Raw genomic sequence first — 284,811 nt, 5'->3', positions numbered from 1 at the left:
AGTTCAGAAGTGGCTTGACCATGGGAATACGGCTATTGTAGCCCATTTCCCGGACACGTCTGTGAACTGTGGCTTTTGATACCTGGACTCCAGCTTCAGCCCACTGTCTTTGAAGCTCCCCCAAATTCTGGAAGCGGCTCTTCTTCACAATTTTGTTAAGGCTGCGGTCATCTCTCTTGGTTGTGCAGCGTTTCCGGCCACATTTTTCCCTTCCAACAGACTTTTTGTGGATATGCTTTGAAACTGCACTCTGTGAACAGCCTGCTCTTTGAGAAATTTCTTTTTGTGTCTTACCCTCCTGATGGAGGGTATCAATGATGGTCCTCTGGACAGCAGTCAGATCAGCAGTCTTCCCCATACTTGTGATTTAGTTTACTGAACCAAGCTGAGTGTTTTTAAGGCTCAGGAAACCCTCGCAGGTGTTTCGAGTTAATTAGATGATTCAGGTGATTAGTTGAATAGCCTACTTGTATACTTTTTCATGATATTCTAATATTTTGAGATAGGATTTTTGAGTTTTCTTAAGCTGTAAGCCAAATTCAGCAATATTCAAATAATAAAAGGCTTGAAATAGTTCAGTTGATGTGTAATGAATCCAGAATGTATGACATTTTTGTTTTTTTAATTGCATTACAGAAAGTAAAGAACTTTATCACAATATTCTAATTTTCTGAGACAGTCCTGTATATATATATATATATATATATATATATATATATATATATATATATATATATATATATATATATATATATATAGTGTATTATACAACTGTCTTCACAGGCTAGCAGTACTCCTCATGAGGAGGAAACTCCATCAATGGTTCACGTATGTCTCATCTTACCTCTGCTGTTTACTGAGGAGGAGGTGCCAGGTTTGTCACTGGAGGATGTCCCAGCATCCTCGGTGGATGAAGAGGAGCCCCTGATGGTAATAACGTGGTCCTCAGAGGGACCCTGGCTCTTCCTGCTCCTCTTCCTCGGCCCCTCATTGCTCTCTGCAGAGGTCGACTTCCTCTTGCTGCTGGTCTTTGTCTCCCCGGTAACCAATAGTGGTCCACGGGAGAGGCTCGGGGTTTCTCCTGATCAATCAATGAAAACACAAGAAGCCTGTTAGCCTTCACTTGTATCTGGATTGAGAGCTGAGCCTTTAATAGCAGACTGCTCACACTGTTGAGTTGAGAACACAAATACAATTCTCATACAACTATCTCATCTCACCTGAGCTGTCAGACGAGCCGGTGTATGATGAGGCAGAACTGCCACTGGAACTGCCACTTGAAATGCCACTAGAACTGCCACTGGAACTGCCACTGGATGAAGTCCCACTGAAGGTGAGGCTGCAGTCCTCGGAGGGACGTGGACTTGTCGCTCTCCTCTTGCTGGCCCTTTCCAGACTCTCCTCAGATTTTCTCTTGGAGGTCATCGGTCTCCCATCTGATCTGCAGTCTCTATCTGTATTGGTGATCGGCACAGTGTGGCGTCCTGCAACAACAAACACATGGCTTAATTTGCTATCTACTATCTACTATATGATGGCCTGTGTGAGAGATTAACAGAAGAACCAGTGTCAGTTAGTCTACATGCTGCAAGTGAAGACCAACCATGATGCAAAATGACACATTAAAAGCCTTAAAATGTGTTTTCATGAGTGGCCTTAAAATGTCCAACTATTTGTGTGCCTTCCCGTGAGATCAGGTTGAGATTTTCAAGTAAGAGACTGCAGTTTTCCCAGGACTTTGTCCTCACCCAGTTGTCTCCTGGAGGACGGACACTGAACAGTGCTGGTTGTCTTCCACAATGTAGAAGTCATGACTCTCGAACAGTAATGGTTGAACGTAGAAATAGTAGATATGTGATGTGTCCAGGTATCTGATCTGTGTTCAGGTATCTGATCTGTGTTCAGGTATCTGATCTGTGTCCAAGTGTCTGCTTTAATCTCTTCTCAAGATGTGGAACTCTGAGTGTTGTGACCTCACAAAGTGACTGCTGCCAGTCAAGTTGTACTCATTTGAATTCGGAATGTCAAGTTCAAACCAAAACATTTGAAAAAAAAACATATTTTTAATTTGATTTGAAACAAAATGTATTTCACAGTATACAAAAGTCTTTCAATGTCCTTACATAAAACTCTTTCCCAGTTTTTTCTATGCATGAAAAGTCCCTTTTGTTTGTTTGTCCTGCAGAGTTGAAAACTTTGTAGTGCACTTTTGTGTGTAAATGACGGTTGTAATGTGTTCACATCAAATGCAAAGCAAATATTTCACTCTGTGTGATTGCATACAAAGTCAAAATGTACAGCTTGCTGCTGCTGCAAACGACCATTTCATATACAATGATGTCGTCTAACAATATCAACACCTACAAGTTAATATATGAACATTTGAAATGATCAAAGATAAAGTTAGAGACCACAGAAGTTTGTCTTTTATGAAAAAAGCCCTTTAACTGCTAAATTGCGCCCCCTTTGTGATAAATGCTTGATTTTTATTAATTGAATGAAAAGTACACTACAAAGAAAATCGATTATTATTATTGTTACTTAAAATGTCCAACTATTTGTGTGCCTTCCCATGAGATCAGGTTGAGATTTTCAAGTAAGAGACTACAGTTTTCCCAGGACTTTGTCCTCACTACTCACTCAGTTGTCTCCTGGTGGACGGACACTGAACAGCGCTGGTTGTCTTCCACAATGTAGTCATTCTCAAACAGTGATGGTTGAAGGTAGAAAAAGCAAATATTTAATATATCCAGGTAGTTTATCTGTGTACAACTGTCTCCTTTACTCTCTTCTCAAGCTGTGGAACTGTTGTGACCTCACAAAGTGACTGCTGCCAGTCAAGTTGTACTCATTGGAATTCGGAATGTCAAGTTCAAACCAAAACATTTGAACAAAAATAAAAACAAATTGTATTTCACAGTATACAAAGTCTTTCAGCATCCTTACATAAAACGCTTTCCCAGTTTTTTCTATGCATGAAAAGTTCCTTTGCTGCCGGCCATGTTTGTCCTGCAGAGTTGAAAACTTTGTAGTGCACTTTTGTCTGTAAATGACAGAAAGGATGACTTTACCCTCTTATTATGGGTCAACCTTGTAAAGTACGTTTGATTTTTACACTTTCCACAATTCAACTTGACAGAGCCTTTCATTAGACCCTTTGTGAATGATTAAAAACCCACCTATTTCCCCTCATTTTATAATACAGGCTTAAAAGTGTAGAATCCAGGCCCAACCTGAAGTCACCAGAGAGGGGAAAGCTCCTTCATTGTCACAAAAAATAATATACAAACTGTTTTCATGGGCTTTGTGTTTGAGGAAGGCCCTTTACTGTTTCAACTCAACACTGCTACCTTTGTGTGTGTGTGTGTGTGTGTGTGTGTGTGTGTGCGCGTGTGTGTGTCTCCGTGGTCCTGTGAGGATCCAGAGGTCTTCAAAGCAGATCTGGTTGCGGCGGTTTGTGTGTGTGAGTGTGTGTGTGTGTGTGTGTGTGTGTGTGTGTGTGTTTGTGTGTGTGTGTGTGTGTGTGTGTGTGTGTGTGTTTGTGTGTCTGGTGGTTTTGAGCCGGTCCACGGCAGGGTGGTGTTGTCCGCAGACGTCATGCTCCGGTCACCAGTGTCGGATGCCCTCAGTTGGGCGACAAGCTTTGCCTGGGTCGTAGCGACGGTGGAGAGATCCAGGAGGATTTTGTCCCTCTCCTTGATGTCGGCCTTCAGGCCAGAGACGCTCTCCCTCAGTTTTGAGAGGGTGGGGAGACAGCCAGGACTCGCACACCGCCATCATACCTGCAGCCGTCACCCCGAAACACAGTACCACCACCACAGCATATACATTTCAAAGATGAACAAAGGTTTTACTCCACAGTCCAAATATGGTCACTTCCTTCACTGGTTGCAAAAAAAACAAAACAAGAGGGCAACAGGTCAAAATGCCAACTCGAAGCTTCAAATCTGTCGTCCCAGACCATGGGAATGAACCAATCATATAACTTAAATTACACCAATGTTTATATTTTTCAGGTTTGTGAGTTGACCCAAGAGGCTTTTAAAATGGTTTCAATCTGGAGATAGTTGGTTTTACCTGTTACTGAAGCTGTCACATAAATGTAGCAGCAAAAAGTAAAACATTTACCTCCGAGGTGTATTGGAGTAGAAACATAGAGTGGCATTACATTGAAATACCCAAGTGAAGTACAGGTAGTTACACCCCAGCACAGCACCACAATGTTGTTTTCCTTATAGGCCTACACCATATATCTTAAACGTGGTCCTGTTGGGTGTCATGGGGGTTAAATGGGGGATAAATGAAGCTCCCTCTCCTCTCTTTGCCCCCGACAGTGGGGGGGAGGGGGGCGCAGTGCCAGGCCGGGCAGCAGCAGTCGACGCATCATCGCACGTATGACGCACAGTGGATGAACGGAGGCAGAGGAGGATGTTTACACCGGCTCAGAAGGGCTTTCTCTCTATATATGAACAAGCCTATTGATTCGTGAGTTGGTAAGTGGGAGCCCTACCTTAATAACAGGAATAGACGCGCAACAAAACCCAACGGCTCACTTCTTGACTGCTCACTGCAGTTAAAGGAAGTGCCATTACGGCTTGGAAGGCAGACGAGTGGAGTTACGGAGTAAATAGGCGATAGCTAGCTGGACAGTGCATCAATAGTGTTAACAGCCGGTTAAAAACCAAAGCTGCTGGTTTTAGACGAGGAAGAAACCGGAATCGACAGAAACCATGTTTGAAAACTTCAGAGAAAGACTTCACATGGTCCAGCAGGATTTCACAACGGGGTTGGTCTTTCTGACATCTGCTTTAGCTAGCTGGGACAACCTTCCACTTTGGGATATCATGAGCGTTAGCCTACGTGACAAGCCTATATGAGTGTGGTAGACCTTGTCATAGAGCACAACGTATAACGGTTCACGTCACGATGAAACACTCGTAGAGACGATTGATTAGCAGCTATGGTGGCTAATGCCGTGACGTTCGCCAACGTTGCAGCCCCGTTCTGCTTGTGTACCGTCTTCGTGAAAACAACTATAACATTATTTCATGGCGCACACCTCACGTTACCCTCCCTGAATTTAAACGGTATGCTAGTTAGCTACGTTTACTGACAGTGTAACGTAGTAGGCGTTAACCGTGTTGTGTTTGATTTGGTAATCGTGCTAACTAGCTAGCTGGATGCTGCTTTCAGCTGACGGTCATGTGATTTATTTTATGTTTTCCACTCCAAGAGGACAGTGAATACACGAACTACAACGACAATGAAGGCACCAATGATGACAAATGACTAAAAAAACAATTGAGACACACACACACACACACACACACACACACACACACACACACACACACATATATAGGCTATATATATCTCGTATGTATGTATGTTCTATACATGTACTGAAGTGGAACTCACACAAAGTGCCCTTTTTAGGCTGCTCTGCATCGTTGATGTATTTAGTGTTAATCCTGAGAAATCTGTGTTGGGATTCCAGCAGATAAACATATCGCTGCTTATTTTATCTTCATCCCCCTCTCCCTTCCCTCCATCTAGTTTCAAGACCCTTGGAGACAAATCAAGAGACACCAAAGTCAGGAGGAGACCCAGGTGTGGTCTTATTTCATTTTTATTTCATTGTTGACTAAAAAGGAGGTTAATTACAAAAATATGTCTTATCTCTGACACCTTCTTACCAAAATGTGAAGTGGTTCCAGTATGTTTAAGTGCCATAGAGTTTTAAGCACACACATTTGGATGATTATGGGGATCCACGCATTGCCAGTGCCCCAAAAAATAGCTGCTTTTCATTTCCTCTGACCTGCAAAATATATTTCCTGGGGAAATCCTGACTGTGTGATGTGCCTGTCTGTTGTTCAGGTTTGAAGAAAGCCATCCTCATTTCAGTGCTGGACTGGACATCCTCAGCAGGTCTCTGCACATACATGTATTTCTGTGTGTATGTATTTGTGCCCCCCACCCTGTGACAAGATGTCAATTCATGCATGATTTTACTGAAGGTTGTCGGAAGTGTTTTTTACATACACGTCTTCACTTTCCAAAAATGTCCTCACTCCTGTTGGTTTCAGTCCTCACTTTCTAGCAAGTACATGGACACACACACAGTCAATTTCCAAAAGCTTCGATGTATGCAGAGGTTGTGTTTATCCAATGTGTTTCTTTAGGTATGAGGAGAGTTGGTTTCTGCTTCATAAAAGAACCAAAGACTGTGCTCAGACTGCGGAGGTACGTTCAGCACACCGTTCACTTCATTAGACACCTTTCCTGATTCACAATATGTAATGTTAATAGCTGAACAAATGGACTCTCTGTAAGCTGTTTTATATACAACAGAAACTTCATGATAGAGGGGCCAGTCCTTAGATATTTGCCAAATCATGTGCAGACCTACATCTAATCAGCAGACTGCGGCTGCTTTTACATTCCAACCCTGATTACTGGAAAATGTTGTTAGCTGACTTTGACACGCAGAGGAGTTAACAGTTGCTAGCGGAACTTTGGCATCTTTCAACCTGGACCATATTTTCCCATGTTTTCATGTGGAAGTGATTGACGGGGACAACATTTTTTGAGATTGGTTCAGTATTAAGTGACTGCAGGAGCAGTTGTGCTATAAGTGCTTGTTTTTGCCACTGTCAGGTTCAGATTGTTCTTAGTGTCTGAGAGCATTATGGAAAAGGCTATTAGTGAATGTAACGTGTTGCCCCTGCAGTCCATACGTGGCTGCCGTCTACAGCGTTCTCCATCAATACTGGACCAGTAAAAAAAAAGATATTGTGGCAATTAGTCTCAAAACCATGGGGAAAGAGGCTCTGGTTGAAAAATACCAAATGAAAAATTGTGCTGTTACACGTACAGCAGCTTCCTCTCTGCTCCCTCTTACTGTGTGTGTGTGTGTGTGTTTAGTCAGTAGATGGGGACATAGTGATGCTCTCAGCAAACTGGGAGAGAAGAAGAGCAGGTCTGTCACAACTGCATGAACAGCTGCAAAGCTTGCCGACCTTCATCAGTGAGCTAGATGCTATCACTGCTAACATAGGTATGTATTTATTTATTACCTGTTAAGTCAGTCAACACCACCCACCACAACTGATGGTCATCTGGGTGTAATTAAATATATTTCTACGCATAATTACAACTATGTTTAGGGTGATTGTGTAAAACTTAATATGAATATAGAAGATGGAAAGCATGACTTTGCTGTGCTTAATACGATTGTGTGTGTGCAGCCCATCTGGAAGGTGACTTTGAGGAGATGGAGAGCAGACTGGTCTACCTGGAGACTCTCTGTTGTCAGTGTGAACAACAGTCATTCAAACAACATCATATGAACCAACTTGAAGTATATAAGAAGAAAAAGAGGTGTGAGATGCACTTATTCAACACACATATTTAAATGTATGATAGATGCTCGAGAGGATCTTGTTATTGACTCAACACTTTCTGAGTACAAATTAAATTGTGTCTTTATACCAGTGTACTTAAAGTTGGCTTGATTGTTGATTTTTGTTTATTACTTTACTACACAGATGTCTTTACTCAAGGCATATTTAAGTTTTTATATTCTACGCAAAAATATTGTCCAGCAGATTTCATTTTTACCTATTTTATTTGAATAGAAAATGCTCGAATAGTTTTTGAAACAAATAAGATCCGAACCTCAGTTTGTGTGTTGGTACTGATCTTGAAAAGACAAAAAATCCAGCCCTGTGCTGATACATGCTTGTTTCATTTACAGCTTGAATTCTCTCTATAGATCAAAATATCAAGTGACTTTTAACACTATGGTTTACCTCTTTTTTTGCTGTTGTAATAAATTTTAAGGTTCAGTGTGTAGGAGAAAAGGAGTAAGATATTATGTTTTCATTAGTGTATACTCACCTGAATGCTTCGAATGTGCATATCATAACACTGAAACCCAGTGTTTCTTCGGAATAACAATAATAAATCGTGACATTTGTCTTATCACAGGAAGGAGGTGGAGGCGCTGAAAGGTAAGCTGCACTTTCATCCGGCATAACTACTGTCTATATGACTAAATTACTAACTTGTTAAAATGCTGGGACGTATTTATCCCTTTTGTATTTTCTCAATTATCACAGTGGTAATATATATGTATGACTAATCTTAGACATTCTGAGTTTTTTTTCTCTGAATATTACCCCTTTCCCCTGGCTTCAGAACATTTCTTTGGCCTTGACATGCCAATAGAAGATATTCTTCTGTTTGCAGTGGAACTGAATTCTGAGCATGCTCAGAAGGTGGCAGAGCAGGAGCAGGCCATGCATCAGAAACTGAGAGAACGACAGAAAGTCTATGAAGAAGCGTTTAACCAAGACGTGCAGCAATACCTGTCCACTGGATGCCTACAGCACAGAGGTAAGGCATTGACTTGCAATAATTGTTGGCCAATACAAATCATCAGTGGAAATTAATTAAATTTCTAAGCCAAGTTAAAGTTACAGGGATCTGCTAACCATTTTCACACATTTTTGTTTATAAAATTCAAAATGCATTCATTCAGACTAAGGTGCTAAAGAGGCTCTGAATGAAGTGTGAAAGCCACTCCTCTAAGTAAAAACATATTTTCTTGTTGTTCCCTGCATTATATTTTGATTTGGCAAATAAATCCGCTTAAAGGGGAATACACCACCTAATTGAAAGTCCAATCAGTATTTTTGTGAACATGAGCTGCTCTCTCTAAAACCCAGAAATCAGAGAAGAAGTTTATACTTGTGATGTCATCAAGTTTCTCGAGCTGCTGCGTCGACAATGAATGGGAGACTGGTTTTGTGGAACCAATGGATGTTAAAATAATAAATAAATAAATGTAGGGTGATGAATGCATTCAAATGTAACATGTCTCTAGCAATCTACTCGAGTAAGAGTAAAATGTATGCTGCATTAAAACCAACGGGTAGAATTGACTCAGTTACTTAAGTACTTGAAACTTAGTTAAATGTAGCTTGATACTACTGGGCTGCAGTGTTAATGCACTTTCATGTACAAATGTGTGTCCATTGTGACAGGAAGCAGCCAAATCTGCTTGGTAAAGCTTATAAGTATGTGAAGAAACCTTGACATGACTATTAATGACCTGAAGAAAAGTTAAATTGTATGTTAAGCTTGAGTGTGTTTGTGTTTGTGTTTGCAGAGCCAACAGCAGCCGATGTGCACATTCTGGATCAGATGACGGTCACCAACATATCAGATCAGGAGGCTTTGGATGACTTCCTCAACTCCACTGGTGATGATGACATCAGTACAGGATCATCACTGACCTCAGGTAAAGCCGACTCAGTTACTGGTCCCCACATGTTCACAATAACAGAACGATAAATTGTCATGCGTGTGTCATAGACATGGACAAACATCAGCCTGCCTCTGACTTTATTTTGGTCATTATTTTCAGCTACTAGGTGCTTGGCAGTGCACATCAGCCACTCAGTAACTTTGTCAATTAAAAATGCATTCATCTAGCTGGATAGAACATGAATTTTGGGAGAATCAATGAAAACAGTAGGTTCTGTGTGCCTCAGGCCTGGCGGGAAAATCAATAACCATCCAAATATGATATTAAAGTAACCGCAGCTTCACTGGAGAAATGAGCTATGAATGCAGCAACAACTTGGACTGAACTTGAATGAATGATATAAGTGATACTCATACACTAAGAGTGAACATCAATCATCTTTTGCAACAGGTCCAGATCCCGAGTCCTGCTCTTCGGAATCTCTGAGAAGCCAAATAACCCAAGCCCCTCCCACGACCAACCAAGCATCCAACCAGGACTCAGTATGGGAGCAGGTAGAGGACACGGCCAGTGAGGAGAGTGATGAGCCTCTGGTGCAGTCAGACGAAGAGGACGTTCAACTGGACATGACGTTGGTTGGCCTACAGGATGTTGGCTCAATGAGAGGCTCTGATGAGAGTGACCCTGCAGGGGACCCGCCCTCTGTGTAACCTAGCAACCAGGCCCTTGAATGCTGGGTAAAAACTAAATACTGTTACGATGACAATGATACAGCTACCATCTCCAGCCAACCTGAGCAGCACTTCACCGCTTCTTTCCTCTGAGGTTTGATAACATGTCCTCTAATACAAATGCTGAGTAATGCTAACTAGCTGAGAAATTGTTGATTCACTGAAACTGCTGAAAACCTTGGTGTTCCAATTTTTTCTGTCCCGAGACCAATTTCAACCTGATAACAGTGATATCAGATGGATGCATTGACTCGCATATTCCACCCGATCCAACATTCTAGACTGCATCGGAGGCATTTCTCACTTTGGGATCGGTACTGGAACAACTTCAAATCAAAGCAGATTAGAGTAAGTGCTTAACTTATATCCTTTGGTATAAAGCATTAGTCTAGCTGGGGATAAAACAGTTGACACAATGTCAAGAAGTTGTTTGAGTTGCCTAAATCTGGCTGCATTCACAAGTGAGAGTAACCTCTAAACTTTTCAAGTTTGGGCTAATATATCTAAAATAATCTGTTTAAAGGAAGTTACATTATTTAACAGTTAAAGTCCTTAAAACATAGATGTATTGTACTTTGTATTTCCCTTCATGCTCACTAATATGCAAAAGGCAGCAAGTAGAGCTGCCATACTGTAGATGGAGCAACTGCTGCCATTGTCCGTCATTTGCAGTAGGGCACTCTTGATGTATGCCTTTCTTCTTGTGGCCTTGACCTTAATAAACATTGGTCTCGCAATAAAGTTGTTCTGTAAACAAGTGTTGCTGGAGTTTTGACCCCTTCAGACTTTGCCCTTCACTGTACATTTTGGAATTTGGATAAAGTTGTGCCGAAACAAGGAACGATGAAATGATCCGACTGAGAAGCGTGGTCTGTGCAAGAGGTGTCTTTGTTTTCAGGGTTACTGAGTGGATAAAATACAAAAACATTAGTTTGCGTTATAGTCTGAAGGTTTTCTGCACATCTGTTATAATATGAGACAGGGCTTTGCAATTATTGAAAGTCATCATGGCAGTAGTTATTTTATCACCCACAGGCAAGTCAGAAAATGACTCTCAGTCATCTGTTTATCTTATATCTATGTCTCGTTCTGCTTGCAAACAGTGATATTTGAGACAGTTGCAGAAGTTGGCTCCTTCCTGTTTTAATATAACGATGCCCTTGAGATTGAAAGCAGAAGTGGAAGCTGTCATAGCAGCACATTCAGGGGCGGTCCTAGACCATTTGGTGGCCTAGGCGAGCTTGACTGATAGCGCACCATCCCCACGAAAAAAGACCTCATGTTCAAAGGATTGCACATTTATTTAAACAATGATTATCCAAACAATATAACAATATGTGCAAATGAATAAAACTGTTCAATAATAAATACACAAAAAATAAACTTTTAAACATATTTTATAACAAGGAAAAATGAAATCAGGTGGTACGTGATACGGCCCTCCCCGAACCAACTCTGGTCTCATTACGTCTGTTACTGGAAGAGGCCAGTCAGCAGGATCAGCTGGAGGGGAATTGCCAGTGTTTGTCGCATCTAGAGGGCACATGAAGCACACTTTCTCAACTTGTATTCAAGATAACTTACCACACACACACAAGATATAGAATAGATATAATGTCAATGTAATGCTATTGTGTGACTGCAGCATAAAGCATAACCTGATTTTTTTTTAAAAAGAGAACATCCTTGAGCCAACTTAGATGATAAAACTGGTCAGTTAAGTTATTGCTAAAATTCCTGAGTGTGGAATCAGTGATGCAATCAAGATGAGCAGCTTGCACTCACCTGAACATCCAGGCTCAGTGGTTAGAGGCAGGGTGAGGCTGGCAGGAGGAGCAGCATGCCTCTGGTGGCTCTAGGTCCATGAACATAGAGAGAACACACAAGAGCAAATACATTGACTGGATGAGACATCAGACATGGCACAACATATTGTCATTTTCACATAAGTCAATACATTTTTATCATCACAAACATTCACTGACACATTAAACTCATCTGAGGAAACCGGAGCAGCTGAGGTGGATGGTTGTTCCTGGTCTGATGGTTCAGCTGCTGGTGGTCCTTGATATTTTAATAGTGAATCTAAAATTATATAAAAATAAATAAACAAGTGTATTATCAACATGGAGTAAATCATTTCCATTTTTCAAGTGATATTATTATTTGACATTAATTTTATATAAATTCATTTAGTCCTATATGCTCACAGCTCTATGTGCATACCTCTCTGTATAAACATAATTCTACCTGCATATATAATTTATTATGCTCAACTTTTTGATACAAAATTCCATCAGTATACTTATCTCCGTTATATAGGAGCAGTCAGCAGTCTGAACCAGTCTTATGACAGTCTTATTATGACAACTGTAGCAAACCCATTTTGTTTTAGTGCTTGCCGGTTCTTATTTTGTGCTTGCTGTTTCTCGTTTTGTACACCAGAGGGCAGCTTGCATTGTTTGCAAGTCAATCTTAAAAAAGGGCAATTTAAATGTGTTTTTCTCATGCGTTTCATGTTTTAGGGTGTTTTTTAGGAGAATATAATTTCATCTGTTTATATATACATATATACAGTGTCCTCCCTTTTTCATTAATGTGAAGTAGAATTTGAAAGATAACCACCAATGCTAAACTAAATGCACACAGCAAAAAAAGTAACTTTCCAGATATTTTATTAACTAAGGATAGGCTAAATCCAAAAATGAAGTGAAAAAACTTGCAATATATTGCTCCCTGACGAGTCTGCCATTAATGTTGTCTGGGAAGATGGGAGCATTTTCCCAGTCAACATCAACAGCCACCCGGGGGGGCCTCTCGGGGGGGCCTGCCTGCCTGCCTGCCCAACCAGCACCTCACAACTTCCAATAAAACTTCGAATCTTGGTTCCTAGCAAAGTCGTGAAACTCTCTCCCTGTTTCCACACTGTCTGTATAAAATAATAAAAGGCTTGAACGGAGCTCTAGCCGGAAAAAATAATCTTAAAAAAAGCCTCTTAGACCCACCGCCTAAAGTCAACATGAAGTGGGCAAAAAAATGTTTTTAACCACCTGAGTATCAGCTCTGTGACTGTGAATAGAGGGGGAGGTGAAGGACTTGGCTCCAGACGGGGGCCCCGGGCTTCCTCCTGGCGGGGTCACTCCTTTTCTTCCTAGATATTTCATGGGGTCTTTTGAACCATTCTTAGTCTGGCCCCTCACCTGAGACCAATTTGCCATGGGAAACCGTACCAAGAGCACAAAGCTCAACACAGGCAACACAGCCCTCAGGGTCATAAGGACACACAAACCTCTCCTCCACGGTAAGGTGATGCCCCTTCTGCCCCTGTGCTCGTCCAGCCTGACCGGGAGAGGCAGTTTATAGTGGAAGTGGATGCTTCAGACATTGGAGTGGGGGCAGTCCTCTCTCAGCGCTCCGTCAAGGATGGTAAGCTTCACCCCTGTGCCTATTTGTCTCACCGTTTGTCTCCTTCAGAGAGAAACTATGATGTGGGCAACCGTGAGCTATTGGCAGTGAAGCTGGCTCTTGAGGAATGGCGGCACTGGCTGGAGGGATCTCAGCAGCCTTTCGTGGTATGGACAGACCACAAGAACCTGGCCTACATCCAGTCTGCTAAGCGGCTCAACGCTCGTCAAGCCAGGTGGGCTCTCTTTTTTGGTCGCTTTAATTTCATTCTGACCTACAGGCCCGGTTGTAAGAACACCAAACCTGACGCTCTGTCCCGTATGTATGGGAGGGAAGATGGCACCACCACGTCCCTGGAACCCATCGTCCCAGAGTCCTGTATTATTGCGGCAGTTTCCCTCAGGATTGAAGAGGAAGTAAGAGGAGCCCAACAGACGCAACCGGACCCAGGTAATGGCCCTCCGGGTCGCCTGTATGTTCCAGACGCTGTTAAATCCTCAGTACTGCAATGGGCCCATTCATCTAAACTAACCTGCCACCCAGGATTAAATCGAACACTTGCCTTCCTTAGACGACGTTTTTGGTGGCCATCTATGGATGTCGATGTAAAGTCTTTTGTGTCTGCTTGCCCTAGTTGTGCTCAAAACAAGTCTTCGAATCAGTCCAGTGCTGGATTGTTGCGCCCCCTGCTGGTGCCCCGTCGCCCCTGGTCACATCTTGCCCTGGATTTTGTGACTGGTCTGCCCGCTTCAGCTGGAAACACGGTAATTCTCACTGTTGTTGACCGCTTCAGTAAATTTGCATGCTTTTTGCCCCTGCCCAAACTGCCCTCAGCCAGGGAGACAGCTGATCTGTTGGTCAGAGAGGTGTTCTGTGCGTATGGTCTCACTTCTGATATTGTTTCAGATCGTGGGCCTCAATTCACCTCTGCTGTCTGGAAGGCCTTCTGTTCCTCAGTTGGAGCCACTCTCAGTCTGAGTTCAGGATACCATCCCCAGTCGAATGGTCAAGCTGAAAGGGCAAACCAGGATCTGGAGACCTCTCTCCGCTGCATGGTGTCCTCCAACCCATCCACCTGGTCCACCCTTACGCCCTGGGTGGAGTATGCCCATAACACTCTACCTTCGTCTGCCACAGCGATGTCACCATTTCAATGTGTTTTTGGGTATCAGCCTCCACTATTCCCCTCACAGGAAAAGGAGCTTTCAGTGCCCTCAGTCCAGGCCCATGTCCGCCGGTGCCACAAGACCTGGCACCGTGCACGCTCAGCCTTACTCTGTGCCTCGGGCCGATACAAGCATCAGGCCAACCGTCATCGGACTCCTGCACCTCAATATGCACCTGGAGACAAGGTATGGCTTTCTACCAAGGATCTCCCTTTAAAGACGGACTCTAAAGGCCCCTACACACCGCCCAGACGTCCAACTGCCTTATCCGACCACTCTCCGCCCACTCTGTTGCCTCTCGTCTGACCCGTTCGGCAGAAAAGTTGCGTTGTACACACCGCTTCGACGTGCTTCCGACAGCACAGCAGCGTGTACGTTCTGCGCTTGCGCGAGATGCAATAAGCCTCCTTAAACAGCGGGTGACGCTAGTCTCGTGCCAGTACTCCAAAACAGGAAAACAGGAAATGACGGAACGGAGTGCAGATAAAAACAATGCACACACAGTCTTGGTTCAGTATTCGTTCGACTCGAGAAGACCTTTGTGGACTAAATACTTGGCATTTCTGGCTAGGGTGACACTCGCGTTGTGTGCTCTCGGGCTCATTATTTTACGAAGACGTCGTCTCAATAGGGAACGAGTAATACGGAGTTTACCATCGTCACTTCCGCCCCGCCCACACACCGCCATTGGATACTCTGATTCGCTAGCACACCGCCAATCAGAGTATCCAATGGCTCAGACGTCCAACAGCCCACCTCCTCAGACTTCGCATGCTCAGTCTGATCAGACAACGTCCGCGCGGCTCCGAAAGCTTCCGACGCAGCTGTACACACCAAACATATGTGTTCCCGACCTCGTCCGAGCCTCTCCAAACGCTTCAGACGTCCAACGGTTGGGCCGGTGTGTTCCTGCCTTAAGAAGCTGTCCCCGAGATTTATTGGCCCTTTTGTGATTCAAAAGATTATTAACCCCAATGCTGTACGCCTGAAATTGCCTCGGACCCTCAAGGTCCACCCAGTTTTCAATGTATCTGCTGTGAAGCCTGTGGTCTCCAGTCCATTGGCCCCCCCTCCTCCCCCCAGAATCATCGACAACCACCCCGCCTTCACTGTCCGTCGTCTCCTCGACAGTCGCCGTCGTGGCCGTGGCATCCAATACCTGGTCGACTGGGAGGGCTATGGGCCTGAAGAGCGGTGCTGGGTGTCCCGCCGCCTCGTCCTGGACCATACTCTTGTTCGGGACTTCCACCGGGCTCATCCGGGGAAGCCCAGGCCTGGTGGGCCACCTGGGGGTGTCCGTCGGGGGGGGGGGGGGGGGTACTGTCACAAGGCCAGCGCCATGACAGTTTGTGTTGCATGTTTGTCTGTTTTGTTTTGTCACTCTACCTGTTTGTATGTCTGTCTCCTTCCCCCTCCCCCTTGCACTCTGTCATCTCTCCTGGGCCTGCCTGCCTCCCACTCCACACCTGCCCTGCTGCTGCAATCAGGCCACCTGGTTCCCATCAGGTCGTCACCCAGTCTGCACTTCAGTCCTGCTCAACCGTCAGTCTCTGCCGGATCGTCACTCTGTCCACACGGTTTGTCGTGGTCACGTTCTAGCAAAGCCAAGCCTCAGAATTTCTACTAGAAAGTTTTTGCGCTTTTTCTAACTGCTGCCTTTTCCTGCCGCAGTTCTTGCCCTGCCTGCCTGCCTGCCTGCCAGCCTGCCAGCCTGCCTGCCTGCCTGCCTGCCCAACCAGCACCTCACAACTTCCAATGAAACTTCTTAATTCTGCCAGTTGGTGTCCGAATCTTGGTTCCTAGCAAAGTCGTGACACTCTCTCCCTGTTTCCACACTGTCTGTATAAAATAATAAAAGGCTTGAACGGAGCTCTAGCCGGAAAAAATAATCTTAAAAAAAGCCTCTTAGACCCACCGCCTGAAGTCAACATGAAGTGGGCAAAAAAATGTTTTTAACCACCTGAGTATCAGCTCTGTGACTGTGAATAGAGGGGGAGGTGAAGGACTTGGCTCCAGACGGGGGCCCCGGGCTTCCTCCTGGCGGGGTCACTCCTTTTCTTCCTAGATATTTCATGGGGTCTTTTGAACCATTCTTAGTCTGGCCCCTCACCTGAGACCAATTTGCCATGGGAAACCGTACCAAGAGCACAAAGCTCAACACAGGCAGCACAGCCCTCAGGGTCATAAGGACACACAAACCACTCCACCACGGTAAGGTGATGGTTCCCGGAGAGGAAAAATTTGTTAATTATTATAGTCGTGTGGCTGCCCCTCTAACGGCACTCACCTCCACCATTAAGCCTTTCCAGTGGACATCCACCGCTGAAGGTGCGTTCATCAAGCTCAAGGGGTATTTTTCTTCTGCCCCTGTGCTCGTCCAGCCTGACCGGGAGAGGCAGTTTATAGTGGAAGTGGATGCTTCAGACATTGGAGTGGGGGCAGTCCTCTCTCAGCGCTCCGTCAAGGATGGTAAGCTTCACCCCTGTGCCTATTTGTCTCACCGTTTGTCTCCTTCAGAGAGAAACTATGATGTGGGCAACCGTGAGCTATTGGCAGTGAAGCTGGCTCTTGAGGAATGGCGGCACTGGCTGGAGGGATCTCAGCAGCCTTTCGTGGTATGGACAGACCACAAGAACCTGGCCTACATCCAGTCTGCTAAGCGGCTCAACGCTCGTCAAGCCAGGTGGGCTCTCTTTTTTGGTCGCTTTAATTTCACTCTGACCTACAGGCCCGGTTGTAAGAACACCAAACCTGACGCTCTGTCCCGTATGTATGGGAGGGAAGATGGCACCACCACGTCCCTGGAACCCATCGTCCCAGAGTCCTGTATTATTGCGGCAGTTTCCCTCAGGATTGAAGAGGAAGTAAGAGGAGCCCAACAGACGCAACCGGACCCAGGTAATGGCCCTCCGGGTCGCCTGTATGTTCCAGACGCTGTTAAATCCTCAGTACTGCAATGGGCCCATTCATCTAAACTAACCTGCCACCCAGGATTAAATCGAACACTTGCCTTCCTTAGACGACGTTTTTGGTGGCCATCTATGGATGTCGATGTAAAGTCTTTTGTGTCTGCTTGCCCTAGTTGTGCTCAAAACAAGTCTTCGAATCAGTCCAGTGCTGGATTGTTGCGCCCCCTGCTGGTGCCCCGTCGCCCCTGGTCACATCTTGCCCTGGATTTTGTGACTGGTCTGCCCGCTTCAGCTGGAAACACGGTAATTCTCACTGTTGTTGACCGCTTCAGTAAATTTGCATGCTTTTTGCCCCTGCCCAAACTGCCCTCAGCCAGGGAGACAGCTGATCTGTTGGTCAGAGAGGTGTTCTGTGCGTATGGTCTCACTTCTGATATTGTTTCAGATCGTGGGCCTCAATTCACCTCTGCTGTCTGAAAGGCCTTCTGTTCCTCAGTTGGAGCCACTGTCAGTCTGAGTTCAGGATACCATCCCCAGTCGAATGGTCAAGCTGAAAGGGCAAACCAGGATCTGGAGACCTCTCTCCGCTGCATGGTGTCCTCCAACCCATCCACCTGGTCCACCCTTACGCCCTGGGTGGAGTAGGCCTATGCCCATAATACTCTACCTTCGTCTGCCACAGCGATGTCACCATTTCAATGTGTTTTTGGGTATCAGCCTCCACTATTCCCCTCACAGGAAAAGGAGCTTTCAGTGCCCTCAGTCCAGGCCCATGTCCGCCGGTGCCACAAGACCTGGCACCGTGCACGCTCAGCCTTACTCGCAGGGGCGCGCTTGGTGGGCTGCCACTAGAGGATGATTGACAGGCGCTCTCCTTTAAACAACTAATTTTTGCGAGCGTTCCCGAGCGTTCCCGAGGCGGCGAGTCGAGCCCGGCGCCTCTGATTAGCATAAAGTAGATTCGACTTCAACTTTAGGCAAATGAGGAGCGGCCAACTCGCGCGCCGTCTCTTGACATTCGCCGCGACGCTACCAGAATGCATTGCACAGCTTTTCACATAGACAATGAATGGGACGCGGGAAAACACCGCTGCCTGTGGACACGCACCTTGAGAGTTTAGTGGAGAAATGTCTCGCTGCTTGCTGGCCCCGCCCCCTCCCTTCATCATCACGCCGCTCATACTTGAGGACTGTGCTCATTTGTTTCATAAAACCAATCCTTGCTGCTCGGGGCGTTCACACCGAACGCGATAGATGCGAATTGAGCGGCGACTCTACATTGAAAATCAATGTAAATGGCGCGATGACACGCGATTCAGGCGGAGGCGGCGCAGCGGTTCTAGCTCCCGTTTAATGGAAATTAATTACTTATCAAAATATAAAGCATGATTATTATTACAGTTAATTAAATATTTCTAAATATTTTTTAAGTCAAATTACAACTGTCAAAAGTTTTCTACAGTTTATTATATGCGCGCTCCCACGCTTTCCCTCTTTCTTCCTCTTACCTGAGTAGCTGCTTTCACTCGCCATCGATCGCGACTATTAAGCAGCTTTTATCGATCATTAATCGTTCATAGATCGTATTATACCTCTGACCACGGAACACCAGCACCGTCACCGCGGAGACGACGCAGGCAATCTTCCCGTCGGAGGAGCTACATTATTCACATGCACATGGAATTTGGATTTCCCTCTGAAGTAAGTAATATGACTTATCTGGTTTAAATACGCTCCTTTATTATTTGATTATCAATAGATGTGCATATGCATGCATAATCAAATGTAGGCTACATGTAGGCTAATATAAGTGGTTTTAATAATATCATGTATGAGTTTGGTGTGATAAAAATAAACACGTACAAGCAAGTGGGATATTAGTGAATAATTTATTTATCAAATAATCCATGTTATATACAGGTTGCAATACGTGTATGATAAGAAGAAATAAGTAGTTTATCAACAAATGAATAGGAAAACATTCAGAATAAATGTAATATCTGATGTTTTCTGTTACAGGTTGGTGCAGACGGCCGTACTGCAGGTCAATCCTCATGTTCCCCCGATGGGCCTCTACTTCGGGTAAGGGGATTTAAGGAAGGCAGTGTTTCCCCTAGAATTTTTTTCAGGCCCGGTGGTACCCACCGAAAAAACCCTAAACAGACGAGCCGCGTGGGATGGTGTATTGGTCTTACAGGAAGCAGTACGCCGTCTTCACAACTCGGAGACGAATTGTAGGCGCTACGAACCGGAGCAAGGGTAAGATTTAGAATATGCTTTCATTCTGCTGTATAAGGAAATAGATGCGTTAACAGTAGATACCGATCTTAACTGTTCATTTTGTTTTCACAGACGAACCTCGCCTCATAACGAAGCTGTGACCTCTTACTTGCTCGGAGCTTTGTCCGCAAGTCCGGATTTCTATGACGTTGATAGTGACGCCATTGTGTGTAAGTAACTTTTACTGTTTTCTTCTTCCTTGTTTTAATTTTACTGTGACTTAAGTTTTCTTATTCATACCACTCATTTAATTGTTTTCCAGCTGCCTGTAAGACATACTATGAAACGGTACGCAGGAGCTTCAGACACACACAGCCTGATCTCGCATCGCAGGCAGAAGCTGTGAAGAGGTCAGCTCGGAGTCGTTCCAGGAGAAAGAGGGTAAGACTTATTAGATTTATTAGATCCGTTTTTGGTCAATGTGACCAAACCTACCTAAACCTATTTTTCAGGTGCATTAATAGATGTGTTGTGTCCATGCGCAGTGCATCGCGCAGTACTGATTGTCTTTATTGATTGTTTTACAGCTGCTGGAAGCGAGACGGAGTGTGCTTGCTGGCGATGAGGTGGACCGTTGGAAGTGCGCCACCACAGACATGATGTCTGATGAGGAGGACGGCGTCGTTGGCGGGGTGTCTGGATGGATTGTGCGACCTCCATCCTCTCGTAGCCAGGAGCTCACTGAGCTCTGTGCGACTCTACAGTCGCGATTAGAGAAGACTCCCAAGTACAGGGCCACGCACCGCAGGCGGCTGTAAAATTGACCAAATTCGGACAGAATGTCGCCAGTTCATTTGTTTGTTGTGTGGGCAAATTTGTACAGTTGTGTGTTGTGTTGTCAATAAAGCTCTTTCTTTGAATACTTCCTCCTGGCAATTTTTCCTTTCCTCAATAAATTCATTCATATTTATATTTATAAATATATAAATAAATAAAAATAAATGTGTGTGTATATATATGTATAAATATACATATATAAACATATATGTATATATATACCAATCACTAGTGATTATTCTTGTTTAAAAGACCCAGTGTGACCAATAGTAACACATCTGCCAACGGGGGTGGGGTTTACATTTATAATGACTCATCAGGTTGACCAATAGTGACAGATCTGCCAACGTGGGTTGGCTTTACATTTATAATGACCAGATCTGCCAACCAATCACGAGCGATTATACTTGTTTAAAACTAGTGATTTCATCCAATCCTGAGTGAGGATATTCAAGCCATCTCTGGCCAGGCGCGGTTTCGCTGCTATTCATATGCTAATTAGAGCATTCGCTGTGGTTCGTTTTCGACAATTTTCGGCACAGACAAACGCGGCGTTCGCAGCCTGTAAATTGTCGTTAACTCCCGAAAATTAGGGAGATTTCCGGGCGTTTACAGGGACGAAAATCCGACTTTTCATGCAGTGTTACGTTAGGGGCTGGGGGCGGGGTTAACGCTCGAGGCAACGGGGGAAAATACGCCGCTGCGGAGTTTTACTAACGTTACTGTTCCCGGTAAGTTTCATTTTTAAATTGTTTCACCTCGTTGCAAACCAACGACACATTTCTGTTTAGTTTACCAAGCTAGTGATTACATGTGTAACAGCAGCAACTAGTGGCTATGCTTCCTTGGGTAATGTAAGCTGACCGTCTCGCTAAACAGCTAGCGTGATATTGCTAACAACAACGTTAGCATGCCACTTTCTGACTGCCTTGGCTCACTAAACGTTACCAACTACCAACGTACGGTGGCCCAGAGGTGTCAGGCCAAATACAAAAGCTACAACACAAATACAAAAGCCACAACACAAATACAAAAGCCACAACACAAATACAAAAGCTACAACACAAATACAAAAGCCGCAACACAAATACAAAAGCCGCAACACAAATACAAAAGCCGCAACACAAATACAAAAGCCACAACACAAATACAAAAGCTACAGCACAAATACAAAAGCCACAACACAAATACAAAAGCCACAACACAAATACAAAAGCCGCAACACAAATACAAAAGCCACAACACAAATACAAAAGCTACAGCACAAATACAAAAGCCGCAACACAAATAAAAAAGCCGCAACACAAATACAAAAGCCACAACACAAATACAAAAGCCGCAACACAAATACAAAAGCCACAGCACAAATAGGCTACAAAAGCCGCAACACAAATACAAAAGCCACAACACAAATACAAAAGCCGCAACACAAATACAAAAGCCGCAGCACAAATACAAAAGCCGCAACACAAATACAAAAGCCGCAACACAAATACAAAAGCTACAGCACAAATACAAAAGCACAAATACAAAAGCCAAAACGGAAGTGACCTAAAACACGGATAAACTCAACTTCCCAAAATGCATTGCGGCTCGTCTGACTTCTGAAAAGTTCTGGATAATGGCGGACGACTGCGGTGATTCTGGCGACAGTCAGCAACAAACCGCGTACACATGTAAGTATACTGTAACATGATTTTATGTTTCCAGCTGACTTTTAAATCGTATTGATAATGAACGTTACTTTATTGTTGTTGGAATTGTACGTTAACGAATCGAAGGTCCTGCTAGCCGGCTAGCCCACTGACGCTAATTTACCATAGAGGTTAGTGAGCTTAAGCGAAGCAGCAAATGTGCCGTTTTTACCGACGTTAACTAAAAAGATAGTGCTTATGTTAAAACGTGGTGATATATTAACTAACGGTGGTAATTAACACGGCGCATCGTTATTCGTTAAAGGGAGGGATGCACACACCGAGCGCCTCATCCGGTGGAGGGAACGATAAGGAGAAGTTCACCGGCAGGCGGAATGCTGCTCTGAGAGGCTTCATTTAAGAAAATGTGGTATTAAATGTTATAATTCTCATATGCAGGGCTTACTACTACTGTTGCATATTTAGCTACTCAATGATATAAGGTTGAACACCAGCGTATATAGATGGGAGATGTGCTGCTCTCCTGAGATGTCTACATGAAACGTTCTGTTGAACAGCAAGAAATCATCAATGAACTGTAACACTTTTCTATGTACTGTTCTTCATATAGGATGTTTATTGGAGAACATTAGATGGAGGGAAGGTGGAGCCGGATGAGCTAAGAAGAAGTGGGAGACCCTCAAGCAGAAATACAAGGTGAGTTGGAATCAGTTTAAAGTATTGAACTCTACATGCTTGATGTGAAGCATAAAAGAAACCAGATGAAGTTGTCTTTCTTATAAATAACCAGGCAAAGTCAGTGCTGGGTAATATCTACAATGTGTTCAAACATCAGAGTCCATTAAGTTGGTCCCATGTGGAACAGTATTACAGTACATATTACAATATATGACTAGTGGTGAATAGCTGAATCATGATTATGAGAAGTGTTTGTATGTATGTATATGTTGTTTATAGGAACTGAAGATGTCAGCACTGAGGGAGGAGAGGTCACTGCTGCACACTGGAAGTGTTTGTTGTCATGGATGAGGTGATGGAGCAAAGACCTGCTATTACCCCACTACACCCCATCTCCTCAGCCATGATGTCAACCACTGCAGCAGGGTCTCTCCTCCAGAGCAGGAGGGAAATAGACCTGCAGGCCTAAAACATGAGTCAACAATCATATATATATTCAGATATTTATTATTTAGATTTGTACAGATCATCAGATATATCCCTAAAACATTTAACAGGAAACATTTGTCTGTAAGAACTTCTACCGTGTGGTATTACTTATAAACTGCACTACTGATAAACAAAAATAAAACCCCAACAATAATCATGTTCCTGCAACACAGGGATCTGGACATTTGGAGCAGACACTGCAGCTGCGAGCCTCTGAGGATGTCCCAGGACTGCTGGAGACTCTGAGGATGTCCCAGGACTGCTGGAGAATCTGAGGATGTCCCAGGACTGCTGGAGAATCTGAGGATGTCCAAGGACTGCTGGAGAATCTGAGGATGTCCCAGGACTGCTGGAGACTCTGAGGATGTACCAGGACTGCTGAAGTGGCTTGTTGGCTTTGTTGCAGTCACCCCCATCAAATATCGACATGCACCCATCTGTTTTTTTTTTTCTTCAAGTTTTATTGATCACATGTTTTGTAAAAAAATGCATTCTTTACATACAGTGAAATTAAAAGGGGTAAAGCAATCTGTCTGTCACTGCAAAAAAAAAAAAAAACTAAGACTTTTATAAATAGTAATGTATTTAAAAAAAAAAACAGGCATCCACCTAAGGTGATGCTAGAGAAATAGTTGATAAAAAAAAGTATAGTATAAAAAATGACTTAAAAGTGCAGGTGTTTTTTTTTTGTGTGTGTGTTTTTTTTTAAGTGCATAAAGTTGCAATTAAAGTCCATCATGGTTGAGAAGTCTGATGCCTGCAGGAAAAAGCTCTTCCTCAGTGTCTGTCCTGGCCTTTATGCAGCGTTGGCGTCTGCCCGACTGCAGCAGGGTAAAGAGGCCAGCATTTGGGTGAGAGGCATCAGGCCCGATTTTCCTGGCTCTCAGCCTCACCCTCTTGCTGTACATTTCCTCCAGCGTGGTGAGGGATGCCTTGATACCCTCTGCAATGCAGCTCGGTCCCGTGCAGTGCAGCTTCCATAGCAGGCTGAGGTACAACCTGTGAGGATGCTCTCAATGGCTGCGGAGTAGAAGGTCCTCAGGATGGAGGGGGAGACCTTAAACTTCCTCAGCCACCGGAGAAAGAATGTAAACTATATATAAGGTATGTTCTGTTAGTAAGCAGTAGACGAGGTTCTCTTTGGATCGCCTTGAAAGACGGAGGTCCTTCCTTAAATCCCCTCCCCCAGCGGTGGAACATGAGTATTGACCTGCAGTCCGGCCCTCTGGCACCAACCTGTAACAGAAAACACAAGATATTACATTTATTCTGAATGTTTTCCTGTTAATTTGTTGATGAACAGTACTTATTTCTTATCATACACATATTGCAACCCGTATATATAACATGGATTATTTGTCTAATAAATTGTTCACTAATAGTGAATATTATAATAATATATCGGGTGGAAGAAAGCGAAAGCGTGAGAGCGCGCATAAAAACGGTAGAAAACATTTGACAATAATACAAAAATATTTTGAAATATTGAATTAAGTGTAATACTAATTATGCTTTATATTTTGATACGTAATGTCCATTAAACGGGAGCTAGAACTGAAATCGATTCAGTTATGTGAGAGAAGATGAGGACGAGATGTCAATAAAGTCAAAAAAAAAAAATGTAGTATGAGATGTGTTTGAGGTCACTTCCATTGTGGCTTTTGTATTTGTGTTGCGACTTTTGTATTTGTGTTGTGGCTTTTGTATTTGTGTTGCGACTTTTGTATTTGTGTTGTGGCTTTTGTATTTGTGTTGTAGCTTTTGTATTTGTGTTGTAGCTTTTGTATTTGTGTTGTAGCTTTTGTATTTGTGTTGTAGCTTTTGTATTTGTGTTGCGGCTTTTGTATTTGTGTTGCGGCTTTTGTATTTGTGTTGCGACTTTTGTATTTGTGTTGTAGCTTTTGTATTTGTGTTGTAGCTTTTGTATTTGTGTTGCGGCTTTTGTATTTGTGTTGCGGCTTTTGTATTTGTGTTGCGGCTTTTTAGTATTTGTGTTGCGGCTTTTGTATTTGTGTTGCGGGTTTTGTATTTGTGTTGCGGCTTTTGTATTTGTGTTGCGGCTTTTGTATTTGTGTTGCGGCTTTTGTATTTCGCCTGACACCTCTGGGCCACCGTACCAACGTGACTTAACATCTGTCTTCACAGCGTCGTGGACACGATTAAACGATTAAACAAACAGCTGTACCGCGGTTTGTGTTTGTAGAGCTGTCGGACATCGGCCATCTGCAGGTAGGCAAAATACTTTGATTTTAGTATTTTGTGTATTTTATTGTTATTGTATTATGTGCCAAAATAAACACTTTTTCTGAAGAGACATGTCTGCTATGCTTGAAATTAGCGCTGCGGGGAAACCTCAGACGTATACAGTGACGTAATGACGTGGCTCTCCGGGCTCTCTAGCCGGTGGAAACGCAAACACAGCCGACTGACCGATCAGTGGCTCCATCAGCGCTCACTGATGCGCACACTGTGTGCGCGCTAACATGGTGTGACCGTGACTTATTATTTCTTATGTCAAAGTATTGATGTAGATAGAGGGATGGCAAAACCGTTAAAAAATAAATATATTTATAAGATATATATATATATATATATATATATATATATATATATATATATATATATATTTTTTTTTTTTTTCTCGCCGCATTTTTGGCGCCCCTCACTAGATGGCGCCCTAGGCAACCGCCTATGTCGCCTGTAGGAAGGACCGCCACTGAGCACATTAATGCCCATGGTGTCACAATCGCATGTTAAATATCGCATACAGATGTGGTGATGACCGTGTGGTGTAAGCAGGGCCGGACTGGGAGACTTTTTCAGGCCAGGAGTCAGTCATGTAACCAGGCCACCCTGGCCTTGCCCACACGCGCACGTTCACGCCCACACCTACATGCATTGGCACGCATGTACACGCACATGCACGCACGCACGAACACACACACACACACACACACACACACACACACACACACACACACACACACACACACTGCATTCCAAATAGAAGTTCAAATATGGGACCTATGTACAAACTAAGTTAGGAATATACAGTAACTTTTGTGTTTGGGGCTGGGCTGGTAAAATACAGTGACACAACAATCCTCAGCAAAATCCACTAACACACTTACTAGAAGAGAATAAAGGTTTAACGCAGTGCCAAGGTTACTTAAACATCATATCATGTGGAATGTCAACTGCCTCTTTGGCATAATTTTTATGTGTAGCCTACAATATAACCTAATAAACAAAGACAACAAAGTCCAAATCAAACAATTATTCAGCTATGAGGGGACAGCCTTTGAATACATGTTCACAGAACATGCACACACTGATAGACGCAATGTATAATACAGTCCGAGAGTATAGTTCCTAATAAGCAATCACATAATATTGACTCATATTCTAATATAGGGCTGGGATACATAACAGCAAGTCAGCAACAGACAGCAAAATTCAACACCACTAGTGCTTAATAGAATGGCAGCTATTACCGTATTACAAATGAGAGCCATTTATGTCAAATGGCAGTGCCAGTTGGTGTTATGTCTGCAACTTGCATGTTGTTGCTCTATGATTCTGTACCTTCTGCCAACTGCTCTGCACTGGCTTCTCCTGAAGTACCAGCAGGACTTGTGTCATCACCATCACCACCTTTGAATAGCAAACATATGCTTACAGTGTTTTTCCATACACTATAGTTCATACAGTAAGATAGTGTAGCCTATGTCTCACTTAATGTGCCCTTGTATTCATATACATAATAATGGAATGATAACAGTAAATAAAAAAGTGGCTTGTTTAATTTCATGGCCAGGACCTATAGCCTACTGTGTAAAAGTGTACAGCCTCAAGGACCCAGGTCCCTGGACCTCAAGAACCAGTGTTTTTTTGTTGTTGTTGTTGTTTTTTACATAACTTACTTGCAGAGGTATCTTGGCTGGGGGGAGGCGGGGGCCTGAATAAATTTGTCAGTTTACGGCATTTGGCCGCATCCTCCTCCAGCGCCTTTCTTTTTTTCTCTCTCTCCCTCTCGGCACCGCCTTTTCTTTTTTTTTTTACCCGGGGGGTTGGGGTCCATGGTTTACAGTACTAGTCGAAGCCTCGACTCTCCCTCTCTGCTCGGCGCTCGCTACACACACACCGCGACTGCAGCATCAGTGTCACACACACCCCTTCCTCCGCACGCTGTCTGTGTGGTTGATACGGACTGTTGGGGCGGGTGTTAATCAAAACAAACCAATCGCCTTGTCCTCCTCACATGCTACTGGCCTGAGTGGCCTCTGATTGGCCAGGCCTGCATCTCTGACTTAGAAAAAAAAAAGTCAGATAGCCGCGGCGCCAGCTGACCGGCAGACTTAAAAAAAAAAAAAAAAAAAAAAAAAGAGAGAGAGAGACGCAGGCCAGCAGGCCAATCATAGGCCGGCGCTTCGGGAAACCTCCCGGTTCTCCCGATGGCCAGTCCGGGCCTGGGTGTAAGTGTGATTATTCGGCTAGTTTTTGTAGATTGGGTGAATTCACCTGTTAAGGGCACATATTATGCTCATTTCCAGGTTCATAATTGCGTTCCAAATTTCTACTTGAACATGTTAACATGTTTTAATGTTCAAATAAGAGATCAAGACGTTTTTCTTATACGACCTGTCTGAATATACCTGTATTCGACCTCTGTCTGAAATGCTGCGTCTTAGCGCCTGTACAGTTTACCTTTTGCAAAAGTAGTCTCAAGTTGTGGGTGGTTTGTTCCAATGAGCTTGCATGTGCCGTAGGAAGGGAGGCTAAATCTGATTGGCTTCTTCAATTCCACGTTTTCTGATTTATGCAGCCAAAAATATGTGGGTTGTCTTGTTTTACCGTTTGTGGGTTTGAATACCCAACATTTTATACACAAGCACTGCAGTCCAGCACTGCAGGTGTTTCAGTAACTCAGTGTAGCTTTTTTTTTTTAAATAAGTAGAAAACACAGACAGGTGGTTAAGTTGCTGAAATACTTTTATTGATCATTAGAAATGCTTGATTGGTAAAGAATGATATGTGCTGTATATGTGGGATGAATAGACTAAAGGAAGTAGATTATTTGAACCATTGGAAACAGTCATCCTCCACAGTTACAACGGAGTAGTGGAAGTCTAAATTTGTTTTACAATCATCAGCTAAAACAATCACTGTTGCATACTGTACAAAACAAAAATCCTCCTCCATGAAGTTGCAGTTATTGTCAAAAACGTCGTCAAGATTTCTGATATAATACAATTTGACTGCAGCCTCCAAAATGACCGTAAAGTCAAATCTCGCATCTCTCAAACAGTTTAGACATAAAGGCAGTATGTAAAAACAAAGTGCTTTTAGTTGTAACAGTAGTAACAGTAATTGCAAGGATAGCTTACAGTATAAACACCACAATACTGGATATATTCTCCCTAAGAGATAGAGTTAATCAAAAGAAGAAGAAGTTATGCATTTGTTCCCGCTCTATTACATTTTGTGGTAATGTCCCTGGCTGCCGAAGCAACCCCTCACTCCCTTGCGTACTCCGCAGGTTTGATGGCCTCCGCAGGATTTGCTCTTGCAGGTCACCATCCCTCCGTGGCACACACACGTGCGCTGGCAGTCGTCGTCGGCATAGAACCTCTTGCCAGCAGGGATGTACTGACCGTTGAAGGTGCAGCCGCACTCAGCCAGTGGCACGCAGTGATCCTGGAAGGTCAAAGATCAGTCAGTGCAACGTCACAGTTACATGGGCCTTCTGAATGTAATAATTGTGAATGATAGTAGACACAAGTATTTGCATGTGCACTGATTAACGTTCTGTTTTTTTAAGTTTTTGCCAGAAGGGTGCCTCAGGCATGTCGTTGAGGAAATGTGGGGGGATTACCTCGCTCAGCAGGAAACCAGGGTTACACACACAGCCCTCACTGGGTAAGATTTTACACTCGCCGGATGGAGGTGGAGCGTTGCAGCTCAATGGACAGCCAGGAGTTGCGATATTGTATGTGCTGTTGGCTGCACACTCCATCCCTGACACACACACACACACAGATTAGTACTCAGATTACAAACAAAACGTGACCACATCACTGCAGTAGTGAGCACATAGCAAACTGTAATCTTTATCAGCAGGTGTTGGTACGATCCAGGAGCAAACGTGTCATCAGCGACAGAAGGCGAGGAAAGGCTGCCAGACGCAAACATTAGAGTAGCCTACTTACAACAGAGGTGCCTCGTCCTCCATGGCTTCACGCAGCCGTTCTTTCTCTGACATTCTTCCACATAGTCGCTGAGGATGTCACAGGCCGCTTGCTGCCTGCCCTCGTTGAGCACAATGTCGTAGACGCAGTCTTTGAAGTACTGCTTGGAATCTACTCGGTCGATGCAGTCAGACAGGGGTCCGTCTCTCGCTGTGATGATATTGCAGACCGATGTGTAGCTGGGTGGTTGGAAGTTGTCGGGGAGTGGCTGAGCACAGTTGCTACCTGGAAGCACAAAGGCATCACACACACATTATAGACGCAGTTCCTTTACATGTACGGCTGCATGTCAGTCACACATCAGCTGCTTACAGTCACGGCTGCAGCCTTCAGAGTCCGCCACCCACTGGCTCGATCCAAACTCGTTGCAGTCGGAAGTCAACTTCCCATCGGGCAACGTCAGGTCATCTGCGGGGTTATTATTGAAGTTTCCACAAAGACCGCAGGTGGCGCTTTGATAGCTAGTGGCCAGATCCACCCTCACTGCACTCGCAAAGTCAAAGGAGACCTTTAACAATGTGAATATAAAGCAGAAGTAATGTCAAAGTTCAAGCAGAGACATATTGGTAGTAGCATTAAAGTTATCACCACACATCACTGAAACAGATACCTATTAAACACTGCAAAGAGTGTATTACTGCATATAGGCTACCATATAAATGACTGAACATGTATTTGTACCTTCAGGAAGTTTGTCTCAAGAACAGCCATTCTGTGTCTGCGATAAACTCGGACATCTGATAGACTGGATGAATTGCAGAATGGCAGGTATCTTTCAAGCCCGTTCACCTGTAGACAATGAACACACACACACACACTTTTATTAATTACCTTTGCATATAAAAGTTTCGGTATGAAAATCTGACAGCTATGTTTGATTCCCACTGCACACTCAGAGTGTGTGTGTGTGTGTGCGTGTGTGTGTTTCTCACCAATACTTTGCCTGGATAGTCGACTGAAAGTGTGTATACGTTGCCATGGACTTTGACAGTGACCACTTTAGAATATGACACTTTTTTGCTGCCACGGTTGTTATTTTCCAGGTTGACCTGCAAAGGAGGAGTAGAGAGGACAAGAGGAGAGCAGAGGTCAGCAGAGGGAAAGATAAACAACTCAAAGTGATAATTGTGATAAAAGACAGGACTCTTTTTTTCCTTCCAGTTGGGGGTCACTGAATGACTCGGGAATGTGAATACGAATGTGAAAATCCTCCGTCAGGTCAAGTCCTATGTTTAATGTTATACTTAAAAGTATTGATAACAGAGCTTCAGTTGGGTTTTGGGAAAGAGCAAACATGCAAAGGAGTATTCTGCTTGGTCTTGTGTTGATTTCAATGGACAGTGCATGCACAGTTTATTGTGTAAATCTGAAGTGAACTTGCCCTCGGCTCACCTCAAAGGGTGTCAGATCTGTAGGATTTCCACACAAGCTGGCCATCTTGTAGACACAGTTGCCCTGGAAGTCAAACTTTTTCCCGTCAAAGGTGGTGAAATGTGGGTCTCCATATGCAGAGCAAGTCTTGAAGGTGGTTGGATAGCAGTCTTGGATTCCGTCCACCACGCCGCAACTCTCGCCAGTTCTACAGCTGTGGGGCTTGCATGTCACCTTTTGTGCATCGCAGGTACACTTCTCCTTACACTGAGAGTCGGTCCAGAACACCGTGCCGGGCAGGTAGTACCGGCCGTTATGGTTGCAGCCGCAGCCCCTCTCCTTGATAACACACCTGGCAAAGACAAAGTAAGCAGAATAACAAGTCATTCATGCAACTCCTTCAGAACTGATGCTATATGGAGGCATGTGACACAGAGAGATACTGCCTTTCAGGGCCGAATATAACATCTACCATGACAATAGAAGAAGAGAAGAGTCATGGAAACATTTCTTTATGAGGCGGGAAAAAAACAATGTGATGTCAGGAGTTCTGTTACGAATGTATGAAAATGTACTAACTCTTGTCCACTGAGCACATATCCGGGGTCACAGAAGCAGCCTTCCACACAGTTCTTAGTGCACACCTCTGGCTGACCACCACATGTGGCGGGACATGCTGAGCCGCACGTTTTGTATTGACTGTGGGCTGGACATTCAACAGCTGGAGGCAAACGGAGAGAATTAGAGATGTTATGTTGATGCTCACAGTCTGGGCCATCGCCACACAGTGGCCAACTCTATCCAGTCTCGGACATTTAGTTTGTAGATCTAAATTTTATGTCATGCATTAATCCAGAATTGTATGAAATTCTTAACAAATGCATCAATAAAACCTGGACCAGATTTGCTGGTCCATCCTTGGGTATGAAATATATTGACACAGACCAGAGATCTGCATCAATGTAATGTTTATATTACTAGACTCATTAAACATTCAATATTAAATTTAACTTATGACTTTCAACAGGGGTGTCCTGCTTCTCCCTGTGCTGCGTCTCTCTAAGACGCAGGGAAGATGAGTGAAGAAATCCAGCTGCACCGTTGCTCTCGGATGTATATTGATGGGTGAGTCATTTTACAATACATATATTTATACATACATATATTTTACAAATATATAGAGATATTAAAAATGTACTGTATGTAACTCACGGCAGCCGATCATTTGTCTCCATTGCAACACAGACACTCCAGCTTCCTGGCACTCGACCATGTAGTTGCTCAGGGCCTCGCACAGCACTTCTTTGCGTCCGTTATTGATGCAGACATCATACAAACAGTCTGACACAACCTCATCTACAGGCACGCGACTATGACAGCTGCTGAAAGGTCCCGCCTTATTGCTCAGGAGCCCACAGTACTGTGGACCAGTGTACCTGTAGAGGAGCAGATGGGTTTACTGTCAGTTTATTCATATGAAAATATGCAGGACAATAAGCAGAGGTGGAATGTCTCTAGTACGTCTACTCAAGTACTGTACTGGCATCCAATTTTGAGATACTTGTTTTTTACTTGAGAATTTCATGGAAATCTCACTTTCTGCAATATGTGAAGTTTAAGTTACTATAAAACTCAGTATGACAAAACATTACTTTGTGCGATCTGCCTGAGAGCACTGAGGACACACGCCATCACAGAAGTGGTAGCAGAAGGGGTCGTTGTCCTCGACGACCCATGACTCCGCCCACTTTGTCACATTAACAGCCATGCTGCCGCTGGGGGATGACAGCTCGTCCTCCTTTTTGCCGTTGTAGTTTCCACAGAGCCCAGCGACATTACCATAGTAACTGCTGCTGAGAGACACCATGACAAGTGTTGACCAATCAAAAGTGACCTCAAGGCCGATATCACTGTGGAGTATGCCTCTCAATCCAGCCTGTGTTATGCAGATGTTGCCTCCTTCAAGGAAGACGGGAAGCATTGCCTTAATGCCGTCCACCTAGAGAGGGAGAGAGACAGTGGCGCTGAATTTAAACGTTTATTACACGATGATGATTTTACATCGCTGACGAAGATGAAAGTATTTAATTAATTAAATGATCATCAACAGGAAATTTGGAATTGGTTGTGAAAGAACTAAAGGGAAAGGCAAAAAGTAAAAAAATGTTTGAAAATATATTCAGACTAGGTAAAAACCAACAAACATTTAATCAGATTTTTCCTGTGATCAGATTGCCAGTGTAGCTTAGAGCCTGAAAGGTTGGCAGTGTGAAGTCAGACCCACCAGTACAACGCCTCTCTCGCCTCTTGGGATGGTGATTTTGTGGCCCGAGATCTCCACAGTGGTTGAACGCACAAAGGAGCCTTCAGAGTTCCCACGGAGCTCGTTCTTGGTGGTCACGACTACCGCGGGCAGAGTGGGGTCAGCACCTTAAGGGGAGTCCGGATGATTCATGTTAATGCAAGCAAGACAACCGAGTGTCAACTTTTTAACAACTGCATGTGTGTGACGCAGATCTACAGCCTTTCATCTCCTTTAAATCAATAAGTTGTAATTGTACATAATGTGTATACTAAGTAAACAACAACAAACACCCACATTGCAAGATGCTCAACTTGCACTGCATTATTATGGAGATAGTGATGTATTTTATTGCTACTAGACTGTAAAATTGGTCGATTAGTGGATACATTTTTTTATTTTTTACAATTGATTCATCGTTAAAGTAATGTTTCATGCAGAAATTCCTGTCTTGGGGAGGTACCTGTGGTGTTGACGAGGACGTAGGAGCAGGTTCCCTGGAATGAGTAGCTCCAGCCATCAAACGTGTTAAAGTGTGGGTCGCCGAAAGACCAGCACAAAGCCTTGGAATCAGCAACACAAACTGCCTGGCCTTCTGACACCTCGCAGTGCTCCTTTGCCCGGCACCTAACCGCAGCACAAGGGTCTGGACGAAGCACACACATACAGACACACATCCACTATCAGTATTCCAATGAAAATAGTGAACAGCAGTAAATCTTCCATGAAAAGACACCCTGTATCTTCAGACTTCCCTCCAGGGCCACTAAATGATCATTATGAAGTTAAACAATGAACATAGCAATTAGTTCTCACAGTTACAGACCTGCAACAGCCCAGATACCAGACAACCCCCACCCCCTTCCTTTTTGTCAGTGCATGTCATGAAATGATTGCTGTCACGTGACGTAAAGAGAATTTCTACAAATATAACAAAACTGAATATTTCCCAACCCGAGCTTCAAAAGATCAGTCAGTCAGTAAGTATTTCACCTGTGGAGTAGCAGCCGATTGTTCCATCCTTGTTGTCGCACTCTGTTTTCGCGGGGCAGTTTGCAGATTTGCAGCTGAATTGTCCACACGAGCAGACACAGCTCTCTGAGCAGTCCTCCAGAAACACTGTTACGTCCGACTGAAAAGAGCGCATTAGACGGAATCAAGGGCCATTGATGTGTCTGTCCATGGCTATTCTTGTGCACACACCATATATCATACTCGACAAGGATTACTACCTTATAATACTGTCCATCCACCACGCAGCCACACTTCTCAAATGGAACACAACGGTCGCCGTCAGACACCAGGCCTTCGTCACACTGGCAGCCCTCCTGGCACACTGGGCAGGGCTCAGACTTCTCCAGAGAGTAGCAGGTGGAGGAGCAGCTAGAGGAGCACAGCTCGTAGTGACTTCCTGATGGACACTTCAAAGCTGGAAGAAAGAAATGAGGCTCAGTGTGGATGAGATTTGACAGATTTTGTAGCAGCGTTTGTTTGGTCTGGTTTTATAATTTGGCACATTTAATGTGGCGTTGTATCAGAAGATTTGATGAGTATTAGATAAGCTAAGTAGATGTAAGGAATGACAGGCTGCACCAACTATGTGGATAATCTTTTAGCACCAGCGAGCAACAGCCAATCAGATCACACTTACGACAGAAGCTGTCGCTCCTCCATTTGTTTATCTTGGCGCCGGCTATTTGGCAGGAGGCAACATAATTCTGGATGTTACGACACAGGATGTCCTGGTCCAGTTTGCCTCTGGCCATCTCCCTGTAAACAAACTTTCATTTAGTAACAGGAAACACCAAAAACTGGCCGTTCACAGAAGCTCATGTTTTTGGTGAAGATAATTCTGGTTTCGTCTCAAACTTCTATCATAGTAATAAACCAAACCGATGGCTAAATTAATGGCTGAGACCTGAGAACATGGAGACAATGCTCCAACGCTCAGACGGGTGAAGAAACAAAAGCAGGTAAAAGTGAAAGTGAGTGCACCTGAAATGTTAATAACTCCTCAGGAGTATATATTTTAAAAAATATATATAAAGATGTGTGAATTAATAGCATGAAGAAAAACAACTTGGTAAAGGCCTTTAAAGTATATAATGCAACACTTATATTATTTCCTTACCTGACACAAGCATCGTAGCTGAGAGTTGGGGGAACTGTTGAGTGGCAACCTGCAAATGGGCCATCTTGGTTTTTGATGATGCTACAGGCCTTTTCAGCTTCTGGGACCTTCTGTCCATCTTCTGTATCGCTAATCTTCGTGTCACATGTGGCGTTGTGCTGGTTCACGACCCACGCTGCTGCTATGTCTGCTGGCGTCTTGCCTCCCAGGTCATCCGAGGGTTCGCCGTTGTAGTTACCACAGAGACCTCGTGTTGCGCTGCGATAGGTGGATGGGAGTTGTAGGAACACGCCCGCCACAGTGTCAAAGGACATCTTCACATCAAAGTCGGTCTCGATGACGATGTGGAGGCCATTTTGATGTACTCGCACTTTTCCTTCATCCAGTGACAGAGGAAGGGAGACTCTGATGTCATCAACCTGCGACATAGAGGGGAACAAAGCATTTCATTACATGAGCTGGTGTCTAGTATTAAGGCTGTTGTTATCTATATTAACAGATCAACACATTAAAGCTTCTATGAGGAACTTTCTTTTTGCGTCGATGTTTACATTAAATAGGATGGTTCTGGCAGACAAAAGTGTGAATAGTGTTTCCAAGCAACGAAATGTCAGTCATACCTTGACTTCCCAAACATCCCCGCTCTCCAACTCGATTTCGAAGTTGCAAACTTTGAACTCTACATTGCGAGTGACGGTGCCATCCTGATTGGTTTGCTGACGCACATACACAGAGAAGCCTTCCATCCCTCCTTGCTTCTCCTCCACTTCTGCCAATTTGAAATAACAGTTTCCATAGAGAGGATATGCCTAGAGGATGAAACATAGAACAGTTAGTATCTATCTTGTCTCTCTGCTGAAAACATCTGCCCGCTGCGGCTGACCACGATGCTGTGAGAGGCAACCTAAACAGTAAATGTGCATGTCAGGCAGCTAAACAATCATGGTTTGTTTGTTGGTGCTATAGATTCAAACACACTTTATAACTGTAAATGTAATTTACCTTTCCATCGAAGGTGGTGACTTCCCTGACTCCACTCAGAGAACAGGAACCGACAGTTTTGGGGCAACAGGAGGGTGAACCATCTTTCACGGCACACTGCTCATTGGCTGAACAGCTGAACTTATCATCGCACTCTACTTGTCCACCTTCTGTACATACGCAACGGACGTTACATGACCCTTCTGGATAGAACACCTGAGACGAGAGCAGAGCGTAGTCATCGTGGTGGCACAAGAGGTAGAAACATTACTTACAGAGTTGACATTATATATTACTATTACCTGTGTGTGTTTGTAGTACTCTCCTTTGTACTGACAGCCGCACTCTGCTAGAGGTACACACTTGTCATCACTCAGCATGAATCCATCGTCACACACGCAGCCCTCTGTGCACTCCTCCTGTGCGTTACAGCCCTCGGGGGGAGTCAGACCGCTGCAGGTCAGCTGGCAGGGGGGGGCACGGATGTCATAGTGACTGTTCGCACTACAGGATGGAGCTGGCAGAGAGACACACACAGAGTCAATCAAGAAATATTCAATAGAAACAATAGAGGGAGAACCTCTCACTGGCCAAGAATATTTAAAGTACATTTAGGGCACTTTAGGTATCTTACGACAGAAATTTGGTGATCTCCAACTTTCCACTTTAGCTCCTGCCTCTTGACAAGCGGTACTGTAAGTTGTTAGGCTGTTGCAGAGGGCGGAGGCATGGCCTTGGTAAAGGCACAAATCGAAGACGCAGTCATTGAGGAAGGGGGTGTGGTCCAGTTTGCTGTGACACTGTCTGTATGGGCAGAGTTGCAGAAGAACACAGTCTGTAGACACCATTTAACAAGCAAAAAAGTATACTAATGCATTAATCATATTTGAGATGGTCTGTGGCGACAGAGCCAGCAGCATGCACAAAAGCATCATTAGTTTAATTGTCTCTGCGCTTTTCCTCCTGTGGATGTGAGCTCTGTGATAAATCCCCATCTTTCTGTGTCACTCTGGCTGCAGAAGTACTTACCTAAATGGTCCATTCTTGTCAGCGATGATGCCACAGTAGCGGCGCTCTTGGAAACGTGTGACCAGTGCAGGCTCACACTCTGGGCATTTACCACCGGGACAGTCACTTGTGCAGCCAGGGTCTCCTCCTGCCTGTGTTCAATGACGTTCATATGCGAAAGAGTTATTCAGCTTGAAGACATAAATAAAATAATAATAATATGAAGACATTATTTGATATGGTGAGTTTAAAGCACTAGCTCCTATTTTGAATGACACATGTGGCATGATGTGTTTTTGTTACATCAGTAATTACTAAGGAGACTAACAACAAGAACAAGCCCAAATCTTTCCCAATGTAAGAGTGTTGGAGTTAGGGAGTGACTTTATTCTTCTTCCCACTTGTCCATCAGGCATATGTAGACACTATTCTGTCTGCCATGTTGGGCTGAAGAAGGAACACAGCTGTTCCTGGGCCTTTTATTTCTACAGTATATGACTTAATGGGGTTTTTCACCTCATGAAAAAAAATGACATCCACTGAAACCCTCAGTCTCACCTTCCAGCTGTGTCCAAAGGCATGGATGTCTCCAGCCTGGAGGCCATCAGGTTTCGCCAAGTCATCACCAGGATTTCCATTGTAATTTCCACACAAACCTGAGAAAGAGAAACGAGCAACAACCACAGCATCCACACATCAGATAAACACTATATAATTGTGGACGGAAGATCAGTTTATGATGATTTGAAACTTAACATAAGCCAATGATAAAAGTTTAACATATTTGGGAAATACCATCATGTGCTTTCTTTCATGAGGTCAGAATAGTGCTAGTTGTACATCACTGGTGACCATGGTGATCTAAAACCTTGCTTTTTGTGATACAAGCCCCAGTATTTAAACCCTATGACGAAAGAACCCCCTGTGAGGCCCAACCAACTTACCGCCTGTAGAAGAAGAGTATGAACTGGGCAGAGTCAGGCTGATGTGGCTGTTCCAGTTGAATTTGAGCGTCAAACCGAAACATGTAGTCACAAAGCCAAAGTAGCCACGGCGGAACAAGGAGAGCTTGCCATCATCCATGCAATAAGGCAGGTTCACTGGCCGATGGTTCAACTGAGGGGTTAGGACACATGGACACATTACCAAAAAGTGCATTTGTGACTTGCTTCAGCTAATATGACTAGTTTTTGATGAAGAGCCTGAAAAATGACATGCGCTGCATCCGAAATCCCATAGTAACACTAATGTCAGATACTGTCTGAAAAACCTAAGCAATCGTTTGGTCATATGGGGTTGACATGGGTGACCCCTGGTTAATTCCACAGTAGACGGTATAATCTTACCAGCATTATCCCAGGAGTGGCACGACTCATGCTGACGGTGATGTTACCGAACACAATAAGAGAGACGGACTTGGTGTAGGACACGGTCTTGCATTGGCCTCTGTTCTCATTTTTGACCAGCACTTTGAATGGTTCCAGGGATGAGTCTCCTCCCTTGTTGAGTTGAGACAGGACGTAGGTACATGTGCCCTGGAAATCAAACCGCTGCTTGTCAAAGCCCAAGTAGTGGGGGTCTCCGGAGCCAATGCATGTTGAATAGGACACTGGGTAGCAGTCCCTGACACCGTCTTTCACGCCACACTGCTCATTCTTCTTACAGGTCACGGCTTTGCACTTCACCAGACGGGGGGAACAGAACAGAAGATCAGTTCACAGTGAAGGAATCGGAGTGAAGATAAGAACAGCACACAGTTAAATGTTGCAGACACACGCACACACACACACACACACCAACCTTGGCTTCCCCTCCACTGCACTGACACTTGCTTGTGCAGGTGTTATCCCCCCAGAAAGTGACGGTTGATGGGTAATATTTGCCTTGATGCTGACATCCACAGCTTGACTTAGGAACGTACCTGAAACACACACACAATTATTATATACAATACATCATACATATGAAGCAGTCGGCCACGCCTGTGTTTTTTTTCTTTTATTATTCATTGCTGATATTTAGCACATTGAGGTATAGGTATATTTTGACAGTGATTTATAAAATTTATTTCAGGCAGGTTGGTGAGCAGATTGACAAGCTCTATTTCATTTACTTGTCTCCGCTAAGCACCATTCCTTCATCACACTGGCAGCCCTCCACACAGGCGGTTGGACATGGAATTTGAGTGTCAGGGGACGTGCAGGTGGCAGGGCAGGCGGAACCACAAGCCTCATAATGGCTTCCTGCTGGACAAGGAAGGGCTGGGGAGGGGAGAAAGGAGATCATCTTTGATTATCACATTTTAAAATCTTTGTTCCTGTCTGGGAGAACCAATCTGACAATGCCACAGAATCATTAAAACATATTTCAAGTGGAGCATTGTACATTTATGTCCCCATCCTGTACTTTGTATTTCCATATGGGGTTTTTCACTTGTTCATGTTCAATGAAAGAAAAAAAATAGATCCACAGAAACGGAACTTTGCCTCTACTGAATGGGGAAGTCATTTGTTTGAAATAATTTTTGGTCAATGTTTGTCATTGCTGCACATAGGACACGATGCAGAAAGCTGCATTTCTTGCAGTATCTCACGTCCTCATTAAAGTCCATAAAGAGTGGTGGCCCCGCCTCCTCCGGTGGAATACCATGGCCTTATTTTTGAAGAACACGTAAAACGAGTAAGGCTCCATCGGATGTGGGTGGGGGGATTTATTTTGAAAAATCAAATGAATCAATCTACCCCAAATATCTGGCTTTGAAACTTCCAATGACACTTGCAGTCCTGACACTGTTTACAGGAACAATATTTTGCTCAGTGACTTACCGCATTTGGTGATCATTCTCCATTGAGGGTCGACTTTCACTCCTTCTGACAGACAGGCATCGGCATAATTCTTCAGGTTGGCACAGAGATCCTGTCGTGCACCTGGACAAACGGACACAACATTCCTCACAGGAACTCATGGCAGTGTAGATACAGGGAGGCTGAGATTTCTTCAGTTTTTTAATGCATTGTTTCTGTTGATATGTGACATGTGAACATCTTCAGACAGCGGCTTACCTTTATTTAAACAGACATCGTAGACACAGTTGTCCATGTACATAGAGGGATCAACCTGTTTGTGGCAGGCTGCAAATGGTCCATCTGGCTTTACCATGATCCCGCAGAGTGCGGGACGGCGGTAGTGACTCTGCAACTCGATTGAACACTGGGGGCACTTTCCAGCACAGTTATCAGAACAGAACAGATCGGACGACTTCAGCTTCCACTTCTGGATCATGTTCAGCACTGCAGAGAGGCTGGAGCCTGCAAGGGACAGAGAGCAAACTTCTGTTTGACTTGAAAGCACTTAAATGATTCAAATCACAAAATTTGGACATCTGGGTGAACAAGAAATTTAAAAAGCTCAAGAACTAAATGATTGTATCAAAATATTTCACGGTGTTCTTTACGAAATCCAGAGCATTAATATAGCTGCGGACTGTGTAAGGATATAGTGGAGTAATGAAGAGCTCCTTTGTGTCCTCACCTTGTTGTTCAGGCAGATCGTCGCTCCTGTCTCCATTGTAGTTACCACAGAGGCCTCCGAGTTGTTGATAGTAGGACGAAGGCACTGTTATGTACAGCATTGTGTTCCAGTCATATTTTACATTCATGCCAAAGTCAGTGCTGAAGAGCGCAAAGGCTCCACTCTGCCTTATACAGATCTTACCGCCCAACAAACTAACGGGCAAGTACTGAAGTTCTCCGTTCACCTGAAGGGAATAACAGAGAATTATATATTATATTCAGTGGTGAATATACAGTGGTGAAATATATATATATATATATTTGAACATTGATTATTGCATTCATCGCTTGTTACAGTAGATGGCAGCAGATCTGTTACCTGAACTTTTCCTTTGTGGCTGCCGATGGTTATTGTCTGCTTGTAAACACTGATAGTTACAGTCCTCACATAGGAAACATAACGGCTACCACGGTTGTTATTCTGGGTTGTCACAGTGAAAGGCTCAAGGCCAGGCGTCCCCTTTGTAACTGTTGACATGATGTAATTGCAGGAACCCTGAAAGAAAAGATGATTGTTATTGGCCAACTAAAGCAAAGAACAAACTTTATGTTTGCACAGATTTCGTGCGGTATTACGGCCGGTTGGTTGGTTTGTAGGTGTGGTGTGTGCTTGTAACAGCACTCCCATTGTGATAATCTCTACCAACTAATACATATTAAGCTGTCAGTTCATATCATTGTCTTCTAAATTTGCCATTTCGCAGCTCTGATAGCGATGGCAGCAGGTTTTATGAGGATATACCTTGTAGAAGCACAGCTCATGACAGTTGGTCCCTGAGAGAGATAAGAGAGATCTACTCCCCATCCTACCTGGAAGTCATAGCATCGGCCATCAAAGGTCCTGTAATGGGGGTCGCCGAGCACCTGACATGTTGCCACAGAAACAGGGACGCATTCTCCTTTCACGCAACGCTCCTTTACTCGGCATTTCATGCTATCACAGGGATCCGCAGGTGGTGGAGGAGGAGGAGGGGCAGCTACAGGAAACACAAACACATCATACTCTCATAATCCTTTTCAGCCAGAAACAAACTGTACGGAAGAGGATTAGTGCCACATGTAAACAATTGTGTGTGTGTGCGCGTTTGTGTACCTTGACAATAAACTCCAGCAGTACCATATCCATGGCGGTTTGATCCACCGTAGGCATAGATTGTCATACGGGCATCACCTTCAACTGTCACATGACCCTGCTGTGTCCCCACGGCTACATTGGCCCACACAAAGCGCCTATCTGACACGATGTGATGCCACTTAGGTGTCCTGCAATTTCCTTTGTTCAGACATACCTTCACACTGCCTGCCCCCTCTCTCTCTGACAGAATAGCAACAGTGTTTTCAAGTCCGCCCACTGTTTCCACAGACCAGTCAGTGTGAAGCTTGCAGTTAGGAGTCACCGTTAAAAGGAATGGGTCATGTGGTTTATTGCTGCTCAGGAGCATCACCATTACTTTCTTGTTGCTCTTGATAACCATTGGATGTTTTGACGACAGTTTCTTGAAGGTGACGGTTCCAGCTTTCCGAAGTATCCTGTTGGTGTGCGACATGATGTATTATATTTTTGTTTTCGTTTTCTGGATTGAATTAACTAATTGATGATCTAATGATTCATAGACCAAACAGACAAAACACCAGCAGAAATAACGTTTTGAGGGAAAGGTATTTTCTACTGGAAACCCTTCGGGTTTAACATACGTGTTTCCAATCATAGTCATCCTAAATCTACACAAGAAAGGGGTTAGGGCTGGTCAACACGGGACATTCACCCAGGAGGCTGCTGTTTGTGTCCCGTGTGAAGCCCTAATTTGTCTTGTTTTACCCCAAGAATATCATTACTTATTTTAAGCCATACCATGATGTTTAACTACACCTAACTATGTTGTTTTGTTGCCTAAACATAACCAAGTTGTTTCTTGGCATTTTGTATAGATTTACAACTTTAACTGAGTGTTACATTTTAAATTGTGACGTAATCTGACAGAAAATACTTTTCCCTTGAAATGTTATTGAGAATGCAGTTTAGTTATATGGGAACATTATTTTGTAGGAGATGGGAATGGATGGATGTGTAGACAGACAGAAAGACAGACCATGATAGCCTTGACTGTTACAGTATATTGTAAGTAATAATATGAACTCAACTGTTTCCTTGCGCGTACGGCCGCGTGCACTTCCAACATAGTGTTGTCCTCAACAGCTACGATCACTGCCAAGTTCTTGGACTTACATTCGGTGGTCCGGGGTACCATGTATTCTTTACCCAGGTTCGCCACAGCGGGGAGCTGCTCATACACATGTTCACACCTACCACCCAAAGACAGACACTGGTGGCCTGCTAAGACTGCAACAGGCTGCTGAGACCGAATCCGCATGCCTGTCAAGGATCTGCTTGATCGTAGAAGGTAGGATGCATAGGGTGCCAAGGTAATCGTCACTGCCTTCCCACGCCTCATCCGAGTATTACCTTTCAGCATCACATTGCTACAAGTCACGATTGTGATCCGGTTCTGGCTTTTGCCATTAACGATAGCCGCGATCTTGTCCATGCGGCGGCTGCCTTTTGGAGGTGTGAACACAAAGTAGTCAGTACCCAGCTGCTCTATTGGGGAAACCACAGCACCATCTCCTGTGGCGTCACGTTGGTTGAACGAGACCACAGAGATTGCAGCACTAGATGAGATCCGAACCGCTGAGTTTTCATTTACAAATGGCTTCTGCAGCTCGGCTCCACATGGCAGAGAAACCCAACGGCTTTCACCGGCAGAGAGTTTCAGCTGTTCCGAGTAACCCACCGAAGATACCTACAGATATAAAAGATATAATATGCTTGAGTAATGAAAAGTAAAGTTTTGCTAAATGTATATTATTATAGAGTATGAATGTTGCTAATTAAATACATGACATTTGGTAACATTTGTCAAAACATAAGATTGCAACACATATTTTTGTATTTGTCAACTTGTCATTACAACTTTTTTGGACTGACTCAAAAACATGATTCTCACCTGTATGTGAACATTGGCTTCACAGTCCTGAGCAGTCAAAACCACATGGAGTGTGTGATCTCTTTTAGCAGTAGGTTGGAAATTGGGAAGGAATGATGTGATGAACTCCTTTCCCGTAGAATAGCCATGACATACTGGAGGGAAGAGAATACGAGATGAGATTTTGCAACATCAAATAAATCATCACCAAGAATTGAACCTTAATATTGCTGCTACAGTTTTACCTGCAAAGAGTGCAGCACACACAGCCAGACACACCGTGAGAGGCCTTAAATCCATGGCTGATAGAGAAAAATAGAGACACAAATATTTTTTTAAACCAATATACATAATATTACATCATGAAAATTGGCATGCAACCAACATATTTGTCCTTAAATTTAGCATCTGACATTAACTTGGGCCAACTCCTCCTGATGTAGCTTTATGTTAGCTAGGTAGTAAGGTCGCGTTTCGCTAAGCTATGTGACTTACATGGTAACGTTATCTTTGAACAGGCATCGCATGGCCTATGAATGGGGAAGTTAACCGAGGTTCTGTAAGGTTCTGAGCTCAACTATCACTGGAGCAGTTGGCCCTTCACAAAGGCGCTAGCAAAGCTAACCTCCAACTGCTACTCTGTCAAGCTGTCCGAGCTACCATGGAGCCCACACTGTCACTATCTCACTGAATGAATCACCACATTTGGAAAAACAAAAAAGAGATTTCAGATGTCAAATGCATCTGAATAATAATAATAATATAATAATAATAATAGTCATAATATTGAGTCATAATAATAGAGAAATAAGAATCAACACAACAACTGAAAAGGTCTATGCTTTCTAGCTTTCAGGATAAAGTTTTCGACAACAACCAATCCTTAACATTCTTATTAAATGTAGCCAAGATCCAATGTCTTAATGTGATCTCTTGCTTTAGTTCCCCAGCCACCAGTTATCACCAAAGGCATCCATACTTTACCTGTAGCAGACCACGGTCAGTTTTCAGAATGAGGCACAATGGAGGGATATTTATACCGGTGAGATTGTGGGGCAGAGACAGAGGCGTTTACAGAGAAACACTCACACACTGGTCTTCCATTCTGTTTGATTGAAAAGCATATTGAATTTTGGTGTGTTTTTGTTTGTCATGTGGTTATTGCAATAACAGTTAGTATGTGAAAGGTGGAGACTCAATGTGATTTGTTTGACATTATCACTCAGACATGGAAACAATACATGAACGTCATCTCTTCCATGTAGTCCTCTTCTGTCCTTTCTCGTCTAAGTCGTGTAATTCTGCTGAGATGTTGTTTTTTTTCATGACTTGCACATTTTGTTTTACAATATACGCACTGGTCATGCAACGATGACAAACAATATGATACATTCTATCTAAACCCCAACACAGAAAGAAGATGGGTCATGCATGTGGAGTGGCTTGGGTATAAAGCTATTTCCTAGAAGACAATAACGTTGTGAAAAAATAAATGATAAATTGCATTTTTGAGAAAAATAAATAGGTAAAATGAAATAAAATAATACGATTAACAGACAATCTTGTCTCTCCCATAATCAAAAACTGTGTGCTTCCACCTTCCACCTTTTATACCAACATTCCTATAGAAGAAATGTAAATGCCCCAATTGAGGAGATATTTGTTTCTTTCCTGTCCTTTATGACATTATTTCATTTGCAGCTACTTTTCCTAATTCACACTGAAACAATTCACAAAGAAAAAGTTGGCATCATACGTTTCTTTAAACTACCGGTATGCGAGTTAAATGTCGATATTTGAGTTCATTTAACACATTGAACCAGATACATTACCTTGCTTGACAAACAGTTGCAGTTCATCTTATCTTAAGGACACAAAGGTTGAGATGATCACTTCTAAATTAGTCTGATAGCTTATATGATGATGAGATGCTTTTGTGCAAAGTGAGTGTACTTGACCACTAACACAGGAATTGACCGTGTTGTATTTCTTATTTTTGTTATTGCACTTTAGACTTCGGCCTTCTGCCTGCCTTTTCACCAGGCCTTTACTCCGCTGAAGGGAATGTGTTGTCACATATTGTAGACACCTCACCTTAATTGAGCTTACTTCCCTATCAATCACATATCTAATTTTTTAAGATTAACTTCCAACAACAACAACAAGAGACGTGTATTTTCTTATATGTCCCTTTGTAAATCTCTCATGCCTTTAAACCAGGGGCACTGCCATCGCTTTCATCGTCTGTATGTCTGTCGGTCCCATTGCTTGTTGTTCTTTTTGCTCCTTACCAGACGACATGACATTAATTGACTGCCTATAAAAATAACATGTACTCAGGGTGTAGATGGGTAAGCCCACTGCTTAGGTACACAAGTTCACACACTGAGCCACATGACATATTATATATAACCAACACAGTCTTAAAATATCATTTTAATGTAGATACACTTTTTTAAAAATAAGACGTGGTAGCAATTGGTTTCTGCCCCACGAAAATGTATGTTTCCAGCGCAGGCAAAACGCTGGATGGCTAACCCCTTTTCGTCAAAATACGAACATGAGGGATTTGCATTCAAATCTATCCGATGACCCTTTATGGTGCCAAGCGACGAAGAGGGGGCCCCCTCAACGTCGGCTTAGGACGTCAGGGCTAAATGACCAAACGGCAGTATGTGACAGCAAGGGGTGAGACCGTGTTGATATAACAGTATAGGCTGGCTGTAGTGTCTGTATCGCGTGAATGAAAAGATAATTGCCCAGTCGTTAAAACTGCACAAAAGGAGGCGCTGTCACGGTGTCATGGTGTGACAGTGGCTCTTTAGCCCATGGCAAATATGGCACACCATATCAATGGGTTAATGACCAAAGTCATTTATTGAACAAAAGAAAATGAATGAAACGGTTTAACTGAACAGTGATAAGGCGTGGAGTGTGAGTGTATAATTGGCATCCAGTTCAAGTCGTTACTCTGACACACAAATTTTGGCGTGCCTTTAAGCAAATAAATGTCAGGGGTGTAAATACTGTCGAGTAGTTCTTACGAAACGCACGTTAGCAAGCTAGCACCCTCCTAAAAAACAGGTCAACTCTTTCTTTGTAGTGGGCACTTGCATTTATCTGTAGCAAGTCAGGTTTAACTGACAGGACTCGGTAGTCCAAGTAGCAACACAATGTTAGTAATATGGAATGTGTTATCATCAATAAAGTTGTCTGGCTCATTGTTATGCTATTAAATATGGTTTACTTGAAAAATGATATATATGTTGTACTGGAATTGAACATTTATTTTCACGTTACTTTATTACTATAATGGACATGGGGGGTAGGCTGTGTTTTCATTTAATTTAGCGCTTTATGAATAAAATGTCATTGCATTTTTATTGTATATTTGATATCTTTCTAGCCAAAGTATATACTGTAAGTTAGAGGAAACAGAGAGAGAGAGAGCGAGAGAGAGAGAGAGAGAGAGAGAGAGAGAACCGAAGATGTCCTTTTCATTGGTCACTGCCATATAGCTGGAGTTTAAAAGCAGATTTGACATCAGCCATATCCCTAATGTTTCAGAGAAACTGCTGCAAAACGGAGGCTCAATGGCCTACAGTTTACTCGTCAACAATGTGTAAAGTCTGGTAATTTTTGTTCTGAATTCCTGCCTGTAACCAAAGGTGTGCCACAAGGCTCTGTCCTGGGTCCTGTCCTTTTTACCATTTATATCAATGATATTTTCTCTTCGCTGAATGACTGTCATGCCCATTTGTATGCAGATGACACAATTCTATATTGCATTGCTGACTCTGTACAGTTAGCCACTGAGAAATTGCAGCTCTCATTTAAATTTCTGCAGGAGGCTCTTATTAATTTGAAATTGGTCTTAAATGCAAAAAAGACCAAGTTTATGCTTTTCACTCGTTCCCGAAACCTGGATTCCAATACACTTTTATTAACCATAGATGGCTCATCCATAGAACGAGTCACTGAATATAAATACCTTGGTTTCTGGCTTGATGAAAAGCTAACTTTTAAATTGTATATTAATGTCCTTGCCTCCACTCTGCGACAGAAGGTTGGCTTTCTGTACCGAAACAGAGCTTATTTCCCATTACTCAGCAGGAAAAGAATTGTAGAATCAGTCTTTTTTATGAGTTTTGGACTACGGTGATATCATTTAGACATGCAGCAGCTACAACCCTCAAACCTCTGGATTCCATTTATCACTCTGCTCTCAGATTTATAACCGGGGCTAGATATGACACTCATCATTGCTTACTCTATGAAAAAGTTGGTTGGTCCTCCCTTTCTGACAGACACATGAAGCACTGGTATACGTTTATCTTTAAGGCCCTTACTGGTAAACAGCCCCCATACATCTCATCTTTATTAGAATGGCGCTCTGGATCTTATTCTACTCGCTCTAGTGGTTTATTATTTTGTATTATTAGTTTGGTAAATCTGCCTTTTCCTTTGATGCTCCCAACTCATGGATTATTCTCCAACATACTTTGGGGCTGGAGATTATTCCTACTCTTGCTGATTTTAAACATATGGTGTCTGACCTTTGTAAATCATCCTGCAACTGTTATTAAATGTAATTGTTATGTTCTGCTGCTGCTTGTAAACTCGTCGTCCCTGTAAATGAGGGAAACCTCAGTGCCCAACGAGTTAAAATAAAGGTTTAATAATAACTCCAACTCCAGTCTACTCATACACTAAGAGTTAACATCAGTCATCTTTTCCAACAGGTCCAGATCCCGAGTCCTGCTCTTCCGAATCTCTGAGAAGCCAAATAACACAAGCCCCTCCCACGACCAACCAAGCATCCAACCAGGACTCTGTATGGGAGCAGGTAGAGGACACGGCCAGTGAGGAGAGTGATGAGCCTGTGGTGCAGTCAGACGAAGAGGACGTTCAACTGGACATGACGTTGGTTGGCCTACAGGATGTTGGCTCAATGAGAGGCTCTGATGAGAGTGACCCTGTAGAGTGACCGCCCTCTGTGTAACCTAGCAACCAGGCCCTTGAATGCTGGGTAAAAACTAAATACTGTAACAATGACAATGATACAGCTACCATCTCCAGCCAACATGAGCAGCACTTCACCGCTTCTTTCCTCTGAGGTTTGATAACATGTCCTCTAACACAAATGCTGAGTAATGCGAATGTGGCGAGGTGAATGTGTGGCTGGAGGCCACCAGAACCTGACCCAAACAACGCCACCTGGGGAGTTTCACCCCAGGAAATATCCTATGAAATTCTGAATAAGACCTCAATACTTTCACAGACAACACAAGTTCGTATACTAAGACAAGACAGAGACGTGGTTTCCAAATGAAGCCAAATTTATTTGTTTCAATTGAATTAATTAATAACTGGAGATATCTGTAAAAAAAGGGGATTAGTGGCACAAAAAAGGATGAATCAAATTAAGAAAGTATAACAAATTTTATTAACAGGGGATTCTTTTATAAAAACACTAAAATTACTTTTTTGGTGACACTTATTCTGAAATTAACAAAAAGGAGTGGACAGAAGCCAACTACAGGGAGGCAGCCTACCTAAGGATGTGTTCCAGAGGTGCAACAACTTACCCACCACGCGTGCTCACGGCAAATCACTGCAAATGGTGCACACTGCAACTGTGTCCCGGTGCGCTTTAACACTACAAACGGTGAAGGGAACCACTCTATCGTGACTAGCCTCGGTTATAAGCCGACTAATGCCACTAAAAGAAATAAAGCAAAACAAACATTAACACAAGCAACAAAAACACCAGTTGGTCCAGACTAACAATAATCAACAATAAAGGCAACACTAAAAGCAAGGCAAAACAGCAGCTGACAATGACCTATAAATTCAAGAAAGGTCAGTTAATTATAATCAAACCAAACATGCATTTCAATTCAATTTGTCTGCTTACAGGTCAAAATCACAAAGCCTACCTTAATAAAAAGGTGCACCGGCTAACCCAGGTACCAGCTAATGAGTACCCACATTGGAGAACTCCATTCATTCATTAGTAGATGCAGACACCAGTAAGACCGGGGGAGAGAGGGAGAGGAGAGCTGTGGCAAACAATTGCAACCTGGTCACTACATATAATTGATTTAAAGTAACATTTAAACTAGTGGCTCTATTTCCTACCTCAGAGTCAGAGGAAGCCCACACAGCAGCCAGAGAGAGACAAAGACAGCCAAGAGGTCACAGGTGATTTAAATGCCCTCAGTCTAATCAGGAGGCAGTAGAAAGGGGTTGGCCTGAACACAAGGGTGTGTTCAAGAACCAACAACTGCAACTCTGGTTTCCCCGTCACACTAACAAGCTGAGAAATTGTTGATTCACTGATACCTAAATGAAACTGCTGAAAACCTTGGTGTTCCAATTTTTTCTGTCCCGAGACCAATTTCAACCTGAACTTGCGTGTCAGCCGATGCAGGGTACTGATCCGATGTGTGTTAAAAACCAATGAAATGTAACCGGTTGTAACTTCCTCTCTAATAACTATATCTAATGTCTTTACATTGCTTTGAACACATCTACAAACAACTGTATTTAGTGCAGTAAACTCAATTTAAAAATAATACATTTGGAGTCCTCATGATAATACTATAATTTAAATATACTGATTTTTAACTGAATAGAGCTTAAACTGTAACTCAATGCACATTAGCTGCTTGCTTCGTTATTTAGCCAAGCCGACTGTGCTGCCCACTGGTTGCTAACAGCTACGGTTAGCTAGCACTCCTCTGCCGATTTCAACACATATTTGTGTTTCCCACTGTAATTGCCTGGGAGTGTTATATTTTTACAATTGTGAGTGACACTCTGTTGTTGTTCCTTTTGTAACATAAATGAGCTGATAAATGACATTCTAGACTGCATCGGAGGCATTTCTCACTTTGGGATCGGTACTGGAACAAATTTGCCTTCTCCGTGTACATAGACAAATCAAAGCAGATTAGAGTAAGTGCTTAACTTATATCCTTTGGTATAAAGCATCTCAGTCTAGCTGGGGATAAAACAGTTGACACAATGTCAAGAAGTTGTTTGAGTTGCCTCCATTCACATTCACAAGTCGTCTGTTTATCTTATATCTATGACTCGTTCTGCTTGCAAACAGTGATATTTGAGACAGTAGCAGAAGTTGGCTCCTTCCTGTTTAAATATAACGATGCCCTTGAGATTGAAAGCAGAAGTGGAAGCTGTCATAGCAGCACATTAATGCCCGTTGTGTCACAATCGCATGTTAAATATCACATACAGATGTGATGATGACCGTGTGGTGTAAGTGTGATTATTCGGCTAGTTTTTGTAGATTGGGTGAATTCACCTGTTAAGGGCACATATTATGCTCATTTCCACGTTCATAATTGCGTTCTAAATTTCTACTTGAACATGTTAACATGTTTTAATGTTCAAATAAGAGATCAAGACGTTTTTCTTATACTACCTGTCTGAATATACCTGTATTCGACCTGTCTGAAATGCTGCGTCTTAGCGCCTGGACATTTTACCTTTTGCAAAAGTAGTTCTCAAGTTGTGGGTGGTATGTTCCAATGAGCTTGCATGTGCCGTAGGAAGGGAGGCTAAATCTGATTGGCTTCTTCAATTCCATGTTTTCTGATTTATGCAGCCAAAAATATGTGGGTTGTGTTGTAGCGAAAAACCTTCAACTATATAATTTCTAGGTCCATTTCAGCTAAACTAACTATCTAACAGATAGTCTCCCAATTGTATGTCCCAGATGAAAAGAAGTCCAGCCAGTCTTTAATCCAAAGAAAAAAGAGATGTTTATTAGCCAATACAGGATCCAAACATCACAGGTTACCCCGGGGTAAGCGCCCGAGAGCCCCGTGTCCTCGGTTTATATGCTGTTGAACCCAGGATTCCACGCCCATGTCAGGTTGCCACCCTCACCTTTTCTACAAATCAGGATCTTATTTTTCTAAAAAACAATGACTGTCATAATTTCCCCACCCATCATTTGGCACTCTCCCAGTTGTCACAATTTGGCAGGGTTTTTCCCCATTAGCTTCCTAAAGCGTTCCTAAAACACCTCTCCTCACTGCAGCAGGCCTCAAGGCCATTCTGACACAATGGTGTACACAGTTTGTGTGGACTCATGAACCCAGATGCAGGGCCTTTAAATCACAGCCTGACATGGTAACTAAGATATCCTTAGGCTGCAGAAATAATTAACCCCTTAGCCACTACAATCCCCCCTTTGGTCCTGACAAGGACCAATACATCAAACAACCAATAAACAAATCTTTGTTAATACACACCACTACATATTTGCCTAAAACACAAAATACAGATTAGTAACACTTTGTTAGTTACACCCCAACTTGGTCCCTCAGTAAGGATCCCCGCACCATCCCATTGGGTCAAACACCCAACAGGTGGATCAGAGATCATCACTGATGAGTCCTTAAACTTCCCTGGCAACCTGGCAGGGGAAACATCCTCTCCAGAAGCACTCGAGAGGTAAAGGCCCCCACCATGTGGCCTGTTTCTTGATGCTGACCTTTCCTGCGGGTGTAACAATGATTAAACATATTGTGAAACATTGTTTGTGAGCATATATAATGTGAAGCAAACCATAGTGAGTAACTACATCTAACACAACATCTCCTTGTGACTTCATAAACATTAATATGTGCACTTGTGAACACTCCGGTGATTGTTAGTACAAACACAACATGATATAATATTGCTTAGATAAACATTTGATCACATGACTATGATTTATTCATGACTATGACTATATTGATTAACATCCACACATGATTTTTGGACCATTATGTCCAGGACTATGACTATTCATGACTTATGATTATATTGATAAACACTCATATGATTCTTGGATTATTATATCCAGGCAACTTTGGAGGTTATCCACCTTACGTTTTTGTTTCTGTTACTTTCTTGTGTTGTGTTCGCCAGTGATGCCCTTTCAGGCGAACATTCCATCGTATCCCCTATCGGGCTTACTGATTTCCTGCATATCACTGTATAAACTAGATCATTTTATAATAATCTTCTTCAGAGTGCAGTTTCACCTGCACTCTCCCTCCTATCTATCACTACTATTGTGGCGCTGTTACTAACCACCTCCCACTTTTACCCTCAACCCTATTTTTATAGCAAGAGAGACCCCCAGATCAGTGGTTGACTCATGGCAGTTTCAACAGTTCAGTTTATTGGCCATGGCTTTGACCGTCTGGGTAATGACCGCCTCCCATTGTAGTCATCCCCATTCTGAGTAGCTCCAGTACATTTGACTGATGTACCAGTTTATCATTGCAGAACCTCAACAGTCCAGCATTCTGATGTTGTAGCTGGGCCAGTCTGCACTGTATGACGTTGGCAGTCTGCCGCAGGTTTTCGTTATCCACCTGCAGTTCTGTATTCTCTTTTCTCAGCTGGGCTGTCTCATCCATCAGCAGTCTCCTAGATGTTTTTAATTCTTGGATCTTAACCCTTCGTCTGCGTTCGTGTGATCTCCTCTGGCTTCTGGCCATTGCAACTTGCGCTTGGGTCGTCAGGCGTTTCTTTGTGTTGATGTAGTTGTCTTTAGACAAGTTGCCTATTGTGTTTTCTACCAACTGCTCTGGTTGTTGAATACCGGGTCTCTTTTCTGCATTCCACCAGTCCCGCCACGTCCGTCATGATCGGGGTGTCTGTTTTGGTCAGGTTCTCCAACTCTTCCCCTCGTGCTACACAAAAAGGGAAAAATCAAATCATTTGGTTTGCGTACAACAGGTGATAATGCTGTTATTACTTCATTGTTATTCTGTTTTTAAGTCTATATGGACATATTCTTGAGTTTTCACTCCATCCATTTAAGTGTCCTGCCATGATCATTGCATTTCCTTAGTAGCAGATTTGTGGTCAGCTTTAGTTGTGGGGCATGCTTCAACCCATCTACTAAACCTACAGATGACCACAAACATATATTTTTTGTTTTGAACTCTGTCTAGCATGTCTACATCATCCATCATTAGATGTTTGAATGGACCTTCTGGCACTGGGATGTGTGCCAAGGGATGAGTAAACATTTTTCACACGTTATATTTTGGACAGTGTAGGCATGTGGCCAATTGCCTATCTACCATAGCAGTCATGTATGGTGTCCACCATGTTTCTCGTAGTTTCTGAAGAACTTGACTTTGTGAACAATGATCAGGTTCATGCATCTTTTTGATTGCTATCTGTAACAGTGATAGCGGGAGGACAAAGTGTCCATGGCAGCTTCTCCACAACCCTGCATGGGGGGTTGTTGTTCTGATAGCTCCTCTCTGTATCCAAAGTCGTTTTTCAGCCTCTGGGACCTGATTTTGGGCTTCTATCAATGAGCTCAAAGTGGTTATAGGCGCACAGTCTTGCTCGACCAAGATTGGGGCTTGTGTATCTGTTACCTCTTTAGCTGCCTCATCAGCTAAGTTTCCCTTAGCTACCAGAGAGTCATTAGGCTGATGTGCTGAACACTTTACTATAGCTAACTCTGTGGGAAGCTGCATTGCTTGGATCAATTCTACTGCCTGACCATGTACTACTGGTGTACCATCTGCTCGAATGAAACCTCGTTTCCAGATGCTGGCGTTAATGTGACATACGCCATAGCCATTATCTGTGTAAATAGTTGCCCTTCTTCCGGCAGCTAGTTTGCAAGCTGTAGTTAATGCTTTTACTTGCCAATTGAGCTGAACATGGTTGGTTTATTCGCGCTGATATGAGTTTAGTGAACGTATTATCGGGGTTCAGCTGTACCACTCCATATCCTGCAAGATTGCCTGTATCGCCACGTACACAGGATCCATCTACAAATAGAGTCAATTCTGATGGAATTGGTTGATTATTTGAGTTTTCCCAGAGAAACCGACGGTTCGAATTTTTGATGATGATAGGGGAAGTCCAGCTCCTTCTTTTCCAATGCAGGAGTATGTTGCTCCTGTATCCACCATGAACTGATGCTGATGTTCCTGTATTGTAACTTCTATGGTGGGTTCAGTGCGTGGCTGCTTGGTTATGACAGGTGTTATTACTTCCCCTTCAGATTTCTCTAGGCATCCCTATTGCCATTGTGCTGCTGGTCCCATCCATGGACCAGCGTTTTGGCCTGCTGCCCATGGATTAGTTGGGCAGCTTCTTTGCATGTGTCCTGGCTGTCCACATCCCCAGCAGCGATTCTCTCGTTGCTGTGCGTTTTGTTGCATTGGTGGGCCATACGGAGATGGCTGACGTTGATATGGCATTTGTTTCCATCTTCCTCTTTGAAATGGTCCTCCATTTTGATTAATTCTTCCTCTTCCTTGTGGTGGGTAGCCATTATTTCCTCCTTGGCCTAGGTACACATGTATTGGTGGGCCTTGTTGCATCGGTGTTGGGGCTGGTGCATATCCATGTTGCTGGATAGCTTGTGGCTGTTGAGGGGCCTGTGGTGTAGCCGTTGTTGTAAACACTGGTGCTTGTGTTATTGTTGGTCCGATGTGTGCCTCAGGTGTAGGCTCCCGCTTATTCTCTGGAGCTGTAGTCACCACTGAAGCCTGGTGCTTGGCCTTTTCTTTATCTTTCTTCATGTTTTTAGTCAGCTCTCCAATCTGAAGCTGTGTTAGTTTTCCTGCCAGCATTTTGCATTGTTCCTCTTGGGTTGATTTCTCAGATCTGTAGGCATCCACATAATGTATGATAAGTTCTCAGAATACTGGCCAGTCCATTTTCATCAAACCAACCACATTGTTTAGTTTATCTCGTACTTCTTCAAGTGTTTCTCTTTCCAGTCTGGATGGGTCAATTTTAGATGGATATTTGGCCCATAGTGCATCCCACACCTTCGTACGATAAGGCCCAAATGCAGTGGTGTCATATTGATGATTGTTCTTTACTGCTTTCACGCCTCCTTCTTTGAGGATTTCAGCTGTTATATACTGGCCAACTACCTTCATTAGTACGGCCTTGATGTCTCCCATAGCAAGCTTTATTCCTCCTGTATTGTCTTCAAAGTCTCTGATCCATTTATCTGCCCCTTCTGTCAGTGCAGGCAGGCGGTTTATTAACCCTGTCATGTCCATAAAGGCAGGAACACACCGGCCCAACCGTTGGATGTCTGAAGCATTTGGAGAGGCTCGGACGAGGTCGGGAACACATATGTTTGGTGTGTACAGCTGCGTCGGAAGCTTTCGGAGCCGCGCGGACGTTGTCTGATCAGACTGAGCATGCGAAGTCTGAGGAGGTGGGCTGTTGGACGTCTGAGCCATTGGATACTCTGATTGGCGGTGTGCTAGCGAATCAGAGTATCCAATGGCGGTGTGTGGGCGGGGCGGAAGTGACGATGGTAAACTCCGTATTACTCGTTCCATACTAAGACGACGTCTTCGTAAAATAACGAAGAACGAATACTGAACCAAGACTGTGTGTGCATTGTTTTTATCTGCACTCCGTTCCGTCATTTCCTGTTTTCCTGTTTTGGAGTACTGGCACGAGACTAGCGCCACCCGCTGTTAAGGAGGCTTATTGCATCTCGCGCAAGCGCAGAACGTACACGCTGCTGTGGGGTCGGAAGCACGTCGAAGCGGTGTGTACAACGCAACTTTTCTGCCGAACAGGTCAGACGAGAGGCAACAGAGTGGGCGGAGAATGGTCGGATAAGGCAGTTGGACGTCTGGGCGGTGTGTAGGGGCCTTAAAACTCCAAGGCACATATCTCTCTGCCTGATTCGGCCCTTTGGCCAGCAGGGGTCCCATCATTCCTCCTTCCTCTTCACTCTCCTCTTTCGCCTCATCACATGATATTCTGTAGTCCTGTGTGTTCCTACTGGGCATTCTGCCAGTACTGTGGTATTTCGGGGGGTCCTCCCCCGCAGTTGCAAGTCCTCCTCCCCTTGCTCTTATTTGCCAGTCGTTATCTTGGGAGGAGTAGCTTTGCCCCTCCTTTCTTGCTCTCACTTCTTCATGTGAGGGTGTGTGTGTGTGTGTGCTCAGCTGCTGTCTCCCTTTCAGGTCTACCGTCACTGTCCTTCTTTTTCTCCCGTTCACTTCTGCCCCTCGCTGCATTTGTGGAAATTGTCCAGCTCCCTCCACAGGCACACACGGCAGTGGTGTCTGCGTTTCTGGACCTGGAGCAGCCGGCTTTATGCCATTTCGCACCATTTTTTGTTGCATTGCCATGTGTTTATGTGTACCTTCTATTTTAAAATATTGCAGCACATCTCTCTGCTCCGCATAACTTATTCTCTTTCGCTGGTGTCGTTTATCATTCTTTTTATCTTTATCTCGTAACTCCGATTCCACCCGGTCACAGTAATCTAGATCAAAGGTTCCCGTCACTGGCCATCTTGTGCCTCCTGATGTTATTCTATGCCACTTTGTCATGCATTTTTTAATTTGTCTTTTTTGTCTTGGGTGTTTCAACATTACCAATTCATCTGCTGTCAGTCCTTCCGACTGTGTACTGTAATTTGAACCCATTTTTTCTTTTACACACTGGCTGGGTGCAGCGGCCCGACGGCGCTGTAGCCTACTATCTTGCTCCGGTGTTATTATTTTAACGCTGGCCTTCTCCTAATCTGGCCCTCCGCTTGTTGATTTATTCTTTAATTTAATGTCTTACTTTTCTTATTTTCTCTGCTTTTTCCTTTAATCATTACTGCTAGAATGGTCTCCGGCTCCCCCGCGACCAAGCGTACAGGATACGCGGGAGCCGACAAACGGCCCTTTAAATAACTCCTTTGTTTCCTCCTTTAAATAACTAGCTGGGATCGGCTTCAGCTCCCCCGCGACCCTGCGTACAGGACAAAGCGGTAGCCGTTAGACGGACTTTTAAATATTTTTCTTTTAATTCTTTCTCATTTTATTTCTCTAATTATGCCCTTTCCACCTTTAACTAATTTTCTCTTAATTCTTACTTATTTGATTTCTCTACTTTTATTATTATTATTTACTACTTTTACTTTTACTCTATCACCTTTACTCCCTTTTTTATTTACACTGCACTCCTGCTCTCCTCTATTTCCCGACAGCATATCACATATTTTGTCACTTTGCGCACTTTTATGTACATATATTTACAAGGCCTTATGCTTTTTTATTTTACAGCTGTTTTCCCTACCTATTTTATGTAGCTACTCTTACAGGCAACAGCCCTCTTGTAGGCGCTATTCCTATATCTGATCAGTCTCCAGCCCTCTTATTGGCGCTGTATCTTATCTTATCAGGCTATAATTCAACTCACGAATTATCCCTGGTGCCTAAAGGCGACAACCTACCCTTTTGAAGCTGCCCCTCAACACTAAATCCTCTATTTTCACACAGAACTCGTAAGTCTAGATCTCCCTAAAAAAGGTTCTAGCAATCTTCCAATTCAGACTTTTTCAGTTCTTTTACAACATACATATATAGACATTAACATACATCTATCCTCAGCTGAGTATTTATTTTAATAATTTTCCTAGGTTCTAGGTTCTTTCGGAAAGGTTTTTAGACAATACCTGAGACTTGTGGGCTGGGAGGAGTGGACAGCGCCACTCGTAAAAAAAATCAATCTTTTTTCTGACCTTAGCGGTAGATGTGGGCCCCCGAGTACCGCCGTCCCGTCCTCCCAGTCCCCCGCCGCAGGCTGTGTGCCGGACCAGTCCTCCTGGCTGGGCTCGCCAATTGTTGTAGCGAAAAACCTTCAACTACATAATTTCTAGGTCCATTTCAGCTAAACTAACTATCTAACAGATAGTCTCCCAATTGTAAGTCCCAGATGAAAAGAAGTCCAGCCAGTCTTTAATCCAAAGAAAAAAGAGATGTTTATTAGCCAATACAGGATCCAAACATCACGGGTTACCCCAGGGTAAGCGCCCGAGAGCCCCGTGTCCTCGGTTTATATGCTGTTGAACCCAGGATTCCACGCCCATGTCAGGTTGCCACCCTCACCTTTTCTACAAATCAGGATCTTATTTTTCTAAAAAACAATGACTGTCATAATTTCCCCACCCATCATTTGGCACTCTCCCAGTTGTCACAATTTGGCAGGGTTTTTCCCCATTAGCTTCCTAAAGCGTTCCTAAAACACCTCTCCTCACTGCAGCAGGCCTCAAGGCCATTCTGACACAATGATGTACACAGTTTGTGTGGACTCATGAACCCAGATGCAGGGCCTTTAAATCACAGCCTGACATGGTAACTTAGATATCCTTAGGCTGCAGAAATAATTAACCCCTTAGCCACTACAGTTGTCTTGTTTTACCGTTTGTGGGTTTGAATACCCAACATTTTATACACAAGCACTGCAGTCCAGCACTGCAGGTGTTTCAGTAACTCAGTGTAGTAGTTTTTTTTTAAATAAGTAGAAAACACAGACAGGTGGTGAAGTTGCTGAAATACTTTTATTGATCATTAGAAATGCTTGATTGGTAAAGAATGATATGTGCTGTATATGTGGGATGAATAGACTAAAGGAAGTAGATTATTTGAATCATTGGAAACAGTCATCCTCCACAGTTACAACGGAGTAGTAGAAGTCTAAATTTGTTTTACAATCATCAGCTAAAACAATCACTGTTGCATACTGTACAAAACAAAAATCCTCCTTCATGAAGGTGCAGTTATTGTCAAAAACATCGTCAAGATTTCTGATGTAATACAATTTGACTGCAGCCTCCAAAATGACCGTAAAGTCAAATCTCACATCTCCTAAACAGTTTAGACATAAAGGCAGTATGTAAAAACAAAGTGCTTTTAGTTGTAACAGTAGTAACAGTAATTGCAAGGATAGCTTACAGTATAAACACCACAATACTGGATATATTCTCCCTAAGAGATAGAGTTAATCAAAAGAAGAAGAAGTTATGCATTTGTTCCCGCTCTATTACATTTTGTGGTAATGTCCCTGGCTGCCGAAGCAGCCCCTCACTCCCTTGCGTACTCCGCAGCTTTGATGGCCTCCGCAGGATTTGCTCTTGCAGGTCACCATCCCTCCGTGGCACACACACGTGCGCTGGCAGTCGTCGTCGGCGTAGAACCTCTTGCCAGCCGGGATGTACTGACCGTTGAAGGTGCAGCCGCACTCAGCCAGTGGCACGCAGTGATCCTGGAAGGTCAAAGATCAGTCAGTGCAACGTCACAGTTACATGGGCCTTCTGAATGTAATTATTGTGAATGAATGAAGTATTTGCATGGGCACTGATTAACGTTATGGTTTTTTAAGTTTTTGCCAGAACTCAGGCATGTAGTTGAGGAAATGTGGGGGGATTACCTCGCTCAGCAGGAAACCAGGGTTACACACACAGCCCTCACTGGGTAAGATTTTACACTCGCCGGATGGAGGTGGAGCGTTGCAGCTCAATGGACAGCCAGGAGTTGCGATATTGTATGTGCTGTTGGCTGCACACTCCATCCCTGACACACACACACACACACAGATTAGTACTCAGATTACACACAAAACGTGATCACATCACTGCAGTAGTGAGCACATAGCAAACTGTAATCTTTATCAGCAGGTGTTGGTACGATCCAGGAGCAAACGTGTCATCAGTGACAGAAGGCGAGGAAAGGCTGCCAGACGCAAACATTAGAGTAGCCTACTTACAACAGAGGTGCCTTGTCCTCCATGGCTTCACGCAGCCGTTCTTTCTCTGACATTCTTCCACATAGTCGCTGAGGATGTCACAGGCCGCTTGCTGCCTGCCCTCGTTGAGCACAATGTCGTAGACGCAGTCTTTGAAGTACTGCTTGGAATCTACTCGGTCGATGCAGTCGGACAGGGGTCCGTCTCTCGCTGTGATGATATTACAGACCGATGTGTAGCTGGGTGGTTGGAAGTTGTCTGGGAGTGGCTGAGCACAGTTGCTACCTGGAAGCACAAAGGCATCACACACACATTATAGACGCAGTTCCTTGACATGAACGGCTGCATGTCAGTCACACATCAGCTGCTTACAGTCACGGCTGCAGCCTTCCGAGTCCGCCACCCACTGGCTCGATCCAAACTTGTTGCAGTCGGAAGTCAACTTCCCATCGGGCAACGTCAGGTCATCAGCGGGGTTATTATTGAAGTTTCCACAAAGACCGCAGGTGGCGCTTTGATAGCTAGTGGCCAGATCCACCCTCACTGCACTCGCAAAGTCAAAGGAGACCTTTAACAATGTGAATATAAAGCAGAAGTAATGTCAAAGTTCAAGCAGAGACATATTGGTAGTAGCATTAAAGTTATCACCACACATCACTGAAACAGATACCTATTAAACACTGCAAAAAGTGTATTACTGCATATAGGCTACCATATAAATGACTGAACATGTATTTGTACCTTCAGGAAGTTTGTCTCAAGAACAGCCATTCTGTGTCTGCGATAAACTCGGACATCTGATAGACTGGATGAATTGCAGAATGGCAGGTATCTTTCAAGCCCGTTCACCTGTAGACAATGAACACACACACACACACACACACACACACACTTTCATTAATAACCTTTGCATATAAAAGTTTCGGTATGAAAATCTGACAGCTATGTTTGATTCCCACTGCACACTCAGAGTGTGTGTGCGTGTGTGTGTTTCTCACCAATACTTTGCCTGGATAGTCGACTGAAAGTGTGTATACGTTGCCATGGACTTTGACAGTGACCACTTTAGAATATGACACTTTTTTGCTGCCACGGTTGTTATTTTCCAGGTTGACCTGCAAAGGAGGAGTAGAGAGGACAAGAGGAGAGCAGAGGTCAGCAGAGGGAAAGATAAACAACTCAAAGTGATAATTGTGATAAAAGACAGGACTCTTTTTTTCCTTCCAGTTGGGGGTCACTGAATGACTCGGGAATGTGAATACGAATGTGAAAATCCTCCGTCAGGTCAAGTCCTATGTTTAATGTTATACTTAAAAGTATTGATAACAGAGCTTCAGTTGGGTTTTCGGAAAGAGCAAACATGCAAAGGAGTATTCTACTTGGTCTTGTGTTGATTTCAATGGACAGTGCATGCACAGTTTATTGTGTAAATCTGAAGTGAACTTCCCCTCGGCTCACCTCAAAGGGTGTCAGATCTGTAGGATTTCCACACAAGCTGGCCATCTTGTAGACACAGTTGCCCTGGAAGTCAAACCTTTTCCCGTCAAAGGTGGTGAAATGTGGGTCTCCATATGCAGAGCAAGTCTTGAAGGTGGTTGGATAGCAGTCTTGGATTCCGTCCACCACGCCGCAACTCTCGCCAGTTCTACAGCTGTGGGGCTTGCATGTCACCTTTTGTGCATCGCAGGTACACTTCTCCTTACACTGAGAGTCGGTCCAGAACACCGTGCCGGGCAGGTAGTACCGGCCGTTATGGTTGCAGCCGCAGCCCCTCTCCTTGATAACACACCTGGCAAAGACAAAGTAAGCAGAATAACAAGTCATTCATGCAACTCCTTCAGAACCGATGCTGTATGGAGGCATGTGACACAGAGAGATACTGCCTTTCAGGGCCGAATATAACATCTACCATGACAATAGAAACGGTTATCCCTTCAATTACCAGAGAAGAGTCATGGAAACATTTCTTTATGAGGCGGGAAAAAAACAATGTGATGTCAGGAGTTCTGTTACGAATGTATGAAAATGTACTAACTCTTGTCCACTGAGCACATATCCGGGGTCACAGAAGCAGCCTTCCACACAGTTCTTAGTGCACACCTCTGGCTGACCACCACATGTGGCGGGACATGCTGAGCCGCACGTTTTGTATTGACTGTGGGCTGGACATTCAACAGCTGGAGGCAAACGGAGAGAATTAGAGATGTTATGTTGATGCTCACAGTCTAAGCTATCCCCACACAGTGGCCAACTCTATCCAGTCTCGGACATTTAGTTTGTAGATTTAAATTTTATGTCATGCATTAATCCAGAATCCAGAAATCCAGCTGCACCATTGCTCTCGGATGTATATTGATGGGTGAGTCATTTTACAATACATATATTTATACATACATATATTTTACACATATATAGAGATATTAAAAATGTACTGTATGTAACTCACGGCAGCCGATCATTTGTCTCCATTGCAACACAGACACTCCAGCTTCCTGGCACTCGACCATGTAGTTGCTCAGGGCCTCGCACAGCACTTCTTTGCGTCCGTTATTGATGCAGACATCATACAAACAGTCTGACACAACCTCATCTACAGGCACGCGACTATGGCAGCTGCTGAAAGGTCCCGCCTTATTGCTCAGGAGCCCACAGTACTGTGGACCAGTGTACCTGTAGAGGAGCAGATGGGTTCACTGTCAGCTTAAAATACGCAGGACAATAAGCACGTGGAATGCAGCTAGTACATCTACTCAAGTACTGTACTGACATCCAATTTTGAGATACTTGTTTTTTACTTTCCATTATATGTTGTTTTATACTTTTACCACCACAATTTCACATATAGGCCTATCTTTGATGTGGACCACTGTCAGGATATAGTGACATTCTGTTATTTTTTTACTTAAGTTATCGTCTTTAGTTGATTTTTATTAAGTCAAATATTTGGGTGCAGATTGGGCCGTGAAATATCTCAACAACTGTTGGATGCATCCAATACACATCCAATACACATTGAGTTTAGCAGCACTTTGCTCTGAATATGGGATGTATGCATTACTCTGTGGATTGAGGGTTTTGATACTGTCACAGAATGGAATTACACCTAGACCCACTTTATAATAAACATTGTTTAAAAAGATACATGGAAATCTCACTTTCTGCAATATGGGAAGTTTAAGTTACTATAAAACTCAGTATGACAAAACATTACTTTGTGCGATCCGCCTGAGAGCACTGAGGACACACGCCATCACAGAAGTGGTAGCAGAAGGGGTCGTTGTCCTCGACGACCCATGACTCCGCCCACTTTGTCACATTAACAGCCATGCTGCCGCTGGGGGATGACAGCTCGTCCTCCTTTTTGCCGTTGTAGTTTCCACAGAGCCCAGCGACATTACCATAGTAACTGCTGCTGAGAGACACCATGACAAGTGTTGACCAATCAAAAGTGACCTCAAGGCCGATATCACTGTGGAGTATGCCTCTCAATCCAGCCTGTGTTATGCAGATGTTGCCTCCTTCAAGGAAGACGGGAAGCATTGCCTTAATGCCGTCCACCTAGAGAGGGAGAGAGACAGTGGCGCTGAATTCAAACGTTTATTACACGATGATGATTTAACACCAACAACAGGACTTTGGGTAGGTTTGAACATTTCTGGGGCCTTAAAAAAATGTCAATAAAGCTTTTAATTAATTCAATTATCATCAACAGGAAATTTGGAATTGGTTGTGAAAGAACTAAAAGGAAAGGCAAAAAGTAAAAAAATGTCTGAAAATATATTCAGACTAGGTAAAAACCAACAAACATTTAATCTGATTTTTCCTGTGATCAGATTGCCAGTGTAGCTTAGAGCCTGAAAGGTTGGCAGTGTGAAGTCAGACCCACCAGTACAACGCCTCTCTCGCCTCTTGGGATGGTGATTTTGTGGCCCGAGATCTCCACAGTGGTTGAACGCACAAAGGAGCCTTCAGAGTTCCCACGGAGCTCGTTCTTGGTGGTCACGACTACCGCAGGCAGAGTGGGGTCAGCACCTTAAGGGGAGTCCGGATGATTCATGTTAATGCAAGCAAGACAACCGAGTGTCAACTTTTTAACAACTGCATGTGTGTGACGCAGATCTACAGCCTTTCATCTCCTTTAAATCAATAAGTTGTAATTGTACATAATGTGTATACTGAGTAAACAACAACAAACATTGCCACATTGCAAGATGCCCAACTTGCACTGCATTATTATGGAGATAGTTTATTGCTACTAGACCTGTAAAATTAGTCGATAAGTGGATCAAATTTATTTTTATATAATTGATTCATCGTTAAAGTAATGTTTCATGCAGAAATGCCTGTCTTGGGGAGGTACCTGTGGTGTTGACGAGGACGTAGGAGCAGGTTCCCTGGAATGAGTAGCTCCAGCCATCAAACGTGTTGAAGTGTGGGTCGCCGAAAGACCAGCACAAAGCCTTGGAATCAGCAACACAAACTGCCTGGCCTTCTGACACCTCGCAGTGCTCCTTTGCCCGGCACCTAACCGCAGCACAAGGGTCTGGACGAAGCACACACATACAGACACACACATCCACTATCAGTATTCCAATGAAAATAGTGAACAGCAGTAAATCTTCCATGAAAAGACACCCTGTATCTTCAGACTTCCCTCCAGGGCCACTAAATGATCATTATGAAGTTAAACAATGAACATAGCAATTAGTTCTCACAGTCACAGACCTGCAACAGCCCAGATACCAGACAACCCCCACCCCCTTCCTTTTTGTCAGTGCATGTCATGAATTGATTGCTGTCACGTGGCGTAAAGAGAATTTCTACAAATATAACAAAACAGAATATTTCCCAACCCGAGCTTCATAAGATCAGTCACTCAGTAAGTATTTCACCTGTGGAGTAGCAGCCGATTGTTCCATCCTTGTTGTCGCACTCTGTTTTCGCGGGGCAGTTTGCAGATTTGCAGCTGAATTGTCCACACGAGCAGACACAGCGCTCTGAGCAGTCCTCCAGAAACACTGTTACGTCCGACTGAAAAGAGCGCATTAGATGGAATCAAGGGCCACTGATGTGTCTGTCCATGGCTATTCTTGTGCACACACCATATATCATACTCGACAAGGCTTATTACCTTATAATACTGTCCATCCACCACGCAGCCACACTTCTCAAATGGAACACAACGGTCGCCGTCAGACACCAGGCCTTCGTCACACTGGCAGCCCTCCTGGCACACTGGGCAGGGCTCAGACTTCTCCAGAGAGTAGCAGGTGGAGGAGCAGCTAGAGGAGCACAGCTCGTAGTGACTTCCTGATGGACACTTCAAAGCTGGAAGAAAGAAATGAGGCTCAGTGTGGATGAGATTTGACAGATTTTGTAGCAGCGTTTGTTTGGTCTGGTTTTATAATTTGGCACATTTAATGTGGCGTTGTATCAGAAGATTTGATGAGTATTAGATAAGCTAAGTAGATGTAAGGAATGACAGGCTGCACCAACTATGTGGATAATCTTTTAGCATCAGCGAGCATCAGCCAATCAGATCGCACTTACGACAGAAGCTGTCGCTCCTCCATTTGTTTATCTTGGCGCCGGATATTTGGCAGGAGGCAACATAATTCTGGATGTTACGACAGAGGATGTCCTGGTCCAAGTTGCCTCTGGTCATCTCACTGTAAACAAACTTTCATTTAGTAACAGGAAACACCAAAATATGGCCGTTCACAGAAGCTCATGTTTTTGGTGAAGATAATTCTGGTTTCGTCTCAAACTTCTATCATAGTAATAAACCAAACCGATGGCTAAATTAATGGCTGAGACCTGAGAACATTGAGACAATGCTCCAACACTCGGACGGGTCAAGAAACAAAAGCAGGTAAAAGTGAAAGTGAGTGCACCTGAAATGTTAATGACTCCTCAGGAGTAAAAAATATATATAAAGATGTGTGAATTAATTGCATGAAGAAAAACAACTTTGTAAAGGCCTTTAATGTATATAATGCAACACTTATATTATGTCCTTACCTGACACAAGCATCGTAGCTGAGAGTTGGGGGAACTGTTGAGTGGCAACCTGCAAATGGGCCATCTTGGTTTTTGATGATGCTACAGGCCTTTTCAGCTTCTGGGACCTTTTGTCTATCTTCTGTATCGTAAATCTTCGTGTCACATGTGGCGTTGTGCTGGTTCACGACCCACGCTGCTGCTATGTCTGCTGGCGTCTTGCCTCCCAGGTCATCCGAGGGTTCGCCGTTGTAGTTACCACAGAGACCTCGTGTTGCGCTGCGATAGGTGGATGGGATTTGTAGGAACACGCCCGCCACAGTGTCAAAGGACATCTTCACATCAAAGTCGGTCTCGATGACAATGTGGAGGCCATTTTGATGTACTCGTACTTTTCCTTCATCCAGTGACAGAGGAAGGGAGACTCTGATGTCATCAACCTGCGACATAGAGGGGAACAAAGCATTTGATTACATGAGCTGGTGTCTAGTATTAAGGCTGTTGTTATCTATATTAACAGATCAACACATTAAAGCTTCTATGAGGAACTTTCTTTTTGCGTCGATGTTTACATTAAATAGGATGGTTCTGGCAGACAAAAGTGTGAATAGTGTTTCCAAGCAACGAAATGTCAGTCATACCTTGACTTCCCAAACATCCCCGCTCTCCAACTCGATTTCGAAGTTGCAAACTTTGAACTCTACATTGCGAGTGACGGTGCCATCCTGATTGGTTTGCTGACGCACATACACAGAGAAGCCTTCCATCCCTCCTTGCTTCTCCTCCACTTCTGCCAATTTGAAATAACAGTTTCCATAGAGAGGATATGCCTAGAGGATGAAACATAGAACAGTTAGTATCTATCTTGTCTCTCTGCTGAAAACATCTGCCCGCTGCGGCTGACCACGATGCTGTGAGAGGCAACCTAAACAATAAATGTGCATGTCAGGCAGCTAAACAATCATGGTTTGTTTGTTGGTGCTATAGATTCAAACACACTTTATAACTGTAAATGTAATTTACCTTTCCATCGAAGGTGGTGACTTCCCTGACTCCGCTCAGAGAACAGGAACCGACAGTTTTGGGGCAACAGGAGGGTGAACCATCTTTCACGGCACACTGCTCATTGGCTGAACAGCTGAACTTATTATCGCACTCTACTTGTCCACCTTCTGTACATACGCAACGGACGTTACATGACCCTTCTGGATAGAACACCTGAGACGAGAGCAGAGCGTAGTCATCGTGGTGGCACAAGAGGTAGAAACATTACTTACAGAGTTGGCATTATATATTACTATTACCTGTGTGTGTTTGTAGTACTCTCCTTTGTACTGACAGCCGCACTCTGCTAGAGGTACACACTTGTCATCACTCAGCATGAATCCATCGTCACACACGCAGCCCTCTGTGCACTCCTCCTGTGCGTTACAGCCCTCGGGGGGAGTCAGACCGCTGCAGGTCAGCTGGCAGGGGGGGGCACGGATGTCATAGTGACTGTTCGCACTACAGGATGGAGCTGGCAGAGAGACACACACGGAGTCAATCAAGAAATATTCAATAGAAACAATAGAGGGAGAACCTCTCACTAGCCAAGAATATTTAAAGGACATTTAGGGCACAGGTATCTTACGACAGAAATTTGGTGTTCTCCAACTTTCCACTCTAGCTCCTGCCTCTTGACAAGCGGTACTGTAAGTTGTTAGGCTGTTGCAGAGGGCGGAGGCATGGCCTTGGTAAAGGCACAAATCGAAGACGCAGTCATTGAGGAAGGGGGTGTGGTCCAGTTTGCTGTGACACTGTCTGTATGGGCAGAGTTGCAGAAGAACACAGTCTGTAGACACCATTTAACAAGCAAAAAAGTATACTAATGCATTAATCATATTTGAGACGGTCTATGGCGACAGAGCCAGCAGCATGCACAAAAGCATCATTAGTTTAATTGTCTCTGCGCTTTTCCTCCTGTGGATGTGAGCTCTGTGATAAATCCCCATCTTTCTGTGTCACTCTGGCTGCAGAAGTACTTACCTAAATGGTCCATTCTTGTCAGCGATGATGCCACAGTAGCGGCGCTCTTGGAAACGTGTGACCAGTGCAGGCTCACACTCTGGGCATTTACCACCGGGACAGTCACTTGTGCAGCCAGGGTCTCCTCCTGCCTGTGTTCAATGACGTTCATATGCGAAAGAGTTATTCAGCTTAAAGACATAAATAAAATAATAATAATATGAAGACATTATTTGATATGGTGAGTTTAAAGCACTAGCTCCTATTTTGAATGACACATGTGGCATGATGTGTTTTTGTTACATCAGTAATTACTAAGGAGACTAACAACAAGAACAAGCCCAAATCTTTCCCAATGTAAGAGTGTTGGAGTTAGGGAGTGACTTTATTCTTCTTCCAACTTGTCCATCAGGCATATGCAGACACTATTCTGTCTGCCATGTTGGGCTGAAGAAGGAACACAGCTGTTCCTGGGCCTTTTATTTCTACAGTATATGACTTAATGGGATTTTTCACTTCCTCAAGTCTCTGGATGTTGTGGGGCTGTCGTGGCTGACACGTCTCTGCAAAATCGCGTGGCAGTCGGGGACAGTGCCTCTGGACTGGCAGACCGGGGTGGTGGTCCCTCTATTCAAAAAGGGGGACCGGAGGGTGTGTTCCAACTATCGGGGGATCACACTTCTCAGCCTCCCCGGGAAAGTCTATTCCAGGGTACTGGAGAGGAGAATTCGGCCGATAGTCGAACCTCGGATTCAGGAGGAACAATGCGGTTTTCGTCCTGGCCGTGGAACACTGGACCAGCTCTATACCCTCTGCAGGGTGCTCGAGGGTTCATGGGAGTTTGCCCAACCAGTCCACATGTGTTTTGTGGACTTGGAGAAGGCATTCGACCGTGTCCCTCGTGGCATTCTGTGGGAGGTACTTCGGGAGTACGGGGTCGGGGGCCCTCTGCTAAGGGCTGTTCGGTCCCTGTATGACCGGAGCAGGAGCTTGGTTCGCATTGCCGGCAGTAAGTCAGACCTGTTCCAGGTGCATGTTGGACTCCGGCAGGGCTGCCCTTTGTCACCGGTTCTGTTCATTATTTTTATGGACAGGATTTCTAGGCGCAGCCGTGGGCCGGAGGGGATCTGGTTCGGGAGCCACTGGATTTCATCCCTGCTTTTTGCGGACGATGTGGTCTTGTTGGCTCCTTCGAGGCAGGACCTCCAGCATGCCCTGGGGCGGTTTGCAGCCGAGTGTGAAGCAGCCGGAATGAGGATTAGCACCTCCAAATCTGAGGCCATGGTTCTCGACCGGAAAAAGGTGGCTTGCTCCCTCCAGGTTGGGGGGGAGTTCCTGCCTCAAGTGGAGGAGTTTATGTATCTTGGGGTCTTGTTCACGAGTGAGGGAAGGATGGAACGTGAGATTGACAGGCGGATCTGTGCAGCGGCTGCAGTAATGCGGTCGTTGTATTGGTCCGTCGTGGCGAAGAGAGAGCTGAGCCGAAAGGCGAAGCTCTCAATTTACCGGTCAATCTACGTTCCTACCCTCACCTATGGTCATGAACTTTGGGTCATGACCGAAAGAATAAGATCCCGGATACAAGCGGCCGAAATGAGCTTCCTCCGCAGGGTGGCGGGGCGCTCCCTTAGAGATAGGGTGAGGAGCTCCGTCACACGGGAGGAGCTCGGAGTAGAGGCGCTGCTCCTCCACATCGAGAGGAGCCAGTTGAGGTGGCTCGTGCATCTGTATCGGATGCCCCCTGGACGCCTCCCTCGGGAGGTGTTCCAGGCATGCCCCACCGGGAGGAGACCCCGAGGAAGACCCAGGACACGCTGGAGTGACTATGTCACCCGGCTGGCCTGGGAATGCCTTGGGGTCCTCCCGGAGGAGCTGGGGGAAGTGTCCGGGGAGAGGGAAGTCTGGGCGTCCCTGCTCAGGCAGCTGCCCCCACGACCTGGTCCCGGATAAGCGGAAGAAAATGGGTGGATGGATGGATGGATGAAAAAAATGACATCCACTGAAACTCCCAGTCTCACCTTCCAGCTGTGTCCAAAGGCATGAATGTCTTTAGCCTGGAGGCCATCAGGTTTCGCCAAGTCATCACCAGGATTTCCATTGTAATTTCCACACAAACCTGAGAAAGAAAAACGAGCAACATCCACAGCAGTCACACATCAGATAATTACTGTAGTTGCATCCCTACTAATTTTTTCGGAAGAATGAAAATAATTTGAATTGTGGACGGTAGATGAGTTTATGATGATCTGAATCTTAACATAAGCCAATGATAAAAGTTTAACATTGTTGGGAAATAGCTGTACATCACTGGTGACCATGGTGATCTAAAATCTTGCTTTTTGTGATACAAGCCCCAGTATTTAAACCCTATGACGAAAGAACCCCCAGTGAGGCCCAACCAACTTACCGCCTGTAGAAGAAGAGTATGAACTGGGCAGAGTCAAGCTGATGTGGCTGTTCCAGTTGAATTTGAGGGTCAAACCGAAACATGTAGTCACAAAGCCAAAGTAGCCACGGCGGAACAAGGAGAGCTTGCCATCATCCATGCAATAAGGCAGGTTCACTGGCCGATGGTTCAACTGAGGGGTTAGGACAGATGGACACATTACCAAAAAGTGCATTTGTGACTTGCTTCAGCTAATATAATAACGAGTTTTTGATGAAGAGCCTGAAGAATGACATGCGCTGCGTCTGAAATCCCATAGTAACACTAATGTCAGATACTGTCTGAAAAACCTAAGCAATCGTTTGGTCATATGGGGTTGACATGGGTGACCCCTGGTTAATTCCGCAGTAGACGGTATAATCTTACCAGCATTATCCCAGGAGTGGCACGACTCATGCTGACGGTGATGTTACCGAACACAATAAGAGAGACGGACTTGGTGTAGGACACGGTCTTGCACTGGCCTCTGTTCTCGTTTTTGACCAGCACTTTGAATGGTTCCAGGGATGAGTCTCCTCCCTTGTTGAGTTGAGACAGGACATAGGTACATGTGCCCTGGAAATCAAAGCGCTGCTTGTCAAAGCCCAAGTAGTGGGGGTCTCCGGAGCCAATGCATGTTGAATAGGACACTGGGTAGCAGTCCCTGACACCGTCTTTCACGCCACACTGCTCATTCTTCTTACAGGTCACGGCTTTGCACTTCACCAGACGGGGGGAACAGAACAGAAGATCAGTTCACAGTGAAGGAATAGGAGTGAAGATAAGAACAGCACACAGTTAAATGTTGCAGACACACGCACACACACACACACACACACACACACACCAACCTTGGCTTCCCCTCCACTGCACTGACACTTGCTTGTGCAGGTGTTATCCCCCCAGAAAGTGACGGTTGATGGGTAATATTTGCCTTGATGCTGACATCCACAGCTTGACTTAGGAACGTACCTAAAACACACACACAATTATTATATACAATACATCATACATATGAAGCAGTCGGCCACGCCTGTGTTCTTTTTTCTTTTATTATTCATTGCTGATATTTAGCACATTGAGTTATAGGTATATTTTGACAGTGATTTATAAAATTGATTTCAGGCAGGTTGGTGAGCAGATTGACAAGCTCTATTTCATTTACTTGTCCCCGCTAAGCACCATTCCTTCATCACACTGGCAGCCCTCCACACAGGCGGTTGGACATGGAATTTGAGTGTCAGGGGACGTGCAGGTGGCAGGGCAGGCGGAACCACAAGCCTCATAATGGCTTCCTGCTGGACAAGGAAGGGCTGGGGAGGGGAGAAAGGAGATCATCGTTGATTATCACATTTTAAAATCTTTGTTCCTGTCTGGGAGAACCAATCTGACAATGCCACAGAATCATTAAAAAATATTTCAAGTGGAGCATTGTACATTTATGTCCCCATCCTGTACTTTGTATTTCCATATGGGGTTTTTCACTTGTTCATGTTCAATAGAAGAAAAAAAATAGATCCACAGAAACGGAACTTTGCCTCTACTGAATGTGGAAGTCATTTGTTTGAAATAATTTTTGGTCAATGTTTGTCATTGCTGCACACAAGGACACGATGCAGAAAATATCTCACGTCCTCATTAAAGTCCATAAAGAGTGGTGGCCCTGCCTCCTCCGGTGGAATACCATGGCCTTATTTTTGAAGGACACGTAAAACGAGTAAGGCTCCATCGGATGTGGGTGGGGGAATTTATTTTGAAAAATCAAATGAATCAATCTACCCCAAATATCTGGCTTTGAAACTTCCAATGGCACTTGCAGTCCTGACACTGTTTACAGGAATAATATTTTGCTCAGTGACTTACCGCATTTGGTGATCATTCTCCATTGAGGGTCGACTTTCACTCCTTCTGCCAGACAGGCATCGGCATAATTCTTCAGGTTGGCACAGAGATCCTGTCGTGCACCTGGACAAACGGACACAACATTCCTCACAGGAACTCATGGCAGTGTAGAAACAGGGAGGCTGAGATTTCTCAGTTTTTTTATGCATTGTTTCTGTTGATATGTGACATGTGAACATCTTCAGACAGCGGCTTACCTTTATTTAAACAGACATCGTAGACACAGTTGTCCATGTACATAGATGGGTCAACCTGTTTGTGGCAGGCTGCAAATGGTCCATCTGGCTTTACCATGATCCCGCAGAGTGCGGGACGGCGGTAGTGACTCTGCAGCTCGATTGAACACTGGGGGCACTTTCCAGCACAGTTATCAGAACAGAACAGATCGGACGACTTCAGCTTCCACTTCTGGATCATGTTCAGCACTGCAGAGAGGCTGGAGCCTGCAAGGGACAGAGAGCAAACTTCTGTTTGACTTGAAAGCACTTAAATGATTCAAATCACAAAATTTGGACATCTGGGTGAACAAGAAATTTAAAAAGCTCAAGAACTAAATGATTTTATCAAAATATTTCATGGTGTTCTTTACGAAATCCAGAGCATTAATATAGCTGCGGACTGTGTAAGGATATAGTGGAGTAATGAAGAGCTCCTTTGTGTCCTCACCTTGTTGTTCAGGCAGATCGTCGCTCCTGTCTCCATTGTAGTTACCACAGAGGCCTCCGAGTTGTTCATAGTAGGACGAAGGCACTGTTATGTACAGCATTGTGTTCCAGTCATATTTTACATTCATGCCAAAGTCAGTGCTGAAGAGCGCAAAGGCTCCACTCTGCCTTATACAGATCTTACCGCCCAACAAACTAACGGGCAAGTACTGAAGTTCTCCGTTCACCTGAAGGGAATAACAGAGAATTATATATAATTATATATTATATTCAGTGGTGAATATACAGTGGTGAAATATATATATATATATATTTGAATTGTATATATTGATTATTGCATTCATCGCTTGTTACAGTAGATGACAGCAGATCTGTTACCTGAACTTTTCCTTTGTGGCTGCCGATGGTTATTGTCTGCTTGTAAACACTGATAGTTACAGTCCTCACATAGGAAACATAACGGCTACCACGGTTGTTATTCTGGGTTGTCACAGTGAAAGGCTCAAGGCCAGGCGTCCCCTTTGTAACTGTTGACATGATGTAATTGCAGGAACCCTGAAAGAAAAGATGATTGTTATTGGCCAACTAAAGCAAAGAACAAACTTATGTTTGCACAGATTTCGTGCGGTATTACGATTGGTTGGTTTGTAGGTGTGGTGTGTGCTTGTAACAGCACTCCCATTGTGATAATCTCTACCAACTAATACATCTTAAGCTGTCAGTTCATATCATTGTCTTCTAAATTTGCCATTTCGCAGCTCTGATAGCGATGGCAGCAGGTTTTATGAGGATATACCTTGTAGAAGCACAGTTCATGACAGTTGGTCCCTGAGAGAGATAAGAGAGATCTACTCCCAATCCTACCTGGAAGTCATAGCATCGGCCATCAAAGGTCCTGTAATGGGGGTCGCCGAGCACCTGACATGTTGCCATAGAAACAGGGACGCATTCTCCTTTCACGCAACGCTCCTTTACTCGGCATTTCATGCTATCACAGGGATCCGCAGGTGGTGGAGGAGGAGGAGGGGCAGCTACAGGAAACACAAACACATCATACTCTCATAATCCTTTTCAGCCAGAAACAAACTGTACGGAAGAGGATTAGTGCCACATGTAAAAAATTGTGTGTGTGTGCGTTTGTGTACCTTGACAATAAACTCCAGCAGTACCATATCCATGGCGGTTTGATCCACCGTAGGCATAGATTGTCATACGGGCATCACCTTCCACTGTCACATGACCCTGCTGTGTCCCCACGGCTACATTGGCCCACACAAAGCGCCTATCTGACACGATGTGATGCCACTTAGGTGTCCTGCAATTTCCTTTGTTCAGACATACCTTCACACTGCCTGCCCCCTCTCTCTCTGACAGAATAGCAACGGTGTTTTCAAGTCCGCCCACTGTTTCCACAGACCAGTCAGTGTGAAGCTTGCAGTTAGGAGTCACCGTTAAAAGGAATGGGTCATGTGGCTTATTGCTGCTCAGGAGCATCACCATTACTTTCTTGTTGCTCTTGATAACCATTGGATGTTTTGACGACAGTTTCTTGAAGGTGACTGTTCCAGCTTTCCGAAGTATCCTGTTGGTGTGCGACATGATGTATTATATTTTTGTTTTTGTTTTCTGGATTGAATTAACTAATTGATGATCTAATGATTCATAGACCAAACAGACAAATGTTATACGGGAACATTATTTTGTAGGAGATGGGAATGGATGGATGTGTAGACAGACAGAAAGACAGACCATGATAGCCTTGACTGTTACAGTATATTGTAAGTAATAATATGAACTCAACTGTTTCCTTGCGCGTACGGCCGCGTGCACTTCCAACATAGTGTTGTCCTCAACAGCTACGATCACTGCCAAGTTCTTGGACTTACATTCGGTGGTCCGGGGTACCATGTATTCTTTACCCAGGTTCGCCACAGCGGGGAGCTGCTCATACACATGTTCACACCTACCACCCAAAGACAGACACTGGTGGCCTGCTAAGACTGCAACAGGCTGCTGAGACCGAATCTGCATGCCTGTCAAGGATCTGCTTGATCGTAGAAGGTAGGATGCATAGGGTGCCAAGGTAATCGTCACTGCCTTCCCACGCCTCATCCGAGTATTACCTTTCAGCATCACATTGCTACAAGTCACGATTGTGATCCGGTTCTGGCTTTTGCCATTAACGATAGCCGCGATCTTGTCCATGCGGCGGCTGCCTTTTGGAGGTGTGAACACAAAGTAGTCAGTACCCAGCTGCTCTATTGGGGAAACCACAGCACCATCTCCTGTGGCGTCACGTTGGTTGAACGAGACCACAGAGATTGCAGCACTAGATGAGATCCGAACCGCTGAGTTTTCATTCACAAATGGCTTCTGCAGCTCGGCTCCACATGGCAGAGAAACCCAACGGCTTTCACCGGCAGAGAGTTTCAGCTGTTCCGAGTAACCCACCGAAGACACCTACAGATATAATAGATATAATATGCTTGAGTAAAAAAAATAAAGTTTTTGCTAAATGTATATTATTATAGTATGAATGTTGCTAATTAAATACATGACATTTGGTAACATTTGTCAAAACATAAGATTGCAACACATATTTTTGTATTTGTCAAGTTGTCATTACAACTTTTTTGGACTGACTCAAAAACATGATTCTCACCTGTATGTGAACATTGGCTTCACAGTCCTGAGCAGTCAAAACCACATGGAGTGTGTGATTTCTTTTAGCAGTAGGTTGGAAATTGGGAAGGAATGATGTGATGAACTCCTTTCCCGTAGAATAGCCATGACATACTGGAGGGAAGAGAATAAGAGATGAGATTTTGCAACATCAAATAAATCATCACCAAGAATTGAACCTTAATATTGCTGATATAGTTTTACCTGCAAAGAGTGCAGCACACACAGCCAGACACACCGTGAGAGGCCTTAAATCCATGGCTGATAGAGAAATATAGAGACACAAATATTTTTTTAAACCAATATACATAATATTACTATTAAATTTAGCATCTGACATTAACTTGGGCCAACTCCTACTGATGTAGCTTTATGTTAGCTAGATAGTAAGGTCGCGTTTCGCTAAGCTATGTGACTTACATGGTAACGTTATCTTTGAACAGGCATTGCATGGCCTATGAATGGGGAAGTTAACCGAGGTTCTGTAAGGTTCTGAGCTCAACTATCACTGGAGCAGTTGGCCCTTCACAAAGGCGCTAGCAAAGCTAACCTCCAACTGCTACTCTGTCAAGCTGTCCGAGCTACCATGGAGCCCACACTGTCACTATCTCACTGAATGAATCACCACATTTGGAAAAACAAAAAAGAGATTTCAGATGTCAAATGCACAGTCATAATAATAGAGAAATAAGAATCAACACAACAACTCAAAAGGTCTATGCTTTCTAGCTTTCAGGATAAAGTTTTCGACAACAACCAATCCTTAACATTCTTATTAAATGTAGCCAAGATCCAATGTCTTAATGTGATCTCCTGCTTTAGTTCCCCAGCCACCAGTTATCACCAAAGGCATCCATACTTTACCTGTAGCAGACCACGGTCAGTTTTCAGAATGAGGCACAATGGAGGGATATTTATACCGGTGAGATTGTGGGGCAGAGACAGAGGCGTTTACAGAGAAACACTCACACACTGGTCTTCCATTCTGTTTGATTGAAAAGCATATTGAATTTTGGTGTGTTTTTGTTTGTCATGTGGTTATTGCAATAACAGTGAGCATGTGAAAGGTGGAGACTCAATGTGATTTGTTTGACATTATCACTCAGACATGGAAACAATACACGAACGTCATCTCTTCCATGTAGTCCTCTTCTGTCCTTTCTCGTCTAAGTCGTGTAATTCTGCTGAGATGTTGTTTTTTTCCATGACTTGCACATTTTGTTTTACAATATACGCACTGGTCATGCAACGATGACAAACAATATGATACATTCTATCTAAACCCCAACACAGAAAGAAGATGGGTCATGCATGTGGAGTGGCTTGGGTATAAAGCTATTTCCAAGAAGACAATAACGTTGTGAAAAAATAAATGATAAATTGCATTTTTGAGAAAAATAAATACGGTAGGTAAAATGAAATAAAATAATACGATTAACAGACAATCTTGTCTCTCCCATAATCAAAAACTGTGTGCTTCCACCTTCCACCTTTTACACCAACATTCCTATAGAAGAAATGTAAATGCCCCAATTGAGGAGATATTTGTTTCTTTCCTGTCCTTTATGACATTATTTCATTTGCAGCTACTTTTCCTAATTCACACTGAAACAATTCAAAAAGAAAAAGTTGGCATCATACGTTTCTTTAAACTACCGGTATGCGAGTTAAATGTCGATATTTGAGTTCATTTAACACATTGAACCAGATACATTACCTTGCTTGACAAACAGTTGCAGTTCATCTTATCTTAAGGACACAAAGGTTGAGATGATCACTTCTAAATTAGTCTGATAGCTTATATGATGATGAGATGCTTTTGTGCAAAGTGAGTGTACTTGACCACTAACACAGGAATTGACCGTGTTGTATTTCTTATTTTTGTTATTGCACTTTAGACTTCGGCCTTCTGCCTGCCTTTTCACCAGGCCTTTACTCCGCTTAAGGGAATGTGTTGTCACATATTGTAGACACCTCACCTTAATTGAGCTTACTTCCCTATCAATCACATATCTCATTTTTTAAATTAACTTCCAACAACAACAAGAGACGTGTATTTTCTTATGTCTCTTTGTAAATCTCTCATGCCTTTAAACCAGGGGCACTGCCATCGCTTTCATCGTCTGTATGTCTGTCAGTCCCATTGCTTGTTCTTCTTTTTGCTCCTTACCAGACGACATGACATTAATTGACTGCCTATAAAAATAACATGTACTCAGGGTGTAGATGGGTAAGCCCACTGCTTAGGTACACAAGTTCACACACTGAGCCACATGACATAGTATATATAACAGTATAGGCTGGCTGTAGTGTCTGTATCACGTGAATGAAAAGATAATTGCCCTGTCGTTAAAACTGCACAAAGGGAGGCGCTGTCACGGTGTCATGGTGTGACGGTGGCTCTTTAGCCCATGGCAAATATGACACACCATATCAATGGGTTAATGACCAAAGTCATTTATTGAACAAAAGAAAATGACTTAAACGGTTTAACTGAACAGTGATAAGGTGTGGAGTGTGAGTGTATAATTGGCATCCAGTTCAAGTCGTTACTCTGACACACAAATTTTGGCGTGCCTTTAAGCAAATAAATGTCAGGGGTGTAAATACTGTCGAGTAGTTCTTACGAAACGCACGTTAGCAAGCTAGCACCCTCCTAAAAAACAGGTCAACTCTTTCTTTGTAGTGGGCACTTGCATTTATCTGTAGCAAGTCAGGTTTAACTGACAGGACTCGGTAGTCCAAGCAACAACACAATGTTAGTAATATGGAATGTGTTATCATCAATAAAGTTGTCTGACTCAGTGTTATGCTATTAAATATGGTTTACTTGAAAAATTATATATATGTTATACTGGAATTGAAAATTAATTTTCACATTACTTTATTTCTATAATGGACATGGCGGGTAGGCGGTTGCATTTGTGGTTTGTTTTCATTTAATTTAGCGCTATATGAATAAAATGTCATTGCATTTTTATTGTATATTTGATATCTTTCTAGCCAAAGTATATACTGTAAGTAAGAGCAAACACACACACACACACACACAGAGAGAGAGAACCGAAGATGTCCTTTTCATTGGTCACTGCCATATAGCTGGAGTTTAAAAGCAGATTTGACATCAGCCATATCCCTAATGTTTCAGAGAAACTGCTGCTCAATGGCCTACAGTTCACTCGACTCTTCAACTCCAACTCCAGTCTCGCATCTCAAGTTTGTAACTTGTAGACTGTGAACAATGAGCAGTGCACAGAAAAGGCCCAGAAATCTGCTGGCTACACTGGAAGCCCAGAAATGTCGCCCCTTGCCTCCAGAGGCTTCTCAGTTGTCCGATCACGGCTGGGTTCCAAGATATACTGTTAGCTAACTTGAAGCTCCAGACTAAGACATTCTTAAGGAGGTGAAGCCCTGATCATGATATGAAGATATGACCCCACACTTGCACTTGTTCATTAAAAAAAGTCTTACTGTTCAAGGAACTGACTTTAATGGAAGCACTACAGATTGCCATGTCTTTGTCTTTTGTGTCTCCTTGCGTGCCAATGGATGTTTTCAAGCTTTTTTACAGTAGAAGTGAGACTCCACTATGTCTGAGTTGTTTCGAAAAGACAAACATTTTAGTTTGAGTAACACCCCTTTGCCAAACACAGCATTGATGAGCTTTTTAAATCATTAAGTTGTGTTCTTGTTAAATTATGACTGCACCAACACTGTCCTCACTACTGTACCATAACATATCCTCATACTATTTCATACTAATTATTAATTGATCATGATCTAACATTTAACCAATAAACATTTAAAAAAAAATATTAAAATACAAACTAGCATTCAAGGCAGAAGTCAGAAACCTTCTGTGTGTTTCTGCCATAACCTCACTCACCTACATAGTCTCATGACCCTGCCCTTGTCCACAGAAACAGCATCTCAAGAGTATCTACGTTAAAGTATTCAAGCTGGAGTCTTCTTTTTGATTCCTGAAATAGTGATATGCATTCTGCATAACAGTCTGCTAATAATGAATATCTTTTCAAAATGTATTTTCATTCAGTATACTTTGTGAATCTGTTCTATACACAAAGCAAACAGGGCGGCAAAGATATTTAAACCGTTGTATTCTAGCATCCACACACTTGGGGGCGCATTACTCTGCAGAGCTGCATTGTGCGCGCTCTCGTGAAGCACGCGCACGTTTCAGAAGGCAGGCAGTGCGCGCCCGGCTCTGACGCAGCAACGCAACTTTTTCAATATATAAATATACATTCGATTAATTTATTTTATAAACAACAAACTGCATTGACTGTAATATGGGGGCTCTATAATTTAGTGATTAGTTCATGATTTAGAAAAAAGTATTTTTTTTTTTTTTTTTTTTTTTTTTTTACGCGGGAGGTCAAAGGTTACTAACAAAATGGCCGCACGCAGTGGAGCCGCCAACACAATGCTGAGAGCAGCCGGAAAACAAGATGATAGCTGAATATTTTGATCCACGGCGACCGCAGCAATCATTACACGGATCTAATATGTTGTATGCAACAGCATCTGCCAGCCTTGGCTGATTTATCATTATGGATACGGCAACTTTGGTCGCGTTAAAAACAGTGTAACGTACAGCGAACTCCGCCGCAGAGTGTAATGTTTATATAGTTACAGTGCTGGTTGATGCGCTGGACCCCGACCCTCGTTATACCGCTAACGTTACATATAGCTAACGTTTTTGTTCGTGTCGCTGTGACTGTTTTTCTTTCGCTTTTTGCACTTTTGAGCTAGCTTAATCTTGTAAAGTAACGTTCGAGAAGGAAGCAGCGCGGAGCAGCGTTACTTTGGCATGTTGAAACTTCAGTGAAGACACGGAAACAAGAAACCAGGATGAACAGGAAGAAGGATAAAGGATTTGAGAGCCCTCGCCCCTTTAAATTATAAGTATTTTAATCGTCTAATATCTTTTGTTGGCGTGAGTGTTTCCAGTCGTGCTAGAGTAACACAACGCTAGTTTAGCATTACACAGCGAGAAGCAGTACTCAAAGTACAAAAAAACTCTCTGCTTATTGTAGCATCTAATTAAGTTCACATCACATGTTGACATTGTTTTCCTGTCGTTGCTTTTACGACCCACCAGGTGGTGTGCATCAACAACATCAACTTCCAGAGGAAGTCTGTCATTGTGAGTACAGAAGTGACACAAAAAACCAACATAATATCCAGTCATCTGCCGTAGTTCACGTCACTGCACCCCTTGTAATATTATAGCTGACTGTAGGAGATAAATATGCTCGACAGTTTAGTGTTCCCTCCTTTTGTCCACCTGATGTTACACCTATTTACACATTACACTCATTCAATCCGGATGAATTATGAACAATGAGAATCATGCAATTAAAAAATTACTAAATCTATTAAAATGCATTGGACTTGAGAACTTGGGTTAATTTATCAATAATTATCCTCATGATTCAATAATTTGTATTTGCCAGATATTATGTAGGTGCCTATTACTATGTTACAACCCTCCCAGAGTTATGGGAAAGTCACAACACATGGGGAAAGAGTCACAGATACTGGTGTTTGGAACATTTCTGAGTCAAAAATCCCTTTTAATACAAATCATCTTGGGCGTTATAATCTGGACAGCGAAAATCACTTCAGCTAACAGATGAAGATTGCAGTTAATTTTCAATAACGTCTTCCTCTCTTTTGCATTCCTTAGGGCTTTGTTGAGCTGACCATTTTCCCCACAGTGGTCAACCTGAACAGGATCAAGCTTAACAGTAAACAGTGCCGCATCTACAGAGTCCGAGTCAACGAACTCGAAGCCCCGTTTATTTACAATGACCCCACGCTGGAGGTGTGCCACCATGAGTCCAAGCAGTGAGTATGGCTGCACATTTCAGTGTAATACAATTCCAAAATCATAGCTTGTAATTTGTGCAACGGGCTTCTATTCCCACTCTCATCCTGGTTGTCAGTTGACCAGTTTTGCAGTCATTGAAAAGGGATAGAAAATGAGAGAAAAAGTCCTGGAAAATGATTTCAACATTCTCCTGTTTTCCTCCAGCTAAGAATGAACTACTAGTCTATCTATAAGATCTCCCCAAAACGGATAACCATCTGAAATGGCTAAGTTGTGTTCGGGATCATATTAACGTTCAAATGTTAGATTATGAATGAGATTATTTTGAATGCTCTCGGTTATGTCATGGAAACGCTGTGAACACACTCCCAAGTCACGTTGCGTGGTAGCACATGCAGGTTTGATGACTTAACATGCTTCCCAACTTGTTTTAAAGGGTTAAATAACGATACATTGGTTGCTATGTTTGCTTCAGCTCATTAACATGCTTGGGAGCTTGTTTTGCCTTCAAAAGTTTAAGGTTTGCCAATCAACTCTGGCAAAGATCAATGGTTTGAATGTCTGGAATGTGTGTTGGGCATTTTTTGGAAGAGTTGATAATTAATTGGAAGATGGCATCAAAAGAATGAATGGAAACCCAAAACACCCGCTTAATACTGGCTGATGGTACATTAAAAGAAAAAAAAAACTACAGTAATCTGGTTATTTATTTTAAAAAATCCAGAAAACGTACCAACCCACAGTTGTATCAAAAGATCTATTTGATGACTTGTTGGATTTGATATCATTGTCTGTCAAACTGTATGATGGCAATATGATCACTTAGTGTAAATGTTGTTGTGTCTTCGCAGGAGGAACCTCAACTATTTCTCCAGTGCCTACACTGCAGCAGTGAGTGCTGTGGACCCTGATGCTGGACATGGGGAGCTGGTCATCAAAGTTCCCTCTGAACTCTGGAAACAAGGGGATGGTAAGATGGCGGCGTAAAGGCAGCTGAAATGCAAACTTGTTTTGGATCATTTGCAAAACAATTTGCTGTGTAAAATGCACAGGATTCACAAGAGTCTTTTCCTAACAGAGACTAAAATATTGTACTGTCCTTTTAAAAGTCCATCATCTTCAATAGATTGTAATAAACTTTGTTGCCTGATAGCTTAAATGTGCTAAATTCTAAATCTATTGCCTCAGTATGGTGCCAGCTAGCAACAACAGTGCTAACAGAGCTAACAGTCTATACCTTGGGGGTAACCGGAGGGTGGACACTGTTTCTATGATGGCACAGTACTAAAAGGCATGTACTAAAAGGCATGTACTAAAAGGCATGTACGGCCAGCCCGACTATGTAAACAAAACAATGAGAAACTCCGATAACAACACACACAGAGGGAGTGTCATTCTCTGCTCAGGTAACCGTTTCTCCATTATATCTTCACGTAGCAAATAGTTGTTTGCTGATATATTATTGCTCTGAATATCGTATATAGAACCTTTAAATTGCCGTGGTCACATTACGTGGATTACCAAATCTTCCTGGAAAAAGTGAAATGTTTTCCGCTTTTAGATCATTGACAGAAATGGAACTGCAAGATTATGACCAAAACCCCCTATGTCTCTGTTTTTGTCTCCAGATTTGAAAGTGTTAAAGGTGTACATAGAATTTTCCCTGGACCAGCCAAAAGGAGGTCTCCACTTCGTCGTTCCTGATGTGGAGGGCAGCATGGCGGAGAGAGGAGCTCATGTGTTCTCCTTTGGATACCAGAACTCCACCAGGTCTAGAAACAGTGACTAACTGTGACTTGCATTCATTGAGTTAAATAATCTCAACTCCACAATCCAGTTAGAAAACATAAAACTGGAGATTAAACCATGTTTTTTATTGCCATTTCTTGACATACTATTGAAGCTACACGCAAGGTTTGTCTTGTGGCATTATACATATTAGCTGTCCCTAATTCCCAATTGCACCCTCAAAGCTTGTGTACCCACACTTAATAGCTGACTATCACAGTGTACCATTGAAGCCCATGATAGCAGTGGTCAGTGCATGTCCTCACCATATTGTCTACCCCCCCAGATTCTGGTTCCCCTGTGTGGACTCTTACTCAGAGCTGTGCACGTGGAAGATGGAGTTCACTGTGGATGCTTCCATGGTGGCAGTGTGCTCTGGTGATCTGGTGGAGACGATCTACACCCATGACATGAGGAAGAAGACTTTCCACTATGTCCTCCCCATCCCCACTGCGGCCCCCAACATCTCCCTGGCTGTGGGGCCCTTTGAGATCCTTGTAGATCCCTACATGCATGAGGTGGGTTTGTAGACACCGGTGATGGGTTTAAATGGTTATGTTTCCGTATGTAGTTTTGAAACAGGAACACTTTTTTTTATGTCTATATTGGTTATTTCTAGAATAGCAATATGTATAATCCCAAAATATCTGCTTTTGTTTGAATTGTTTGGAAATGTGGAAGATATTTCTCTGCTTGCTTCGGATTGAGTGTGGTTTCATGTGAAGGGCCCCGAGTTCGAGATGAGTCATCTGAAATATTTGTACATTTTAAAGTAACAAAAGAGGGATTTTAAAAACATATTAACCTGTAACAAGAGATGAGTCAACAGGTAACACATACACACAGGATTAGAACTTGGAAAAATGGTATTTCATTTCATTGTGTCCTTGAAGTTACCAGTTGGCACTGGTTATGAAATGGTCTCATTCCAGCAGAATAGAGTTGATTGTGCAGTTTAATCAGAAACCCATTCAGTGCGGATTCCAGCAGGGCCTCCTCAGGGCCTGCTGGAGACAGATCCAGATCCGGCTTTGCTGCCGCCTTTGACCTGCAGTAAGAGCAGTACATCCTTGTAGTTTCTACTAGTGACCGCTAGATGTCCCTAAACACACAGTAGCAGTACTAAGGATGAGTTGTCTTCAGTGAAGTATGTAGTGTATGGACAGCCTGCACATATATAGTTTATGCAGGGACATAAACTATATATGTGCATCATTGAGTGAACTGAGGACCTTAGGTGAAATAAAAAAGACTTAGTGAAATATTTTATGGATAAACTACAATTACAATTCTATATTATGTTTTTTTTTATTTTCATATATATATATGTATTTTTATATATATATATATATATATATATATATATATATATATATATATATATAAAGCCTTCTATTTTTTCTCCCTGAAGCATTGCTAATGTTCTATTACCTCTTTGGTTGTGTGAACTGCATACTTTTCAAAGTACAAATACTTTTCATAGTATTCACTTTTCATTCGTTTTAGCAGAGAGGGAATGCTCTGTGAATACAGCTCGTGTACAGGTCGTCACCATGCCATTATCCTGCTTGTATCTTAAATAATAATCCAAACAATAAAAATAACAATTTAGTTTTCTCCACATAAATGGATGAAATGTTGAAATATAGGCCGACTGTATTTAGTAAAGAAACACAAAGGGCACATCCTTGGTATTCTGTTGTGGTAGCTGTCTTTAAATCAGAAAGAATGCAACAGTTGTTTTCTGTTACTGCTGTGATGTCTGACATCTTTCACTTTTATTCTGACGTTTTTGAATATGCCAAATAAACTAACACCATTGTATTTTGTCCTGTCCCCTCTCAGGTGACCCACTTCTGCCTCCCACAGCTTCTGCCGCTGCTCAAACACTCCATGTCCTACCTGCATGAGATTTTTGAGTTCTATGAGGAGATTCTGACGTGTCGCTACCCTTATTCCTGCTTCAAGACTGTGTTTGTGGATGAAGCCTATGTACAAGTGTCCTCCTATGCTTCCATGAGTATCTTCAGGTAAATGACTGTGCAAACCTGTTTCTAGCTATAGAGAACTGGTAGTATTTTATTTAACACAGAACTGTCTTTGTTGCAGATTGTAGTCATAATGTATTTATTCACTGTATTCACCTCATTTTGAGATGTTGGCTTTGTTTTTCAGTACCAACCTGCTCCACAGCGCTATGATCATAGACCAGACCCCCCAGACACGCCGCTGTCTGGCCCAGGCCTTGGCTCAGCAGTTCTTTGGCTGCTTCATTTCCAGGATGTCATGGTGAGACTCAACACAGTGAGGCTGTCGAGTCTGAGACACGAAGTCTAATTCACACAGGCACACTTGCCCTTTGGAGCGTACACATACTGAAGCCACATATTGGCTAATCACAGGGATACCACAGATCCTCAAAAAGTCTAAAATGCATTAATAAGGCCTTAATAGGTATTATACTGTTTTAAATCAGTCTTTCAAAAGACTTAAATGCTAAGAAATGGGATGTAGGCTTTTATGGGGCAGCTGTGGCTCAGAGGTAGAACGTGTCAGCAGAAGATTGGTGGTTTGAATCCCGGCTCCTTGAGTCTGCATGCAAGTATGAATGTGTGTGACTAGGTAAATGTAGACTGAATGTAGTGTAAAGCGCCTTGAGGACTGGAAAAGTGCCATAAAAATGCAGGTCCATTCATGAGGTTTTTTTTCTGATGATGCAATTTAAAAATGTATCACAGAGACAGAACAAACAAATGTGATGATGAAATAAGTACGAGTTAGTTGGTTATTTTAAACCATTTCTTAATTGAATTTACAGAACAATTTCTGTATTATATATATACCTTTACTGTGATATATAGTTACATATACTGTGATAGAAGACGGAAAGTGTAACGTCAAGTGATAAAAGTTTTAAAGTTAACAAGTGCAAATTGTCATTCATTTAGTCCGATGTAAAATTACACAAGAGTATCACCAAAAAAAACAAGCAGGATCTTTCATTTCAAAAAGCTGCCAAAACACTGTCACAGTAAACTACATTGTGCCCAAAGTTCTTCCTATTTCGAATGCCTGCTTCACTTAAATGGACCAAATCGCACCCCTTGGACTGGTTGTTTTGATCCGTGTTCAATTACAGAGTTCACAAAGAAAGGGTTTAAATGTGAAAGTGCCCCAACACACTCTACTGCTGCTAGTACTGAGAAATGCTTGGGTGTCCTTCCTTTACCTCTTCTCAATCTTCTTCCTCCTCCTCCTCTCCTCGCTGACCTTTAAACACACATCAGATGTGTGGCCTTGGTTTGCTTATGTTGTTGAGCTGGCTGGTGTTGTGTCAGAAAAGATCTCATGAAAGTCAGATCTCTTTGATTTAGCAAAGCATGGCGCTGCCTGCTAGCGATTAATCAGAGTGGGGGTTAACTGGGGCTTGTAATTGAAAACAGGCTCTGCTCAGTAGCCTGTCAGACATGAAAGAGAAGGCACAAGGAAACAAGAAACTACTTTTTTCCAAATCTATAAAACCGTCTTGACAAATAGTGACGTTGTTTATGAGCTTTATAAAACAAACCTTGGATTATTGTTTTATATCTGCTTTGTGTGTCTGTCTAAAAGAGGATGAGCCAGTTTTTAATGACTGTCTGATGGTGGATGTCTGATGGATGGACTTGACCAATAGTATCTGACAGGGTTGTTGGCTAATATGTTGTTTTTAAGTATATTGTGCAGTTTTCTAAGGCTTAATTTGGGGCGTCTTTTCAAGAAAGGTTTCTTTCATCTGGGAATTTGAGATCAAAATCAAAATCCAGTTTATTGCCAAGTAGGTTTTCACATGGAAATTGCTTTGGTGCTTTGTTGCATAACATAAACATAGTAAGAGAAAATTAAATTAAAAACCAAACTAAACTCAATTGATTTTCGATCTTAACTGCACACCTGTAGGTTTGCTGACTTTATCATGCGCGGTTGTGATGTTATCACATCAGACAGAGACACACATGCACACACCGTTTCTGTGATTGTCAACTTACTACAGTCTTGTCTCCAGGACCACATTTTGCTTCAAATTACCCTCTATTATGTTGATTATAGTAGATAAACAGATTGAATCATCTTCACCACATATTAAGCCAGGATGGATTCAGTTCAGCATCAAATCGTGAAACCACCAAGGTTGAATCAGCATATTATGTCCCTCTCTTCTTTTTAACAAGCCGATAAATCCAGGCTGGTGCATTTATGAGAGTTGTCTTTGCCGTGCCAAGTTTCTTCCTAGAAATACCACAAGCTAACACTCGCAATTACATAGTGATGAAGCAACACAATTGTGGCCTTCAATGGAAGAGCTCAACACTGTGGGCTACAGGGTTCACTCAGTCTTAAGTCGTTCCCTCTCATAACTCCATATTCATATGTTGATACTCCTGTAGGGCTGACGAGTGGGTGTTGAAAGGAATCTCTGGCTACATCTACGGCCTCTACCTAAAGAAGACCTTTGGAGTCAATGAGTACCGACACTGGATCAAAGAGGTAACAGTTTTTGCTTCAACTGTTTATCCTATCATAACAGGACAACTGTTACTGCCATAACAGGACAGCCTTAACTGTCGTTCGTAGCCAGTGTTCAGGATTTGGTGGCTCACTCCTCCCTTTCCAAGGCTACAGAAATGTGAGCCTGCAAGTACAAAACCGTGATAATGCCTTTCGCCCCATGATGCTTATCATAATAACATTACTTTAGAAGCAACGGAAGTCAGACGGCGACTGGCGTTAACACAGGTTGGCCCTCACAGCAGACTCCATGAAGAGAACCTGCTCCCTATGTAGATACGAAGGCCTCATTCTAAACTATGGAAGACACGATTGTTAGTTTAAGGTGATTAACACTAATGAAAACATTCAATTTCTGCTGATAGATTCCCTGAAATGCTACACTGGCTCTTTAATATGCCTGATATTTAATAACAATGTATGACATTAGAAGAAATATTCTTCAGCAGGAAACCCTGAACTTCAGATAATACCATGCAAACCTTGCTTTAATGAGTGAAACTTTTGAGCTTCTCTAAAATTATTTGAATTGTCTCAGAATTGGTGATTTTTTTTTACCTCAAAGTCTTTCCTGAGCTTTTGTAAAAGCTAACAAATGTTATTCTGTTATTTCCCAGGAGTTGGACAAGATTGTGGATTATGAACTAAAGATGGGAGGAGTTTTGTTGCACCCGACCTTCAGTGGAGGCAAAGAGAAGGACAAGTAACGCATTCAATTTAAATTTGAATTCCAATGCGTCAATTGCAGTTATTTTGTTTTAACATTCAAAGAATTACAAAGTCCATTTTAGGATCACAATTGCATGACACACTGACCAAACTTTTTCTCTACAGTCCAACGCCGCACCTACACTTCTCAAGCAAGCACCCCCACACTTTGTCCTGGGAGTACTACAAGATGTTCCAGTGTAAGGCCCACCTGGTGATGAGGCTGATCGAAAACAGGATCAGCATGGAGTTCATGTTGCAGGTTAGGCACAACCAGCATTTTCTTGTCTCTCTGCAGTTGTCAGAATATGTTAAGGGATGGTTCAGATTTTTGAGGTTATATGTGGTACTTATTCATAGCCGGTGCATTAGCGATAGTAGACGGCAGGCAGAATGCCCCCAGTTTGGAAAAACAGACAGAAATACCAGCACGGAAGCCAAACAATGTACTCCGTTGGACGGCGCAGACATTGACATTTAGTAATAGCTATATAAGTGTAGTGTACCCTGTATATTAGACTATTTACACTGGTTTACCCTGCTGTTAGACAGCCGTTTCGGATAGGGAACTGCAAATATGTCAATCCATGCTCTTGCCAAAGCAACCAGACTCCTTTTAAATAAATAAATAAAACGAATAATACTTTTCACCTGCAGAACATGGGAGTTGCTGTTCTACCGCTGCCTTGATCGGTTAGTTTGTTTGTGTCATTGTGTGACTTGAGCTATTTAAAACACAATAGTGTGGTGGCGGCTTTGGCAAGGGCAAAGAGAATGGCTTCAATTCTCTGTTGAAAACACAGACTATAGCTCAAAACTATCCTTTTTTACTTCATAACAAACACTGGTTTGGTCTTCATCTGAATTCTTTGTTTTCCTCTGTCCTCTGCGCTGCCCTCCATTAGGTTTTCAACAAGCTTCTGAGCCTGGCAAGCACAGCTTCATCCCAGAAGTACCAGAGTCATATGTGGAGCCAGATGCTTCTGTCTACTCATGCCTTTCTCAAATCCATCTCCAATGTCTCAGGCAAAGACATAGGCCCCCTCATCAAACAATGGGTGTATCCTTTTAATCTGTAACACAATTGGGAGCTTTAGAGGTTAAATGCTTCATCATGTCAGCCGTTAAATCATCTTTCAAAATAAGGCACTTTTTCTGCAGCCTTGTGTGGCTCCATTGCACTGACTTGGAACTGCTTCCTGTCATGAAAAATGGAAACACCTTAATTAAATCAAACTAGAAGTTAAAGCATCAGTTCTTCAGTTTGCTGTTTAAATGAAAAAGAAACTTACAACAGCATTACAGTTTCACTTCAATATTAATAAAAGTAACTTGCTATAACCTCCTCTCTCACCTCATTGTTTTTTTCCCACCTCTTCTTGGTTATTTTGGTTAAACTTAACTTTTTCTACTCAGAGACCAAAGTGCTGTGGTGAAATTCTTTGGCAGTTTTGCCTTCAATAGGAAGAGGAATGTGCTGGAGCTGGAGATCCGTCAGGACTACACATCATCTGGAACGCAGAAATATGTGGTGAGTGTGGAGATACAGTATGTGGAATGAACGTTTTGTCTGTGTCAAAGTCCATTTGTAGAAAAATCAAAAATCCCTGAAATTCCTCCATATAACCTTGTTGGCATACATGGTTATATGGAGGAATTTCAGGGATTTTTGAGATTTGCTACCTGGCATGGTAGCAAATATGACACATTCATTGCTGTTCTTTCTGGAACAGCCATGTGTGAACAGGGGATCTTTCCCCATAATGGAGACCTGTTTGGAAACCTAAAGCCCATGACCAGATGAATGAATTAAGTGTGTAATGTTACAGATAGCATGTCTGTAATGGGCAAGAAGTACCATTACATTTATGTTATGTATTATTATTTTGGCTGTCAAACAATCCTGTGTTTATTTCCCTGCAGGGGCCCATCAAAGTGACTGTGCAGGAGCTGGATGGATCCTTCAACCACACGCTGCAGATTGAGGAGAACAGCCTCAAACATGACATCCCCTGTCACTCCAAGAGCAGACGGTACAAACTACAGCAGACCACACAGCTATATGTATATATAGTTATATAGTAGAGTAATCGCTGATTGTTCTGTTGGTTTGTTTTCCCAGAAACAAGAAAAAGAAGATCCCTCTGATGAATGGAGAGGAAGTTGACATGGATTTGTCGGCAATGGAGTAAGACATCATCCCTGGCATTATGTGACACATAATCTAGCAATTTAGTTATTGTCCAGCATTATATTAATGTATAACCGTGAATGTTGTCTTTTCCTGGTATGAAAGCCGCATTACATTTTAATTATACAGTTTCCTAAACTTACTACTTGACTAGTCATCACAACCACCTCGTGGCAGCACCTCATTGAAGGGATAGTTGGGATGTTTTGAAGTGGGCTTGTATGTGGTACTTATCCATAGTCAGAGGTCAGCTAATGGAGGTTGGAACTCCCCAGTTTGGAGAAACAGACGAGGAGTACCAGAAAATTGCTGGTTCCTTTTCAATGGAGTCTGATGGCTTTGTCGAGACAAAACATCCAAACTACCCCTTTAAATGTTGTGTAAAAGTACTAATAGATCTCTGGGAAGCAGCTTTAACAGCTTATTTAATGTACTAATGTTTAACGTACTAATGTGTTGTCTTCTGCAGTGCTGACTCGCCTCTCCTCTGGATCCGAATCGACCCAGACATGTCCATTCTGAGGAAGGTGGAGTTCGAGCAGGCTGACTTCATGTGGCAATATCAGCTTCGCTATGAGAGGGATGTCGTTGCACAGGTGGGCTACTGGCAAGAGTGCAGTTCTCCGCCTTTTAACATTTGACATATCAACATAATTTTGGATCTCTTACCCGTTTGGTAAAATACCCAGATTCACAAAGTTCCAACAACACCACAATCAGCACAAAATGAATGCTGTATATTCTGATGCTCATCTCATATTCATGTGGTAGATAGATAATTTCATAATTAATTAGGCTGCTACAATAAACTGCAGTGTTTATGGTTTCTCCTTTGACAGAAGCTGATTAGACTTCTTTGAGAAGGAGTTGTTACTTTCAAGTTTTTATAAGGGATTTGAAAGGATTTAGATTTTTAAAGAGTTTGTACTGGATTTGGAAAGGTATTGAACCACATCCATAATTCCTAGTTGATGTTCACTAGATGAGCATGTATCTTATGTCTCTTCCAGGAGGAGTCCATCTCTGCATTGGAGAAGTTCCCTACTCCTGCATCCAGACTGGCTCTGACAGACATCTTAGAGCAAGAACAGTGTTTCTACAAAGTTCGCATGCAGGCCTGCTTCTGTTTGGCCAAGGTATGTGTTCATCAGTGCATGTTTAGTATTTAAGCAACAGTGATTTAAAACAAAGCGTCTTAGCATCAGCTTGGCCCAGCTAAGGTAGAACATTCTTGAATGAATATGTGACACTGCAGCTTGTACTCCTCCACAACTGATTTACCACATTTGAGATGAACTGTCTGTATCCTGGATACCACTTTTCATGTGTAACAGTAAACGCAGGTGTCACTAAATTCATTCCTCAGAAAAAAGTGACCATCCATCATTTCTATAGCAAATCTGATACGATGAGTCTGTGGGTGCAGAAAAGACTTGTTTGCACTCTTAAATTCAAACACACTCATATTGAAACCATGTTTTCTTTGATAGACAGGTCAAGGAACATCATTCAAAAAAGGTATCTCATACTAGTAGAGTTGTACTGAATAGTTGGAAGCTAAGAGAGATTTATACATAATATTGACAGAAGAATTTTAAACCAACATTCCAGTGCTGCACAGCTTTTTTTTCTCGTCTATTTATTCTGTTTAAACCTGGTATTTCTGCACAGTTTCAGATAAAGACCAGGCTACAACATGATTATTTATTGATTATTTATGTTGTAGCATTCAATTCCACTGGTGGCAGCGTAGGATTGTTTCCGCCTGGGGAGATCCAGACATTTACAATAACTAATGAGCCTTGTAAAGTAAAAAAAATATATAGATTTCCAAATTTCACAACACATTTTTATCTATGAAATTGTCTGCATTAATCCATATTTATTAAGCTTTTTAAAAACAACAGTTTCACTGCAGTCAAAAAACGGTTAGCCCTTCCGCTTGCTGCACACACTGACGGGTCATATTGATTTTAGAAAGTTGATTTAATCCAATTAATCACTTAATTCAAATGAAGGATTTTGTTGGAGGATTTTTTGGTGATGGAGTTTTTCAGATTTGATAATTCAATCACATCTGTTAGTTGACTAAGAATTTCTTTGGTCAAGGACAGCCCTAAATTTATTTTTAGAAACTTGTAATTTCAGATGGAAGATTTAATATTTTGATAAAAAATAAAATATAACTACAGTATGAGAACAACATATAACCCCCCAGCCAGAAAGGCCACCCACCAGTTTAACCCCCTCTGCTCAGTTGACTGAATAATCCTATTCTGTGGCTCCAGGAAATTCTCTATTCTCTGGATTTGGTCTATTCCAGCTTTAACCCCACTGGATTTCCGCCATTCGGGTTCCACCTGAACCAATATTTTCACAAAATGATAAACTGAGTGGAGGTTGAAATGGCAGCACTTCACTGCTTTCATTAAGTTGCTGTGTTTGGCCACAGAACCCCCAACAGGCTCCATCATAATGGCCTTTTGGTATAAACTACACACAAGCTCAAACACACTCTCCGACTCTCACTCACAGACTTACATACCCGCACTGACCACAAAGTGAAATATGACTGACCTCAGATGGACTTGGCTGCATGATGATTGGTTGGGATGGCATTTACTTGCTTGTTATTTGTAGAAAATGTGGAAAGGAAGAAGGAACAGCCTGGGGCTGATAATTGTGTGTCGGTGTGTAGGGGGTGCTGCCTCTGTAAAAACTGATAAATGCACATGTTAAAAACTCTGACACAAAAAATACAGCTGTGTGCGTGAGCACACACTTCATACAAAAACACTCCGGTGTGCATGCCCCCCTTTATTTACCTTACCAAATGACAACATCCTGTGTCAGTGACCCTTAGTCCCGTATTACCACATTAACATAAATTCCCCAATATCCTGTTGGAATGCAAAGACCACTGGAGCCACTGGTCTTCATGCCTGTGGAAACCGTATGTGCTGCTCATGTGTAAATTAGCCTTTTACTTTATAGCTCAATTCTCACCACAAAAATTCTAACGAACAGAAAGGACATTGTTATACAAGTTACAACATTCTTGACTTGTCATTTGTGTGCCATGCGCTATTTTTCAAGCAACTACCATAGCCCTTACACATCTGTGTATATTTTACATTCCACGTGCTTTGCAGAAATCTTGAATGTTTAAATTGGCCATCATTTTACTGCGATGACAGTAAATGGAGGACAGCTTCCAGATACTGTCCTCCACATGTGGCTACTTGAACAGGACGGAACTGAAGAAATGGATTAAAGTAGAACTGCGTTCTTCTCTTCTCGTGTGCACGTCTAAACCTTGCAGATAGCCAATTCCATGGTGAGCACGTGGCAGGGCCCGCCAGCTATGAAGTCCCTGTTCACCAGAATGTTCTGCTGCAAGAGCTGCCCCAACATCGTCAAGACCAACAACTTCATCAGCTTCCAGAGTTACTTCCTGCAAAAGGTACATCAAACGACCAAAATACACCGGCAGACATACATTCAGGACCGTAAACACTATGAACCGCCGAGTCACTCTCGACAGATCGGATATAAATTTGAACTCCCATTCAAGGCAGGGCCGATGGATTCAGTTTGAACTTATCCCAGATATATCAGTGTTGTCATATATGTCAGCTGATAAAGATACAGTACAGGAACACCACACATATGTTTTGAGATTACATTTTCTTTCTGTATTTTTCCAAAGTAGTAGTTTTCTGCATCAAAAGCCCCACACAGAACCTGTTTTGGTACAATTCCCAAACAACCAAATTTAATGGTATTCCAGTATCAATTGGGCTCTACTTACAAGGTCATGTGTTACACTCAACCACACATATGGAATTCTATTTCTCCATCTTTTTTTTTTTTTTGCAGCAATATCACGATTACAATGTTGTCTTTGTTTTCCATGTCAGACGATGCCTGTTGCCATGGCGTTACTTCGAGATGTCCAGAACCTCTGCCCCAAAGATGTCCTCAACTTCATCCTTGACCTCATCAAGTACAACGACAACAGAAAAAACAAAGTAAAGCCTGACAATCACATGCACACATACTCCATAGCTCATAACCTCATCAACCTCAACCTCAATTTACGTCACGTTCATATTCTACACCTATTTAACAATATATGCAACACAAAATATACACTTCAGCAACCAGCCAGGTTCACAAAAATATTTATAATAATATATCACAAGAATAGGATGGATGTGAATATCCTTGACCTTTGACCACCCAAATCTAATCTGTTCATCCTCGAGTCGAGGTGGACATTTGTGCGAAATTTGAAGAAATTCCTTCTAGGCATTCCTGAGATATCATATTCACGAATGGACTGGACTATGGAGGACAGAGGGATGACCGAAACATAATGCCTTCGGCTGGGCCTATTGTCGGCACAGAGGCATAAACGAAAAATTAATGTCTTTGTTTATTTATATCAAAATCAATTCATGCATAACAAAACATGGCGAGTGCTTACATAAGCCTTCAAAGAATAATGTCATGACATTCATCCATCAATCAAAACGTTTAGGGACACAGGAGGTCTGTGTGGACCGTCATAGCTCTGTATCATGGTACATTCTAATCCCGCCTACTTTCTGCAGTCCAATCAAATGCAAAGGATTTGATTTAAATCCTTGCAACTGTACACTATTCAAATATTGTGTTTCACTGAGGAGTCCTCACTGTACAGAACGCTCTAACGCACTATAAAGAGCATACATTCGGGTATCTATTGGCTGAAATGGAATATAATATTCATAACTTGCTGCCATGTTTCTGCAGTAGCTCAGAAGGGACAAATCAAACACTGGCTCTAGAAAGAGCCTTGAATGTGTTTATGTTCCCAGAAGGCCTCCACAGTTCTCCAACACGCTTGTGAAACTTCATTCAGTGGCTTATAAACATAAGTGGTTAAAAAAACATCTTAATAAAAAACCCTAAAACCATGGCCTGTTAATGTTGTTATTCTACATGTGCCAACAGTAAATCTTTGGTAATCAGTATCCACAAATGCCTTTTCTTTCTTTCCTCTCTCCTCCTCCCCCTCTTGTCTGTCTTCAGTTTTCAGATAACTACTACCGTGCTGAGCTGATTGAAGCACTGACCAACTCTCTGACCCCAGCCATCAGCATCAACAACGAGGTTCGCACCGTGGACAATTTGAATGCTGACGTCCGTCTCATCTTGGAGGAGATCACACGATTCCTCAACATGGAGAAACTGCTGCCGAGCTTCAGAAACACCATCACTGTCAGGTTAAGAGTCCTCTGTCTGCCTTTGTCTGTTTCGTGGAGGATCCGTTGTTAAAATAATTTCATGTTTTGGTATATTGCACATTTTTTGTTATTATTTATTCATAGAAAAGTCATATTTGCTTCTATTAGTCAGGTTATTGAACCTAGAATATCCCTTCCCTCCTCTTCCCTCAATGCAGTTGTCTGAGTGCGATCCGCCAGCTTCAGAAGAACGGTCATATTCCCAGTGACGCGTCACTCTTCAAGTCCTACGCCGCCTATGGACACTTTGTAGACGTTCGCGTTGCAGCACTGGAGGCTCTGGTGGACTATACTAGAGGTAGGTTAATGTTGTTATCAGCATCGTCGATGTGACCCTCACTGATCTCACTCCTGCGTTAGAGATCAGCGGGAGTGACTCTTTTGTGTATCGGCTGGTGTCTCTGTTAAAATGTTCATCGAAGCAGTAAAGCTGGATATAGCCATCTGTATTCTACATCCATAATTGCAAGACACCGAAAGATTCACACCCATAATAAGAGAACGCAATATTTTAACGTTTGTTGAAAGAAACACAATGTTTGTTTCATTTGATGTTAACACATCGTGGGCCATGAGGATGTTTTTCATAGTGACATTTCCTTGTGTTCAGGTCAGTTGTGTTTGTTCTCTAATGTTTTTAGTTTTTTTGTCCCTCAGTTGAAAGAAGTGCAGCGGACCTGCAGTGGCTGCTCAACATGGTCCAGAACGACGCATCTCACTATGTCAGGTCAGCTAAGAGCCAGCACACATACACTCTCATTTAACACACATTCATGCTGAACGTATTAAACGTTTGGATGGCAGTCTTCCCACAGTGTGTTTTCAATTCTGTCGCATATTATACTAATGTGGGGAATTTAGCCCCATAAGGTATTAACATGCTAGTGCTTTTTAACACATACTGACATTTTTATAGAAAAGATAACTCTTGATTTGTCGATCTCCAACTGCTTGAGCCTCATATTAGCTGCACATGGACACATTTACACAGCCTCTCTTATCATTCAAGGAAAAATAATTCCAGAAAACACTCATCCATCAATACTGTACATTTTAAAGCAACATGGCCTTGAAAGATTGGTAGAGTGGTCAGAGAATCAAAGCTCTATTGTGCACGGGCCAATTAACTGATCAAACTCATATGCTGTCAAAACAAGACTAGGCCAAAGTGGCTTTTTTATTTTCTTTGTCTGTGTTTCTTGTTTGTTGTCCAATCAGACATAAGATCCTGGGTATGCTCTGTAAGAATCCACCTTTCACCAAGACAACAGACTCAGCTCTGTGTAATGAAGCTCTGGTCGACCAGCTCTGGAAACTTATGAACTCAGGTGAGGCTCACACACGGCTGCAGTCTTTATAAAAAAGATACAACGTTAAATCCTTTGTGTCAAGCTGCCTCCTTTTAAAGGGATAGTTTGGATGTTTAGAAGTGAGGTTGTTTGAGCTTCTTATCCATAGTCCATGTAATTCCTACATTAATGGCAGTTGGAACCAGTTTAGACCAGCAGGGAACATGGAATCAAAGTAATGTACTGCTGTAGTCGAGGACAGGAAGAAAACATATTTTAGACGCCTAAAAGAAATGCCCACGTTAAAAAAAGTGTTGTATTTAGTATATTTTCACACAGGGAACTGACCTCAACAAAGTCACCACTCTACTTTGGAAAATAAATGGTAATCATACCTCGCTGAACACAGGTGTTTGCTGGTTTTGAGGAGCTTGTGACCGGATGTGACTCAACCATGTATTCATCGCTCACATCATTGCTGAGTAGATGTTTTTGACAGTGTATTAGGAATATGGTGAACAAAGTTGTACAATGAGGAAGAGAGGTTTTGCTAACAAGCATCTTTTCTTTTTCCTGCAACAAGCTACCAAATTCAATAGTGTTTGGAGCCGTTTCACAAAAAAAATAACAATATCAGTTTCCGATGTGTTATTATTACCTGCTGTGCCTTTTAGTGCTGAACCCATTTCTTTGTGGTGACATACTCGCATTACTTTTTTACATTTTATTCACCAATGTATTTTCTTCAGTTTCCCAAAATCCAATTGAGCTCGGAAGATTTCTATTTGTAGAGAAGACATGACACTGGAGAGGCCTGAATACATTTTTAGGTTAAATAAACTCTATTGTTAGACATGTTTTACTGTCTTTTTGGAGCTATTTCACAACTTACTGTTGCTCTCTGAATGTTTTCAAAAACTAGAGTGGCTTCAGAAAGTACAAAGACCCTTTCCAGATTTGGTTTTGTTACGGACTTCATCTAAACCACATTTTCTAAAGACTTCTAAAGCGGCACAGTTGGCTCCTCGCTGAGACGAGGGTTGTAGCGAATGGCTTTGAAGCTTCATTCATAATGTTGACATTCAAATTCTAAATCAACATGTGAATGCTGCACAGCTTCTTGTTTTTGCACGTCTGTTCATTGTGTCTGAAGGCAGTATTTCTGCACAGTTGCAGATAAAGATCGGGCTACACCAATATTATTGGTATTCTGCTGTTTGTAGGATTAGATTCCAGTGGGTGCTGCGTAGGATTGTTTGTGACTCGTGTGATCCAAATATTTGCAATAACTCCAGTGTTGTAAAGTCAAAATCTGAGCTGTCTTAAGACAAACTCAGTTACCAGACAGGAAGGAAGGGATTATCTTATCTTTTTCTGCCAGATATCAAAGACAACTAGTTGACCAGCTCTCTGCTGATCCTTAAATGCACTTCTTGCAAGACTTTTTCCCCAAACAAGTCTTTTTGAGAGATCATGCCATGTTACAGTCACTGCCATTTGGTTGGGTTGCTGTTGACTCTACTGTCCTTCTTGTTCATTATCATTGGAGTGATCTCAGAAAACTCATGTTCTTGTAAGCCACAGTACGAACTAACCACCATCTGTATGGAACAGTTGAAAGGACTAAGTTTTAACTTTGTTTTCTACATTATTATTATTAACTGGTCGTTTTTCTTCCAGTCATGAACTGAAGAAGGTTGAGGTCTACTTTCTGGTGCTGTGCCTCCGCCATATACGCACAGGGTTCTGCCTCGCATTGTGTCCTCGGGTTTCATTATTTTTCTCTCTTCCAGGGAGTCCTATGTGTCTTTCAGCTAGGTAGCCAGGCCATAACGTTTCAGTCAGCCAATCCAAATACACACCATCTCAAAACCCAAATACGTATATGTTCACAATTCCATATTCCTGAAGGGCACTGGGCTCATGTTATTTAATTTATTAACCTGCAAGCTTGGAGGAAGAACCAAAAACAATATTGACGATGATTATTTCCAGTGAACTTTTTGTTTGCCGGTCTGTCAGCGTGGGTGGCTGCTGGACAGCTTGACTATGCAGCCAGATTAAATACATAGTGACCAGAGTATGGTAACCTTAAATTCTATGTTATGAGAACGTATTGGTTGTTCTATTCCCCTTCCCCCCCATAACTCACAATCCTCCATGTGTTAAACATACACACTCACGCAGGATGATGTTTCACTGGCTGAAGGTCAGGGCTGTAAGAACACAAACTCTGAGTGCTTTCTCTTTCTGTTCGAGTCATTTTTTTCAACCTTCCGCTGAAGCCGCAGTCGACCCGCCGTGTTAGGCGCCTGTTTGGCCTTTTGGATGGTCAGCTTCAGCCATATTTGTTGTTTAATTCATTCCAACTGGCAATACACTGCTACTCAAAACCATGTTAACAATGATGTATTTATATAGGGATAACCAGCTCTCATGGCATGGAGAGCTAATTATTTTGGGTCCCATTGCTTCTGTAGGAATGTCAAATAAAATGTGTGTTTGAAGAACATGCAGCTCAGGATTAATAGCTAGTATTCTCTGGAGAAAAAGTAGTTTGTACCACGGCCGTGTCTGAAGACAAAAACATGTTGAGAGCTTTTCCAAATGCATACCTCCCTTCCACCTTGTCCCTCCTTTTCTCAGGTACCTCCCATGACTGGAGGCTGCGCTGTGATGCTGTGAACCTCTACTACGCTTTGTTTGGTTTGACTCGACCCTCCTGCCTCCCCCTGCCAGAACTGGGCCTCGTGCTCAACCTGAAGGAGAAGAAAGCTGTCCTGAACCCCACCATCAAGCCCGAGCTGGGGGTTGGCACCGTTATGGACACGCCTGCCAGTATAGGCATCCATGGCGTGGGCATGAGCTACGTAGCTGTAAGTGGTGTGGGCTCATTTGTCAGGACAGTTAGTTTAGTCTAAATGGGAAATGCACTTCATAAACAACTGAGTGAACTACACTTTAAGTTATTTCTTGGCAGGTTGTATTCCAATTTTGATCATAGATTGTGTAGTTAAAGATACGTCACGCAGGAGCTTGAGTTTCATTGGTTTTTTATGCTAATGGTGATGTAATCAGCAACTGCTTGGTGGTCTTCATATTCCTCTTTGATTTACTAATGCAACATAAAGTGTTCAGATGGCACACAGAGAGTGACTTCATAACGACTGTAATCTTAGGTTGGATCTGTGTAATTATGGGTACTATAGTGCCGCCAACAGTGTTTGGCTGTACCTCATTCCCATTACATCACCAATCACTTTTTGAGAACACAATTATGTCTTTAAAGCATATCTGACAAGCTGAATAAATCAGTATTAACTGCAACACTCTTACATGGAAGAGATGTTAAAGTGTGGATGTTTTAAAGTGGGTTTTTATTTGATACTTATGCATAGTCAGTATAGTACCTTCAGTAGATTTGAAGAAACCAAGTACCAACACTCCAGAAAAGCAAAGTACTGCTAACAAAAATCAAGTGTAAACCACCATTTTACCCTGATCACACTTACACTTGAAGTTTGTTTGTGTCTGCCAGGTGGATGAAGAGCCAGATCCTATTTCATTAGGGGTATGTGGGGTGGGCCAGCCCCCTCAGGGCCTGAAGAGGAAGGCTGAGACCCCTCTGGGCTCCCCTCCAGAGCCAGGACAGGTACTGCAGCAACAGGATGATGATCCAAGAGGACGCTACAAGATCAGGGTAATGGACTGCTCTGGAATGACTTTTGACTTAATTTATTTGTTTACATTCCTGCTCTGCTTTGCTTGGAACTGCTTTTCACATGTCTTTTGTTTTCTTCAGGCTAATAATTTGTAAAATGTTGATTTATTTTACTGAGCTCTCCGTTAGTTCTGTTAAAACAGCGTCTCTGCTGCTACAAAGACATTAAGAATAAAGATGTTCTGGTTCTGATGATAATTTGTAGTTCTGTTTTTTTGTAGTTCAACACAATGGAAGATGAAGATATTGATATGGAGACGGTTCATGACAGTCAGGCCTTCATTCACCATCATCTCAATCTGTTGGAGAGACCATCTACACCAGGTACAACCACACACACACACACACACACACACACACTGATCATAGAGGGGAGAAGTGCCACCCCTTCCTGTCAATCACACTCACCTGTACTCTCTTTTTTTTAGGGAAAGAGCCACCGTCAGTGGAGCAGTCGATGCTCTCCATGCCCGCCACGCCCGTACCGTCCTTCCCCAAAGAGACCACGTCTTCGTCCTCCAAACACGGCGGAGAACATGGCCACCACCATCACCACCACCACCACGAGCACAAGAAGAAGAAGAAGAAGCACAAACATAAGCACAAGCACAAGCACAAACATGAAAGCAAGGACAAGGAGAAGGACAGAGAGAGGGACAACTCCCACGCCTACAGCAACAGCCCGGCCAGCGGCAGGTCGCTGCGCTCGCCGTCTTTGTCCGACTAAACATCTGAACATCTAAATCTATCTTACTGTAGCAGGGTTGTGTCTCTGATGAGTAAAGAGACACAACATAGAAAGCAAACTGTTTTTAGTTTATGTGGATATTCCTTATTCAGTGGTGTCATCGGACAGGAAGACTCATTTAGACAAAGTTTTAAAGAGAAGGATGCTGTTCTAAGTGTTGTAATCCTCAGATAAATGGCAGCGCAGAACTCCTCAACAGAAACAGCAGTCCATGATGACCTGAGAGAGGAAACAGACTTTTGAATGGAGACTGCAGTGTCATTAAACCCTCCAGAGGCGTCCTTGTATCCTCACACTTTTGCCACCGCTTCCAATCTGTCTGAGGCATGCAACCACATACACCTCTGCACATGTTTGTGGAGAGAGGTGTATGTGGTTGCATAAAAAGTCTTAAAATGTCTTTGAATACATTTTTTCTAATAAAAGGCCTTAAAAAGTATTAAATTGTCTTGAATTCAGACTGGGTCTTCTGACTTCCAAACAATGAATGTACTTTGGATCCCAGTTTAGGGGCAATGAAACTCCACAGGACCTAACCATAGTGGTGATCAGAGCACAGACCATAACTATAGGACTGCTTTACTTATCTTGACATTAACTGCAAAGAGACTTGAGTTTCTGACAGTGACAATTAAATATTTTCAACTGGCATTTTGCAACAATTAATACATTTTTTTTTACATATGAATTCACTAAAATTAGGCATTCTAAATTAGGGCAATCTGGGCTCCTTACACTTTGTCCTGCCCTTATTTTCATTGCCCTCCTCATTTCAGGGACATCTTAAGTAGTGATCATGACTTTCCTCATCTCAGGCCATATGCTCGCTGCTCAGCTCCTCCTTAAGGGAGACAGTCTTTTGTACCTTCTACAACCTGTGATGTCTGATTATCTGTTCAAAAAGCAAAGGTCTGTGCAGGTGCTGCTTACCATTTACCCTTCGCTAAGTCCCGCCTCTCGAACGCACACCGACCAATCATCGCGGAGCGTCTGCCAGCTCTCACCAGGATCCGACTATCCGGCTCTGCTCTCATGCAATCTTTAAAGGTTTTCTTAATTTTCAGGCTGGTTTTGTGGATTTGAAGCTAACCTTGCTGACCTGCAATCCTTTGACATACCACACGAACAAAGTGGACATATAACCCCCCCCCCCAAAAAACAGTTTTCAACGAGATGAGAATCTGGTTGATCTTCCCCATCTTCCTTTTTTTCTCATCTGAATCCTGTCTGAGATGAGAGCCCTCCTCCAACCCAACACCAATAAGAACCCGGTCCGCTCCTCTCAGTCACCTCCCCCTCCCTTCCCTCTCCCTCCTGGTCTCTTCAACGGTCCTCCTCTCCGGTGGTCCTTCGGTTTCGGAGTCAGCATCACTCACTCTCCGACCTACAGCACAGGACTACGCTCGGCCCGTCAGAGGAACATGTGGCTTCAGAAACTGGTACGGTAAGAGCCCACGTCCGCATGTTGTAGCTGCAGGTCGCTTCACAACATAGACATCGCCGTGCGTAAATCCGCGCGTAATTGCGCATTTAACGGTGTGTTTAGAGAATTTGCATAATTCATTGCAGCCGAAAGAGCATTTCCTTGTCTTTCTAGATTTTCCTCCCCCGGAATACCCCCCATCTCCCCTCTTCCCTTCCCGTTCCTAAGCATTTGCACAACAATTGTAGAGTCGTCAATCAATCAATCAAAGGCGATAGTTATGCGGATGCGGGTGGTCCCTATTCTCTTTGAACCAAGCACCCAACCGGTCATGACAGGTCATCGAGAAAAGCATGACCTGTGTTACATCAATTCCAAGGAAGCAAGACCTGCATGAATCTGTGTTTGGTTTTAATTCTTCACAAACCTTTGAAAAATAAAGTTGAGAATACATTTTGGAGCCACACATCTATATAGCAAGCTAGGATAGAAAGACAACACATTTGAAATTACTTTTGCAGTAAACTGACAAAATGCAACATTGCATATTAATAGCCAGGACTACCTGACATGTTTTGGTAATAAGGTTTTAATAGAATAGAATAGACTTCATGCTTTTGATCAGCCTATGCAGCAGTGATGTACATGGTTGTTCTGAAGTTTGATGTGTTGTTGTCTCAGTTTGTTTGGATCCTGTCCGTCCTGTGTGGCACCAGCGTGTGTTCAGGATTTGTCTACGACCGGCCCAAGCGCTCAGGAGAGGACAGGACGTCAGCCAGGACCGAGTGTGAGTACTGCTGGTCTTGTTACTGAGAACATCTTTGAACCCTGAGCTGGCAATCCTTCACACAATTGAGGTGGCCTTGAAAAAGGCCCTGATCCCCTCCCACCTTCAGGGTGGCTGTTCTGTAACTGCCCATGACCGCTGACCTCCTTGTGGATGGTTGTAAAAGAAAAGGTTCCTACAATCAGTTCAGTAAGTATCAAGTGGGAACCAGTCTTTTTTCCTTCTGTCCTGATTTCATTTCAGCAGAAAGAGTATTATCTTTAAAATTTCATATCATGATTATCCTACCCAAAATAATAACAATTCACGATATTATCATCAAAAAATCCTTAAAACTCTTAAAATAGCTGTTAAACAAACTGAACATTTAGTTAAGAAACTTTTTGTGAACATCCTTTTGAGTAAAGGACAGTGATAATAAATCATAAGGTTTCCCTGCATTAATGAGGGATAAATACATAATTTCACTTCTTTACCATGACAACGAGCTAGACAGCTTTTTCAGGTCACTCATGAAGGTATCCGTGATTATCCCAATAATGGAAATTCACCACAATCAACTCATTGCGAGGTTGCATGTGTCTGACCTGTGAGGAGTTGAACAGAACAGCGATTTGCCTTCACGGAGTGTAACATTTTAATCATTTTTAAAGCTCTAAATAAGGCAAAGATTAGAAAAGGTATGAAATGTAAGCAGAATTTGGTGTTTTTCCTGTTTCCAACCCTGGTTTATCTTCTGAAAGCATCATCTTGTCACCCTTTGAGTCCTTTATAGGAATGCCGCAACAAAAGATCATATCATTATTGATTCATTTTTTAATTGAATCATTGATGGATCATTTCATCTTTGAAAGAGTCCAAGATGACAACTTCATATGACTCATTTTGTTCGACCAACAGCCCAAAAAACTTACTGTCACATAAGATAAATGTGAAGTGGTGCTGCTTTTTTACATCAACGTTATTGGGTTGTTGTCTGTTGTAATAGTAAAGTAATATGAAGATGTCATATTGGCCTCTAAATTGTGACATCTTTCACAATTTTCTGACCTTTTCTGTGCTAAAAGATTAATTGACCAATGCATCGATTAATCAATAATGAAAATGATCGTTGGGTGCACCCCCACATCACCACACGACAAGTATTGTGTGGTTTCCTGCTGTCAAACAAACGAGAACAATGCAAAGGTGCATTGAGCTCATGTGAAAGCGTCTCAGAACGGTCCAGTGAAGCAAACCACAGGAAAAGTCACCCGCATTAATGTATCTTGGCCAGCTGTTCGCAGGACAGAGAGCAGAGGAGATATCGCACCCTATGTGAGCTTCAAGTGCAATCAGTCACCCCAATGTCAACTGGAGTGACACGTCCAGCCCTTCTCCAAGATCTTCCCTCTAATGAGCAACATGCAATTAGAGGAGGACTAACTTTCCACAGCAGCGTCTGCAGCTCCAGAGGAATGTCTCCTGCTCGGTTTATTTACTGGGTTATTTTCTATAAGAAGTGTCTGCCAGCGCATATGAAATAAGTGAGCAGAGTACGGTGTTGGTGGTTGTGGTGGGGGGGGAGGGGGGGTTACAACGGATCACTGTGAGCCTGCGAGGTTGGGATTGGGCAGCCTCTGTGTGTGTGTGTGTGTGTGTGTGTGTGTGTGTGTGTGTGTGTGTGTGTGTGTGTGTGTGTGTGTGTGTGTGTGTTTTTAGGAGTAGGAGGAGAGAGAGAGTGTGTTTGTGTTGCTCTACCTTGAGTCAATATTAAGAAAGCATTGGAGCTCATTTTCTGCTTCAGATTCTCCGAGTTAGCGGTTTGCTTCACTTTGCCATAGATTGTCATAGCAACCGGCAGCGGCTGCAGTCCAGTCTGCAGTTTTGTCGCTGTATATTTTTTGCTACTTTTTTGTTTAAGAAGAATTTACTCTTCTTCAAAGTGGCATTCTTTGTGCACTGAAGGATTTCGGTTATCTTGCCTTCACCTGAAGTTGTTTGCAGTTTAATTGCAGTCCATCAATTCATCATGAAACTTTAGAACCTGGGTAAACAGGTTCTGTCCTTTTTTTTCATTATAAAATAACAAATTCAACGTAATTTTCCAAAACACAGCATACTCTTCCATCTCTCGAACTCCACGGATAAAGCCGTAGTCATTCTACATATCACAGTTCTGGATCATCATCTGTCAGAACCCGAACACTTTGTTACATGAAGAAGGTAAAAAATACAAACGTACCTCGGCTTGTCCTCAGTGGAAAACGTCTGCCTTTTGTCACAGAACATATTTCAACACGTCACGGTAGGAAAAGCACAGGTGCAAAGAATGAATGGAATCGTGGCCAAATTGAATTTAGCTGCTTGAGTTTCAGGGTCCTGTTGTTGCTCATGTGAGTCTGCCTCGCTGTCACCGCGGCTTACTGGCGCTGAATGTTGATGTTGTAATTAGTAACACCTGTGCTTTTCCCACTTTGATTGAGAGTGAAAACTCATGTTAACTTTAAATATATATATATCAAGGTCTGTGTTCTAGTTCATCCCAGAGCTGTCAACATTGTAGTTCATGTATTCTGTTATTTCACACATGCCTGACTTTGTTACTAATATTGCCGACTATCTGCTGAGTTTGCATTTTCAACATTATAAGCCCCACTGAGTGAAATATCCTAGTTTGGGTAGATGGTGGTCCCGGATCAAGGCTGTGATGACCTTCACTAATCTACAACTGAATGCATCACATCTAAAATGATCATTAAACAACAACGACATACATGTAATCAACTGAACTGTATGTTATTTAATCTATTTCTTTGGGCTCAATTAAGAAATGTAAAAAGGCCTGAACCCTTTTCTTGGAGGATATTTTGTGAATCTTCCACTGAAGGCGTAATGTGTTGTACTTCTCCAGACAAACCAGCCAGCATTTGATTCTCCAAGGCGTCTGCATATCGATCTAGCGTCACTTTTGCATGTCATGTCAGTCACAGCGTGTCAATATATGCTTGTTTGTGTCTTTTCAAAATAAGCTTCCGTCTTCACAAGACGTCACGTTTAGGCAACAGAGTTAGCTTTACTCACGTGACTAGCGACATTCACGTTACGACTGACGTGACAAAATGTCAACGTTTGCTATTAGTTTCACACGGGGCTCTAACTCTCCTAGATGGAAGTCCTGTGATTATTTGAAACTCCATTTTTAGAGTTGTCAAAAGAAAGACTTTCACTCTCAGTTTAAAGGACCATATCGGTCTAATTCGGAATCCTCTCCATGAGCAAAAAATTCTTTAACATATTTTCTGTGCAAATTCACGAGGTCTAACTTTCAGCCAATCTTTTATATCCTTTATACTTTGGTTCCGCCTTCTGAGCTGTCAATCACAACAGAGCCCAGAGAATGTTATTATGCCTGGAAAGTTTCTTACAAGAACGGAATTTCAAACTGGAATTTGACCTAGGAGGAGGATTTTAATGACGAGGTGAGTTTTCGCTTATCATGACAAACATTTTCAGGTACATTTTGAAATTTTGTCATCAAAAAAACAATTTAAATATCACATAAACATGGTCAAGTTTTATTTAAGCCAGGATGCCGACGCTGTCGATGGATAATGACATGTAGCAACTCTGGTATGGTCCTTTAAGTTTGAATCCACACTCATGGAGCCATGACAACATAATATGTGCTCTGGTAGCCTGAGGAAAGGAGACAGTTTTCACCTTTGACCTGTAGTCCACACTCGCTGCGATGGAGTCTTATAGCGAAGAGGATATTGATGCCAGACCACTGTCTGAGTCTACACTGCTGCGCCAACTAGCTGGGCAACATAAACACACACACACACACACAGGAACACACAAAGAACTCCCGTTGACTTCCTCTGGTTTTCTCTGTGGACAAGAAGCATGTTGTTAGAAATGTAGCATTAAGTTCACTCCCTCTCAGATCTCCAGGATGTCTTCAGTTAAGCCAGGGGGGTCCCACAATGTGGGTCGGACCTCAGTGGACAAGAGCATTATTGTGTTCGGGGGAACCTGTGCACATAGTGAGGTAGATTACCATAGTTTGAGTCCCAGGAGAGGATTTGAAGTTTAGTAACTGCAGAGGTCAGCACACACTCTACAGACCTTTTGTCACAGTTATTACAAGTTATTATGAAAAATAACATGAATGGCTCAGTTTTCCAATCAAATGTATTGCTCTTGACAAAGTAGTTTGTTCTTATTATACAGTATTTATGACTGTAGGTCATTACAGGTTTATAGGCATTTGAACAGTGCAGCCATTCATTCATTCTTTGCACAATATGCAGTATTTTGTTATTGCCCCCAGTGGCCAAATGCCAAAATCTCCTCCCAGTCCACTGTTTTGTTTTTGTTGTTGTTGTTTTTTGTGAAAGGTTTTGACATGTGTGGGCACCACTGTCTGGGGGCTTTAACAAAATCAAGGGTTGATGTTTAAAGTCACAGTACCTTTTAGTCAAAACATCATCCACACACTTCTGAGTACGACGGAGTGAATGAGAGTCGGGGAAGAGGCATTTTGGCAGAATGATATCCAAACACACCCACAATGTCCTTATTAGCAACATTTCAACCAACTTCAGGTCTTTTGTCAAACACCAAGGAAATAAGATACATACAGCATGATGTTCATTTTGTAAATGTTGGTCCGTTTAGTGTCAAACAGACAATAAAGCGGGGGAAGCTTTAGGGCTTGGCTTCCTCCGTCTGTTTTATTTTTTAATACTCAAATCCGCATTTTATCTTTTCATTTCTTTGTTCCATTTCAGCACTCCACTCTACTCTTTCTGCTGTGTTTCAGCAGATGGGTTGTGATGTGACACCACAGCCCACAGCAGGAAATCCAGATGACATAATAGTGTTAATCTGTGTTTCTCTCATCAGCTCGCTCTGCGGCTCAGTACGTGCCAACCTCCGGCTCCTGCAGGAACAGGTGCTTTGAGCTGGTTGAGTTGGAGCCACCAAACTGTCGCTGTGACAACCTGTGTAAGACCTACCACGGCTGCTGCTCTGACTTTGACCAGCTCTGCCTCAGGACAGGTACTCAGTCATCCTCCCCGCTTATCTTCTGATTGTTTTTTTTCTTTCTACGTAGCTTTTTAACCCATCTGTCATAGAGGAGCAACATGAAACTAGACTTTTTGACACATTAAACGTTGTCTCTGTCTATTATGCACTTTGCTATTTTGAGCATGTGTCTCAATAATTAAAAAGAAAAGGCTTTTTGACTAAAACTCATCGTTGAGTTTTAAAGTAGAGAGAAACTGTGCTGTGATTTGAAAATCATAAATGACTCCCAGCTTTTTGGCAGCGTGTTTGGTATCAGAGGAAAAGGACTCTCGATTGTGCCGGTCGGGTCAGAGAGGCCAAATAAAACAGCTGGAGGAAATCTTTAGACATCTGGCATTTAATATCCATCAGGTGCTCAGGATTTTTATTTTTTCAAACAAAATGGAAAAGCCGTGAAATGTGAGTTTGATGTGTTACTGTGACTCTTCTCTTTGTGTGTATATGAGAGAGGAAGCAAAGTATTCTCTTCATTTAAAGTATTATTCCACTTTTCATAATGATTTTTTGTGTAACTAAGTTTATCTACTCAAGTTCTCTACATAGTGAGAACAGTCTAAAGCTCCAGACTCTCTTCTTGATGACATCACAGGTTAGAGACTCACCTCTCTGGTTTCTGGCTCTGAGGGAGAGTAACTCATGTTCACAGATATTGAGTGAACCTGGAAATAACATGTTGAACTCCTTCGTTAAAGTGGTGTGTTCCCCTTTAAGTAAATGATGTGAATACTTCCTCCCCCACGGCTTTCTTTGACGATGGAACTTTGCAGTGTTGCTATTTAGCCAGACTCTGATTACTTTGTAGCAAAACAATGTTTTAATGTTTTTCATCTTTTTCCTCTTATCTGTCGTGCTATTTATCAAACTAGATAGTTTTGATGTATTCCTAATTTTGGAGATATCAGCGTAGAGATGTAATATAGTGTAATTATATTATATAATATAATGGGACTATATGTCACTCTTATAACTGCAATGTCCCTTTCCAGAAACACTACGGGCAAGCAAATATGCATTTTTGATTTCGGGGTGAACTGTCCCTTTAATAATATTCCATGAAGGAATGATTTCCCATCAGCTTCAATCAGTTTAAATGATTGTTCTCATTAGATATCTGAGGTATCATTCCGAAGCCTGATTGGCCAGCTGTGGGCTTCCATTTAGTCACATGGGCTGGAAATGAGCCTCAACTGGTTCCTTCTTGTTATGTAAACGTGACTTGTTTGTTGCTACGGTCCACGTATTGCCTTCCTCTTAGCATTTCCCCGCTGCTGCTTCCAGTGTCAGTGGTCTGATTTGCTGCCCTCTCCTTCAGCCTGGTGGTCTTTGGTTTACCACTGCCTTGCAGCTGTAATCCCCGCTGGGCCTGAAAAAGATCCAGCTCTGACTCTCATCTGGGTTTCTCATCTTCACCATTTGGCCAGAATCTATGCAGCGTTGTCCATGTTTGTCCCCAAACCGAGTGCTGAGGGCTCAGTTTTCACTTCTCAGTTCATGTGGTTTCAGCACTAGATTAGTTGCTTATATCAAGGTTTCAGAGTGTGCTGTTTGTGTTCCCCGCTGCAGACGGGGGTTACGAGTGCAGTAAAGATCGGTGCGGAGAGACCCGGAATGAACAACATGCCTGCCACTGTTCTGATGACTGTCTGGCTAGAGGAGACTGCTGTACCAACTACAAGACACTGTGCAAAGGTTTGCAACTTTAAATACACTAAACGTGATTGTACATAACGATATCGCAGCCTCGATTAGAGGTTTTCAGTTTTGCTGAGCAAACTTTTTTATTAAGGTTCCTCTCTTAAATAAAAGCGGAGACTTATCCAAAGTGTTCCTCCGAGCATTGTCAGTTGTTTTAATGGATTTTTTACTTTAAACGTATTAAAAACGCCTGATTATGAACATTTAGATGCTAAATGCTTTGCTTATTTCTCTTTAATACAAGTATGATCAAATGCTGCCTGTCCTCCTTAACAAGCTGCTTTATATCAGTGCGTTTGCACACATTTACGTAACCAAAACTACAGTCAGCGTCAAGCAAACAAGAATCCTGGGTCAGGCAGGGACAGGATCAGATCAGCTGAACATGTGCTTGTTTGTAGGAGTCAGACACATTATCACTGTGAGGAGGAGCTCTGCTCTGTCTGTCCTTTCACTGCGCTGTTAGTCTGCTCAGAAACACGGTAAAAAAAAAAAAGCAGCTCAGAGCATTCCTGATACACCTGTAAAAATTATTTTCTATAATACAAAAGAATGCATTAGAACATCTGGACTTTGATATTTGCTACGTTCAGCTCGTGTTGTTCATACACCACTTTGCCCCTCAGACCCTCCTCTGATCATCTTCTTTCAGGGGACACTTCCTGGCTGCAGGATGAGTGTGAGGAGATCAAGACATCTGAATGTCCTGCTGGGTGCGTTTACGTCCGTGGAGGAGAATGAAGCGATCGGTCAATGTTCATGTTAAAGCTTCCTTTCAAATATATGTAGCCTATACGTATGTCACATATCTGAATGATTTCACTTACAAAAGTTTGATTTCCTATAACACCATATTTGTTTTTCTTCCTCTGACATGCGTGTGTGTGCAGGTTTGTGCGCCCGCCCCTCATCATGCTGTCAGTGGACGGATTTAGAGCTTCTTACGTGAAGAGAGGAAACGCCGTCATCCCAAACATCGAGAAACTGAGTAAGTCCTGGATTAGCTGTGAGACCTCTACGTTCTGTCCTTGACAGGGACGTGTTGACTTATGGAGCCATGAGCATTAACAGAAAATCAGCAACTGATGTGGTTCTACTCATGGGTGTCTGCGTTGCTAATCTAGGAGTTTCCTTTTGCTCTGTTTTTCTTTTCAGGAACATGTGGAACCCATGCTCCATACATGAGGCCTGTTTACCCCTCAAAAACCTTCCCAAACCTCTACTCACTGGCTACGGTATGACAATAAGCAGGTTGTCTGTTTTTGTTATGTAATAAAAGTCTGCCTTCAGACTTTAGAGGTGTTAAGTTAGCCTGAGATGTACCTTAAAATCGACTGCTACCGTTAAGCGCAATCCGTCCAAATTAGCATGTTTGCTAATTTGTATATCAGCTTTGTATCACGCTTGCCACACCGCTAATGTATCAATGGAACGGAACAACTGTAATAACGTTAAGAAATGGCAACCCCCCTTAGTGGACTCTCTTTTGTAATGCAGAACAATGGTACATAAAGTCAATGATTTCTTTTGGTTTCACGCAGGACACGAACAGCTGTCTCCTGGGTGAAAGTCATGCGTTGAAAGAATTTGCTCCACTTGCTTGAATGTCTAAACTGTCTAAACAGTATAAGATGTGTATCTGAAAACATTTGAGGTGTGAGAAAGGCAAGTGGAATAATAAGCAGTGATTGACTTCAGAGACTCCTCAGTGGTTGAATCAAACAAAAAGTGAATTTTGACTAAAGGTACTAACCATAGTTTTTAATATTTTATAGGCAATACAGAGAAAAAAAAGACCAATCAATTACAGTTAAATGACGAATATTATTGGCCTGGACGTAATCTCAGTTTGATGGTTCTCAGGGTCTCTACCCAGAATCCCATGGGATCATCGGCAACTCCATGCATGACCCGGTGTTTGATGCCACCTTCACCCTGAGAAGCCGAGAGAAACTCAGCCATCGGTGGTGGGGAGGACAGCCAGTAAGTGTGGACTCTTCTCTCTGTAGCCTTTCTTTTTACCATCTGTGGTTCATCAACACTTTGACTGCATTTTATATGTTCTTTTGGTTCTTTTTGCGTTTGACGATAAATAACTTTTGTGTATGACTTTGAACGTCGGTGTTTTTGACAGGTCACAGATCAGAGGCCAACAAAAGCAGGAACAACTTTTCTTTTCAAGCCAGCTACAGGACGAATGGCAGGACTCAGATCTAACAAAACAAGTCTGATAGGCTTTAATATTCGATGATTAATAACAGATGTTAATATGAAAGCTGGCTTGGGATTTCCTCCACTTCTGAGAAGACTGAAGCTTTTGACATTAAATAGTTTGGAACTCTTCAGGGCTCTGTTTTTTGGAGTTACTTAAAGCGTAAACCTGCGTGAGGATTACAATATTGAGTCAGGATGCATTGCTAATTAACAAGGCTTTAACAGAAGTAAGTTGGCCTGTATCCACATAGTGAGATACTCATCTCACAGCAGTGTACTGTATTGTATTGTACACCATGACCTTGGTTTTCCTGCCCTCACGTTGCTGTTGGTGTAACGCTCCATTATCCTCCCCAACTCTATCAGACCAATAAACTAATAAGACTGTGCTGTTCCTCTCCTAGATCTGGATCACAGCACTCAAACAGGGAGTGAAGGCTGCCACATTCTTCTGGCCTGTGTAAGTCCACATTTGCAGCTCTCAGTCACAAAATCATTTCCTGAAAGCGATTCCCAATCTTGCCCTTTCAGTTTTCCACATCAGCTAAAGCACAATCTTTCATTTCCATTTTCTTTTTAATACTTTTGTGGTATTTTTTTCCTTTATTAATACACCGGTCATTACAACTGGGTGGCCATTATCAAATGACTTATAATGACATAATATTTTATATGGAAGAAGAATAAAGGTAACATTTCAGTATATGCACTATTGCTAGTAGTTTGATTTATTCTCAAAATATGTTTATTCTTGAAATTTCATATTTATTTATTTATTTATTTTTTAAATATATATGATTTTTTATTTCTTTTTATTACTTTTTTTCTCCTGGCACGAGGATTTAATATTCTCAACATTACAACTTTATTCTTAGAGTGCAAAATACATTTTCTTTAAAATATATATATATAAAATCTTCCTCACTGATTCAACTTTTGAGTTAAGTTCAACTTTTATCAACATTTTGACTTTATTCTTGAAATGCAATCTAAATTAAAATCTTCCTCCTCATTTTCTCCTCTTATGCCTGGCCCTGATACGCTATCGTAGTTCTGGAAAAGTTGCCTTTGGCATTTTTATATTTGTTCATGTTGCCTGGTAAGTGAATCAGGGATTGTAAACACAACTCACAGGGAGTCAGATGTTCAGCTTGTTCAGTTCACTGAATGCACTCTCTGTTGTCATCTATGTACTCCGCTACCAGGTAAGAACACATTATTAAATTGCGAGAAATGAGCACTCTGACCTATTAATACTGGAAGCTTTACAGCCACACGTCATTTCTGCCAATCAGATGGCAACATCACCTATAAAACCTAATGTTATGGGGAGGTTTCCTGTTGGTTTGGGTCATGTACTCACCAATAATTGAAGATTCCTTGTTCAGGTTACCGACACCTGAGTTCGTATCACCTGACCCCATATGGCATTCTTCTCATCTACCCTTAAAGACCATGCATTGTTTTAAGACTGCAAATGATTTGGCGCTGAAAGTCCTCGAAGGAAACGTCCTGAGAACATGTTTGTTCATGTTCCTGCTGCGTACTCATGCCCTGGCACCAAACCTATAGCCTGTGAGGAACACAAAGGAGCCCACATTTATCGGTACAGAGAAGGCTTTGATGGAGCGGGCGGCAGATCCCCGCAGAGGGCTGTTTTTACAGCAATTTGTGCAAATGGCCCTGTTTACACTACCCAGGATTCCTCTGTGAACTGGGGTCGCAGACGTGCTGCTCTGTAGAACCAGAGGGCCAATGCCAGGGTTACAGTGCTTTTTTTTTTTTTTTTGCACTTGGTACTGACAGAAGTTTGCGAGAAGAATAAAGCGATACACATGACATGATTTAGTGTTATAGTGCCACTGTGGGATTGGCATGCTAATGGAGACCAGTGATGATTGCTAAATGATTGGCTGACTGGTTGAAGGTCTGTGTTGGGTTCAGCTTTCTGGGAGGTCCCCCCCCCCCCCCCCCCCTCTAAACCACAGGAAGAGGATGGAAGGAAGGGAGAAGAATAGGGAGATGGAGGGTGCATAAACCAAGAGGAGGGGAAATGCTGTTAAAGTGTGAACATAGACGAAAGCGCAGAAAGGGATCAAACATGGAGAGAGAGAAGCCTGCTGTCAACCCCCCCTCGCCTCATACATCAAGCCCCATTCAGGGCCTCAGTCCTGGGCTTGATGGTTGACAGCTGTGGACTGTCAGCCAGCAGCGTGGTTGGTGGCCTCATCACAACACAGGCAGCCTTTTGACTTTCACACACTTTAAACAGTGAGAGCGCTTGAAATGTGCTCTGCTTTATGAGCAACACTTTGGAGTTTAATGGTTCATCAGGAATCAAAGTGTGTTAGTGTAACCCCGTCTTTGGCTTGTTTGTCAGTGTTTCTTCACCAACATTACCCTTCATTGTGTGTGTTTTTTTGTTCCAGCTCGATCCCTCTGGAGAGGCGGATACTGACCATGCTTCAGTGGCTCCACCTCCCCGAAGGAGAGAGGTGAAATCAGTTTCTCATATTTCCACACTTGTGTTTCACTTTTATGTTTTTCTCCAGATTTATTTTTGCAGCCACGACAGCAAGAGTGGGAAATAACATTTCACCGTATCTCATTGTTTTTTTATAAAGTGCTCTAATGTAACTCCTGACGTTCAGAATGAAAATATAAAGAGTTAATTTGCTCACTAAAAGTTATTTGAACTTAAAATACTCAAATAAAAATGGAATCAACGCAGAAATATAAGGTTACGCTAAGTTAGGTGAAAGCTTAACATTAATGTTGTGCAAATATTCCAGCTAGTGGTGGACCAGTAGCTCCTCCTTTTACCCTGCCAAGCCTCGTTGCTATTCCACATCTGATTGTGTTTGCCATGTAATTCCATGACTTCCCCCTTTACTGATGGAGATCACACTCAGCACTTTTCCCTCGTTCCAAAAAGGAACAGACCTAATAAAAATGTAATCAAATAACCCCTGTAGCTATAATTTTATTGCATATTTTTGTTATTTTTGTAATCACAATTACATGTAATCTATTATCACCCAACCCTGCCCATCGACATCTGAAATGTGACAATCTTTTATCTTCATTTATTATTTTATGGTCTCTTAATGTCACATCTTAATCTGATAAGTTACTACTAAGTATGCAAATGAAAATGTCAAATGCATGTATTGGAGTAAAAACTACGACCATTTCCTTTTAAATGTAGTGGAATAGAAGTATAAAGAACAATATAACGCACATTTTAATTAAGTACAAACACCTCAAAATGGCAGTATTTTATTAAATTGACTAAATCCCCTCTGCTGCAGTTGATGCTCTGTAAAGCAGCAGTTTTTATGGATCATCACTGTCCCCATGTCCATCTTGTTTCAGGCCCTACGTTTACGCCATGCACTCTGAACAACCAGACACATACGGACACAAAATGGGGCCCATGAGTGCAGAAGTGAGTAGTTTATCTGTGCTTCATGGCGAGATGTGGGTTTGCATGGAAAGGTGCACATATAACTTATTGTGTATCATCAACACACACACATGCAGTGGATTCTCACTGACTTTCTGTGTTTCAGTTGAACAACCCTCTGAGGACGATTGACAGAATCATCGGCCAACTGATGAATGGACTTAAACAGATGAAACTGCACCGCTGTGTCAACATCATCCTGGTGGGCGATCATGGTACAGACCCACACACACACACACACACACACACACACACACACAGACACACACACACACACACACACACACACACACACACACACACACACACACACACACACACACACAGGCAAAAAAAAAAGGAGCATTGCCGATTCAGTTCAGCATAGGTTTGACCAGCCCGTCCCTCTCCTGTGTCTCCTCTCAGGGATGGAAGAGGCCCACTGTGATCGCACCGAGTTCCTCAGCAACTACATGACCAACGTTGATGACATCATCCTCGTCCCCGGGTCTCTAGGCAGAATACGCTCGCGATACCCCAACAATCCTAAATGTGAGAAGAGGAAAGCTCATTATACCGAATTTTTGCTGAGATATGCCATTCTCTTATTTATGTTTTGATTCTTGGAAAGAAAACATCCAAAATACAAATTTAGATGTGTACTATTATTATGTGTGTAGATTAAGAAATATAATCGTCTGAATTTAAGTGATCAACTGGTCATTTCATGGTGATATTTATGAGTTAAACCTTATTTTAATGTCTACTCACCTGTAGTAGAATTTTACAATATGTTTCTTTCAAGGCAGTTTTCTCAAATTTAGTTTTTTGTGACACATGAAGCCTCTGATGTGAACACTGGCAGCGTGCAACGTACCTACAGTGGCTACCGATCAGCGGTACAACACGGCCATGTTTCCGCTTGTTCTTGGAAAATAGACACTTGTGTCTGCATTCATTTGTCCCAATAACCTGCTTCTCAGCACCAGCTGGAGTTCATTAAGTTAAATGTTTATGGGAATACTGAACAGTATGTTGCTTTGTTGTACTTTACAGCAGTTTTCAATGTTCTTTTTTTCCCCAGATGACCCCAAGGCTGTTGTTGCAAATCTAACAGTAAGTATTAGGCTTGCATGGAAAATACCAGAAATTTAAATAAAAAATATATATATAATAGTAATAATGTCCTAACATACATACAGCTCAAAGTGCTTTACAAGAGAAACACATCAGTAACACAAGTATTAAAAACCAGAGACACAAGGAGTGAAAACGTAGTGTTTCCCCTCTCATTTGCTTCTGTATGATCAAAATAGCAACGCTTGTTTCTTTGTTCCAGTGTAAGAAGGCCGACCAGCACTTTAAGCCCTACCTGAAGCAGCACCTGCCTAAGAGACTGCACTACGCCAACAACCGACGCATTGAAGAGATTCACCTGCTGGTGGAGAGGAAGTGGCACGTTGCCAGGTACGACACCACCAACGCTGCAATGTTTCATCTACTGACCCCTTCACTAAATCCTGCCCTCAAAAGCAGACCGGCCAATCACAGAGTAGCATTGGCCAGGTCTGACCAGGTTCCGACAACTATTCATAGACTTTCATGTAATCGCTTCAGATTTTCTTCACCTTCAGGCCCAACATGCATGTATAAGATGAGTCAGACCAGGCTGAAGTACATTAAAGAAAGTCTTTAATAGTGAGTAATCTAATTGATGTGTGATTGGAACCTTTGTCATAAAGTCCACAGATTAGTTCTTATTGATTTCCCATAATAACCCCTCTGATTTCACTCTCTTCTGAGAGTCATAACAGGACACACACACACACACTTACAGCAGGAGTCAGTGACTTACTCTCTGCAATGAGCATAAATACATGACCATACATCCTGCAAATCAGGGGAAGAGTGCTCCTTATAAGTTGACATGTTGCCCCCTTCATGCTATTTTTTTTTTCCAATGATGATGAGTTCTCCAGAAGTTCCACCAAATTTAGATTTAATTTGTTGTTGGAAGTGCACTAATGTTCTGTGCAGTCGGGTGTCGATACGTGGCGTTTCCAGCCCACCCATCAGCGAAGCCGTTTAACTGCACATCTTGCTTTAATTACAACCACATTTTTATGTTAACGTGAGCTGCTATCAACGCATCATTAACACGTGTACTGCTGAAAACTTCTCAGATGTGCTTTTTTTTTTTAAAAAAAGGGCAGCTGCTGAAAGGTGAATGACGGGCTTAAATGAACTCTGACAGGCGTTTGATGTAGAGCAGTAAAAACTCTTACTGCAGTGATTCAGTGACTAAGTAAACCATGAAGTCATCGTGACTAAAAGTGAAAACAAACCATCTTGGCTCGCAGCGGTCTGTGTGTGTGTGTGTGTGTGTGTGTGTGTGTGTGTGTGTGTGTGTGTGTGTGTGTGTGTGTGTGTGTGTGTGTGTGTGTGTGTGTGTGTGTGTGTGTGTGTGTGTGTGTGTGTGTGTTCATATGAGTAACAGCCTCCTTGCATGGAGCTGTCATGTTTTTTGGCTAGTGAATCATGGCAGAGCTACATTCTGTCTGTCGCACACACACACACACACACACACACACACACACACACCTACACACACACACACACACACACACACACACACACACACACACACACACACACACACACACACACACACACACACGTATGCAGAGCTGCTAAATGAAAGAGATCTTTGAGGTTTGCACAGACGCTTTAATCGTTGGCACCGGAGCTTTGAGCAGAGTGTCGGAGCGTTTACACTCTCTGTCACACACACACACACACACACACATATACTGTCCATAAGTCAATGTCCATATAAATCCCAAACCAATTAACTGCTCACTAAATTTGCTCGTCTCATTTCCCTGTTAGCTCGTCATTTACATTTTTAACATGCTTGTGGCTTCACCCCCTGGACACACACACACACACACACACACACACACACACACTCAAATATTAAGGTATACAACTGGCAGTAGTGTTTTAATGGACACTTAGTAAAAAGTGGCTGTTTTTCAATTAGAGGACCTTGGCTTGGGTTGTGTGAAGGAGTGCTTGTCCTGGGCTGAAGTAGCTGAATACTGACTTCAGTCCAACTGTTAATATCATGCTTTTAAACTTGTGTGCACACAGCATCGGGACACCTTCGAGGTAAATTGTAGTAATTTGTGAAACCCTTGTTGATTGGTTTGACTTGTGGCCCACGAGGAGATCACTTTGGAGTCAGTCAGACTTGTTTTGTACTGTTTCTTACTCTTCTTCCATCTCTTTTAAGGTCACTTTGACTCCAGATTTCTGCCACGTTAAAAAACACTGGAAACTTAGAGACAGAACCAGAGTCTGTATATAAGAAGTGGATGTTGTCACCCTGTAGTCACACATCTGTGTGTGGGCTACAGTTTTGAAGTTTGGATTTTGGATTTTGGCTGTCGCCGTCTCGGTTTTGGCTGTCGTTTTGCTTTTTGCAACCAGAAGTGACATAAGACGATGAATAAGTACATGAATGGGCACATTTATTTTGCAGTTAATTCAGAGCAGTTGACAAGGTTTTTGCTCATTCACTCATGCACTCACAGCCACACCGATGGCAGCGAACGACCACGCAGGGTTGTGACGCTTCAAACATGGAGAGGAGGAGGTGGGGGTCGAGCTGCCGACCCTGTGATCAGTGTGTGACTCAACCGAATACTGATCTACGATTTATTCTATTCATCACAGGAAAGTTCCTGAAGGGCGGAGACCCTGTGGCTTTGCTGGTGACCATGGATACGACAATAAGATCAACAGCATGCAGGTACCCATCATAATCTACAATGGCACCAAGGAGTCATCCGGCTGGATTTTCATATACAGTGCAGCAACATAGATTATATCTAGATTTTACACACTATTCTAATCAATGACACTGGTTTAAAGGCTATAGTACACAAGTATTAGGTCTTAAATCTGAAATAATGAGAGAAAAATACGGGAGAGTCTGGTTTAACAAGCAGCAAATCATGTCCCGTTTGTTGTAATTAGAATTAAAACACGTTTTGGTTAGTTAAAGCCTACTCAAACCTTGTTGGTTATGTTAGCAGTCCTGCCACAAATTGAACAATGATGTTGTTTAATTAAACCATCAATCACTCAGCCTCGCCAACATTTTTCGCCCATCCTCATCTGGTCACCCTAACACTAACTGTTGTTATTTACTGTTAGAAATCAATTGACTTGTGCCATCAACTTTCATTTTCAGACTATTTTCTTGGGGTATGGACCTACATTTAAATTCAAGACTAAAGTTCCAGCCTTTGAAAACATTGAGCTTTATAATGTCATGTGTGGTAAGGCATATTTTTGTGTTTTTTTGTGTCAATGTGCATATTTTTGATTCTAGTCATCTAAGAAAATGTGTTTCAATTAATATATGAGTTTACTAGTTCAACATAAGTGGTGATATATGTGTAATGGAAGTGATTTCTCCCACTCTTAGATCTTCTGGGTCTGAGACCGGCTCCCAATAATGGCACCCATGGCAGTCTGAACCACCTGCTGAGAAGCCCCTCCTTCAGGCCCACCATGCCAGAGGAGGTTTCCAGGCCAGCGGCCTCTGGTCTAGTTCCTGCAGGAACGGATGACCTGGGCTGCAGCTGCGAAGACAAGGTCAGCCATGATGATCATTGGCAGGCCTGGCTCGGCTTCCTGCACACCGCTGAAAGGAATACTAGATTTAAGGAGATTGGCTTGTCTGTCTATCTCACTAAATTTAGTAATAACAATGAAACCAAACTCATCCTGCTCTTTATCGGCACAAAAACGGTGTCAATAATTAATTAAGTGAATTATATCACTTTAATGTGATTATAATGTTGAAAGGAGAATTTTTGGCATCTATGTACGTTTTTTAGATGGTTTTAGCGAAGATCCCAAACATGGCACAGCATGTGACCGAATACAGATGTTGTCTTTTTTGAGTTTTCAAAAAGCACTTTTCTGTTTTGCCTTTGAAGTGCAGTTAAAAGTTGTCTTTTCACACAGCAGCCTTTAAAAAGCATCATCTGTATGGGCCAATCACCCATGGTTAACTAATGATGTGTGCGTAAGTGAATGAGCCTGTTTGACTTGAAAACATGTATCTAAGTACTTGATTTCTTTGTTGTTTCTTCGGCCGCGGTAACGCTTGTCTTTTTAGTGCGACTTTGATCACCCGACGATGCCTGAACACGCTAACTGTCAAGTCTGTACAATCCCAGATCGGATCTTGCTCGCATTGGGATCTGATCAGCCAGACCAGATCTCAGTGTGTCTATCAGAACTCTGTTACTAACTCTTCCTCAGTAAAATACGTCGGCTAATACTGCAGGAAGGAAGAATAGGGAACTTTTGTTGTGAAGAATTTATAGGAAATGAAACGTGTTTACCCCGTTTTACAGCCACGCAACATATTTGATCAATAACTATCTGATCAGGAAGGTCGCACCGAGGTGTGGAAACAGCTGAGTTCCTGGAGCATTTGATCACAAAAGTCGCATTGAAAAGACAACAGTAACCATAGCCTTCTATTCAGCTTCCTTAAAACTTATATACCCTTGTTGAACCTTTGCTTTCTGCTGCAGAGCTGGAATCAATTCACGTTCAAGTCATGTCATCTCTATATTTGACGCCCTTCTGGGTCCAGACGTCTGTATTTCTGAGCTCTGCTCCCCGAATGGCTTGGATTGGACGTGATTGAGAGCCAGACGTTTCTCTGCAGTGTTTCACTTCATCTATATGCTGTGTTTGTGATTCCCATGAAGATCTCTGGCAAGAGATTGTTTCAATCTCCGATCTTTTTGCAGTTGCGTGTAAAAAGTAGGGGCCAGAGAGGTTTGAAAGTGACCCTTGTACGAGGCTATAACCTGGAGTCACTCTGGCTCTGTCTCTTACAGAACAAAGTGGAGGAGCTAAACCAGCGACTGAGGCAAGCTATTGATGGTCAGTCTTCCATGATGTTACTGAAAATGTCTTTTTAATGGTATATCAGCCTTTGAGGATGAAGGAACTCAAAAGCATAACTTAAATGAACACTTGCTCACAGTGTCTTTCGAAACAGAGCCATGTAGCCTCACTAAATCTAGCTGTACATTCTTCTAGTAAATTCAGTCTTTTATAGTAAATAATCCACCATGTCCCAAGTAAACCTGCATATCATGATCCAATGCATACAAAGATGCATCATGCTGTTCTGGACTTTGGCTCTCACATGTTGCTGTTCACACCTCTGCTGTGTCCGTCCCTCCTCCCTCCTCCCTCCTCAGACAGCAGGAACTTGCCGTACGGCCGACCGGCTGTTCTCTTCCGTACCAAATACTCCATCCTCCACCACAGCGATTACATCAGCGGCTACAGCGAGGCTCTGTCCATGCCTCTCTGGACATCATACGCTGTCAGCAGACAGGTAATCCTGTGCTCTTTGCCCTGGTGGATGTGATGTAGTGAAAACAAATCGTTTACACTGGAACTCAGTTGACCTGTGTGTGTGTGTGTGTGTGTGTGTGTGTGTGTGTGTGTGTGTGTGTGTGTGTGTGTGTGTGTGTGTGTGTGTGTGTGTGTGTGTGTGTGTGTGTGTGTGTGTGTGTGTGCTCCTCCAGGTAGAAGTGTCCCCTCTGCCTGAAGCTCTATCTAACTGTGTGAGACCTGATACCAGAGTCCCTCCAGCCTACAGTCAATCTTGTACCAACTACAGAGCAGACAAACAGATCACCTTCGGCTTCCTGTACCCCCCACGTGAGTTTAAGTCTTTTTTTATTTTTTATTCCGCAACACCGGCGACACCCCTGGCCAGAGGAATTATGTCTGTCTGTCCAGTTCTCATTAATGTGACATATCAAGAACAAATTTCTTCAAATTTGTGACCTCACAAGTCATGTTTTTGGCCAGAACTCAATAATTCAATAATGCATGAGCTAATTTGACACAAATGTCTGACAGGATAAAATTAGATTATGAACAGACATGGATGCAAACTGCAACTTGACGGGTTGATGGAGCCACAGAGGCAATCATTCTAGTTATTCATTATATTGTTGTTTCTTTCTTGACAGAATTGTCCTCAAACATAGACAAAAAATATGATGCCATCCTCATCACCAACACCGTTCCCATGTATCCTGCATTCAAGAGTAAGTGATTCTTCAAGATATCTGCAGTCCCCGTCTGAAACCTTGTTGTGATTTTGACAGATTTCCCTGCAGAAAAATCAAACCGAATGAGCTCCGATGGATTCACTGATATATTGACACCTTTCTGTATCTGCTATCACCTCCCTTTGACTCGTTGCTCCCGCTCTCTTCCCTCTCAGGAATATGGAGTTACTTCCAGAGAGCGCTGGTGAAGAAATACGCCACTGAGAGAAACGGAGTGAATGTGCTCGTTGGGCCCATATTTGACTACGACTACGATGGTGTGAGGGACTCCGCTGAGAAGATAAAAGAGTAGGAACATTCATTGTACTCCACTAACCCTAACCCTAACACTTGTGATTAACCTTAAATATACCTACAAACACAACAATTAAGTCTTTGTTGGCCCTTTATTGCAGGTATGTCAGTGGGATGATACCCATCCCCACACACTTCTTTGTGGTGCTGACCAGCTGCTTAGACTTCACCCAGGCTGCAGACTCGTGCAGCGGCCCACTCAGCAGCGCCGCCTTCATCCTGCCACACAGAGGCAGCAACGACGAGACCTGCAACGTAAGGAACTTTTCTTTAATTACATTCTCGCACTCATATGCACACAGCAGAAATGGTACAAGTTTAGGACCTTTGGATTTACAGAAACATGTTTCTAGTTTCTTATCGTAGAATATAGTCATTACATCATTTAGGAATCCTAAATTAGGATGACTAGACAAAATTACTGTTGTTAGGTCTGTATGGTAACGACAATGAATCTGGGAACATGAATACCAATGATTGAAATGCTACTCAAACTTTCCTGGACCATGTATAAGTGGGTATTATTGTTGTCATGTTCCTGGAATCAATATCAAAGGATAGCACAGTCAGAGTTTAGGAATTGCTTCTGTAGGATAGAATGTTTCCTATCTTTGGAACATAAGATGGGACAGTTTCTCCATCCGCCCAGTCTCCAGCTCCTCATCTCACTCTCATGACGATGTGAAGACTGTTCCTTCACAACCAAATGTCTTGAGGTCCTAAGAGGACCAATGCTAATGCTTCGGTGCTCCTCACCTCCACGCAGAGCTCAGAGGAGGAGTCTCGCTGGGTGGAGGACCTGATGAAGATGCACACAGCTCGAGTCCGAGATGTCGAGATCCTGACGGGCATGGACTTGTACCGCAGAACCACCCGGAGCTACCCTGAAATCCTCTCGCTCAAGACCTTCATGCACACCTACGAGAGCGAGATCTGATGTCTGCTGGCTCTGTTGACAGTAATGTTGCTGATTCTTTTTTTTCTTTTTTTTAAAACCGTGGTGGATGTATGTGGTACAAGGCAGAGGTGTGATCATCTCTGTTACACTGACCTACACCAGCTTTAGCTCTGGCTGGGTGCTAAGGCTGCCGTATGCAGCGTCCATGCTGTGGCCCTTTCACTGGGCATTTGGTTTAATCTCATTCATTTCATCCATCTGTTAAGCTTGAACGTCACTGAGGCAGAGCTGCTAGCTGTGGTGCTCCAAAGGTAAAGCTCTGTGCTACTGTTTCATGGTTGACACTCAAATTCAATGACAAAATATGAAAGCCAAATCTATAAATATGAGTATATATTCATATAAATATACTGTTTATGCTAACTTTACGGCCAAAATGATAATAAACTGATGAGATAGTCGGAGGCTTACTGGTTAGTGAGTTGACCTCAAGCTGAGATTGTCAGAATATAAAGAGGCAATTTAAAATTGAAATTGGTAGTTTATTAACACATAACGTGCCCAGTAATTTTGTTAGCCTTCATCGGTTCTCTGAGATTTCTGAGTTTCTCTCTGATTCACCGCATGATTTAGCAGAAGGTTTTTCTCTCCAGCAGTAAAGCCACATCATCCTGTTAGATGGGCTGAACAGGCCCCAGTTTAACGACCACCATCCTCTGGGCATCGTACATTTACACTTTCCTGTTCCTATCTAGCATAGCGGACACATGGGAGCCCCGAGGCCGAGTTACATTTACGTTAGGGCATTTAGCAGAAACTTTTATCCAAAGCGATTTACAATAACATTTGTTGGAAGACAACCAACAATAATCCTACACTGAAATGTATCAGACACCAGCTCTTCTGTTTTGAGGCAATTTGATTAAACACAGCTTCATTTACAAAAATCCATCATGGTAGCAAAATATAAACTGAAATAATGTGTGTTACAGTGAGTATTTTGATGAGTATGATAATACAGGGCTGCTCTGTTTGTTTTGCACATCAAGTCATTACAAAAAAAAACCTCCACACACAATGAACCAGGGATGTTCAGGGCCCTTGGGGGTCAAAAACAGTTTGTATAGGTAATAAATATTCCATGTGTCAAAAACTATGGCATGTTTTAAAATGGTAAAACAATCTTTAATTGCACTACAAAGCCATGAAGAGAATGACTCCCAGACAAAACCAGCACCTCAGTATCAAAACAGGATTGTTTAACATGATCAGTTTGCTATAAATCACATGGATCCACTCTGTTCACTCATTTCACTATATCTGCATTGAACAGTTTCTCATTATGTTCAGTGGAGAAATTGAATGCAATGTTGTTTGTATGCGTGTGTGTGTGTGTGTGTGTGTGTGTGTGTGTGTGTGTGTGTGTGTGTGTGTGTGTGTGTGTGTGTGTGTGTGTGTGTGTGTACGTGTGTGTACAGTGTGTATATGTTGAATTCAAGATATTTTCTGTTTGTGTTGTGTTGACTTTTTCTTCTGTGCACAATAATAATGTTGATGATGATGATGATGATGATGATGATGATGATGACGTGTTTCCTGAAACCTTTACCACCTGTGAGACCTATTTATGCTTTATGTAAATTTCTTCACATTAAACGAGTGTTTTTACTAAATGAAGTGTGGCTCGTATTAAATCTAGTCCAGCTGCAGACACAGTATGTCCCTCTAGCCAGGTGGCTACTGCCACCACGTGGACAATCACTGGTAGTTCATGTTGCTAAAGTAAAACAAAACAAAACAAAACCAAACTCAAAACTTGTCACACAACAATGAAATCAGAGCTTGGGTAAACAATAAAAAGATATGTTAATAATAGAAGAAGATGGCCGTTCCTCAACCTAAAACATGTCTCCGGAGTAAAGCACGTCACCACCATTCAGACCCTTGGTTACAGTGACCCTGAGGTCATCATGGGCCTTCCAATGGATGAGGCTGTAGATATGTGGACTCTCAGCCAGCACCTCTATCCCTTCAGGTGTGCATATGAAGTCATTTGGGTCGTCGTGCAGATGCAGAGTCAGCCTGATGATCACAGACATATATAGAGGCAGTTTTTTCGCTTGCTCCTGAGTGATGTTGGGACTCTGAAACTGAGATAATTTGGTTGTGATATGACACTATAAATAAAATATAATTGAATGTGCAGCAAACTTCAAACAAACTGCTCATTAAAGCCAGGGCCACATTTAAAATATATATATTTATTTTATTATTATTAATTATTATTTTTTTACAAAAACCTATAAAACAAGAACAAAATTGCATTACAGTACCTCCACCCCATTACATGCATACTTTACACTGACAGTAACATAAAGTGAACACACAGCATGGCTCTGTAAAAAGTTGGCTGTAACGTTCATTTATAACGGTATTGTTTTATAACGGTATATAATAACGGTAGAAAACCAAAAACACCCTTTGTAATGGGAAGTTCCACATTTCCGCGAGGCCCTGAATGCAGCTGGAGCAGGTTCTAATGACGCGTTCATGTGGGTTGCTTTCACTTCCTCTAACAGAAATCTCCAGCGGGTTGTTTTTTATATCGGGTAAAAGTAACGTTTCCTAATGGCAACTTGTGTTTTTAAGTGAGTTGTTTACAACAGATTGGTGCGGACGCAACACGGTGGTCGGGTTTATTATGAGGCGTTATGTTTCGAGCGGAGCAACAAGCGCTCATTTCAGTGATTGTCTCTTGAGAGGAACGTGTTAGCAGTTGACAGTTGGTTTGGGGGGGAAAGGAGTGCCATTTAATGATAGTTACTAACTGGTTCTTCTTCACTGACACGGTAAGAATAAAGCAAAAAAGCTGATTCATTTGATATGTTAATAACATCGGACTGTCAATTATAACACAGTAGGCAACTTTTTTGGCATTCTGTTCGTGTACTTTTTTTTTCTCTCTCAAAAAATGATAGGACTTTTAATACTACTGCAGCAGTGTTTTATCATCTATTCCTGTATCAGATGTCATGTTCCTGTCTAATAGGGATTGTTATTGCGACATCTAAAAATAAAATCTGGTCAAAACACAATTTCAGGCATTATTATAAGGTGAGTCTAATTACTTCACCTGTAACTGTTTTTAATGATCATCGTGGCTGTTATTGAACTAATTTGATGCCTGAAATGGTGCTTACCTGTATTCCCACACAGGTGAGTGTTGTGCAGTAAACATGGGTCAGAGAGAAGAAGCCCAGGTGTCGTGCCTGAACATCCTCACCTACCACAGAGAGCTGCTGGTGTCCAGTTTGAGGAGTGTCCAGTGCGTCTTGGACAACCTGTTGGCCCGCGGCTTCGTCTGTGAAGAAGATGTTGAGATCGTACAGCGCTCCCTCACCAAGACAGATCAGGCAGGAAAACCGAAGACATCATCTTTATTCATATATATATAAACATATCTACCAAATAAAGTAGGTGACCAACATTCCTGTGATTGTTTTCTAGGTGCGCAGGATCTTGGAGCTGGTCCAATGCAAAGGGGAGGAGGCCTGTGAATACTTGATTTACATCATATATAAAGTATGTGATGCATACATAGACCTTCAGCCGTGGTTGAAAGAGATCAACTACAACCCGAGCAGCGATGTAACGGTGATGACGGTGGTCAACACAGATCCCAGTAAGTATGACAAACTCTAACGCTGTTGGACACCACCGAGATGTTTTCTATGCTTCGTGCATTGTGAGGCTGTTTGTGTCACTATGTCGTCAGATGTCTTAGATGTCAAGTACGAAACGTTAAGTCGGATTTACTTTCGCTCCGTTAGATCATTGTAAGATGTGCAACAAAGAACCTGTTCACAAATGAGGAACACATGGCTCAGTTTGTGGTTCTGCAGTAAATCCCATCATTTTCTAATCTTGAAAGTTAAATAGTTTTTGTGGTGGTGTTGTGTTATGTTGCATCACACAGATATGTCTTCCTCATTTAGATCAATGAGGGTAGAAATGTAAAAATACCCCATTGCAAGAATAAATCCTACATTAAAAACTAAAAGCAGAATAAATTAGTTCAAGAATTAAGATTAAAAACACCCATAATACAAAATATTGTGTTAAATGTTGGATTTTGATTGCTTTTATCTCTAACGACTATTTTCATTCTGAAATAGGTGTTGAAGCTAATTTGAATATCATAATGTTGTCGTGGCATCTATTTCATGAGTAACTAGTAACAACAGCTGTCAGATAAATGTGGTGGAGTCAACAATTACAATATCCCCTCTGCACAGTTAATGCACTTAGTTATTGCCGAGTCAATCCGTAACTTATTAAAGTTTAGGTTAATTATTTCCAGCTGTGAATAGCTCCTCTGATCACCTTGTGCATCGCTGTAAAATATACTCCAATCAGCAAGAATAAAAATAATATATACATATAAGGTAATAAATGCATAATAAAATGTAGGATTAGGTTTCAAACCTAACCTGCACGAGGTCTATGTTTAAGGTCACATTGGAAAGGAAGTGTCAAAATGTCATCAAATGACCACCGGACCTTTTTACACCACAACGAGCTTCATGACTGCATTCATTCTCTAAGTCAGCAGGTATCGTGAGAAGTTGAGGCATGAGATGAGCCGGGACACCTGCTTCATCATGTCATACGGCCAGCGAGAGGAGACCCGTCTGGAGGACCTCTACAATGATACCGTGATGGAGCTGTTGAACGACGCCAATGAAAGTCTGGGCTTCTTGGAGAGTCTGGACCAGCTCCTGGGAGATCACGCGGTCTTCAATCCCCAAGGTGAAACCATCTATGTGATGGGGGACGCCGGGGTGGGAAAATCCATCCTCCTGCAGAAGCTCCAGAACCTCTGGTCCAAGAAAGAGCTGCAGACGGACACCATCTTCTTCTTCAAGTTCAGCTGTCGGATGTTCAGCATCTTCAAGGAGACGGAACAGATCTCCCTCAGGGACCTTTTGTTCAAATACAACTGCTCCCCAGACCTCGATCCAGACGGCGAGGTGTACGATTACATCCTGCGCTTCCCCGAGAAGGTTTTATTCACATTCGATGGCTTCGATGAGATTCAGATGTATGACCTGATGAATCTTCCTGAAGTGGTGTCCCCAGAAGTCAAGGCGCATCCCCTCCAGCTGCTCATCAGCTTGCTCTGTGGGAAACTACTCGGGGGCTCCCAGAAGGTGCTGACGGCCCGGACCGGGACCGTGATCCAGAGCAAGGTGGTCAGAAAGAAGGTGGCCCTGAGGGGATTCTCCCCGGCTCATCTGAAGAGCTACATCGAGCTGCACTTTAAGGAGCGTGAGCACCGAGAGCTGGTGTCGGTTCAGCTGGATGCCAGCCCCCACCTCTGCGGCCTCTGCTCCACCCCGCTCTTCTGCTGGATCGTACTGAAGAGCTTCAGGCACCTGCACACCATGCACGACAGCTTTCATCTGCCTGACACCTGCGTCACGCTCACGGACATCTTCCTCCTGCTGTCTGAGGTGTTCCTCAGCCGCTCGGCCACATCTGCGCCATCCCTGCTGAAGAAAAGCGCTCGGTGCGTCTCGGAGACATTCAAAGCGGGGCTCAGGCCTCTCGGGGCATTCGCCAAACTGGCACTCCAGTGTATGGAGAGAGGAAGCTTCATCTGTGGCCAAGAGGAGATCACTGCCTGCGGCCTGACAGAGGAGGACATGACCCTGGGCTTTCTCAGACCCGTCAGTCGGTACGATGCCAGCGGAAGCAGCGCAACGTTTGAAGTCCTCCACGTCACCCTCCAGTCCTACCTGGCGGCGTTTGCTCTCGTGTTGGATGAGCAGGCCGCCGCCAGCTCCATCCTCAAGTTCTTCACGCAGTGCAGCAGGAAAAAAGAGCCATCCTGTCTGCCTTTCGACTCCTGTATCAGTGGCTCCTCAAAGTCCAGTGAAAAGTCCCCGATTGCAACAAATGAACACCTTCAGTTCACAAATCTGTTCCTGTGCGGACTGCTGTCCAAGGCTCACACCGGCCTGATGGAGCATCTCGTATCTCCTGTGCTGTTGAAGAAAAAGCGGGCCTTACTAAAATCCTACCTTTCCACTGGTGTAAAGTCCCACCTCCGTGGCTTACCTCACTACAAGAGTGAAGAGGGCCAGAAAGTTCATGTCTTGCCCAACTTCCTGTGGATGCTGAGGTGCGTCTTTGAGACAGGGAGCGAAGACATCGCTCAGATGACGGCGAAGGGCATCACAGCGGGCCTCATCAAGCTGGGTTACTGTAACATGTACTCGGGCGACTGCACCACGCTGAACTTTGTCCTGCAGCACCGTCAGAAGCTGCTGGGCCTCGACATGGACAACAACAACATCAGTGACTACGGGGTGAAGCAGCTGAAGCCCTCCTTTTGTAAGATGACAGTAGTGAGGTAAAAGAAAATGCAACTCCCTTGCTATTATAATGCATAACTCATGTAACCGAATACTAATCAAGGTGCTCGTCTTCAGATTGTCCGTCAATCACCTGTCCGACAGCAGCATAGAGGTTCTTGCGGAGGAGCTGTGTAAGCGCAAAATTGTGGAGATCTTGGGGTGAGTAAACATAGCAGTTATTCCGAGGTACATGTGTACCAGTGGTGGAAGAAGTTTTCACATATGAACTTGGTTCCATTAATATTACAATAAAGGGATCAGCGCAGTCTGGCGATCAGCGCACGCATATTTCCCCATCTACACTGTTGGTGGCGATAATGCACCATAACGTTGTTTCCCAGGAGTCGTTTTCCTGTCTTTGTATTGCTTTAAATATTCTCTAAACGATATTCACAGCATTAATATAGCAGCAAACAACAATTTGTCATGAAAAGTTAGTGGAGTAATGTCCACTTGAGCAGAGAATGAAGACACCATCCCTCTGTGTGTGTTGTTAGATCCACCGGCTAGCTCATGGCTGACGCCTAGAATAAAACAAGAATTCTGTAGTCTTTTTGAAAACTACATTTTGGTCCCATAAAGTATAATTATCCTTTGTTTTCTGAGAGTGAAACAGAATCTTGAACCTCAATTTGTGTGTTTGTCCTCAGGCTTTACAACAATCACATCACAGATGTCGGCGCCAAGCTAGTTGCTCGGATAATTGAGGAATGCCCAAAGCTGCGTGTTCTCAAGTATGTTTCTAATACAATAAATAATGAATAAAATCGAAGCATTGTAAGACTGACAATGACATTCCTTTGTCTGTAGGATCGGTAAAAACAAGATCACTGGTGTTGGTGGGAGGTATTTGGCCAGCGCCATTCAGAGGAGCACCTCTATATTTGATGTGGGGTAAGACTTCACCTCTTTGCTGGTTTAGATCACTTAATGCAGTGTTCATGCAAGCAGTGATATCAACTACAGAGGCTCCTAGAGAGGATTTGTATTGTTCCTTTGAAGCATGAATACATAATGAATGTTCTCTTGGGTGATAAGGTTTGCTGGTGTCAGATTTGCTTCTGGATGCAGCTCAGATGATTGTTTTGATGTTTTTACCTGCAGGATGTGGGGGAACAGCATAGGCGATGAGGGAGCAGAAGCATTTGCAGAAGCTTTGATGCACCACCCAAGACTTACCAACCTCAGGTGAGAAGGAAGCAACCTACCAAGACAATAAAAACCTATTGATCTATTGACCTCTGATTGTGTTTCTGTCTTCCAGTCTCTCAGCCAATGGCATCACTTCTAAAGGTGGGAAGTGCCTGGCAGAAGCGCTGAAAGAGAACAGCGTCCTCCGAATATTCTGGTAGGCGGGTGGCTCACTTTGACCTGAGTGATTTCCGACAGAACTACGCTGAGTAAAGACGTTCATGTTTGTGCTGTTGTAGGTTAGTGCAGAATGAGTTCACGGACGACGCAGCGCCGCACTTGGCTGAGTTGGTCCGAGCGGACACAGGATTGAGCCACCTCTGGTAAAGAAGTCACTCGTGCATGAATACCCCGGTCAGGCATTGATCAGCCATGAAGTCACCTGCTTTGTGTATTTGTCTGCAGGTTAATCAGCAACCAGTTCACTGTGGTCGGGATCAAACAGCTCGCTGAGGCCCTGGCTGACAACACAGCACTCAAAGAGATGTGGTGAGGATCAGGTTTTACAGTGACATTCTGGCATTTTCTTTTTCTCCAGTGGCCTTCTAATGCTGTGGACCAACTTTTCACAGAGTTGCTGTTTTGTAACCTTCCACCTGTCTTTCACAGGACTTTATCCATTTATCAAAATGAACAAAGACAGAAAACACTCACAATTAAAGTGAGACAACAACCATATGTGACAATTACTGGCTATTGCTGAATGCTTAAACTATAACAGAAGAGACATAATTTTTAAATGCCAATTTGCTAACATTAGCCACCATAAGCTATAGCAGAGTAAGTGAGGCTGAAGCTGAAAAACTGTGGTTTTCCTATTGCTTATGTTCAATTTTACATATGTAGGGGGAAGATTATGTTATTTCTTCTGACAAAAGTTATGTGGTCTAATCTTAATATTAAAGTGATGCATTGCTGTTTAAAGGCTACATGTAAAACATTTAAAGTCCCTGTGAAATTGCCTATTTATTGAATGCATAAAGGTCTGATTGCGTCTGATCATTTCCCTACAGCGTGAAAGGAAACCAACTCTCTGCAGAGGAAGAGAAACAGTTTGAAACAGAGAAAAGGCTGCGTTTCCACTGAGTGGCCCCTCCCGTCTGACGCCCGCTGATTCATGTCCACGTGGCAGAAAAGATGTTGCATAAAGTCAGACTATAATGGACTTTATAAGCATCACATCATTTAGTGTTGGTGAAACCACTTTTGCACTGAGGAATCTGTCGGTTTCATGTTGGAGATGTGTGAAACTGTGAAATTTTGACCAAATATGTGACAGTCGACGTGACTGTCCCAAAAAAAGGAAGTGGAAAAGAAAATAACGTCTTCCTTCTTCATGAACGTTTTTATAGACTTGTTAAGTGTTTGTTGTACAAGTGTAATTTATGATATTTATTATTTTACTGTAAAGTCAAGGAGCTGTTTTCCACACCACTGATGAAATGTGTTAACTTCAGAGAGTGAATAATGTTTACCATCCTAATGAGTAAATTTCAGTTGCATGACATCAGTGTATGAATTCCCCTGATGGACTTTTGACAGTGCTGGTGGTGAATAGCCTTTGGTGAGTTTAATAAACGAGACTTCTCTATTCTTTACTCAGCATTTAACTTGGAAAAGTGCAGTTCCCACAAAATGGAACACAGCCATTATTCATATTTATTCTGCTATATTTCAAAATGTGTGCTGTGGAAAAGACGCAAGTATTAATACAGGCCCAAATGCTCAAAAGAGCATCTCTTTTTTCAGACAGCCCCGAGAACTGTGACCATGTCTTTTTGATAATGGTGGTTGTAACAAAAAATATGATCTGTATACAGACAGCAACAATCGAACAATGTCTTACTATGACTTTTTTTGACATACTATATACTATTACTTTTTTTATTTATTCAACATGCTATACACGTTTTGTTTTTTTTACATACTATGACTTTTTTTTTTTTTTTAAATCAACATGCTATACTATGACTTTTTTCGACCTGTTTTACTTTGACTTTTTCAACTATACTGTGATATTTGCTACTACCTTTTTTGACATACTATACCATAACTATAACCCTTTTTCTGACATGCTATCTATTACTTGTAAATACTTTTTTCGACATGATTTACTATTACTTTTTTCAATATGCTTTAGGTCTACTATGATATTACTATTTTTTTTTTTTGTCTTTTTACGAAATGTTATACTGTGACTTTTTGTATTACTTTTTTTTTCAACATGCTTTACTATGATTTTTTTGTATTACTTTTTTTTTCAACATGCTTTACTATGATTTTTTTATTACTTTTTTTCAACATGCTATACTATGACTTTTTGTATTACTTTTCTTCAACATGCTATACTATGACTTTTTGTATTACTTTTCTTCAACATGCTTTACTATTTGACACATTGAAATTCTGACATTGATTTGAGCCCCACCGTCGTATGAGTTAGCCCCACCGTAGTTGAACCAGAAAAAATACTCTGGCGCCGCCACTGCCTTTGATACATGTCACATCCCCCTCTCTCTCCCATGTTTCCTCTCTATCCACCGCTAAATACAAAGGTGTCTATGCAAGAAAATAATCTTTAAAAAAAAAAGCCTTGATCATATTGTTAAAAAAAGGTCATGCTATAGCATGTCGAAAATTCACGAAAAAGTCAGTCAGAATATATTCATAAAACAATATTTAAAATTGTTAAAGAGTCATAAAAATCGCTCATATCGCTTGATTCACCAAGTCTCAGTGTAGTGAGTCCAAAACAGCCATAAAAAGCCATGATCAATTTTTTCAGGAAAAAAAAGTCATATTATAGCATGTCGAAAAAAAAAGTGAAAAATCGACAAAATTCATAAAATGTTGTAAAAATGATGTAAAAGTCCTAACATATGCTTCTATATCGTGTGTCAATCAAAATCTGAGTGTAGTGAGTGCAAAATAGTTATAAAAAGGCTTAGTCATATCATCCCCCCCCCCCAAAAAAGTCATACTATAGCACGTCGAAAATTCACGAAAAAGTCAGTCAGGATATATTCATAAAAAAATTGTTAAAATTGTTAAAAAGGCATAAAAATCGCTCATCTCGCTTGACGCGCCTAGTCTCAGTGTAGTGAGTCCAAAACAGCCATAAAAAGCCATGGTCAACTTTTTCAGGGAAAAAAAAGGGAAAAATCGACAAAATTCATAAAATGTTGTAAAAATGATGTAAAAGTCCTAACATATGCTTCTATATCGCGTGTCAATCAAAATCTGAGTGTAGTGAGTCCAAAACAGTCATAAAAAGGCTTATTCATGGCAGGCAGGTGGTTGAGTGGTTAGAGTGCATGCCATTTACCCATGTCTGCATATATGCAGCAGCCTCAGGTTCGAATCCCGGCTGGAGATCCTTTGATACATGTCACATCCCCCTCTCTCTCCCATGTGAAAAGTGCGGAGTTCAACAGCACCACCACGTCACGTCGTAACGGCATTCAGGTAGCTGCGATGACAACTGTCACTGATCTGGGTTCATTAACAGACTGTACTGTCCGTACGTCAACGTCACTCATGTGAGCCCGCTTTTAGTGTATGCTCGACACAGAGACAGCAGGCTACTAGTTTGTAAGCTACCTGGCTCTAGCAGTTCGCGTTAGCGGCTTATAGTCACTCACGTTAAGTTAACGTTAGTAAGCTGGTCAAAATTGATCATGGATACATTTGTTTTTAAACGTCGTCGGACGGAACAGATGGCGGTGGCGGGCGTGTTGGATAAAACTACGGACGCACCGTTGACACCTGCAGGGGAAGATGACCACTCGGGTCCCGGCTGTTAACGTAACTATTCACGTTTCGCTGTCTCTGTCTCTCTCTCTCTCACTGTGTGCGTGATTATAGCTGCGGGAGGGTGTTGTCAGCGCCGCCGCCAGGATTCAATTTCAATGTACGCACAGAAACGGCAAATACAACAACAAATGGAAAAATACTTTTTTAAGACAAAATCTAATGTTTTCAGTATCAGTTAAATCAGTAGTGTATATCATGGTGGTAGGCCCCGGTGCAAATAGTTTTTTGTGCCCTCCATCCCCGACCTAAACACAAGCGCACGCTTGTGAGCACTCCACGCACGCACACACACGCTTGGACACGCACAGTACGGTATGATAACTCTGCCGGCCCGGGGAGAGAGACATGCATCGGCTCGGCCTACAGTGCTCAGCAGCAGAGAGGTGACGAGACTAGAGCCGAGCTGTATTGTGTAGTGGAGAGGGGCCAACACACGCTATGCGTAATTGCGCACACACGCGCGATCGTCCTCTCAAATGCGGCTGCATCCGGCCCGGTTCAGCAGCATCAAAAAAAAATTTCCACCTTCAAAAAAAGTCCTCCCAGTGCGTACTGGATTCCGGCTGGCAGCGCCACTGGGTGTTGTTATATATTCACATTGAAATTCTGACATTGATTTGAGCCCCACCGTCGTATGAGTTAGCCCCACCGTAGTTGAACCAGAAAAAATACTCTGGCGCCGCCACTGGACAGGCGCCAGCCGTGGCGGTGGCCGGTGACGACCCGCGGCGTGGCGGTGGCCGGGGACGACCAGGGACGACTGGCAACGTGGCGGTGGCCGGGGACGACCCACCCCGTGGCGGTGGCCAGGCCAGGCCAGGCGGTCCGACACGTCAGGCGGTCGTAGCACTAACCGAGTTACGTGCCATGCGAGGGCCCATTATCACTGCTCGCAGTTTTCATTTTTATTACTTTTTTTCAACATGCTATACTATGACTTTTTGTATTATTTTTTCTCAACATGCTTTACTATGATTTTTTTATTACTTTTTTTCAACATGCTATACTATGACTTTTTGTATTATTTTTTTCCAACATGCTATACTAGACTGTTTTTATTACTTTTTTCGACCTGCTCAACATGCTATATTATGAATGCTATTTTGGAAGGTCAAAAAAAAAATGAAAAAAATAATCATAATACATGTTGGAGAAAAATTATTAAAATTTGAATATAACATGTAAAACAAAATTCACAGTATAGAACATTGAAAACAGTAATTAAAGAATTCATTGTATAGCATGCCCGAAAAAGTCAGAATAAAGCATTTTGAAAAACTTTTTAAAAAAGTAAAAGTAAAGCATATCTAAAAAATAATTTAAAAGTCATAAAATAGTAATTAAAAAAGTCATTATAGCATGTTGAAAAAAATTCATAACATGGAAAAATTCATAGTAAAAGCATGTTGAAAAAAGTCATACTATAGCACGTCACCGTAACCTCAAAATAACCTGGGAATATTAAACTCTCTCTCTTCACACTAATTACACTCAGTATATTGAAAAAAATACTAAGCCACATAAGATAATGAACATCCAGTAATGTAATGTTTATTTATAAACAATGTCAATGTCTCAGATGTTCTCAATAACTTTAGACAGTTTCAACCCAGTGTTTACAATGAAAAGTCTCATTATTTTGAAGACAAAATTACTTTGGGTCAGCTTGACGCCCACCAGAAAAGTGTTACTGCAGATGATTAATCGAGGAGGGTGAGAAAGACTACATAGGATAAAATCTGATGACATGACCTGTCATTTGCACAAAGAGCAATATACTTTGAATCTAGAAATGACGTGGTGTCCTGACATTGTTTCCTTCTTCTAAACAAAACCTTAAATTAATTGCTTGTTAGAGCAGGCAAGCATTCCCAGTCCAAATATTAAGCTCATTTGCTGTTCTGATTTACTAAACAATTACTTTCTAGTGTTTTTTTTGTAAAGGTTGGCCTGCAGGGCCGAGGCTTCAACCTGACAGCACATGAACAGCTGTCTGTTCCGATAGCTTAAATAATTTGCCCATTAGGATTCTTTGAGTGACTTCACATTATTATTATCATCATGATTATAATACACTGTGAAGTAGTGTTTCGCTGACCTATAAAAACTATATAAAGAAGCCCAAATATAGAAAAACAGGCCTTTATTTAGTCTTTTTACATATGGCTTTAGCTTTTCTTTTATTACAAACTGGTTTTACAAAAAGGTTCTGAGGACTCAAATCAACCACAGGTGGAAAATCATGAAGAGGCTGATGACACTGCAAAGTTACATCTACAATCCCGCACGGTTCTGGCCACAAAGTAGTCACAGATAGAAAAAACAGCAAGGAAACAGTTGTCTCGAAACACCGCAGCACATCATCAGACAGACAAGGGACAAACCAGATGGACTGAGTCAACTGAGATGTCGCAGGTCACGGATAAGAATGTGAAAATACATGATTCACTTCTCTGCACCCAGTGATGCTCATGTCTCGTTCACGTCGCCAATGTGTTGACCCGTCGGCGTGGAATAAACATTTGATCTCGAAGCTCTTTCCGACCAACAGCTGTACCATCATGACTCACAAAATGTAAGGACACAATAAAAAGACTGCAAAAGCAAAAGGCCAGTATGTTACAGCCCAGTGTTGAGTGACCTGGAGCGTGTTGACCGATTTCATCCTAAACCCCAGTCGTTAGCCACCACAACATCTAGTTTCTAAACAAGATCAGTATTCTCTACGTCTAATTACTACAATACAGCTCTGTCAATCAGTTATTTGATTCAGTGGAATTAGAAGACAGAATCAAGAGTATCAAATGCATACTTAAAAATCATTAACACCGCATTACATTAGATTGCACTGCATCTAGATTCAGTTTTCAACGATCCATCGGCTGACACTCGACGCGTATAAAAAAGTTTCATTTTCCAAACTGGTTTTAAGGTTTAAGTCCATCATGAACACCGTGGTTCAAAGTTCTTGTCACAAAAGGTGTTGCATAAACAGGATATGAAGTCTTTTGCATACAGAGGTCTGCAGAGTGGACTCGGTCTCATGTCTCTCTCCTCGCCTTCTTCTTCTTTGCCGGTTTGGCCGCTTGGCTCTCCTCAGGTTTTTCTGTGGAAACACAAAAAGTCAGAAGATTAGTGACATAACTCTAAACATGTGATTCACATTTTTTTTTACTCATTATCCAAGCTTTCCAAAATGCTGAACAGCATCTATACGATACCTCTTCTATTTCACGAGGAGGCATCCAGTGTAACGCCCCACTAAAGTTTAAATGTGCTTACTTTGTTGTGTTGGAGCAGAAAGGTTGTTCTGCTTGGCAGTGAGCTCTCCGTCAGTTGGCTTCTGTGGCACTTGTGTGACAGGGGGTTTCTGGGATATGTTGTCCTTCACTTGTTGCTCCACTCTTGCCTACAAGAAAAAGAGGCATGTGTCCTTTTTTGTTTGTTTTAATCACCTCAGCAGGAAATTAAGAAATGGTGCGGTGTTGAATATGACAAAATAGGAACTGTTCTGCAGAAAAACCCTGTTTGCATGATCTGCTCTGGCGACAGACATCACCACCACTGACCTCGACAGCAGCTGCTTTGATAGGCTGGACGGCAGCAGCAGTCAGAACAGGTGGCTGCTTCTTCACAAAGGCTGCAGGTGTCGCTTCCTTCTCCGGCTCCTCGACCTTCACGGGACACGAGCAAAAGTTACATCAACATGTGCAGTGAATTCAAAGTAAACTTTCCAAAAAAGACTATTATGAATTAGCTCAAAAGGCCAATAAATCATTTAAGTAATTAATAGCAATATATTCTTAGGTTATACATGTTTTATGTACTTATTGCACAGAAAGAGTGTCACAATATTCAGGCTCTCTTGATTTTTCTACTACATTTGCAAAACAATTTCTTACGTCATTTGTTTTTTGCAAACTGTGTTTTCTTGCGTTATCCTCACAAGCAGTTACCTGGCCAGCTGTTCCTCCCTCCTCAGCAGTCTTCTTCTTCTTCTTCTTTTTCTTTTTAGTTTTAGCTGCCCCATCAGCAGCAGTCTCTCCCTTGTCCTTCTCATCTTCATCATCGTCCTGACAAACGGAAAAAAAACAGGCCAGTCAGTGTACATGAAACACATGTTGACGGAATTTTCTAATTACTCTGCCATTTACTGACTGCCAGAAGGGTTGGACATAGAGCCAACCTGCTTATTTGAACATGGGGCATTAGAAATAAATGTAATCTAAAACCACCAATTAGGTGATAACTAGCCAACTAGGTGCTAGCTAGCAGAGAGACAGATTGATATTATTTGTTCTCTTACCAGTCACTGATGGATGTACTTTAAAACCAACTGATTTCTGATGTTCCCAAATATCATTATTTGATGACAACATTACCAGCAATAAACCAGAACAAACATTACAACTGCATTTGAAACGGCAGTGAAAACATGGGCGGGGCAGCACGATAATGAATGAGTGCAAGGATGGGTTGAAGAGATGCTGGCTCTGTTGAAGCAACAGGATTTGCTTTCTATGGTGCCATCTGGTGGTAGCATCAAGAAAACAAGGACAGCGCTGACAAACAGCAATGTATGAGACTATATTCATTTCTCATGCTATGACACAACAAAATATCTGCCATGAAGAGTGTTTAAGAACATTCTGTGTACATGCACTCATTCCTGAGAAGCGGTCTGATCCGTCACAATTACAGAACACACCTGTGTGGGTGTACCGTGGGTGTGCAGCGGTAATTATATCGGAAAAACAAAATAATGACAAATGCTGGGTGTGTCCTCCATTCCATTGAAGTATATAATGTTAAGTCACTGCGATCAGCAGCAGGGCCACCGTCAGATGGTTAAAGTACCATCTAGTACTCTGCACCCAGGAGTACTAGATGGTTATTCCTTAAAATTCCAAGTAATTCCCACAATGCTTAGTTTTGTCCCCAGCCTGGGCATACTTACAGCAGCTCCAATCAACAGATCAGCCTTGGAGGGCTCAGGAAAGTTCTGCTCCAGAGCAGGAGGGGGCTCAGGGGTGGGCTCTTCGTAGTTGCCCCAGGCTTCAGATGGGGCGTTCCAGTCGGAGCTGGGGTCCGCTGCACTACCATCTGGGAAACACAAACCGCCATCAGAAAAAGACAAGTGTAAATCATACATCAAAGATAAACAAAGCACTTATATTATCCTTACTGAGTCCAGACCACTCGTCGGCTACTCTTGGCTTACTGAGCCAGGGCAGGTCGCTCACGGGCTGGGGCTCTGCAAAGGCACAACAACAACAACTTAACCTGCAATCCACAAGGGATACTCTGGGAAACTATGCCATATAAGGGTTTATTGTATACTAACCAGCAGTACCAATACCCAGTCCAGTTAAAGACACCAGATTTCGCTCCGTGGCCATCTCCCTGTCAATGACAGTCCACGAATCTGAAACACACATATCACAGATACTATAATGTTAATAATTTTATCTGTACGGATGTGCAGAGGTAAATCTTTATGTTTAGTCATTACACCGTTTTATCTTTAACTAGATATTGAGAAAATCTCACCACTAGGTCCGTTTAGTAGCCACTCTGAAGCATTTGATTTGCCCCGCTGCCTTCGAAAATCTAGATGAGTATCATGTGATTTGATCGAAGGCTCAAGCCCAGCAACTAAATTAGCCTTGGGCTGAGATTGTTGCCGTTTCCAAGCCTCGGATACGTTTTCATTATATTGTTTTACAATGTTTTTCAAATTGAGTTCTGACAGTTTTATAAGATGGTGACTAAAAACAGAATTTTATGCTGATTGGTCACATCTAGCTTATCAATGCATCGCCAACTCTGACAATGTAGAGCTTATCAGGCATTAAGTGCTTCATGGAATGCCATAAAGCTTTTACAGGTCAGTGGTAAAACATTTTTACCATCAATATCTGCTCTCCACAGTGATGCTGGTTCTCTACTGGTTGTCCAGGGGCCTGCTTTCGGAGCAACGGTAGGAGCAGGAACCTTTACAGCCATGTCAGTCACACCGGCAGCCACCGCTACCACCTCACTGCTGTTAACTGATACCAAGAGAGACACTTAACACTCAGCCGCAATAAACACAGAGCAGGTTGGCGACACGTTCAATATGGGAGTTCCCAATGGAGCATGTTGTGACCTTTGGATCCATTAAAGATTTTTGCATTGATGATATCAGTTATTGGGGTGTCTTTCTGAAGTGGTCACAGATGAAGCATTTTCTGCTGATAATTACCTTGAGATACAACAGCCTCGACCTTCTCTGGCTTCACTTTTGTAGATTCTCCGGGAAAAAATAAATAAATAAAAGGTCAATATATATCTTAAGTATAGCATATAGGAGAGCATGCTCATTAGAGAGGGGGAGTGTACACACACACACACATAAAACAGTAAAACACTTCAGGGAAAACTCACTCTGGGAGTCAATTAAAGTCCTGTATTTATAGTCTGTCCTGTTAATAAGAGACTAACCAAAGCCAACAACAGCCTATACATAACAGACAAAAACACGTCTCTCTTGGTGCCATATTAGGCTGTTTGTCCAATATGGCCTGGAGGCTTTGTGTGACACAAAACACTGTTGCAAACTCCTTCCCTAATCCAATTTAAAAACTTCTCCAAAACAGCAAATCCCAGCCTGAATGAAAACAAATATGGTTTGATGAGTTACGTCTTAAGAGCCACCTTTTTTCTTCTTCTGGCTGGCAGATGTGGGCGCGGCAGAGGCCTTGGGCTGCTCTGGGGGAGTTCTTGCATGCGTGTCCCCTCCTCCCGGACTGGCAGAGCCATCACTGGAACTCTTGTCCTTCTTGCGTTGCTCACGTTTCTCCTTGTTGCTGACCTTGGTCTCCCATGTGCCTGAAAAGCACCGTTAAGTGCAGCATGGAATTAGTTGCAAAATACTGGGAGGTTTCATTATGGGATTAGTGAGGAAATATGGCATGGATTAGGCAGGCAATAGATTTCACCTTCTTCTGGTTCTTTGCCATCTGCCGTCACCGTCTTGGTCTCCTTTACAGCCTGTTTGGCCTTCTTCTTGGACTTCTTTAACTAAAAGTAGAGAAACAGTGTGCATAAAGGAAAAAGGAAGGATAAAAACAAACAAAAGAAACATCTGGGGTTGTGAGACTAGGTTTAAAGAAAGAGGGGAAGGGCTAAAGCAGAGAAATTATACAGCACATATGATTTCATTTCCAAGAGCAGCAACTGGGCAAGCAGCCCCATGCTGACTGATCCATGGGCAGTCAATCAAATCAGCACGCTCAAGCCACGTCTATTTATAAGTGAAACTACACCCAATGTCCAAGACTCCCTAAATATATAACATATCCTTTTTGTGAACACTATTTTTACATTCTTAGCATATGCCCAATTACATCTTCTGACTCCAGCACCTTTAGGGACCACACTTTGTGGTATTCAGAGAGAGGCATTAGATGATAAGGCTGCACTTTGTGCCGTCCTAAACCGGGAGCCACCCTCCAGGATTTTTGCTGCATCTGCAAGTTAAAAACTGTAACCCAACACTGACAGCTGGTCTGGCTACATCACTGCAGGGTGACAGTGAGGAATGGTGGCGTTTTCTCAACCGCGTTACATAGCAGAGGACCCGCAAAAATAATGATATTCAGTCATTTATATAAACATAATGTGGGGAAGTCCATTACACTGGACAAACTATCGTGGTGTGTCGGTGTTGCAGCAAAATTACCTCTGCAGCCTTCCCAGCCTTGACTTCTGGTGTTGGCGGCTGATGATGTGGCACTATCTCATCCGATGCTATGGCTTCTTCCTGCGGTTCAGGAACAGCTCTCCCGTTTGGCTGGGCTTTCTGGGATGCACACGTGAAAAACAAACGTAAAGGGCAATGACAACGTTCAGATATATCCCCTCCACGCAAACAATATGCAACATATCAGCCGAGGCTCGCACAGGCAGGTCGGACACTAGCCCGAAGCTAGCTAGGGTTTTGGCCATGACATGATTCAACTGTCACTGTGGCGTTAGCTTGACAGCTAGTCTGGCTAACGATACGGCTATCAAGCTAGGAGAAGGGTGTAGACCGGTTTCATTTAGGCTACGCACCTTTTCTGCCTTCTTCTTCTTTTTCTTCGGTTCTTCGGATTTGACAGGTTTGCCGGCACCTCGCGTCACATCAATGCCGTCGTCAACGGAGCCTACGGCGGGTTGTTTCTTGAAGAGAGACCGGCAAGCCGAGGCCCACAGAGCGAACATCAGCACCAGCCCGGTACATGCCGCTAAGAGGATCACCCATGGTGGAATAAGCTCGGGCTTCAGTCCCAAATCCACGCCGAGCTCGGAGCGAAGCAGCCCCAGACCTTTAGACAACAGTTCATTGAAACGGCTCGTCAGCAGCTCGACCTGCTGAGAGGCCGCGTCCTGCCACTGCTCCATTTGATTTTCGAATAGACCGATTAGTCACGCTTTGATTGCCACCGTTAGCCGCGCTAGCCTGCAGTGCTAGCTAAAAATAACGGAACGACTTCGACATGATGGAAGACAATACATTCATCCAGTCATCCGCCAGCCACATCGACCTAGTCAGACAGCCAGCTCGCTAGCTAAATCGCTTTAAGGCGGTGGTAGCACACTCAAGTTAGCTTACTAGCAAGCAAGCTAGCGGATATCATTGTAAGATAATATGCCTCCGTTAGCTGACCACCGAGCACAATGTGACCGCGAGCAAGCCAGGTTCACCTCATATGGCTCAGTTTTGACTGGAGGAAAAGCGGTGCATTCACTGTCACCTGTAATGTGGAGTTTCCGGGTAGATAATAGCAACCGCGTATCGTCGCAACGTATTCAAAAGAAGAATTTGAATACCAATTAACAATTGTTGGTTTCGCAGCTTTTTTTATTTAATACATTTTCGCCATGTTTTGTAAGTGACGGCTATTATCATCTAAAATACAGCACTCCCCTGTATTGTTATTTTCCAACATTTATTGTACATTTGTTAGATGTTAACAAAACCCCATAAAGAACACAGCCCACTATTTCGGGTCATATTGAAATTTCCAAACAAATTGACAAGGTCACAAAATTCCATTTTTCACTAAACCTAGTGAAGGCAACACAAACGGTCCACCAATGAAAAGGCGCCGCTAAGATTTCTGCTATTGTGATTGGCCCTAAATCGTCGGCGTCACAGGAAATCAACCTCCTCATTACATTACACCAATGTACCACCAATCCCCTACTACCCTTAACGTAAATCACTGAGAAAAATAATAAAGAAAAAAATCAGGCCAGACAATTTATTTGCATCCAAGTTTATTTTGAAATTCCCTACTCCCCCTGTACAAGAAAAAAAGGACTTTCCACAAAGGCAGCAGTGAACTGTCAGTGATAGTACTTTTCTAGGGAAGGAAAAAAAACTTATAATCACAGTGTCTTCTTTTCTTCTTTTAAATACTTCTACTGCTGTCATCTTTGGCTGGGTTTCGGCAGACAGCTTTCTGTCAAACCACATTCCTGGGAAGCAAAAGTTTTAGCCAATAGAGCAGGGCTGTGGGCTTTACGTTTTACAGTGCCAATGCAGGAATGTTCTGGACTGTATACCTCTTCTTCATCAACACAAAAGAAAAAAAAACAATAAAAATTGAAATAAAAATAACAAGCTGTTTGTGTTCACAACACAAACAAATATTACCGCCTGGGGAGATAGCGACAGTATGTCGAATTTCATAAAATTGTATAGACAAAAAATAAATCTACAAAAATGGAGCTAGGTAAATATTACACAACAGTAAACATGTTTTTATTTTTTTCCTTTTTTTAAACTCTGTCAACCCTCTACACAAAACCGAAGTTCTTGGTCTTAATGGCTAGCAGGAGTTTCTGTTTGAGTATCTGTTTTGAAGAATAGAGTGGCACGTAGAGACGTGAGATGCAGGTATTGGCTGTCGGGAGGTGCTGGTCGTCTGGAGGCCGGATGGTGATGGAGGGCATCGGCTGGAAACCCTCCTCGCTGGCGGGCAGAGAAGGGCTGGAGGTCCAGAAGTACACCTGAGGACAAAGAAAATCGGTCTATTTTTGCCATTTCCATTTTAATTTCAGAAAACTTTTGTTATGTTAAAATGTTTATGTACTGGAATAGGTAAGATACAATGGACTAAATTGTTGTTTCCACAGTTTGTTTAAATTATGCTTTTCAGCGACAGATTTGCAAAGATGTGGCTGTGTACAAGCCCATGCTCATGCTCCGTCACATGCATGCCTAGTGGTGTCAATTATCCAAATCCACTTTTGGATTTTACAGTCACGATTCAATTAAATGTTTGATTTTTAAAAAATTAAGCACCGACGGTGATGCCATTGTAAGAAGATGCAAGTCTCGATTCATTAAGAATAGATCCTTGTTTACATGTGATAACATATTTCACAAATCCATTTGAAACAAACTGTTAAACATCAAAGAGCAGATCCACTTCATGGCAGGAGGTTACTTTACAATAACGGGTTGGGTTTCTCAGAATTTACCTGGTGCACATGAATGCACCATGAAATCCCAGTTGGTGCACATGCTTTACCTTACAAAGTGATGTAAAAACTCAATCAAATTTAAATGGTGTTCTTAGCTGGGAGCTCCATTTTTGCTGCAGTCTACAAACTGTAGCTTTTCTGTTAACGCTTTGGTTGTTGGCGTAACTCACAAAGAAGACAAAATGTTGCCTCTTGTGACTTTAGGGAAGCAGGAGGATTAGCACCTCTGACTGGTGTCTCGAAAACTGTAGCTGCAGGCTACCTTATTTGAAGGGTTTCGTTTTCCCCCCCACTAATACTGCTTTTGACTTCGAAGGTCAACAACAGCTCATTTTGATCGATTTAGAAATTAAATCATGACACCCCTATGCCAGCTCGTCCATATTGAAGAATAATGATTAAAACAACAACAGACTTACCAGATCTTGTCTCTCAGTCATGCTCATCTTCTCCACTATGGACCAAAACCAGCGTTTAAACTGCAGGAGTTTGTCTGCATTTTCCCCTGTTGGATGGAGTACAAGTCTTTGCTTACTCTGTTACAGCAAACATCTACAACATGTCAATACTTCTGAATTCATGCAGGGAACCAAGATGAAACAAGAAAATGGACAGGAGCAGATACAGAGCAGAGGAGATCCAGACAGAGCAGCATACCAGATTCATCATTGAAGGAGGTGAAGCTAATGAGCATCTGGACGTTCACTTCTCCGCAGCCGTTGACCAGTAGCCTGAAGTCCTCGGCCGTCAGGTCCTCCAGGGCGTTCTTAGGAAGCACATCCAGCAAACCCTTCCTCATCGCCTAGGAAAGACAAAGACACACATCATAATAGTGTGAATACACATTTTGGTGATGACGTACTGGAAGAACACATTAAGTAAAGTGTTTACTTACATGGAGAGGCTGCTCAGCCACCACCAGCATTCTGTGCTCAGCATACTTCCTCACATACTCGTACACATTGAGAGGGGTTACTGGCATGTTGACCCCACCAGACAGAAGCTCCACCTGAACCAGGAAGAATAAAGCAGCGACAAACACGTTATGGATCAACATTCTTCAGTATTCAAATTCTGCTTTTAAAAAGCTGAGCCTCAAGCTGTACATTTAACATATCAATGTTCTGTGATGCAACAGAAAAACAATCACAATAGTTGATTTTCCTCATAAATAGCTGATACTTACATTTTGTATGAGGATGCATTGAATAAGGACGACTGACCATAAGTTGTACATATATTTAAAAAGATAAAATATGTGTTTTGGGTCTTAATTTGTGGAGTAGTCACGAACGGTTACTGAAATAAAGTTATTTTTTCGAATTCTCTTCTACAGAAACTGTTACTGTGTTCGCACTGATCTATATAAACATGTATTTTTGTAATTCACGTTGCAAATAATAAAACAAGTTGTTTACTGTACCCGGTAGCCTTGTGCTTGATAACAGAGCTACTTTTTATGAGCATTGCTCCTACATTCTCGCCAGCACTGCCGTTCTGCAACACGCATGCCTTGTTTTAATGTAGTGCTATTTTAACTCTGAACAACATGAGCTAAGAATGACTTTGTTAGCACTCTAGTGTTACAATCTACATTTGGCGACATGATGACAGGGTAGTCTTTTACCTGTCCTGCCCCTTCCTCTTTGCAGAGGTCAATGGCGAAGGCGAGGTCCATGGCAGCAAATACGGCATCTGCTTCACCAGCCTGAGAGTGGCGGATCAGCTGCCGCAGGCTCTCATACATGACTGGGTCGAAGAATGCAAAGTCATGCCAGTTCACCTGCAGTGACAAAGATAAGTACGTTTGGCAACTTCATTCTGAAAAGCACCATCATCAAACAGGGTCTTATTGTAGGTTCAAAAATCTATTAAATCTATCTAAAAAAGCAGATTTTCTCTTACCTTCCTCCCAAGCAGCACTTTGATGACATGTCTGTTCAACGTGATTGGACAGAGTTCATTTTGAAGCAGACATAACCCCAGTATTCTGTAGAGAAAATATAACATTCAATTATTATTTCCTACTCTGTGAAACATATCACTCACTAATAATCTCCCCAGAAGATTTTGACCAAACTATACCCAATATAAGTCTCTTCATGTTTGACCAATAAAGAAGACGATTCATTACCTGCCAATGTTTCGAAAGCAGTTCAGCCTGGCCTCTGTATTCTTGCCGGGCCGAGGTGAGTAGAAGCCTCTTTTGCCAGGCTGGTAGAAGAGAGGGGCGTTGTCGTCCCCATCATCTGGGTCGTCCAGCTCCATGTCAACCACACTGCGGGTTGAGCCGTGACGCTTACGGTTCTCCTGCTGCTACAATGACACCAAACAGAGGAGGTTGTTTAGAAGGTATGTATTGTATGTTTATAGGAGAGACATTTGTTAGCATCCCAAACCACCACCGATTATTTCCAACAGAAATTAAATGACTGTCATGACATGTTGGGGACAGTAATGAGTAATTTGTTTACTTGTGCTTTCTCTGGAGCCTCCAAAAGACCCAGGTCCAGTATACTGTCAGCACCATTTTCCCTGGAAGAGACAGAAACCAGAGGCTCATAGTTAGTTCATAAAGCTTCACGATGCATGGAAACTCTGCAACAATTTCATTTTTATATAATTTATAGTCAATCCACACAGCACTTTGAGGTGTCATGTGGGATGACAGCAGGACATTATGATCCACAACAGATGCTTACCTTCCATGTGCAATGAGAAGCTCCATGGCCTCCTCCACCCTGGCTCGGAGAGAATCCTCACTAGCCAGCAGCAGCAACAGCTGGGCAGGGGACAGCTCCAGCAACATGCCTGTTATTTTACTGGCAAAAGCCTGAAGAGACAAACACACAGCCAGTTAATTATTCCACTCAAGTCATTTTGTCAGTCATATATGTAGTTGTGTAGTGGAATAGTCCAAATATGCTTCAACACCATTTGAAAATTGATGCAGTTGGATGATGGCAAAGTTAAGATAATCATCTTGCTGTTTGAAAGTCAATTTCATGCAAATCTGGTGGTAGTCACAATGTTTTGATCTGTTCTTACAAATAGATAAAAATCAGGTTTTGGTTTCACTGAGCTTCAGCAGATACAGATGATTTATTTACCGGTTGCATTGCATGAACACGTGGGTACAGCCTTTCACCCAGGGCTTGTCTGTGTGCAGGCAGAGGGTCAGGCTCATCACTGGGGTTGCCCTCTGACGAAGGCCTGAAAGGCCTGGTGTCTATGGAGAGCTGCCTCCTCGAGTCTCTGTAGAACAAAAACATGGAGGTTTGTCCGAGTGTGGAAAATGTTTTTGTTTGTAGGAGGGGAATGTGTATTAAGTTGACGGTAACCTGTCTCGGTCTCTACGAGATCCTGCTCGAAGCCCTCCACTTCTCCTCTCTCTTTCCCGGTCTCTGTTTCTCAAACGCTGCATTAGATCTACAGACACAAACACATGCACACAAACACTGAATATAACACCTTCAATGTTTAGTGTAAATTTCTTATGTTGAAAAAACCTTATCACTCATGTGATGACTGCTTGAACCATCATTATAGTACCATTGAATGCAACAATGAATGAGTTCCATAGTACAGTATAGTTTCTATGTATTGTCATACTTGAATTGTAATCGTGATGACACGTACTGCTGGCCTGCATGCCCTTGCTGACACTCTGAACACAGTCCAGATTGGGCAGCTTATCGTTGGAAAGGAGGGCCAGGGCGATGGCCGTGTAGAAGCTGCGGGCCACGCCGCTGCCCTCGCCTGGCTCATCTTTGAAGGTGACCTTCACCCGGTGCACAGCCATGGGTGTAGTTGTGCAGCGCCTGCCAAAGTGTGTGTTTAGCTGACGCATGGTCTGTTGTATTAGCTGGTCTCGATCCCGGTCCACCTCCAGGGCCAGGTCGCGGGACTGCAGGTTCCTCAGTTTCTCCATCTCTCGACGGAACTTGGATTCCTTTACCTCAAAGCCGCCCAGCTCAGTGAGGATCTGGGATAAACAATGGAAATTACAAAATTGTAATGACCCTGCTATCCGACATAAATCATCCGAAAATGGAAATTATGCACTTTTTAAAACTTTAAAAAATGTCCTGTATCCCACTTTTGCCTCCGCCGTGTGTGTGTGTGTGTATGTATAACTGCACTTCAAATGCATGCACACACACACAAAGACTGTGTCAGGACCCACATGTGGGTAGTCAAATCCTTTTGCATAATTTTTAATTTTCATCATCTTTATTTAACATTTATATCTGCAGTAAACCTTGATCCATATGAGGGAACCTGAATGTTTGTATTGTTCTGATTACCTAAGGCAAACACATCCATAAATATTGGATGTATATTCCAACATTCCAGTACTAAGAAAGACATTTCTATTGGGATGCCCATGTTGCTTTCTGCTGGGAGCTTATGTAATTTAGATAAAGCATATTCTAACCCTCAACTGTCATATGAATACTCATTGCAGTATCCATTTTCAAGTAAAAGTTCAGTTCAGTAAAAGCATCTATTCAAGTAGGAGTAGGAGGGGTAAGGTCAAGATAATTGCTACTTTTACTTGTAAATAAATAACAGATCAATTTACCGATCCAGGCTCGGCTCCAACATCTTCCATGAAGACACGACCAAAGAGCTCCAGTGACAGACGCCAGCGGCCTAGTAGCATGTCGTGTGAGATCATCATCCCCATGAAACTACAGTGAGGTCTGGAGAGACAAAGGAACACAAATTATGATGCTGTACTTGCATTTTTAAATGCATATAAAGCAAATAATTTAATTTAATTCTGATTAGGATCACTGTTGTCTTTTAAAAAGTATGAATATTTGCATAATCCGTGGCAATTTAGTGATGCCAGTATCAGATTTGATTAGATTATACAGTATGTATAAATATATATTTAAAAAAAGGTTAATTCCGGCTACCAAGCTTATATCTGAGGGACAAAAGTCAACATCATAAACACAGATTAGTGTTTGGTACCTGAATGATGGGAGGGGAGGTCCATCACTTTCAGTGAGGCCTATCTCAGCAAGCAGGCTGCTCTTCAGCTGGGCAGCGAGGTCATGGGGTGAAGGGCCTGGTTTTGAAGCCTCCATCTCCTGCTCTGCTAGTGTCTGGTTCTCAGCGCTCCGCTGGCCAGTTTCCATACTCATCACATTCTTCAGGTTGGCTGAGTAAGACATCTTCGTAGGGAGGATCTGTTCAGAGTGGGGTTTCCGAGTAGTTCTTTAGCAATATGAACAGATGTCTTTGGTGTCGACAGTTTCATGATGAAAGAATGGAAATATGGAAATGGGCCACAGACCACAGGCTGTGTTCCGATATCCACACTTTAATTTCAGGGTAAGCAAAAATTACTACCCAAATTGTCCATTATTTATGACTGTCCATTAATTCCAATGCTCTCAAATACCATTGAAAATAATGAGGAAATAATGAATCATGGATGGTTTTTACAGATTTCTATGTAAAAGTGTATTTACTTCAACATTTCCAGGTTATTTGTTATGCATGGATATTAGAACACAGCTGTCAGCGTGTTTGTCCAGTGAAGAGGGGTGGTATACCTGAGAGGGGGAGGGTACAGAGGAGCCCATGTTTACCTCCAGGCAGTTCCTGTCCATGCTTGCCTCAGCCAGGCCTTTGGTTGCCATGTAGGAGGAAGAGTACAAACCCTGAGAGGGACGACCGAAGAGATCCTCCTTCCTGGCATTAGGCTGTTAGAGATGAAGCAAAATTAAGATGAAGCCAAACAGCGCCTGGGCATTGATATAAATAGCATGGTAACTATTATGTCAGGCTAGCTACGGTATGCTCATGTGTTGGTGTAGTGTTCTGCTAGCTCTGCTCTGTGCTTCTAAGAATCCACTGGCTCTGCCTCGCAACAGGGAGAGACTGAACTTGGCTGCATGTATTTCTACATCTTTCAGCCATCATCAGCTGCTTATCTTTCTGTGTGTAGTGACTCTCTTTTTATCAATTCATACATTGTGCAATGTGGAGAAGAGTCATTGAGTAATGTGGACATCACATTTTTCACAGATAGCCTCTCTCTTGCCAGTGTTTCCTGGGCCATTGAGACAGAGATGGCATGGCGTTGCATGCTGTTAAATGTAAAGAAGTTGTGGAGTGCATCTTTAACCCTCTCCATCTTCACGGTCTCACACAAAAGAGACTGAGCAGCGATTCTGACCTGCAGGAGGTGGGGCTGGTCTGCCAGTGGGATGGCCTCAGCCAGGGGAACATCGAAGGGGTTGGGTGGGATGCAGCCCAGGAAGGTCATGGAGTCAGAGCGTCGGAAGAAGGGGTGGTTCTGACCCGTTTCAGCCGGGACTGGGTCATCATCCTTGTCTTGCAGAGTTGAACCTGAGGTAAAGCAGAAACAAATCTGTCAGCACACCGACTAAAATGACCAAGCAGTTCTTAAACAATATTCAGTGAGTCATATATCAGATATTAGTTCTCTGGCTCACTTTGATTGGTGTCCTCGTCGTTCTCATGTTCAGAATCCTCATTGTCCAAACCCAGCTCCAAAATCTCTCGATTCCTACCAATAAAAAGTTAAATTGGGTTAGAAAACACTATTAAAAATAGTAAAGCATATTCACAGACATTAATTAGATGTAATTTACAACAATGGTTAATCAAGTGCCCTAACAACCACTATTTTGCTATATAATTTGTTGAGCAAGAAAATAGCCAGATATGCAATTCTATGCAGATAATTCAGTTGTCTAAATTGCAGAATCCCATCTTTAACAACAAATCCAAAAATGGCAACTGTAAACTGGACTTTCCCCCTCCCTGTCTTATGTTGCCAGTAAAGCAAACTTTCAGTTTCTGACATCAAAAACAGCATTTTCACTAATTTTGTTCATTTACCTTTTTCTGTCCATCTGTGGGGTGTCCAACGTGGTCTGCTGGTTCATAGCTTTAATCCAGTAGATAAGAGCCTGGAAAACGTAGGCCACGTGTTTTAGTGAGCACACGTCCAGCACAGGAAGCACATCGGAGTGTTCATCGTTGTGGGAGCGCATCAGTGATAAGGCATAATTCAGGAAGTCGCCCCGCGCCGACATCATGCCCTGGCGAGCTGTCAGCAGGGTAGCTGCTCTCCTGAAATAAACAAAGGACACACAAAACCAGTGAGAACGCTACAAACCTCATTCACACCAGAATGCATAATTATGATGTTAATTCAATACAAAGTCTGGATTACTGTTTTTTTCCAACTATCCCAAGCATTTCTAGCATTTCCAGCTACTCAAGGCGCTTTACACTACATTCAGTCTATTCACCCATTCACACACATTCATACACTGATGGCAGAGGAGCAGCCTGCTCAAAAACAGACTCAGTCTGCAAAGGCCTTAACTGTCACATGTATAGTCTGATCAGTTGATAACCGTTTGGTGATAAAGAAGAATTACAAAAATGTTTATTTTACCTGCGTCCTTCCAGGGTGCGGAGGCTGGCCTCCTCCCGGGCCGTCATGCGTTCCCTGCGAGCCGAGTGCTGGGAGGCGTGCAGCGGGTGACTGGGGTGACCCGGGTCTCCAGCAGATGACAGAGCCGAGCCATATCGCAACTGGGCCTCAGTGGAATCCATGATCGACACCATCCAGTTCCAGGTGGGAATCAACTTTTCTTCGACGTAGTTCTAAATCAAATCATTACACAGATCACATTTTTAATTAATAAAACAAGATAATGTTCAGGCAGTGATTGTTGTGAGCTGGATACAGTGCAATTCAAATAAATATAAAAACAGGGAGGGGTATTGGCAGGGATCCCCCAAAACATTATTTTGATTCTTAAGGTAAACCTAAGTTTTACAGTGCTGTACTGTTGCAATATTACAATTTGATTTGGGCTTATATTTGTTATTGGTAAATTCAACAGTTGAAGTGTCTTCAAAAGTGGCACCCAGAATAATACAAGTTAACTCAAGCTTAGTTTATTGCACATGTTAAAAAGTGTACTGATATAAGACAACAGTCTTTTGCTCAATCAAATCAGGGTCATGATGATAAATGACAAAGTTCTGGTAACACTGTATCATAATATTTTTTTTTTCCAAAGCATATGCAATGATTGTTCAATGATTGGTACCGAAACCTAAATAGATTAATAATGTTCTATTAATGGTGTCCTTCAGAAATCAGTAGGTTGGTGCCTTGGTAGGGTAGTAGAGATTCTTGATCACCACAAGATGGCAGTGTATCTTACCTGCAGATTGACTGCATCCTGGTAGGTGAGTTTTACAGCAGCAGGGTACTGCGAGTACACTAGATGGTTGTACTTGGGAATCAGACTCATGAGGTCTGAGATCTGCCTAATGACGATGCTGTAAGCCCTGGCCAGGCTGCTAGCAGATGTCAGATAACTGCTGGAGTTGCTGGCCTCCAGAGCCGCCGCCGCGGCAGCAGCACTGGAGCTGATGGCACTGGAGCGACGCAGGTTGGTGGGGTCGATGTATATCAGGCCAGTGGAGCTCGCTGTGAAACAGACCATTTTAGGTACAATCAATACCACAATCAGACCATTTTCTTGACAGTCATCTGGAACCAAAAACAGCCATTTTTCACAAAAAGACACTGACCAGCTGGTGCTGAGGAGCTGGAAGGAGCGCTTCCAGTGGCCCTCTGGCTGGGGGTGTTTCTAACAGCCCACTGCATGGAGCGAGGAGCCTGGGCTGCACTGTTAGCGTGGGAAGCGCTTGTTGTCCTTTCCAGCGGCTCATCCACCAGGAACGTCTCCTGGTCGACATCGTCACTCTGGCTGCTGCTGCTGTCGGAATCACTGGAGTCATTAGACTGGGAGTCATCCTCTGAAAAGAAGGCAGGGACACTGCTGGCACCTTCAGAGAGGAGGAGGTGGATATGGGAGGAAGAAAAAAGACAAAAGGAGACAAGTTTAATGGCTTGTGTGTTAATCTCACCTCCCTTGCTTTTATCTTTTACATCAGATTTATCCAGGCAGGAGTGCGGGTTAGTGAATCACACCACTACAAGGCCAAACAACAGTAATAGGATGGTGACAAATATGAGCCTGAAGTCAAAACAACGGCTGCACTCTGTTGATCGCCTTGTGGTAAATAACGTCTGACTTAATTTTCTGCATTTTTTTAAGATGATTGGAAATATCATTAGACAAAAGACCAGCAATATCTTAATTGAACTGAATATTCCAAGTGGAAATTAAACAACACCATCATTAGTAAGAAATAGACATTTTAGATGACCAAGGAGAAGAAAAAAAAACACACCACTTGGAAAAGCTACAAGTTGATTAGTTTGTTATTTGGGTGAAAGGGAAAAAAAGACTACACTTGTGGAGAGTGACAGTATTAGTTAAAAATGACAGACACAATAACAGTGGAATGTGAGAAAGGGACAGCTGAAGGAACTCTCAGCAGGAATCTGTGTATGCACTTTGCAAATTCACTCTCGCCCTGACATCTGTATATGCATTGAAGTAAAGAGGAGCTCATACCAAAAATAGGAAATGCCAAGGACACCCTACTGCCTGCAAATGAAATACATCGGGTATTCAGCCAGGGACCACTTTGTCTGCTGTATCATTAGCGCTCCAAAACATAAATCCCCACAATCCAAAATGCTGACTGTTAAGCACCAATGATTTTGTGAGGACTGCATTAGTCTGCAATTCAAGGAAAATACACCACAGTGCAGCAAGACAGCAATGCAATTTCTATTTAGTAAGCAGTTGGAGCCTCAAGATTTGGAAAGATTTCAGTTTTAAGGAGGTCAATGAGAAAGGTGACCGCATTCCCACCAAAAACTCAAAAAAAGGAACAGTACAGTTTTAGGGAGGGGGATTTAAAAGGAAATCCCGAATCGAGTCTAAACTGAAAGATCAAAAACAGCTGTTGACCAACCTGCTTCAGAGCCAGCGGTGGCTGCAGTGACGACGCTCCGGCGGCCGCTCGCATTATCCTGATTGCTGTGGTTACTTTCGCTGTCGCTCTCCGTTTCAGCTGCTGCCAGGAGATCCAGCTCCATGTCGCTTCCTGAAAGCAGAAGCGACAAAAAAAGATGCTCACTCACTGCTAGGTGGAGTTTTCAGATTCAAGTTCACAACACACAACACTATGAACAACAGTTAATTCTCTTGCATTCCTATAAAAAGCAGGGTGTGTCTCACCATCCTCGTCATGCTCATCATGCTGCCCTTCTGCCTCAGCATTTTCCTCTCCCTGTTCCTCTTGGTCGTCATGATGATCTTCCTCACCAGCTACTCCCTCCACAACTTCAACCTAAAATGGAAGTATAGATATTTATTCAAAACTCAATGAAATCTTGCAGTGTAAGTAACACTGTGGGCTCTAGGTGGCATCATACATTCTTTCAAATTAGCCATCAATATACATGGTTTCACTTGCACGGAAAGTTCAGTATGGCCTTAATGATTTTATAATGAGGCTCCCCACCTCTTCCACATCTGCTGATACGATGTCATCCTGCTCCTCGTCTCTTCCTCTGACAGGCTGGGACTGGCTGCTGCGCCGAGGCTGGGGGTTCCTGATGATATAAGAGGCAGTTGTCTGGCTGGAGCTGGAAAAAAATGAAGCACAAGACCAGAAGCCATTATATCTAGTGAATAAGAAGAATCAATCATCTTCCTTTTGGATTGACTCAATGATTTCAGAAGGTCATTTGAGACGTGTCTCTAACCCGACTAAATTATACAATATGAGCACATTTCAATCATCCATGACAGTGATAAAAAGAAAATATCTACCATCAATATGAAGAAAATAAAGGCATTAAACCAACTGACCTGCTGGACTGGTCGGGGGAGGGCCTCGGAGGCAGCGGTTCAACAGAGAAGAGCTCCTCGCTGCCCTGAACCGCATCAATACTGGTGCTGGCCAAAGTGAACGGAGCCGTAGGTCTTGCTATTCCCATCCGCACCGGAACAATCAGCGACTCTGCTACATTACACAGCTCCTCCACAGCATAGGGCAGCAGAGCTTGGAAAACACGTCGACATTTCCCAATGGGCTGGGGGATGAAGTTGCTATAAGGAAAAGGTTTTTTGAGAAAAGACATAATCAGTATTCTGCATTAATTCAAAATGGAGCATGTCAAATGCTCATTGTTTGCTTGAATTGAACTAATTTAATTCAAATTATAATCCTTTCCTGACAACTTTCTCAAAAAAGTTGATGTGAAAACCTACTTTTTCTTCTTTGAGGAGGCCATCTCTACGCTTAGGATGACAAATACCCGGGCAACAGAGCGTAGGAACCTCCTGGTGACATTGACTGCCTCCTCTCTCCGGCCAGGGATGTACTTGTTCTGCAGCTCCTTTACGAGTGTACCCAGTAAAGTGTCTATGAACTAATATGAGAGAAAATCAAACAAAAAAAACACTGATGACCAAAATACTTCCATGTGCAAGGGCAAGTTTTAGAACATGCATTACCACTTATAACATTTAGCAGGTACCATTTAGTGTTTTCTAAGCAAGAATGACACAAAAACTGACATTTTGTTTAACATTGTGTCTGATTAGAGAAGCTGAGGAGGAAAACATCTGGCTCCTGATGCAGACAGACTAACTAGACTTACAGTGATGTCAGGAGCACACTTGACAATGAGGCAGTGGGTGAAACAGTCAAGGCGAATGGTGCCACTCTGCTGATTCAAGTAGACCTGCTCTTCAGGCAGGAGGTGTGCAATTCTGCTGCTGGCACTTAGTCTAGGAAATACAAAAGAAATATGGAACTCAAAATATTTCTGTGGCATATTTCAGTTCTTTGAGCACCACAAACGAAGTGATACTCACGGGTCTTTATTCTCCTGAGACCCAAACATGATCATAGACTTGAGGGCGTTCCAGTCCTGCAGGACCCTCTCCAGCGCCAGCTGAGCAAAGCGGGGAGGTTCTAGGTCATGGTCTGGCATATCAGAGTCTGAAAGAAGAAGAATGTTGTCATACAACAGACGCCTTGAAGAAATAATGTTTTAAAAAGCTCCAGCCTGGACCACAGTTAGTACTGTATATATTGTATATCATTAGTCTGCACTGATGGTTAAAAACTGGGTAATATGTGAGAAGGATCCTGAACCTACCTTCAGCATTTGCAGCCTTGCGGTTCCTGTCTTCTCTGATGCGTGGTGGTCTGTACTGACAGTGCTCAACACTCTGTCTGGCAACAGTCTGCACCAGGAACAGTAATATATGCTCTCCCCTGCAAATGGAAATGTTAAAAAATGTTTAAAAAAAATCCCTTCGCCACAACTTGCACAATATTACTATTTTCCATGTCAAAGTAATAATGCAGATGTATACAGAAATGCCCACAGTGAGCTGCCAATTAAAAGATAAAACAACATTGCGGAGATTAAGGTCACAGAGAACAGACAACACAGGGCTCTTACCTGCTGTTAGGTGTTGTGACCAGGTTGGTGGTGGTGAGTAACCTGTACAGCAGATCCAGGCGAGCAGCCTTCTGGCCAGCGATCAGCGTTTTACACTTACATTTCTCCCAACAGTCACAGTATGCTGTGGGAGAGGTCCTCTTCAGTCTGGGAAAGAAAGGAAGCAAAGTTATGATCATATAGTTGATGAAAAGTTGGGTAAGCAAAAAAAATGTTTTACAATGCTTAAATAAGGCCCCATTAATAAGGTCTATCACTTACTTGCAGTCATGGCCTTTGTGACACACCCTTGCACACTCAGTGCAGCAGCAGAGGGACTCCAGCAAACCACAGGTACGACACTCAAAGATATCCTAAATGCAAAGTCATTGTGATTAAAAATATCAATGTTTCAACTTTCAAGTAGAAGTATTGTTTAACAAATGTAGATTTCCTCAGTCGATCTTAACTGTACCACATATAGTATATCTTTGTGAAGCTAAATTTCGCCAGGCTTGGAAAAGTTTTTTTTTTTTTAATTCCATGACTTTTCCAGGTATTTCATGGATCGATCAAGAGCTTAAACACCAAAATTAGTTAAGTTCCACTTGTGTAGTGGAAAAAGAGAGGACCACTAAGTTGGCCTGGCAAGTAAGAAGCTGTCATTAAATATTTTAATTTCATACATTTTTCACCTCATGAAGTTATCAGTTACATAACTATCTTTCAAACCTTAAAATGATCAAAGAAAATGTCCATCCTTAAGAGACACTGGTTAATGCTGCTTGAGAGTGGTCTACAATATTCCACTTGTTCCTGATGAGTGCTTTTCCTCTCACTTCAGTGTAATGATATCCTCTAGGGCTGACCTGGTTAATGTGCTCTGCTCCAGTCCAAGTGAAACTGCAGGTGTCATTGCAGCAGAGAACATAGAGGGGTGAATCATCCGGGTTGGTCCCCGAGGGGCAAATCATTTCCATGAAAACCGAATCTGCATCCTCCTTCTCTGCAATGCCGGGGTCACCCACTGTGTTAAGACGTTCGAGGAACAAGAGGAAAAAATATGGAAACGGAAGGAATGTCGGTTACAACATGTAGTTAGCTGTTGCAAGCGAGGCAGCTAAATAGGTCAGGATTCACATCACTCATGGGTAACCTCCAGTGTTCCAACCTCCCCCATCAGTTTCACAAAAAGTATGCAGTTTTCTCAGAACATATTCACTAAACGGTGGCGGCTGGTATTGGGTGTACGATAGGAAGTAGGCATTTAAATACACGTATGAAATCATAACAGGGTCCCTTTGAATGACAAACGAGTTTATAACAGAAAGATGACTTATAAAATTACCCTTGGCCATTTTCTGAGCAGCCTCCAGTACAGTGATGGCCGCTGGATAGGCCCTCCCACTGACTGCCAGCATGAATGGGGTCATTCCACGGGCATCCCTGCAAACAAGAGGAACAATTAGGAACAAGACATAAACCAGGAGAACGAAAATGCCTCGGAGTTGTGTGTACGATCATATATAAAGAAAGAATCATACTTGGCAGAGAGTAGCTCCCGTAGGTGTGGCCTCAGGACCACACTGTCACACATCAGCTTTAGGATAAGGTGGGCGTTGGCCTTCCTGTCTTTAGATTCAACCACAGATGGCTCGGTGGACGGCCCTGCTCATATAAAGAAAAAGACGAGCCTTTAGATGACTTTAGATGCTTCAAGAAGGACTCATTTACATTCATACCAATGATAATTTATACGGAGGGAAAACATCAGAATTCTCTGCTTCTCTGATCTTAGGAAAAAAGTTTAATTGGCAATGATATTTCAACATTGCTTCATCAATTATTTCCTGCTGTTATAAAATGGTTAAGTATGTTGACAGTATGTAGTATAAAATGGTTAAGTATGTTGACAGTATGTAGTACAATATGTACAGACTATAGTATAGATTTGGGACACAGCTCCTTCTCCTCCTCTATGACGAAGATGGCATGTACCTGGTATGGTGGAGGTGCTGGGTCCTTGGCTGGTCCCTGTGGAGGCCGTGGTGAGTGAACCCACAGCTGGTGCTAGAATGAAGTCAATGTCACCATCTGTTGATCAAATATAAACAGTGTTTGTAGATTGTAAATTTCACTTCAGTTAAGAAACACGTAGTACAAAGTAGCAGGCAAGGGAGGAGTGTTAATCCATGATCGCAGACAGACTTCCAGTAAAGTCATGTAATGCCCATTGAGACTGGAAATAGCGAAACGACTCTAGAGGCTGCACTGGTGTGGATGAACACGGCAGTTTTTACATATAGTTAGTCACTGGAGTCAGGATAGCATATCTTTGGAAATCTTCCACAACCGCTGGCTTGATGCTTACTAGGAAAATGCAAAATAACATGTTCACTGCAGTAGAGAGGTGGTCTCATTTAAATTCTTGCTTTTGTTACAGTGGTGTCTGTGTGAAAGGACTCTAAAGCTCTAGACAAATTAAACTTTAATTATAAAAACGTTTAGAGGTAAACTGACCAGGGTCCATGGGTGGGGGGTCAGGGACCCAGCTTGGTGGGGCAATGGGTGGTGACACAGGATCCTGGTGGTCGCTAGATGATGGGCCAGATTCATGGCGGCCAAGACCTGCTGCTCTTAGAGACCTCCGCATCATCTCCCTCAGACGAAGCCTGGTGAAAGCACAAAAAATAATGCCAATGAAATTAAGACCAACAATGTGTTTTCATATTCCTGTTCCCCTACACTTGATGCAAAAAAGATTCCATCCTTGTGTACTCCAAACAACACTGTACAGTTGTCTGGAAACACTATTCTACCTTATATATTCTGTATAGTGCAATAACAGCACAACGGTTATTTACCCCCTGCTGCTGGAGGAGCCAGTCCTATTCCCAGAACTGTTGCTTGAAACCACAGAGATGGCATTGGCAATTGCCTCCACAGCGGAGAGACGCTCTGCAAATGTGTTCCTCTCCGACCTTTCAGCTTCTGAAATTACATTGCATAGTCACTTAGCATGGAGAAGAGAGTATTGGGGAAACAGACAATTAAAATGATACAGGAGCAGCCTCCCCACTAGAATTGTGTATTGAGAGAAAGGGTGATTTTCCTGCATTTTAATAACTTTGCATTTTTATTAAGAGATGGCATAGACCACAACTAAAAGAAAATGTGACTGTGACCAGGAAATCAATATAAACTACTGTGATCAGACTTAAATATTCAAAATTATTTATAACGTTTATAATGTTAGACCCAGCTTTCGGGATCTGTATATCGATCGTCTCTAAAGTACCAGCTTACCCTCCTCCTCTTTGGTCTCCTTGTTACTAACAGGGAAGCAGACAGAGACGGCAGCATGGAGGATGTTGCGGTTTCCATCACAGCGGTGATCCAGAAGTGCTCCAAGGGCCTGGCTGCCCTGATCTAACAAGAAAGCCTGCTCTAAGTTCACCAGGTACTGCCGACATGCCTCATAGTCACAACGCAGCACATGCTGCATTAGCGTCTGCTTCTGAAAGACACAAAAATGATGAGTGAGTACCGATTATGATCACTCATTTGGATGCCTCTTATGTTTCACTGTGGCTTAGACAGCATTGCTTTGTGGTCTTTCGGACAGAATGGGTAGGGCCATGATATAAACCGCACTAAAACTGCTTTTGCAATGCAACAGTGTAACTGAGAACTATGTTTTAAGGATACAAAATAACACTAAATAGTACATCTACTTAGTCATCTACTTGTTATCAGTCTGTATGAAATTGTATTTATATAAAAGGTCATATTTACCTCTACAGCCATAATAATTATAGCAGCTTTCTTTTTAATTGTGGAATTAGATGGGAGATTGGCCAGAGAGTGCACCCCCATCCCCAAGCTGTTTATAGGGGGCAGGTCCAACCAATCAGGATCTCGAATTCCTCCCATGCAGTCTTTTGCCATAGGGTAGATCGTGCCATTTCCATCCCGAAGAATGATGGGAGATTCCTGGAAGAAAAATCATTTCAATATTTTAGATTTGTATATATTAAAGGGATGTACAAAATTGCAAAAACATGGCAACTATTTGGGAGATTATATTACCTGTCCTGCAGTAAAGATGGCCACATTGCGCTCACTCTGGCCCAGGAAGGCCAGGTTACTAGTGGGGAAGTTGTTCTCTTGTTCAGCTTTGCCTGTGGCCAGGTCAAAGATACAGTAACGCACCCAGTTACCAGTTTTCAGCACTGCGTGGACTCCTGGAAGATTGAAAGATGTTTAAGTTAGAAATACAAATGGAATACAAATAGAAAACTACAAAACAAATGTATTGATTAAGTATAAACGGACATATAAAAACACGGACAAAGAATCACCTTTGGAGTCAACATTCACGGCCAGAATTTCAGCCTTTTCTGGGATACAGAGCTTTTTAGGCGTGCGCTGAAAACAATCAGGAACTTTAGGAGTCCCACCTGTTTTGACCACCTGTCAGGAAAAGATTGGAGAGAGAGAAAAAAGTCAAATTAATGTGAACGTCAGTAGGCGAGAAGCTCCCACCTGCAAAGATTTCACACTGAACTCCAAATATTGAGATGAAGAATAACAATGTTGGATCAATTTATGTCCATACCTGCAGCTCGTCTATTCTGAGGAGCCTACAGTCCTGCAACAGTGAGGATGGGTCTGAGTCAGTGGGAGCAGCAGTGCTCTGGTTGTTCATGCTGCTTGATGTCCCTGGAAACTTCACAGCAACGTATGCACCATCCACTTTAAGCACCTAGAACATAGTAAGGAAAAGTAAAGTTGTAAAACTGAGATGTCACGACAAACCAGGGACACATGATGAAAAGCCGGATTTTAGAGTAGCCAGAGACACCTGAATGACTTATTATTCAAAGATATTACTACATTTGCAGACATTGATCTTCTATGTCTTGCCACATACAGAATGCACCCACCTTTCCCACGGGGACGTTTTTAACATCCTCCACAAACACCACCTCCCTGAGAGGCCACTGCTCCTCGTTCACCTTCTCCTCCTCTTTGGGAGCCGGGGTAGAACGCCTTCGCTCTGCAAGTAGTAGGGCATACTAACCTTTAGTCCTTTGCTCACAGAATATTCAAATAACACACATAGTATTTACATCAATTAATTATTGCATTTGGATTGGCATCATAGTCCTAAAAATATCCTGCAGAACAGGTGGAATCAGGAAATTAATTATCAACGCCGACAGCTATAAGGGGAGGTAAAAAGGCAACCGAAGACAACCCCGTATATACTGTGAGCTGGCCATATTTCCTTCTCAGGAAAACAGGCCAGGGGAAAATAACTTGCTGATAAAAGCCTGTGCACCATCTGTTTCAAAGTCAAAGGACTAATGAGAACACAGAGTGAAGAAGAAATTGGTTCTGTGCCGAGGAGAAAGAGAGGTAAGGTTGAAACTTAAGTGTTGTTGTGAGAGCTAGAGGTCAAGAGGTAGTGATGACAGAGAAGATGACTTACTGTAGGGCAGTGAGGCACTGCTAGCAATGGAAGAGGTATCACTGCAGGTAGATGCTGGGGAAGGAGGGGGACCCATTTCTGTCTTCACCAGCTCTGGCTTGCATTCAGTCCTGTGCGTTAAGGCCACATTAGTGAGATTAATTTTTACTTATTCTTGCATATGCTATATTCTGTAACCACAGGGTATACGCCTTCCAAATGTGGTTAATTGTGTAAAGACATTAAATTAAATTATAGAAGACTATTCATAGACAAAATGGAAAATAAAATGAAACTGACTTGATTTCCTGGGTCTTAGTGGTCTTTTCCATGTTCTTGAGGCTTTCCGGTGAGCGCAGCTGGAACCTGCAACTGTCGTTCATGTTCCAGACAGACTCCAAAAGGACGCCCACTTTGGGAATCCCAGCACTGACAGAAAAGGCCACTGCACCGGCATGGTAGAGGGGGTTATTCCTCAAGCACACCTTAGAAAGGAAACGGTAAATTGACTTTAACTGCAAGGCTTATATTGAGCTCATAATAGGACTCTAGAAGAAAACATCTCAAGACAAACCCATAATAAGCATTAAATTCTAAATTCTGTCTTACCTGTGTTCCCACGGTGATGTTTGGTATCGAGGAGATGCCAGCACTGGACTTTGGCTTTTTGTTCTTGGCTCTGGCCTTTTCAAGCATCTTCTTTCGTTGACTAAAAGGCACAACACCCCTGCAGACAGAATCAAGAAGTGAGACATTCACACCTTTCCCTGACATACACCGTTCTCACTTTTAATTGTCAAAAGACATCAATTTGTCACCCTTGCTAAATGTCACACCGCAGAATCTTTTCCTGTCTGTAACACTGAATTGTTTTGCATGTGATTTTGATGAACACTCCTGCTATGCATGATAACAATTTTATGGTGACATTTGGGAGGCAATGTTATTGTTAAAAACATAAAATGAGAATACATTCAATGTCGTTTAATGGAAAAGGACTGTTTCCTCACCACCAGTAGAGGCTATTCTCCAGCTGGGCACACGTGTAGAGCGCGCAGCAGTGCAGTGACACCATGCGTTCCCCCTGCAGCTCAGGGAAAGCTTGAGCACTGTGCTCCAGCTTAGAGGCCACTGTGCTCAGTGTGTCATCCACCCAGGTTGCCACCTATACCACACATACAGAGACACACACAAACTTGAGTAATGAACAATGTGAGGATGGCTAGTTGGTAACTATAGAAACATTTCTTTAGCCAATCAAGTCTTATAGTAAAAATAACTTGTCAAGAGGAGAAACCATACTCTACCTTGTTCGTCTCTGTAGCTACAGTGGCTCTGATGCTATTAGCAGACAATAGGGTGATCTTCTCATTGGCCAGGCCCAGGAAGGACACACGTGGGTGATGAACGGAAGGATTCTGATGTAACAAATGACAGAAAAGTCTCCAACATGTAAGATACTACCAGTGCATTGTTTCTAGCCATTGAGGATGCTACAATAACAGATGCATATTTCATTTTACCACAAAGAAATGCATATATAGTACGGATTTTTTGGTAATTTCATTCACATAGTTTGAATTCTCCACCTGTGCATTCCTGTAGGGTTCAGGTTCGCTCCACTTCCACTGATATAGCTCTCCTTTGGAGCTGACCGCCACCAGCTCCGAGAACATGGCACCAATGCTCACAAACTTCACACCATCCTGGAAAGAAAATTGGAGATCTCGATAAATGTCTGATCAAGCAATATCTAACTCTCATAGTTCAATGGATTGAATTTGCTCCTAGTGGACCCCAAAAGAGACATAATCATCAAAGGAAATAGAATAGATCGAAGCTCCACTTACAATGTCGTAGCAAAGGTATTTATTCCTGCGTTTTAAATTAAACATTAAATCAAGAGCTCCGTTTGTCCTCCTCCTACCTTGTCCGGCCACCACTGGAGCTCCTCTCCCAAGGAGACAGGGCTCTGGATTGGAATGCTCTTCTTGTCCAAGCTGGGCTCACCCTCACGGCTGGTGGAGCCTCGCTCTGTGTCAAACGAGGCCCCATCCAGCCATCGGCGCTCGCGTAATCTCAATACAGACTCACGCTCACGCAACAGCTCTGAGTCACGCTCTAAGGGAAGAAGGAGAACTGGTATGCAATAAGGTCACACCAGTGGGATAGAAGTAAGCCACTCTCTGGGAAAGACCCATCAATATAGTTTTAAGAATAGAGAGAGAAAGATAAGATTCTTTAGAATCAAAATTGCAGTACTGAAGATTGAGTGGGAGTCTAAATTATACGGGTGGGTGAGTGAGTTTGAACGCTCATGTGTTAAAATGCAAGGTAGAAGAGGAAGTGGATAGGCAGAAAGAAAGCATGCATATGGGCTAAAAGTGGGCTCGGTAGGGTTTTAGAATAGACTGCCTTAAAGGGTCCCTGTTAAGACAGGTGGGCCTAGCGGGCCTTTCTCAGAGAGCTCACAGTATGTACTACAGCCATGCAGAACACCAAACACCAGACATTTATAGCCACCAAACACCCATGTTACAATTCAAGCTAAAAATCATTGCATTTTACATTTATTTGTGTAAGATATTTTAAGTACAATGTTTTCTTTACATTTGCCGTACAATTTAAAAAAAACATTCAAATTTTTATTGAAATCTTGTCTGGCAATTTTTTTTCTTGCAATCCATCTCAAGTAAAATGCAGAAAAAAAACTGCCTTGCTTTTCCAAATGTGGTACTATTAATGCTATTAAATCTCCATCTCCACAACAAAAGCCATTACCAGTGTTGCCACCAAAGCCTTTCTGACACCTTGCGTTCCCTTTAACAGTCACGAGTGAGTTGTTGCGTTACCTCTGGAGGATCCCAGGCGAGACAGTGAGGAGCGCCTAAAAGAGGGGTAGCCAAAGTAGCTGATGTCCTCAGAGAACATAGCATCAGCATCAATAATCACACTGGGATGAGCTGAGTGAATGTCTGCATCCAAGAGTGACATCAGGTCCTCTGCATGAGACAAAGCCGCAAAAGAATGCAACATTTAAGAAATAAAAATAGACATTTTATGAAGATACTGTCGAGGCCATCTCTTCCACACAAGTCTATTGGTTTTATAATATTTTAAGCTGCTGCTCAGCCTGAACTCCAATCTTACGAAGTGTCTTAAAAACACAATAACATCATTTTATATAAGCTGCTGTCCTTTGTGTCTCCAGTTTGATTTTTTTTGACAAACCTCCAGGGAGGTAGGACTCGCTGGCTGTGTCATCGCCATCATCTCCATCTTCATCATCCCGGCTCAGCAGGTTGTTGACAGCGAGGTTGACATCAAGGTTGGTTCTCTGGAGTTCCCTAATGATCACACTCCTTGACTTCCCCTGAAGGACAACCTGGGCCTGGGGAAAAGGGCAAAAAAGGAGAAAATATAGATTTATTGATACTCACTTGTGACTGCAGATTATCAAGTCAATTTGCACTGTTCACTGTGTAAATTGCTTCAGGACAGAAAACACTGTTTTGTAGCTATTTATTTCCTCCAAAGAAAAGATATATGCATGCAGAGCAGTGTGTACCTGAGTAATAAGTTCTTCAGGGATGACAGAAGCTGGTATGACTGGCTGAGGCTGGCTACCGAGCAGGCCCGAGCCACGATCCCTTCCTGTACGGATCACCCTGGTTTGTCGACGGGAATCGCGAGCTGCCGTTGATGACCTGCCCGACGTGCCTCCGCCTCCACCTCCACTTCCGCCCCCTCCTCCTCCACTGCTGCCGCCTCCAGTTCCACCTCCCCCTGCTCCTCCTCCACTTCCACCTCCTCCACTGCCTCCATTAACGCCAGAGCTCCAGCGACTCCTGTTACATACAGTGCAAGGCCATGGTCAGATACAACTGCCAAAAACACCATCTGACTAACAGAGCAGACTCAAAACACGCACATGTCTGGGTACGAAGGGATTCATTGCATTTATGACAGCCGAGACAGGGCAGTCCAGACTAAAATGTTTGCCTCAGCCGCATTTACAGGAAGGAAGAAATGAACAGGCAATTTCCCTAATTTAATCAAGTATTTTCAAGAGGAAAAAACCTTTGATATAGTAGAATGAATGCATTATGTACATATTTTAAGGGTGCAGGTTTTGACGGTTATTCTGCACAATTCCCACAACATTTATATTTTGAGGAGGAACTCAGTTCTCCAGCGGTCAACAAAAGCACTGAGAAGACTGCAAATTTAGCAGTCGATGAACATGGCCATGCTTTCCGATGTTTGCCGTTTGGTGGACACATTTAACCATTACATTTTACAGCACCCCAAAGTTCTCTTTTCAGAATGAAGAACCCTGTGGGGATGACACTAATCCACTGCAGCATCAGTGCTGTGCTCTACCCACCAAGCCTTCACAGGACCGTTTGTCTCTGTCAACCCTGCCAGAACTTACCCAAGGGTGTTGCCTGCCAGTCTGCCCAGTGTGTCAGAGCCAGACAGGAACCAGGGCGGATCACTAGTCCTGCCTGGCCTGGAGCTCCTTCCTGTCCCTGAACCACTGCTCAACTTTGAACTGGAAACAAAAGATGGGAGATCAGTTACAAACCTACATAATTCCCACACAGGACCAAAATACCTTCATTTATTAGCTGGGTTAACAGAAACTAGATTTACCCAAGGTTCGTGAAATTATACCCCTTGGTTCAGGATTAATTTTCTTTTAATATTATACTGTGAAACAGCAGGAGACTAGCATGGCAACACCCTTGGGGAATCAGAATTGGCTGCAACTCGTTCCTCGTTCAAGACTTTCCTTTTTTTTTTTTTTAAAGTGCTTGGGGTTTTGGGGCTGCGACTGCTTTCTACCATTTCATGATTTCTTATAAGTCTTCTGAGTTTAACCAAAGGTAGTTTACTTCAGCGTTCATTACTATGTGATTTAAATAGGTTTGACATAATTGGTATAAATAGTTTTTTTTAGTTCCCTTTGCTGTGGCAAGGGAACAAAATCATGACAATTTTACCAGTGTTTCAGATAGAAGCGACTACAGTGACACTAAAATTAGATACTGTCCAACAAAATAATGAATCAAATTTATTACCATATTTTGATGGGAGGGCAATTTGATACAGAAACAGGGATTCAAATTATTCATATACAATACAGACAAACAGCAAATTCAGACAGTCAACAAGCTGACAAAACCTGTGAAATGTTTTTTTTTTTTGCGATTCTAAATCACAAAAGGATATTAGACCTCGTTCAGTGAGATGACAAACTTAACAAAGACAACCTGCCGCATGTTTTCCATAGGCTTCCCAGCAGCCCACAATGGTGCTGACTGAACAGCTATTACTGTTACAATGTGAAACCACCTCATATTCTTTTGCAAGTCTGTGGCAGGGAACCGTGTTCTGCAAAAAAGTTTGGAGCATGGAGCTCCTAAGGCGACCGTCTGATTCACATGCATATTTAGCAGCTACAAGGGCCTCTGAAATCACTGTTGGATGTTGTTCTGCTGGCAGGGTGTTGACAACTATCAATGAGACATTCATCAAATATAAATACTAGCCAACACCAAACAGAGCAGGCAGTAAAAAAGAAGGAATTTTTATTATTAGGTATTTTAAGGCAACCGGCTTTCAGAAAGTAACACAAATAATTGGGGACTGTATTGATGTGTGGTGTCAAGATTAGAATAAAAAAGCAGATGTATTTCTATGTTGGATAAAAAACAAAAATGTTCCTTGAACGCATGCAACTTTGGGCAAGAAAAACAGCTCTATAGAGGGAATCACTTGGCCTAGTAGACATCATAATCCTAACAAGCATCCACCCGAAAGCATCCCTTAGACTCAGATTTATGTTTCACTCCTTGTGAAATAGAATCTTTGACAAGAGCCTGAGTATTAGTATTATTCTTCAAGTGAAATTATGTCCAGCTGCCTCATAGCCAAAAGGAATAACAGCAACCACCGTCAGTAAGCCTGTGCATGTTCAGTGCATCTTGTACTAGACATCACCACAAGCAATCTGTTTTCTAACTCAGTGCCAAAACTAAAACAGTTTCCGGGAGAGATCCCATCATAAAGAAGTTTCTCACCCATCGCTGCCATCGGGTTTGCTGAGCTCCAGGCGATCAGGCTGGACGGCAAAGCTGATTCTGCACACACGTCCATCCTAAAAGAGATGCATTCACAGTTTTAAATCCCTCACTCAATCATCATTTTCACATTTGACAATTAAAAAAAAACTCTCAGAAGTAGGAAAAATCGGAATGTGAGTGCAATTTATAAGATTAGCAATTACAAACTGTAAAGCATCACAAAGCCAAACACTCAACAACCTTTTGCCTTTCACGTCTACATGGCAGTCTGAATCTATATGCAAATTACCGCTGTGCAAATCAGTTCATGTATTGCTGTGCGGTGCGGTGCTGTGCTGTATACAGGATGATATAATTCATGTTAGAGCCAAACCAAATCATGTGCCATTTGATTACAGTGTAAGATTAAGACGCTGCTTTGTGCAATGTTTATTAATGCCCACTTACATTGTAAAGAATGAACATACTCTAACCTGCATGCCTGAGTTTGCTGACATTTCTGTCAAAGCTCAAATAAACAAACTGAGCTCAATTACAACATGCCTCTCCAGTGCATCTCTGGCTTTGTTCGAACTGGAATAGCCTTATTGGAGTTTGCCTGGGAACCAGATGAATGAGCTCTTGTTTTATTTGCCTTGATGCATCTGATCACCCTCCACATTGGACAACAACTTGAGATCTGACCGGCCAATCGCAGCCGTTTAACTTATATCTTATATGGAGTGTGTTTGAGACAAAGTCCACACTGAGGAATTTACGAAAACAACAAAGATGGCTGCAGCTGATGTGGAACTTTCTGTTGAAGCCCCCCATCTTGTCAGTATTGAACAAAGTGGACAGTGTATTTTTGCTAAAAGAAGAACAAATCAACTGCACTCAAAGCTTTTCGTTAAGAAGTTCCCTAGTCCTGACAGGATTTGGTAAAAAAAAAAGTAATACATTTGTGCACAGACATATTGATGCTACACTATCACAGCTCACAGATCTCTGCATGCTGTAGTCCATTCAAATGTTTCCATTGCTCATCACTACGTCACGTTTCATTGCTCTAATTGGTTGTAAGTCTAACCAATTGCATCCAGGGGCATTTTGGTCCATGCCCCGTTGATATCGCCTCTTTGAAATCAATAAGGAATTGAGAGTTTCCAGACTAATTTGAGATTTGGTCTGATAATACCAGGCTAAATTGGGGTGGTGTCTTGAATATAAACAACACTATTATATCTAGTGCACAATTTCTACACACAAACCCTAACAAAAGCAAATTACCTTGTGTTTTAAAGCAAAGCCAGAGGTCATCTGATAATAGTGACCCAGTTTGAATTCAAAATCTTCATATTATACTGAACTGTTTTTAGTGGGCAATACATAAATAATAAACATAACCTTGAAATCCCTAGGTGTTTCATTAATGCTAATTATGTAATTTCTTATAGCAGTACCTCAAGGAGAAAACCGGCATGGTTTGGACCGACAACACACTGTTTTAGTGTAGCCTGCTCCAGCAGACTAAGGTGTGGATGACTGCATTGGAAAAGGAAAACAAAGCACAAAGACAAATGAGACAATATACAGGATAATACACAAGATCGCATTTACAAAAATGTATCAAAGTAAACAAAGCACAGTTACAAGGTTGACACTAACTTACCTGTTATAACTGTATTTGTTGAGTTTCTCCGAGACTTCACGGAGCCTGGCAAGAAGAAAAAGACTATATTAATGCATGCAAGTCCTGTTTCAGAACCAACTAATGCAGGTTAATATGTGTAATTCAGAAATGTAGTTCTGGAAGATACACAAATCATGTTGTTTTCTCCACATTTGCCGTCAACATTTCACCCAACACAGACCAGGTGCAGTTCATGTGGCTTCAACTCGTGTGCATCTTTTCAATGCATCTAATAAAGCATTGTAATCTCGGGACATGTAGAATATATCATACAAATTTTGTTGAACACAACTGTCAAACAAATGAGGCAAATTAGGAGCATAGCATCTATCCCACGTGACAGCATTAACAAATCCACACCGGGTATTAATGATCCCACCACAAGATAAGATCGACTTTAAAGTGTTTTACTCGTCATCAGTTGTGACACAGGATATAAAAGCAGAGGTCACAGCCTTGAGTGAGCAAGTGAGAAACCTCTGAGTAACACAGAGTAGCAAATTGTACAAAAGTATTTAGTTCTGGTAGTTGGTTATAACAATCTCCATTTTTTTAGTAATGCTTTTTCCACTGTTAGTTTAGAATGTCAAATGTCTCATAAACGTACAGCACTCATGAGCTTTGGTCGCTGCTGCTACCATTTGTCAATGCAGAAAATTAATAGAACCTTCTGAAGCCCCTGTCAATCAAAATATCTCATCCCACCTCACTAAATAGTGGAAAGCAAGTGTCAAGACAACTTCTTACATAATCTGCTCTATCACATTTCAAAGTGGTCTACCTAATAGAATTGTATGTTGCAGTTCATTGTCTAATAACCTTCTTCGTTGTTTCCTGTCAAGACTTCCATTTACTTCCACACCAATGCAATCCGAAAATGCTTAATCATGTGGTCTGAGATGTACTCTACACTGATATGCGTCTAGTTTCTTGTCAAGAAATGTGCATCAACTCTCAACTCCTCCATCTATTTGGTTTATGCGGTCATCTTGAACATATAGTTCTGACAATAGTTTGTTCCACATGTGAATGGTCATTACACACAGATATACTGGGGGAAGTACTGGGGCATCAGTAGTGATGAATGACCTTTCGCAAATGTATAAGAAAGGATGTCAACAAATGCCAATAGTCATTTGTGGATGGAAGGCAAGAGGAAAAAAATACATCCTCAGTGGTAAATGTAGCGTGCTTTCACATAATGTATTCTTTTTAAACATGCATCACATGCTAATACCAGTTGTAAACCTAAATATAATTTACTAAATCTTGGTCATGATTGCACAAAAAGAAGCAATGAAAAAATGTCGTCCATGCAGGCATACAACTTCAACAGAATTTCACTAATATGCTGTGTGTTCACTTTACATTGTCATTCCACTGCTTGATGAAACATGCCCTCACACTGACAAACATAAAAACTATTTTAAATCGCTATAAATTGTGCGAGATACAAATGGTAAAGATAGAAATCTCCTCATAATACAGAAGCACACAACAAAAGCCCATGCATCAGTGTAAACACTACAGGAAGGTGAGAGAAAATTACTCTCACAGCATCCAGGTCAGTCATTCACCAACCTACCCATCAAACAAATGGCACCAATCTAGCATGGGCACAAAGTACTCGCCTCATTGACCGATTTGAAACCGTTTCACTAAAGCACAGCAAAAACATATTTAACACCTATCGCTCATCAGGGTTATGTTACTTGCCATTGCACGGTCCTAAACTAATGTGTCAAAGCAGACCTCGGTTAGGTCAAGCATTTGGTTGAGGAAATCTGACAGGATGTTTATGCCAGGCAGGCACCTCAAATGAGCAGAGCTGGACCATGCCTTTTTTTTTTTTTTTTTTACTTCAGATAGAGGCACTTATCTGCTTTGACAACTGCAAGTTCCTTCATGGGGAAGGGAGGAGGGGGCCTCCCAGCAGCACATGGTGACTGTAGCATGCAGTGGCATGCATGCCTGGGGATGAAACAGCCATGACCTCTTTAAGGAACCAACAGTCCAAACCACCAAGATGTTTGAGGGACTTTCATAATAACCAGCAGAGAACCAGAGCTTTCCTGTCAGACCAAAGCTTGGCCCCAGAGTTTAGATAGTACACCAACATGCAAAAAGCATTCAAATACTCTAAACCTATATGCAGTTCTTAATCTCAAGGTCATTCTAAAAACACTTCTCAACCTCGTTGTCTTTAAGTAGAACAGCTCATTAATCATTTCAATCTCAATGGATGATATAAATAGGTTTATAATAAATCACATGTTCTGCCAAAATACAGGTCGCACACATTTTCCTGGTCCCTTTTTCTACTACAGTCTCATGATCTCGTCAGTTTCGAAATTTCCAAAAGAATCCCCTCCAAATGCAGTGTAATGTATGCCAGCAACATGTCAATACTAACAATATTGTGTGCAATTGAATTAACTGTCCCGAATATGCTGCTGGTCTTTGGGTAACAATGAAAAGAAATGAGGTGTGGGATCACGTGAACACTGAATAATCCATCATCGATCATACACACTTTATAAGCGTTGGCTTGTCCCCTTACTAAAGAAGATAACAGGATTAATGTGAACGCAATGTTGCTAACTGTGCTTCGCTGCATATTTTAGATATGTATCTCGGTGCGCAATGACAAAAAACAGACAATTGCGAGATCATACTGTCCGACTATGTTAGCAAGAAAATTGTGTCATTAAAGTTTCAAATGGTAACCTGACGCAATAGACAATGAAACACAAATATTTGGCTTTGTCAAGAGCGTGGTAGCTAATTAGCCTGCTAGCGCTAGCAGCTAGCTATCAGTTAGCAGACGTTAGCTACTTCATTGATCATGATAATCAACGAGACGCCCACAAAACAAACACTGACACATGTCAAAGGAGTGTATGTAGAATTCGTACACGAAAACTCGTATCTTTACATCAGCGTTGTGTTTTACGACCCTTATTTCCCTCTCTTTTCCCCATCCCCCAACCCGCATTGTCTATCTCAACTTTGACTGCGAGCCAATCCTTCCAGAGAATCAAGGAAACAGCCTGCTAGTGTTAGCTATCCGTACGGTAGCCAGTTAACGGGCTAGCATCTAGCTAGCACTGGAACGACTGTTTAGTAGCAGCAGGCTAACGAGGATTGTTCAAGATGCCGGGCCTTGTTTCAACCCTAGGGGGGGGGGGGGTCATTTAAATAATTTAAACCCGACTGAACACGCATGACACTGTCAACATCGTTCGCAATTACAATCTCGAATACGATATACAATACCCTGCACGTAAATATTGATTTGAAATCTTCGTTTCCACGGGCCGCAACAAAATACCTGTCATTGAGCTGATCCTCAGTCCCGGGCAACGGGTGAACCACGAAGTGTATAGATGTCATGAGGTCAATCCAAAATCACACACGGCCGTGTGAAAGACGCGGAAACTGTTATTCTCTCGATTGCTGTATCTATATGGTTTCATAGGAATCGTTTAATGGCGAAAACCCTCGAGTTTAGATCCCAGCCTCCTCACCCACATGCCGCCATCTTAACTCTACCAAGCTTCTTCTCTGTGTGTTGATTAGTGCACATGCAACCACTCCGCTGGTTGGACCCCGAGCACAAACAGGAAATGTGTTAAATTGGACGGGATTGGCCTCAAGAAAGAAAGGCATGACTACTGTAATCAAAAATACTACACTTTCACACTCCCAAGTCTTTGTTCTCATCCGGTCCAGTCAACGTTTCTGTGCTTATTTGCATTTTAAGGCACCTGCAGTCGTTTTCAGGTCGATTACTGTACTGTAAGGGCCAAAGAAAGGGTTAAGCATTAAAAGGTCTACTTCTTTGAGAGCTAAGACAATAGCCAACACAGCGCAGCTAAGACAATGGCTAATCAAATACAAGATTGATCATGCTCTTGTCTAAAGAAAAACGACAATAATTGTGCTATTTTGCAGTTAAATTACAGTGCAGTATATAATCCTTCTATTTTACCATCATGGAGGGTCCATTAGGTTCACAATAGTAAGTAATAACAACCTAAATAGTGTAACCTGCAGTCGAACACTATACCTGAATACAGGCCTAAATTAGATTATATTTAGTCAAAGGCATGATGTGTATGGTGATGTTGCTAAAAGGAGTATCCACCCTTCTGACCAACCAAGTCTTACGCCTAATATTAGGCTATGTCACCAAATCTTAAGGGAACAACGCGGTTATACTTGGCATATAGTCTGCTTTACTCAGGGAATGGAAAAAAATCATGTGGGACCCTCAATTTAACGCTGCTATTCTTGCACTAGAATTATATTTAAACCCGAACCAAGTCAGATCTGCGATCTATAAAAGGGGAGAGATGTGGAAGTCTCTTCATGCTGGGCTCCCTCCCATTAAAAACATGGTTTGTGTGTAATATCCACACATCAACTAAATTCTATGAAGTCCTGGAAGTGATTAAAGCAACAGTGGTGCAAACCTGCTCCCCTGGTTCAGAAATAAGAACACATTGGCTTAGGGTTAACCTTGTGTGAATCTGACCACAAAAAAGTGTTTACATTCAGCGTTGCTTGGTTCTTGACCCCGTGACCTGGATATAAGAGGAAGAACTATTCTAAAACACAGGATTGCACAACTAAATGTGATTTATACTCACTTTATGCTGCACAGGAAAGAAAAAAACATTACAGAAAATTAGGATGGACAGTGTGGCTCAAAGGATGGCATCCGATTGCTCAAATAAACTGATAATCCAGAAATATTTTTGTATTTTGCTTGCTAAATACATGAGAGTAACAAAAGACTTTTTCAAAAAGTACCCTCACCTTGGTCAATTATTGAACCAAATAAAATAATTAGTTGAAGAAGAAAATGGCCTCAACATTTAAATGTAAAGGATGTATGAAATCTTTAGTTGCTTTTTTAAAAAATCTACAACATAATCCAATAAAAGCTTTTGTCTTTCTACACCAGCAGATGGCAGGGTTTAGCTTTCAAAATGAGATCAAAATCCACCCCAGAAAACCACTTCTAGAGCATTTGTCGCTTTACTTCTCTGCTTCTCAGATTGGACATGTGCATAATCAGGTTTAACTAACAGGTTTAACTTAAATATCTCTGTTACTGAAAAATACAATCAACAACTGGAACTGAAAGTGAGCGATTTCTTTCCAAAGGAGATGTCAGGATAATATGAAATGAAGCATGAAACAGAAAGAACATTTTGACTGGGTTCTTCAGTCATCTGCAGTTACTACTTAGCCAAATCAAAGAGGAATGAACATATCTAACTAAATTACTTAATATGAACTATTATTTATCGGTCTGGCCTACATTTTGAACCCTCAGGGCTTTAAATAAATAGTAAAGTGTACACCTGGAATAGAAGTTATATTTTCATTTGACGATTCATTGCCTTATTGTCTGCTATAAATGCCACCAGTCATGTTACAACTGAGACAAAAGTGTCAGGTTAGGTTGTTGTTTTTACTGTTTCACTGAGTTTAAAACATGAGGTCAATGAAACAAGTTCCACTGCCATGCAAAAAACCCCTCCAACCTTTTCCAAGAGTGAAGTCAAACAAAACCCCAGAAATGTCCAGAGCTATTTTTAGGTATTTGGGCACTGGGTTATCAAATGACCTCTGATGTTGTTAAATACGGGTGCAAAGAGTTGGAGCCACGAAACTACACTATCATCAGTGGTTAGCGGTTTGCAGCATTAGATAAGGAGAAAGTGGGTCAACATGGATAAGAGACACATTAGATTCAACTTAATAAGCTTATTGGTGAAGTGTTTGAGATCCCTGAGACGCAAAGCTAAAACATCTCCACTGATTACTTATTGAACCATCTTCCACATTCCTTCGTGGATCAGTGGACCAGCAGCAGCTCCTGTCAGTCACGTCACAACCAGAAGTATAAGTTATTCCCAGTGAGGTAACACGATCACTGGCTGGAGAGTTAGACTTTTAAATAACTCGCCTTAGTGCTGGCTGTGACATATTTTTGCAGGTCCAGGGCAGGACTGACCATGACAGGGTAACTCTGCCTGATTACAGCAGGTCAGTCCAGGCCTCAGGCACCAACCCTCTGATCCAAACAGCCAGTCACAGTCACAGATGCTGCACAGCTTAAAGGGCATAATGCTGGCCTGTTCTGGGCTGCTGTCTTATAAGAGGCCTTTACTTTTTTTTGGAGAGAGACAAAAGGTTTCTGCAACAGCAAAAGGGAACAGTGAGTCCTTGTTAGGCCCAGTCTCACTCGCCATTCAAAGCTGCTTGGAAATTGGCTGACAGTGTATTGGAAGCCATGATGTCTGGGGCAATCCTGCCACTAAAGATTTTAACAAAATCCATTTGTCCATTGCACAATAACTTGAGGATGTTGTAAAAGTTCTGCACAAAAGAGCATGGCTTGTAACTAGTTAACACCAGCCAAGAATCTGGGTCCCCGTTGCATCACGCTTATAAAACTAGGGTAACCTGATTGGCCAGAGACCAACATGAAAGATGTGCTCCTTTGTGCCGTGACCAGTCACTCTGCTATGTTAGGAGCCTGACAATCCTATTGATAAATGAAAGCCTCAGCAAAGTAAGGCCGCAACCATTTTCACATAACACATTAAAAGACAGTAATGCAATATTAGGCACTCCGTTTAAAGGTGCACCAATATTTGTATAATGACAATATATTAAAGGATTTTGGGTTTGTTACTACCAACTCTTTTCATGTTACACAAAGGGACTAATCAACCAACTCTGGGTAGCAGGGCCTTTTAGCTTTGGATCGATTTGTCACATCACCAGAAACATAAAATATACATAAAACATACAAATAAATGCTAATACTGCTCTGTGTCTGCCAGAAGTATCAACTGCAATTGTTTGTACCTTTATAGGGTGACGTGTATTTTGTGTTTTTAGCTTCTTCTGCTGCCCCCAAGAGGCCAAAGGAAATGAATGAACGCATCTTTCAGTCTCAATTTGATATTTAATAGAGCCAAAGGCATTTACTGAGACCCATCATTGAAATACATTAGTCACTCCAGCAATTTAGTGTTGCACTTTCATAAAATTAGTGACCTTTGAGACACAGATTTTTTTTTTTAAAGGTCAGAATCAGTGTTGCAGACGCCAGTTAGTCTCTGGTGAGTCAAATCTGGATCTGAGGCGATGACATCATCACCATCAGGGTATTTTCTTCAGACTTTAGAAAGCCCAGCAGAGCCACAGAAGACACACTACAGCTGTTCCCACATGATGAGTAAGGTGACTCTTATGCGTAAAGTTAGTTGAGCGCCTCTTAAATTGCTACAGTAACCAACAAATAAAATATAATCATTTATATGTATGACACTTTTTTATTTTATGAGTTATAAACAACACATTGATTGCAGCTTTATGAATGTGCAAGAAAAACAAAAGGACTTAAGGAAATAAAAAAAAGTAATATGCTGTATTTGGCATGTTTTCTCAGTAAATAAAACATTTTTTAGATGAATGCTTATAAATATCATGTACTATACACTGAATAAATATTAGACTAGGGGTTTGCAGTATCAGCCTTTATATGAAAATGTTGAAAATAAAGAATTACATTTTCAAAGACAATTTAATACATCAATTCAGTCAATTTGCGATGGTGATATTGTTCCAGTTTTTTATTTACCTGAACTGATATGGCGAGCACTAAAAGTATAGCCAGTGTGTATTAATTTTAAATTGAGACTGAATGAAGAGTTCCTCACAGTGACCTCTAAATACATATTGATTAAACTGCCTATGTAGTGTGATAAGAGGAACTTCCTCAAGAAAGCAGAACACAAGTGTGAACAATAGTTTCAGTTTAAAGCTGAAACCAGGATGTCAAGATGTTAAATTAGATATTTTAGAGATAAGTCAGTTATTTCACATGCACCCAGACTATCTTCTCTTCCAGCAACACATTCCTGGATATGCTTTTGAGGAACATCCCACAATGCCAGACTCAAAGTGCTGTGTGTATTTCTCCATTGTGTGTACAGCCAGCCTTTTGTTCTGGTTCTCTATGCTGTGCAGAGAGGTCTAGACAGCTGACACTTACCTAATCCACAGAGCTGCCTGAGGCCATCTCCTGTTGGCTGACCTCTTTCACCCACAGAGACAAGAATTATAATAATGGAAGCAGCAATCAACTTAAAACAGGAACTTAAAGTTACAGGTGAAAACGTGAGGTCAGCACAACTTCAACTTCAATAATGTATTCAAATGGAGCTCATGCATCTTCCATTTTACCAGGAGGTATGGATTTTAAGAGGACATTCTAAAAATAAAATAAACCCTTCTGGCATAAAATGATTTGTGTATTCAAGTTACCATCAAAATCACTGTGTTTATCAGGGTTCAAAATGTTTAAAATGATAAGAACAAAATGTTAAAGCCACCTTCCTCTTGTAACACGTAAAAACGTTATCCTACTATCCTACAATATTACTTACTGAACATACTTTTTCCTTTTTATATTATAGTAGTCAGTACATTTTATTAGTTCCACTTAGTCCATTTAATTTGCTTGATTATGTGAATTTTGTGAAATTGGCAAAATTGAAGTTTATTTGTAATTAGTATTGACATATATTCTTAGAGGAGATGTGAGCCATTATTCAATAAAAACAACAACAACAAAAAACCCACAACTACCATACAACTTTATTCCGGCAATGAATTGTGACAAAACATTTCTATTTAGTCAAATACACACCAGGATTTGTTCAAATATCAATACTTGGGAGCCACATTTCTGGGGGAAATAGTTAAGCTTTTTAAAAACCTACATGTAATTTAATCTCACCAAAGTCTGATTAGTCATAGAAAAGGTGTGTGTGTGTGTGTGTGTGTGTGTGTGTATTGGGGTGAGCGGGTTAAGGGAGGCGCGTAGTCGGGAAAGTTTTTTCACACGCCCGTGCTGTTGTGTACCACGCTGCCTTCACGGCGCTGTCAGCCTCCGATCACGCACCGAGTGTCTCTCCCATTGGTTGACGCCTTTACACACCTTTGCGTCCCATTGGACGAGGCGTGAAGCCAGTCCCATCGCTTCCCCACCGAGTTTTGAAACGATGAATGGCAGCGAGGCTGACGAGAACAAACTGGGAAATCAAAATTTTGGTTCGAGGTGTTCACACGGGACCGAAGGGCGAGCGTCAGCAATTAAATCTGGTTCCCGAAGGTTTCAGCACAGACCCACATAAGATGTAAGTAAATACATGTTTCACGATGATGACGTATATTGCATCTGATACAACGATGTACTTAATTAAATAGACATCAATTTGATAGGCTCTATTATTCAGATGGTGGTTTGTGCATGTTTCATGTCCAGTGATGGTCGTCCACCATTGTTTAGCAGCTGTCTTATATTTAGGTCATAGATCATTTACCACCAGCTCCACCACTGACTGTTGTTATTCAGCAGCATGATGCCTGTGATCTCTGTGTGTGTGTGTGTGTGTGTGTGTGTGTGTGTGTGTGTGTGTGTGCGCGTGTAGGGGGGTCAGGCTTGTTAAGTGTTGTGTGACGGTTTGTGTAAGCAGCACTGGTGGGGGAGGGAAGGGGAGGGGGGGGGTCAGCAGCTGAAGAGCAGCAGCTGATCATGCTCCCTTCACATGATCCTGTACATATGCTGCATGTTGATGAGTGGCTAAATCAATCAGCTGTATGGCATTGATTGAACACACAATCTATCATTATGGTTTGTGTCGTTAAATAAAGTGTTTTTGTTTATTGTTGCTGTTTCTGTTATCAGAGTGACAACATGGAAGTTGAGGAGCTCCACTCGGACATCCAGGGCAAATTCCAGTCTGCTCCTTTGGGTGCCGGTGACATGGAGGCTGTGGAGGCTCTGATGTCCATGACTAAACACTGGAAGACCAAGATCCTCAGGCTCAGGCACTTCAGACCCCTGACTCCGTCCTCGGACTGCTCAGAGGATGACTTGGTCCCGTATGGGTCTACTGTGCTGCAGGACTCTCCTTTGGTAAGGGATCCATATAGACTGAGAGTTGTCATATTAAGGTTTTTTAGAAGCAAACACGGGTACATTTTGGGAGAGTCCAGTTTAGGAGCGACTGTAAAATAGTGAGCTGAGTTTTCCAATAATAAAAATCCCTAATTTCCTTCCAGTGTATGACACCGCCGCACAGTCCACCCAACTTTGAGGCCCCCCATTCTTCCTCAGCGACGACTTCACATCAACCTGCGGCGACTGGAAATCCAAGCTGGCAACCAATAGAAAAGACTCTAATGCACACGCACACTGCTGCCCCTCAGCAATGGTTCCAGTGCACCAGTGTAATCCGTCACACTTCAGATGGCCAGCGCTGCTCCTGTAACGTTCATCCCGCCTCCAGCGGAGACGGACTTACTCAAACTCATACAAAAGACATTAAAACAGACTTGAGTCCTGAATGTGAGCCACAGAAATCTTTTAATGTGACACGGATGAGTATGTCAGGCCTGGATGATAATTCAGACACGTGTCAGGCCCTCCCCTCTGTCCCGGTTGCTGGCTCTGAGGTCTACTGCCAGAGTCTTCCCCCGTCTCCTCCTTCCTCCACTGTCACAGCGTCCGACGGTCAGAAGCAACCCCTGGTGCCTCTCCCATCAGCGACCACCACTGCACTACAACAGCCGCTACAAGCACAAACGCAGGCAACTTCTCCTGCCCATGTCTTCCTCCTGGGGGGTCAGGTGGCACAAGGTGCCGTGATGCTCCTAGTCCCTCGGCCTGTTCCTACACTCTACATCCAGCCAGCACTGGTGACCCCTGGTGGCACCAAGCTACCAGCCATCGCCCCCGCGCCTGGTCCTGCCTCGCTGGACCAAAGACAAAACCCAGTCCAGCCCGAAATGTCCCGTGTACGCGGTCACGTTTGTCTCCATGAGGACTGCAGCAAGACCTACTTCAAGAGCTCCCACCTCAAGGCCCACATGAGGACACACACAGGTAAGGATTTTCATTAAAGAGCACATAAGCAAATAAGGTTCCTCTATTCGGCCTGCAGGACTAAATAATAATTAAAAAAGAGCCTCAGTTTCTAATCCAGTGTCTGTGTTCCAACAGGTGAGAAGCCCTTCAAATGCAAGTGGGACGGCTGTGAGAGGCGGTTCGCCCGCTCCGACGAGCTGTCTCGCCACCGACGTACCCACACGGGAGAGAAGAGGTTTACCTGTCCCACATGTCTCAGCCGCTTCATGCGTAGTGACCACCTTGCCAAGCACGCCCGACGACACCAGGCAGAGAGGAAGACGCGCTGCTGGACTCTAAGGTCACCCGGGCTGCTGACCTCCCTGTTTCGTTCAGAAAACTCCCTCTGATGAAGTAAAATGGAAGCGAGACTTTGTGCCTCATTTGTTACTCGTCACTGGTCAGCTCACAAGTACAACACTGCTGAATTAAAGACTACGTTACTGCTTTGCTGTTCCCTTAATGATTAAAGTCATATAATATTATATCATAATAAGACTGTTTACATTCAACTGCATCCCTCAAACGGAGCATTTACACTGAAAATATTAACTTTAGATAGTTAGTCAATAGTTTACAAATGAATGCTAAACATGTTTACTTTGCAGGAATATTTGACCAAAGAATGTTATTTTGTCCCATTCAAGAATGTATTTGTTACAAAACAATTTTGCACTCTTATTTTTTTGCAGGGAAAATATAATTCTTTATTAAACTTGAGCATCTCATTTTTTTCCATTGTGTCCAGATCTTTTAATGTTGCATTCGTCCAGCCTATTTACATGCAGCGATAAAGACGTGGCTCCTCAAATCAAATCCATTTCCCTTTTGATCCCATTATCCAAAATGAGAACTGCATGAAGTCATCATGTTGTGAAATCATTTCTGAAAGTGATAACTGATTATTTAGCTGTCTGTGCAGTAGCAACAGGGCTTCACAAGGAATCTTAATGACAATAAAGCACACGCAGAGATTCACAGTCCAGTCAGTGAGGTGTTCTTTACTGTTCACGTTGACAAGCACAGATACAGCAGTTATTCTTATCATGCCTTAAACACAGATTGGCAGACAACTTTACTTGTATTGTACACATGTTGCAAGTATACTTGCAGGGTTGAGAAATAATAGTTTGACATCAGTTTCTAAATTTTGAAAAATAAATCAAATTCAATAGAAATAGCAAAAATGTGTTCTAGCATTAATTATAATTCATCGTTTTGAAAACCTTGTTTCTTATCAGCCGATTCATTGTCCATCAACACGTCCCTTGTCCCATCTGCGGCACATGCTGTAAATAAACCTGCTTTGCTATGTTGTGGTGTGGCAGTTACCTGCTGGCCCTTCACTAGTCTGGGAGCAAGCTACCCAACAGTGAGCCATTAGCTTCTCAACCACACCAGCGCAGATGGTATCAATCATGTTTCCAGCAGAGGATTTCATGGTGATACTACACACTGATCATACTGGATTTATTGATGTCATCAAACAAGATGAGCAAATGCACCTTCATATGCAAGCCTTCATCCAAAACACAGGGGACAACACACATATTATAAATGTAAGAATGAAATCAAGCTCTTATCCCAACAGAATTAAGTAAACAACCAATTAAATCATAAATACACACCTTGCAGCAAAGTGCCCTACAATATCTCAAAACTGGGATTCCATTTAAATACACTGCTTCACTCGTGGATGCATATCTTACTTTACAAGACTGGCAACAGCGATGAAGACAAAGTTAATACAATAATTGTCAAATATAGTCATTTAAATTAATTATATGTCTACTGTATGAGTGTAAAGTTTAGTGCCATGGGATGCCCAAAGCAAAAGTATCTGTCTTTTAGGAGTCATCCATTTTGTTGCATACTAATTATCATATACTTGGGTTTTCCTTACTTTACTGTACATTGGGGTTTGTAAAAATAAATTCAGCCTGGTCCCAGCTATATCTGCGCAGTCTATTCAGTTCAACCCAGTTGAATGTGGACCAGAGGAAGCTAGCAGCAGAAATCAGTAGAGGAAACTTAAAAGTCTTCCTAGTCTGGTGATGCTAAGCTGGGACAGACAGAGCAGCCTCTGTTTGGCAGGAATCAAGGAAATAAGGGACCAAAGAGAAGTTCTTCAGTGGAGCCTCATGGGTGACACCGGTGTCCTGCATCTCAAACCTGGAGGAAAATGAACACAAGTCAAGAACAAAATCTGCACAGAAAACGTTCTCACGGTTTATTTTCTTCTGTGGATTTTGCAACACACTCCAAATGTAAATATGCCACCGAGTTCCTTACCAGTCCCTAGAGGAGATGACGTAGTATACAGGAGGTGCTGGTGAGTCAGCGGTGGTGCAGAGAGGCTGACCCATACTGTAGGCCCCTGCTTCGGTGAACATGAGCCAGTCTCCGATGTGTAGCTCAGGCAACAGACAGTGCTCTACTACCTGGTCTAGGTCATCCCCAGAAGGACCCCACAGGCTGCTGCTGAACACTGGAGTATCCATGCACATGTTCTGCTAACACACACACACACACACACACACACACACACACACACACACACACACACACACACACACACACACACACACACACACACACACACACACACACACACACACACACACACACACACACACACACACAGCAGGGATTTTATGGTTCATTTATTTATTACATTTATTTAGTAACCAAACACACAACGATGTTCATCGCCTAGAGCTTTTGTCACTTATTCAAGTGACACGTGTGTATTTAATCAAAGAAAACACACTTTCTTTGTTGACTCACCTTATGAAGAGTTGGAGCAGGAATCAACGTGTCAGAGAGTTTGCTGGCAAATGATCCATACACTCCCTCGTTCATGTAGTACTGGAACTCTGGCTCATCGTTGGGAGATGGATCATCTACTCGGAGAGATGGTAGACAAAATCTTGAGTGTAATGATTTATTTTTTAAACTGGCTGCATATATTTGTTTCTTATTACGATTTGCGTACTTCTCTTTGAATTACTTCATACAGACAGTCATATTAAAATAAACTTTAATATCTTTATTTGTGCACTGCATATATCCTAAGAGAATATATCGTGCTACTGACCATGTGCCTGGTCCTGGCGATCACGTGCCACCACCTCCTTGGAGATGATGTTCACAGCCAGAGTAAAAGCAGATGACACAAAGAAGCTGCCAGGCTCAGCAATGATGGAAACTCCAGTAGAAGGAGGGAAGTATAGGTCCACCATAGACATGACTGCCCCATTGATCTGCAAAAGTGGTAAAAATTAGGAACCGAAATGGGTGGACCTTTGAAAATCACATTTAAAATGTTACTTAAAATATCTAATCAAAAATCTAATTGGGCTTATCACTACTGGGAATAGCACTGACAACAGTATCCTAACAACCGCTCCACAATGTAAAATTATACCACCGTACATTTAAAAAAATAATTGTGCAATGTTTATCAAGTGACGCTTGCAGCCAAATCAATATCATGACACATTTCTCAACCAGTCTTATTAGGTTGTAAACACATTACACTGCCCAGCGTGTCCTTATCTAGAATGTAAAAATCAGATAAGATACTGACCAGTTCCAGCTGGGCCTCAGAGCTACTGAAGCCACCTCCAATGTCCAGGATTTTCATGTTGAATCCAATTTCCTCCTGAGGCAGACAGAGGCTTGTTAATGTGCAACCAAAACACAAGAGTTTACCAAAACCAAATGTTTCTTGAGCTGTCACAGTTGTCCAAGACATAACAGTATGTGATATAAAGCAATGGATATTTTCAATCAAAATTTATATTTGGATTTTTGATTAAGCTTCAAATATCTGTTGTCATATTGTATGACATCGTCACCCTTAAAAAAGAACATAAAAAAAAATCCTAAATTTAAATAAAGTGATTTATCAGATACAGTTGGTCAATCTTTTATTATTATTATTGTTAAATAAATGTAAATGAATGAAGCTTTAAACGAATCAGGACAGCCCTACACAGAACTGAACAGTGCAATAAGCACGAAGTTTACACAATATATAATATTACTTACTCCCATATCAAAGACACAACGGGCATCAGATATGGCATGAACGTACACCTGGTCATCCTCACAGGAGCTGGAAATGTAAGACCTGTGGGGAGGAAATGAGAAAAAAGGGGCAGTTAAGTCTTTGTTTAACTGAGAGATGAGATAAAGAGAGAAGTTGTGGTCCTTCTGCATCTCTGTGTTTCTTCAAAGTGCATTTTTGCAGGCCTCACCTGACCCCAACTACCTGCACACCCAACTCCTTTGCCCGCTGCAACAGATGCCTGCAGTCCTTGAGGGAACAGCCAAAGGCCATGCTCATCTCATTGTCCTGGCTAGATGCTTCTGTTGAAACTTGTAGCAGCAGCCTGAAATAAAGAAAAGGTTCTGTGTTACCGGTTTGCTGAAGAAAAAAAGAAAACAGACGAGTTAAATTAAAGTGGCGCACGACTCAAATGAGTTGAGAAGCAAGCACATTAAATCACAACATATCTGCAGCTTTGACCAAATTATTTTAAAAAGCTTGATTTGACATAAAGCCTTTTGTTTTTGGTAATCCTGTAATGCCAGAAGACGGGAAACAACATACTATAATGCAGGTGAAATCCTGTAGGATCAAATTACTTTTAAAAAGTGACATAACTGCACAAAGCTAATTACTTGTTGCAGCAGCTTTCAAGCCACACTAGGACTAATTCTTATCACTTACTTGGCACTGGGGTGGCAGCGAGAAATCTTGCGTAGCTCTGCTTCATTATCACACACCAGGAGGTCTATGCCATTCTTCGCAGCATATTTAATCTGGGAGACTTGTTTGCAAACACCGCTGTATATTATATCTTCGGAGGGAATACCATGGCTCTGGACCAGCTCAAGCTCAGACTGAAACCCAAAAGAGACAAAGTTAGAAGAGTTCTCTGTTAATATATCGTAGGCTGGGTAGTCAACAGACATTTCATTATAACATGCCCATCCAACATGTTTTACCAGAGACAAAATATATGATAAACAATATATAAAACAGTAGGTGCTGAGGTATAGTGGTCACTTTGTGGAGCCTCTATGTCTATTCTACAGATTGTGGACCAAGAGTTGTGCAAGACAAAAACGCTCCGGTAAAGGAAGGTGTGGTTCATAACTGGTCTGAATGTTTACCCTCTAAAATAAAAATAAAAAGGTATTATATGCCTGTAAAAAACACTTAACTAAGCGATTTTCCGCTTAATATGACTGAGCCAGATATAACAAGTTTGTGAGAGAGTACCTTGTTGGTACAAATGAATCCAGTGCCAAGGGCAGCAAGAAGTTCGATAACAGCTGGACTGCTGTTGCATCTGACAGCATAGTAGGGTCGGATTTGGGCCATGTGGGTTCGCCAGCGAACATGCTGCCTCATTATAACTCCCAGGTCTGCTACAAAGAATGCATTCTTGGCAGCCTGAGGAAAAATGAAACATACATATGGACGAATGAGAAAAAAATACCAAAAACAGCTTCTGCAAAAGTGTGTCTTACTTACTACCTTACTACATGTAATAAACAAGGCTGAACAATACAGTAACAGGTGTTTGAGACATTTCTAAGACAGTTAGAAATTCAGGTTCAGCAGTATGTACTGAATGTACATGTTGCTGTCGTGAGACCCCTTACCAGAGTTTGTTCGTAAATGTGATTGTCAATCACATCACAGAGGGCTGTGCCTCCCTCCAGTAGACCAACAGAATACTGTGGTTCATCAGTGATTCCTTTCATCCTCTCAACCGTTTTCTTCTAATCCGACAGGCATAAAGAACGTGGCTAGTCCGAAGTGGTCTTGCTCGCACCCCCTCGAGCCCCTGGGGTCCTAGACTTATGCAACAAACTGTACAAGAAAATGAGAAAAGTCAACATAACACACAAAGTTTAAGAAGCAAAACAATCCAATCATATTGGGATAATGCATATTAATTGATGTTGTCCAGCTTTTTCTATTTATTCAGTAGCTGGGACCTAAACCTGTCTGATGAGATCCCCAATCAAACAAGTAATTTTCACGGAGCAACCAATCAGAGCACAGAGCATGCTCAACATTACAGGATAGCTTTGTGGAAGAGGCCTATTCTTCTAAAGAGCCGCTGTGAAAACAGAGTCTGGGGCACAGAGTTCATTTACTTTAGCACCATTAATCCCTGAGCTGGTGACCCGTGAAGGTTCTTTTTCACGGCATTAAACCAGGTACAATACTGGCGGCGTTGATGTCACAATTTTACTTTCAGTAATGTTGCACAATACATCAGAGAGGCACAGCAGTCTGGCCTGGACCAGATGTGGCATGGCTGTAGCTTTGGGAGGTTAAATAGGGAGACCAACAATGTGCCTAGAAAGCCTGCTCTATTGCAGACAACTGTGGCAAGGCAAGGGCTTTTGCTCCAAAAATGTTCAGTATACTTTTAACTCCTCGGCTGTATGTGAAATACTGTGCAGAAATAATGTACTGACAGTCTAAAACAAACAGAAAGACAAGAGTAAATTTGCAGTGCCTCCTTGTTTGTTTTGAAGGCTACATTTTTGCATTTTACTAAAAATGTGCATGTTTAAATGAGTGAGTCCTCTGCAGAAACACAGGTTAAAAAGAGGTCGAGAGATGACTCACTCCTATAATATCTTCAATAAGCAACTAAGCCTTTATGTAAGACAACTTAGAAAATGGTCAACTGTGTCACTCATTTTCCCTTTGGAATAAGTTATGAGATGTGACAGGGTTATAAATTATATTCACATTGAAAACATAGTCACTCTTTGCAGGATTAATATCTATAACCAAATAATTTTCTTTTTTATTGCAACTAAATCAGAGCAAGTGAAAAAAAAAACAACTACAGATGAAAGCAGTCTGGAACACAGCGCCCTTTTATTTTAATAGAAGTGCTGAAAATAGATCTCAAATGCAAAGTCTAAAATAACTCTTGGTCTGTTTGTGATGCTTCTGTGACATGCAGCTTGTTGGTACATCTTTATATTACTCCAGTCAATTTGTCGCAATGCATTCATACAAAATAATGCATATCCATTTTAACAGACATACATACGCAAATGCAAACATGTATTAGATTGCATAAGTTCTTAAATGAAAATATCCTCTTTCAAATTCAAGAGGATGCATTCATTCTTCAATCAAAGCCTATTGTACTCACATGGATGAGTCCTGGGATGAACTCGTCCACTATCAGCTAGGATCCCAAGGTGGCTCGGCGTTGAAGTCAAATGGCTCTCGGTGTAGAGCTGCCCCTAGATCCTCTGGATAGTTGTTATACACCTGCAAAAGCACAAAGGAGGACAGGGCACATAGTCATTGTTCATTGAAAGGGGAAAACGTTTGGGGGGAAGCACACGTTTCCCCACTGACACATGCTCCAGTCTACCTTAACATGGATGCAGTATGTGTACAATCAAAAATGTAAAGTGGTAAAGGAAACACTGGTAAGCTGTTGAGCAGGCAAATGCTGATTGATAAAGGGCAGATGGAAACTTTTATGAAAGTGGTTAACTTTGAATGTTGTTTTTGTAGTAAATGTCTGCTTTATGACAGATATATTCTGTAACTGCTGTTTGTTAATGTTTAAAATGTCACAATTTGCGAGCTAAAATACATGCAATTAACAGAAGCATTAGTCATGACTGACGCAGTCATGACTAATGTAGACAGTTAGAATTGATGAATTGCTATTGAAGTCACAGCGGACATCAGTAGCTTCCTGCTACCAATCCCAAAAAACACATGTTTTACCTTTGACCTAATGTCACAGTAATTTCAGCTACTTAGCCTGCTATTGTAACGTCGTTTCGAAACCATTAGCTAGGTATTAGCATTAGCTTCTTAGCAACATACGATGTTAATATTGTTTTACAAAAGAATAGTTAGACATTTTCTTTAGAAACAATGATGCTAATTATTACGTTATCTTTAACCTCTTACAGCTAGTATGCATGGATGTTGGCAAACTAACGCTAGGTTACCCAGTTCATTTAACAACATGCTAATTAGCAAGCTAACAACGCGGTTCGCTAGGTTATCGTTACTTACGTCTGCTGGAAACCCAAAAGAGGGGACGGAACGCTTTTTCTTTTTAGGCGGAATTTTTAAAGAGTGGTGGGGTTACAAAAAGAGAAAAGGTTAACTGCCATGTACATGGAGGGTTAGCTCAAACTATTATCGGTCAGCGGCCAGTGTTTTGTCGATGGACGGATTATTCGTTACGACCGAGCAGAGGGCAACAACGCAGACCGAAAGTAAGGAGCGTCAAGGAAGACGTGAGAACTAATTTAACAGTAACACATCCGGTTAAAATATCAAAATAAAATCCACATCAACAAGCATATTGCAACACTTTATTTAGTAACGCAAAGCACTAATGTGGAAATAAAAACCAAAATGTCCGAAATATCGATCCGATAAAAGTATTCTTTCTGGAAATGATCATTCACATTTCGCATAATTTAATGACACATTTCATAAACATATATTCCGGCCTGATTCATCTAAATTTAGGGAGCTTGACACATTTTAGATGGGCGGAGTTTAGAGCTGTCAAATTCACACTTTTATTTACAGAACTTTTATCAACAAAGACATTAATTATCAGAATAACTAACTAAAACTTGTAACAATGATAATAACAACTATAACATTTTATTTTTTATAATTATTGGTCATAATATCAATGTAATCATAATAATAATTAGAGTAATAATAGTGTACAGATGAGTAATGTTATGCTGTTACATTATTTTTCCTCTACGATTTTCAGAATTAAGCAGAAATTCCAGAAACAGTCAAATGCATCTTCAACAATAAAATCACACCTTGGTTGGCAAGCTATATCTATAATAACCTGGCCAATGTCAAAGTTTCCCAAATAATTACCTGTGTTATGTCTTCATTGTATTTCCCATGGCTCAGTAATAAGGACAGAATACTGCCCAACAAAGTCTGCAGAATCTTCCTTATGTTCAGTAGCCAAAATCAACAGTCGCAAAACACTAGTCCAATGAGTAATACATATGAATGCATGTATTTGCCTCAAATTCAAGCTCAGATTGGATTTTCCTGTCCCTTTGCTTTTGTTGTGGTGACTTTGAGGAGTTGTGCCTGCCACTGACAATACAGGGGCTGGGGCAGTGTTTCTACCAAGGAGATACATTTGCATGTCTCCCTCCTCAACCCTGGAGGAGGAGGAGGAGGAGGGTGCCATAGAAAGCTCAGCTACTATTAGCAGCTAACAGTAGCAGAATGGTTTTTTGAACAGAAGGAAAGGGTTTTCTCTGGGGCTGTTTTGACACTATCAAAATCGACTTGGGCTTCAAAACCATAAGATCCTTAATTTAAATGTGCATGTGTCTATTACCATTGTGTCATACATTTTTGTTTTGTTGATTTTTTGCTTAAAATTATTTAGGTAAATAATGTTTATTTAAAAAAAAATGTGTAAAATGTGTCTGTTGTAATGATCCACTCAAGTTGTAGCTGGGTCTTGCAGCCTTTGGCCACTCAATGTTGCTTCCTGAATTGTTACAGAGTGACAGGGACATGCATTTACATTTACATTTAGGGCATTTAGCAGACACTTTTGTCCAAAGCAACTTACAATAAGTACATTTGTCGAAAGAAAGAAACTACAAAATATCATCATCGATAAAGTAAGAGCGAAAACATAGAAACTAGTGCTAGGTCCTCCTTTGGGGAGGGTGAAGTCTGAACAGGTGAGTCTTGAGTCTTTTGCGGAAGACGGCAAGTGCCACTGCTGTCCTGACATCGGTTGGGAGTTTGTTCCACCACTGAGGTGCCAGAACATGCAGTACTGTTTTTAGTTCATTAAAATGTCACCAAAAGATGTATCCTTGCAATAGAACAATCTTGTTCTCACTTTATATATATATTATTATATATAAAGGGTTATATTATATATATTTATCCGCATATTTGGGTTGTATAAGGTTCAATAAACCCTGTATATTTACCAGCCGACAGACCCAAATCAAAAAGTAATAGTACATGATGTGTTGTGTGAAATTCTTCAGTGTCCGACAAGTTTTGAGCACTCCTTGGGGAAAAAAAACAATAGCAGCATTTGTTTCACTAATAAAACTATTGCTTAGAGTCCATTGTAAATGCTGCAGAGGCACGTCTTTTCCTCTGACCACAACACAAAAGCTGTTCCGTGTTTTGTGCCTGTTTTCTGCAACACCAAATGAGACTATGTATACATAAGTCTAATCACACATAGCATCTGAAGTGGCTTCCAGTAAAGCACAATGTTTGATTTCCATTGTTTGGATCATAATAGCCATTGCAGCCATTGGGTATGCATCAGTGAGACGTGTGTACCACCCACTGTGAGGGCAAATACTCCAGTGGCTGCATTGTGCAGCGGGAATTCCTATTTGCAAATATTACAAACAGATTACATCAACACACAGACTTAGGAAAGACCCAGCATGAACCCTAACTGACCAAAAGTCCCCAGTCAGATCTAAATGGCATTACACAGACATGAGAGACAGGTTAAACCACCATGAATGTGTGTTACGCAACAGAATATCGTGTTGTAGAGTCACTCAGCAGGTCTTTTGGCCAAAGAATGTTGCTAAGTAAAAAGAACAAACATTTCCTCACTGACCTGAATGTTAAGCAGGGTAATATAAAGCAACTGGCTGCAGGAATATAACTAATATGCAAAAGCCATCACATTAAAGAGGGACGCAATCCAAGAATGGTAGTAAATGTCTGCTTTATGACAGAAAGGACATAGATAAAGAATTCATTGCAATCTTTGACACACCCCCAAAACATGTATTGTCTCCATGTCTGGTTCTACAATATGCCAATGAAAAGGAAGCACCTCTCTCTGGGCTTTCCCAGAACATGTCATTTTTAACAATAGTATCAAAGTGGTGGAGATAGAGAGCAAGATATACCATGGTGGCCAGACAATAACATAATCTGAACAAATGATGCACATTTCACCCTTGTTTCCTTTCTGTCAAGACAGATGGCAGAATATGTCATTTAAATAAGTTCATAACATAACTCATTATATGTGGTTCACTGTAACAGTACCTTATTTCTGAGAAAATCCTACCATCAGAGAGAACACACGCATGCCCAGACTAAACCCAACTAAGTACAGGCGTGTTAAAATGTAACAGGTGACTTGCACATTGAGACAGTGTATGCAAAGCAGTTAGCGAGACCTTCATTCCTGCAACGCATGAGAGAGCCAGCGACAAACCTGTGTCATCTTGCGTTGTTTAGTGCCGGAAGCAAAACAGGGAGCCTTGTATAGAGGCTGTTTTAATGCTTCTTTTCCATCATAATACTCCCAGGCCTTATGTTATGTTGTATTATTATTATTATTTTTAGATTAAGTCTGTGATCATGTATGAGAGGAGCTCTGATGGTTACCAGAAAGCTATCAGAGTCCATGCCAGGACCATGTTGATGCGGTCTGAGAGGATTTCATCAAGCTTTTAATAGCTATTTTTTCCATTTAGTGCTATGTATTTCTTAAACAACATTCTTCTCTTGTATTGAACAAAAGGTGATCACACACAGCACTTTCAGTAGCAGTCTGTGTTCTGCAGACTGATTGATTATGGCATGTGTGTGTGTGTGTGTGTGTGTGTGTGTGTGTGTGTGTGTGTGTGTGTGTGTGTCTGTCCTGATAACGTCCCAGCAGACTGGCCTCTCACCAGCCATGGGCAAACTTGGCCTGCCGTTTGATGTCGAGGGTTGGCTCCAGGCAGACCAACCATTGTGTCCCAAACAATGAACCCCAGACCCACTGAACTATAAACATGTCCCTTTGGGGGGCGTTTTCCTCAGAATCTGTGTAGGAGACACCCAAAGTCAGGAAACCTGAGCCGGCTTTTCTAAATTTAGCAACTCTAAAGCCTCAAATGCTGCTGACTTGGCAACCAAGCTCCTCTATGTCCTTCTCTAATAAGGTAATAATGCACTTTGAATGTGGACTGATGCTCGAGTCTGGGCTGGAGTTATTTTCACATCTTGTAATAAAGGAATTTGGTTAAATTACATATCAGTAATTAAATATGTTGCCTCACCTTAATATGCCTTTCTTGGAATTGACTGTGGTTTGGAAATATCTGCCCTAGTCTGATAAATAAAGTCCTCATCTGTGTTACTGATCTATGTATGTTGCATAACATTCATACAATATTGAGACAGTTCTAGTGTGAGGCTTTTCTGGTATATTTTTTAAGACCCTCCTTCACCTGATTTCCTTGACCTCTATCGCTTACGTTCACAGGCATCTGCCCTACTGAAGTGTCCTTGAAGCTGAGCAGCAAAATCACAAGAATCACTTTCATTATTTCAGTGTCTTGCCCTGCAGTACCCACCGTCCGCCAGCTGTGGTCGCTGCCGAGTCTCCTCGGTGAGCAGCAGTGTGAGAGGCCTTCCGGTTCCTCTGGCAGATCAGCTGACTCTGATGCTGCTGTCAGGAGGAGACCTCACCAACTGTATTGAATGGCAACTATGAAAATGATCAAGCCATAGAAACGCTATCAACAGCCATATCTTCCACTGTTAACGGACACATTTCTTGTTCACAGGTGAGTGAAACTGTCAAACGCTAGTATAACCACCGTTTGCTGATAGCTAAGTGGTAGCTAATCCCTGCTGGATGCTGCCTGACCTTAACCATCGTTTTAGTTAGCTTTGGTTTGTGTTCAGTACGATTTAAATCGTATTTATGGCCCCCTGGCGTGAAATAGAAGTCATGGGATGAAAATATGTAGTGTTGGAAAAATATTAACGTCAGCCTGAACTGGAATTTAACATCCGATGCGCTCCTGTTGCTCGTGTAGCATGGTTTCGTTAGCTTGCTTGTTTGCTTCCTCAGTAAACAACGTCAGGACGATTCATGATGACATCACAAGCAGCTTTCTGGAGCTGAGGTGTAGCTAAAGACAGGAGACGCAGTGCTTTACCTTTGCTGTAGCCAAGTCAGCGTTTCTCAATGTTTTTATCAAGTGTTGACCTGTATTATAACAGCGCATAATTAGTCTAAATTAATTCCCCCCTCTCAGTTTTCTCTAGCTGCATCTGAGCTGTAACCATGACAGAGTTTTGGTTGATCTCTGCCCCGGGAGAGAAGACCTGCCAGCAAACATGGGACCAAATGATGGCAGCCACCACGCGCACCAACAACCTCTCCACAAACCACAAGTTCAACATCCCAGATCTCAAGGTTAGCACAGGTGTCTGATCTTCTCCTCAGAACATCATACTACCTCCTCTCATGCTGAAGTACGGGGCCATTTCTTTGTGGTCATTAATCTATGAACTCAAATAGCAGATTGTGGACATAATTTTCTTTCTTGCATGATTCATAGTTTTTTTTTTTTATCTATTTAAAAAAAGAACTAAAGGTGGTTTTACATGCAGTAGTAGGCTTAAATCAAAATCACTCACCTTATGTATCCACTGTCAAGAATAAGCTGATTGTGTGTATGGGAAGCAGTCTTTACACAGATCCGTTGTCCGCATGTTGAAGCGTTGGTTTGGTGAAGTTTTTCGTCCACAGAGCAGGTCAGCTCGTCTGGTTCGGTTCCCCTCTGTGCCGAAGGTGAAGTAACCCCGCTGACCTTGCAGCCACGTTGGCCTGTAATGTTCTCCTGGAGCGGTTAGCGATGCATGAGCGGCTCTAGACAAAGAGGCGCCATCATAAGCACATAGGGCCCCCTGGATGTCACTGTTAAAACACAGCCTCGCTGACCCCACATCAAAACGACACAAATCTCTGGACTGATGACTCAAAAGTCATAATATGCTGATGTTTTGTTTTTTTTTGTGTTCAAAAACAGGTGGGGACACTAGATGTCTTGGTTGGGCTGTCGGATGAACTGGCCAAATTAGACTCCTTTGTTGAAGGGTATGCTTATCTTCTGTATTCTGACCTGGAATGAACATTGCAATATTTGAGGAGTCGTCATTTTAGTGATTAAAATGTTATTTTATAGGGTTCTCAAAATCATGCTGAATGCGGTCTATGTTTTAAAGGACATGGATAAAAAAAAAAAAAATGTCCTAACCTGTGCAGCATTCTCTGACCCTCTGATGTAGCTGGTTTACCATCCCCTAATCCATTCGCTTACCTTGAAACAATGAGGAATTTCACAGGAGCCTGATGCTAGCGGGCCTCTCCGTCTAAACTTGGCGATTTACAGTTGGGTGACACACCAGCAACTCTGTCTTTAGTCATATTTATACCCAATGACTTATGTGCCGCAAGTGTGTTTGAGTCTAATTTCTAGCCTTTTGGAAATATTGACATTCAAAACTCACACACAGCCATTACTGCCTGAGCTCTGCTTGGCTTCCTCTGTAGATATTTCCAAGACTGTGAGAAAGACCAGCCTTGCAACACGGTTTCACTTTGTCTTTAATATGGTTTATTTTTTGAAGTTTCCATCCAGCATATCTGTAAAAATCACTGTAGTTTAATACTATTACTGATGTTTTGATTTGATTATTTTGATTTGTATTATTTTCTTTTATATTAGTGGCAAATGTGCTTTCTTATGAACTTTTTCGGCATGAGATGTGACTTGGCTGTCAGTCTCTCCCTGGCATCACTACTGAAGACACAGTTCTGCTTTGATGTGCTGCTTAACAGTGTGGTTAAATACCCTGAACTCTGCACGTCTGCCATATTATAAATTGCCTTGTCAGGAAACTACCTCGACAGGAATATGTGAAAGGTTTTGATGTGTGTTTGCGTTGAGTTTGGGGGATGAGGTTGTGGTGGTTGTGTGAGCATGTGCAGGGTGAAAGTGCAGTTTACGCTGCCTTTGTGCATGCGGTTTGTGTTGGCAAGGGCTGTTTTCATGTCTCTTGGCTGTTCACAGTGTGGTGAAGAAGGTTGCTCAGTACATGGCTGACGTGCTGGAAGACAGTCGAGACAAAGTCCAAGAGAACCTGCTGGCAAATGGAGGTACAGTCATGGCCACAACACAATGTGTCCAGATTATTTTAATACCAAAAAAAAGCTGTGGGATAATGAAAGCAAGGTTACCTGGACCATAGCAACTTAAGGCACACTGTTGTTATACATATACACCATACTCTTAAGAAAATGCCACTTTACAGCTATCCGATGGATCAGATCTGAAATCACCCTGCAATAAAATTGTAGCTTTACCCAATTTCTGTCTTACAATAATCTATTAACAAGCGGATAATAGCCTGACAGGTCTTTTGTTGTCTTGTTTTTACAGTTGATCTTGTCACCTATATCACAAGATTTCAATGGGACATGGCAAAATATCCCATCAAACAGTCACTTAAAAACATCTCTGAAATCATCTCAAAGGTAGGTCTCTCAGTTAGTAATATAGTTGTGATTTCAGCATGTAGGTTCATCAATATTTGTCCAGATATTTCTGTAAATTGTGTGTACTTACATATGTAGCCTAATGGGCAGTGATAGGGCTCTAATGTAGGATTTTAATTCCCATCCAACCCTGTGTAGCGATGTATGTTAAAGTTACTCTGTAGTTTATTTGTCAATCATAAAGGGTTTTTTTAATCTTTTACAGCAAGTAAGTCAGATTGACAACGACTTGAAGACCAGAGCATCGGCGTATAACAACCTGAAGGGAAACCTACAGAACTTGGAAAGAAAAAATGCGTGAGTAATCACACATCCAATGCTACCAAAATAAGTTTACCTCACTGATCCTTGACCCTGTTTCCATGAACGTGTCAGTACGTTCTGAAAAGTTACTGTGACCCTGTAAAGCTTAGTAAACACTTCTCGGTGTCACATTGGTGTTATTGTAACACTGCTATGTGCCACCAGGGGGAGCCTGCTGACCAGAAGCTTGGCTGACATTGTCAAGAAGGAAGACTTTGTACTGGACTCGGAGTACCTCATCACTCTGCTGGTGGTTGTACCAAAGTGAGGATTTGTTTTTTTCCTTGTATTGCAAACGCGTCTCCATGCAAATGATTGAATTAGAGCCCTGTGGCGGTACAATTCAGGAGAAAGAGAAATGTGATGCGTTCTTAGTATCTGCTCTTCCTCTGCTCTTTCAGGATTGCATATGCTGACTGGCAGAAAATGTATGAAACACTGGCTGAGATGGTGGTGCCTCGATCCTCAAAGTAGGTCAAGTCATGTGTATGCATATATATATAGTTATTTTTTTTCTATAACATAAATATATATCATTTATATGATATTTATTATTGATTTTATTATATGACCTGTCTTTTATTCCAGTCTGCTATTTGAAGACCATGACAGTGGACTGTTCTCTGTCACTCTGTTTCTGAAAGCCATCGATGACTTCAAACACAAAGCCAGAGAGAACAAGTAAGAGGAGCTAACACCATTCATCATTATAGACAAGAGGTGTGAAATGTGTCTGCGAGAGAACATTTCAACAGATGCCAGACTGTCAGGCAAATATAAATAGCTCCAGCTAAAAATATCAATTACACAGTGATCACAGGGTCTACATCGGTATCTTTAAACGCACAGAAATATTGATGCTCAGATGATGCTGATTTCTGTCCTCCGCACCTTATTTCTAGATTCACAGTGAGAGACTTCCAGTACAATGAAGAGGAGATGAAGGCGGACAAAGAGGAGATGACACGGCTCTCCACAGATAAGAAGAAGCAGTTTGTAAGAGATGGAACTGGAAAATACTTTTTAAAATGTTTTCTCAAGTTTGTTTGTTATTATTTTCTGCAAATACTGTCAATGTAAGTAGTTTGAAGTGTTCTATCTGAGATTTATTTGTAATGCTCTGCTGCTAAAACTCATTGATTCAGTTCCACACTGGGTACTTTAAGGCCTCCTCGTCATCTATTATATACATACTATATCAAGGAACACTTGCAGTTAGCACTCCAGATGTTTTCATGAGGATAATGTAAATCCACCTGTTTTAGAAATGTTGTTTTTCATCTGATTGGATGAGGACAGAAAGATGAATGTAGCTCTATCTTTATCTTAGAGACGTGTCGACCATTCATTCTCATTCATTTAAAATTCATTCTCCCGTTTGGACGAGATTATAAGAGCACCACGTCCAAAAACGATACAACTCTGGTCTGTTCTCTGCAGGGTCCACTCGTCCGATGGCTGAAAGTGAACTTCAGTGAAGCCTTCATCGCATGGATTCATATTAAAGCACTGAGGGTCTTTGTGGAATCGGTTTTAAGGTACTGTGACCAGAAATACAGTCTTAATATCGCCCATCTGTAAACTACTAACAAACTGACAGTTGCTTGCTTCGTTTTCATTGATGACAGTTAAAAAAAAAAACCTAAAGAAAGAAAAGTGATGAGCGTATTTATGTGATGCGTTCCTTCAGATACGGGCTGCCGGTGAACTTCCAGGCCATGCTCCTGCAGCCAAGCAAGAAGACCATGAAGAAGCTGAGGGAGGTGCTCAATGACTTATACAAGCATCTGGACAGCAGTGCAGCTGCTATCATCGATGTGAGTACTAAAGGGTCCTACTACTGCAATGAGTATGTCGTGCATTCTGTATAGAATCAGTATTTACAATGTGGATTACACCGATGGAGCCTCTACTGCTGCACTCTCTAATTTCTCCTAGTCAGTGTCAGAGAATAACCAGTGCTCCCTCTCATGGCCACAGCTGGTTACTGCACATAGAGACAACAACGACAGTGGCCTTAACCTTGCTACATACGATCTATACTTTGAACTTGTATTTGCATATCAAAAAATGTCTTTATTGAGGCTGTAGTCGCTGATATTCCAGTCTTTTAACAATGCTTTGTTTGTTATTTACACTTTATTAGGTTTTCTTTTAAAGAACTCGGGTAAAACTGATACACATGTGGCCAATGGACACAAAACAAACTAAAAGAGAGAAGAAACTAGCTTAATTTTGCATGTATCTATGCACGCTTGTGCACATCCATATACAAGCACATTCATATCAGCCCATAATGATTCTACACTTGGAGGAAAATACCTTTATTTTTAAATTGGAAGATACTTCCCAGACGTAAGTATATTACTGCTACTATATAAAATCAGGACTTATTGTTGATAAAGTTGAGTTCAAGTTTTTTTCATCAACTTAAGTTTGAGTTTTAGAGAATTTGATGACAGTTCTTGGCAGTGTAAATATGTTAATGATAAGACACTTTTTATTTTCAATGTTAAAGTTTGGAGTAGTGGGCTGCACGGTGGTGTAGTGGGTAGCACTCTCGCCTCACAGCAAGAGGGTCCTGGGTTCGATCCCCGGGTCGGCCCGGGTTCCTTCTGTGTGGAGTTTGCATGTTCTCCCCGTGTAAGCGTGGGTTCTCTCCGGGTTCTCCGGCTTCCTCCCACAGTCCAAAGACATGCAGGATGGGGATAGGTTAATTGATGACTCTAAATTGCCCGTAGGTGTGAATGTGAGCGTGAATGGTTGTTTGTCTCTACATGTCGGCCCTGCGATAGACTGGCGTCCTGTCCAGGGTGTACCCTGCCTTCGCCCAATGACAGCTGGGATCGGCTCCAGCCCCCCCGCGACCCTGAATACAGGATAAGCGGTAGAAAATGGATGGATGGATGGATGGAAAGTTTGGAGTAAATGCCTGGGATGTTGACAATCAGCCTTTTTGTTTTAAATTCTGCTATGTTTTTTGTTTTGGGTGGGGCTCTTTCAATAGTAATGGAAACGGCTGCTTACACACACTCCTCAACTGTCTTTTTGTTTTTTATCAGTCTGCGATGGACATCCCAGGCCTCAACCTGAGCCAGCAGGAGTATTATCCTTACGTCTACTACAAGATCGACTGCAACATGCTGGACTTTAAAGTGTAACGCGTTCCCCGCTTTGTCTTCATGTCGTGTGTTGTATAAGTTGGATCAAACCTCCCTCGCCTCCCCTCACCCCCGCTCTCTGTCTCCTCACCTCTCCCCACCAGCTGCTTGAATGACAACGCTGCATGTTCATTCCCTGTGGTGAACTTTTACAACAAAATGGAAGACATTTTTAATTATTGTTTTTGTTTACAGTTTGTTTTTCTTCTTTTGTTTTGTGACGTGGATAAAATAAAACATATTGAAGAGTTGTACATTTACTTTGTCATTCCATGTGTGCTGATGTGTATTTATACATCTTGCATCTCTATCGGTGTTCAGACATTTGTGTTTACATAACGGGCAATGTTATCTCTGTAACCCACGGCAACCAGATCTGGGATGTGTTTCTGAGATTGCAGACTTTGTAAAAAAGATTTGAAACAAGTGTGTGTGTGTGTGTGTTGTGTCACATTGTGTATATTTGCTGTCAATTAAGATCTTTATCAGAGTATTGTGTAAGCCGTTGATTTGAATAAATATGATTGTTGAATAAATCATCTTAAACGTATGCATTTGTGAACTGATTATTAAATGCTCACCCTATATATCAATTAATAATATTATGATTCTATTTGGATTGAACACATATCACGATACTTATTTTTGCTTTTAGTTTGAAACCCCCATTGGCCAGAACTCTCTGAAAAGTCAAAAATACAACTGAATATGCTGTGGGCGTTGTGATGGTCGTGAGATAGAAATGAATAACATGTAAGCAGTGTCTCTGTGTTGTAAAGAGAGAGATCCTCTGTGAAGCCTTGTGATGATGCATGATCATATGCGGAGCCGCAAGCAATTTCAAGGACAGTTCCTCCAGGAAACCACATAGCTGCAAGACAAATACTTGAGTTTCAACCTGGAGGACCGCTGAGATACCGACAGCAGAGGGCACCACACAGGCACGTTAGATGAGGTCCTCACATCAGAACACTTTCTTAAAATATCAAAAGTACAAATGCTACTGCAAAGTGTATCATTGCAGTTGATGCATTATTGGCATGTGGCTGAGGTAGAGCCACTTTGAACTACTTCACATTCAATTTAATTGAATTACATTTGATTTATAGTGTCATATCACAACAAAAGGATCTAAGGACACTTACTGTTGGAAAGTTTGACCTCAAATATATTTTAGTGATCATGTGTTTTGTGTGAGAAATGTATGTTTCCAATTAACGTGACGTAAAATGAAAATAGTCCCATGAGGTGCAATTACCAAAGTTGTACAGTACGAGTAAATGTAGTTATTTTTCATCCGCATACAATTAAGTGTCTGAACTGTATGTAAGTTCTGTAACTGAAAGAAAGTCATATGGTAAATCTGCAAACTGCACTGAGCTCCCAAGCAAATTCAGTTTGACATCCATTTAATTCCACAATGATCGGAGTACACAGCCATCTCTCAGGTGTTAGATATAAACTGCATGATTCAGTTCAGTCAGAGTCAGTTATTGGATCGGTCGGTGCACAGGGGACAAAGTATGACATTACTTTAAGATTTATATTATACAAGAACATGCTGAATCAAAATCACTGAACAACAAACAACAAACTGTAAAATATGATACATGGATAACTTGAATGAGGTTGAAAATAAGTGTAGCTATGATCTATAGCAATCAGCCACATTTAGGGCAATCTACTCCATCCTAATTCTACAAATAATCAGGCAAATAAGAGAAAAACTTGATATCTGAACATTTTCAACAGATACAATATCAACACATCAAGTGGTTGTATTCACCAATGTGTTGACTGTGTATAAAAGATTCTCAATATGCATTAATAATCAGCACTATGTAAAATGTTTTATAAATTCCAGCTAACCACAGTGGATTTGAAAAAGAAAGAAGTCTGCGCGGTATTTTAATCGATCAATCTCTTAAAACGCCAGGAAGTGTGTGTGTGTGAGAGAGAGAGAGAGAGAGAGAGAGAGAGAGAGAGAGAGAGAGAGAGAGAGAGAGAGAGAGAGAGAGAGAGAGAGAGAGAGATCATGTGACGACAGAGTGGGTTTGCCAGACCTGCTGGTTGGTGATGTGAGACGCGGTAAAGAAGGCTACAATCACACCGACCTCACACGCAAACGCCGTCTGCTGCTCCGGGGAGCAGGAGGGAGAACGAGCATCCATGCCTCCAGGTTCCCCCTCACACAATATCGGCCTGGACCTGTTCTCGCTATCGGGCCTCCGGCGCTGAGATAATGAAAGGATGGCCGAGCAGCGACGCGGGGACCACGGAGGGCTGACGGATGCTGCTGCGGCGACTCACCGGGATGAGCAGCAGCATCACAGCGCGATGAATTCGACGGAGGGAGCAGCAGCGGCAGTAGTGGAGGGTCTCTCTCTGGAGGAGATACTGGGGCTTTATGGTCAGCCCATCAACGAGGAGCAGGCGTGGGCGGTGTGTTACCAGTGCTGCAGCGCGCTGGCGAAGGGACACCGGAGCAGGAGAAGCTCCTCCGCCTCCGCCGCCGCCGGAGCATCATCATCGGCGGCGGCGGCGGCCGCGAGGAGGATAACCGGACCGGGGGATGTTAGGATCCAGAAGGACGGGTCTGTGAGGCTTCAACACCAGGACTGCGAAGGTAAACCATTATGTAAGAGCGAGTGCGTCTAAAGCCACTGCGATCTAGGCCATGCCATCACTTGCATTTCAAATAATGGAGCTGAGATGTTGTGACTGTCCTTAAAAAAGACTTAAATACATTAGGCCACAGGAGCATAACATAGACCAAGCAACAGCACTTGTGTGATCCCCGTGGTAACAGAACATTAACTACACTTCAAATAAAAACACTTTCTGCATGTTTTCCCTGATCAGGTGCTTTATTTGTAGATCGATCCGCAGCCAGAGTTAGGGCTCCATTACACATGAACTGATCTCTGACAAACAAAGAGGCCCCCCTGCTGCCCTCACCTTCATAGCTCATCCTACTGTAGTGTTTTCACTGATTTACACTATTCCTCCTCTCTGAAACGTGTGTGTGTGTGCATCATGCGCTTCCCTCTCTTATTAAAGGCCTCTCACCCTGTTCGCCACTTCATATCAGATCAGCATGTTCATTCCACTTCATCTGATTAAAGCATGTGATTATTACAGGCTGAAATGTGCCCGGGCACTGATCGGATCAAGGTGTGGGCAGATGCCTTTACAGTATGTGTGCAAATAGAAAAAAGGCTGCACCTGCGCTTGCCTTCCGTCTCTGCGGCCTCATAGCTGTTCCCAACCAGCTGTGACATGGGAGCCTCTGTTAAACGAGGTGCTCTGAACGTAAAGACTAAAAGCTGGAAATAGCCAAGTGGGAGGAGGCGTGCTATTTGTCTCATATCTCTACTACCACAGAGCCTTTTTAACAAGGTGTCAACCAAGCAAAACAACACATGACACTGGATGCCATGTGATGGGTGTGTCTGTGAACGTGCACTTAAGCCAAACACATCATCACAGTGTCTGGTCAGACAGAGGAGCGGCATGTTCAGCGTGTGCCGTAATCCCATTTGCCGATGCAGTTAACACAGAGTGCAGACTGACTAAATGCCTATCTATCTATGTATCTCTCTCTGCCTGTGATGGACTGGACCTGAGGGCCCGAGGGAAGTGCTCTTAACTTCAGACACAAGCCTGAAACCTGCTCAGTCAACATTTTGGCCTTTGACTCAATGAACGCACTTCACCGACTTCAATCAACTTTTTATTAGCGAATCTGAGAGGCTCAGCTGTGATGATGCTGTGGCCTGTAGGTCTATATGCTAAGAATGAATGGGCTATTTTTAGGAGCATGGAAGCAACCATTGGAGAGGGGAGTCTGGGCTTTTATTCCTCGGCTGCTCATGTCATATCATGTGCAATGTATGAAGAATGTATTGAGCTGTTGTAGGAAAGCATGTTTTGACACATTTGTATTTGCAATATACATGCATTACATTGCATCACATGGACAAACAAAAACTATACAATTTAGGGTTAGATGTATAAAAGGATGCAGTTGAACATCTTACCATTCCCTTCTCATCATACACCAAAATGTGCAAACTATTATTAAGTACACAGACTGTATTTTATATGTCCATTACTTTTAGGTATCTCTTTCTGCTTGCCTGCTAATCATGCAACACCTTATATTCGGATGTACCGCTAACTCGATATTTGTATATATTGTTTAATCATTCACTCACGATCTTTCGTTGAGGTCCGCAACAGTCTCAGAAGCACCTCCATCAAAGTCATTCTGTAGGTGTTTTGATCAGAGCATTGCAGCCACACAAAGGGTTTTGGTTTGCAGGGAAATGTGCTGGTCTAATTGCCACATCACTCCAGAGGCTCTCTCTCCTTGATGCACGCTCAGATTGACAAACTCCTTTGAGTAAACAATGAGATTAATCAGTGGCAAAAAGTTAAATCCAGTCAAAGTTTAGTTTTAAACCCTGGTGTCACTCAAACCACGTGCGAGCGATAATCCAATATGTATTGTCTTTGAATGAAATCATGTCTTGATGAAATCCCCTATAGAGATATCATGATGCACAGCAACGTTGTCAAAATCGACGATAACAAGCACATACTACCTTAAATCTCTCAGAAAATCAGTTCATTTTATACTAAATGAGAAAATATTCTTAAAATTCTTAAGTATGTAATTCCCATAAGAGTATACAAACCCATGTGGTTAATTCATATAGACTATTTATTTACTGAATTACCAGAAAACATGCTATATCGTTATTGAGATACTAAATTATTGTATGTTTGTCCAGCATTCACGTACGATTCTTTCATTCGTTTATCTGGGCCACCTGACATTGAGTTTTATATCTGAATACTTCATGAACTTTTCAGAACCTCTGGAAATATTTGCCTCAAATATTTGTAATTTTATGCTAGGGAATGCTGGAGTTATTATTCACCCTGTTTGTACATCTCGCAGACACTCATCACGCTGTTCACTCTTCTTCGTACATACAGCAGGGTGGTACTCAGACCTGCTGATGCAAGTTAAGGTCATGAGATGATGTCATGGCTGTTGTGATGCTGCATCGCTGCGTGTTACAATACAAAACAACCATTTGTTTTCGAGGGTCATCTATTAGCAGGCTGTTTGTTCGGGAAGTAAAAGCTTGGCAGATGTAGCCGGAGGAACTTTAAAGTGGCTCTTCTTTTTGAAGGGAGTACATTCATGCAACACGGCTTCTTGGGAGGAGCCCTTTCATCATCGGTCACATGCTACGAACAACTGAAGTAATTAGGAACGGTCTAGTTAGCATAATGAGAGCACACTGCACTTTTGCAGGAATAAGTTTAATGAGGAAGAGAATATGTAATCACTGATAAGTCAACCACAAGCTAAGATGAAGACGATAGAAATCCCTTCATTTAAATTCCACAACACGTTTTCTCTTTAAACCTGTTCTGGGAATGTGAGCATTTCAAGGATAAGGCAGTGATCTTTTTTCAATTTCATGAACCAAAACCAATTATGAATTGATCCTACTATCAAGTACATTGTTTAGTCATTGCACTATTTCCTTCCTTGCCATCAGCATAAACCCTTTTTTTGAGTCAATCCCACATCACCTTTACCCTGCAGCTGGATTTCTCGTGATATCGTGTGAGTTTGGCGGGACCACAATGTGGCATCTTGTCAGCCCGCAAGTAATGCGTTGATTGGCTCGACCAATCGGCCGCTGGCAGCCACAGGCGCGGCGACTGAGCTTCTACAATGGCATCAGTTATATCAGAACCAGAGAGTATTTCTCAAGTCGGACAGTTCGTGAAGCAGATTGTTGGATTTGATCTTCCCAAACCTAGAATAACAATAGCCTCATGCTTTAAAGTTGAACTGTGAACTTATGAGTTTAATGGACACGCTCTGTTCCTGACTAAAAATAAAAAATAGCAAATATTCTTTGGGCTGCAGGTTGGTGAAACCAGATGTATTTCGTTCTGTTTGTAAAGATTCCAAATCTTCTGTGAGATGAGATTTTCCATCAGTTCCAAAAAAGACATCGGAAATTGTTGCTCAGCTGCAGTCTCTATTTGGGATTTAGTACAAGTAGGGTAACTTCCCAGTGATTGCCATGGATCCTGAGATCACGTTCGCTTCACTTGATATTTACATTCAGATACAGAATCAAAAGCAATGCATGGCCTTTGATATGACTGTTCATCATCACATGTGCTTAACCTCTGTCAGCCATACATTTTTGCACTGTAACTGAGCAGTGGTACCTATATGACCATGCATGTGTAAGCTGCTTCATGCTTATAGGCTTACATCTGCTGCTTATCACAACACTGCTTTCTTGTTTCCCTGCAGGCAAATACAGCCCTTGCACAACAGCAGAGGTGAGTAACCCCACTGTACTTCTATTGTACTTATTGTATTTCATCATCACATCACATCAACAATATAACGTGGACATACGGTTTATAGTGTCAAAAGTACCTGCTGATGGAGGAAATATATATGCAGCAAATATGAGGGAAATGGTAACTCGGGATAACCTTAAAGTCCTTGTCCATTTTTACTTAATTTTTTTAGTAAATGCAACTGTGTGGTTTAATGTTTAATATTAGTATTTTGTATAGTGTAACAAAGTTTTGAAACCTCCCAAAGTGTAGGCTGGGAGAGCGTTTCTGGAAAGAAACCAGTCAGTCAATTATCTCGGTATTCATGAAGGGAAATTTATGGTTGGACATGGAGAGCCAATGGCAAGCTTAACCACAATAAAAGCATTATTCCCCTTTTAAATATTTACCTTCTACAGTTGATTACATTAGCTCATTACAGTAAAGTAGACATCCAGCCACAACAACATCAGATAGAGCGGGCACTCTGCAGGATTATTTCAAGTGCCACCAATGTCAGATGGTGCTGTGTGGTTGAAACTGTCATAATGCCGTGTGTGTGTGTGGTGTGTTAATCCTCGTGCCCGGTGCAGCTGCTGTGGGTCCCCCGCTGCTTAATCAACTAATACCTTTAATAAATAAAACAAGATCAAATGAGAAAAAAAAAAAAATATCAACATTTTTTCCAACAGGTAGTTGAGTTTGCTAGCAGCAGCAGCTAGCAGCAGCAGCTAAGCAGCAGCAGCTAGCAGCAGCAGCAGCTAGCAGCAGCAGCTGTCACTCATAGCAGCCACGCCCTCAATTATGCCTAACTCTATCCTCAATATAATTTAAATGCGTTAAAGGCATTTTAATAAGTCGGTCCATGGGGATTGACTCACTTTTGAAGCATGCTTCAAGTGGCCATTTGAGGAACTGCAGTTTTGGCAGTTTGGAGGTTTTGAGAGAGCTGTTAGCACCTACAGTCTTTCATGCTAGGTTAAGCTAATTGCCTCCTTTCTAGCTTTATACTTAAAGACATCAGAGTGGTATTATTGGTCGACACTAAATATTTGCCATAAAGGGAATAACTATTGTCACAGGCCACAAAGTGGTTATGACAAGACAAAAGACAATAGTTATCAGCATGGATGACCGTTCCCTGACATGTCTCCCAGCATCCTTTCTCTCAGTGTGTCTTCAACCAGTCATTTTCTTCACCAGCCCCACAGCTCCCACAGCCCCCACAGCTCCCAGCTGGCTTCTTGGATTGACTGGTAGGATGTTAATGTCACCCCCGCTTGATGACAGTTCTGGGAGCGGTTTCAGAGCTAATTAAATGGCTGCATATCATCAACTGCTGTTAATTGTTGTGATAATAGCTCGTGAGAATAGGTTTTACGGTATACGGAGGGATTAGCTTCTCAGCTTTTGCGTTTTAGGAATCTTTAGTTGGACGTTGTAGATGGAATAATCTTAGCCAGCAGGGATTTCTTTGGTGTCATTCCAGTTGGTGTAAAAGTTTTTTTTAACTGAAAGTATTTTGTATCTGCGAGGTTGCACATTGACTCAGGATCTCATCCCAGTTTGCTAGAGACAGTATGCATTCGTTTTCAGGGGGCTCTGGAGATGGATTGCTGTGTAATAGGGCTGTGATAACAGATGGACTGCGAATAACTCAAGCAAACACACACACACACACACACACACACACACACACACACACACACACACACACACACACACACACACACACACACACACACACACACACACACACACACACAGATCACACACTGTGAATGTGAAACAGTATAGAGAAATCTCTGCTAAGCAGCTTTGCACTAGAAATGAGTTCTCACAATACAGTGTGTTACAGACTGGCTGACAAAAACCACTGGCACCGCTGGAGCTGCTAGATGCTTGACAGCGTGACATCCTGCGGCAGAGGCGTTCTGCAAGCATAGTGTGGAATTAGCCCAAAGCTGGATGAACAGGAGCACATGTGTAGCTGTAGCTGACACACATTATCTGCACATGGCTTCAAACAGCGTGAGCTCCGGCAAATGATGCGGCTGCGAATGTCAGATGATGCTGTTGTGTTCAGAGCCGTTGAACCGAGCTCCCGACGAGGCTCTATGTACAGTAACCACTATTGCTACGTTCACTTGCAATTTTGTATTCTATCGCTCAAATGTGACAATCATACTCTTAAGCTTCACATTTGCAGCTTTTTTTTAAATTTGCTAGCTTTTGCAAGGAATTTGCTTGCGACCCCTGTAGCCATGCTCCTGGTCCCGTGATGCAGTACAACCTTTAAATTTGTGGATTATGCTTCATCACGTCCCCCGCTGCCAAAGTTTAACGGGGCATGCTCCATGCTCCCTTAATGTCTGAGCTTTGAAGTCAAGGAAGGGATTAGATTTTAACGTCACATTCGGTGTTTAATGTAAACAGAAAATTCAGTCTGGAGTTCTGAAAGGTTTTTTTTTTGGGCAGGAGCAGCATTTGTTTTTATGCTTCCTATAAGGATTTGTGTGTGCATGAAAAAAGAAGATATATAATAAACATAAAAGGGAGGAGAAAGGGAGAAAGGGATGGAAAAACAAGTATGTGCTTTTGTTCTTTCTGTTCTGTATATGAAGTTGTGTGAGTTCCACATACCAGACAAACCCACAGCAGCTGTGCTCAGTCATATGACAGTCAGAGGTCACAGCAGCACAGTCAGGTGTAAGAGTCCGAGGGAGGAATCTCCTCAGCGTTTGTTTGTGTGTTAGGGGAAGTAACCCATTAATATAATCAGTTATGAAGTAGGCACATTGATTTTTATAATAATCACATTGTGCATTCTTCATTCTTTTGTATGGTTCCTCCAGTTTTATAAATCTTGAGTAAATACATGCAATCTGCAGGATCTCTGTAACAGATATGTGGATGGATTTGATAGAATAGAATAGCATATTCCTCTGTATTTGAAATAACAAATATTACTCAAAATTAATTTCTTAGCTTTAGAGAATGTTGCTACGGTGGTGTTAGCCCTGTCGCCTCACAGGAAGAGGGTTCTTCGAACCCGCTGGCCCACATGTGCCCTTCTGTGTGGAGATTGCATTTTCTCCCTATATGTCATCTTTGTGTGGTTTTTCCATGTCCTCCGGCTTCCTCTCACAGTTCATGGAGATGGCGCCAACTGGCTCTTTGCATGTTTAATAGAAATAAGATGCCCGTTTGTGCCATCCCGTGTTTGCCATGATGAAATTATTCACAACTAGGGCTGGGTATCGCCACTGATTTCCCGTATCGATTCGATTCCAATTCACAAGGACCGGATATGATTTAATCTCCGATTCGATTAGATTCAATAGAGATTCAGTTAGGGATATTTCAAGGCTTTGCTTGAATCTGAAATGCAACCACACATCTGCCTTTAGGCTTGGCGGTGCCTTCAGTGGAGCAGCTCCCAGCATGTTTTGGTTCACTTCTACTAGTCTCTCACTTGGCCAGATCTGGTTGTGCGAAGAACCAAGGCTGGCCATGCGAGACTAACGACAAGACTTCACGCATCCACAGGAAAAGGCATATATTAAAAGACCGATCCTGGGATTTTATTAATCAATATCGGAACATTCAAACGGAGATCGATTTTAAACCGTAAATCGATTATTTGAACCCAGCCCTATTCACAACATGTGTCAAGGTCCTCAATCCTTAAGACTTTGATTAAAGGAGGATGAATTGTAGATTGACTCAGCACCATTAGTTTTGAACTTATCCAATGAAATCTCTCAACATCTACAATATGTATTTGCACAAAATTTGGTCCCACAAATATTCATGGTTCCCAGATGATGAATCCTATGACTTAAAAATGGCACATTGACTGATGCTGAGTGAAGATTTGTGGCCCTTATTGTCAAAAATGTGCAATAAATATTAAATAATGTTTTATTATTAAAACTTAAAGGGACAGCAATCAGTTGAAAGGCAATTATTTAAGCATTTAAAATTTTTTATAAAATTCTACTTAGCTTACTTTGCTTTCACTATGCCCTAATTCCTGTGAACCAGTTAAGGAAATCTTAATGTTTTAAATCCCCACATTGTTTCTGCAATCCTTTAATTCTGACCGGTGCATGCTGATTCTGGTAATCCTCTGCTGGTTGGCTAACAGTGATTGATGGAGATCTTTTCTGCAAATTAAAGCAGATCTCATAGATTTCAGTTAGCGTTTAATTAGCACAATTGGCTCTGGTGTTTGGTCTGTGAGAATCACACAGAGCTAACGTAACTACAACTAATGAGATTCACAGTCTCTAACAGCTGGTGTCTTTGTCTGAGTCCAATCAAAATGCATAGCAGACCATAACATCATCATCAACATTGCCAGACGCAGAGACCACCAGCCTTTTGGTCACATGTGATCCTCCCTGAACCTTCTTTTCCATCAGCCTATTGTTCATACATGGCTTTCTCTCAGCCCTCATTCCATAGCAACACATTCCAAAGCTGGGTTTGTATTGATAGTGCTGAAACGATGAGTCGATTAATTGATTAGTCAAGCGACAGAAAATGAATAAGCAATTTTTAAATAGATTAATCTTTTAAGTCTCTTGGCAAAAAATTATACCAAACGGATTCAAGCACCACTAGAGTTTTGATGTTTAAATACTATAAACAGTTACCTTTCATTGAACTTAAACAGGTTGCCCAGTTTTAGCTTTAATGTGTTGTTATACTGGATTTCATGCTCTAGGAAACTAAAACAGTGATCAGACAGAGCGCATTTTGCACCTTTCTGCTCCCTATTTTTATATTGTTGCTAGGCAACCACGGAATTAGTGTTTACGTTAGCTTATCATAAACCACAGACTGTACACCACCTGATAGTTACTAGAACAGTGTGAATTCAACTTTGTCATATCATAGTGCTTTTGACAGCTGTTGTGAAATTCAACCTTGAATGGGTCAGAAACTGTGACATGACGGTGGATGCTATATGAGAGGTTGAAGAGAGGTAAATGAAACATTGCACTGTCTCTGTGAGGAAGAATGTGAACCTATTTTTCCCTGTGCGTCAACGTGGGTTTTTTTATTTTGGCAGCTTCCCTCCTCTCCGTGACAGGAATGCTGAAATTTAAGCCAAGCTGTTTGATGTTGTTCTTCCCTGTGATGATGGCCACCGCTGCACTTTGCATCACCGGGGAAAGCTCCTTTGGTTGACATCTTCATTCTCTTCTCTCTTACTTCTTTTTTTTCTTCGCTCCACCACTTCCTCCCCTCGGTTCTGCTCGGTCACCTGGAAGCCTGGGAACCAGTCAGGAATGCAAATATGTTTTGTTTGCTTTAGACTGCCTTCACAGTCACAGTGGATGTCGCTATTTCCTGCAATCATTCAGTTTGCAGTTAATTATTAGTGAGGAACGTGTAAGAAATGACGTAATCAGGTTCTTTCAGCCTTTGAGTGTTGTTGTTATTACCTATTTTAAAGGATGATAAGTCTTGCAAACCTTCAGTTCTGAAGAAGACTTGTGATGAGAGGTGCAGTGTCTTGAAAAACCTAGAGCAAGTCCAGTTGGCTACGATAAAGCTTTCAAAAATTAGCATGACCTGGATCCTGGATCACTGGATGAATGAAAACCTTAGAGAATGAAAACCAGTTTAAAGTTTAATTTGTGGCTGCATCTCCTGCCAGATTTAAAAATAAAAACACACCCATCATCAGTCAGTTAAAAAAATTGAAAGCAAAACCTTTCTTTTATTTAATCCGTTTAAGGGATTCTCCGTTTGCATATCAGATCCTGTTACAACTCTGACTGGATTCTTGAAGTCGTGTTTTTTTAAGATAAGCAGCAGATAAGAAACGGGAGCCTGAAAATCTGCATTCTTAGCACATGAAAACAGAACTTAACTTAACACTTCAGAACTTTCCTTTTCTCTCTAATTTTCTACAACATTCTCAGCTGTTTGCTGAAGAAGAGGATTTCTCTATTACAGGAGGTCCCTGGAAAAATAAGCTTGCATGTGCAGCCTCCTGCCAATGGTGTCATATATCAGTGAGTGTGGATCCGGGTGGAGCTCACACAAAGAGGTGGCTTTCAGCCGTCCCCCCCTGAGGAAACACAGCTCTTACGCACTGATGGGGGAGAGGAGGCCAGATCTCTCATATGACTCCTCCCCCCTCCACGAATATCCATTGATCTGCTCTTGATCTTCGCATCTGCACACACACATACTCCTCTGTTTCTCTTGATGTCTCACCTTTCTGCCCTCCTTGACCTCTCTGACTCTCTTCATCTCATTCACTTCTTCTTCCTGCCTCCTGCATCCCCATTCCTCTCACTTTCTCTTCTCTCACTATTTTACATGATGTCTCGCCCCCTCTCAGTCTTTTCTCAGTGCTCATGGCGGCAGAATAATCCCCTGTGATTTCCCACTCTTGTCTTTTGTCTTGGTTTTGGCCATTGCTGCCTTTCATCCACCATGACTCTCTAATTCCAGGGCAAGTTGAAAGCTTTAACTCAGCAGAGCATTTTACCTTCAGGCACCAATGTAATATAATGATATAGAATGATTTGTTTCTTCAAATCTTTATATATATTTCCACCGTTCAGGGTGTGACCCTTTTTTTGTGGTAAACAGTAACACTGTGATCGATTAAGTACATAGTATATACAGAACACAAGTACTTAAAGTAACTGGATTCAGAGTCATAATATAGCATCCATTTGCAATGTGAAGATATAGTGAGGTAGTAATGTCTACCTGAGCAGTGAATGAAGTCACTCTCCCTCTGTGTGTGTTGTTATCTGAGCTTCTCCTTGCTTTGTTTACATGGACCAAGTTTGCCTTTAAGTGCATGTCACTGTGAGCGTGACCCACTGACAGATTTTGGTTGAGTGGGCCGTCTCTCGGGGCCTCTGGGTGGACCGGGGGACCCCTTGATAGAGCTTGGGCTGCTCAGGACCTCTTGGCCTCTCAGTGGAGCGGGGGCTTCTCAGTGTCTCTCTAAGCCTTAGATCATGCTCAGCATAACAATTCATATCATTTTAATGATCGTCTTTCAGGCCCACATTTGAGTATTTAAAGCTCACAATCTTGAGTCATCCAAGTCCATAAAGTCTAGGGTGAATCACAGACACATTTAGTTCCTTGGTCCTTTAAAAGACCGACTGTATCTACATGTCGACGTGTGTGATGTGATGATAGTGTGTTCCTTCATGCGTCAGTTAATCATAAGAGCCACTATCACTAATCTGCTGCCAGCGCCAGCCTGTTAAATGCCAGTGAGCGGGTGCGTTTGCGTGCATGTATGAACGGCGGAAGGAGCTCTCTTGTCAAAGGTCGAGTCATGAGGTCACCGTATTACAGATGTTCAGCTCAGGCTCGACATACAAAAGAGGATTACATTTCATAACAAACAGGGAAATCCATATTTGCTTTCAAATGTGATGCGTCAGATGAACAACGGAACGATGTACGAAATAAAACAATCTAACTTACATCCCAAATTAATATATTGTTTGCTTAATGTCCATAAATCCATTTTCATCATCAGACACCAGTTATTTAGCTGGATTTTACTTACAATGTGTGTAAGCATGCAGATTGCTATCAGAGTGTGACGATCACAGATCAAGGTGACCCCTACAGAAACGAGTAGAAATATGCAAATGTGACACAGTGTGTGCAAGAAATGAATGGACAAGAATCATGTGAAGTTGCTTGTTGGTTGTGTCCCCCACAGGTGATTGAGTCTCTGGGCATCATGATCTACAAGGCTCTGGATTACGGCCTTAAGGAGAATGAGGAGAGGGAGCTCAGCCCTCCTCTGGAGCAGCTCATCGACCTCATGACCAACATGGCCGAGGCTGAGAGGGACACCTGCCCCGACGAAGGCTACGAGGCAACAGAGGAAGAGGACGAGGCCGAGGATGTCCCTGACAACATGTCCAGTGTCCACGGCTACAGAGATATCTTCAAGGTACGCACAGTAGCTGAGCATGTGACTGTGGTGGCGGAATCCATGGATTCCAGTAATACAAGTTTACCAGCATAAAATGAAAATACTGTTCTTGACTAAATATAATCCGCTGACGGATTCCAGGAAGCGATGATATCAGTGACGGAAAGTGTTCAGGAGAAGAAAAAATGAAAACATCAGACATGGCTCTGAACTACATTGCAGTCTGTGTGCCAGACTCATCCTTGCTGGGGGTCATGTATCTCTGTTGTCCAATGGAGCACAGAGTCACTGTGTTACACTGGTTATATAATGTTCATGCACACACACACACACACACACACACACACACACACACACACACACACACACAGGGTATCTGAGCTGTGTGGCGGTCTTTTTGGCCCGATGGCTACCTAGCTGTCGTTTCCGATTCTCTCTCAGTATTTTTCCCCCTCAGGCCAGTCACTCTCTGTGCTCCTTCAGTTTTGTCCTACTGTACTTACCCTAACTGATATAGAATACACTAATAACGGTTTTGTGACTTTAATGCCATGGGAAAATAACACAAAATAGCGCATCCTACACTGGATGCATCTTTGTTATTATAATTATTCACACACTTGTGATAGGATGCGGAGCAGATGAAGCGGTTGTTTTCTCTGTTAAGTGAAATTTTCTCTTACTCCGACAAATGGACGCCAAGAGCATGCCAAGCATTGGCCCAGGGAACCTTCAGTTCCTCTGAGAGACAAGGGTGTATTCTCTCATCACTGTTGGTCCGTCTGTGTGTGGGATTGTTGGTGTGCATGTGTGTGTGTGTGTTGTTAACAGCTGACTGACCTCAGGGATAGTTGTTTTGTCTATTGTGTTCAGCAGTCAAAAACAGTTGTTTAGGAATGTTTGCAAATGTGTGTTTTTTTCCATTCAGTGTGCCTGAGATCCTCCTAGGAAAGCAATAGCCTTCTGGGAAAATTCTCCACTACAAGTTAAAAGTCACGCATTCAAAACCCTATTAATCATCAGGCTGGTCTTGTAGATATCGAGCCAGTCGTAGTTAAACGTTGTGCAATGGTGATACTTGTTACCCAGAGAGGTTGGAAGGAGATATACGATTCTAAAACATTATTTTCAAGCTTGACGGAACCAAATAATAAACACGAATAAAAAAACACCTTGGTTCAACTTTCCACTTTTTCAATCATCACCAACAATCACCAATCTATGTTGTTGCTGTTTTGCATCCGAAAGATGCAATGATCTTGAATTCCCCTCCATCATTTCTGTGTCATGTTTATTCTCAGTGCAGCTGTGTGAACGTTGTACTAAAAAATCTCTCTTCCACTTTGCTTCACTGTCTCCCTTGTAGCTGTGCACAACTCATCTCCCCAGTCTATCAGACACCCCCAGTCACTACCAGGCAGTGTGTCGGGCTCTGTATACGGAAACCAAGGAGCTGGGCACTTTCTTGGCGAAGATTAAGAGCGCCAAAGAGGTGGGTCGTCGTCGTCATCTTCTTTTTTTCTGATACATTATTTGCAGTTTAGAGGGATAATATGCAGCATTTTGTCAGTTGGTGTCAAGGCAATGTGGAAGTTCCCTTCGACTTACCAGTAGAGGGCAACTCTTCTGGTTGCAAAAAGAAGCCCAATTGTATAGAAGTATAGGAGAAAATGACTTCTCACTTGATTTATTATCTAATATTGCAAATATGAGTTTATGGTCTCATTTGATAGTTTCCAGTCTTAAATACAGCATGATGTTCGTTTAGTAGAATATGGTCCCATTTAGAGAAATAAACAGTGAAAGTGAGCTGTAACATTTTGGTCACCTCAAAGTGTTCAGTGTTTGGTTGTACTTAGTCCACAAACCAATGGATGACATCATGGGGACCAAGTCCACTTCTTATTTACCGCCTGTTACTGAGAGAGAAAGAGAGAGAGATGATGGTTGAGTGAGCAGAAACAGAGCTGTGAATGACAGAAATGAAACTTTTCTTTTTCCGATTATTTCACGGCGGTTACGTCCTAAAGCATCAATAAGCACACCCAGACCTCGGCACAACCCCGCAGGGAGGTGCTGTGTTGTCACTTTTGAATGAATGAAGGTGCATCTACATCTTGTCAGCTCTGTGTGTGGCTCGTCCCCCTGCTGGTGGAACACACACACAATGATAGCAGCGCTCTGCACACAGAAGAGGAGAGAGAGAGGAGCAGGGGAAACACTGGAGCACATAAAACACACAGCAAAGTAACAACCTGTTCTCACCACAGGCAGCAAAAATACAACAGCATTGTATCATGTGATGCTAAAGCCTGATAGGTCAAGTTTCACTCAGGAGTAAAGAAAAATAGGCATAACCATGTGGTTATTTCATATAGACAGAAAGCATGCAATATATATCGTGATATATATCGGTGACCGGGATATGAAATGACCTATATCAGGATAGATTTTGGCCATGTCGCCCAGCTCTAATGCTCTTTGCTGACACCCAGAAGAGTTGCGAACACAACAAAATAAGAAGAAAAGAGAAAATACATGTGGCAGAGTGCAGCATCGCTGTAAATACACACATTTATATATTTGAATTTCAGTATTTGCATTGTTTTATTTTAGGCAAATGTTAAATTAATCTGTTTTCATTACATTACATATGAGAGATGTATTTAAAAGCAGCCTGTTTACTGCACATGGGGGGGGGGGGGGGCGGGGGGGCACGCCCTTCTGATGAAATGAAATGTTACAGGGTGATCACTGACCTTTACATGAAGGTCATAAAAAAGCCTCTCTTTAGAAGATTGAGAACAGTGACCTTACGTGCCTCATGCACCCCACCAGGCAACATTACTCTCACTCTCTGACAGTTAGGATTGTGGAACTGTTGGTGCTTATGGTGGCATTCATATGAAAAAACAATATATGATCGGTCTGCATGTGAAGACTCTGAATATATTCACTCATGTGTTGCTAACCTAAATGATAATGGCAAGTACAGTTGTGAATGTAAGCCTCTAACAACCAGTCCGTAGTTGTATGATGTCAGTTTTTCTGTTTTAAAAGTTTAAATGAGGAAACCAACATAAAAGCATAAAAGTCATATCGGAGTGAACAATAGCGCCTGTTTCAGTAAGAAGCCATCATTTCAGAGAGGAACGGATTCATTGTAGCATGTAATAGGCAGCAGACACACAGAGACATGAAGACATAAAGCCATGTTTCCTGTGTGACGGAGCAGGTCAGCTGATACAGAAAGGCATCTGTGGTAATGAGCGTGAGTAAGAAGTGAATGGACACATCAGTGCACAGCATATATTCTTCATGCTATGACATAACATGCAGTAACTATGCATTGCATATCATAGCAAGTGGCCTAAAGCTGACGTGAAGTGTTTTAGATTCTTTATTCTGAATTGGCAAAAAGCATCACACAAACACACAAAACATCCGCTAGTGGACAAGCATCTTTAAAATAATTATATCACCCATAATTCACACATACAGTATATTCATTAGATTAAGCTCTGGGTCCTTTAAATCTCTGATGTCCCCTGGCCACTTGATCATTAAATTTAAAGCTTCACTTTAAAGCCCTAAAAGTTACTTATTACATGGTATGACACCATAATATCACTGTTATATGAAACATTTAGGGGAGTTTTATGGTAAAAAATGAAGATTACCATCTGCGCCATTGGAAAAGGTATGCAAATAGAACAATAGTGACAGTGGAGGCAACATATGTATCAAGCCAGATGCTCATTTTAAACTTTTGTGCAAAAAATGATAATATTGATTTGTGAAAGAGGTTGTTTGAACTGAGCCTTCTCCTGGTCGTGTATCTTCTACACTTAATTTAGTCTTTTTGTTTTGTTTCTAAAGTTAAAGTGTATCCCAGAGCTGTTTGCTGGTCACCCTACTTTAAAAAGATTCCTTCATTTTTGTCACATGATGGCATATATGCTGTTTTAGAGGTTTTTCCAACTTGGCAAAAGTAGTAAAAGGACTACATATTTGTACTTTTTTGCACTTTTTTTGGCATGAAAGTCAAACCTGACAGAAGTGTGTATCAGGACAAAATACCAGCCATCAGCAGCTTTGATTCCAACTGTGTTACGAGGTCCAAACAGTCCGATGCAGCCGCGGTGTTTGGATGACAGGCCGTTTCTACACACCCCGCGGGCTGACAGGTTAAAATGCGCCACCGTGAAGAATGACTGACATGCTGGTTGTTCATGTGCGACACAGATGACAATATCTGGAGACATGCTGACTCTCATTCTGTCAAAACCACAAGAGTTCAGCTTCTCACAGCTGATATTCTGAGAGGTATGATTCATTTGGACTGTTGTAGGATAGGATGGTGTGTGATGTAGCACGTTTCCAACTTGTCCACATACCACAAAGGATTAAAGCTCCTTCAGTGTATTATTATGGGTCATGTGTCCATGTTCAAAAAGCGCGTGATTTCCAAATATTAGTCTAATTTTTTCAACAAATTCATTAACTCAAATCGAAGATGGGAAGTCATTTGTTTCTCCTCAAGAGCATTTTGGAGCTCAGCTGTGGGTTGGAACATTTCCTGTGGCGTATGTGTGTGTGTGTGTGTGTGTGTGTGTGTGTGTGTCTGCATGTGCGTGTGCACGCTCCACCTCAGGGTTCCTTCCTGCCCTGCACTTCTGCCACTGCCCTTTCAGTGTGCGTACTGTGTTATGCATCGGCATGAATAGAGGGGATTTGGTTGGTTGCATAACTCTCTGTTAGGAGAGGGGACTTATCGGAGGAGGCTGAGAAAGAAACCTACAAAAAGAGGGGAATGGGGACCGCAGTCTCTCTTACTTTAACCCACAGTTATGTTGACATTAGTGGTTTTGAGTGAAATTCCTCAACAACTATTGGTTCAAACGTGTGTGGTCTCCACAGGATTCATTGTAATTTCTCTATTTTCCTCTATAGCGCTCAAAATTTCAATTAGTCCACTTTAATTTATGACCAAATACCTGCAAATCTAACGACATTCCCATCATCCCCGACTATGTTTAGTGCTAATTAGCATATGTTAACATGCAAACATGCTAACCTGGTAGATGCTATACTATGCTATGCTATGTGAGTATTGTCATTACGAGCATGTTAGCATGTGTCTAGATGAAACACACAAGTTGCCTAACCTCAACCATTTCGCTAGATTTTCGCGGCTTGTGGGTTACCTTCTGGACACAACTGTATACTCCATGTCCAGCCCCATTACCCAGTTTATGTGTTTTGGGTCACTAGCAAATAGACAATATTAAAGAATAAGTTAAAAATGCACAGAAGGAGGAGATGATAAAATGTAGGTCAACAATAAGCTGAATTGTCTCCAGATCGTAAAGTCAAGCGGCAAGGCATCAGGGTAAACTGTTGTGAAGCCTCATGATGAACTGGTGAGTGGGAGGCAAGGTCATGACCAGTATGCGTGCGTTTGCATGTGACTGTGTGATTTCATATTAATGCATCCCCAGTCGCCTGTGTTTATCTGAGACTGTGTGTTTGAGCGTGCGTGAGTTGAGATCCCCAGGGGTAAGATACCCCCCTCCTTACCCCACACTTCCCAGTCTGTATGCCAGAGCTGCTGACCCACAGTGGTTCCATGTTTATCTGTCCACCACTACCAAAGAGACTCTCCACAAAGACGCCTTCGGTCGCTAGAGATTCACAGAACAGCAGCCGAATATGTGGTGATTCACTGGAACAACTCCGCCTCCTATTTGCTCGTGGATGAGTGCTTCCTGTCAGCTGTTGAGAGCTGAAAGCGAGTAACAACTTGAGGGGAATTACTGATTATGAAAAAAAAAAGGTTGTAAATCTAGTTGGTAATTGCCCTAATTATTCATGCGGACGTTTTGTCCACACAAATGTTGCCGTGCACGTTTGAATTAAAATGCTGTCCCCATCAACTGCAGCGAATAATAGAACGAATCAAACCTTTTGAAATGTGGCCGGGATTTATTTGGTGTTTAAAAACAAGCAAACTCATCTCTCTTTATGTTCTTCACTGGCTTCAATTAGCAGGGTTTTAATTTGATGGGCTGTTATAGAGCTGTGTACACTGTAGGCATGCAGCAGAGCTATGATGCAGCAAATGCATTATGTTGTGAGTGATGCTACACTGAGCCTTCATCCCAGTCAGCTGTGTCAGGATGACGGTGAATCGTGATTTCCCCGGTGATTTCCCCCGGTGATTTCCATGACATTCATTGAACGGGGGCATATTAATCTCTCTGCCTAATGCTTTAAAATACACACAGTTTGTTATATGTTTGCTTCCTCCTCTCACTCTCTATTACACACACATTGACACTGTCCTCTGCTGAGCATTGAAAGCTTCTTGTTTCCCACAGATAAGACAGTCAGGCATTACAACACTCTAATGGCCTCGTGCTGTGCGGCGTCACACAAGTGTGGGGAACAAAAATGTTCATGCCAAATGTCATGGCTATCCATCTTATAGCTGTTGAGATTTGTCCCTCTGAACCAAAGGATCGGAGAACATTGCCAGAGCAACGCAATGACTTCATGTCAGCACAACAACTTTAGTTATATAGTTATCATAATAATCTTTCATTTCAATGACTATAGAGAGTTTATGTGACGATGGTGACTGGTGGAGCATCACCCGTTAAAAGCTCCTATTTGCTGTCTGTAAGTGATCAATCGTAACAAAATGGGACTTAATGTGGAGAAAACCTTCCACTCTTACTTTGTCGCTTCACATTTACATGCTCTTAATCCTTCTCTTTTAAGCTTCTTTATTTTTTCCTGATGTTTTTCTTTTTTTCCTCTTTTATTTTCAAACTGTGCCTCCCTCTCTCTTTCCACCAGAACCTCCGTAAGATGGAGGAAGGGTCATCCGAGGGGGGCGCCAGAGACCTGAATGAACTCCAGAACGCTGACTGGGTAGGCAACAAGACTGCTGACCTCTGACCTCCAGCCTCAACAGATCATTTTTTTTTATCGATTGAAGTCTAACTAAAGTACAGGGGGACAATCACACCCCATTTAGTTTCATAAGATTCTCCATGACCTGATGTTCATATAAATAATATGTTATACTCTAAAAAGGCAGTGGTTAAAGAAGTTCTCAGGAACCACGTTGATATGGATAGAAACGCTTCTCTTGGTGAACCCACCGCCATCGGAGCACAGATGGCCTCTATTGTCCATATACATTCAGATTCAAAGTGTCATGGTATTTTCTACTTCCCCTTTCCCAAGCTGCCATTTGCTTCCTCTTGTCAGGCTCGATTCTGGGTTCAGGTGATGAAGGACCTGCGTGACGGGGTCAAGCTGAAGAAGGTGCAGGACCGTCAGTACAACCCTCTGCCCATCGAGTACCAGCTCACCCCCTATGAGATGCTCATGGACGAAATCAGGTCCAAACGCTACAGCCTGCGCAAAGTCATGGTCAGTGTCCAATTTGGACCACGAATACGAGTCGATGCTACCTGCTTGCTGCACTTCTGCTGTGCTATTGTTCCAATTGAAACAGAAGTTGCTTGGAAAGCCTGTTGGATGGGGTGATGCTCGTTACCAGCGCATGACTTTCATTCATTTGGAGGTATAAAGGAAGTACAGGCATTTTGTTTGCCACTTTGGAGGCAGAAGTATCGAGTGGTGCAGGAATCCCACCCAAGAATGAGTTAGCATTTCTGAACTTCCCTCAAGTTCACCAGGCTTTATCATTGGGTTTTAGGTCTGTGGTTAACACACGCATTAGCTATTTTTGATGCTTTGCTTTCCAATATAAAATGTCTTAAAGTCTTGAAAAAGCCGGTTGCTTACAAATGATTAAACAAGACAACAGACTATCATCATGCCGACTAGTCAGCCTTCACAGCCTGGTTGTGTGTACTCATACTGATGCGTCCGTGGTGTACTTCGTATATAGCCTAACATTAGCTTTTTATTTCTGCCGATTGAATTCATGTAATTAAAGTTTGCCACAAAACGTATTCTGTGCAATAATCCAAAATCCAATGGATAAATCCCATTGACTTTTTGACAGTTTTTTTTTTTTTTTTACATTTTCCAGACTGAACAATTTATCAATAAACCCCAAACAACTATTAATGACTCATTGCTAATGAAAATAATCGGTGTCAGTAGATTTGTGATCTACATGACTGATTATAAAATAAAGACTCAAGCCATTAAAGTCCGTGTACCTTTTACCATATGTCTTTATACTGCTCTGTTGTTTCAGATACACGGAGACGTCCCACCGCGGTTAAAGAAGAGTGCTCATGAAGTCATCCTGGAGTTCATCAGGTCCAGACCGCCTCTCAACCCTGTAAGTACAACTTAAGAGCATGGACTTAAATATCACAATCCATCCTTGTGCCGCCTGGGAAAACCTCTCAGACCTCTCAAATGAGAGTATCAACAAACATTCAGCCAGAACAGTGGCTTCCAACCCTTTCAGGCCCCTTAAACATAGTAATATATACTTGTTTTATTTAACATTTGACACAAGTAATGTCTATCATGACTATTAATCGATTAAAGAAAATAGATCAAATAAAATAAATCACCATATTTTGAAATGTATAGTGCAAAATGGTCATAAATAATTAACAAAACATAAATATTGTGAAAAATATAATGTCATTGGCCCTGCCTTACAGTTACATGGTTACTACACGCGTTTGGCAGCTGCACTACAAAGTACGAACCGCACAGGATTGTGGGTCAGAATAGCCAGAAAGCACGCTGACTTGCCTATTGGAAAATGTGACCAGAATGCAGTCGTATTTTTGGCATAATAAATCTTTTCCCGGTATACTAAACAGTATGGTAGTGTAGGTATTTGAACTGCACCGTGAGCTCAGTGAAATGCTGCGTTCACCACTTCTCTGTTGATAGAAATCTTCCTGTAGAACTAGCAGGCCCTGTTCCTGCTCACCTCTAGATGAACAATCAGTCACAGGAGATAGGAGGAGGAGGAGGTGGTGATGAGAACGCCTTCTGGCATACAACCCTGTTTGCCTCTACTCTGCTGACTCTCTCTGTCACTCTCTACGTCTCCCCCGACGTCGACCTGTGCTAGGTGTCAGCTCGTAAGCTGAAGCCACAGACTCAGCCTCCTCCAACGCTGCATGAACGGATCTTGGAGGAAATCAAAGCAGAGAGGAAACTTCGGCCGGTGTCGCCCGGCGAGGTCCGCAGGGGAAGGCTGGGTAAGGAAACTCGCCACTTCTCCTGTCCTCGCTCTCTTGTTGTTATTTTCTATTTGTGGCATCAAAAAAAAAAAAAAAAAAAAACATACACACTGTTATGCATAAGAAAACATACTTCGCTCTGAAATGTATTTTTTTCAGCTGAAGTATGGAGCTGATGCTTTCACCAGCTGGGACCAGAAATGTGTAGCAGCTTCATGTTTTAGTTCCTTTTACACTTTATCACTCTATTATTTGTGCCTCTGCTCTCTGCTGTTGAAGCCAATACAGCCCAGCTTTTCATAATTGCCTATTATTGTTTTGTTGACTACAAGGTTTGCAACACAGTGGGAGTTTTACATGCATAACCACGCTGAGTGCCTGCGGTTCCTTTAACACTCACAACGCTAAAACCACTACTGTTTCTGAATGTCAGTAATCTCTCACCATTGGCTGTGGCTTCTTTGAAATCCTGTTATCTCAGTGATCTAGAACTACACAATAAGCGTGCTATACCCCTGCATGTCTTGCCAAATACAAACAGATTACATCCTTTAATGTTATTAAATGAATGCCTTAATTTACCTCCTAATCACAAGCAATAACTGTTCCGATGCCATGACTGTTTCTCGTTGCAGTAATTCGGCCACTTAGCATGTCTTTCAGTTTTGACGCGTCAGGTAAAGTCCCTACCTCGCTGCTTACCGCTTCATCACTTTCTGTTTCCCTCCTTGTTGTGGCTGCTCATCTGCTCTGCCAGCCTGCACACACACACACACACACACACACACACACACACATACACACACACACACACACACACATGAAACATACTCTATCAGCACACTACACACACATTTCATGTCATGCTTCAGTGGTTGGTGATGATCGGCTGTGGTCTGTGGAGGTGATACGTGGTGATGTGGGGCACAGGTCAGTAGGAGGACACTGATGAGAGCAAACCAATGAGAGACACACTGACCAGCAGAAAGGACACATGGGAATTTAAATACCAGTACAAACATACAGTGGAGCTGTAGTTAGGACAACCACTGACGACGCTGTGGTGATGTCATTCACATTTTCCCAGTGAATTTACACACAGTGGTCATTGTTGACACTGCTAAATATTATCAACTTTTACCATTTAATGCTTCATTTTGGATTTGTTTTAATAAAAAACTATTTTATATAGTTTTTTTTATAAAAAATGTTAGTAAATATGTATGTATATATATACAAAAATGAAAACTAAGAAATTAAATTAAACATTTAAAATGTGGGTGTTACAATAAGTGAATCTGAAACTAAAGGTACCAGGTAAAATGACACAATCTCACTACAAGTCTGTGTCAGGATGCACATTGATATGATTCGATATTAGTATGAATGTCAGGTTTGCTGCACAGTTCCCCATGCAAAGACTACTGGAGATAAAGTGAGAAACATCCAGTTTTCTGCCTCACCAACTGGTGGCAGAATGAGGACGAACTTGACAGAACGTACTGGAAAATCAACAATAAAGGGATCGACTACAACCAATGTATTTTCTGTGGTGTAATATTTTTATCTCTGTGGGAAAAAAAGACTGTAAACAACTCCATTTAGGGACGTGACTCTATTTTTCAGCTGTGGAAAATATAAAAAAATATGAATTTCAGCTGGCTGAATGGAACAGATCACAACTTCTCACAAGCGATTGGACCATTTAAATGACTTTACTACTTTGTCTTCTGTGTTTAAGTATCAATGGCCAGTAACTGTTTAAATGATGTAACATTATACAACCTTTTTTTTTAATTATAAATGTAATGTTTATGTGGCATTCAACATTATGGTTCTATGATCATATTCAAACATAGAAATGTAGCTGTCTTATGACTTACATTTAGATTATATTGGTCCAGTAGTAGAGTTGAGTATTGCCCCCTATTTGTTTGGAGCATTCGACATCACAGGAATTACACATTGCAGCTTTAAGTGCGTAGCGATCCACCGAATCAAGGAATGAAAAGGAACTGAAAGAGTTACTGCCAGCTCTGTGTCCCCGAGAATCATCAGCTTCATATAAAAGAGTCTTTCATGTTCTCGAACTTTGCAGAATTGAACAGCTGCACAGCTCTCGTCAGCAGTGTTCTCTCAGTATTATTCGGCATTTAATCGGACTTCATGAGACAGTTTGGATTGAAGTTGTAAGGAAATACTGCTGAAGCAGGCAAATCAGAATAATGCTGTGCTCCACTTTCCCTCCTACTGAAACCAGTGTCTCTCATTACACCGCAAGCTTTACCACCTCTCACGTACTCATTCATGCTGTCCGATAATCTGTGTGTGTGTGTGTGTGTGTGTGTGTACGAACCTCCCTCTATAATGCATCATTCTCAAATGGAGTTTGATTCTTACTTTGCTCTATATTTTATGGGGAGATGGTGCACACAGACACTTGAACATGATTAAGGTTTTAATCAGGAACAAGAAATTACTGTTTCACAAGATATAAACATGACTCTTGGTGATGTATCGTGTACTATACATTTTTTTTTGGTGGTGGCAAAAGAGAGATGGTGTGTCTGACTAGGATATTTAGAATGCATCAACAATTCACGGAGTAGCTTGACAGTTTAGGTCTCATGAACCAGGAGGTGGTACGTTTAGCTTAGCATAAATTGACAAAAATAAACAGCAGCACAGTCACTTCACTAGAGAGAATAGGAAGTCACCTGGCCAAGAAATAGTTACAACAAATGTAAAAGCACAACTTGTTCTTTTAACTTTTGTTTTTGTTTAGTTAGCTTTATAGGTGCTGTTTCCAGTCTTTGTGCTAAGCTAAACACCTCCTGGGCTTCGCTTAATAGTTAACGAGTAAGAGAGTAAGACTGGTAGCAATCTGCTCATCTAATATTCATTAAGACAGCAAATGACAATATTTCTCCTAATCTTGAACTCCTTTGAAAAAAGAAAAAGGTTCAGCGTAAAGGTGCTAAATTTAATATTGTGAGCAGAGGGATTGCCTCCACACAGCTCTCAACATGGAGACGGCTAAGCCGAGTCCATGAGTGATGTCTACTCAGGTCGACTACAGTAGTGATAGTAATAGCAAATAGTTGTTTGCTGCTGTATTAATGCTCTGAACATCGAAATTCGGACATTTAAACATGAATACTAAATGTCTGATTTTGATGTAATTTATTTATTTTTTTAAATCAAAGAGCAGGGATGTGGCATTTTGACATTCAACAGTCATACACGAAACAATGAAAGTGTCAGAGACCATCATCACTTCACCATCAACTTTAACATTAGACCAAAATGATACGGAGCAACAAGACGTAGAAAATACACAGAAGTAAATTAGCCACATTCAACCACACAATGATGCAGGAATTCAGTTATAACGCTATATAATTGAAACCTTAGAGCACAGACATACCAATTGGTGGAATATTATTATAGCTATCCTAATGAAGGAGCTGTCCTCTTTTAGGTTTTGGCAAAACTCGCAGTATGCCACAGGATTTGTTCCGTACTGGAGTAGGTAAAGTATAAGCGCTGCTGTGGTTTGGAAGGCCTTGTTTGCCCTCAATGACCCTGTCTGTCCGCCTCCCTGGCTGTAAACTAATATATCCTCTATTTAGATGTGTATTTAGGTTGGAATACTCAAGCCTGGCCAAGGCACAGGCAGAGTGTACGATAATGGCTGGTTTATAAAGCCCGGTGATGTAGTATTTTAGGTTGTAGAAAAATAATGTCTAGTCCAGCAGTAGACAGAGATCCTGTAGAGATGAGGAGAGGTTTCAGGGCTCCCATAGATCCCATCTATCTCCTGCTCTCACACTCCATCCCTCCCAATCAACCCTCCTTTAAGTTTGTTCTTTTTTTGTTGCATTTACCATTTTCCACTCCAAAGCCAGAGTTAGACAGCTTGTTAGATGGTTTTCTGTTTTCCATCTTTGGACCTCTCTCAGTGCAGAATGACCTTGTGGTACATGATTTGAAGGATTCAGCTCCCCTGAAATGATAAGGAAGAGTCATCCATGCTCTGTGTGTAACACCAGCCTGCTGCTCTGTCTTCCTCAGACCAACTTAACTTACCCTTCCTGACCTCTTTAACTTTGGGATGAATCTCAAACCTCAGTCCTCTTTTTAGGATTCCTTGCATCTTTCCACCGACTATTAAACACAACGTGATTTGAAAACGGTTCCCCCTTTTTTCGGGGGCAGAACAGATTGAAAGATTAACACAGGATGCAAGGAATCCTACGAGGATCTGTTTTGAGGTTCATGTCAACTACTTTTTCCTCCTTTAATCTGAATGACTCTTTTTGTGATTATGTGCAGATGAGTTTAGTCCATACATGGGCAGGAGGACGTCCAGCTCTCTGTCTCTGACCAATGGATCAACCTCTCCCAGGGGGGAACCCTCAGGATGTCAGTCTGCACCTCAGAGGAAGAGGCTGCTGAAGGCTCCTAGCCTCGCTGAGCTGGACAGCTCTGACTCTGACGTCAGTATGCGTTTGTGTAGTGGATTAATTTTATATATATGACATCTGACATGTGCAGACCCAACAAAAAGTGTTTGTATATTCCATGCATTTAGGATGAGGTCTTTGGCCGCAGATCTGCCAGCAGCTCCAGTGTGGCTACGTCTTTGATGGATGATACGTCCCCAGAGTGTGCTCTGGGGAAGAAAAGTGAGTCAGGAATTATTTCTACATCCTTGTCGCAGCTTAGTCGCCTCCTCAGCTAAACCGTACACTGACAGTGATCAATGAGTTTTAATTTTGCAGCCTCGCCAGCCACGTTTTCTTTGAGGTTTTAATTTTTATTTTGTTGCCGTTTTTATAATCAGCACCTCTCTTTCCTCTATGAACACCAGCGCCCCCCATGTTCCTGCCCATCTCGTCTACACCCCAGCCAGAGAGGCGTCAGACCCCCCAGAGGAGACACTCCATCGAGAAGGAAACGCCGACCAATGTCCGACTGTTTCAGCCGCCCTCCAAAAAGAGCTCCAAATCTCTGGTGAGTCACACATCTTCTCATAACTGTATAAACTACGCAGCAACATCCAGGGTTGAAAAATGAGGCCAAGAACTTGTGCAGTTCCTCAAATGGCCTCTTAAGGCTGGCTCTAAAAGCGAGTCAATCTCTGTAGACCTCCACGTTTAAATTAACAGCAATAATATATGTTTACAACCTGGAACAAATAATGGTTTTGTTCTCTAAAGCTTTCAAAACAACTGTATATAGTGATATACCTGTGTATACCTGTTGAGTGACAGGTGGGTGTTGATTTAGGCTGCTAGCTGTCTCCTCTGCAGCGTCTAACAGGCCCACCTCTGCTCCACAGACGATCCATCTCTTTGTCTATATTTACAGTTAGATTGTACCCTCACTGCCAGTTTATTTATTTTAAATCACAGAGGGCATTTATTGGTGGTTTGAGTACAGTTTGATTACATAATTAATTGATCATTAGCATTTTTTCATTACTTTTATGAGCCAGATGTGATGGCTCATAAAGTATGAATGATAATGATGATAATCTATTTGGCATAGTATGGTGGGCTGTCAGAGGACAGTGCAGCCTGGCAAACCTTTAACTCAACCCCGACCACAGATCCTGTCCAGTAACTTAATAAGGGAGACAAATAAGATAGAGAAATGGAGAATAGGGAAGGGAGAGCGAACATTAGGATCTTTCCAGAGAAGCAAACAAGAAGGGATTGAAACAAAACAGTCACTTGCATGTCTCATCTTTTTATTTGCGTGGCGTGTGTCTTACCAGATCTCTTCTCTCCCCTTTTTCTATCGGCAAAACTTCTCTGTATGCCGCTCACATTATCTCCTGGTATAACTCCATCAACCTAGTATGCTGGAGCTGCGGGAGTCATATGATCAGCAGGAATTATGGTGCATTAACTTGTACTACGGCGGGCAAACTGTTAAAGAGGCCTTCGACCAACAGACAGACATATCAACAACCTTAATGCCTTTTCACCCCAGCATGAACTGAACCAGGTGGAAATAATGATCGACACCACCTGAACACATTGGGTATACATTGAAATTGACCAACCGGTATTGAGTATATGTTGGCGGTGCAGCACCGGGACGTCTTGAGTGTGTCGAACCTGTCTTTTCCTGGATACTGTGTCGTCTCTGAAGGAGGAGGTGACCTGGCATCCTTCTGAGTTGTCTGGTTATTTATGCATCATGAGCCCTCTCTGAATTGTGGGTTTTTTTAGTGAACAATGAGAGCATTTGATGTTGTCTGGACCCAAATAGGCCGCTCTGAAAGGTGCAGAGGGATGTCTGTCTGCGTATTGAATGATTAAAGCCCTGTGTGCTGGATCTGCGGTGGCCAGGGTCACTCACTGCTCTCTGTATGTCTGCACACATCTGTGTGTGTTGTTATAGGAGGAGTTCTGTTTCCCTGTGGAGTGTCTGTCGCTGACGGTGGAGGAGGTGATGCACATCAGACAAGTGCTGGTTAAGGCAGAGCTGGAGAAGTTCCAGCAGTACAAAGACATCTACAACGCTATGAAGAAGGGAAAGGTAACTGAGTGATACAGTTATAAGAGTTGTACTGCACATCATGCAGTTCATTTTTTTGTTTACGTTTGCATTGATTTAATTTTATTCTAACGTGGTCTTCATCTTTTTTTTCTCTTTATTGCAGCTTTGCTTCTGTTGTCGAACCAAAAGGTTTTCCCTGTTCACCTGGTCCTACGTCTGCCAGTTTTGCAAAAAGTAAAACATCATACAGAATTAATCTTAATCTTTTACATTTTAAATTGCAACCATTCAAGAAGTAAGTGTGACTGATTTCATTCATCGTTTCCTCCGTTTGCTCTCTTTTCAGGCCCGTGTGCGCACAGTGCTGCAAAAAGGTTAGTCAGATTGAATGAATCAGTCTGCCAATCAGAAGCATGAAACCCTTCTTCCATCTATTCTGATCAGTCAGCTGACAGTAATGTGGTGCCTTCTTTAGAAAGCTCTTCTATTAATTTAGGATGAACATGTGAGTCCAGTCAAGTGAAACCAGGTCAAATTCAAAATAAGGGCACTTACTGTTAAAGGTAAACGTTTGTCTAAACTGTGTGTCTTGAAGATCAGTTAAAGCATTGTTGCAATCATATTATATTGCTGCTCTAAAAGATATCTTTCATACCATTACAATGTAGGCATACTGAGGTATTTTAATAAAGATCTTAAATCCTTATATTGACAGTGGCGTAACTAACCTCTTAGGTGTAAAGTCAGGACATGTAATTGGTTCTAATTATAATTTACGTCAGTATTCTTTCTCAGTAATCATGATACATCTTCTTATTTTTGTCCACGTTCCCCTCTCGAACAGATGCGGCTGCCATCCAAACCTTATTCCAGCTTGCCCATCTACTCCATCGGCTCGACCAACACTCTGCCCAGGGACAGGGTGAGCGCCATGGCAACCATAGGACAGGGACTGTCTGTGGCTGGAGATCCAGGCCCGTCAGCAGTGGGCGGGGCCACGGCACCCCCCACTTCGAAAACAGAAACAACGAGGGCCTCTAAAGGAGCTGGAAAAGCCTCTGGAGGAGCAGCAGCAGCTGCTAAACCTGAGAAATCCTCCACTAGTCCACAGCGCCACAGCATTAGCAAGACGATGTCCAAGTAAGACCTCTGAGTACAATTATTCAGTCAGACAGGAGGACATGTTGTGTAGTGTAATACTAATTATGTTGATAGTTTGATTAATATTGGTACAGTGTCCCATTCTGTCACCACCAACCGTGAGCTGTTGCCATGCAAATGTGCTAGCATGCTAAACGTTAATGTTAGCAAGTTAGCACCTGATATTTACTCTTTACCAGGATGTTTTTCAGGATGAAGTGACCCTGAGTGGTTTAGTCAAAGTAAACCAAACTGTAAAAACAAAATCAACGGTGTATTCTGATCCTGTTCCTGCCGTGCTTGTCCTCCGTGTAGGTTTTCGAAGCATGGCTCTTTAAAGTCTCACGAAGAACTGGAGCTTCCCTCTGAGCTGACGGAGGACTGGGCCACCATGGAGGTGTGCGTGGACTGCAAGAGGTTCATCACTGACATTATCGCCTCCAGCAAGCACAGCCTGTCACTGGCCACCAAGAGAGCTCGCCTAAAACGCAAGACCCAGTCCTTCTACATGTCCTCCCCGAAAGGAAGGGAGGAGTACCGGCCCTCTGAACGAACAATTAAGGAGATCTAAAACTCTTAAAATCTCTCTCTGGCTGCTTCCAGCTCCTATAGCACACTCGACACCGGATATGATCTCACTCTACATGTATAGTTCAGTCGGATAAAGCAGAAGTCAGAATGGTTGGTATGAACCTCAGTGTTTTGGTCGTTGTGTCCTGATCATCCAGCTCCTTCGGACAACACTGTAGATCTGCCATTTTTTTTTTACCATATAGAAGATCCTTTAATCTGGGTTCACAGAAGTTTGAGTAAAGAGAGAGGAACTCTTTGATGACAAATTGGTGTCAAAGTGGAACAACCCTCCCCTCTAATGGCACCAGCGTGGTCCAACCCAACTCACATTCTAATCAATAAGCACAAGACCGAAGAGGGACTGATGTGTGTGATGAGTTCCTCAGGCGTAGTCTACTGCAGGAGACACGAGGCCTGCGGAGACATCATAGTGTAACTGAGAGTGACACAAGAAAATATGGAATATTAAACTGTACATTTTGTATGGGTTTTGATTTTTTTTTTTTTTTACATGTATACAGTAAATGATTGTTCGATGAAGTCATCTTGTTTTATAGTTTTGCTGATAATGAGACTCCACCCCACTTTCCTCTTGACTAAGCGTTCTCAAAAGAACAATCTGTTTTCAAGCAGATTTAGTGCCAAATAGTAGCATGTTTCTCATCTTTATGTCACCCACAGAAAAGTTATTTACCCCTGATGTTTGCTTGCAGTGGTCTTTCAACAAAGCCATGAGATAAACTGGGCCGAGTCCCGGTTTTCAAATCTCAATGTCTCAAATTCAGGACTGTGTGGGTAATATTTCATCTGATTTGATTGACACACCAGAGATTTGATGTGTGTGTGTCTATTTGTCCCTGTATGGATCAAGCTTAAAAGACATTTCCCATGGTGCACTTGGCTGCATCTTTAGTTTAAACGTTCCCGACTGCTAAAACCCACGGTCAGCCCAAAACCCCCCTTTCGAACTACATAGTAACACACATGCTACAGAAGACCAAGTTCCAGCCAGACCCAGTGCTCCTCATAACAAGTAGACCGTCGTGTCGATTCAAACATTGCTAAATGCCGATTGGTGCAATGAAATGCATCATCGTTCGATTCCAGCTGAGGCCTGCCCACTTCGAACAAATGATACAGAAGTCTCTCATGTAAAATAACCCAAACTATTGTAACTTTGACATTACCTGTAAACAGATTATTTTAGGCCCTTTAAAGCACATTTCTTAGCCATACATTCCTACTGTAGGTTCATTTGCAACTTACTTAAATCCCTCAGCTGTGCGGAGGAGCACCACGTGTAGGATTTGTTTTTAAGTCTTGCCTTTAGATCATTTACATGAATATGTGCACATGTTTGCATTTGCGTTGATAAATATGGTATGTATTAACTGATTTATTTTTCTTGACCTTGTATTTGTATTGTGTAAGGATTAGTCATAATACATAAAACACTTCATGTTCATGTACAGATGCACAGGTTATGAAACCGAGTTCACTGTAGTGGCGACAAAAAAGACAAAACAAAATACTCTCCTGCTGTGCAACACATACTGTACGTCTTAATATGATGCCTTTTGATTTCCCTCCGTCATTCAGAATCTCATCGGCAGGAAGAAATGCCTGACTGTTGGCCTGGATGTCATTTTTGTTGTTCATGTACCTCCTTAAATATTTCTGCCTTAAGAATTGCCTTTTATGATCACACTCGTATGTTGAACAGTCATCTACTGTAACTGTACATACTTTGTTTCTGATGGTTTGTTTGTAGATCATGTGTGTGTTGCCTCGATGATAACTTACAGTGTGACGGCTGTAGATCCATGTCTCTGAGAGGGGAAACTATCCCAGTACAGTGTGGGTGGAGCTCCACAGAGGAAACCTCACAGTGTGACAGCATCATGCATGTACTACGGTGTAGCTTGTACCCTCAGTCTGTATTACCTTTAAGCTGTAACTCCCCGCGGAGAGTGCAACAGATGATGACTACAACAATAAACTATAATGCAATACGTGATCAAAGTGTCTTCTTTATTCTCTATTTAAACAAAGACATGTTTCGTCTTTTTCCTCAATTTATAGTTTCAAGAAATATTCTCATACAATTGAATTCTTATTTATACCAATTATATTATTATTTAATACTTTTTCTTGCATTTATATACGACACTCTTGCCAGCAATTTTTACTCACTTATTTACACTGTGGTTTTATATTGTATGTGTGTATTTCTTATATATTTCTTTCCTTTTTCTATGATTTACTTATATTCTTTATGTATTCTTGTGTTATATATTGTAGCATCATTATGGAAATTATTTACATTTAACAAAGTCGTTTATTTCTATGTTTCTTTTAATTCTTTATGCTTAAGAGTAACTGTAACCAGTTCCAGTGAAAACATTAGATTTTGTTTTTTTTTATGAAGGTGTATCAGGATGCCAAATTGAAGTGTTTTCTGATATTCTCAGTGCTGACTTGACTAGAGGAAGAATGTTGCATGGGTACTGTGAAGGAAACTGGGATGAAACTCTGTGGAACTGAGCCAAAAAGAAAGAGTGAGATTTTGTTTGGTTTAATGAAGAAATTGCCATGGTGTGGGTGGAATATGGTGTATAGCGGAAAGTAGCAGAACAACTCACTGTCCTCTCACAGACAGCAACTCACACAATTTAAAATTAGATTTAAAGGGATCTGTTCATCGTCACTGGTTTATTTCACACGTTATTGTGCAGTGAAATATGAAAATGCAGAGTATCAAGCGTGCTTGGCTGTTTTGTCATGCAGTTGCTCTTTCAATAAAGTTGCGTAAGGAGGAAAAAAGCGTGTTCCCATAGTGACGCGTAAACCGTCAAACTTTCTAGTGCGTGAGACTGTTTTGAAGGAGAAAGTATTATTCACCCTGTGAGATCAGTAAGCGGCTGTTAACAGGTGATATGGTCTTTTAGCATTTAACGTAACGTTAGCTAACTTATGGCTAGCTCAATGCTACAGTAAACTATTGAGAGGGCGGTTCGGGACGGTTAGCTTCACCACACAACAGTACAGGTCATCGTTATATACTGTATCTGTCTCTCCACAGGATGTCTCTGTCCCGGATTCAGAGTCTCAGAGTGGCGGCTGTACTGGAGGACTGTTCAGACCAGTTGGACATACTGGGACTTACCCTGAAAGTGCAGGTTGGCAGGAAACGTGGCACTGAAGCGGAACAGGTGACGTCACCGACTGTGTTTATCACCTGTTCCTGTTTACAGACTAGATGAACATGTAAGGTTATTCTCCACGTGTGTGTGTGTGTGTGTGTGTGTGTGTGTGTGTGTGTGTGTGTGTGTGTGTGTGTGTGTGTGTGTGTGTTTAGGAGAAAACCAGGGAGACCAAGCTGAGGAGTGACTGGTGAGCCTGTATAGAAGGACAGAAACAAAACATTAGGTTGCATATAATCTTTTTTTTTTCCTGAATGAGTTTGTCTCTCTGCAGTCAGTACATCTCGCAGCAGATTTCCAAACTGCGTTTGGAGCTGGAGGAGAAACACAGTCTCAGTTCTCTGCTGCAGGTGGTAGAAGAAGAGGAGCAGAGGAGGAAAGCCGAGGACGCAAGGAGGTCTGTCAGCGCATCATTCGGGAGCAACACTATTGATATCTTAATCATCGATCAGAGTCATTTTGTGGACATGTTGCAGTATCATTTTTTAGAGCAAAGGAGTGTGAGGAAAGAACGTGGTGGCAGAAGAGAAAACCAGGGGGGGGAAAAGGAGGACGCCTGTGTTCCATCCAGTAATGTGAGTGTCTGTTCACCCAGAGAGGCAAAGACAGAGCTGGAGCAAAGAAATCAAACACTATGGAGACAGAAAGAGGAGCACCAACGGAAATCTGAGAAACTGAAGGTGAGAAAGTAACAACAGATAAAAAAAAAACCCAAAGTTGTCTGCACGAATGGCTTTTTGGTGGGGATGATAATCTGTTCATTTGGGTGCACCCACCCTTTATTTGTTAGTATGTTAGTGTTTAAGTTGGTGAATGATCCAATACTTCAAATACTCCCCACCCCTCCAGGATGTATCCCAGCAGGCCAATGAGCTGAAGCAGCAGCTGCATGCCTGTTCACTAAAGATTGCCAACAAGAAGAAGCTTGAAGAGAAAACGAATGAGCGGCAACTCCAGCAGATACAAAGGGAGACCAGTGAGACTGAGAAGCTGCTGGGGGAGCAGCGGGAGGTGCGTCCAATAGTCCATCCATTCCAGTCCTGTTTCAGTTAGTCCCACCTACCTATCAAGTCCACAAAAGGAGATGTTTTCAAGTGGTTCCTCCACCAGTGTGCAGACCTGACCTCCTCCATGTGTCTCTCTCAGCATACAGTGTTCTTACATGTTCCTACCAATCGTCACTTGGACTCCAGAGTTAAATGTTGTCCAAATCACGTCTTCTGTTACCTCTTTCTCTCCCAGCTGCTGCAGATTCAGCTGAAGGAAGAGAGACGAGTTCACCAGGAGTCAGAGACATTCCTGCGAAATAGACAAGAGGTTAGTACAGCAACATCGCAATTAACAACATACTAAGGGTATTTCTCTGTCAGTAGTTTATGTGTGGTGGTGGTAGAGGTTGAAGATGAGTTTGAACTCCTAAATTCCAATGCTAAGAGGTGCTAACAAACAGAAGAGCATACAGGGCAATGACCTCATAGTTTCTACTACAGTAATTAGGGATATGTGGTTCACTTGTCATTAAAGTCGTCATACGTCCGGTTTCTGCTTTTAGTTTCTGCTTTTCGTTAGACAAATTGTATGTTGTTTAAAACCTGTGCTCATTTTTAAAAAAATGTCCTCATTGAAACCCATTAAAACCACACATCATAAAATGATGTAGTCTATCATATCAGGTAATCTAGCCCAAAGTCTGTATTGATCTAGCTTCAAAATTGTAGTTATTATTATTTTCTACCAGATTATGCCCTGGGCAAATAAATGCAATTTCTCTGGTCTGCACAGGGGTTATTGTTGCTGTAATATTGAGTGCTGTATTGTTTCATTCAATGCATCAAAATCAATGTTGTTGCTAATCATTGACATACCCCAGACAGAAAAAAAAAACAATTCCCCTATCATTTCGTGTACATAAAATAATTTAGTTACATTCACAGTTTTTGTTTTCTTCATTGCAACTGTGGCATTCTCTATTTAACTCAGTGAAAGTGGAAAAATAATATTCATATATAATTTTATGCCAGCTTTTTGTTGTGGACATTTTTGACAAATTTTTAAAGGGATGCACCTAAACTTTAGGTTTTTGCTTCTTATGTTGTTGAAGGAGTTGCAGCAGCAGCTGCAGCTGTGGCAGCAGCACACGAAGCAGAAGCTGCAGCAGAAGAAGCAGCAGCTCAACAATGTGTGCTGCAGAAGAACAGTGAATCTAGACAGACTGATGGAGATGAGGAGGAAGGTGAGCAGCTCCTAGTGCTGAACATGACACGCTGAACAGCGTTGATGTTAATGACGTGCTGAATTGTGCTCAGTTCAGGGAGATGGAGCAGGTGGTGATGGAGGACAGGGAGGAGCAGGAGCAACTGCGTCAACAGCAGGTGGAGGCTAGAGCTGCTACCAAGGTAACAACATCCAGTTAGAACTCAGATCCTTAAAACGCACTTTTATTCCTTGGTATTTGGCTTGGCATGAGAGTTGCCTATTTTAATCCTTTTTTCCTTTCCTATTGGTCTCAACGCTTTTATTATTTTAATGTTTTGGACGTTTTAAGTTGGTCTTAATTTGGATTGGATTGGAGATCCACGCCGTACCATCATCAATGGCTCTGGTCATTCAGTGTATTGTCCCTAATTCTGTGACCTTTGACCCCGCAGCTGCAAGCGTGGTGGAGAGGCCACATGGTCCGCCAGGGCTTCTGTACTTTTAAAAAAGCAGAGGAAGACAAGAAGGGCAAGAAGAAGAAGGATGGAAAGAAGAAGAAGAAGAAATGACTTTTCTCCTACTCTCCTTTGAGACACTGGAATATTGTAGGCTATATAATTGAAAAACAACAAGCAGTAATCACTTGATCTTCATTGTAATTTATTTAAAACTCTAAAAACAAGTTTTTTTTTTGTCATTTCACACATACAGAATATTACAAAATACCAAAACAAAGTAAAAAAAAAACTATTACTATAACTTAAATATTTCATAACAAGAAAAGTATTTCTGTGAGAATGTAACATGGAGCATATCAGCATTATATCATCTATAAACACATATCAAAACAATGGGAGCACCTTGAGTCAAAGCCCTCTTATTCCATATTTTATGTACAGTATGAATTCAAGAAATCAAATAACTTCCAGCAATGAGCACCACTATGTACTCTACTGTTATCGACCATAGGCCATACAGTTTAACCTAAGTTAAGCATTTATCATGACATGATAAGTATTGAAGCCAGATTCCCAGTATTGCAATACTGATGGGCTATGCAGTCACAACAATATAAAATTCATGAGCAGATAGCATATTACACTAAACATAGCGAGGTGAATCATCAGAAAAGTCACATTCATGCAAGAAATGAACGTGATAAAAGTTTTTCTGCTGCTCCCAGCTTGATGTCCGACTGACAGAGGAGCAGAAGATCCGGCATTGCAAAACAGGAAACCCCTTTACTGAAAGGAGTATTAGGATAAGGTTTAGGGTAGCTGACGTTTGTTTGTGCGTACTCTTACACTGACGAATGTTGTTTTTAAATTATTACTCACAAATGTCAGGGTCAATTCAGTTTCAAGTCATGTCAAAACCAAGAAAAAACAGTCCTATTTAACCAACCAACCAAACAGTGGGGTCAGTCAAAATGTAAGGCTTCAGTTTTGGCCGGTTGATCGGACAAAACAATCAGACATTGAAGCAGAGCCAGACATCTTTTCCACGGCCCATGGTTTCCAGGCTCATAACGTCTGAGTCGGAGCAGAGACTGGGACAAATCCAATAGGTGAAAGGGACGACAGTGTTACTCGAGTGTGTAGTGTGTGAGTCTCGGCTCCGTGGCGCCAAATCTTCACACGTGTGGCTCTTCTGGTTCAGCTGGAAGCGTCTGGTCGGCCTGCATGTAGTTGTTGTCTCCGATGATGACGCAGTTGAGTTGGGAGCTGTGGATGTTGATGCTCGGAGGCTCAGGCGATGGAAGGCAAGGACTGGCGACAGGAGTAGAAGAGGGAGGAGCGGAGGTCTGTGCTGACACCTGCTGTCCACGGCTGCAGCTGCAACTGCCTCGATCTGAATCACATGAACGGAAAGGATGTTTTTTACTTCTCTTCACTTCTCATGACTACATAATATTACATGGCTAATTATAAACTGTAGCTCAGATTGCTTTAAAAATCATACAAAAATAATGAAATGGATTTGGCTGTTGCCCACCATGCATTTGGAGCCCAGATTCCTGCATCAGAGGCTGACACTCGGCCACGTTGGCAGACAGGTAGGTGTCTTTCCCGATGACGCAGTCGATCAAAGTGGAGTTGCTGATGTTCACGATCAAGATGGTGGATGGCGGATTCTGGAGAGCCACTGTTTAATGAGTGGGCGAGAGACAAAAGGGGGAAAGGGAAGAGATTATGAGAAAGGGAAGTTCTTGTTCCATGAAGATGTAAAAGCAGAAGTGCGTCGCCATGACAGAGTGTTATAAAGTTCCTGAATTTACTGAAAATGGCTTGTTTTTGCTGGAAAAGCCAAAGCAAATAAAGCATCTTTAAATGTTATTCAGTTATTAATCAGCTGGAAGCACCTGCATGTTTAAATAATTAAAAACGCTTTTCTTCACAGACACCAAATATGTGTTGAAATGTTATTCAGCATGATTAAATTGTGTGAATTGTGAGGACCAGCAAAGGATTAAACAAAGACACATATGAGGGATAACCTTAAACGTAGAGCTTACCTTGTGTGGTTTTCCCCTCTACATGCTGATGACAGCATGTGAGCTTTTCACACAGCAGACCGTCTATGGGGCAGCAGAACATCTGGCAGGCTCTCCTGCAGCCCTTCTGCGCCACCCTCTGCGCCACCTGGAGGACCCGATGCATGGTGGAGCCTTTGCTCGTCACCACCTGAAGGGAGAGGAAAACCGTCAGAATCCCCCCATCAGCTTCGGCATCACCTCATAACACGAGAGAAACACCTGCTGGAGGCCGTGGGTGACGGGCACTCTCACGCCGCGAGACCACCTGCTGCACGCCTCTGTTGTTTTTCTAGGTCAAATGCGCGTGACCGTAAGTCGCTGGGAGGAGGCTGGGGACTTTTTTTTTTGTTACTGGAACAATTTACGGAAATGGCGATACACTGGAAACAAACGTTTTTATCACGAAACCAAATGAGTTTAATGGTTATCCATCAAGGAGATGAACTCCGGACCTTCCATTGTATCATATTATATGTGTATAGTCTATATATTATAGATATTAGCATGGTGACAGGTAGGTGCATGCAGGTTCCCTGCTTGAGTTGCTGCTGCTGCTGGACGTCGTCTACGCAACGACGTCATACTAATAATAATAATAATAATAATGGATTGGATTTATATGGCGCTTTTAAAGATACTCAAAGCGCTCTGACAGGGTTCATTCATTCACACACAGTCGTACCGGTGGTAGTAAACTACGATAGTAGCCACAGCTGCCCTGGGGCAGACTGACGGAAGCGTGGCTGCCATTCAGCGCCTACGGCCCCTCCGAACATTGGCCAACCCGCTCTACCAACTGAGCCACAGTCGCCCCATACTACTTCATTAGTTCATTCGCTGACGGTTCTGGCTACTTTGATAACTTTGAACACGGCGAGCGAGCGAAACGCTTTGTCGTACTGTAGGAATGTTATTAATACACTGAGAATACATTTTGATATTTAAAAAATATGTCAAAGTAGCCCAAGTACTCTTTACCACCACAAATGCCGGTGTAACCCATTAACCCTACTAGCAAAATGGAAAAGCATAACTTATTAATTTTTAAAAACTCACCTGATTAAAGGCCGTTCTTTCTTTCACTTCTGTCGAACTGCTGGGATCAGAGTCGTCCATCATTCGTGTGGAAGGCTTGTTATATTATAACCTTAACGACCCGCACAGGCTGATATAGAGAGATATTTTTCGGAAAAGCCCAGGCGCATGCGCACTTTAATTCGGGGTTTCCATCTGTGCATTTCTTGGTAGTATTGACAGCGCGCATGGTCCGAAGCCAGGTGTCGTGTGCAATTTGTTTGGACCTACATGTGTGATGCAATCGATCATTTATGCATGATGCTTAGTTTTATTGGGGCTGCAGTCGTCAGTAACTCAGTATTTATTACCTAATGTCGTGTTTCTGTGGGCTGCTGGTACCTTCATGACACCTCGTAAAGCATCAGCTTAATTAAAAGTTTAGGAACGTTAAATATTACACATTTTGTTGGATTTATAAAACAAATGGATGTAAGCAACGCAAATACATGGTTAATAATTAATAGTACACTTTGTTTACTCCTGGACATAAGAAGGCACATACTTGTTTCAGACTGAAGCATCAGCATGAAGAGGATGACATGTAACAACAACATGCAAACTGAGTTATGTTATTATATCCTTTAAAATGCCATGCTTCAAATGAAATACAATGAAGTAAAAAATTAGGAAACTGCTGGTATTATTGTGAGGGAAAAAAACCTGACTTAACTATCTCCTTCAAATGTAAATGTAAAGTATTTGGTTCCAGCAAAGTCTTCTGGATAAAAATCAATTGAAGTGCAAACCAAAAGAAAACATTCTGTTTGTTTTAAATTCTGAGTATGCCAAGCATATTAATAGCAGGGAGTTTATGACACAACTACGTTACAGTGGCACAACTACTTTCCAGTAGTTTTTAGGACACATGACAGTTATCTGTCTCTGTCACTGTCAGAAAAAAGGAGACACTTTTTATAAATATTGACTTAATATTTCAAAAATAATGAGAATACTTTTATCATTATTATAAAGTCATTATTTTGAGTTTCTGTGTGGTATGTCACGTTTCTCATTATTTTGAGATACTAAGTCAATATATAATTAAGTTTCTCACGTTTTTATATTCTATTTCATATTTAAAATAAAGCAAAAAGGCAAAAAATGCGTTTTCTTTCTTTTTCTGAGAAAACCAACATTTAACAATCTTTGGGTACAAATAATCATCTCTATGCCTATAACATAAACATTTAAGGCAGCCTGGTCACTCATATTTTGTATGCTGAAACAACAATATTTCAATAGCAATGTTGGAATGGAGTGCTGTCCATGATAATAAAGTTGCTAAGATGGTTATTGACAAGTTAAATCTGTCCAGTCAAAACCAACCGTAGTCAACAGGAAGCGATAAATGAAAGTTCTGCTGATCTTTTGTTACGTACTATTCTATTTTATTGACACATATATACTATATATCACTGAACACATCAATAAATAATATTGTTTGTTAAATAATTGAAATGACATGTAACATCCAATAATTTTGCGTTTTGTTCATGTAATCATCGGCTATAAGGGCTCCCTTCCAGTCGTTCCTGAACATGGCGTTTTTCCGACTGCACCTGAAAGCAGCACGACTACACTGAACCAACCAGTAGGAGCAGTGGAGCGTGGACCTTCAGCGGAGAGAACCACAGCGCTTCCTGGATGGAAACAAAACACAGGAGCGCGCGCGCACACACACGCACACACACACGCGCGCGCGCGCGCTCACACAGAGGACAGCTAGAAGCGAGCAGGACGCTGAAACATGTTTGTAGTGTGAGAGAGGCGGTAACGGGCAAAGAGGAACTAGGCGGTGACAGCCGAGGCTAGCAGCGGACGGTGTCAACACATGTGCCCGTGTCACGGCTAGAGCACTGCGGCTGTGGATCTGGACCCACGCAGCTCCTACCAAGTGGTCCACAGGCAAGGTAGGTCCCCCCCTTTTCTCCTCTGCTCCTCTGACTTTTGTCATTATCACACACACACACACACACACACACACACACACACACACACACACACACACACACACACACACACACACACACACACACACACCAAAACGTTTACACCTTAAGGAAGTGAATGCGTCAGAATGTTGATCTGCACGAGAATGCAACCTTGAGAGGGTTGCAGATGTGTCATGTGTGGTCTCTCTGAGTGCAGTGTGACATATGAGACATCACACTGCTACTCTTGACTTAATACCTTACTAACCAGATGAACACATGATTATTACTCTAGTAAGTATGCCTTTAAATCACTGCAATCCAATTATATATCCACCACAGTGATTGTGGTCAAACTGATGTACAATAAATGAGATGTGTTTTTTTTGTCTTCATATTGCTGCTTTAACTGTATTTGCTCCACACCCACACACCCACACACCCACACACACACACACACACACACACACACACACACACACCAGAAATCCACAAGGACATGCAGGGAAGTGATTGCAGCTGTATAAACGATGCCATACAAATCCTGCTGCACACTCCTCTGAGCATGCAGTCCCAGCTGCCTCACTACAGTGCGGCCTGTGTAAAAGCAGCAGCAGCTTTTCACCGGGCAGATCTGGTTTTCCGTCTCTGCCTCTCCGGTCAACAATGATGCTTTGATCCCCCGTGGCCGGAATGCAACCTAGACCTTGATCCGCGAGGACTGCTAATCACTGAATGGCCAGCTCGCACGTCTAAAAAGGAAAACGGTTAGCGCATTAATGGATAGCGCCAATTTATTCTCAGCTAGAACTGCTGAAGGGCAGAGGCTGCAACTTGAGGCCCAGTACTAACGGCGATGCATTTTGTATCGAAAGCATTAAATAGATCGTGATGCAAACGTTCAGGCTGGAAAAGCTTCTGCAGGAGTGTTCAGACTTGGGTCTAATCCTCAAACTCATTCATGCGTGTTTAAATCTGTTCACTGTGTTACATTAGAGTCAGGCAGCCATGAAGTATTGATGAACTGCACAGTTCGCAGTCGATCAAATTTTGTCGTATCTGTCATATCAAAGGTGGAACGAGATGAGAGATTAAAAACCCTTCCACCGGCCTCATCTATTGACACAAGCGCCTCCCAACTTTGAAGCTGTGTAGGGATGAAAGGCGTCGCACTGTTATTAGATACTTATTGGTGTTTGCATGCAGCAAAGCTAGCAGACTGGAGACCTGTCATTTTCCCCATGTGAGACCCATGCTTGGGCAGGACAGGACAGGCCGTGGACAGTATATGTGGGATGACGACTCCCACATATACTCCAGTGCCGGGACACACACACACACACACCATGACTGTGCAGAAACGCCAACAACCAGCCCGCTACACCAGCTCCACTATCAGCTGATCGCTTACATACTAAAAGAGCAATCACTGAAAAATGTAGGACACCAGTCGTGGTGGTGGTATTGATTGAGCTGCCCCCCCCCAAAGTTTCCTGCCAACTTTAACAGCCCGCTGAAATAAAGAACATTGTGTGTCGGATAATGTGTGATTTCAACAGCCGCTCAGAACGCAGAGTGTGTTTTTAACGCCACCGTTTCCTGTGTGACCCCGTTCGGTGTCCAACCACTGTTATCAACAGGATTAATCGCAAATCCCAGATTATGGGGGCTTTGGTTCTCTTTAACACCAGATTACATACCTTTAGTATTTTTTTGTTTTTTGGTCGGTTTACCACTTTGATCCAGGCTGAAATACCTCAGCAGCTGTTCGTGGATTGTCACACAACTTCGTACAGACATTCATGGTGGCAAGAGGATGAATCCTTATGACTTTGGTGAATATATCCATTTATATGATCCGTAATGAAACATTACACCTGTTTAGCATCCGCATTGTAGTGGTGTCGTAGTGAGCATGTCAGCTGTGTCTACATGGAAGTACAGCATCACAGACACATATTATAGTTTAGTTTGGAGTACATTGTCAAAATGTTGCCAGTTGTATTTCTACGCGAAGTGTTAATCTCTCCTCTCATTACAGACTATAACAACATTCATTTGATTTGAGTGGGATTCCCTCTGTGCCATCTTTCTACCCCCTTGTAATTCAGTTCAATGTCGACATTACGTGATTAACAAAATACCTGCTGTGGCGACACAAACGTGTATTTAACCGCGTTCATGAAAAACGATCGCCGACCAATTCCTCCTGTCAGGATGAATGAGCAGCCGCTCGATAACTGTAGACTCGGCAAACACAGACCTTGGACTCTGGTCTTAAAAATGACATGATGAGTAATCAATGATACTGCAGTAATTACACATAATTATGTTTTTTACTCCGCCCACCACACAGCATTGAACAGTGACTAATTCGTCTCTCAGGTAACAAGGGAACGACAACGTAATTCCCTCAGGGAGAGGTGAAGTCATCACAGTCGGTACACCAGAAGGGATGACGGCTCCCAGAAACCAGGCGCAGTGTTGTGTGAACCGAAAACCGAAGAAAACGTAAAGAGACGCATAGATTAGCTGTTTGTTTTTTTTGCTTTCAGGTATAATGGAGGCTGTAGCTCCTCCCCGCCCCCAGCAGACGGGCTAGGAGCAGCCTGATACCTCCTTCCCCGCCTGCCTGCCTCGCCCCACCATGGCTAGCAGGAGTCCCACCCTGAGCCGGGAAGCCGGGGATTCTGCACCGGGGACCCCTGAGGCCGGCGTTAACCCCCAGCCGGGGGCCGAGGCCTTCTGCAAGCTGTGCCTCAGCGAGAAGCCGCCTGCAGCCACCAGAGAACTGCAGAGCTGCAACTGTGTCTTCTGCACGACGGTAAGGGAAGACAAACATGAGCTATGGTGCTCTGGAAGTCAGACCTGTGAATTGGCACTGAAACATATAAGGCTATATTTAGGCAGAATGACTCCTGATCCTGTTAGTCACTTTCTGTGAGCGATGATGATTTCAACGCCAAACTTTTCTTCTGCAATTTAGGAAAATCTCCCACGATTAAATCACTCGGAATAGGATGCCCTTTTTTTTTATTGCAGCTCCACTTCCTGCTTTCCTTTTATTGGCAAATCTTGCATATTGCAGCTTTGGTGAAATGAAGTGGTTTCAACACACATTGACTTTGTTTATCTTGTCCTTGGAAATTCTTGTGATTTATCAAAGCTGTTGGCATTTTTTTCTTGGAAGTCACAAACATTTCCTGGGAGCCTTTCCAGTCCTTTTTATGAGAGAAGTGCTCTCACTAGAATACAGAGGTGTATATTGTACAACAGAAGCCCAGAGGTCTACCGCTACACCCTTCTAGTCTAATACGTGCCTGCCCTGGTAATGTCGGTGTTATGGCCTGACACGGCGAGGCCGCTAGACAGTGGCAGGTGTTAATCTCTGTCCGAGGCAGCGGAGTTGTTAGTGCTGCACGTACAAGGTCGCACGGATAAAACACGCATGCACGGTGTCACGGGGGAAGAAGGAGGGGAATGGGATTCTGTAAACTCCGCTTATCAGATCAACTCTGTTTCATAAACCTGAAATATCTCCTCTGAAATATAGTCAAGCACTCGGACTATTGCTTCTTTTCTTTATTCTAGGTTTTTAGTTGATTTGAGTACATCACGCTTCAAAAGAATGCACACGGAAAAGCAGAGGTCTGCACTTACAAATAAGCCTCAAATCACATTCCATTCCTCCAGGGTGGATTTGTTTTTCCACAGAGGAAAAATGACACAAATGTTTTTACTTTCTGTTCCTCAAAACTGCCTGCCTTTGTGCAATGTTTACATAGTTCCCTCTGCCATTCCGCATCTCGTAGCTGAGGCAACATATGACTTTTGATGTGTGAATGCTGATAAGAAACTTGTGTTTATGCGGCGCTGACTTTGGCCTGTTTGTACACCAGCACAGTTTCCCCTCCGCTCTCTTTGATTATTACATTTGTCACCACAGGATCGTCATCTTGTGATGTGTTCACTGTGTTTGTTGTGTATTATTTTTCACCAAGGTTATATAGTTGAGACAATATGTATGATTATGATATATAGTTAAATACCCTTACTCCCTGTTCCATTCAGTCTCATGCTTTTGTGTTTTTCTCTCCCTCTCCAGTGTTTGGAGCAGTATGTTCAGCTGTCCATCATTGAGGGTGGGGGGGCACCCATCACCTGCCCAGATATGGCCTGCCCAAAGACCGGAGTGCTACTGGACTCTGAGGTATGCCCTGCTTAAAACCGGTGATATGTAGGTCAAGAGAACCCAAGGAGTATTCAGAGATCATAATGAAAATAGAGTTGCACAATCGTGTCCTTAACTTAAAATCCTTTCATCCAGTCCAGAGTGTAGAAACTTCATATATCCGAAGAAATAAGAACTTTCAGTTTTGTGTTTTGGTGAATTGTGTGGGCTGCATCGACTAAGATTAAGTGAAAACACAGCGAATGCAGCCTTTAATTTCTGGGGGTATTCTCTTATGTGAGGTGTAGAATGAGGATGTGAGTCAGACAGAAAGTGAAACTGTGAGCTGTCACATACTCTTGAAAACAAGCTTGAACATCTGATCCACAAACAAATGGAAATTTTGCTGGGAGTTCCTCACTTTTAATGTTTTTTCTTGTATTTTTTCTTCTTATATCTGCATTAAGAAACGCTCTGAAACTGCCATGTGTGTTACAGTTTGATTGTTGAATTTCTATCATACATACAAAAAGTATTACAAGGGGCAAATAACATGCAGTACAAGTGTTTTAATGCTTATTTTATTCTGTCTTTAGTCTTAAGAGATTGGAGGAAGAAATAAAGAATTTTCTTGAGCTCGCTGTGCTTGAAAATGTATCTAATTGGCATTTCCCTCCATAAACTAATGTTGGTTTAAGATACCATCTTCAGTAATTGCACTTCTCCTTGGTCATACACAGATGTCATCTTTCAAAAATAAGAAAGGAGGTATAATTGTTGTTTTGCAGCTTTAGTTTCCATTTGGAAAATGTTGCAAACAACCTTTTCTTTTTACCTCTCAGTGGGTATTTACTGTCTACTGCGATGTCATAGAAATAATGCAGCAACTTGCAGTTGCTAGGTGACCAGCTGATCCTGGATCATCTTTGTGGTATCAGGTTCTCAGCAACAACAAAAAATAGCCTTGTTTTAATATCGACCACTGTGTACTTTTTGGATTTATCCGTTTGAAAAAGAAACTTCCTAACTTGCTTTTTGCATGAGTGAATGAAACATGACCCCCCCCTTCTGTGCTGTGTGATTGCAGATAGCTAGCTTGGCCCCAGGAGATCAGGTGGAGTTGTACCAGCGTCTGAACTTTGAGAGAGGTAGGTATTGTTGCGTTGGCGTCCTGATGACTGGTGACGGGCTATTGGGCTATTTCAGGTCGCACTTTAGCTGGTGTCGTTTCACTGAGCAGCACCACAGAGGGCTGAGCCTCACATGCCTGGGATAACGTGGGCTCTGCTGCTCTGCTTTTTTTATTCTGCTCTGGTTCTGTTTCCCCCCCAGGAGGTTACTGGAACTCATGGCTTTAATGCCTTCAGTTAAACAAAACATTACCAGCTGGAAATTCAACAATAAATGCTGCATGAGGTCCACGTTGCTATTCCGTTCCATTTAAAGCAGTGAGCGATGTCGGTGCTACCTCTGTGTTGCACTGGAGGAGCAGGAGGAGAGTAACTGTTGAAATGGGTTTCTGTTGACATTTGCAAATTGCAAACTGAGGTTAGTTTGCCTTGTGGCTATATTGGTCTTTCCCAGTTACACAGTAACAATTCACTGTGAAGCCCATAATAGATATTGTTTACCCTGGCCATAAATCATAAGACACGTAATATTGGATGTATAAAGAAGTGCAAAGTACAGGCTGTTTTGCAACAATGATCCCCGTCTGTTATGAGTCACGATGAAAGTATGGGCTGGGGAGGTTTTTGTTTTGTTTCCTCCGTTCGTCCCTGTAAGACACTTACAAGGTTGTTTGACTTCACAGATAACCAACTAGAAATGAGAAAAGGGGATTTATTAGGTCTGTTTAGCCATGCTCGTCCCACCACAGGAAACATCTTTTTTAGATTCTGGGTAGATTAACATGGGATTCAGTACATTCATGCCCCCCTCAGGATAAACTGTAATACCTGTGGTCATCCTCTGACTTTTCTTCAAGAGCCATATGTGTTAAACCAACGCAGTCACTTCAGCCTCAGCTCTACTTGTTTGTTAAGTGCAAATTTGCAAAGGTTGCTCTGAGGTGATGCATCTCTAAGGTGGAGATGCAGATGGAGTAAACACCAGCATGCTAACATCCAACAGATGTCGTGAACTCGTTAAGACTTGATGCTGAGGGGTTGCAGTGTTCTCTAGCAGAATGTTTTCACTCAAATCATCTGTTGACTTGATTTTCTTGTCGACAGGCCAAAGATATTCAGTTTACAATGACATTCAGCAGAAAAATAAAACACCAAATCCTTTCATAGGAGTAGCTGGAACCAGTGAATGTTTGAAGTGACTTGATTTTCAGCACTTATTCTCTTTGTTCCAGATCAGTAGTACTGTTATACTAATAGCACTGATACTGTTGCTGGTAGGCTATTACTTGGTGATTAAAAGAGTAGCGCAACTTGTTCATTTTGTAACATCTTCATCTTGATGGCCGCTGCAGAAATGCTAAATCACAGCCCGTGTTTGCTTGTTGCAGGAGTGAAGCTGGACCCCAGCAAAGCCTGGTGCCCGGTGCTCGAATGCCAAGCGGTGTGCAGTGTGCAGCTGAGCACCGAGGGCCAGCCAGCCGCCGTGCCGTGCCCGACCTGTCACGCCGTCTTCTGCTCCGGGTGCAGAGGGCCCTGGCAGGACGACCACACCTGCCCTGAGCGCCAGCCCATGTTGACGACCTCCCCCTCTCACGAAAGCAGGTCAGCTAGCCGGCCGTCAGGTCTGAGATCCACTTTAAAAAACACGCGTGTTTACAATGAACCACTAGCTTATGCTACAAACAGGCTGAGCATTGATGGCTTTTATTTACTCCACTATCCATCCCGCCGTTTTCTGTTACCGCTTATCCTGTTAAGGGTCTCGGGGAGGTGGAGCAGGTCACCGCTGACATTGGGCGTAGGCAGGGTTAACCCTGGGCAGGTCGTCATAGACATCAGTTATACTTCTTTTATTTTCTGAGGGGAACACCCAGCCCTCCATTGAATGTGAAAAAGACCTGACAGTTATTGCGGCAGGATATTTACATTGAATGGATTGTGCTTCATCATCTAGAGAGAAGCCCTGAGCTGAATGTACAACAAACATTACTTCAGGATGAATAGCTTAGTATTCCTCAGCAGTGCCCTCTGTGCAGTCCCCTCGTTGTACAGCTCCATGCTGCTCGGAGCCAGACTGACTGATGTCATTGGGGAGTCACTGACTTATATAGGAACTCCATTGTCTCCGTGCCAAAGGGAGGAGGTGGGTGGGCACCGAGCCACATAGCTTCACTGTCCAGAATGAGGCTGCACTGCAGTGAGGCAGCGGTGTCTGCAGTGTGGAGGATGGAGCAGGCGTGAGGAGAATGAAGCCAAATCAGCTTTAAATTTGAACTTGAGGGAACGATGTACATTTGCCTCAGCCTGCAGCGCCTCTGGGCAAACACGATGTTATCGTACCTGGACTGTAGCCAGCGCTTTAGAAATGTGGCGGTTAGGATTGTAACTGGCCAACCAAATAAGATTTTCACATTTTGCTCATTAATTGAATTCATTTTATCTCCCTACATAATGATCTAACTGTTCTAAGCCCTCTCCAGACAGGCGTGATAATCATATTAAAATTGCATTTAGCCTTCATTTCGTTATTCAAGGGTTTATTAAGCGCTGCCGGTTGCTCTGATTTTTCCACATCTACAATTTACGCAAATTTAAAAAATCACATGCATCAACATTTTTTTGCTGTTTTTCTGACGCTGACACTGGAAAATGACATCGCCTTCATATAAAGCCGTCTTATAAAGCACTGAATGTCTTGATTGCTTTTCCATGATTCCATGATTTCCTCCTCTGCCCTCAATGTTGCTCTCATCGATGTTTTTATTTAAGAAATGGAGGAAATACTACGCACAATGTGAAAGAGTTCCCATAGAAAATAAACAGCTGACTGCAGTTTCTCCACATGAACCCATTTCACACGACCTGCCCAGCACCAAACGGCAAACAGAAGAAGTTTGCACGTTTGGACGCACCACCTTAATGTGGTGTCGCTAAAAGGAGACTAAATATTGGACTTACATCCGTCCGATGGCCTGAAACATTGTTCACATCTTGTTGGCCAAACCAAATAAATAATTTCAAGTGTAAAGATTATTCTGAAATAAATGCCAGAATGTAAAATGTAAAACAGGATTTCTTTGTCCCGATGTCCAGGGCCCGCTCCGGCAGCGACTCGGACACGCCCATCAAGCAGTGTCCTATGTGTGGGATCTACATCGAGAGGAACCAGGGCTGTGCACAGATGCTGTGCAAGAGCTGCAAACACACCTTCTGCTGGTACTGTCTGCAGAATCTGGACGTGAGTCTCCCCTGCAGCCTGACTCACATGATGCACGGTTATGAACGCTGGGTGAAAAGTAACTCACCTATCAGCTCACCATATCTCAGCCTCTGGCTCACTATCTTTAGTTTGTGTTTGAATGTCCTTGGTGCTTGCTGGAAAGTTCTCGTCTTCACGTGTGTGTTTTGTTCTTGCAGGGCGATATCTTCCTGAGGCATTATGATAAGGGCCCGTGCAGAAACAAGCTGGGACACTCCAGGGCCTCAGTTATGTGGAACAGGACTCAGGTGAGGCGACTCGGTGGCAGAAAGCAGAGACATACAGCATTCATTTCAGGGGTTGTGATGACACTGGTCGTTGTCTGAATGGATTAGCCTGCAGAGCCAATCATCCGCGAGTGGTCAATTATTCCGTGCATGCGTTTTGATTTGAGTAAAACTGTGCCATCACGCTTCCGGAATCGGACGTCAAAGACTTTGGACGCCATCCCAGCTGCCAAATCAATTAGTCACTTTGGTAATCCTTTCCAGGATTGAGGATGTCACAGGAACATGGGCAGGACAGGAAAGCTTCCATTCTGGCACCTTTCTTGCATGCTTAAAACAAAAAAGCTGCAAACCGTGCAGAACTCTGAACGTTCCCTTGACCCAAAACCCATGAAGTCCAGTCTAGCTCATTCTTGGTGGTTTGTTTTCCACCACTGTGCCTAAATAGTCCTTTATCAGACATTAAGCTGAACTAATCCCAGCACTAATCTCAAATTCCTGCCCTGTATGACGTTTCAACAAACCGCCAGCCAGACCTGCTTTCTTTTCACTTCCCCTACGCTGATGCCATTATCACATGATCATTAGCGAGTTTGCAGCGAACCTCTCGAGCTGGTTAATCGGTGTGCTCAGGATCTGCAGAGTTAAAGTACAACAATGCAGTTGTTTCTTGCGAAACAAATCCTGACAAACTGGGTTACACCCTTGCCTAACAGGTCCTATAAGTTTTACAATCTTCGTGTCACAAATTGTTCGGCCAACTCCTCCCAAACACAACCGTGGTGACGGCACAATTAAAGTCTACTGTGAACGGCATTTGTTTTGCACATGTTTTGCAAATTTTAGATTTGAAATGATGTGATACATAATATTTTGCAGAATATCTGTATACACTACATGGCCAAAAGTATGTGGACGCCCAAAATGTGGCTTTTAATACGCTGCTATAACAGCATTAGTGAGGTCAGACACTGATGCTGGCCGATGATGCCTGGCTCGCAGACGGCATTCCAGTTCATCCCAAACGTGTTGGATAGGGTTGAGGTCAGCGCTTTTTTTGGACAGTCAAGTTGGTCCATACACATCTTGTGGAAACTATGTTGTTTGTGGACGGGGATATTTTTATGCTGCAGGAAGATGGTGCCAAACACAAACTATTGAGGCTGAAGGAGGCTGGAAGGCTTATTTTTGGTCAGTTATTACACTGTTGATGTGCTGTCTGTAGCACTGATTATTTAATATTTGATCCATGAACAGCAAAGAAACACCACTGACAGATGATCCCGTTTAAAGTGGCTGTGTGGATGACGTGCTGACCTCCGGCAGACTCAGGGCAACGTTGACTCTCAGTCGCCTTTCTGTCGCCTTTCATTAGATGCATTGTTGATATAGAATATTGATTGGTGCGGCTTAAGGATGTTGCTGCGTTGTCCCTCAGGTGGTGGGTATCCTGGTGGGGGTCAGCATCATCGTGCTGGTGACGTCGCCGCTCCTCCTGCTGGCCTCGCCCTGCATCCTGTGTTGCGTCTGCAAGCCCTGCAGCGGGAAGAAGACGACGACGACGACGACGAAAAAGAAGAAGAAGAAGAAGAAGACGACGAAAAAAGACCTCCAGCCGGACTCCTCCACATCATAGCAGCTCCCCTTCTCATCAGCACGACCCAGGATGGCTCCACTAATCCCACGAAGGAAAAAAAACAAACAAAAAAGTGTATGTGCGGCACAGTGGAAGAGAATAAAGTTGGACTAACAATACGGAGTACTTTTCCATGACTCGACGGACTGGAAACCCCGTCAGTGATGTCGTCGAGATCATCAAGTGCAGACTTGCACCTTAAAGCTCGGTGAGAGAGCTGCTCAAAAATCACTCTCGAATTACAAGAGTGTATACTTTATATGGTGGAAGTGTAAATATGAGGAGAATGAATGTAACCCACCTCGTTGTTTTCAGATAACAGGTAGGAGGCTTTGTGATCGCTCTCTTACACACACACACACACACACACAGACACACACACACACACACACACACACACACACACACACAGAACTCAAAGTGCTACGCCACCCTCATGTGCCAAACGTCATGATGCCAAACCAGAGGTGTTGGGTGCTCAAGTGCCTCACTCTACAGTGCCTGGTTGTATTTCTTTTGCCTTCCATTCTCTCTTTATCTTATGCAAAACGTTTAGCATTATGAAAATGGGACAACTGTCAGGATTACAAACAATGCAAAACAACGGGAGAAGGCAAATGGCGTCACGTGTGCACTCTGTACTGATCTGAAATATGATAGGGCTTCAATGGTGCACAGAGAACTTTTCCTCTGCAGATGATCGTTGTTTCCACCTGGCATATGTTCCAGACCAAAGGCTCTAAAGGATAATGTGTACTTTTCTAAAGCGTGTTGATGTGTATTAATGCGTTAATGCGTGTGTATGGTATCCTGTTATCATTTCTACATTTCTGTTGATGTTTCTGCATCAGATATTTTATAAAAGCACCATTGTAATTGAAATAAACACACTGTACTGAACATGCATCACATGGTTCTGTGTTTGCTAGTGACATTTATGGGTTCATGGCTCGTTGCTCCTCTTATGTCTTTGCACAGAAGGTCACAGAAGTTGATCTAGCAGGGGGTGAAAATGTGATGTTCTACGTGTGGAGAATGTAGAGGTGTTGCTGAAAGGATAAAGATGGGAAATTCTTCAAGCCAACAAACAGCAGACCTCAACTCGCATGTGGTGCAGAAAAATGTAATGCTGCTATTGATTTTTGGCAATCTGAAATACCACTATATATGTTTACATATATTTCAAACCCAATATGTTTCTCACGTAAAGATCTTTTAATACTCTTATTATAAAATACAATTTAATCTGCACATACCTATATTATGTACACACCTATATAAGTATAATTACAGCATGTAGCCCACAGGGATATTGAAGCACAAAATGGGATTTTAAGTGCAACATAATGGAAAATATAATAATTATCCAAAATATGTTTTCTTTTACAATAAACAGATGTAGAGGGAAAAGGAATGCAAGAGTGATACACTTGTTTAATCACAAAATTCCAAATGGTGGGATATATATAATATTGTGTATGTAACTCCATGTTGGTGTGTCTAAATGACAGGTAAGTAAGAATATTCAATGTGTATACTAGGAAATATATAACCTTAAACTTTAGTCATACTTTACACTATACATGTTATATCTGGACAAACAGGAAAATACTGGAATTAAATTAAAATGTATAAATATTTGCGTACATCTACATATATGCTATTCACATAGAGGCCACTGTATAGTTTAAGTTAATTATAAGGCTGCATGCAGTTACCGCACGGCTTTTTACCAGGGTCGGGTTTAAAAGGGGATTTAGTGCCACCTTGTGTGTAAACGAGGAACTGCACTCTGTTTTGCAGGAAGGACGTGGACAAAGTTGAACTCTGCATCGAGAAATGGCAGCACAGGAGGAATACTTCGCGGGTAAATCATATTATTTCAAGAGCTGTTTACCCTTCCTGTTGTGTGAGTGTGTGTTGTGGGTGCGGACGGACGGACGTCAAGTGCCCGGAATGTTGCTCTGCATCGACTCGTGAAAAAAGTAGTTTACGTCATTTCGAGTTTGCCTAACAAAAACCTGTCCGTGTAGCAGCTGACAGTGGCGGAGGCCGCGTGCAAACCATTTTTGATGCAGATACCTGTACGACAGTGTGATGTTACTTTAATAGCACGTGCACCCTGTGTCACATGTCTAAGATCAATATGGGTTTGTTTCCTCGAACAACATCTATGGTGCACACAGGCATTCCCAAGATCCCTTACTTACCCAAGGCTGAGCCTGGAGATGTCATGTGCTTCAGACACTACAATGCAGAGGAGGTAGGAGGAGACACACACACACACACACACACACACACACACACACACACACACACACACACACTGTGAACCTGACATCTGTGGAGGCTTCTGGTCAGAGACCGGTTTTGTTCTGTGCAGGTGCTGATGGGGAGGAAGATGGAGGACTGGCTGAGGTTCTCAGTCTGCTACTGGCACTCCTTCTGTGGCACTGGTGCTGTAACAACTGGCTTGTATAATTAGCTCATAATCAGTCATCAAACGGTCTGTTGACACGAGGTCATGACTCATATATAGCATTACCTAATGAACAGGCTCCTGTAAAGACATAAACACCGTCATTCTATAATCTTCACTAATGTTGAGGTTACCAAATATATTTTGTTGTTTTTTAGGAGCTGATCCTTTTGGGTCTCCGACCCTCCACCGGCCCTGGAATCAAGGAACTTCTATGGAATCAGCCAAGAAGCGGCTTCGGGCGGCTTTTGAGTTTTTCAGCAAGCTTGGCGTGAGCGGAACTCACCTCAACTTTACATTTAAATGATCCAATGTTATCCTGTCTTTCCTCTGTGAACTCTGCTTCTTTTCACAGGTGAAATACTACACATTTCATGACAGGTAAGTGACCATATTTTCTTTCAGAAACATGTAGGTTAATTAAAGCTTATTAAACTACCTATTAACTTGCATGGCAGCTGGATTTTGGCGATGTCATAACACAGAGAGGCGATTGTTCGTTCTAATCAACAATGTTGTCCCCTGAAGAGATTAGCGTAGATGCTACGATAGCATCAGCTGTATCAGAACTGAAGAGTATTTCTTCATTGAAAGACAAGAAACTTGCTTTGACAACAGATTGATTGACAGGTGGTTTATCCAATCACCTTCCAAGTCTTTTGAACAATGTCCGCCCTCTGTTTTCTACAGGGATATGGCCCCTGAGGGCCCCACCCTGGAGGAGTCCAACAGGAATCTGGATGAAATAACAGACCTGGCTCTCCAGCTGCAGAGCCAGACAGGAATCAAGGTGTTGTGGGTCACCTGCAACCTCTTTGCCCACCCGAGGTCAGTGTTCGATTCAGAAAACCGGACAACCTTGAGATTCAGCTTGGAAAGAGGTTATTAAAATGAAAATAAAGATGATTTATCTACATTTTATTCATGTGACAGGTACATGAACGGTGCAGCCACCAACCCTGACTGTCACGTTCTGGCCTACGCTGGTGCTCAGCTGAAGAAGGGGCTCGACACTGCCAAGAAGCTGGGTGCAGAAAACTTTGGTATGAGCGACTTGCTGGTGCCTCTGTGTCTAAAATATCAATTTGCACCTTTGATGCAGCAACGTTGCGCCGTCGTTGTCAAATTGTGTCCACAGTGTTTTGGGGGGGAAGGGAAGGTTTCCTCTCCATCCACAACACTGACGTCGCCGCCGAACTGAAGCACATGGCCAACTTCTTCAAGATGGCCGTCAGTAAGTGTGCACACGGACATTGGATTAATTCTAAATCCGAAGTTTGTGTCACACTTTCAAGCCCGTATATTTGTCTCCAGAGTACAAAGAGAAGATCGGCTTGAAGTGTCAGTTCCTCATCGAACCCAAGCCCAAGGAGCCCTGCAGACACCAGTATGACTACGGTAAGGTTGGGCAAAGCAAATACGCTTTGGAATACGTAATTAACTATGACTTCCCTCTACAGATGCTATGAGTGTCATCGGATTCCTCAAGCATTATGGTCTGGAGGGTCACTTTAAGCTGAACATCGAGCCCAACCACACCACCCTGGCAGGACACGCGTACGAACATGACGTTGTCATGGCATCGGCGTGAGACATTTTTTACATCTCGATGTTGCAGCATTTTATCTTTAACAATATGAGAGTTATACGTTCTGTGATACCTGTGTCCTCGCCTGCTGCTGGACAGGTTTGGCATGCTGGGTTCAGTCGACTCTAACACTGGCTCTCCTGACCTGGGATGGGACACGGACCAGTTCCCCATGGACATCAGGAACGCCACCATGGTCATGAAGGTGAAACTCATCTCTTTCATTTGTAACAGGACTTTATTGCCACTGATGTTTGTCCAAACGCTGTCCAAAAGGGATATACTGTAAATGAGCTTAAGCTAACATTGCTAATATACTTACATTTTGCCCTTTCAGTAACATTATTTTCATCACATAAAGTTATGGTGATGGTGTTAGCAAACACTTTCCAGACACAAATCAATGTTAGCATTTGGAGGCATGTGTCCTGTGCTCAACATGTACATTACAGTGGGTTTACCTGAAAATGGCTATTGTCTTTAGCTAGTGTGGAAGTTTCTAGCTGGAAAACTAAAATAATCGCTGAGGATAGCTGCATCAACTGTGATAATCCATGGTGCGTTCTTCACCAATGTTAAGATATTGATAAGAGCAGCTTTAATGTTCGTATAAATGTTGTCTGTAGCTGGTATAGATCAGGACTTTCTTTCGTGTCTGATCTTCTCCAGACCATCGTTGAACAAGGTGGTCTGCAGCCGGGAGGCCTGAACTTTGATGCTAAGGTGCGCCGGGAGTCCACAGACCTGGAGGACCTGTTCATCGCTCACATCGGAGCCATGGACGCCTTCGCAAGAGGACTCCGGAATGCTGTCTGCATCATTGAGGGCGGGCTCATCGCTGCTATGGTGAAAGTATGTGTGCAGCTAATGGAAAGCCACTGTTAGAAGACTAGTAGACTTTAATTGCACAGACACAGACTCATGAGTGTGATTCCAACAGGAGCGTTACTCAAGTTTCAGTCATGGCGTTGGACAGAAAGTGGAGGATGGCTCCGCCTCCTTGGAGGAGATGGAGGTAGGACTATGAGAGACTTTTAATTACCGACACTTTTAGAAATCTATCTATAAAACCATGTGTTTTGTGTTCTCAGGCCTTCATCAAGCTGAACGGGGAGCCGAAAGTAACATCAGGGAAGCAAGAAAAATATGAATCCATCTTTAATCACTACATTTAATAAAAGTACCACTTTTCTGTGTCTGCAGATGACATGATAGATAACACTTGACAGACTAACAGACGGACTTATTCAGTGTAACATTTTGGGAATCTGTGTATCAGTATGTATTTGTACTGCTCTTGACATATCCTCTAGCGTTTGCTACTGAGAGGTCAGTAGTAATGATCATTGATGTTCATTGTAATAAAACACATTATCACAATGCAGTTGATGAGTAATTGTGAAAAATTCTTTATTCATACACTATACTTAGACATTTTTATGACTTTTTCGACATGCTACACTATGACATTTTTCTGTTTTCTAATCTAGACAGACTGTACTATGACTTTTTAAATTACTTTTTTCAACATACAATACCATAACTTTTTCTTTTGACTTTTTGGACAAACTAAACTAAAGTCTTTTTTATGACTTTTTCCAACATTCTACACTATGCCTTTAAAAAAACCATTTTCAACATATATACTACAACATTTTTTAATGACCTTTTGGGCATACTAGACTGTATTTTTTATAACTTATTTTTGACATGCTAAACTACAACTTTTTGTTACTTTTTTCTACATGCTGTACTATAACTTTTTTCTATGCCTTTTTGGATGTTATAGTATAGCATGTCAAAAAAGTTATTAAAAAAAAGTCGTAGTATGGAATGTCGAAAAAGTGAAACAATAGACAGCATAGTGTGCCAAAAAAGTCATAAAAAAGTCCTAAAAAGTCAGTATAGTGCGTTGAAAAAAGTAATGAAAAAAAGTCATAGTAGAGCACTATCACTTTTTTCCTAACTTTTTCAACATACTAAACTATGACTTTTTTATGACTTTTTTGGACATGATACACTTTCACTTTTTAATTACTTTGACTTTTATAAAGACTTTTTTCCGCATGCTATACTATAACTTTTGTATAGTAATATTTTTATTAATCAAATCAGACATGCAGTTGTTGGACCGTTTATTCCATTTTGACATAATTTACTATGACACTTTACTATTCCTTTTTTGAATTTCCATACTGTGATCGTTTTTTGACTTTTTCAAACATATTATAGACGTTACCTTTTTTAAAACATTTGACATGTTTACATACGTGATTGATTTGATAAATGGCAACATTAAAATGCTTTCTCGGTCCAAGATGGCAGCAACGTCAATGGGCTGACACTGCCTCCTACTGTGCTGGATGTGTAACATGACTTTATGACAACTTTTTTAATTTAAAGACAATAATTATAAAAAGTGTGTACCACACACACTTTGACTTTAAATAATCAGAAATACTAATTAGCAACCACATTTCCCTCTATTCCACCATTTGCTGGTATAGCCAACAGAAATTAACATATATTCCTAGTTGCTGTAAAGTCAATAAGCACATACCTCAATCAAATGATCCATTCCTTCCATACTTCTTCATGAAGCAGGACAGGTATCTTGCAAATATGTTCGTCCAATGCATTACTTTACCCGCTATCTGCCCTATCAACTGTATGTGTGTGTCTTTGTTTCTTATTTGATTCTTTTCTGTACCTGTCCAATGATATATCCCTCTTTTCATTGTTTAATTGTTGGTTTCATACTTTTGACAGTTTTCTGTTTTAACAAGTTCTTACCCCTATTATATCTTTCATTGGCATTTCTGAGGATTGTCTGTGTATTGGCCCATTTAGAAAGGTTATAAGTGACTACAAGTAGGATTTTGGTGGTTAGAACCATTATTCCATATTCATTATGCTAACATTGAAATGAGCTCTCACTCTGCACCTTTTTCTGGATACCATGAACGTCTCCAGTAACGCAGAAGGATTAGCCAGGATTTACACCTGGACAGATGTGTTACTGTGGTCTGTTCTCATAACAAGTTCACATAAATAAGAATGTCGATTTTTGTGGTATAGTTTTCTAGGCTTTATTGTTATTCCTCCCTCGGTATTCAAAATGTAAGTTGCCATGCCGACAGCTTGCCATCTCGTGAAAGCAGCTATGTTTTTAAACAGGACGGCTGAAGACTCGTCGAGGTTTACAGCACAGAGTGGTTCATCCTGTCAGACAGGAACGATCTTCGCAGCAGGACCCCCCTCTCGTTCCACTACCACTTGTCCCATTCAGCCCGTCTGTCTGTAAGATAAATCAAACGCGCACCTTTCCACTGACATCACATCATACTACCGTCCTGCCAGCCAGCTGTCCAATCAGCGGCCGAGAGGCGGCCCACCGCTGGCGCAGCTGTCCAATCAGCGGATAGCGTGAGCTCTGCTCACCGTCGCGTCTCTCCTGATTTGAGGGTTGAAATGCGGAGGAGGCGGGATGTGCAGCCGCCGAATCCGAAGTAGTCCGTGTTTGTCATTATCATAAAATATTCAGCAGCATCCCTCCGACTCCGACCGTCTGATAGCAACTTATCATGAGTTACGTAGCCAACCTTTTGTTTTGGGCCGGCTGACTTGTCGTTGGAGCATCTGAGAAACAACACGAATTAATTGCATGGTGATTTAAATTATTATTATTATTTTTTTTACAGTCTAAGGAAAACCTGTTTCTCAGTTCTCGTGGTTTCACCGTTTAATTGCTTAACGAACCAACACCTTTCTAATCCAAAAAGATGTGGACTTTCCTGGGAATAGCCAGCCTCACATACCTTTACAAAAAATCCGAAACAGTCTTGACTTTCGCTCCTAAAGAGCTCATAATGGCCGCAGCCTTATTCCTTACAGTCGGGCTGCTGCTCTCGTATGCCAGGTTTTTTCATTTCCAGAAGGTTTTTTATTTGCCTCTGAGCCTCTTGTCTTTTATACCTTTTATCAACAATTTAATCCCTCAAACTTCAACACAGAGGAGCGAGAAAGCAGAGAACAATAGTAAAAAGGTAAGAAAACCCTTATAAATGTCTAACCATGTGGAAAAAAGTACGAGAGAAATGAAGTTTTTTATATATATATGCCCATAAAGTTGGAATGTTTTGTTTTCAGCCACAATCCTCTGTTTATTTAAATGCATCAGTAATCACTTTTTATCAAGTGCAATGATTACGTGACTATGTGAAATGAATTAATGCATGCTATTTGTTTGGTGCTATAAAAGACAAGACATTTGCAAATTATTCCAACTTTATGGGTGACTATATATATATATATATATATATATATATATATATACATACATACAGTACAGTATATACAGCGTAATACGTTTGGACTTTACACTGTGTGTAATGACACTCTCCACTCAATTGTTGCCAGAGCCGGAGAACCAGGAAAAGAGTAGATACGGAGTCCTCTGCCTCCCAGAGTGCCTCAGCTACTGGCCCCTCAGTGGTGGCCCCGGAGCCAGATGTGGTGATAGTCGGAGCAGGGGTCCTGGGCTCTGCTATGGCGGCCGTCCTGGCCCAGGACGGGAGGCGGGTGACGGTGGTGGAGAGGGACCTGAAAGAGCCTGACAGGATAGTGGGGGAGCTGCTGCAGCCTGGAGGATTCAGGGCACTCAAAGAGCTGGGGCTGGAAGGTCAGTGATGGAAGCTGCTTCTCTTAGTGAGCTGCAAATACACACTGAATGTAAAAACGATCGGGGACGTCTGCCTCACACGGAGCCCTTTTCACATAATCATATCAGCTTCAGGGTTAAATGCCCTGAAAACATGGTCAAACCTGCTCCCTTTTACAAGTGATGATCACACACTACACTACACAATAACTGAATCCAAGTATTTTGGGGAGTGCTCAGTTGGGTGATGTCACATATCGCTGTGCACCAATCAGAGTTAGCGATGTTTGGATCAGAATCTGGTGATGGCTGTTTGCTTACGTGTGCTGTCAATCAAACCTGACACTCTCCTTATGAAGCAGTTCAGATGAGCGTTCAATTCCAAAATAAATGATTACCTAAAGATTTTTTCTTTCTGAACTTTACCTCTATTGTTGCCTATTTAGTCCTAAATATGAAATGTTTGAGGAGAAGTTTTCATGGGATACTTCTCTAATTCTATGTATCTTTATGTACACTATACTTGTATGATGGCTTTCATTTCCAGATTGTTTTAAATGAAGGAGTTCCTCAAACCTTACATCCCAAACCCAGCTGATTTTGTGAATAAATGATCCAACTGTGAAATGAATCCAGTTTGACTAAATCACTGTACATCCTAGACATTTAAGTGGGTAGTTGATGTGAACTCTATGCAATCAATCCTCATCCTACTCAAAAACTCCTGTAATACTAGTAATATTGCTGTTATAGCAAAATATGTATGCAGCATATCCTTTTCAAAATGTCTTTCAGGGCCAATTTTTGGTGGATATCACAACGAGTGTACAGCCACAGACAATATGGTTCAAGTGTTTCACTCAGTTATCAGATCGGTGTTGGTTTTGTGTGCGTTCCCTGAATCACACATGCTGTATGTAAACAGTAGCAGACTGGGTGGATAATGGCTGCGTGTTGAGAAACTCAACCGTGCTGCATGTTTGCCCCCAGGTTCAGTGGAGGGTCTGGATGCCCATCTGGTGAACGGCTACGTGATCCACGACATCGAGAGCAGCGCCGAGGTGGAGATCCCCTACCCTCAGGGCGACGACAGTGTCCACTGTGGACGCGCTTTCCATCACGGTCGGTTCATCATGGGTCTGAGGAGAACCGCCCTGGCCCAGCCCAAGTGAGTGGAGTCACGTGACTGACATTGTTTTTGAGGAGGGCTGGGAGGAACTTTTGAGATGTAAAGTTGTGTCACATTTTGTTTTACCATATTTTACAGTTACTCAACTTTATCTTTACATAGAGGAGTATTTTATCAGTGCTTAGTTAAATGTTGTAAGACAAGCAAATCATTGTTTACTGAAAGGGCTGTTGTTCAACAATCCAAATTTAGGCGTTTATTTAGTCACTGTAGCTTTTTCCTGTAATGTTGCCTTTCTGGATTGAGGAGGATAGGTCTCTAACTGCCCTAATTGCGCCCCCCAGTGTCACATTCGTAGAAGGCACCGTGACGAGTTTGCAAGAGGAGGACGGCTGTGTAACCGGAATCCAGTACAGGGAGAAAGAAACTGGAGACATCAAGGTGAGAAGAGGAAGCTTTGTTGCAAATGCAGAATATTATATTCCACTTTACGACGCTCGTGGACAGAAAGCCTCTATTTAAAGCACTGTGTGAACCTGTGTGTCCTGTAGGAAATCCATGCAGCGCTGACTGTTGTGGCCGATGGCTGTTTCTCCAAATTCAGGAAGAGCCTGGTCTCTGGGAAAGCTCAGACCTCCTCTCACTTTGTTGGATGCCTTATGAAGGTAAACACCAAACTGACAGTGAAATAAAAATCAGATGTTTTCAATCTAGCCGATCACAGCGGCTCAGGATATATTTTGTGGGTCATCTTCTTTAACGAGTTTCTCACTGCTCCTCTCCAGGACTGTCCCCAGTTTAAAGCCAACCACGCCGAGCTGGTGCTGGCCAACCCGAGCCCGGTGCTCGTCTACCAGATCTCCTCCTCAGACACCAGAGTACTCGTGGACATCAGGGGGGAGATGCCTCGCAACCTCTCGGAGTACATGGCTGAGAAGATACACCCTCAGCTGCCAGGTAAAAGACAGATAAGATACATTGTTTATCCTGATGTTATTATTTCTAATAAGAAATAACCTTTGGTCTGAGGAAGAACCCCTGTAGGGTGATGAATGATCAAAGTTTGTAATAATGGCACAGATGTCAGACGTCAGGAATACAGCCAGACGGCTGCCTGTGCTGCTGTGTGAAGGGAGCCACAGTCCAAGTATTTGACATTCATGGTGTGCTCTGCTATTCAGCTGAAATATCAAAGGCGCGGTATCAAAGCACTGTTTCTGATCACCTTGGAAGAGGTCCAGCTGAAATGGCAGAGTCAGTCACACTGACGCATAAATAAATGTACATTCAGACACCAAAAAAGAAAAGGCTTCTTCTTCGTGTGCGGGTGCCCAGTGTGCACCTTGGGGTTTTGCATCCACGGAGCAATGTGAGTGACTGACAGGCTGCACTCTCTCTTTCCCTCAGAGCATTTAAAGGAGCCTTTCATGGTGGCCCTACAGAACGATCGACTCAGGTCCATGCCCGCCAGCTTCCTCCCTCCGTCCCCTGTCAACAAGCCAGGTACTGAAGTGTTGTTAGCGATGGCCGGAGGGGAAATATTGAGCTGATTTTAGCTCGTGTACGATATTCTGCACGTCCCGGTTGGCCACTATTTTACAATTGGCCAGCGTCAATGCTGTAAATGCATGGTTAACAGTTATAACTACTTTCTTTTAAAATATAAAATGATCATTCTAAATACATGTACATGTCTTTTTCCTTGAAAGAGCAATACTTGCTAGCCTTCTTGCCGAGTCAGATGAGAAGATCAATACAATTTTCATATCTGTGCTGTGAATATGAAGCTATAGCAGCAGCTTTTCTTTGCATAAAGAGTGGAAATGGCTAACCTGGCTCTGACCAAAGGGATTTCATTTGTCCAATAATCTAAATTGCCAAATGATCTTTTAAATTGACAAACAATATGTGTAAATCATGGCAGGACTTAGCCTCTCTATAAGCGTATGAATTCCCCAAAATGCAGAAAGTGTTCCTTTATGCTCGACTTGTTTGTCTGAATGTGTGAACGCGGCTGCTGCAGCATAATTGAGCTTTGGTTTTAATTGTCAAAACATCTCAAATAAAAAGCACCGAAAGACACACACACAAAAAATCATCTTTTTCCACCATGCTCGACACTAATTGGAGGATTTTAGTATCACAGCTTGCTGAGGGAGAAATGAAGACAACAACTGGTGGTGCATTTTGGATGAGAGACAAACAGCAGTGTGTCATTTGCAGGCGTGCTTCTCCTCGGCGATGCCTACAACATGAGGCATCCTCTGACGGGAGGAGGGATGAGCGTTGCTCTCAACGACGTTCGCATCTGGAGGAGTCTGCTCACGAGCATCCCGGATCTCTACGACGACAAGGCTATGCTGCAGGTGAACGTCATGGCAACCACTCACTGTTTCTCTAAAAGCGTTGACATGAAAGTGGTTATTAAAGACTCTCTAATGAATAGAATACGAAAACAATAAGGGCTTTTTGTAAGTGTATGACATATCATATTTGCCTCATGTTATTCCCTCTGCTGGAGGTGACATAACACTGATTTGTTCCCCTTCTCAATAGGCAAAGAAAAAATTCCACTGGGAACGCAAGTCATCACATTCCTTCGTGGTGAATGTGTTGGCCCAGGCCTTGTATGAGCTGTTTGCAGCCACAGACAGTGAGTTTCTCCCTGTTATTTTTCCATTATATACGTACAAAAGTCCAGATCTGCAATTCTGTTAAACAGCACTTAGGCCTAATGGTCATTTTGCTTTTTTGTCTAACTAGATTCCCTTCATGAGCTGAGAAAAGCCTGTTTCCAGTACTTCAAGCTTGGTGGAGAGTGTATTGCTGGACCTATTGGTCTCCTCTCAGTGTAAGCATTAAATGATGTCCTTCACAAATACAGAATGTCTCTAAAATGGCACGATGGAAAGCAGTAATTTTGGGAAATCATTTTTGCTTTGCTTACTTGCTGAGAGTTAATTGAGAAGATTGATACCTCACTTGCATGTCTGTACTTTATATGTGAAACGAGAGCCGGCTAGCTTAGTTTAGCATAAATGTGTCCAAAATCAACACACACGCACGCACATCTTCCTATGGACGACAAGACTCCAGGAATGCTAGGCTAAAGCTAGCATGAAGCTAAAGCTCGCACACGCACGCACATATATATCTTCCTATGGACGACAAGACTCCAGGAATGCTAGGCTAAAGCTAGCATGAAGCTAAAGCTCGCTCATTATGCGATATCTCATTTGTTAATTAGTAGTTTTATTATGGATTATGTGCTGGACTATTTCTTAGCTGGGAGGGCGAGCAGCAAATGCTACCTGTGTTTGCTAAGATAAGCTAGTTTGCTGCTGACTAGCTACATATCGTAGACACGAGTGGTGTCCTTGTATTTCCCAAAATGTCAAACTATTCCTTTAAATACAACATTGAATACTTGAGACGATATTCAGTTTTTTTGTGTGTTTTTTTTACCAGGTTGACACCCAAACCCATGACCCTCCTTGGACACTTCTTTGCCGTGGCGCTGTTCGCAATCTACGTCAACTTCAAGTCCGAGTCGTGGAGCACCAAACCCCGGGCCTTATTCAAGAGCGGAGCCATCCTGTACCGAGCCTGCAAAGTCATGTTTCCACTCATCTACTCTGAACTCAAGTACCTGGTGTACTGAGGAGCTCCACACCTGGACACAGTAATACCAGACTTAGGTCTTCACAGCTTGATCTGAGGGAAACAAACCTTACAGACGTGGTATCCGTCATGTTCCTTCCTGCTGACAAAAGGCACTGCTGCGGTTTTAAACCATGATTTTGCTATTGGGGATTTTTTTGTAATTGTCTTAATGTCCTACTAAATGCCTTGTTTCAATTTGGACACATTACTCAATAATGCCTTGGCGTAGTTTGTGCTCAGCCACAGTCTGCCTCATATGTTAAAGGAACATTAGCTCGCACCCTGAATTACAATGAATTTTTAATAGTGTGGAATCATTCCTGCCCAACAAAACTGCTATGTGGAAAATGGATGGCGTCTGAATTTTATAAGAATGTTTTTACGCAATAGAGTCATGTTTCTGCTGAGCTAATTTTGGCTGTATTTAATAAGGGAATCCTCATGTAATTGTTATGTATTGCATTACAACAATGCATCATTCTAATCCAAAGCACTAATGTTGGGATGCAGCAAGCTGTCTAAATTGTTGCATTATTATTGTTTCTTACAGAAATCCTGTATATTTCCAGCCTTGTTTTGTTGAGGACAACTTGATTTACATTATCTGTTGAAATCACATCCATTTTTTGGAGTAATGTACTATTCCTGCCTTCCTGATACGGTTGATGTTGACATAATGTCATTAGGGACTTTTTGTAACACGTTCTGGTTTCCACACTCAAAGTCTCAAACATGCTGACAGTGCAGCTGACAACTGAACTCAAGAATGATCCCTGCACTATTGGAGTCCTGCTGGATGTCAGCAAAGACCTGACGCAGCACGCCCGGGGGGGAGTTAGGGTTCTGATGTGGACCTGAGATACGAAGGCACGACGTTGATATCAGGACCGAGTCAGTGGATGACGCTCAGCTGGTGTTTGTCCTGAGCTGACACAGACAAAGAAGTGCTGACTTGTCATTCACCACTGTTGTCTTTACCTGTGCCTGCGTTGGGCTTGATGGGCCGTTAAATAAATCACACATGACCGACAAGAATGTCTAGTTTTCCTGTTTTATTACAGTGGATGTTATTGAGTCATTAACATACCAGGTATTACTGCGTTTAACCCAACTGGACTAATACTAACACATGTGACCAGTAGATGGCGCTCACTCATAGTTGAAGGATTTCTCTGCTGTGCTTCAGCACTGAAATGCAGGAGAGCTTTATATACTGGAACATGATGAATTGTTGAGATTGCAAGAGTTTTCTGAATTAGTTTGGTGTTTCAGCTTTTTTGTATCTGGATCCCATTGCTATAAGTCAGTCCATAAAACCTGACTAACATATTCAGGAAAGAGCTGTCTAGGCCAGTAACTTATTTTTTAAGGCTCATGAACCTGGAAGTTGGTTTTTGACACTGTGCGCAGTCCTACAGTCTTTGAAAGACTTCAAGGTTTTGGCCAGTTTTGAAGGATACTCCAGATTGCAGTATGTCAAGCCAAGAAGAAGGCGGCATGCTGCGGCCACGTTGTCCACATCGGTAGGCACTGGATGGCCTCCATGATGATGCCCACTGCCTGTGGCTCATGGCAAACAAATATTTATGCTGTGGACTTTAAGATCCTCTTGCATGTTGACCTCTGCTGTTCCTTGCACATACAGACAAAACACAATAATTAAGACAAAAAAGTCTGTATGACACAAATAAATTGGATTGTATTATCTAATTTAATTTATTATCTAATCACATCTGTAGCCCAGTTTTCAAACAGGACATTCCTTTTTACTATATATTTGATATCATATCAGGATTGTTAAAAAGCTTCAGTTACTGCACATGCTACGTATAAACACACATCAGTTCTTTTACCTGGAATGGTTCAAAGAGGGAGGTCCATCTGTATTCTGCCACCAGTGTGAAACCACTTCTCCTCTTCTCCAGCTGTATGTTTTGGTCATCATGTAATTTATGCTCACGATGCCTTGCCACGGTGCTCTATGTCAGTGACCTCTGCAGGACGGAGGGCAAAGCCTCCTGCGAGCACTTCAGTACTTCCCGAACAAACCAGAAAGATCGCTAATGTGCGTATTCAAGTCGAAAGAGTCGTAGGATTAGTCCAGATGCAAAGTAGAGCCCTGCCCATCACACACATGGCAACGAAACCGGTCAAATGTATCAATCTCTGTCATCCCACTGGCTTAGACTGTAACACAATAATAGCATTGTGGTCATATAATAGACATCGTCATGTTTGTGAACAATAACTTGTCATTTTTGGACAATGAGCTTTTTTGTATTCTTTGATCTCGTCAATAACCACTGCCCAAACATTTTCCATCCTTCTGAGTGTTTCTTGTTTACAAAATGTGAATGAGTGAAGAGATTAAGGATGAAACTAAACCCAACATACAGTACAGCAGCAGTTTGATTAGCAGCTTAATTATTAAATGGCAAATGTATTGAGCTTTTTTATAAATTTCTATTTGTTTTGAGTTTGACAACGGCTTTTTGAAATGTACCAGTCTACTTTAAATGAGCAATGTATTATGTGCCACATCACACTGTGGATGAAACACACTTTATGGTTCAACTATCCATCAACATTTGTCACAACCTGAGAGGGTTTAACGTGTAAAATACTAATAAACAAATCGGTTAAGAGCGAAAAAAAAACAAATCACTAATTCATATCCCAGGTGACAACAATTAATTCAGCTTTATTGTTATTTATACATCACTGATACATTGTATTCTGGTGAAATAACTGGAAGAATTATCCATATTATTCTTTGTGACTCTCCACAAGGACACAATTACTGGTGTGGAAGACCAGAAAGGGGGGAAGAAAGCTCCTTGGGAGAGGTTTACGTGCTGTACACATCCCTTCACACACACCACCTTACCTGTCAGAGGCCAGTCTGCCTGCATACCCACCTGCACCTACTGAGACTCACCTGACAGCCACACGAGGAGAGAACCTCTGCCCTGCTGCCATATTTAATCAGATTCAACCCCCCTTCCTAACTTTGAGTAATCCGCCTTTTTAGACACACAGAGCGTTAGGGCATACCCTTATTGATATTGGTAGCAGCAAGCTTTCTAGTAACAGTTAACATCTCAGTAATCTAAACAAAAAAGTACTGTACAGCTACTGCTAAGAGAATATAAGAACCTGGCCGTGACGCTTTTACACCAGATTAAAGTGCTAGAAGCAACCCACCACACTTTATTATATATATATATATATTTATATAGAATTATGTATTTTCATTTCACACACATACATATATATACATGTATATACATATATATCTATACATATATATATATACACATACATACATATAAATATGTATATATGTATATGTGTGTGAACAAATCTATTATTTGAACATAAATTTACAGGGTAATATACATTATATTGTAACAGCTGAAATATCAGCACAAATAGATCACTGTCACACTTAACAGCAAAATATATATGATTATATAAATCCATATATAATCATATATACCAATATATAATTGTCATATATGCATGTAAAACAGTTAACCACGTCTCAGGCTTTTCAAATGATACCCCAGAAAAGCAATTGTGTATCAAGACGTAAAAGCTTTACAAGTTTCTCTCTTGAAAGAGTGACAGGCGGCGGCAAAAGTGCCGCGACCTGCGGGTATTTGAGGTCACAGGACAGTTATTTGCATATTCCACAAATCTATTGCAACACGTTACTGTCTACGAACAGTACAGCCAGCATCCTGCGAGAGGAGCTGGTGTTAGCTGGACTCACACGTACACCCACTGAACAGAACATTACGACGATGGGTGATCTGATTATAGCTATGTGCTTTCAGATGGTGTGCTATGACAGTGAACAACAGGAGGACTACAATACACAATACTCTATAGTTTAGCCTCAGAAGACAACCCGAAACTGTACTGCAAAAAGACTAACCTCCCCCCCAGCAAATATTCTCTCCTCTCTGCGTTAAGTGTCGTCGTATCCTGCTGCTGATGAGTTTCGTATATTGGTGTGTTTTTACCACAAATCACAACGTAAATGTGACACCTGACCATCACCAAGAGTAATGGAATGTGTTCAGCTTTTGTCTCGGTTCTTTCCCTCTAACTGGCTCTTTCTCCGTCGAGGCTGACAGCACAGTGAGTAACATCCTACTGAATGAACAAAGTTCTAGGGGGTCTAAGAGGGTGCCGGGGACTCCTTGAGGTTCTGTTGAGTTCAGATACGCAATCTGGACCAGTGGGGCAGTATCTCTCTTCTTGCAGCAGTCCCAAAGCTCAGCCGCCATCATCTTCACCACCTCTCGGGTGAGAGGAGTTCTGATAGTCCTTTCCTCTTGAAGGCCCGATGGCCCCTTCCCTCTCCTCATCCTCCGATACAACCTCATCTTACAGTCTCTCCACCGTTATTTTCACTGCTTTACACACTCCCTCTACTCTGCAAAGAAGCTGCACAAGGCTGTTAACAAGATACACACAAAGGTAATTTTTCACAAAGAAAAAAAAGCTCCGTAATAACTGCAGTAGTAACGCACAACAAGCATCCGATAGCTGGCTTTTCCGGCCTGGGGAGCCCTGGTGATGTGCAGTTAGGTTTGGGGCGTTGCCATTGTTCTAAAGGAGGAGGACTCCTCGGTTTGCCCTTTGCAGGACTTGTTTTTTTTCCCCTGTGGTGCACTGTTCTGTTATTCAAAAGCCCAGATCTCTATGTCCTGAACATAGAAATCCTCCTTTTTTGAGAGCATGGGGTTCCCAAATGTTTTACAGGAGTGACTCCTGCCGTGGTAGAGGTCTCCGTCCAGCCACAGGCCAAACTCCCCACTAAAAGAAAAGAGAACAAACTAAGCAGGGGGCCACAAACTATGTCCAGCTAGCTTCTCTTTCCAGAAAACTAAACAGCTTTTTTAGGCAATTTATATCACGTATCAACCTCTTCAACAGCATCATCTTATTTGGTGGACGAACTTTGAACATTACATCATCAGATTGACTTAAAAATGTATTTCTACCACTGAAAAAAAACAGCGTGGGCTCACCTTCCTCCACCAAAAGCTAAGGAGTCCATATCTCCTTTGATGAAGAACATGTTGTCACCTGTCCATTTGAACACCTGTTGCAGACACAATAGAGCACATATTAGAGGATATTGCATGACATGTTATCATCTCATATTGTCCGTCCAGTTGTCTTTACCAGAACAGAACACATGCGTGGTTTCCTCACAGGAAGGATCCAGAATTAACATCTGATGATTCAGTTACAGCTATTAGATGCAACCGAAGGAAATAACTCATTAGACTGCTAAATAAAACAGTCGTATTGTGTATTATCTACAGGAGAAACAAACAGGAGTTCAGGCAATACTGCCATGGATGGAGGCAGCTGCAAAACATGTTTTAGACACCTAAAAAAATCCATATCAGTTTAAGTGTAGGCCATATTTTCACCGCTTTACCTTGCCGTCAGACAGCCCTTTTCCACGGGGGGCTGAAGCCATCTAATTGTTGTGGGAGCGGAGCATTTATTTAATTGTATTTGTGGTTCATGCTCACAGAAAATGACAATCCTGGTGAAACCCTGTGCAGTTAATGTGTTGCTATCAGGCCATTCATCTCAGTAACCCTGGCTTGAATTCATTATGTGCAAATGCGTTCAACGACAGAGCATAATCAAGAATGCGGGCCACAGAACACTGAATGCCACAGAGTTGAAAGGCTTTAGAGAACTTTTCCAAGAATGCTTTGAATGGTATCATGAATAGAGATGCAGACAGACAGATATGTATCTGATATGAGTGCGTTTGGGTGTCACATGCATCATGAACAGCATGTGACCGACAGCCATATTCGCAGTGTGCAGGTTACATGACGCACTGCACTAGACTGTCATACTATAGGCTATAGGCTGTGTCACTAAGAGGTCAACCGTCTCACACACATAATGCATGGATAATGCATGCTTAGACACACACAGAGAGGGTGAGAGGGTGAGAGAGACCAGCGTCAGTCGCCTCTCACCCTTCACTCACTCACTCAGTCAGTCAGTAAGGGAAACTGATCTCAGGCAGATATACAGCTGCTAGAAAAGGTTTACTTCCTCTTGTGGCAGGTTGGGTCGGAGTAAAAACTATTTCGATACCGACTTGGGCTGAAGCATTTGGCTCAGCTTTAAAGTATACATTTTGGAAAATGTGCATCCTCACAGAAAGCCAACATCTTTACAATGAGGAAGGTAGTGTACCTCAAACTCTGGATTGAAGGTGAAGAGGAAGGTCTCTCCTGTGCCATAAAAGCCATCGCTGACCTTGAAGGGCTCAGATGCCAACGCACCAAACACCTGGAAGAACAAAACACAAGAACAGCACACTACTGTAAGCGTACATCAATAGGAGAATTATTAGAAAATGATTAATGTTAGAGCTCAGTTCCAGTGTATTACAGTGTGTTACTGCCGTGTTCAATCAGCAGCATACCTGGCCATCGCTGTCCTTAATAACCATGAGCACTGGGGTGTCCTGGCCCTGCATGGCTCTGTACAGCGTCTTAATGCTCATGCCATGCTTTGATGTGCCAAAGGCCAGTGTCCATGGGTACCCGATAGTCCGTGGTGGGAGATTCCTGGCAAGCTGTAATAATAAAAAAGGAAGGATGAAGGAGTGAAAAAAAGAAAGAAGGGAAATGAAACATGGAAAGGCCACAGCCACCAATGCTCAATTACATCTGCGGTGACCTTTTAACACCGTGCGGCGTTTAAAGGAGAGTAACAGGGCTCCAAACACACAGAGCCGTCTCAAGAGAAAGAGAGGTCCAAGCACTCCCCGAGAGGAGCTGCTGCTGCTGACAGACCGAAGGATTAACAGTGGCTGTGGTGCACGGGGAGATAAAGTCGACAAAAAGGCGCTGGAGGAGCAGCGCAGTGTATCGTGTATGCCTCATTTTAATGGACAGATAAAACAAGACACCGACTAACATGGAATTAAAAGTGACAACTTTTTAACAGTATGCAGCACCGTTTCTTCTGTGTGGAACAAAGGGCCTTTAAACGTTCTGTTGGTTCTGTTGGCTGTCCAATAATGCATCGGTCCCTATGCTCTTTTTTCTTGTTGGTTCAGCACATCCTCCAGCGGTGCAGCAGAAGCAGTCGTGTAATCAGCAGTCTGGAAATGAAGCCACGAGGAGATGAGCCTCGACTTGGCTCACCTCTGCTCCGCTGAGAGCCATCCTGAGCTCCGAGCTCCCTCCTCAGGGTGATTAAAGGAAGCTGTACATTGGCAACCATTGGACAATATGCCAACTGGGACTCATTTTCCGGTGTGTGCAAAGCTGCAATGCCTGCAAGGCATACAACACACCTCAAACAACATCAAATGTTAGTGACTCAGAAATGTCTGTTTCATGTGTTTCTCACAGGTACCGTCTTTATCTCTTTAGTATTACTGAGTCTTTATGCAGGTGTCATCTTTAAATAATAACACTATTTCATATAGTTCAACAACAATCACTCTAAAAGGTTTCATTCCATGTTGTCTGCTGCAGTACCTAATCTTACATACACAACAAGCTTTCACTTCTAACCCATAGAACGAGGATGTGGTAGTCGGCAATTCATTAATAACAGTAAATAGTGTAATTGAATGATCAGTAAGAAACCTTGCCGACAGCATTGACCGGGTATGGTGGGTTCAAATTACACACAGTGTGTGAAACGCTCTTCAGGGAATTCAGGGAAATGTATCCCAAAGTTGGGATTGAATTTCCTATCCTCGCTCAGGGAGCAGGTTTTACAATGAAGAATTTATCAATAACTTTAAAAATAACTAAACAGACACAATTCTTAATTTGAATTAAATGATTTATCGGATTAACTGTAATATCAACTTTTAGTATAGTACAAATAGTATAATACCAGTAATATGAGTGTAGCCTAATCTTTATCAGCAAATGTGCAGAAATATCAGCTTTAAACATAGCGGGAAAAAAGCTGCATAGCATCAAAATGTGGATTTAGAATTTGAATGTCTTGTGTAGAGTTCGTCCTGCTGGCGTCTTTCAATAAAATATCTTTGTTGGAACTTGGATCATAGCGTTTGTGTTTTAGAGCCGTTTAAAAGCAGGCTATTAAATGGCTATTTAAATCATATGTCCGGTAGTTATTCTATATGTTCCAAATTCTTGAATATTAACAGCGATATTGACCTTAAAAATGGAGGTGGAGCAGCAGCAGATTAATACAAATTTGTTTCCCCAGAGTGAATTGGTGAACATTTACAGTTCCCCCCCTTTTTTAATAGGCAATAATAAAAGGAACCCACTGTAACAGGTCAGTGATGGAGCTCTAATACATGGAGCATTAAGATATATCAGGCTTTGGATACACACACTTGTTATCAGGATGGATCGATTCACTGTTGGTTTTTTCTGTCCATGCAACTTGTTAGCCATAAGAAAAAGATCGCCCATGTTATCTTTCACAGTTTGATTACCATTGAGATCCACACAGTTACACAAATGTTATGTTATACGGCAGGGTTGCAATCAAGCAGGTTCATGCAGCAGTCTGTACCTTCTCTATCTGGTCGGCCTCCAGGAGATCACTAGATTCTCTGAGGTTGGGTTTGAACGTTTCCGGCTCCAGCTCTGTCTTGATGGATGTGCCCTGCTTGGAGTTCACCTCTTCCTTGGTGGTGATCTACAAGTACGAATACATGTCAGATATACATGAACACTGACGAGGAGAAGTTCAGATTCCTCAAAGCGCTACAACTAGTTAGGTTAAATTATAGCTATTCATCATAAACCTACATTTTTGTTTTGCATCATATCGAGCCGCTCATATAGAGTGAGACTATCTAGAGTAAACACAACATGCTGTAACCTTAAACAGTATTTAGGCTCAGATTATTTTTACACCGAGTGAGATGGAATCTCAGTGATAAATAATAAACTCTACTAAGTTTAACTAAACAGCTAGCCAATAAAAGCTGGGATGACATGAAGAAACTAGCCTTTAACTATAGCCTAACCTGAGCAACAAAAGCTCCCATTTTAGATCCTAGCGTTCCTGCCAAATTTATAAACACAGTCACTGCTGGCAACACATTGATAACCCAACAATTTGATGATGACAGCTAAATATCTTGCCACTCTCCAAAGCCAGACGACTAGAACCAATGTTTGGCAGAACTGGGTGCTCGGACAGAGACACTGTCTGGGAGAGGAGAATGCAAAGTGAATAGGAAATCAACCCAATGAATAATTTGCACTCTGCTGTTCGACATTTTCTCTGACCAACAGACTGTTTGGGTTATTTATCTTTCTCGATAACAGGGGCTGATTGTGGAGTGCTTCAACACTGGTGGCTGGGATGCTCTCATGTTTCAGTCCTCATTCAAATTGAGCCTACCTGCATTGTCCTCAGAAAACATCATTCACCCCGTCAAGGGAGTCTTACTTCCACTCTCTCACCAACACACCTCCTCTTTGTCCAAACATTCAGCTCATTTTAGCATCAAGGACTATATTCTATTTGAGAAAACTAAGGAATTTCTTACAGAAACACCAATTTCTGTGTCTATATAAAATCCACACATTTGTTTACAGCCAGCACAGACAGCTAGCATTAACTACCTTGCACCAGACTGATCTAGTGGGTTAAAGGACTGAAAACACCATGACATCAAGTCTAAGACGGAGAGCCTGACATATGGAGATAAGGCTGCTGTCACATGAAAACCTCACCACACAGTTTTCTGTAATGAATTGATAAAAGTTATTTTTAGTTCAATGTTTGGAACGTCATTGCCAATTGAATCAAGATTGTAAAGTAAATTTTGAATAGGGTCCAAACACTCATGAAAACTACTACTACAATTACTCTTATGTAAAGAAATAAGAGCGTGTGTTTTTGAGGTTAGTATGTAATATCAGCAGCGGCGGCTAAAGCCTGCTAGAGCCTATAGGAGACCATCTTGGTGTGGGCAGCAGCAGGGCTGGGCAGAGCAGAGAGAGGGGGCAGACAGGGCTGGTCAGGGCACCTGGAGTCGTTTGCAGAGTGAGCGCAGATCTTCACTGTTTAGCGCATCAATCCGACGGTGGTACTCCGTCAGAGACACTACCTGGTAGTACAAAGACAGGAACAGGTGGAACATAAAACTCTACCAGAGCGATCGCTGGCCAGTGAAAGGAAAGGGTGAATTTGGGGGAGTATTATGTGCACTTAGTAGTGCAAATTTCAGCAAACTTCACTCTTTAAATGAAGGTAGATGTCAGACGTTTTAAGAAAAGTTAAGAAAAGAGTTTACTTTGAGTAAAAGAGAAGGGAATGATGCATTTTAGTGCGCTCTTTGTCGTTTTGCATGTTTGTCTAATATGTTTAATAACATATCAAAGTTGACTTCGACCAAAGGATGGACAAAATACCCCAGCAGAAAGCAATCTTTAGAACCATCAATGTGTCTTCTAGGCAACCCAGAAGGCAAAACAACACAACACATTCCCAGGAGTGAGAAAAATGTTAAGAAATCCCATAGATTTTGATGCTGGAAAACACACAACAAAGATAGCTGTGGTTCAACTGATGCAACAACAACCAAATCCATGAACATTAACCCACTCTCTGTTCGTCAGGAACAATAGTCCACAACTACGGCCCAGACAGACCAACACAATGACCTCAAAGCGCGGCTTCATTCCAACAAAGTTACACCCCACGCTGCAAACACCACGAGAGCTGCTGCCTCTGTTCTGCCACGGAGTTAACGTTGGCGTTTAATAGTCCACTGTGTCTAGGTACAGGGAATACATTTAAAGCCTTGTGCACAAGGTAAACAAACAAACTCACAAATACCATACCTCCACAGTTATATTAACTGGTCCAGGTCAACATTTCTCCCTTTAATTCTTCGCTTCTTTTGTTGCCTTTGGTGTAAATAACTTTTCGGTAACAAGCTGCCTCTTTACAGCACTCAATAATGTAGCAGAGAGGGTAAACTACAGTCCTAATAAAAAATACATCTGTGGCTCACTTCACCTCCAGCTGAAGGCACTTTAGAGCATTAGTTCCCTCGACGAGGGGGTAACGTTTAGCTAGCAGCATGCTAGCCTGCTACAAGCTTCTCAATGTATATCCAAAGGCTTTTATCTAAAGACCTCAATGTCACGTTAAAGGTCAGCATCTGGAAGTGACCGGTGAATTAAATACTGTGTGGTACAGCACAAGGGGGCTTATTACCAGGCAGCGAACGAGCTATAAACCCAACGTGAGACCGGTCAACTATGAAACTGTATGGTGCTGTTAAAGACACTGGGAAGTGGAAAAACAAGGGGGGGGGCTGCATCTTTCATCTGGCACCTAGCACTGGAAACTTTCAGGCAGCTCACAGAGCCACACACATCGTGTTACAAGGTGCCAAGAGGAGAGGCAACTAATGAGAGCACTTTCCTGACTGCCAAATAGTGGTCAGATAGTGGCCACTTTGTTTGAACATCAGTCACCGACCCTGACCGGCTAATGGGCTAGCGGGCTCGTTAGCTTCGCTAGCATGGCTTGCTAACAACAACAGCAGCAAGACAACCCCACACGAGTAACGTCAAACATCGCTGGAGACCGAAAACATGAACTAGGCACAGGGAACATACACATGTATACTTAGGAGTCAGCCGTTTCTCTTGGTCTTTCACCCTCCTAGAAAACATGTCTTGCTTTCTGGCCGCGGCTGAAGGTGGAAAGTCACATTACAGATCCTTTAAGTTCCCCCCGCGTAGCCCCGAGACAAGAAGACGGAGTTGGTATGAAGCCTGGCAGCCTGCTTGACTAAAATAGAAACACTTTTTTTTCCAATGGGGTTTCTACGTTGTATGGTTCGTGTGACATCGCTACGATCCAATAACAATACGGGACGGCAAAGCAGCGGGCTCCCCATTGGTTAAAAAAACAACCGATGACCCCGTCCCATAACCGACAGGATTTAAAGACACAGTAACACCTCGAGCCCGAGGTAAAGATTCTGTTCAGCAATATCCCAGAGTTACCAGAAACAAACAAGAATAAATGAAAAAACAAATAAATCAACAATAAATAAATACAAGTACATTTTGACAGTTTATTCTGCCAAATAAAATACATTAATGAGACAAAGCTCGTCGTTAATAAAACATCTATTTTGTTTCCTAAAGCTCCATTCAGATTCATGTTTGGCCAACAGGACAAACAGAAGCAGCATGTTCCTGCTTACTTATTCAAATCAGTCCTCCTTGTTTCCTACTTCATTCATTTACATTAGAATTTAAATCCAGGCCACTGCTTCCATCGTATCAATTCCTTCATACAGTGGATGCATCTTTTTCATTATCCACAGACTTGTAAACAATCTCAATTTACCAAAACCCATCCACAGAGTGATGTAGGGCCATCTCACAGCACCCCCCCCCCCCCCCCCCCAAAAAAAACCAAAAACAGCTCAATGTTTACATTCCCTGCATGTGTTCACCAACACACAACGGTGTCAGCCTTTTACCATTCAGCAACATAAGTTGCCAAATGCTGACCGACACTTGTGACAGTCACACAACATGTGATGAAACTGCAATACACTAACTGAGGAGAGTAAACAATTACACAAACATGCAAAACACTTTGGTTGGAAGGTCAGAGAAGCACATTTCCAAGCAAAGCAAGTGTTCACACAACGCACGTAACTGACATATGATAGAAAGTTAGCACAAAAAGTTACCATCAAAAAACAAGAAATATGCAGTGGTACATAGAAGTGCAATATACAGAAGCAGAGTACAAAACTTGACAACTACACAATGCTGATGGATTGAAGATCAACATCAGCACAATATGCTTGCACTATGCCTTACGTAATGGAAGCAAATCAACACAATTATATAACATGTAACTTAAGAGAACAAGAATACACTTAAAAATACACAAGTCATGGATTAAAGCATAGTGAAGAAATACTCAATCCATGTCCGTGAGGCTTAAGACAACACAACAGGTGCGCTTTAAGCAAAGTGAGGGAACAGTTTTAGCTGTGTAGACCTTACCTCCCACTCCTTGACATTGAGGTCAGTGATGGGCTCGTCATCAGCTGTTTCTGACACTTCATTCTTCTTGACAACCATAAAGCCAGGCTCTTGTCCCATCCCCCTGACCCCCTCACCGTACATGTCCGGGCTCCACTGCATGAAGAACACGTACAGGTGGTCTGACCTGAGGGAAGAAACACAAGAACAACTATGAAAAGAAGAAGCTTTGTTGTTAAATTCCATTTTAGTTTGAAGAATTATTCAATAAGTTGTATGTTAAAGCACTACTGAATACCACTGTTAACACAATAGCCAGAAATGTTTACCAGGAATCTAATGAAAAACCCATAAAAAAAACAACCCATTGACTATGAGACGAGGGAATGTCAAGTGAAAAATGCTGACTAATTTCTGGAGTTTAGGACTCATCCCTGCACTACTTTGAAGCTGCTTTGCAGTGTTATCAAATATTTTTGTGACAAAAGCCATTACTTTGTGTGGATACATTTGGGACCAAATGGCCTTAAAATAAGACACAATTGACCCTGCATACAGTGATTTTATTAATCTCCTGGAGGCATTGTGACAAACTGTAAACACAACGATCACACATAATGAACTTCGTTACGGCAAAGAGGTTAGCTAACGGTTGCTTACTCACATATCAAACAAACAGAGTCATAAGCATTCATTTGGAGTCGGACTCTGTCGGTGTCCAGAAACACAAGTCCAATATTCACTCTCCTTTTAGCTCTGTTTTGGTCTCCACCAACTCCTGAGGAAAATACAAGTATCTGTCTCTTTAACTTCTAAATGCAAACTTCTGACAACAGCAGATGGACAATAGACTCTCCATCTGCTATTGGGTGTTGACCTTTAAGCTGCTGGCCATAAAATCTAAAATAGGTGAAAGACGCTCAAACATGCCGTAGCACTGATGGCTAAGTCGGACGAAATCCCTTGTGTCCACCCATTCATGACAATCAGGTTAGGTGTTTAGTTTATGATATGGTAGTATGGCATAACTCATGGAAAGTTACAAACAACACCACTGTGGCCAGTAGACATGAATGAGCTGTGCCGACTCAGTGGGCTGAGCTGTATTCAGTGTAATGCTTGTGTATGGTTCATTCAATGCCCCGCCCCACCATTGCCAGGACACTTTAAGACGGATCATGCGGGTCGTCTCCCATCTAGGTCAAGCTACAAAGAGTCTAGCATTGTCTGAAGAAAAGGACTATGAGCTGCTGTGTTGTCAGTCCGGAGCAGCTTATGATCACTCCTCCCACACACCTCAGCCTGCTTTGCAAGCGCCAACAAAGACGAGTTAAAAATAATGAGTAGTAACATGTACGGGCCCCGTCTTTTAATACGAGCTCTGAACCCTGGGCTATCATCCCCAGGAGCAGCGTGCATCAAGGCAAACTTGTTTTCCAGGTGGGAAATGCTGTAGCTAAGCAACCTCTGCATGAATACAAAAACACAATAACAAGCAAGATTTCTGATGTTCATTAGGAATTATGAAGTGAGGACGGGGAGATTTCAGTGCTGCACTCAACATATCGCATAACCAAGAGCATTTATAGTAGCGTGACAGACTCAAAAAGGACACGCCTGTTTGTGTGATTCAAACGTGATCACCAGCCTGCAGCCGTAGAAGTATAGACACATGTACTGAAAACAGGAGAGGTGCTGATCAGATTCACCTCATGATAACTTCCATTACCCCCCTTCATGTCCTTGTTCCTAAACAGATATAATGGACAGTGTTACTACCACTGTACTGGAGCTGGATTTGGCTCAAATGAACGGCTTCTGGTTTATTAAATTAAGCTATTGGGAATAATTAACCATACAAACACATTACGCTAACGTTTTTCATGAAAAGTGTCTCCTTCCAGTATGAAGGGCTGTAATGTAATTAGAACTAGTGCTGTCTTGGCAACTGCACATCCAGACGGAGTGATCCAACTTGGGAATACAAACATACAGGCCAAGGCTATTTTCAGCTGGTAGAAAACAAAAAATTTCAGTGTGGGTCAGAAAAAGTTCATGAACACTTTGTGAGGATACAAAACTGGGAAAAACATTGGAAACCTCCTTATTGTTGCATGGGTGTGTGTGTGTATGTATGTGTGTGTGTGTGTGTGTGTGTGTCCCAGCGCAGGAAGAAAGTGCGTGTGAATGAATAATAAATCATTTTGCTGTCTGGCAGAGGCAGCACAGAGAAATGGGCAGAAGCCGCAGTGGGAGTCAGAGTGCATATTTGATTGATTCAAATATTAAAAGGACTGGAAGTGTGGTGCCTCAACAACTCGGCTGATTATTGT

The 284,811-nt window shown here is 42.4% G+C and overlaps 18 protein-coding genes and 1 long non-coding RNA gene across 44 annotated transcripts in view; 11 read left to right on the top strand and 8 right to left on the bottom strand.

The window, feature by feature from the left end:
- Positions 1–4,589: 4,589 nt before the first annotated feature.
- Positions 4,590–10,123, top strand: dtnbp1a (dystrobrevin binding protein 1a). 2 transcript variants are annotated; one of them, XM_084027748.1, is made up of 10 exons: positions 4,590–4,786; positions 5,557–5,610; positions 5,881–5,931; positions 6,186–6,246; positions 6,928–7,060; positions 7,251–7,383; positions 7,993–8,015; positions 8,254–8,400; positions 9,176–9,307; positions 9,725–9,988. In XM_084027748.1, exons 1-10 carry the CDS (start codon positions 4,731–4,733, stop codon positions 9,982–9,984), a joined length of 1,050 nt encoding a protein of 349 aa, XP_083883874.1. In that variant the 5' UTR covers positions 4,590–4,730; the 3' UTR covers positions 9,985–9,988. The 2 variants fall into 2 exon arrangements, with proteins under 2 accessions (XP_083883874.1, XP_083883873.1); XM_084027747.1 differs by having other exon boundaries at positions 4,591–4,786; positions 6,186–6,250; positions 6,932–7,060; positions 9,725–10,123.
- An 18,701-nt stretch (positions 10,124–28,824) lies between these two features.
- Positions 28,825–44,261, bottom strand: LOC311024812 (IgGFc-binding protein-like; the record flags this gene model as incomplete). Its single annotated transcript, XM_084027392.1, has 31 exons — positions 28,825–29,061; positions 29,240–29,382; positions 29,574–29,837; positions 29,925–30,120; positions 30,294–30,401; positions 30,545–30,661; positions 31,005–31,335; positions 31,563–31,704; positions 32,196–32,419; positions 32,636–32,982; positions 33,268–33,413; positions 33,749–33,931; positions 34,279–34,417; positions 34,518–34,714; positions 34,937–35,055; positions 35,417–35,674; positions 36,146–36,225; positions 36,419–36,613; positions 36,700–36,914; positions 37,092–37,201; positions 37,427–37,557; positions 37,964–38,061; positions 38,350–38,521; positions 38,752–39,084; positions 39,206–39,326; positions 39,519–39,648; positions 40,231–40,332; positions 40,468–40,713; positions 43,442–43,778; positions 43,983–44,116; positions 44,207–44,261. The coding sequence occupies 31 exons, from the start codon at positions 44,259–44,261 to the stop codon at positions 28,840–28,842; spliced, it is 5,595 nt and encodes a 1,864-aa protein (XP_083883518.1). The 3' UTR covers positions 28,825–28,839.
- Positions 35,707–36,110, bottom strand: LOC311025062. Its single transcript, XR_014598361.1, has 2 exons — positions 36,037–36,110; positions 35,707–35,835 (listed from the first exon to the last, which is right to left on the bottom strand). It is a non-coding gene; the product is annotated as an uncharacterized lncRNA (long non-coding RNA).
- Positions 44,262–59,798: 15,537 nt separating the features above from the next.
- On the bottom strand, positions 59,799–75,113 carry LOC311024857 (IgGFc-binding protein-like; the record flags this gene model as incomplete). Its single annotated transcript, XM_084027432.1, has 32 exons — positions 59,799–60,035; positions 60,201–60,343; positions 60,537–60,800; positions 60,888–61,083; positions 61,257–61,364; positions 61,514–61,630; positions 61,974–62,304; positions 62,551–62,692; positions 62,962–63,185; positions 63,727–64,073; positions 64,402–64,547; positions 64,876–65,058; positions 65,408–65,546; positions 65,647–65,843; positions 66,066–66,184; positions 66,537–66,955; positions 67,157–67,345; positions 67,539–67,733; positions 67,820–68,034; positions 68,149–68,318; positions 68,544–68,674; positions 70,541–70,638; positions 70,930–71,101; positions 71,335–71,667; positions 71,799–71,919; positions 72,113–72,260; positions 72,811–72,912; positions 73,047–73,292; positions 73,516–73,741; positions 73,893–74,069; positions 74,379–74,545; positions 74,660–75,113. The coding sequence occupies 32 exons, from the start codon at positions 75,111–75,113 to the stop codon at positions 59,814–59,816; spliced, it is 6,441 nt and encodes a 2,146-aa protein (XP_083883558.1). The 3' UTR covers positions 59,799–59,813.
- A 5,508-nt stretch (positions 75,114–80,621) lies between these two features.
- taf2 (TAF2 RNA polymerase II, TATA box binding protein (TBP)-associated factor) lies at positions 80,622–102,765 on the top strand. Its single transcript, XM_084027745.1, has 27 exons — positions 80,622–81,118; positions 81,309–81,363; positions 81,907–82,067; positions 82,902–83,020; positions 83,679–83,820; positions 84,125–84,356; positions 85,684–85,868; positions 86,014–86,127; positions 88,266–88,365; positions 89,004–89,089; positions 89,221–89,356; positions 90,000–90,154; positions 90,511–90,625; positions 91,018–91,127; positions 91,217–91,282; positions 91,755–91,881; positions 92,296–92,421; positions 94,608–94,748; positions 95,206–95,316; positions 96,362–96,555; positions 96,735–96,874; positions 97,234–97,303; positions 97,795–97,904; positions 100,512–100,741; positions 101,404–101,565; positions 101,808–101,910; positions 102,015–102,765. Exons 1-27 carry the CDS (start codon positions 81,069–81,071, stop codon positions 102,311–102,313), a joined length of 3,639 nt encoding a protein of 1,212 aa, XP_083883871.1. The 5' UTR covers positions 80,622–81,068; the 3' UTR covers positions 102,314–102,765.
- A 927-nt stretch (positions 102,766–103,692) lies between these two features.
- Positions 103,693–127,014, top strand: enpp2 (ectonucleotide pyrophosphatase/phosphodiesterase 2). 3 transcript variants are annotated; one of them, XM_084027077.1, is made up of 25 exons: positions 103,693–103,773; positions 104,439–104,544; positions 109,435–109,590; positions 111,184–111,309; positions 111,968–112,028; positions 112,206–112,303; positions 112,471–112,550; positions 113,179–113,298; positions 113,934–113,989; positions 115,959–116,024; positions 116,905–116,977; positions 117,102–117,210; positions 117,401–117,526; positions 118,059–118,090; positions 118,314–118,441; positions 120,713–120,788; positions 121,233–121,320; positions 121,470–121,639; positions 122,905–122,950; positions 123,274–123,413; positions 123,607–123,742; positions 124,060–124,137; positions 124,317–124,449; positions 124,557–124,710; positions 125,222–127,014. In XM_084027077.1, exons 1-25 carry the CDS (start codon positions 103,756–103,758, stop codon positions 125,390–125,392), a joined length of 2,547 nt encoding a protein of 848 aa, XP_083883203.1. In that variant the 5' UTR covers positions 103,693–103,755; the 3' UTR covers positions 125,393–127,014. The 3 variants fall into 3 exon arrangements, with proteins under 3 accessions (XP_083883203.1, XP_083883202.1, XP_083883204.1); XM_084027076.1 differs by having other exon boundaries at positions 122,815–122,950; XM_084027078.1 differs by lacking the exon at positions 109,435–109,590 and having other exon boundaries at positions 122,815–122,950.
- A 921-nt stretch (positions 127,015–127,935) lies between these two features.
- On the top strand, positions 127,936–134,561 carry nod1 (nucleotide-binding oligomerization domain containing 1). 4 transcript variants are annotated; one of them, XM_084027503.1, is made up of 13 exons: positions 127,983–128,001; positions 128,116–128,202; positions 128,570–128,766; positions 128,861–129,035; positions 129,959–131,768; positions 131,848–131,931; positions 132,423–132,506; positions 132,583–132,666; positions 132,877–132,960; positions 133,037–133,120; positions 133,203–133,286; positions 133,369–133,452; positions 133,977–134,126. In XM_084027503.1, the coding sequence occupies exons 3-13, from the start codon at positions 128,590–128,592 to the stop codon at positions 134,047–134,049; spliced, it is 2,823 nt and encodes a 940-aa protein (XP_083883629.1). In that variant the 5' UTR covers positions 127,983–128,001; positions 128,116–128,202; positions 128,570–128,589; the 3' UTR covers positions 134,050–134,126. The 4 variants fall into 4 exon arrangements, with proteins under 4 accessions (XP_083883628.1, XP_083883630.1, XP_083883629.1 ...); XM_084027502.1 differs by having other exon boundaries at positions 127,936–128,202; XM_084027504.1 differs by lacking the exon at positions 128,116–128,202 and having other exon boundaries at positions 127,980–128,001.
- Positions 134,562–138,902: 4,341 nt separating this feature from the next.
- mtdhb (metadherin b) lies at positions 138,903–145,498 on the bottom strand. Of its 2 annotated transcripts, none has more exons than XM_084026679.1 (13): positions 144,874–145,498; positions 144,500–144,619; positions 143,757–143,838; positions 143,473–143,646; positions 143,021–143,068; positions 142,686–142,826; positions 142,121–142,201; positions 141,962–142,030; positions 141,734–141,879; positions 140,733–140,849; positions 140,339–140,450; positions 140,059–140,166; positions 138,903–139,882 (listed from the first exon to the last, which is right to left on the bottom strand). In XM_084026679.1, exons 1-13 carry the CDS (start codon positions 145,201–145,203, stop codon positions 139,818–139,820), a joined length of 1,593 nt encoding a protein of 530 aa, XP_083882805.1. In that variant the 5' UTR covers positions 145,204–145,498; the 3' UTR covers positions 138,903–139,817. The 2 variants fall into 2 exon arrangements, with proteins under 2 accessions (XP_083882805.1, XP_083882804.1); XM_084026678.1 differs by having other exon boundaries at positions 140,059–140,185; positions 140,346–140,450; positions 144,874–145,497.
- A 567-nt stretch (positions 145,499–146,065) lies between these two features.
- On the bottom strand, positions 146,066–176,483 carry ubr5 (ubiquitin protein ligase E3 component n-recognin 5). Of its 8 annotated transcripts, none has more exons than XM_084027819.1 (58): positions 176,251–176,483; positions 172,899–172,943; positions 172,690–172,771; positions 171,245–171,321; positions 169,594–169,713; positions 168,727–169,006; positions 168,390–168,549; positions 168,011–168,160; positions 167,086–167,297; positions 166,748–166,864; positions 166,466–166,576; positions 166,169–166,323; positions 165,768–165,885; positions 165,459–165,643; positions 165,180–165,289; positions 164,632–164,744; positions 164,304–164,450; positions 164,047–164,158; positions 163,775–163,929; positions 163,481–163,678; positions 162,992–163,202; positions 162,550–162,676; positions 162,206–162,357; positions 161,684–161,779; positions 161,230–161,353; positions 161,034–161,131; positions 160,555–160,712; positions 159,968–160,059; positions 159,707–159,853; positions 159,398–159,516; positions 159,111–159,237; positions 158,894–159,023; positions 158,502–158,662; positions 158,100–158,339; positions 157,750–157,873; positions 157,464–157,575; positions 157,198–157,329; positions 155,899–156,156; positions 155,526–155,794; positions 154,745–154,956; positions 154,180–154,413; positions 153,771–153,844; positions 153,491–153,663; positions 152,865–153,014; positions 152,278–152,495; positions 151,880–152,000; positions 150,907–151,279; positions 150,636–150,723; positions 150,405–150,549; positions 149,997–150,127; positions 149,769–149,829; positions 149,429–149,610; positions 149,200–149,284; positions 148,922–149,077; positions 148,190–148,303; positions 147,952–148,096; positions 147,714–147,799; positions 146,066–146,817 (listed from the first exon to the last, which is right to left on the bottom strand). In XM_084027819.1, exons 1-58 carry the CDS (start codon positions 176,310–176,312, stop codon positions 146,605–146,607), a joined length of 8,547 nt encoding a protein of 2,848 aa, XP_083883945.1. In that variant the 5' UTR covers positions 176,313–176,483; the 3' UTR covers positions 146,066–146,604. The 8 variants fall into 8 exon arrangements, with proteins under 8 accessions (XP_083883945.1, XP_083883946.1, XP_083883948.1 ...); XM_084027820.1 differs by having other exon boundaries at positions 149,429–149,607; XM_084027822.1 differs by having other exon boundaries at positions 150,934–151,279.
- Positions 176,484–182,030: 5,547 nt separating this feature from the next.
- LOC311024012 (Krueppel-like factor 10) lies at positions 182,031–184,756 on the top strand. Its single transcript, XM_084026194.1, has 4 exons — positions 182,031–182,146; positions 182,700–182,928; positions 183,075–183,897; positions 184,015–184,756. Exons 2-4 carry the CDS (start codon positions 182,707–182,709, stop codon positions 184,266–184,268), a joined length of 1,299 nt encoding a protein of 432 aa, XP_083882320.1. The 5' UTR covers positions 182,031–182,146; positions 182,700–182,706; the 3' UTR covers positions 184,269–184,756.
- Positions 184,757–184,899: 143 nt separating this feature from the next.
- On the bottom strand, positions 184,900–193,014 carry LOC311024011 (antizyme inhibitor 1-like). Of its 3 annotated transcripts, none has more exons than XM_084026192.1 (12): positions 192,851–193,014; positions 191,121–191,242; positions 189,598–189,808; positions 189,212–189,385; positions 188,657–188,829; positions 188,181–188,315; positions 187,972–188,053; positions 187,508–187,582; positions 187,016–187,181; positions 186,706–186,821; positions 186,211–186,431; positions 184,900–186,090 (listed from the first exon to the last, which is right to left on the bottom strand). In XM_084026192.1, the coding sequence occupies exons 3-12, from the start codon at positions 189,697–189,699 to the stop codon at positions 185,976–185,978; spliced, it is 1,359 nt and encodes a 452-aa protein (XP_083882318.1). In that variant the 5' UTR covers positions 189,700–189,808; positions 191,121–191,242; positions 192,851–193,014; the 3' UTR covers positions 184,900–185,975. The 3 variants fall into 3 exon arrangements, with proteins under 3 accessions (XP_083882318.1, XP_083882317.1, XP_083882319.1); XM_084026191.1 differs by lacking the exon at positions 192,851–193,014 and adding an exon at positions 192,011–192,212; XM_084026193.1 differs by lacking the exon at positions 192,851–193,014 and adding an exon at positions 192,011–192,212 and having other exon boundaries at positions 186,211–186,428.
- Positions 193,015–196,405: 3,391 nt separating this feature from the next.
- LOC311025128 (V-type proton ATPase subunit C 1-A-like) lies at positions 196,406–203,354 on the top strand. The gene is made up of 13 exons (XM_084027869.1): positions 196,406–196,557; positions 197,035–197,195; positions 197,812–197,879; positions 198,856–198,941; positions 199,225–199,319; positions 199,546–199,637; positions 199,809–199,907; positions 200,045–200,113; positions 200,232–200,324; positions 200,546–200,639; positions 201,084–201,181; positions 201,334–201,460; positions 202,706–203,354. The coding sequence occupies exons 2-13, from the start codon at positions 197,064–197,066 to the stop codon at positions 202,802–202,804; spliced, it is 1,152 nt and encodes a 383-aa protein (XP_083883995.1). The 5' UTR covers positions 196,406–196,557; positions 197,035–197,063; the 3' UTR covers positions 202,805–203,354.
- A 1,526-nt stretch (positions 203,355–204,880) lies between these two features.
- spire1b (spire-type actin nucleation factor 1b) lies at positions 204,881–236,567 on the top strand. Of its 3 annotated transcripts, none has more exons than XM_084027066.1 (17): positions 204,881–205,430; positions 209,160–209,188; positions 216,915–217,151; positions 218,500–218,625; positions 223,995–224,069; positions 224,412–224,576; positions 225,376–225,462; positions 226,219–226,348; positions 229,812–229,862; positions 230,666–230,829; positions 230,925–231,018; positions 231,204–231,346; positions 232,745–232,882; positions 233,007–233,077; positions 233,190–233,217; positions 233,688–233,983; positions 234,299–236,567. In XM_084027066.1, exons 1-17 carry the CDS (start codon positions 205,055–205,057, stop codon positions 234,552–234,554), a joined length of 2,466 nt encoding a protein of 821 aa, XP_083883192.1. In that variant the 5' UTR covers positions 204,881–205,054; the 3' UTR covers positions 234,555–236,567. The 3 variants fall into 3 exon arrangements, with proteins under 3 accessions (XP_083883192.1, XP_083883193.1, XP_083883194.1); XM_084027067.1 differs by lacking the exon at positions 229,812–229,862 and adding an exon at positions 226,966–227,007; XM_084027068.1 differs by lacking the exon at positions 229,812–229,862.
- An 862-nt stretch (positions 236,568–237,429) lies between these two features.
- On the top strand, positions 237,430–240,544 carry drc9 (dynein regulatory complex subunit 9). 3 transcript variants are annotated; one of them, XM_084026723.1, is made up of 9 exons: positions 237,430–237,735; positions 237,915–237,949; positions 238,034–238,156; positions 238,355–238,439; positions 238,609–238,770; positions 239,002–239,076; positions 239,861–239,992; positions 240,066–240,155; positions 240,408–240,544. In XM_084026723.1, exons 1-9 carry the CDS (start codon positions 237,640–237,642, stop codon positions 240,522–240,524), a joined length of 915 nt encoding a protein of 304 aa, XP_083882849.1. In that variant the 5' UTR covers positions 237,430–237,639; the 3' UTR covers positions 240,525–240,544. The 3 variants fall into 3 exon arrangements, with proteins under 3 accessions (XP_083882849.1, XP_083882850.1, XP_083882848.1); XM_084026724.1 differs by having other exon boundaries at positions 237,430–237,768; positions 240,071–240,155; XM_084026722.1 differs by having other exon boundaries at positions 237,430–237,768.
- A 1,042-nt stretch (positions 240,545–241,586) lies between these two features.
- LOC311024356 (uncharacterized protein) lies at positions 241,587–243,679 on the bottom strand. The gene is made up of 4 exons (XM_084026726.1): positions 243,548–243,679; positions 242,471–242,639; positions 241,951–242,100; positions 241,587–241,806 (listed from the first exon to the last, which is right to left on the bottom strand). Exons 1-4 carry the CDS (start codon positions 243,608–243,610, stop codon positions 241,589–241,591), a joined length of 600 nt encoding a protein of 199 aa, XP_083882852.1. The 5' UTR covers positions 243,611–243,679; the 3' UTR covers positions 241,587–241,588.
- Positions 243,680–245,207: 1,528 nt separating this feature from the next.
- rnf144b (ring finger protein 144B) lies at positions 245,208–256,828 on the top strand. The gene is made up of 8 exons (XM_084027526.1): positions 245,208–245,478; positions 248,055–248,323; positions 249,605–249,709; positions 250,758–250,818; positions 252,189–252,402; positions 253,894–254,038; positions 254,218–254,307; positions 255,725–256,828. The coding sequence occupies exons 2-8, from the start codon at positions 248,147–248,149 to the stop codon at positions 255,920–255,922; spliced, it is 990 nt and encodes a 329-aa protein (XP_083883652.1). The 5' UTR covers positions 245,208–245,478; positions 248,055–248,146; the 3' UTR covers positions 255,923–256,828.
- An 872-nt stretch (positions 256,829–257,700) lies between these two features.
- On the top strand, positions 257,701–261,361 carry LOC311024141 (uncharacterized protein). 2 transcript variants are annotated; one of them, XM_084026421.1, is made up of 14 exons: positions 257,701–257,789; positions 258,109–258,185; positions 258,306–258,378; positions 258,560–258,672; positions 258,757–258,782; positions 259,092–259,229; positions 259,335–259,444; positions 259,540–259,635; positions 259,716–259,799; positions 259,862–259,988; positions 260,089–260,194; positions 260,659–260,841; positions 260,930–261,004; positions 261,081–261,361. In XM_084026421.1, the coding sequence occupies exons 1-14, from the start codon at positions 257,762–257,764 to the stop codon at positions 261,162–261,164; spliced, it is 1,320 nt and encodes a 439-aa protein (XP_083882547.1). In that variant the 5' UTR covers positions 257,701–257,761; the 3' UTR covers positions 261,165–261,361. The 2 variants fall into 2 exon arrangements, with proteins under 2 accessions (XP_083882547.1, XP_083882548.1); XM_084026422.1 differs by lacking the exon at positions 257,701–257,789 and having other exon boundaries at positions 258,110–258,185; positions 258,306–258,428.
- Positions 261,362–263,605: 2,244 nt separating this feature from the next.
- sqlea (squalene epoxidase a) lies at positions 263,606–270,471 on the top strand. Its single transcript, XM_084026567.1, has 11 exons — positions 263,606–264,035; positions 264,409–264,670; positions 265,640–265,817; positions 266,123–266,219; positions 266,330–266,443; positions 266,564–266,735; positions 267,186–267,281; positions 268,002–268,144; positions 268,335–268,431; positions 268,542–268,629; positions 269,247–270,471. The coding sequence occupies exons 1-11, from the start codon at positions 263,772–263,774 to the stop codon at positions 269,437–269,439; spliced, it is 1,704 nt and encodes a 567-aa protein (XP_083882693.1). The 5' UTR covers positions 263,606–263,771; the 3' UTR covers positions 269,440–270,471.
- A 1,656-nt stretch (positions 270,472–272,127) lies between these two features.
- Positions 272,128–284,811, bottom strand: part of oxr1a (oxidation resistance 1a) — a 114,737-nt gene continuing 102,053 nt past the window's right edge. For 3 of the 5 annotated variants that reach the window (XM_084026270.1, XM_084026267.1, XM_084026268.1), the window contains 7 exons: positions 282,500–282,665; positions 279,481–279,561; positions 278,010–278,135; positions 275,920–276,072; positions 275,688–275,783; positions 274,484–274,557; positions 272,128–274,268 (listed from right to left, as the gene is read on the bottom strand). In XM_084026270.1, coding sequence (XP_083882396.1) covers positions 274,133–274,268; positions 274,484–274,557; positions 275,688–275,783; positions 275,920–276,072; positions 278,010–278,135; positions 279,481–279,561; positions 282,500–282,665 — 832 coding nt within the window. In that variant the 3' untranslated portion in view covers positions 272,128–274,132. Of the gene's footprint in view, positions 274,269–274,483; positions 274,558–275,687; positions 275,784–275,919; positions 276,073–278,009; positions 278,136–279,480; positions 279,562–281,083; positions 281,303–282,499; positions 282,666–284,811 lie in introns of those variants that run through there. The other 2 variants (XM_084026271.1, XM_084026269.1) reach the window with 2 other exon arrangements.

The sequence above is a fragment of the Eutrigla gurnardus genome (genome assembly GCF_963514095.1).
Source record: "Eutrigla gurnardus genome assembly, chromosome: 14".
NCBI lineage: Eukaryota > Metazoa > Chordata > Actinopteri > Perciformes > Triglidae > Eutrigla > Eutrigla gurnardus.
This window is presented reverse-complemented; position numbering and strand designations above follow the sequence as displayed.

Coding starts and splice junctions, on each gene's coding strand:
- dtnbp1a (XM_084027747.1), top strand. CDS start 4,731: ATGTTTGAAAACTTCAGAGAAAGACTTCACATGGTCCAGCAGGATTTC. Junction 5,611..5,880: donor AAAGTCAGGAGGAGACCCAG/GTGTGGTCTTAT, acceptor TCTGTTGTTCAG/GTTTGAAGAAAGCCATCCTC. Junction 7,061..7,250: donor TGCTATCACTGCTAACATAG/GTATGTATTTAT, acceptor GTGTGTGTGCAG/CCCATCTGGAAGGTGACTTT.
- taf2 (XM_084027745.1), top strand. CDS start 81,069: ATGAACAGGAAGAAGGATAAAGGATTTGAGAGCCCTCGCCCCTTTAAA. Junction 81,364..81,906: donor TCCAGAGGAAGTCTGTCATT/GTGAGTACAGAA, acceptor TGCATTCCTTAG/GGCTTTGTTGAGCTGACCAT. Junction 97,905..100,511: donor CTGGAAACTTATGAACTCAG/GTGAGGCTCACA, acceptor TCCTTTTCTCAG/GTACCTCCCATGACTGGAGG.
- enpp2 (XM_084027076.1), top strand. Junction 113,990..115,958: donor GCCACATTCTTCTGGCCTGT/GTAAGTCCACAT, acceptor TTTTTGTTCCAG/CTCGATCCCTCTGGAGAGGC. Junction 117,527..118,058: donor ATACCCCAACAATCCTAAAT/GTGAGAAGAGGA, acceptor TTTTTTCCCCAG/ATGACCCCAAGGCTGTTGTT.
- nod1 (XM_084027502.1), top strand. CDS start 128,590: ATGGGTCAGAGAGAAGAAGCCCAGGTGTCGTGCCTGAACATCCTCACC. Junction 128,767..128,860: donor CCCTCACCAAGACAGATCAG/GCAGGAAAACCG, acceptor ATTGTTTTCTAG/GTGCGCAGGATCTTGGAGCT. Junction 133,453..133,976: donor ACAGCACTCAAAGAGATGTG/GTGAGGATCAGG, acceptor ATTTCCCTACAG/CGTGAAAGGAAACCAACTCT.
- mtdhb (XM_084026678.1), bottom strand. CDS start 145,203: ATGGAGCAGTGGCAGGACGCGGCCTCTCAGCAGGTCGAGCTGCTGACG. Junction 144,620..144,873: donor AGAAGAAGAAGGCAGAAAAG/GTGCGTAGCCTA, acceptor TGTGCATCCCAG/AAAGCCCAGCCAAACGGGAG. Junction 142,827..143,020: donor CGAGGCTGTTGTATCTCAAG/GTAATTATCAGC, acceptor TCTTGGTATCAG/TTAACAGCAGTGAGGTGGTA.
- ubr5 (XM_084027819.1), bottom strand. CDS start 176,312: ATGACATCTATACACTTCGTGGTTCACCCGTTGCCCGGGACTGAGGAT. Junction 162,358..162,549: donor GGCTCCTCCAGCAGCAGGGG/GTAAATAACCGT, acceptor TGCTTTCACCAG/GCTTCGTCTGAGGGAGATGA. Junction 148,097..148,189: donor TGGCTGAGCAGCCTCTCCAT/GTAAGTAAACAC, acceptor TGTCTTTCCTAG/GCGATGAGGAAGGGTTTGCT.
- LOC311024012 (XM_084026194.1), top strand. CDS start 182,707: ATGGAAGTTGAGGAGCTCCACTCGGACATCCAGGGCAAATTCCAGTCT. Junction 182,929..183,074: donor TGCTGCAGGACTCTCCTTTG/GTAAGGGATCCA, acceptor ATTTCCTTCCAG/TGTATGACACCGCCGCACAG. Junction 183,898..184,014: donor CCACATGAGGACACACACAG/GTAAGGATTTTC, acceptor GTGTTCCAACAG/GTGAGAAGCCCTTCAAATGC.
- LOC311024011 (XM_084026192.1), bottom strand. CDS start 189,699: ATGAAAGGAATCACTGATGAACCACAGTATTCTGTTGGTCTACTGGAG. Junction 188,316..188,656: donor CGCTGCCACCCCAGTGCCAA/GTAAGTGATAAG, acceptor TCTTTATTTCAG/GCTGCTGCTACAAGTTTCAA. Junction 186,091..186,210: donor GTCATCTCCTCTAGGGACTG/GTAAGGAACTCG, acceptor ATTTTCCTCCAG/GTTTGAGATGCAGGACACCG.
- LOC311025128 (XM_084027869.1), top strand. CDS start 197,064: ATGACAGAGTTTTGGTTGATCTCTGCCCCGGGAGAGAAGACCTGCCAG. Junction 197,196..197,811: donor TCAACATCCCAGATCTCAAG/GTTAGCACAGGT, acceptor GTTCAAAAACAG/GTGGGGACACTAGATGTCTT. Junction 200,325..200,545: donor CACAAAGCCAGAGAGAACAA/GTAAGAGGAGCT, acceptor CCTTATTTCTAG/ATTCACAGTGAGAGACTTCC.
- spire1b (XM_084027066.1), top strand. CDS start 205,055: ATGGCCGAGCAGCGACGCGGGGACCACGGAGGGCTGACGGATGCTGCT. Junction 205,431..209,159: donor TCAACACCAGGACTGCGAAG/GTAAACCATTAT, acceptor GTTTCCCTGCAG/GCAAATACAGCCCTTGCACA. Junction 233,078..233,189: donor GTCTGCCAGTTTTGCAAAAA/GTAAAACATCAT, acceptor CTCTCTTTTCAG/GCCCGTGTGCGCACAGTGCT.
- drc9 (XM_084026722.1), top strand. CDS start 237,640: ATGTCTCTGTCCCGGATTCAGAGTCTCAGAGTGGCGGCTGTACTGGAG. Junction 238,157..238,354: donor AAAGCCGAGGACGCAAGGAG/GTCTGTCAGCGC, acceptor CTGTTCACCCAG/AGAGGCAAAGACAGAGCTGG. Junction 239,993..240,065: donor TGATGGAGATGAGGAGGAAG/GTGAGCAGCTCC, acceptor AATTGTGCTCAG/TTCAGGGAGATGGAGCAGGT.
- LOC311024356 (XM_084026726.1), bottom strand. CDS start 243,610: ATGATGGACGACTCTGATCCCAGCAGTTCGACAGAAGTGAAAGAAAGA. Junction 242,640..243,547: donor AAAGAACGGCCTTTAATCAG/GTGAGTTTTTAA, acceptor CTCTCCCTTCAG/GTGGTGACGAGCAAAGGCTC. Junction 242,101..242,470: donor AGAGGGGAAAACCACACAAG/GTAAGCTCTACG, acceptor CTCATTAAACAG/TGGCTCTCCAGAATCCGCCA.
- rnf144b (XM_084027526.1), top strand. CDS start 248,147: ATGGCTAGCAGGAGTCCCACCCTGAGCCGGGAAGCCGGGGATTCTGCA. Junction 248,324..249,604: donor ACTGTGTCTTCTGCACGACG/GTAAGGGAAGAC, acceptor CTCCCTCTCCAG/TGTTTGGAGCAGTATGTTCA. Junction 252,403..253,893: donor TCCCCCTCTCACGAAAGCAG/GTCAGCTAGCCG, acceptor CCCGATGTCCAG/GGCCCGCTCCGGCAGCGACT.
- LOC311024141 (XM_084026421.1), top strand. CDS start 257,762: ATGGCAGCACAGGAGGAATACTTCGCGG. Junction 257,790..258,108: donor ACAGGAGGAATACTTCGCGG/GTAAATCATATT, acceptor TGGTGCACACAG/GCATTCCCAAGATCCCTTAC. Junction 259,636..259,715: donor CTTCTTCAAGATGGCCGTCA/GTAAGTGTGCAC, acceptor ATTTGTCTCCAG/AGTACAAAGAGAAGATCGGC.
- sqlea (XM_084026567.1), top strand. CDS start 263,772: ATGTGGACTTTCCTGGGAATAGCCAGCCTCACATACCTTTACAAAAAA. Junction 265,818..266,122: donor ACCGCCCTGGCCCAGCCCAA/GTGAGTGGAGTC, acceptor TGCGCCCCCCAG/TGTCACATTCGTAGAAGGCA. Junction 267,282..268,001: donor GTCCCCTGTCAACAAGCCAG/GTACTGAAGTGT, acceptor TGTCATTTGCAG/GCGTGCTTCTCCTCGGCGAT.